This window comes from Poecilia mexicana, unplaced genomic scaffold (genome assembly GCF_051168715.1).
Source record: "Poecilia mexicana isolate PSO_F unplaced genomic scaffold, ASM5116871v1 scaffold_1, whole genome shotgun sequence".
In the NCBI taxonomy this organism is placed as follows: domain Eukaryota; kingdom Metazoa; phylum Chordata; class Actinopteri; order Cyprinodontiformes; family Poeciliidae; genus Poecilia; species Poecilia mexicana.
Window position 1 is genome coordinate 8,996,768 of NW_028263370.1, and position 288,358 is coordinate 9,285,125.

General features: G+C 38.8%; 7 protein-coding genes across 16 annotated transcripts; 3 read left to right on the forward strand and 4 right to left on the reverse strand.

Moving 5' to 3' along the window:
- Window positions 1–10,491: 10,491 nt before the first annotated feature.
- npnta (nephronectin a) lies at window positions 10,492–71,354 on the reverse strand. Of its 3 annotated transcripts, XM_014999834.2 has the most exons (14): window positions 70,811–71,354; window positions 60,827–60,927; window positions 53,096–53,146; window positions 48,725–48,817; window positions 38,528–38,623; window positions 32,812–32,931; window positions 30,937–31,056; window positions 28,154–28,288; window positions 27,401–27,523; window positions 25,032–25,418; window positions 18,159–18,248; window positions 17,023–17,121; window positions 15,066–15,325; window positions 10,492–13,918 (listed from the first exon to the last, which is right to left on the reverse strand). In XM_014999834.2, the coding sequence occupies exons 1-14, from the start codon at window positions 70,888–70,890 to the stop codon at window positions 13,808–13,810; spliced, it is 1,866 nt and encodes a 621-aa protein (XP_014855320.2). In that variant the 5' UTR covers window positions 70,891–71,354; the 3' UTR covers window positions 10,492–13,807. The 3 variants fall into 3 exon arrangements, with proteins under 3 accessions (XP_014855320.2, XP_014855322.2, XP_014855323.2); XM_014999836.2 differs by lacking the exon at window positions 38,528–38,623 and having other exon boundaries at window positions 70,811–71,353; XM_014999837.2 differs by lacking the exons at window positions 38,528–38,623; window positions 53,096–53,146 and having other exon boundaries at window positions 70,811–71,352.
- A 6,250-nt stretch (window positions 71,355–77,604) lies between these two features.
- On the reverse strand, window positions 77,605–122,260 carry gstcd (glutathione S-transferase, C-terminal domain containing). 2 transcript variants are annotated; one of them, XM_014999828.2, is made up of 12 exons: window positions 121,863–122,259; window positions 121,314–121,762; window positions 119,921–120,346; window positions 116,966–117,232; window positions 109,775–109,868; window positions 92,583–92,698; window positions 92,209–92,253; window positions 91,404–91,532; window positions 87,142–87,275; window positions 83,114–83,144; window positions 80,135–80,204; window positions 77,605–77,961 (listed from the first exon to the last, which is right to left on the reverse strand). In XM_014999828.2, exons 1-12 carry the CDS (start codon window positions 121,930–121,932, stop codon window positions 77,789–77,791), a joined length of 2,004 nt encoding a protein of 667 aa, XP_014855314.2. In that variant the 5' UTR covers window positions 121,933–122,259; the 3' UTR covers window positions 77,605–77,788. The 2 variants fall into 2 exon arrangements, with proteins under 2 accessions (XP_014855314.2, XP_087860120.1); XM_088003994.1 differs by lacking the exon at window positions 116,966–117,232 and having other exon boundaries at window positions 121,863–122,260.
- On the forward strand, window positions 121,634–128,199 carry ints12 (integrator complex subunit 12). Of its 5 annotated transcripts, none has more exons than XM_088003996.1 (7): window positions 121,634–121,656; window positions 124,220–124,377; window positions 124,492–124,644; window positions 125,758–125,942; window positions 126,090–126,249; window positions 126,345–126,488; window positions 127,395–128,199. In XM_088003996.1, the coding sequence occupies exons 2-7, from the start codon at window positions 124,222–124,224 to the stop codon at window positions 127,938–127,940; spliced, it is 1,344 nt and encodes a 447-aa protein (XP_087860122.1). In that variant the 5' UTR covers window positions 121,634–121,656; window positions 124,220–124,221; the 3' UTR covers window positions 127,941–128,199. The 5 variants fall into 5 exon arrangements, with proteins under 5 accessions (XP_087860122.1, XP_014855317.1, XP_014855319.1 ...); XM_014999831.2 differs by lacking the exon at window positions 121,634–121,656 and adding an exon at window positions 122,288–122,407; XM_014999833.2 differs by lacking the exon at window positions 121,634–121,656 and adding an exon at window positions 123,470–123,627.
- A 552-nt stretch (window positions 128,200–128,751) lies between these two features.
- arhgef38 (Rho guanine nucleotide exchange factor 38) lies at window positions 128,752–146,103 on the reverse strand. 2 transcript variants are annotated; one of them, XM_088003985.1, is made up of 15 exons: window positions 146,039–146,103; window positions 143,814–144,089; window positions 137,991–138,175; window positions 137,437–137,554; window positions 137,183–137,330; window positions 137,073–137,090; window positions 136,772–136,971; window positions 136,502–136,638; window positions 136,285–136,389; window positions 135,607–135,726; window positions 132,870–133,244; window positions 132,625–132,762; window positions 132,007–132,208; window positions 130,642–130,919; window positions 128,752–130,349 (listed from the first exon to the last, which is right to left on the reverse strand). In XM_088003985.1, the coding sequence occupies exons 2-15, from the start codon at window positions 144,016–144,018 to the stop codon at window positions 130,167–130,169; spliced, it is 2,412 nt and encodes an 803-aa protein (XP_087860111.1). In that variant the 5' UTR covers window positions 144,019–144,089; window positions 146,039–146,103; the 3' UTR covers window positions 128,752–130,166. The 2 variants fall into 2 exon arrangements, with proteins under 2 accessions (XP_087860111.1, XP_014855312.2); XM_014999826.2 differs by lacking the exon at window positions 146,039–146,103 and having other exon boundaries at window positions 143,814–144,332.
- A 1,948-nt stretch (window positions 146,104–148,051) lies between these two features.
- On the forward strand, window positions 148,052–155,309 carry ppa2 (inorganic pyrophosphatase 2). 2 transcript variants are annotated; one of them, XM_014999825.2, is made up of 12 exons: window positions 148,053–148,300; window positions 149,518–149,582; window positions 149,665–149,706; window positions 149,808–149,861; window positions 150,268–150,387; window positions 150,790–150,876; window positions 150,985–151,111; window positions 152,668–152,795; window positions 152,893–152,978; window positions 153,062–153,131; window positions 154,787–154,826; window positions 154,916–155,309. In XM_014999825.2, exons 1-12 carry the CDS (start codon window positions 148,105–148,107, stop codon window positions 154,936–154,938), a joined length of 1,038 nt encoding a protein of 345 aa, XP_014855311.1. In that variant the 5' UTR covers window positions 148,053–148,104; the 3' UTR covers window positions 154,939–155,309. The 2 variants fall into 2 exon arrangements, 1 of the variants encoding a protein (XP_014855311.1); XR_001419845.2 differs by lacking the exon at window positions 153,062–153,131 and having other exon boundaries at window positions 148,052–148,300; window positions 152,893–152,996.
- A 110-nt stretch (window positions 155,310–155,419) lies between these two features.
- Window positions 155,420–185,275, reverse strand: tet2 (tet methylcytosine dioxygenase 2). Its single transcript, XM_014968491.2, has 10 exons — window positions 184,245–185,275; window positions 164,010–166,859; window positions 163,837–163,927; window positions 163,654–163,747; window positions 163,347–163,555; window positions 162,408–162,558; window positions 162,228–162,317; window positions 161,572–161,709; window positions 160,864–161,218; window positions 155,420–160,418 (listed from the first exon to the last, which is right to left on the reverse strand). The coding sequence occupies exons 2-10, from the start codon at window positions 166,813–166,815 to the stop codon at window positions 159,079–159,081; spliced, it is 5,274 nt and encodes a 1,757-aa protein (XP_014823977.2). The 5' UTR covers window positions 166,816–166,859; window positions 184,245–185,275; the 3' UTR covers window positions 155,420–159,078.
- A 26,847-nt stretch (window positions 185,276–212,122) lies between these two features.
- On the forward strand, window positions 212,123–213,288 carry cxxc4 (CXXC finger 4). Its single transcript, XM_088007233.1, has one exon. It carries the CDS (start codon window positions 212,196–212,198, stop codon window positions 213,114–213,116), a length of 921 nt encoding a protein of 306 aa, XP_087863359.1. The 5' UTR covers window positions 212,123–212,195; the 3' UTR covers window positions 213,117–213,288.
- Window positions 213,289–288,358: the final 75,070 nt, after the last annotated feature.

Sequence of the window (288,358 nt, forward strand, 5' to 3'; positions counted from 1 at the left end):
CAATTCTGAAGAAACTTAAGAAATCCACACACATTCTTAGAGACTGGATTTATCTGCCTTGTTGAATAGTTTTTTGTGTTTGGTTTATTTTATTTTTTTTTTTGAAAGAAATGTATACTTGCCTGTCTGGATTCTAAAAAAAACCAAACAAACAAAAAAACACCTTTAACCAAAGTAAGAATTATAGTTTCTTCAATCAGACTGATTTAATACTGATTTAATACAGACCTTAATGAACTTAATATAATTACCTTTTCTTTGGGATTAGGAAAATGGAACTGGATGAATATCTTTGATAGTCAGTACTTGAGATAATCTTCTAGAAATTAGCTTTGATGGCATAGCTCCTATCATGTTAATACACTGAAGCCGCCACATTTATGTCAAAGTACATATTAGATTTAAAACTTAGTGCAGTCCAGATTCAATAAAGAAATCGTAAAACTGCTTGTTAGTTTCGATGCCATATTCTCAAAGTGCTTGCAAGCAGAATGTATCTTTTTCTGTCACCTTTTCTTTTTTCCAGTGACATGTTGCTGCACAAGCGGTTTCAAAGCAGTGGAAGCTCCTTCAATGCTTTTGAAATCCATTAATTCCTACCAATGTCGTCTTGACCTTTCAACAGAGCAGAGCAATGACTCAATAACTACTTACTGTTATACATATTACTTACTAACTCTTGCATCATCAGATGAAGTGACACAACTACAAAAGCTGAGTATCACCTACTGAGGAAATCTTCACTTCTCAAGAAATATTAGTAAGTTTTCGCACGGTTCCTATGACAAATAACATACGGAGATGGAACACATGGCAACCGACAGGGTTCAAATAAAGTTGAAAAAAAAAAAAGTGTTAGTCTAATTTGAGGTCATTTTAGAGTCTATACAGGTCAAAACCATCCTGGAAACTTAAAGAACTACGTGATGTTACACAAGCGGATCATCATTTTAGTGCTGAAAAATCACTAATGGTGCAAGTGGTGTTACTTGATCTGAATTACAAGCAGTGAAAGACATGTGCTTTTATTTAGTACCAAGGTTACCTTCTCTTTCTTTGTCAAATAAATGTTATGTGGAAACAACAACACAACTATTTTTCCACTGAAGGATTCAAGAATTCAAAATTTTGAGAAGCGGGAACAGGAAAGACTGCTGAGATAATACCACTGAAGTGTTCTTATAATCAACACACATTCGTTTTAGTAAGTGAATAAAATGTTTGAAACTGCCATAATACTGAAGAAATAAAAGTGGATCTTGACCGACTCATAGAAAATTTATAACAGTTTCACACTTGGATCTGAAGTCAAGGGCTTCAGTTAGATTAGAGATTAATTTTATTAATGCATGCGTCAGGTTTAAAAATTTAATGTAAAAGAGCTTCTAGGCAGATGCGGATTAATGCTGATGTACGTATTTTTGCTTATGCAGCACAGCATTTTATGGCGGTTGTTAATTACTGAGGTTCCACTAGGTTTCAGTAAGTCGCAGTGCCTCTCTGCATCGTTGATGAGTTCCCTCTAAGTCAAACTCATTGCTCTTGCAGGCATGTGTGCCCAGGGCAATTGACTCAAAAGGATACTACACCAATTGCAAAGTATTGTATTTGAAGTTGGACACAAATAAAGCAACCGGACTGAAACTGAACTGCAAAAATATGTTGCAAATTAAAATGTTGTTTAACAGGTATAACAGTTTTAATTACTCCTCATACAAATTGAGGGTTTTTTGCTAAAAAATCTTTATTTACACAACTAAAAAAGGTGAAAGTCCTCAACCTGAAGTCAGAAAACACAAATAAGTGCAAAAAAAAGAAAAGAAAAAAAGAAGTTGTAGAATCCAAATGTAAATAAGGTAATTTAAACAAGACCAAGGCACCAGTGCCCTGTCAGCATATTTTAGCATATTATTTTCTTGTCTAAGCCCAAATAAAAACTAAGTCAGACTCTCAGTTAATGAAACCTCTGGCTTCAGAGATGGGCCATGTAATCCACTTCTCATTTGAATTTCTTTGTAAAGCAAAACACTGATCGGCAAAGGACAAATTACTTTCCTGGACTGATGTTTATTTTGACCTGTAATTAAGCAGAACAAAACTGAATTTCTTTTAAACCACGTGTAAGTGCGCGGACGTGTGTGTGTGTGTGTGTGTATACCCCAATAAAAGAAGAAAACACTTCAAATGTTGACTTCTAAAGAAAGCATGGATGTCAAAGGGGGTTACTTTGCTCCTTGATTACCTTTTGGATCAGGCATTATCTCCCAGGTCTCCAACTTTCTTCCTGATCCAGCCACAAAGGCTGCAGTCAAAGGAACAGCTCAAAGACAAAGTGAAATGGATCGCACACACTTTTGCACGTAGCTTAAATGATATTTCATGCTTTATCCCTTAACTATCAGCAAGAGGACAGATGCTATACTGAAGAAAATGCAGTAACTGTGTAATGATTGGTGCTTTCATAAAAATAAATTATGTAAATGCAGCTAATTTAGTTTTACAATGAATCACACATCACAAAAATAAACTATAACAGCGATATATATTTGTTGTGTTTGATGATGTTGCGGCGCTTGTTAGTGTAAAGTTGGAAGGATTCAGACACCGAGTGGTTTGGGTGACAAAATCCTTCTGACCCACTGTTACCTGATAACAATCAGGTCAGGTGACAGTAAAAGACCAATAGGATGCAGACGAGGCAGCTCAAATCAGTTCAGCTCACAATTCTAACCCCTGACTGAAAATGATTTATGTCACCAAATTATTTTTAAAACGTTTTGTTAGGATGTCAAAAAGTAATTTTGAGTTTGAGATAGATTAAAGCATTAGCATCCAAAGTCTGGCACAACCAACAAATAGCTTTAATAGTTATGACTATCCACTACTTTATTCTAAAATAGCAGAATATCCTAACAAGAGAAAAAGACTTGGAAGTTAGGTGGAATCATGAGAAAAGCCCTTTTACAGGCTTTCAGTTTAGCCCCTTAGCTGTCATGATGACACCGGTGTCATGACTGTTACAGATATATGGATCAAATTCACTTTGACTGGTGCCAGATGTTATTAGGAGAACCGATAGAACACAGTGGTTTAAAGCTTTAGCCTAAGAGAGCCATGGTTTTGCAACCATTAGACACCTTTTCAGTCATATAGCACAAACATTTCAAAAGGTTCTGTCTATTCACAAAGCTCTCAGGTGTTATTAAGTGAAATCCAAGGTGGTGTATCACTTTCTGAAAAGAGTGGAGCATATTTTGGGAGGTTTTTTTGGGATCTGAGGCATCATTTACACTGGTAGAGCCTGATTTCAGATGTCTTATCAAAACTCAGCTGGTCACTATATTGCCTGACCTCTACAAGCAGAACAGAAGGAATTGAATGTCAGTTTCATTCTGCCCACAGACCATTCTGAGTCCTATATGATAACATGTTAGCAGTTCTGCCTGCCACAAATGTCATGTTTGTCAGTCATGGCTTTCTCTGAGTTATTTCTGAGCTCATTTTCAAGATTGGTGTCAAGAAAATTGTTCTCAGTTTCTGAAATCCAGTAGATTAGCAATGGGAAAAAAGTTTGACACAGGACTACCAGAAGTAATTATTCTCAGTGAGTGTCATCTGCTTAGAGTTGTTGTATGAGTTTAATGCATTGCACAACAAAGGACTTTACAGGGATGAAGCAATGTCATGTTTTAGTGCCAACACACCTAGCACTGTGCACTGCAAAATGCTGGAAGCCGAGCTCCAAAGAAAACATTTTAGAATGAATCATAAATGGGAAAATTAAAGTTTGTGTAATGCAATATCTGAGTAAATGTTTCTACTTTACAAACATTCCATGAACACACCTTAAAACAGCCTCCAACCTTGACTACTAAGGTCAAATTGCAGAAATATTCTGGACCAAGTGGCATCTGAAAAGGCTGTAGTAAAACCACCTTTAAGGATAAACAACTATACTTACTATTAGTTAGACGGGAAGTTATGAATAAGATGCATATAAATATGAAAACACATTGGGAGCTCTGAATTTAGTTTGGGTACTGTCATGTTGGATGGTGAACATTTCTGAAGTCTCTATTTATCCGATACACATGGAGACGAGCATAGTATTTTTTTTTCTTATTAACGACTGAGAAGAAATGTGTGACAGAATGCAGCATGTTAAGACGCTTTACCGAGGTCGAGAAAGAGTTACATGTTGTTAAACAAACGGCCCATTGTAAAGAGTTACAGTTTTGATTCTGTTAGATGCCAAGGCCCATTTCTCAGAAAACAGAAACTTATCAGGCCACAGAGACATGGTGTGATTTCAGGGAGTGTCTTCAGTCCATATAATCAGCTAGCCCCCTCCTTCTCCTCAGACGCTGCACAAACTTTTATTTTAGAAACTCTTCTCGGATGTAATGATAAAAGCGTCTCCTTTCAACACTGACAGTGAATAAAATAAGTAAAGTCTGAATGATTTTATTGGCTGATTTTATGCTCCATGTCAGTACAAATTATGATTCATCGATTAGGAATTTCCATTCTCAACAAGCACCAAAGAAAATGATGTAGTATTAGGTAGTAGGTATAGAGTAAGCTTCAGAATTTTTTATTGTTTTTAGAACACAGTTATGACACAAAGCACTAAATATTTTTTGTGAAATGTATTCAAGGCTTGAAGTGTAACGTGGTGGATTTAATAGGCTTTGTTGTCCATTGCATACTTACACCTGGTCCTGTGCTCTCTGCACCGGGCCTAGAAACCTGAACAGCGCCACCTGCTCTTCCATTGGGCTGAAAGCAAACATCACAACCTGTTGCATTTTAAACATGATTTAATTCCACTGACGCTTAGAATCCATAGATGACTCCATGACAAAGGCTCACAAGACAGAAGCTTGTTCCTGGTTTTGTAATGGGCTCACAGATGTGCATCTTTTCCTTATTGGTTTGTTTACTAAGTCAAAATGAAATGTCCTGGGGCAGATAACTCCAGTTCATGCCTGTTCCATTCATGACTGGATAGCATATTAAGATGAGGCTGAGCTCTGGGGGATGAGAGAAGAGAAAATGCCAAAATGGCACTCCTTATCCTAACCCATCTTTACTTTTTCCAATATCCTAAAAACATTTGATAGGAAAAGATAGAAATTGCAAAGGTATTAAACGGCAGAGGAGCAAACTGACCAGCACCAACACTTAACTTTATAATTCTTCACATGTATCTTTACTATTCAGTTTACTGCTTTTCAATTCGACTTAGTTCAGTTTATTTATATAGTGCCAATTTAAAGCAAATATGTAATCATGGCGCTTTCAAAAAAAGAAAAAAAAGTTCATTTAGTCCTATCATGCCAACAGATTCAAAGCCACATACATTACAAACAGTGCAATTAAGTTCAGCTTAAAATGTTTCCTATCAAAGAAAACAAACAATTTGTATTTAGTCACTCTTTCTGAAAGAACATATTGGCAGTCTCTCACAATGTATTGAAAACTATTTAGCAGGAGTTAAGGAAGAAAGTTGGGAAAACAAAAATATGTAAGTTTTCTCAAGATATTAATGACATTATTTTTAATACTTTCTGTTCATTTGATTATTTTTTTTTTCAATTCAGTCACAGATTCCCTAAAATGCATTTATTTAGTATTTTTGGTTTATTATTAAGATTTCCTACAATGTGTCAGCCAATAAACTATTTAATGTTGCAGAAAGATGGTTCATTACATTTCATGGTGAACATTTAGAAAGGAAATGATCTGATGGGGCAAAGCCAGAGGATCCATTACTGATACTATAACTAAAGGTTGCATGATGAATTCTGCAATTTTTCTTTAGATGATATGTGGATGGGTTGGCTAGTATTACACTCTGCTCAGCTTTGATAAAGTATCTGAGGTGTATAATAGGAATGGTATTGATTGGTTCAGGCACGGAGCTGTAGGGGGGGCCGTGGGGGGATAGCTGGGACTCTGCTGTGTCACTTTATGCACTGCCCCCTTACTGGTTAACCTGTGTAAGGTCACAAAACGACTTCATATCAACAGCCAGCCAGACAGGAAGAACCTTTAGGGAATATCTGACCACTCAACAGTCTGAGATCAAAGTAACTAGGGAATTTTTCCTTTTTTTTTTCTTTTTCTTTTTTTATGTGTACAGTTTGGATGAAATTATGATTAAAACTGAATAGAAATCAAATAGAAAATAGAATAATGGAAATTTCAAAATGTATACATGAAAGGGTTAAATGCCTTTCTGATCTCTACCATCTATTATATATATCTGCTTGTCCTTGTTAAACAGAGGAGGATGGGGGTCAGGGGCCAGGAGAGCTGGTGCATACAGGTGCTGGTCATAAAATTAGAATATTGTGATAAAGTTCATTATTTTCCATAATGTCATGATAAAAATTAAATTGTCATATATTTTAGATTCATTGCACACCAACTGAAATATTTCAGGTCTTTTATTGTTTTAATTTTGATGATTTTGGCAAACAGCTCATGAAAACCCAAAATCCCTGTCTCAAAAAATTAGAATATTATGAAAAGGTTCTCTGAACGAGCAATAAAAATAATCATCTGAATCAACAAAGTAACTCTAAACACCTGAAAAAGATTCCTGAGGCTTTTAAAAACTCCCAGCCTGGTTCATTACTCAAAACCGCAATCATGGGTCAGATTGCTGACCTGACTGCTGTCCAGAAGGCCATCACTGACATCCTCAAGCAAGAGGGTGAGAAACGGAAAGAAATTTCTGAACGAATCGGCTGTTTGCAGAGTGTTATATCAAGGCACCTCAGTGGGAAGTCAGTAGGAAGGAAAAAGTGTGGCAGAAAACGCTACACAACGAGAAGAGGTGACCGGACCCTGAGGAAGATTGTGGAGAAGGGCCGATTCCAGACCAAATTAAATTTTCATCTCCATAAAACTTTTCAGCAGATGGAAGCATGAAGTGCTCCAAAATCTTCTGATAGCTGCTGCATTGATCCTGCCCTTGGTAAAACCCAGTGGACCAACACCAGCAGCTGACATGCACCCAGACCATCACTGACTGTGGGTACTTGACACTGGACTTCTGGCATTATGGCATTTCCTTCTCCCCAGTCTTCCTCCAGAGTCTGGCACTTTGATTTCCGAATGACATGCAAAGTTTGCTTTCATCCGAAAAAAGTACTTTGGACCACTGAACAACAGTGGTCCAAAGTGCTGCTTCTCTGTAGCCCAGGTCAGGCGCTTCTGCCGCTGTTTCTGGTTCAAAAGTGGCTTGACCTTTGACCTGGGGAATGCGGCACCTGTAGCCCATTTCCTGCACACGCCTGTGCACAGTGGCTCTGGATGTTTCTACTCCAGACTCAGTCCACTGCTTCCCCCAAGGTCTGGAATCGGCCCTTCTCCACAATCTTCCTCAGGGTCCGGTCACCTCTTCTCGTTGTGTAGCGTTTTCTGCCACACTTTTTCCTTCCTACTGACTTCCCACTGAGGTGCCTTGATATAACACTCTGCAAACAGCCGATTCGTTCAGAAATTTCTTTCTGTTTCTCACCCTCTTGCTTGAGGATGTCAGTGATGGCCTTCTGGACAGCAGTCAGGTCAGCAATCTGACCCATGACTGCGGTTTTGAGTAACGAACCAGGCTGGGAGTTTTTAAAGGCCTCAGGAATCTTTTTCAGGTGTTTAGAGTTACTTTGTTGATTCAGATGATTATTTTTATTGCTCGTTCAGAGAACCTTTTCATAATATTCTAATTTTTTGAGACAGGGATTTTGGGTTTTCATGAGCTGTTTGCCAAAATCATCAAAATTAAAACAATAAAAGACCTGAAATATTTCAGTTGGTGTGCAATGAATCTAAAATATATGACAATTTAATTTTTATCATGACATTATGGAAAATAATGAACTTTATCACAATATTCTAATTTTATGACCAGCACCTGTATCTCCAGCAGTCACTGGGCGAAAGGTGGAGTAAGCCCTGCACAGATCAGTTCATCACAGGGCAATGGTGTGTGTATCCATGTTTGTTTGTCTTGAATACACATGAATACACACTCGTAGCTAAGGCAATTTAAGAGAGACCCAGTTGACTTTGCAATCTTGTTCTTGGACTGAGGGAATGAGCCAGAGTTCCTGCAGAGAACCTATGCAGGCACAGTCCTCGCAGAAAGACCACAGACAGGGATTGGAACCCACAACCTCCTTGCTGCAATAACAACAAATATGTTGTTTTTTTGTTGTTGTTTTTTTTTTTGTTTTTTTTTCCAAATAGCACTTTGGACTATCATTGTCATATATTTGGCCACAAGGATGAGGCTCATACAGATTTTGAAACGTTAAGCAAACATATATCAAAAATAATTTAAAATCCACAGAGCAGTAAAATAGTTTCTTGTGCCAACATTACAATTGAGAGTAGGTTAACAAAATATTGCACTGATGTATAATAACAAACGGGCACAAAAAGAAACAATTTTGTCTCGTTAGCATGCTCTGTCCAACACAGAGAGCGATTTGGTGGCAAAGAATGACATTTTTTAAATTTCATTTGCCAAAAGGTTCTCATAAATACTGACGACGAACGCACGCATGTTACCTTTTCAATGTCAGTAAAGGTTAAATGTTGTGCTTTTACATTAAGGCAATGGCACAGTGTGACTCATTTCTTTGTCATAAATGTTAATGATAATGCTGCAGTGCAATAAGATTTGAATAGCATTAAAGCACAATTGATCTTTTTCTGTGTCTTTTTGATATTTGGCTGTGCGAGCAGCACCACTGAAAAGGTCTCAAAGATTTCTGGTCGTAAACTTATATAGAGAAATGTTTCATCAATGGGGCGGGCGCACCTGTAAGCTCCTTGTTAAACAGCAAATCAGAAGAACTTGATTTTTTAAAAAAAACTTTTGTTAATGTTAGATTCAAGATGAGATGCAACATTTGTTCCACTCATCCGCTATTTAGCGATAGATCTTAGGAAGGCCTTACTTGGGAGAAATTGAGCTGCCCTAGTGTTTAATCTTGACAGAACTCACACACAAGAGGGAATAAATCTCACTTTGCCAGCAGCTTTGTCTCACAATTCATCATTTGATTAAATAGTTAGTTCATCTTCTGTCTCACTCTTGACTTTGATATTGAGTTATAAGATGTTAAAAAAAAACTGGGAAATTGTTATTCTCACAAGGATTTTCAGAGCCAGCTGTAAGCTATTAGGTACATCACTATGCACAGTCATATCAATAAATTTTAATATTATTAAAAAGTGAATTTATTTCTGTAAAAAAAAAAAAACATTATTTAGATTAGTTTCACACACACTGATGGTTTCAAGCCTTTTTTTCTGTCATAGTATGATGATTTCTTGCTTACATCTAATGAAAACACAAGATTAGAATAAAATTCAAACATTTTGATTTAGAAATCTGGTCTTGTAAGTGTAGCACATGTTCATAGGTTGTTATGTACTTTTAATCTGACAAACCTCATAGGAACACACACTCTCATTGATTGAACATGAGTGTATTTAAAGTTAACAAAGCATTGATGTAAGACAATTGTGAGCTCTGCTGCCTTGAAGCAAGAACGTCCTGGGCTTGACTCTTGGTTGGGCTCTTATTTTTCCAAAACAAATGATTTGGTAAAAAAAAAAAAAAAAAAACCAAAAAAAAAACGGTTTGTCTCGAGGAAGGTAGATAATAAAATATTAAAAATAATCATATTAAAAAAAATCTGAAGTTGTGCAGGGGAAATACATAATGTAAACATGAGGGACATAAGGAACTTAAGGTTATTCTAGTTGTGCCCTATTTGTCTTCCTGTTTAACATAATCAACAATTTATAATATGAGAGGACCTGACATTAACATTCATGCTTTTTGAAAATGCCCTTTGAACTATATAACAAAGTCAATTTTATACATAAATAAATGAGTAACTAATTTCTGAATACTTTAACTGTAATAGTCCTAAGGTGAAGGCTTCAGAAATTTTCGCTGTGACAATGAGAAGCAGGACTCGGTGTGAATTTCAGATGCATGGTCCAATTATGTGTACACAGCACACAAAATTCAGATGAAACACAATAATCAAAAAAGGATTGGATTCAGTTTTGGGTGAGTTTTAGTCTGTTCCACCTCGTATGAATCTAGGTCGTAACGTGTTTTCTACTTTTCATGCATCCAGAGTAGTCAGCTGAACGTTTTTGAGATTTTCTTTTCACTAAATAAGCACTAGGGTTTGGCTAAAATGGCCATGGGAAAAGCTAGTGGTCTAGATTTATAATGGATGTATCAACTACACCAAAAGCTCTGAATAAAATCCCCAAGATTAATCGCTTAGTTCAACATCCAGCGGAACATGTTCTACATTTGAAGATACGTTTTACTTAATTCTGTCTTTTAAACGTTCAATTATAAAGCAGGTCTGAAAGCGTAAAATATCAGATGAAGGATTTGAGCACATTGACATGTGCTTTGTTTATTACGGCAAACAAAGGGGTCACGTGTAAGGCTTCCACCGGGTCTTTAATTAAATACTGAAATACCAACCAAGTCCAATCAACATTCATATATGAATTTACATAACATATAAATCACACCAGCATATGGCATTGTACAGACTATGTACACATGAATACATTTACAAATATACCATTCTGCTCATCAGTCAATGTCAGTAACAAATACATTTCATATAACAAAGCACAATACAAAGAAAATGTTCAACTGTGAGTGCTCAAAATCCTTTGCCCCTTCTTTTTTTTTTTAAACACTTCAGGTAGTTGGTCTGCAGGGGGCGTCAGACAAAAGTAGGGATGGGGATGGTACTGAGCAAGAGAATCAGTTTGCAAAAAGAAAAAAAAAAGAGGAAGTCTGGTGTTCTTCCAAGATATACAGAAGTATCTACCATAACAAGTTATGTCAAAAACCAGGAATATTCACAAGCTTTTTTTTTTTTTTAAGAATACTGAGCTTGTTCTTACAGGGCATGAATATTTAGCCCACAATCGCATACAGGGGAGTGAGATTTTCCATGTTTATTCAATGGTGATAGAGGAGGCTGAAGTGGTAGAGCAAGATTTTCCGGAGGCAAACTGTAGAAGAAGAACCATAAGGTCTGCTTTCAAAATCACTCAATTGTAAAACTATTTCTAATGGCAGACAAAACATTTTACAGAACAGTGCGGTGCATTCCAGGTATTACATTTGGTATGTTTAATGTTCACAACAACCATGAAATCATGTATTTCTCCAAGAAAACAATGAGAACCGAAAACCCACCTGACTGCACTTGTCATGTCAGTAGGTGCTGTAGATGTTTTGTAACCTTGAAACAACACATGAAACAGTATTCTCAAAAACATTTCATAAAAGTTGGGTGTTTTTTAGTGTTTTGTTTAAATGGGGGGTTGGTCCATATGAGCACTTGTGGACAATCAGTATCTCACTTGCAGGATACAACACAGAGACCTCAGTTTGGAGAACTTATTGGGAGTCAGAGAGCAACTCAGAACTCAGTAAACTCAAATAAAGGTGGGTTTTTTTCACCATCTATTGGATTGGATTTTTTTTAACAGTGGTTCTTTGTTCATTGTTACTGCTTTTGCATCAGTCAGTTTTTTTTTCTTTACACTGAAGACTCTCCACACCTAGTACCAAGAGCACAACTCTTTTAAAACATCACACACAACTAAGTGATCCAAAAGCAATGCAAAGTGTCTGCAACAGATCATTCACCTAAACTACAAAAAAATATTTTTAGGTGAAAATATTTAATAAAAACTGAACTGTCCCCTTTAACTTACTTGTTTCCAATTGGTAAAGGACCAGAAGGGCTTCTAATCAATAAATAAACAATTTGTGAAATACTTTTATATGTGACAGTTTTTAGGAAACTGCAATAAATACGTGAAAGAAAAAAAAAACTATGTATTACCATTTAAAGAATATACATTATAATTAAATGTAGAGATAATTAACACTTTAATTAATGTGTAAAAATCATGTCCCATTTCATACTCCATTATCTATTTATTATTTGATATTTATTGTGCTGCTGCCCATCATCACATGGAATAGGCACAACATCCAAACTGTATATTAATCCCTGTTTGTACAGCAGCGTTAGCTCTGCTCTCTGACTTTAATGAGTTATAGTCAATTCGTCATGTGTTGCAAAACACACCTTTAAAACAAATACATAAATGTTGAAACATGTCTATCCTTTTTAGCATAAGGTGAGTAAAAATTTGAATTATTTCCACATTTAATGTACTGAAAAAAATATTGAGTTAAATATCCTTAAATATGCATTTATTTGCATTAATTACACTATAATTAATATGTTAATCCCATTTCTATAACTGATCACTTATATAAATATTTGACACCTCAGTTATGCATTCAAATATTATGTAGTACTGTAGATAAAAGAAAAATAATAATTATCCGCAGAGAAGTAAATTTTCGCCAAAATCTGAAATCTTAAGATCAATTTCACAAATTTACAAGAAAAAAACTTTAGGTTTTAAATTGCAAGACAAAGGGAACACTTCTTCATAAAATGGGCACAAATTTCCAACAACAAAGCAAAAATATTTTCTGATAATATAAAGCCAGAAATTTGAAAGCAACAGAAGACAGAGAACTTTACTGACATTATAAAGTCAGACATCTGTGACAAGAAGTGAAGGGAGTCATCTGAGGCTTAAGTGGTAAATTTAGGAGAAGCACAGTGTGGGTAGATCTGGGCTCTTTTCCTCTTTCAGAAAGACATCTCCTGAGTGTAGACCTGACATAAACACTTCAGATATGATTCAAAATGCACATCTCAGACAATGAGGGGGGGGGGAAGCGACAACATGGCTGCATCAGGTCTGAATCTGGGAGATGTCATTCTGATGCAGGAAAGAACCCAGATCTGCCGCTTAAATTGTCCAGATGTGCAGCTCTTGACTTTATAATCTCAGAAAACTTCTGAGATATTTCTGATAAAAAAATAAAAAATCTAACAAATTTCTGACTTTAGTTTTAATGTTTACATTTGGGCGTTAATCACATAGAATGTAATTTCTTTTGCAAAGTGAAGACATTTCAAAGTCTTTATCCAAGTAAATATGTAAATTAATCTAAGAAATTCTGAAATTGTTTTGGCGGAAATTTACAGCTTTGTTGTATTGAAGTTTGGCACTGTGACCTTCGATGTTAACTCTGGAGCTACATCCATTTAGAAAAATCCAATTTTAAAATCCAATTTTGGCAAATTGAACTTCTTCTAAAAACAAACCCAGCACCAACTCTAATATTGTTCTCTATCAAAAACAGGATCTGCATTTCTGGTTGTGTGTTTCACAAGCAAGTGAATCAAAACATATCGACTGTGTTTACAATATTTGGATAAAACAAAAATGCAAAGCAAAGGAACAGATTTCTCTTTAGAAAAAACAAATGAATCTTCCTGGTGTGGCTGGAGCCTGCCAGAGCCAATATGAGATGCAGTACATTTCCATAATACATCAGGACATGCACAGTTCAGAGAGCTGAAATTGTGGGGTGAGACGACCGGAGAGTGCTGCCAAAAATATCCCCGCGAGATTTGACTAAGTTCTTCTTGTTCACGGAGAGATGAATAGGGAAAAACCTCCTGTAACACTAAACTGTGTGCATAATTTTTTGATACCACTCGCAGTAGGGCTGGGGGATGAAAAGGACAAAGTAAGGATCAGAGCAGAATAAGGAGGTGTCGTCACAGCAGAGTCTCTTCTCTTCAGGATGGTTTGTCCTCTCGTTGTCCTTCTTGTCTGCCCTTCACCGTTCTTTCAGTCAGAGTCTCCTTAGATTGTGCTCCTCTGTGCAGGAGCCTTTCCTCAAGGTAATATCATCCACAGCCATCTCCCCACTTCTGCCTCTCCCACGTTCCCCCTTCAAGATAACCTGTTGAACAGCAGGAAACAGGTATTTCTACGATGAAAAGGTCATCATGCTCTGATTATTGATAAAAGAGGTCATTAAAGCTTTTACAGTACCTATAATGTCATATGCTAAATTTAAAGGGCACATTTTATCCTATTATAGAGCCATGAAAAAAGTATTAATCTTTAAAATGTGCAGCATAAATCCCAATCAGCCCAACTGATCATTTTAAGGCAGTCGACCAATTTAAAACGCGTTTCTAACCCAAAATGAGCCTTCAGAAAAAGGTCTCGCCAGAACGTTGTGAGAACAGACTTTGGTGATGGGTGTGACTACCAGTCGTTTTAAGAAGAAAACAGTTTTACTCTCAAACGTGAATATGCCAAACCTATGGTCGCTCATTCATGGGCAGCACAGAATAGACTCGTGGATGCATTCTTATTACTCCCCCCAGATTCTGCCAACCAACGGAGGGTAAAGATTGCTAAGGAATCTGAAGAGAACATCATTCATCTTACCCACTAAATAGTGTCTTTTTAAAACACAATGCTGATGAGAGCCAAAGCAGAAATTAAAATCTCTTCCAGACTGCTGATGCAAATTCATGGTTATTTAAAAAAAAAAATTGTTGGTTAAAAGCAGTTATTCACTGCTATCCACAAATTGTTTTTCAATCCCTGGACAGAGGACTGCTCCGTTATGTCCCCAAATTACTGCTTTCACCCAACATCTTTCCTGACTCTCTCCGCCTTACTGGACACATTGCTGAAGAGGCTGAACACTTTGTTCTTACTATGCTTTTGAACATTGTGTTACGTTAATTCTGACCAATCAGAGACCACCTGGACTTGCTTAGGACACATTTTAGAACATATCCTAAAGAAAAAGAAGACACCCTGAAGTCACCTGTGTGATTCTGATTGGAAAAGTTGTTGCTGTTCCCACCTTCTTTGATTTTGGCGAAACCATTCCTACACCATTCTCACGTAACTTACAGTTTGGTTCCCGCTTGCCATGTTGTCACTTTATTTTTTTCATGTTTTTTTTTTCATATATATTTCTAAAAACATATTTCTCAAACACAATTTAGAAGAACAGTTGCAAAAAGAATGATGATTTCTCTTCCAAACTAGATTATCGAGCGGGGAATTTGTATAATTTTACTTACACTTTCCAGGCCAGTACCCCATAAAGTGATCTGGGTGTGCCGCCAGCCATTGCCCCCCGTTCGGCCCCACACTGCAGGACTGTACTGCTTCCCCTTTTTCACAAACACTTGAAGCATTCCCACATGGTGGCCTGCCAGCTTGTGCCGGAATGACAGGCACAAATTGCCGTCATTCCATGGCGGGGTGAGAGGAAGTACTAGCCGGGCCCCTCGTCCCGTCCTCTTGTTTCCCGTTTCAGGGATCGTGAGATACCATCCACCTGTGGCGAGCAAAAGAATGACGTAAATAAATAAACGCCAACTACCATAAATGGCCGTGTGCAATGGGAAATGGTCATGTTTAATTGGATCTAACACACTGTGCATGTCATAATTTAGAAATTGCGCTTTAGTATAATGTGGGTTTAATTGTACAAAGAGAAAAAGATGTAATTAAACAAATGTTTCTAAATCTAAAAGTATTTATTGAGGTTGCAATACAAGTATGTAGTGTCAGCTATTAAAAGAGCTACTGAAGCTGGATAAAAATGAAGGTTCTATGGTAATAAAATAAGACTATACTCTATACTTTATTACATATATTAACTAAATATGTATTGGTATTGGGAGTCCCCAGCAAAAGTTCAACTCCTGATATCTGCTTTAGTTCTTCTGTCTGAGGTAAAGAAATACGTTACAGGATGAATAATCAAAGAGTACAATCAAAAAGCAGGAAACATGCCATGACCTAAATCACTGAAGCAAATAGTCACACATGAAAACGGTAAAAAATCTGCAGAAGCAAGATGAGAATTTCTTATGGTCTCTTAGCTGTATGTTGAGTCAGACAGTCTGCATAATTTAGAAAAATCATAAAGTCATGCCTGATTTAAGCAACTCAATGTAAAAAATATATGTATATTTCTCTGTACTGTGGGTGTTAAGTTCTTCAACTTGGACTATCGCACAACTTTTTGCTTTTCATTTAACAATTACCTTTGAATTATTCAGAATTCTCTTTATCTTTTGAGTTTTGCTGTTTTTGCAAACAAAAACTCCACAAAATAATTTCACACTTTGATCTGAAACTGAGCTATTCCGTTGCCAGGCCAATTAGAGATTCATTTTATTAATGTATGCATCAGAGCAATTTAAATTTAAAGTGCTTCTGGGTTAAAGCTGATAAATGCTGATGTATGTGTATTTTTGCTTCTGTGGCAGAGCCACTTTACGGCTATTGTTAATTTCTGAAGTTGTAGTAAGTATCTGTTGAGGCTTTCTGCATAAGTTATAAGTTCCATCAAAGTCAAAACTATTCATCTGAGAGTGATGTTTGCCTGTGGGGGTCAAAAGGAAGGAGGCAGATAAAAAAAATACTCCTTCATGAATGACAACATCAAGAAAATAGCATTTATAGTAGAGACATTGTGTAAACTTCAGGAAATGGCCCTGAAGTATTTTAATTCTACATCAGTAAACAAGCTGATACTCACTGAAATGTTGCATCTTATTTACTTAAGGTCAGCACTTATCTAGTGATATATAATTTGGTGAAAACACCCAGTTAGCTTCTTTAACTAACTGGACAAACGAGATGTAGATACTTAAGAGAAACCTAGAAGAGATAATGTGCTCTTTAGACTTGTTGTGTCCTCTCAACATAATTTACCATGTCTTTCCTTGTCTAATTTTATATTTATATTTGATAAAGCCTAAGGCGTCAGTGATAGACCATGCAATACAATTATCATCTAAATTTCTTTGTGGAGCAGAGCACTAATCTTCAGAGGACAAATGACTTCCCTTAAGTCATTCTCATCTTGACCTGTAATTAAGCAGGACTAAACAGATTTTCCTTTCAATGCGCTCATGTGCCTGCATGCCAAGCCTTTCTAAAATCCATGTATAAACAAATTATAAACAAACATTAGTCCTTAAGTAGGGGAACTTTATAGGATTGACTCCACTCTTCAATTACCTGTTGGATCAGGCGTCGTCTCCCAGTGCAGGTCTCCGTCTTTGTCGCTGATCCAACCGCAAAGACCGTCATCAAAGGAGCAGCTCAAATACCCCGAGTCTGAGAAACAGAACCGATTGTAAATGTCTGATTTCATGCCGTGTGCCTTCGACATCAACAGGAAAGAAAGCCGAACCTCTGGTGTGGTGAAAATTAAGTGATGCCTTCAGAAAAAGAAAAAAAACAAAAAAAAACCTCTCTATCTCAAACTGAAATTCATTAAATAAAGGAATTCTAGAGCAAAGATTCACAAGTGAGCCAAAATTATGTGTTATCTAAATCCAGATCAGTTGGAAGGGAATACAGTCATACTTAATAAATTAAAATATGTGTTCTGATTAGGCTCATTTCTGATATCGAAGGCTCCTTCTGAAAATACATTTTCAGCATCCATTATACTTTCGAGTCATCAAGCTCATATCTATGAGTAAAAATATATTTTTTATTGGTCTCATGTAATATTCTAATCTGAAATGTCACGTGGCTGTAAAAAGAAAAATCTTCATTTTTAATGTAAAAATAGGTTTAAACAATTTAATATTCACAGCTTTTAGAAGATCTACATATTAATTTTGATATGACTGAAAAAATGTGGATCAAAGAATAAACTATCTATAAAAGAATAGGAAGTGAGGAGAAAGATGGTAAAATACTATGAATCCAAAGCAACACCAAACCGAATCCTCAGACCATTTAATCCATATTTTTCCCTTGGTATTAATAAATCACATCAAGCTCACATGACTTCACATAAGCTCACTAATGATATTGGGCACAATTGTGCATCGAGTCTTGCTTGATGCAGAGGCCTGGAGCAGAAAACTAATGTGCTCCCAATCAATTCATCACCGAAGCAGCGAGACGAGCAGAGTGTGAGAAGCAGAACATTTTGGCAGTGTCTCGTCGGCAGTGAGCCATCGCTTAAGCGACACGTCCAGATGCCAGGTGTCACCTCCTATTAAAACACACCTGGTCCCTATATTAACTTCACCTTGGCAAGAAAAACTCCAGGAGTTTGTTTCAGTTACACTTTGTCCCAAAGCTCGCATTTGCCATTTTCTGAACCCTGTGTGGTTTGTCATACATGTCATGCTTACCTGGGTCATCCTTGGCTTCATCTGCTGTATTGCCGAGCTCAATGTCAAAGTCTGTGTCCAGAACAGTGTTGTGACCGTTGTTCCTAGGGACTGAGGAAAGAGGCATGGGTTTAGATAAAGGATTAACAAAGGTATTATATTGATTCAATGTGCTCTGCTTGGAGATGTTGTATGACTTTGCTACGTTACACATAAAAGTACTTTACAGGGAAAAATCAATGTCAAAGTTGAAAAACAACAGGTGGCAAAGTAGCTTCTTCAAAATTCTTCAGGTGATGCAGGCTGCTATGGCTGGAGTTCTTACAGGAGATGTTACACGGAGCCACATGTCTCATTTCATCATCACTCGTCTGGCTTTCTATGAAAATCAAAACTGAGTGAAGGACACTTCTGACTGCATACGAAGTCCTCAACAGCCTATTTTTACCCATTGCCTACTATCCTACAAGAGCACTTTATCCCCCAGATGCAGGCTTTCTTGTCAACCCTGGAAAAGTCAAAGCAAGAGTAGGAGACTTTTAGTTTCCAGGCTCCTTTACTCTGGAATTAGCTTCCTTCTTTTTGGTAAGGAACACTGGAACTCCAAGCATTTTATTCTATTTATTCATTTACTTTTCAAAGAAGCTGTAAGCCTATCATGGTATTTATTTCCTCATTAGTAATGCATACTTCATAAAAAATGTCTTCAGCTTACATTTTGGCTTGTTTTATGTGCCTTTTATTTACTGTTCTTAACTTTAATTGATTTATATTATTATTTTGCATTTCCTTGCTTTGGGAATTAGTCTTTTTTATAAACCCTTTATCTTAAAATTGCTACTAAGGCTTGATAAAGAAAGAATGTTTTGTTTTCTTTCCTGCTGTCTGCTTTATCTCAAGGTTTTGCTTGTTCAGTGCTTTGAGTTTCATTTGTGGTTGAAGGTGCTTTATAAATAAAGATGAATTCAATTGAATGGAGTAAATCTCATGTGGTCATGATTCCTGCAAAATGAGACATGACCTCCTCTCAGTTAGCCGTGATCAGGGGAAAAAGTCTTTCTCCACCTTGATAACAGAGAGAGCGAGAAGGCAGGTTTTCAGAAACACCTCTGTTATGAGCTCTTCTAAGGTGAAGCAGATTGAGATGAGGCGGATTTGCTCGTCTGCAGGGAGTTCAGTTCGGTAAAAGAAGCCTGTAAAAGATTTCTCTCTGGGAATCATGGTCAGAATATTGACTCCGTTCGTTCACCATTACTCCTTCTTTCACTTCCATAGCTCTCATGGTGAAAGTCAGTTTGAGTCTTTTGTGTTATGTTGTTTTTCTACGACACACAGGGACAACGTAGCCTCTGTCTTTCCCCACTAAGGTCAAACTGCACGAGGCTAAGCTGTTATGAAAGGTCAACCATCTTTTGGTCTTCTGCAGCAAGACAGAAGTTTTTTTTTATATATAGATAGCAAAATGTATAAATTTGAGAGAATTTAAAATCTAAATGTTAATAATATCAAATTATCAAAAGTCATCTATGAATTGATTATTGTGTAATATTGAACTAATCCTTCAAATTCCTGAGCACGTGCCCTGAATCAGTCTGTCGTCTTGTAGGTTCATGACCACCTGGCAGAGTGCACAAGTCGGTCAACCGAAGAAATCTGAGAGTGGGAGAGGTCATGCATACACCAGGCTCTCCAGCAATCCTCGGCATCCCGTTCTATCTCTGTGTGTGTGTGCCTGTGTGTGTGTGTCTAGGTTTCAGTGTCAAGATAAAGCACCCTTTTCTAATCTTGTACACAGAGTGGATGTAAAGCACACTGAAGAGATCGGACGAGAAAATTGCATTATATTCTCTCCTACAGTTTTCCTTTTTTTTCTTTTTGATTTTTTTGAGAAAGAAAATCTGATTAAAACACTTTGCTAATCACAAGTAATTGATAACTTAAAATGCAAAGGTTTGTTTGGATATTTTTCCTCTAAGCTTCTGCTTACAAGTGGGAAGGACCAAGATTCAGGCCTGTGTGACCAAGAGGGACTGTAGCAGTGAAGAAGCTCTGTTAAATTAGGCAGGGCATGGCTGTTTAAAACCTTAAAGTTGCATATCTCAGAGACCAAATCTCTCCAGTTAGAAAAACATATTCAAATGTATTGAACTATTTGCAATTCCTTAAATTTAGTCAAAATAAACCGACCCTTATGTTGGTTGCAGATGGCACAACATACAAGTGAGAAAGCACTTCACTGACTTCCTGTTTGTTACAGGACAGATTTTGCAAGGCTTCACCAACGTCTCAGATCAGGAAATGGGCTGACCGTGCATCGACAGTACTCTCACCCCATTCTGTGGGACTATGCAGCCACGTATATTTGCATGTAGAGGTTCATGTTGTATATGTTTTTGGTTTACTTTAATGTCATTGTGTAGGACTTGCATAAATTGTGCTTAAATAAAATTTGTTTACATAAATAAAACGGCATTGGTGCTATAAAACGCTGGTTTATTTTATGTTTGACTGTTTTCATCTTTCCACAGAGTCCAAACTTTTGAAAAGGGATTTGATTTTAGGATCCCATTTGCTTTTTCTAAATGCAGACCAAAGATTTTCAGCTGAACAGATGCAAAATAGTCAACTTTAATTAAAGCTTGCATCCCTAAAAGTCTGTTTTTATGGAGCTTAAATAATCAGTTGCTTTTAGTCAAATGGAGGGGACTTATTTCCTTTTCTTTTTTTTCAGAACACAGAGAGTGTTAAAAGGGTTTTAATTGTCACACAGGACTGAGGATTTCTTATCCTGTGGGGGGTTTTGCACTTTCAAAAAAAGGCACATTTGGGAAATTTACTTGTTTGCATTTTGGTTGAGAGCTTTGATGCTAATCATGTGTCTGTGCAAATAGAAACTGCAGTGGAAAAATAAAAATAAAAAAGGAACAAGGGATAAGAAAAAAGGAGAAAAGTAAATACATTTTGAAAAGAAAAACCTGTCATAAAATATAGAATGTACAGAGATAAAAGAAAGGATTGAATATGTTGACTATTTTCTCAAGGGAAAATATTATTTCTTACTGGGTTATTTACAAGACATTGGGCTTTTGACATGAAAGTCACACTAGATAATGGTAACAAACCAAGCAATAAAACCAAATAAGTTCTTAAATTATGTGTGATTAAAATGAAATGCAAGACAGGAACATATTAAACACAAGAGAATAATCCACAACAGGGCATAAAGAATCAAGAAATCAGGCAAAATCTGTGTAAAATGTATTTTTAAAGTAATCATGCAGTATATCCTGTACAAAACAACATCAGCTGGTTTAGTCCTAACTGATGGCCTAAGAAGAGGTTTGTCTTTAGGCATCACACAAGAAGCAGCCTGTCATGTGGCTGTACATTTACGAATGAGGGAACCATAATCCAGAAATGAAGAGAATACCAAAAACCAGTCACGTCCAGAAGTTACTTGTGGAATTTCTGACAGAAGAGTCAAAAAATAATCAGAGGAGTCGTCCAAAAGCCAAGGAACATTGGCTGAAAAACCTGGGATGAACAAGAACAGTGGTTTTAAAGAGAACACCAATTAATGCACTTAACCACCTCTAAGCAGGCTCCTGGCACACTGCTAAAAAAAAACTATGATGGAGTTTCTTTAAAGTTTGCTGCAGGACATTTGAAAAAGCCTTAAAAATACTGGGAGACGATAAGCTGGTCAGATGAGGCCAGTATTGAAACTCTTTGTGACCAGCTGGACGTACCATGTTTGTAAGGGGAATGGTGTCGCATGAAACCCCAAAAATATCAAACCATCAGTAAAATTTGGCAGTCGAAACATCAGCTGCGTATAAAACATTTTTCATGGAAAATAGGACAGAAACATGAATTTATGTATTGTTTTGTGACTTAGTATATCTCAAAAATCACTAATATGGAGATGTTGACGGCACACGTCCAAATAAAAACACTCTCATTCATCATTCAGAGTACACAAGTGCATTTGCGCATCCTGTTCTCCTGAAAACACTTGTTGACTTGCACAAAGAGAGGCACTCGTTTCATTTCTGATTTCTGATTAATTATTTGAATAATTACTCTGTGCTATGTCCCCTCCCTTCCCATTTTCTATTCATCATATCACCTACAGGAAGCTCTGCTTTCTTGAATTACTCTGCTGGGGTGAAAACTATTAGACTTGATGTCTTCCTCAAGCTGTGCGGACAGGTGCTAATGCAATCTTCTTTCCCTATTCGGTTTTCTAATTATGAGGTGCCATCTGGCAAGACGAATGGCAACCAGAGTGTCTAATCCCTTTTTTTTGTATTGAACTGTTTCATCTCAGCAGAAAACCGGTGTAACATCTGGGTTTTAAGCAAACTACTCTTTATATATGCGAGAAACGTTGAGCTAATCCATTATTTTATCATTGTTTATTCAAATTATTTTGTTATATGTGTTGTCAAGAAAACCCGAGATCATCCCACTTCCCCATGCGAGAGATTTTAGTTTAACAGTAACAATAAATGAAGATACCTTCGAAATTAATCAAATAAGTAACAACTTGACCCAACAATAGACTCAAACTTCAATAAAATCAATCTGGTTGTGTGTATTGTTTTTGTCTCCTGGAAACGTTGCTTTAATTCTACTTCCTTTTTCTATCTAATCATAAGAAATCGTGGTTTTTAGAAAGAGTGTCATAAAACAGGAACGAAACGAACAGGAGAGCAGCGATGATCAATGCCTTATTTGGAAACAGATTGTTGAATAACTTAAAACTTTTAAAAGAAAAAGTTGTGCAGGCAACGGATGTAGGAGGACCGTTGAGCAACCCTGGGTCATAAGGACAGGCGATTCACAGGAAGAAGGGTGGAACATCTAGATGAAGTTCATCAGAAACCATTTATAACATATGTAATAATATATATAGAAAATGGCACTATGTGCGTGGAAAATACATAATACCGTCCCTATAAGATGCATATGTACAGTCCTTCAAGAAGGTCGCATGCCTTAGATGTCTTATTTTGGTGCAACATTAACGGCTCATGACAACACAATCATTTCTCAATAATTGCAACTGGCAGTGATACCTAAAGAAAGAAAATGTGTTAGTTCATTGTTTGTCTAAATAAGGTCTAAATTTCACTAAAACTTGGGAGTTTATTTATGTTTAGACAGTAACTGTCAAAACCACTGCTGAACCCTTTGAACTTTTTTTCTTTTTACCTTTTCTAACACAAACATCAATGTATTTTATTGCGATGTTAGACGATAAAATCAACTTGATATATTGCATGACTGTGGAATGTGGAAACTGGTGCAGTTTCCAAAATATTTCAATCATGAAAATCTGAAAACTCTGCAGTGTATTTGGATTCAGTACCCTGAGAACAACACTGTCGAATAACCTTTTGTTCTTTTTACAGGAGCGGGTGTTGTTTACAGGGTGAAGTGCAGTGTTACTTTTCCACCATGCTTAGAGTTGGACATTTAAGACAGAAAGTTAAATTGTGGTCACATTTGATCAGATCACCGTTTTTGTACATGTTTTCTGTGTACTCTGTGTGGCAAACGTGACTTTCAATGGCTGTTTTTCATTAATATGCTAGGGAGCATGAATACTTTTACTTAATTTATGTTTTTGCAGAACTTTATAGCAGGACCCATTCTAAAACAACGCAATTCGCATCTACTTAAACATTTGAAAGGCGAAGACATTTTAAGATTTGATTTCAACCTCTTTCTGTGTCTTTTAAAACTACTTAGATAAATTATTTTAATTACAAATGTCGAGTAAAAATGAAGAAGGTCAATGTACTTTTAATGAAATAAGTGTCAATGATTCATGTTGTGCTGTAACCACAATGTGGCACATACCGTGTTTCCCTGATAGTAAGACACCCCCGATTGTAAGACGTATCGGGGGCTTCAGGGGGGTCGGCTAATATAAGTCGTACCCTGAAAGTAAGACATATGTCTTACTTTTCGGGGAAACACCTCTCATCTAGCTGCGCGCCGCCTCCTGCCCACGTCCGCGCCGTCCCCCTCTCCATGCGTCGCCGCGTCTGCCACCTCCCTCTGATCTTAATGAGCGCCGCCTCCTGCCCACTTCCGCGTTTTATGGTTAAAACAAAAAATTCGACAATTTTTTTCCAATATAAGACATACCCCGAAAGTAAGACATAGTGCGGCTTTTGGGGATAAAAAGAAAGTAAGACACTGTCTTACTCTCGGGGAAACACGGTAGATAAGCCAGAAATAACATCATTTGAAGATGAAAATGTTTCCTGAACTGTGCAATTAGGAAGACTGATTACAAATTACAAACAATGGAAGCTGGTCCTACGAAAACAGAAAAAATAGTAGTGAGTAATATTTCTCTTTGTATGACATCCTAAAAGATTTTTGTCAAATAAAGATATTCATAAAATATTAAACATTATGTGTAGATTATGGAGTATAATATATATATATATATATATATATATATATAATGACCAGAAAAAAAAAAAAAAAAAAAAAGCTTTTTTGAGGAAAAAAAGCTCATTGGTAGCTATTTGTAATAGAACTTCACATTCAAATACACAGATAAGTGCAGCCTAACGTTTAGCAGGTGGTATGCGTCACATACAAGGTTGTGTGTCAGTAATCTAAGCAGCTCTGGAGTGTCCCTTTGTTTTATCGAGTGTTTTACCTCATTGCTTTTGTTTAATAGCCTGCAGCTTTTCTGTTGCGTTCAGCGTCACTGGTTTAGTTATTTGTCAAAGACACAATAGCTGATCTCAGAAATAAATAAATAAACTGTAGATGGTCCCACTCTGCACCAAAAGGCGGCCTCATATGCTGATAACGATTATCAGTGCTCATGTAATTGTCAAAATAAAATGAGATGTTGGTTCTTACTGTGCACATCTCCTCTTTGTTTGGTCACCTCCCTCTGAATGGTGTTGTCTGGTAGAGGGGTTACGAATGGCGGTTTTCCTGTGGGAACCACAACCCTCGGAGGGACGAAGGGTGTGCGTGTGGGTATTGATGGCTTTCGAGTAGGGATGAAGGGCTTTCGAGTGGGAACTGCTGGTTTGCGTGGAAGTGGGGTGATCGGCCTGGGGGCCGGCGGGGCTTCGGTTGTAGTTGTGAGTGGTGATTTTGGAACGACGGGGAAGGTTTTCTTTGGAGTCATTGGTGGGAGGACTGTGGTAATCCTTTTGTGATCCAAGTCTGGGATGTGGTTGTGATGATTGGGAGGCAGTTTGCCTGGTCTCGGGGGGTCAATAACCACCTTTGGAATGGCTGCAATGATAAGAGAATGCAGATGGAGGGCTGAAAGATGAGCACTTAGGAGTTAATGAGGCACAGAATTGCAGACTAACTGCAGTGATTAGCCTGGCTTTTGCAGTGAGAGCTTTATTTCACCCTCTGAAACTTCTCAGTGATATCTGTTAACTAAATATAAGCAGACTGAAACAACCCGGTTCGCTCATGTCTGGCTGACACAGAAGTTTGCAGTTGCAGAGGAGAGTCAACTCTCGAGCATATTCATAGAAAAACAAAAGTCAATTGCTTCCAAGATTAATTTTCAAAAGCCTAATTACATCACATTTTTGTCAAAAATGCAAAAAATTTTAAATATACTGAATCACAGTCCATCTGTTAATTATTTCCAAATCAGAGAAGTAACATTAAAATGTAATTTATTGACACAAAGAACTTAGAGAAGCTTGCATTACTAATTTGAGTCACCATTACGATATATGGAGCTGATTAAAAGCTGTTCAAACAGAGAATAGATAAATATCTTGACAAAAGAAATCTCTGTAGTTGGAAATTTCTTTGTCTTGTAGCGCACTGAGGGAAGTTTTGTTTTCAGCATAAATTCAATTGAATTTCGGTTCAAAATTACAATGTCTACCTGAAGGACTTGCCATTACATACTTATCTCTCCCAGCAAATGCTCCTAGAAAACATTTCTTTTTCTAACAAGAGGTGCTTTATATGTAGAAAACATTTTGAAGGAAACATTAGAATGTCAAATTTTAACTGGAAGAATTTACAGTAACACTTTATTTGAAGGGGTGAATAAGACTGTCATGACACAGTCATAAACATGACATAACACCTGTCATGAACATGAATGAGCCTTCATGAATATTTATGACTGTTGTCATAAAGCGTCATTCGGTAAATTATGACACTTTTAATACAAAGTTGACATTATTCAAAATGTCTTTGATATGACAACTTGACATTAACCAAGAAATCATTACTGTTTAAACTTTACCTTTAATAACATAAAGTTACCTGATTTTTAAAGTGCAATCAGTAATTCTTTTATAACAAATTTATATCAGTAATGATAATGACAGTCTTATTAACCCCCCTTCAAATAAAGTGTTACCGAATTTACATTATCTTAGATTGATGAAATCACACTTTCTAGTCACACATAGCTATGTTTTCTTGTGTCATGGTTGTTTTATGCTTAGTTTCTTTCTTTGCAGCCTTTATACCAATTTCTATCATGAACAATAAGCCCAATTTCTACTGAAAAGGGAAAGGAAAACAACTTAGGTTATATACCCTTAATATACATTCTTTAAAATAATAAATAACTGCACGAATATATATGTTTTATTATCGAGTTACTCCTTTCTTTCAGTTATTCTTTTTCGTTAAAGAGTTTTGAGTTTGTGGTTCTCGAATCTCGAATCAGGTTGCAGACTGAATTGAAAAGGGATAAGCAAAAGAAAACTTTGAAATTGGCCCCCTGTCTTCTCTCTCTATGTGTTGCAAACTTCAGTTAGGTGACATGCTGAAGTGTTTGCAAAAGGCGTCTTCTTCGCTCATTATACCAAAACACTGGCTGAGTACATGCGGTGGTTGAGTAAAATTAAAGAATAAATGACTTCATTTGCACTGGACTGCTGCAAGCTAATGAACTTCACGTCAGCGATTAAAAAGAGGAACACCATTTCCATTTGATGAAAATGGCTGACTGAAATTGTCACCTAACAGAAACAGAGTTGCTCTGTGCACATGAGATAAGGGAAGCGGAGTCATTTGAGCACTGACTGACAACCATTACAAAGAAAGAAATTCCAGCACCAACTCCTGGCTTTCATGATGATTCCTCCCTCTTTATTGCTTGCCTAACTTTTTTTTTTTTTTTTTTTAAGAAAAAGCCAAAGAAAACAAAACAAAACGGGGGGCCCCACTGGCCCTTCTGCGGTGGCGAACATCGGTGCCAGCATCTTTTGTTCCCAGGCAGTACTTACGTATACAGTCGTGCCCCATCCCCCTGAAGCCGTCTCTGCATTTGCACTTGTATGAGCCTGGCGTGTTGTAGCAGGTGGCGAAGCCGCTGCAGTGGCTCAGGCCTAAAGAGCACTCATCCACGTCTGAAAGATAATAGGAACATGAAAACATTCAGCGACAGAGCGCGAGTGAGGAAACCCTTCAGACACAACAGTGGGATATCAAAAGGTTATTGCTCAATGTGCACATGAGGGGAAGCTCAAAGTTTATTTAACAGAAGCACCTATGTTTTCATGAATGCCTGTGAAAAATCGTTTATGAGGGTTACTTGGGAGGTAGAGGGACACAGCAAGGTCATGTAAGCATCTTCTGAGAAGTGAGACATTTGATCTATAAATAATAAGCCCTTTCAAAGCAAAACTTATGTAGGTTTGTCACACTCAGCGTTGTAAATCTATATTGAGCCTTCATTTCTGTTAGCTTTGATGATTATGGGTTAAAACTAATGGAAATGCAATGGAAGTGATTCTCAATTTTTAACAGAGGCACAATCAGGGGGACAGGAAGGGAAGTTATTCACTTCTAGATCTTCAGGTGGTAAAAATGTTAAAAAAATACTTCTGCCCTTGTTTGATATAAAAACTTACTAACAAACTTTTTTAAAACATATTTCATAATAATGAAATGTCCACACCAGTTAATGAATAATTGTTAATTTGGTTCGTGCGTACATAAAAGTATTACATCGTGTCTCCTTATTACTGTGACCTCACCTATGCACTGGTATTTCCCGTTGATGTATTGTAGGTCAAACCCTTCGTGGCATTTGCAGATGTAGCTTCCAAAGGTGTTAATACATTTCCTGAACCTGGGACACACTGCTATCCCTGCTGTACATTCATCCACATCTACGGGAGGGAAAAAAAAATCAGGTTATTACAAAAAAAAGAAGGTATTTGAACAAATTAAGCCAAATAGTTCCATATGTCAATTTAGAAACCATATAACCTCTGGCTATAATAAAAGTCAGGCAATGCAGATCTTCAATATTAAAGGACAGAAATTATATCTGATAAACCACTGTTATTCAAGGCAGCAGATTGCTTCACCTTCTCTGCTTAACATTCATTTATGAACAAAGCATTTTCTTCTCTGTGCACAGCGCAATGCCTTATTTCATAATTTAAAGCCTTATTACAAGTAGGTCTTTTGCTCACCTTAGCAGAAATGTGAGCATTAATATTTAGCGACTAGTACAAACCGCCCAAAAAAATTCACTCATTTGGTGCACATCTCAGCTGAGCAATTTATTTATTTAAACAATTTTTTAAACATGGCGAAATGTTGATTTGTCGCACATCTTTGGTTAATTCAAAGGCAATGCGGACTATGTTAGTTTGAATTTAGTCTGAATTTCCTCAAAAAAAATATATGTTCACTTGGCTAGTTTACTGTTAGCAAACTATGACTAGACCATTCTGTGACCTCCCTGTCAGATTTGGTCAAGTTCATGAGAGCTGGTTGGTTTTCTAACATCAACCCAGTTTTTAACCATTATCCACAGATTTCCAATGGAGTTGATATTGGAATTTTGGGAAGAAGATCCCAAAAGGTCCCTATAAGTTTGTTTAATTCTCACAAAAAAAGTCTCAATGTGTATTTGGGGTCATTGTCTTGTTAAATCACCCAGTTAGGTCCACGTTTTACCCCACAAGGTGCTGCTTCCTCCATCACAATGGTGGAAGAATCAACTTTACTCATTCTCACACATTGTGAAATAACTATGTCATTATCTTATCTGACCATTATATTTTTTCTCCAGATGTTTTTGTAACTTGGCAGTGTGGGAAGCTACATGTAAGACTTGAAGCCATGGATTTTAAAACCAGAGAGTTCTTGGTCACCAGTCTGCCATCTTGCAGCAACGTTTAAATTGTCTGAATATTGAGGGAATTATTGGTGTTCAGGAAATTCCACTTCATTGCAGGTTCCTGGCTTGTGTGTGAACATCTTAAACTTTGGTGACAATTTTGGTATTTTTCCAGTGCTTGGCAAAAATAATGACACATCTGACAAAAACGTGTATTGAGTGCAGTTATTTATTATTGAGTAGGATCGTCTATACAACTATAGACAATCCTGTAATCTATAGTTGTATAGAAATGACCCCAAAATGCTTTGAATTTGACTGTATTTCTCTATTACACTGTAAATTAATAACATTTCTGTCAATATGCCAGAGTCAGCCAGAAGGCTATTTTTCACCTACAGTCCATAGACAGATGGCAAAAATCACCCTAAAAAATAAGATCCAACTAATGTAAAGTCATGCTTCACCTTCTTAGAGCTCCAGTCTCTCTTTCCTTCTGTCATTCTTCCAAAATTGATGTCTGCCTGAAAAACCCGCCCACACAATATCTAACCAGCAGTTAAAGACAACATTAAAGGAAAACGCTGTAGCAACCAAGGTATTAATACTGACATAGGTTAACTGCTTTAACCTTCCTCCCCACCCTCCACACATCTTATCCGTTAAGTTACCCATCTAAGCTGCAGCACCAAAAATAAAATCTGTAATGAATGGAGGATTGGTTTCTCTCTGCTGTGAAATAGACAGATTGTAAGAGGAGTGGAGTCTCTCTGTGGGCAGGAGCAGTGATAGATTCATAATATTCTTGACAAGGGGAAGAAAAATTAACAGAGAAATATTTTAGATATTCCCACCTTCACTGCTTTGCTTTCAAAAGAGATTGTGAAGAAATTTTTAAGGCAGGTTCTGTTACAAAGTTGTGAGAAGTCATTTTAGGTGCAGTGAATAAATCCTGTATCACCTTCATTTAGTGTGAATTCAGACTGGGTTCCCTGATAGTCCACTTCAGTCTTTAAACTCTAATGTCATAAATGTCAAAATAGTTTTCTTAAATTTCATGACATGGGCAGTTATTTACAGAGAAACTGATGATTATTTATACAAAAAGTAGAGATGCATGATCTGTTCAGAGGATTAGGTCAATTATGTATTTTCCGAGCAAAATAGTGCCATTTTATAGCAGTAAAGTGACTTTATTATCTTCAGTTGTTAAAAAAAATGCTGTAGACTTCAAAAATTACTTAAAAGAAACATGGTGTTATAATTTAAATTGGTGCTCAATTGAAATTGGGCCTTTGTCTCTTTAAGAAGCTCTTGCTGTTTCTGACGCTCCACCTTCAGCGCATCATTACAGCAGTCTCTCTCCATTAAGCCATTTCCAACGAATATTGGACTGAGAAGTAGCTTTAGCTCAGCAAACTCAAAGTTCCTCCAGGTGTTTGCTAATTGCTGCTACCGCTAGTCTGCTGGAGCTGAATGGGGAAGGCGTAGGGGAGGGATGCTTTGTCAGATGGTAGTTTGAAAGTTTGCAGCTCAAAAATTCGTGGAAGTAGGCCGCATTGATTTTGCAAGGACGTTATTGGTTCGAATTTTTCCGCTCAGCTTTACCTCAGTCGCTGGCAGACAGGAGTCTATCGGCAACATCTCAGTTTTCAGGCCAGAGGATATATTAAGACTGGGACGCACCCACACAGGTTCTTCCATCTGGGGCCAGCTGCAAGCCCGGTGACGGACACTGACATCGGACCTCTCCTTTCAGCACCTCGCAGCCATACTGGCAGTTGGCCATGGCGCAACTCCGAGCGTCTGATGAAAAAAGAAGCAAACCACATATTAACTCAAGCATGTGCCACAAGGGGGTTCAAAGAGGAACAGTTTATTCCACTCACTCACATCCACGCACACACGCACACACACACGCACACACACACGCACACACGCACATCTCTTTTATCCTCTGGCCAATTTGTTAGAGCAGTGCCACTCGTCTGCCTTTTCTGATATTTGCCAGCTTGACCCTGGGTGCAGCCAAGAGAACAACACAAGCACTGCCATTATTAGATTCCTCTGGTGAGCCGATGCTGTGTGCTCACACCTTGGCTCAAAGCTCCCTCCTTCAGGCCCTTTGATCATTTCTTACACCGAGAGTCTGATTATCCATCTTCACCGTATTGTTGTGGCAGGGTACGGCCTATTTCCTGTTGATTCACACAGGGAAGATCAAGACCCTCCAAAATAATAAAATAATGGAGCAGAAATGGTTTGAGCTCCCCTGATAAATTCATGTCCTAAAAAGGAAATTAAAAGCAGGGCTCATGCTGCTGCAGCGACTTTGGCTGTTTTCAGGCTCCCTGGAGTACAGTTTGATGACACAGGCAGTCTGGGCTGATTAAATGCCACGGCGATCCATTGATCAAAGCCACAGCAGGGGAAGAAAAGACGAAAAGCAAGGTGGTTAACACCATCACAAAAACAACACCTAGACTAATTTCACATAGCCTCAAGTGGAGAACAAGTCAGACTTTATAAGGTGGAAGAATTCATTTTCTTTTTTTATCTTATCTTTAAAAAAGGAGCAAATTAAAAAGAGGTAGCAGCAGTCATATAATCCTGAACTGAAAATGTGTGGAGAAATAGTAATCGGGGGCTGGGGGTGGAACTGAACTTGCAGGAGATGGGAGACGTGCACCGGCGGCGGCTCGTATTATGAAGGAAAACCTCACGGCGTCCAATAAAAACTATATATTCACTAGAGGGTTAGAAGACTTTCTTTTATATTTTTCATTTTACCGCCGTAAGGGCTCTTCACAGGAGGCTTTCCGAGAGAGGAGCAGCTATAATGAAGCAGATCAACACGGGGCTTTAATCAAAGCAGTCTATCAAAGGATTGCAGGGCTGCTGTCAGGGCCCTTACACGGGCAGAAAAATGAATTTTTATCACAAAGGGCAAGAACTTTCCAAAAACAATGGTGCAAGCATTTGCAGTGCCAGACTAAAGTTTACATACATTCACAATGATTATTAACAGCATGTTAATATTGGGTTTTTCATGATGCATTTGAATCCCTTATTCCCACAGTGAAACAATTACAAAATATAAAAATTTGAGATATTTTTCCAAACATGAATTGGGTGCACAAATTTGAGGTTTTTTGCAGTCCAGCAGGTCAATTATGATAAAACAAGATTTCAGAATGATAAAACAGGGAACATTAATTTTCTGCAATCACCCTGATCTGAACTGAAGACTTAAGGAAACAACCAACTTAACTGAGTTGAACCATTTTTGACAAAAAAAATGTGCTCAAATAGAAATAATCCAGGATCTTATTGACGGCCACAAAAAAGTGTGTGGCAGTCAATAACTTATACTTATAACACTTTACCACTATAAATTAGAAGAAAAAGTAATGTGCACCCATTAGTTATTGTATCATGGAACACACCATGGCTGTGCATAAAGGTTAGGAAGAGGGGAGTTTACGCAAAGAGAGAAAATAAATATCCACACCAATACAGACAAAGTGTAGAATAAAATGTGTGTGCATGTGAGAGACTCACTTCCACAGGTCCCATCAGGCATCAGCATGTAGCCATTTAGGCAGTAGCACTTGTAGCTCCCATACGTGTTCATGCACCTGTGCTTGCAGGGCCTCGGCTTCAGCCCACACTCATTCAGGTCTGCAGAGAGACGAACAGTCAGAGAGAGAGAGAGACAGACACAGACAGAATGTAAATGGACGAGGGGAGACCAAGCCCCCCACCCCTTCCCTAAACAAGGTTGAAATTAGGCAAGGGGCAAAGGTGATGGGGTCAACTATGTCAAACCACCCCCTGCATTTGTATGTGGGTCAGACATTGTCTTTCTGTCTGTCTGTATATGCGCTAATGTGTGTGCTTTAGAAGTGGGGGTTATCGTAAAGGCAGTAAAGGTGTTACCATGTTCCAACAGGCCCTGAACGTCTCTCTTTGATGATTTACCAGAAAGCCAGTGTCGACTGTCAGCAATCCCACCACCTGCATTACACTCTCTGAGTCACCATGACTCCAGGAGACAGAAGCCTCACCAACCACCACTCTTTGACAGATATGTACATATCCACTGTCTTTTGCACGTCTGCAGAAGACAGTGGACCAGCAGCCCTACAGAAATCAGATAAGGGAAGGATGCTGACAGTTTTTCTCGCGGGAGAAAGACATACTCTGTAAGAGCAACACCTGTCAAATGCTCAGCCATATCCTGGCTGTTATATTTTTCTCGGAGTAGACATTTTCACTTGTCAACCACAGATGTAATTAAGACCATTATAAATGTCTGCTTTTGATAATAGCATTTTAGAAGTAGGGTGTTGTTATGTAAGCTGCTTCGCTTGGATTATTTAAAAGTATTAGTTACACTTTTGTTCCTCCTGACAAGTCAGTGTTCTTATTATAAAGGATCTTTATAGTTTCTCATATTTCCCTCTACTATAAATCCCACTGAAATCTAATATTTAAAAAACAGGATGTTTTGCTATCAGCTGTACCGATGCATTCCACAAAGTGGATAAAACAAAGATTGATTACCTTGAAATTCTTGAACTTCAGCACACATCAACAGCAAGAATGCTGCAATTTGGACGCAGTCGTATTTTCCAACTGGGTCAAAGTCCAAAAGAGTAATCAGAACTGGGCTTGGCGTGAAAGAGGAAGGCAAACATGAAATTCTGACCTGTACGGTGATGAAAACCCAGAAACTCATTGATGGCCACAAAATTGTTAAAAAAAATAAATAAATTGCTGAGGTACAATTTGTTAAGAAAAAATCTTGTGACTGTTGTGTTCACATATCAGAGCCCATGTATAGGATAGGTTTGGCTTTAGAAGATTAAAACAATTAATTGGAAGCTGATGCTTAAAAATATTTTATTGACAACAATTTAAACAAATATTTTAAAAGTCCCAAACTAATGACTTCCATTCCTGATTTTTTTTGTGCATGCAGGTCTGATGATTAACAATGTCTTTTTCTACGGTAAAGTCTCTGATTAAGCTAATTCATTTTTTATTTATCAACATTTGTTGGCGCTAAGATCCCTAAAAAAAGGTTTACTGTTGGTGCATAGCTTAACGCAATAATATAATAAATCTATCAAAAAATAGCATTTGTTCACCATCAACATTTTGATTTTATTAATGATCAAAGAAAGTGCATGAAAAGAAAAAAATGAGAAAACCAAATAATCTCTGGCATTTATGCTGCAATCTAACTCACGTCAATGATTTTCTGTCAGATATTTCTTAAACCTTTCCATGGATCTGTAAATGCTGTAATATAGACCATGTTTCTAATTTGTTCTGCCACAGTAGCAGCTTCTTAATGATAAGAGCTACAGAATGAAGAACCGTTTCTCAATACTCGACAGTCAATATCTGCTGTAGTGTGCAGCGTTATTATTATTTATACTGGAACTCGTTGGTCAGATATTCGCTGTGGCATAGTTTACTATAGGCCTTGGTGGGAGGCAACTAATTATTCCTCTAGTTGTGAATTAAATGTGTTGCGGTGTGCATTTGGACAGTCTGAAAGCAATCAATATTTAATAAAAGCATGTCTTGAGTCTTTCCTCGCTATTAAAAATAGCAGATGAAGTAAGGAGTAGCCTGCAGGGGTAAAAGTATATGATACAGGAAGAGAGAGTTTTCATTTCAATTTTTTCCCTGAAGCACTTTTTAAAATTAAGTATGGAGGATATGGTGTCACTCTTGTTGGAGGTTATCACAGAATTAAAGGAGGGACCGGATGGTGCAACTTGTTCATACTGAACCACAAGACTCGCTTGCCAATTTTAAAAGTTAGCTGAAGAAGATGTAAGCCTTTTTTTCTTCTATGTACTGTTATTCTTCCCGCAGTCCAAAAACATACATGTTAAGATAATTGGCCAAATTTTCATTAGGTTTGAGGGTGTGTGCATGGTTGTGTGTCTTGGTATGTCTTTCTGGTACACCGTGATGGACTGGTGACCTCTCCAGGATGCATCTGCCTCTGACCTACTGACCAGAATGCACAGAGAAATCAGCCCATGAGCAGAATTGCATGACGTTCAGAATCAGCAGTTAAGGCCAGCGATACGAGTCAGAAACTCAGATATCCAATATTTTCCACTTAGTAAACCTATCATACCAAAGTTCTACCAGGTCATGCTAACAATGATAGTCTTTGATGTGGAGGTTGTTACTGAAAACTCAGTGTTACAAATAAAATTAAGCCTGAGGACCCTGGAGGTCAGTCCCTGGCACAGAAGGTATGGATGGATGAAAGCCAAAGAAAAAGATCTCTTATGCAAATTAATTAAATGGGCTTCCTTCATAAGCTGCTTGGCACAGTCTTGCAGATAAGTTTTTTTTTATTATTATTTTCCAAAGCCTTGTCCAGTTATCATTTCAATAGCTGTGAACATAGACCTGAAAGAATTGCTGATGTTGGATAGAGTATACTTTGATGTATTTCACCATGTCACTACTTTTTAAAAGGAATACCAAGCCAAATGGAAAAAGTTAAAGAAAGTGCACACCAACAAATCTTGGATGTACAAAACTGTGTACAACACCGGAGGGTGTGCTTTCTTCTTCTTTGTTTTATTGAGTAGTTTGTTCATTGTCTCTGCCTGTGTGTTTAAAAAAATTCAAGCTTCTTTTTCACTTTAGCCAATCTTTACGCAAATCATTGTTTCAGTTCGGGTCTTGGTTACATTTTTTGTTTGACCTCGGTTCAGTTTTAGTTTTTTTTATTGTTCAGCCCACCTTAGCAGCTCGTCTTGTTAAAATAAGATCAGTTTAATCAGGTGTCTGCCTTTGAGCCTTCGCCTGCCTTGGTTTTCCAATGAGTCATGTTCTAGGAAACAAACAGCTTCATCCACTTTGTGACTTTTACCATTTGTTTCTCAGCTACAGCAGAACCTTTACAAATAGACTTCCTTTAACGTCAGAAGTTGGTCCCCCCTCTGCCCTTGCAACACTATATATGGCCCCATCTTTAGCACTGTGAACACATGGCAGGGTAAGCTGCATACCTTTGCCATTTAAAAGACACCGCAAGTTTAATCTGGATAAATGATGAAGCAGATGCACAGTTTCTATGATCTACCCACACACCCCTCCTCTTCTATTAATAGAAGTTTCTGATCTACTGACACCGCGCAGGCTGACTGATCCGTGGCTGTAACAAGGCTTTGGAACGTTTGCCTCTTTAAACCCACAAAGTACCAGCAGGCTTAAAGCAGCGTTTCATCACTGGGAATACTTTCATATCCAGCTTAGGGGTCAGTTTGTTAACACTTGTTACAACAGGGCTACTATTTAAAAATGTAAAAGCTTTACTTACCATCACTTTACAAGTGAGGATATCAAGGACCCAAAAATAAAACTGAGAGGATAAACAGAATAAGGAATTTATACTCTTAATGGCAAACAAGTGAAAGGGCATTGGATACGAGTTTTGGATAGATAATCCACTGTTGTAACTTCCAAGAATATTTGTCTTGGAAGTGCAAACATAAACTATATATATAGCGAAACATGGCTCTGTGTTTTGAGTAATTCAAATTCCATTTTGATTTTCAAAACAAAATTCAATGCTTTTCTCTCAGAGCCATTGATTTATTTATTTTTTTATGCTATGGCCATAAATTTTAATGCATTCAATGTTTTTTGTTCTTTTTTTTGTAGATAAATCAACACAAAGTAGAGTATATTTGCAAAGTAGAAGGAAAAGGATAAAACAATTTTAAGATTTTTAACAAATAAAACAGTAATGTTTGTCACATATTTGCCACAGAGTCAAAAGTATGTTTTAATTATAATTGAATTATAATGTAATGTAATTGAAATACATTTAAAAAATATTATTTGCAAAGTAGCTCAAACTCAGACAAATTTGATATCAGTACTAATTTCCATATCATGCCACATGTTTACAATCTGATTTAAGCAATAGCTCTGACCAGGCCATTTTATTACGTGTTCTGATCTAAACCATTCAAAAGCAATTCTAAATTTATGCTTAAGGTCAATCCAGAAATCAGTGCAGAGCTCCATATGAACGTCCACCTTTGCTTTAAGGGGACTGAACATAAATGCATAAATTCACATTTTGCGCTACTTTTTGTTGGTCTATCGCATGAATTCTCAATTAAATATAATTTAGTGTGTTTGTATTGTTCTAAAGGGGCATTTGCCATGGGATTTTTTTTTCTGAAATTAATTATCTTTGCCCCTTAACATTCACAGCAGTTATGACGGACCCTCATTAATGCATTTACGGAGACCCCATAGCAACAGGACGTCGCTCGCGTGGCAAAGGAACAGGTCTCCGCTCGCCTGGTGGACTGAAAAACATCTTAGAAATGTAAATGAGGCATTACTGAAACAGTTGCATTCTCAGATAGTGGAAGATCAGTGAGCGTGAGCACAAGCCAAACAACACACAGCCAGAATGACCTCTACGGAGACAGATAATAATAACCAAAAAATATATAGACCAAAGGGAGAGAAGGCAGTCAAAATAGTGCAGACTCAGATTGATGGAAAAACTGAAGAGATAAGAGGCAGCTATGTACAACAGCTTAACTTCTGAAATTGGCCCCAGGTGGAAAGCAACTTATACTATCACGAGTTGGAAAGTCCCTTTGGGGTGTTCGCTGAATGGCAAAAGAACTGCTGAGACACATCTGAAGCGATACAAGGTGGATTGATTTATTGGGTCAAGCCCCACAGAGGTGTGCCATGCTGCATTCCCGACACGCCTCTGCCACTGACGGGGGGGGGATTAGCAGGAAGCTCTTTCCTGGGGATTCACTTGTCTTTAAAGCAGGTAACGCCAGGTAAAACAGGCTGTGTTTGAGCTGCTCTGGTGGGGAGAAAACGGTTGGGACCATACAGATAATTTCTACAAAGTGAGAAACAAGGTTTACTCTGAGGACAGAAAAAAAGAAAATAAAAAAAATAGAATAGCGACTGCTTTTGTGTGCCGAATTTTTTTTTTTTTTTTTAGTGGTAAGAAGAATAAAATATATTGTGGTAAGAAACTGTGACATGCTGTGTGATCATGCTGGCATTTCAGCTCAGTAGCAGCTCTAGGGTGGCGCTTCATCTGTCACGGACGACAGTAAGTAGCAACAAAAAAAAAAAAAAAAAAAGCAGAAAGTGACATTCACGCCCCCTCAGGTGGCTGCTCCATGCAAGCTGCTGGGAGACGGCAGTGAAACTGCCGAGAGGAGACTTAATCGAAGAATCTCACCCTCCGTCACTACTCCCACTGGCTGATGGTCCACGGGAAGAAAGACAGGAAGGTGGCCATCCCACACCAGGGGTATTAAATGGTCCGGCGTCTCTTCTTTGTGCGCAAGAAAAGAGGTTAGAGTGGGGAGGAGGGAAATGTGATGGATAAGGGTGTTGTCATTTGTTTGACATAAAGAGGTGAAGGAGAAAAGAGAGAGACAGTAATAAAGTAAGAATAGAAAACTTCAACCAATGGATTAGAATGCCTCTGACAACATCAAATTCCTGGACAGCAAAGACAAACAATACTCAGAAAAGACAATTACACATGTGGGAACTGGACATGAGAGAAACAGCAGGGCTTGCTTTTGTTTCTCTTCTCTTGTGTTTTCTTCTTCTCTCATCTCCATCCCTTTTTTTGTGGCAAGTGTGAAATAGGATCTGAGAGGATGACTGTATCTCACAGATTCAGAAGATCTATTGTCGGTGTGTGACTGGACTTTTAAAAGTTGACTAGAGTTTCCATGTAAAGAGGCAAATCAGCGGTGGATTACAAACACTCGAGGCTCGGGAATGACAGCCCCTCCCTTCATGTGGGGCCGTCGCACCATCCGTCAGTCAAGGACCGCTTCCTCCGGCAGAAAACTAACAGCGGCTTTTGTTGGGTGACAGGGAGATGATACAAGCCCTTTTGACTAGTCTGCACACTCATTCAAGTGGTTCCCCACTGAAAGATAAGATAACCTCTCGGAAGAACTTTGCAACCTTTTAAGCAACACTTGTCGCCGGTTTGAGTTTTTCTTTTTTTTTTTTTTTTCACAATTTGTCACTTTGCAACTGCAAAATGTTTTGTTTTTGTGTTGCTGTGTGTTTTATTGGGATTTTGTACAGTAACACAAGCAGTACATTAAGCATTAAAGGAAAGCTCAAGGTTTCAAGAACAAAAAGAAGAACATAAAAGTATAAAAGTTTAGTTAAGATACTCTGTTCTTGATGAGCTGAGGGCGAGAGTTCAGCCCTCTTCAGTTCCCTGAGGCAGAACAGTGGTTGTGGGGCCTTTCTGACCAGAAAACGAGGTGTTCAGTGACCAGGTCAGGTTTGAGGTGATCTGGATGCCCAGGAATTTGACGTTGTCCACACGCTACCACCTCCACTTGAATGAGAAGAGGTGGGTGTTAACCCTAACCCTCCTCGGTGTTGAGCACCAGCTTGTTCAAAGAACACCCCTGGGACAGGTACTGGTTCTCTCTGTAGAGGGTCTCACCACTGCTTGTTATAAACCCACTGAGGTGGAGTCATCCGCAAACTTCAGAAACGTGTTGAGGAATAGATAGCTGCGCAGTTGTGGGTGAATCGCGGGAACAAGAGCCGGACTGAGCACACAGCCCTGCGACATGCCCGTCTTCAGGAATTGTCAAGTTGATAGAAAGAAGCTTTCAACAGCAATGTGACCCTGATCCCATCAACTTGTCTGGGAAGATGGTATTGAATGCTGAACTAAAGTCTACGAATAGCATCCTAAGCTAGGTGTCAGGATGCTGCAGGTGTATCAGGGCTGTGTGCAGAGAAACTGAGGAAAAACTTTCTCACTGCAACATGTAGTGGCCACCATGTTTCACTGTGGGGATGATGTGCTGAGCGATGTGCTGTAGTGCTAGAGTTCTGTGAACCCGAGTTGTTATATCCACAACTAAAACAATCATTTTGGTTACATCTGATTAAAACGCTTTCTTCCACATTTTACCTTGTCTGTATAATGCAAAGATAAAAAAAAATATTAAAACATTCCAATACCCTAATTTTTAAACTGAGGCTTGTCACTAATATATGGCTTAACACAACTAAGTCACAGTGAGCTTTTTCAATTTGCATTTAACTGTAGGTATAGAAATGTACATGTTGTTAGGATACACATTTTATAGGATACAAATCTTACTTTGCATGAAATGGGGAAACCAAGCAGCTTCGTTGGAACAATTCCCACTGAACAGATTCTGCAGGATTATGTGTTAAAATCGGGGCAAATATGTCCAGACAAAGGGGGTTAACTGCAAGATGCTGATCTGATCAATGAACAATCCCTTAGCAGAAGCAGTCTGAAGGCTCACGCTCTGCTCTTCATCAATGTGACACCATCCTGCCATTCTCCATGACTTTTTTTTTTTAATAAATTGTACTCCTGATAATGTGTTTTCTGTAAGAACATACCTCCCCCTTCACAGTTACCTGAACTTCCTGGTAAAGAACGAGAAAAAAAAAAAATGAAAATAGTGACTTCATCTTTAATTGCAGTAGTGTAATCTAATACTTAAACATAATAGTAATAAAAAAAACTTTAATTTTAGTACATTTATTAAATGATCAAAAATAAATCCACATTAGGATTTTTTATTTTTTTATTTTTTACAAAGTCACTATTGGCATAATTACAGGAACTCCTAATAATTCTTGGTATAAATGTAATCTTCTTGTTCTGGATGTGGCACAGAGGGAATAAACAATCTTTGAATTCTCCCTGAACACCCAACCTCTTAGTGAAAGCATCATGTTGTGGGAATTATTTCCGTCAGGAGTGATGGGGAAGCTCAAAGTGGCACAAGGGGAGATGAAAAAGTTCATATAAAGGCTGCAAAAGACTTAACCCTTAACCTGAGGCAACAACTGAAAATTACTGGCTATAGATGCTCTCCACCCAGGTGTTTTTCAGTAAAGAATGGGCAACAATGGCTGGAAATACTTGATATTTAGGGACATACCCACAAAGACTTGCAGCTGTTACTGCAGCAAAAAATGGATCCATGAACTATTGATTCAGGGGAGCTAAATTCAAAAATGCAAGCCATACGTTTTTGTTTATTTATTTATAAACAATCTTGAAGCCTATATGCTATGTTCCTTCAACTTCACATAATAAAATACCATGTGCTGACCTATGGTATTGAAGCCTGAAGTTATGTGACAAAGCATTAAAAGGTTTAAGTGGAATAAGTACTTTCGCGAGGTATTCTACATTTGTTTAGCTACGAAAGGCACTCTCACGCTCATTTATCTTCATATGTATTTAATGACTGCATTTAATTGTCTAAAGAAATTTAAGCAGTTTCATTTACCTCCAATTAATGAGCTACTCTGTTCACAGAAAGTTTTATGCTTCAGACGTCCAAAAATAGTTTCTGTGTATTGTGATTCTGCACACAGTTCTCCCCACTGGCTGTTAGCACTGCGGGAAGATGGATGAAGAAAAATATTAGGCTTCCTCGAATGAAAACCTTCATCAAAGTGCTCAGAATCTCACGTTGGGTGAATGTTTTAATATTGAGTGAGACAATCTGCAGAATCTTCAAAAATAATTAATGGAAACTGCACCCAAATGTTAGTAAAAACATACTTTCTGTGCAAGGAAGCAATAATAATCAGGCGACTAGCATAACAGAGGGATTGCTTATCCAGGTGCAAAAAAAAAAAAAAAAAAAAAAAAAAAAATCACTTATGGCTCTCAGAATACAAACAGTAAAACAAAAGACTTTGAAAGTCTTGAGCAACACAGTCAGACTCTACACCTCCTGTCCTGGTATCCCCTCTAAAAAAAAAAAAACAAGAAACAGCTTGTTTTGACCTCTCGACCCCTTTGGTTGTTCTTTAATGTTTCTGCAGAAAACAATGTGAAAAACTTCAAAAGGTAACAGACATCAAGCTGATGAGATCATGTCCGTGGAGACTTGAGACTGCTACTTTGACCAAATCTGAATAATTATGTCAATATTTTAGTGCTCTATTTTTCATGTATTTGCAAAAGGCAGAATCTCACTGTGGCACTTGGTGTGTAGAAAAGGGCAAATTAACTGACAGCAACTCATACAAATCTGTACAAAAGCATATACATATATATGTGTGTGTAATTCAGTATATTTATTCAATCCTTAGCACTCCTTTTGCATGGATTACTGCATCAATGCAGTGTGGTGTGTGAAGTTTGCAGCTCAATTGCTGAACAAACTCTTGAGTGCACTTTGCTTTACAATTCTCTGAGTTCTCTCCCACTCAGCTCCCCTATTCTGAGAATATGGATAGAGCAGTCTGTGGAAAAGCAGTTGCCTTTTGCTTCACCCTTCTTGAGGAGGATGTTAATGATGGTCTCCTTTTGAACAGCAGCATTCCACGTAACTGTCAGTACATGGTATTACTACTACTACTACTATATATATATATATATATATATATATATATATATATATATATATATATATATATATATATATATATATATATATATGTGTTCTCTTATAATACTGCAATTTTGTGAGACATTAAATTTCTTGGTTTTCATTTGCAGAAAGCCATAATCTTCAGAAATAAACATATAAAATATTGCACTTGGCTTGTGGTGAAGCTACAGTATGTATTATATGAGTTGTATTTATATGGCTTTTTGAACTAAATTACTTTAGTAAAATAAATGCTATTTTAATGAGATGAAGCCTTAAAGCTCGAGGTGAGTGTGATGAACTTGCGTGGCTACAAATAAATAGATTTCATGCATGAAGTGCTCTAAACACTTGCAGCTGTAACCAGCAGATGGCCAGTTAGAAAAACAGTAACACAGAGGGGTCTGTTCCTAAACCAATCCCAAGTCTTTGGAGAAGTAAACCACTGAATAATCTAGATATTAGGTAATACTCTAAACATAATACAGCAAATTATTTGAACATGTACTCCACAGCTCTAATCTAACATTCTTGGAGAAGCCTTAATTGCACTTCTGGCTGACGGATGAGATGTAAGAGAAGAATGGTGTCTGGAGGCATCCCTCCCCAGAAAAATCGTTCAATTGTGTCAAAACAGCAGGTCAGCACCAGCTAATTAAATCCACCTGGATGCAATAATCATCTTATTAAAAATGCTGAGATCGGCGGTTGGGGGCGTGCTGCCAAACTGTTGCACAGATTATCCCATAATGAGTTTATTTGTGCAGCAGGAGCGCAGTCGTATATCCTCGCCAAAGTGTTCGACAGGAGCAATTCTCCTCCTCCCTCTCTGTGCTGGAGGGATGAAGTGCCTTCTTAAAAGAATGATAGGGTTTTACTGCCGTTGTGCAGTGGGTATTAATCCTGACAGCAGAGTGGTTGATAGTTTAAGGATGAACATAATGACATTCGTGTAAATATAATCCATTCAGAGGATTTAAAAATCCCATTTAGTCCTCTAAAAGAGCAAGTCAAATCTCTCAGAACTTGACTCAAAGAAATTAATATTAATAGCACGGGGCTTGTTTTTAGTCTCAACAGCAATAAATCCTCATGTGGTTTGCTCCTGCCTAATGTAAGCAACGCTCCAGAGGTGTCTGACATGCTTGTTAATCAGAAAGCCTGCAGGGTGACGCATCTGTCCACACGTCTTACTTAAACCCGTAAGAATGTGTGTCAAGTACAACATCTTTAAGTGTCTCCAAGTTTATGTGTACAGATTCCACTTTATTACAAATAATTGCCCTCCTGTTTCTCTACTGGAAACGTCAGTCTCTTATATCAGCAGGTATTTAAATAAAGCCCACATGGAATGACCTTTTTAGCTGAACAGCTACAAAATTGGCAGAAAATGTGGAGGAGGACAAAAGGGCTTTGCAATTATTAGCTTTTAAGGAGATCATTAAACATGCAATAACGCGCCGGCTTAATATTTAAAAGAAAATCCATTTATTCATATGGTCTTTTTAAAAATAAACTAGCCTGGAAGGAAAATTAAGAGAGTAAAAGGCACAACGCCACTTCCTGTGTGGAGAAGTAGAAGTATTCGTTTTATAAAATCAGGCAAGGGGTGGCTACAGGTGTTGTTACTCGTTTATCAAACTACAAGTGACCTTAAGGCATTTTGTTAAGGATGCCAATGTTGCAAATTGCCTTTGTGATGGAAAAACATTCAGATGTAAGAAACTAAGATGTTCTTATAATTTGTGCAGAGTTTTCATGTTTTAACAGCGACATTTGTTGACGATTTTCTGCCTGAATAAGACTGTCCTGGGTGCACCACCGTGAGTCAGCTCCTTATTTTATGTGCTGGACCAATGCAAAGTAGTGCATAATTTTGAAAAGAATTGAAAAGGTTATGTGAATAAATTGTTTTCATTAAAAAAAAGTGTACAAATAAAAACTCCCATAGCTCTAACCCTAACCCTTTCCCTACAGAAACATTTTCTGTCTGCCTAAGCTTAGGAAGAAAACCATCAATCGGGGAAGTTGTCAAATTGCCTGTGGTAACTCTGGAGGAGATGCAGAGATCCAGTGGTTAGCTGAAGGAATCTATTGACAGAAAACCATTAGTCATGCCTTACACAAGTGTTAAATGAAACAAGCAAATACTGAAATATATCCAAAAGATGTTCAAATTGTTTCCAGTCCAAAACCAGTTATTTAGGAGAAACACAGTTACCAAAAGAAGGTAGCCTGCGCTGGTCAGAGGAGACCAACACAACTATGAGGTTTGTGATAGCAATGTAACAAAATGTGAAAAAGCTCAAGGGGTATTAAGTTTGTCTAGTAAACAGGCTGAATTTAAGTATGTTTACAGAATTATGGGAATCTCTGATTTAAAGTAAAGATCTAGATTCTCTAATGCAGTGGTTTCCAAACATTTTCTGGGCCCCCCTATGGATTACAGTAGGGGGAGTTAGACTCTGCTTGAACGATGTGTGTGACTGGGGGTCAGGAGGGTGTAGAGAGATCCTTAGAGACTCCATGTTGTACTCTTCCATCCACTCAAACCCCCCGCAGCACACACAGCGTTCATCATTGTTGTGTTGTTTTTTTTTTTTTCATTCATCCATACCGCTTCCTGTGCCCCCCCTGCAATGGCACGGCGCACCCCCTAGGGGGCGCCGCCCACAATTTGGGAACCTCTGCTCTAATGTAATGTATGTGCAGCTTTTTATATATATATATATATATATATATATATATATATATATATATATATATATATATATATATATATATATATATATATATATATATATGATACAGATATGATGTATCATATATATATATATATATATATATATATGATACAGAGCAGTATCAATAAAATAAATTGTACTACTCTTTTAAAACAAAGACAAATTATAATAGTTCACAGATGCCTTCTGTGAACTATATATATATATATATATATATATATATATATATATATATATATATATAGTTATATATATATATATATATATATATATAGTTCACAGAAGGCATCTGTGAACTATTATAATTTGTCTTTGTTTTAAAAGAGTAGTACAATTTATTTTATTGATACTGCTCTGTATGATGGTGCCTCTACTCCAAACGTGTAATTTGTGATTGTGGTAAGAAAGCTAGAAACCCCCCCCAACAGAAACCAGAGGTGGTAAATCCTCAGAAACCTCTGGTCAGTACATCGTTATTTGAAATGTTAGTTTTCATCGTTTAATTTAAAATCATCGTCAAAATAAATCCTTAAGAGTCAACATTTACCATACGGATGGATAATATGTATTTTACATGGTTTGTTTCACAAAAAACTCACCACTGGTTTTACTTGGTCAGATAAGTAGATCTGTGCAACTCTTTTTCCTCCTGGTCACTTAATGCAACAAAAAAATGGTAATTTACAGTACTTCTAAATATTGTCCACCTGGCTCACCAATAGTGAAGTCTGAATCAATGTCTGAAGAGACTGCATTTTAATGAGAAATTTGAAACTCTTAGGTCTTACTAATGACTTTAGTTTCAATAGAATTACATGCAATTAAACAAAAACCACTTCCATCAGACTGAGAGGTCAAATAAGAGTCAGTTTCAACATCTAAATCCGACTATGTCTGCCGCCGAACTGGAAATTACAGAACATCTACAGACTCTGCTGCTTCATCCTTGAATGTACTTGGATCCCATTTGTAGGATAACATGCTCCAGTCTAAATGGTTGGAAACAATCTCTATTGTAGCCGAATATGGGATGCGGATCCTTTTTCCTCTTCCCTTTTGTTGCAGATCAAGACAAAGTGGGGACGTCTTGGCCCGCAGAGACGAGCCGCCAATAGCCTTGAAATGCAGGATGAGTCATTTGGAACATTCCGGAAAGGATTTTCAACAAGCCCTCCTCCTCCTTCCTTGTTTTTAATTACACACTATCCTATTCCTGTCTCAGGGCGTGAATTCCACAGGTAATTTAAAGCAGCTTGGACGTCAACGAACAGCCAACCGGGGAGCTTCAGTGCTTTAAAACATGTCCAAACTGCCAATACCCAAAACCTACATGCACACACACATACACACACACACCAGGAGGAACACTTTAAATAGCATCTGTTGTACTTTGTTAGGCCAAGTTATCACACATCAGTAATTGAGGTATTATCTTCACAGGGTAAGATGCGTTCAACACAGGCCGCTCTCATTTCCATTTGAGCTGAATCAGCGCTCTTTCTGCTCCTCCTCCCCTGTGATTAAAGCTCCTCACTCCTGTCAGCTGAAGGAAAACCGGCTTGGGCTCCTGCTCCAGCCACAAAACACAGTGATTACGTTGCTGTTTCTCCGGAGCTGGGATTGTCCTTCACTTTTGCTCCTTGTGAAAAATGTACATGTCAATATACTTGTACAGAGCCTCGCAGCAATATTTACTCCCAGAGAAATGTTCCCATTTTCGTCTCGTTGCAAACACAAACTCCGAGTTTGTGTTTTGTAAGGTTTTTTCTGCAGAAGCGCAACACAAAGTGATGCGTAATGCAAAGAAGAATGGGAATTATTTATGGTTTTCAGTTTATTTTTTTTACAACTGAGGCTACTGAAAATGTAACACTTACTCTTTTATGGGGGAATACCTTGGCAAAATGTGCATATCTAAAGGGAATTTGTTTTTATCTGAACTCGGTCAGATTAGACAGAGAGCTTCTGTGAAAAGTACATTTTCATGTCTTGCTGCAGATACTGAATTGGACTTGGACAACCACTTTAACTGGAAACTTGATTTGATCTAAACCGTTCCGTTGATGCTGTATGTTTAGAGTTGTTGTCCTGGAGAAAGCGGATCCTCCACAGCGGGATCAAGCCGTTTGCAGCCTCTAACAGGTTGTCTCCAGGACAAGCACATATGTAGTTTCATCCACCGTCCCGTCAACTTCGACCAGCTTCCCTGTCCCTGCTAAAAAATTATTTTGACCACCACTTTTCTCCATGTGGTTGATCTGTCCATAGTGATGTACTGTGTTAGTTTTCCAACACACATTTTTTCAGTGTTAGTTTAAATGTTACATTTTGCTTTTCTCTGACCTTACCATCCTCTTCTACTTATTCACCGTCTCCCCTCCATGGGTTGCGGATGAACTGAAGATGAGGATTCGTATGGTGATCAGACGTGTTTATTTCTTGTTATTTCAGACTTGTGTTGTGGAATCCTAACAATAATCCAGTCAACATATTCTCCTACTTAAATCAGGGACTCTCAACAGCTGTTTGGAGCAGCTGTTGAGAGTCCCTAAGTTACTACTAAATTAGTAAAGGTTTTTGTTTATTAAATAATGCAGACCTAGCAACCTTTATGTAAAGTGTTTGTGAAGGTTTGTGCTTGAACCACTTTTTAAGAGTGTGAAAAAGGTAACGTACCTCATTTGTTATTTTTTGGGAAGCTTTTGAAACAAATTTGAAATGAACACAAAATGTGACTTTTGTTTTAGAAAACAACTAGCTGAATTGCACCTATCATTTGCATGCAAATCAAATTAACCTTAAACTTAACCTAGATTTTGCTTTTATCTTAATTATTTCTGATTGTACCTCAGAGTTTTTTTTTGTTTTTTTTTTTCTGAAGTGATTTTCTGACGATTGGTTAATGCTTTCTCAGATATGTGCCACAGGGCTTCTTGGCTGCTTCCTGGTACATGCATGGTCAGCATAAGGGATGACTGCAAGGTTAAGGAGGCAAAGCAATCAAATGTTCATTGTCACCCAACACGAGTCAGTGACTCAATGTAAGGGATTGGGTTTCGTTGGATAGAAAATGTTTTTACCAATATAAGTAGTAAAAAACGAGAAGTTAATATAACTGACTTAATTAGGTTAAGAAAACTTGTGTAAGGCAGGATTGCCTTGTGGTAGAACACCTATGTGATTACCTTCAAGTGGTGCATTTCCCTGTTTCAATGTCCAATGAACCGGTTGACACAAGATTTGCCGCAGCACCTTGTGAGAACTCACCTTGATTGCAGGTCTTGCCGGTGAAGCCTGGATGGCACTTGCACTTGTTGGGTCCCACACACTCCCCATGCTTACAGCTAGGCTGACACACAGCTGTTCAGAAAGGATTTAGAGAAGAAAAGAAAGATCAGTGCAGCGTCCCAACAGAGAATTTGTACCAAATAACGTTGGGAAAAGGACACAATCCTTCAGCTTTAAAACGTCCAAAACCACTCAGACTTTAAACGGTCTGTTTACGCCACAATTTTTCTACAATGACGCGGCGCCACGCCTCCATGACACATGAAATGTACTTGTTTTGTTTCTTTTTCTGTGGTGGTAATTTAATAATAGAAATGGAGAAGTCAATTTCAGCTAAACACGACATACACGCCGGACTTTGTTGCTGTGAGCGATCTTGGAAAAAATAAATCATCTCTCCCTGCAGGTGATAAGCGGGAAGTTTGACCTTTTAACACCAAATAACATATTCACTTGCTCGTTCATAACCCAGCAATGATATTTACACGGGCAAAGAGCTAACAAGGAATCACCAAGGAGGATATTTGAATATGAATCTGAAGCTGAAACAATGAAAGCGCCCAAATAGAAGCTTTTAATTAGTTCCTCAGTAAAGAGCTGCCCTCCAGATTTCGCACTGTGCGCAGAGGTTGATAATTTGAGTCTGAACAAAGATGAAGCCTTACAGCTTCACTGATTCAGTGTTCGGTCTTAGTGAGCTGGAGGCCGGCCCTGCTTTATCTGTCTGGACTCACTGCAGTTGCTGCTGAGCATGTCTGATAGAGCCAAGTGGTACTAATTTTCATTAAAAAGCTCCATTAATTATGCTATAAAAGGCAGCCATCAGAGGATTTAATTGTCACTGTTGTAAAAGAGGCCATGCATAGTAATGTGAGTTAAAGAGGAAGAGGGGATGGGACTGTGGTGAAATCTGTCGGACTTTCTGTACTTCCTTGCAGCAGTAGAATTTGCTGCTGATGCGTTTAAATATCACAAGCAGGTGTTACAATCAATCTGGTACATGCATATTTTATGTTTTGTATTTTTTTTTCCTCCTTGTTTTTAATCAGAAGGACCTTCAGGGTTGCACCACTTAGACATTTCCATTCAGCTGAAGTAGATGCTCAGAATTCAGACCGCAGCATTTAGAACAATCAATGGCTTTTGTTGATGTGTGTTTTTTTTTTTACTTCAGGGTGAACAACCACACCAATTAAAACTAAATGTTTCTTAAGTCTCTGCATAGCTCCATGGCTGACATTTCTACAACAGAACATTTGAAAACTCAATTTCAGCAGACTGTGAAGTAAACGCAGAAGTAGACACATGAGCCTTTTTTCTACTTATTTTTTTTAACCAGTTCTTAGGAAAGATTGTATTGACTAAATAAATCGAAAACATTTTTAGTTCAAGAGTTGTAAGTCATTTTAACCCTGGAATAAATCATTTAAATTTGTAGATAACTAAATAACAAGATTGTCATTTAAACAAAGGGATTAACAAGGACTGACCCTGCAAGCAGTAGCAGCTTTTTGGGCAGCATTTTTCCCCATTTCATAAAGTGTATTTTTGCTTTACAGTCTGATGCCTGGTCCAAGTGGAAGAAAAAATACCCACTGCCTTTTATGGCATATGTTATCACTTTTTCATGCTTATTTTAAGAAAAAGTACAGTACAGAACAGTTTGTTACCAACAGTCCTATTGATGAAGGCAATATTGGCATTAATATCAGATTCGTCAGTCATTTTTTTAACATGTTGATACTAGTCTGATAAGTAAAACTGGCAGTTATTAATCATCACTTTTTTCATCTTGTTGCTTTCGTGTATGTGTTTCAGAAAGAGTGGGGAGGACGTTGGAAAGGTGGCATTTGTTTAAACACGTGACAGTGATGGAGGCGTACAGCATTGCAACATGTCAATTAAAGCAAACAATTATTGAAAGATTATAGAAATATGTGCATAATATTGGTAAAGACTGGTTGTCGGCCTCAGCAGCTCTATTAATACTGGATATCAATATCGACCCAAATTTTCATATCGGTGCATCCCGAGGCTACAACCTTTTCAATAAAGCATTTCCAGTGTAAGCCAAGGCCGGTGCTAGAGATGGGTTCTGTGAGAAAAAGAACATTTATTCTGTGGCAGACAGCTTGTTTTCATACCTGAAAACACACATTTCAAAACAATCACAACACCCTTGAGTTGATGGATGAGAACACAACAGAGTTTACCCCAAAGCTATGGCAAATAACTCATGAAGTCAGCATGCAGATTGCTGAGATTTCCATCGGTGTTTGTGAGCATAAAGTTTCTATGGTAAGAAGTGACAAAAGCAATTAGCAATTTTTTTTTCCCATTTGGTGGAAGTTGTTCTCAAGTCAGCCATAAACAAAATAGTGTAGAAATGAATGAAAAATATTGCAACTATAAGTTGCTCTTGGAGAACAAGTCACATCGGTGTGTGGACGCATGCGATGTGAATCGAGGGTAACAAAGAGGCGGGTACATTGCAAAGGTACCTCACCCAAGTGGCTTAACATGGGTGTATCATTCCAAGATTAATTTGTTCTCGGCATGTAAGGCGTCAACTGAAAGCTCCCACGATAAAACAAGTTTGCATACTAAGTTTAGTGAAGTACAAAAAGTAGCTAAATAATTTTAAACTCAGATCAGTTTTATCCGAATAGAACAATTTTTAGCAAAAAGAAGAAAAAAAAACAAAAACATATTGTGCAAAAACATGAAACTTATGGATCCATTACTCTGGTACAATCAGCAACTGATTTACTGTGATGAACGGTAAACGTTACATAAGCATATGACATGCAAGTATTATTGGTGAATACTGCCTGCATGACTGGCCTCGCCTGTCAGGTCACTTTAGCATTTCATTCCTAAGTGTCTAAAATAGTATGGGCATCCAGAGCAGCGAGGGTTCATCTAATGACCAAGTGGTATTATTAGCATGAGGTTGAATTGAAATATAATAGTATGCCATTCACTGTCATTGAAACAGTCCTTTGCAGTATTTTTAAATGTGCACACAGTTAATATAAAGACGATAAAATGCTAATACAATTAAAATTGTCAACAGAACCTTCATTAGGCCTTTTTGTGTTAACAATCGTTAAATTCAAAACATACAGTCACAACACAATGCCATTTTATATATTTAGCAGCCTATTCACAAAATAAATTGGATGTGCAGAATCGCCTTTAGCGCACACACACAGACACACACTTACATTATTATTACTGAGAAAGAAGCATTGTTCAATTGTTGAAACCAAATTCAAAGGCACTGGGGGATGAGGAGAGTCCTTAAACTGAAGTAGATAGCATCTTTAGACTCATTCAACTTTATTGAGCTATGTAATCAAATAGAATGAAGGCTTTGTTAAGCCACTTTGAGAACTCGGTGGAACAAGCCTGGATGTCCACACACTGTGTTTCAAGAGTTTACAGTTACAAATTAAAAAGGGACCCATTTTTAGACGGAAATGAAAAGAGCTTTTCTGTAGGAAGCATTAGTCAGTCAGACCTTGGCTTTGTTCAGACTTGAAAACACAAGTAATGTTTTAACTAGACTGCTACGCGATGCACTTATGCTTAAATATTGTGGAGGTCAAGACAATTCAACAGAGACCTGTGTAACACATTTTGAACAACATGATAAAAGTAATTGAAAACGCAGAAAAAAGTAGAGAATTTTACTTAATGTACAAAACCATTTACAACTTCCTCAAAGGAATGAGAAAAAGCTTCTTTAATCTGCAATTTGGGTTCTGCAATCAGATCAGATAATTTGTTCGACAATGATCTGAAGGTCGAGCAAATAGTTTTAGAAGAAAATTTCAATTCTGTTCTGAGACATCCACCAAAACAACTGAGAAAAACTGTAAGCAAACAAAAAAATAAGTAATATTTTTCACTTCAACAGCTTAAAACTGTTCACACTTTTAACTTACAGCCTTGTCATATAAAATCTAGAATGATCAGCACTATTCTTTAATAAATGCTGCATGAATATATTAATTAAACATATCATGGTTTATGCTTTTAGGGTCAGATTAATATCCCAACAAGCTGACCAGATGAGCAATTAAACATTAATAGATCCCCTAAAAACAGTCATAATTTATGCTAGACAGGTTTTAAGCAAATGTGGCCTGCACAGTTTAATTTATTTTCATAGATTTGAAGCCAGAGAGACGTCGGCTGCTGCCAAGAGGAGTGAGGTGTTACTTGGTGCTGCAAAGGGGGGGAGTGGTAGGCTATAAATAAATGAGCAAGTGCATGATTCAGAGGATGTGCCCCCAGCATTGCATGTCTAGTTAGGTTATTGCAAAAAATATGTGTGAAGCTAACCTTGGGGCTGGCACCTTATCCCGACTACTCTGTGAGTTAAGGCGAAGAGAGCTGCAAAACAAGTAGCCAGACACACAAAAATGGGGGGGGGGCATTGCTTAGTGTCTGGGAGAACACAACAAACAAGCATAAACAAGGTTAAGAGAGCACATTTTGTTCAATTTATGCACAAGGAAACATGCCTGGGAAGAAACACACATGCACAGTTTGGAGTTCTGGAGTCACGCACATTCCCTGTCGTCTATCGGAAGGGAGTCATTTGAAACAATGAAAATGCTAATTGTGATTGATGCTCAGAATGCCTGAACATTTGAATGAGAAAATATAGAAATGAAAGCCATACAAAGATACATTTTTAGATGCTTAGGTGTAATATGCACAATTTCATGCCTTTCAAGGTATCGCCCGCGCCCAACCTAATGTTTTTTCAATGATAATCCATTTATTTTCATGACATAGCTCTGTGTTTTTACAGTTTCGTTTTCATATTTTTTTTGTTTCTGGAGAGACAACGTACCATATGACGTTTTGGTTGGTTGTTGAAAGCCATAAACATGTAAGAAGCTGCCGACTAAAGCGATTCTTTCCTATGACCCATGTCAAAGTTGCAGAGTTTAGATCAACAACATCCAAAGAAACCCAAGCCCGATCTACAGCCCGGGTTGGGCTTCTGTGGTGCATTTTTAATAAGCCTGCATTATATAGAGCAGACAGAAAACTAAACGAGAATGCAAGATATACAGTTGTGCCACTCCCAAAACACTTACAATGAAGTCAATGGGTCCATGAGGACACCAGTGTTGTCATGACAGCTAAGGGGTTTGTCTACCTATTATAGGCTAAATACAGGAGGAGGCAGTGGGGAAAGAAAGTAAGACGCAGAAGTTAATTAGACTGTAGCAAGCGCAGCAACACTGCATGCGCATGCGGCCCTGCCCTGCTCCACTCCTATCAATCACACATCCCAGAAGAGTTAGACTTGACTCACCCTGTGGCTACCCAAAGTGACAAAATAGAGATGCCAAACAAAGGCTAGAAATGGGGGTTACGCTACTAAGTCAGCCAAGCGCAAAGTCAGAGGTCTGGAAGTATTTTCGGGTTATGGCCTCTAATTATAATGAAGTAGTTAATTAGTCAGCTTGGATCGGGCTCAGTAAACTGTTTCAAAAAAACAGATATCTAAGGTTGTGTTAGGGTCTAAATCTTCAAAAACAAAATCATATACAAAACCTCTTTTAATCTTAATTCAAGTTTAACAGGACAACAGGACTGTCGAGGTTAAAACCATGGAACATTACCTTCTGTTCATATTTTTGCTCAAAAATGCTTTGAGAAAAATACATGTTTTGGCTTTAAGTATCTGCATTATCCATCTTTCTTCTTTTAGAGGCAAATTTCTGGATATACCTCTCACATTTAATATAGCAATCAAATCTGCCCATGGTTTTTAGAATAAAAGAAATCACGTCATTTTCTGTTTAAATCATTTGTAAAGCACACTGATTGCTTTTCAAACTTCTTTTTTTGGGGGGGTTGAAATCTTTTGTTGTTGTTTTTTTTTTACATAGCCCCGGGCGGATCCTACCTCTTGATTTGTTTCCATACTCATGGAGTGAAGTGATGTTACCCGTACAATTATGCAATGCTTCCTAATCTAACAGAGAAATTACTAAAAAGTAAGCAAATTTTTCAGTTAAGTGTAATGATGAACTTAACAGGTAAAAGTTTAACAATAATGGATAAATATTTCAGCTGCATCATAATGTTATTCATAACTTGAGATATGTGTCATTATATTGCTGTTTTATGTTAATATTGTCAGTTTTATTTCAGTAACACTGATGCTTTTGCAGTGCATACTGTGTGCCCTCATTCACTGTACACATTTCCTCTAACTTTCGCAATCAAGCTCTTCTTTGCAGACTTTTACAGCCTGACAATAATGAAGCTAAAGAGCAGAGAGAAAGAAACTACTGAGAAAAATCACGATAAAAAGAATTAATCTGAGGTCTCACTTTTCTCCTTTCATTGCTCACTTGTTAGCTCACATTACCAATTCAAAGACTTGCTTTAATCCGGCCCACAGCATCCAGAGAAACAAAGCCTGCACTCAATCAAACTAAGTCCTGGTCTTCGGGGATTTGTAAAATCCACCAGGACCTCTGGGGAAATTATGTCTGATGTATTTAATTCAGAGATATTAAATCCAGTTCCTCCAGATATTAAAGGAAATGTATGCACATTTTACGTTTATAGTAGTGTAGAAAAAGTTCAAGAGCAGTTAACTTTGGACATATACTGGCAATATACATTTACTTGTAAAGGTACAAAGAACAATTACATATATGACAGATGTTATCCAACATTGTCATTTTTAAGTTCTATCACCACAGTTTGACAAACTTACGGTAAGGAGCTAATTCTGTGAAATGTTCTATTAACAATGCAATGTGTTTTCATTTTCAATACCCAGTGAAAATAAAAAAAAACTGATTGTATCATACTTAACTGTGCAAATAGCAAAGGCATCATTATGTTGTCTATCATGCCAGACAAAATGTTAAGGTATATCATGGTGACTTTGACTTAAATCACTCTTCTTTTAAAACCATTCCTAACAACCCCCCCAAGACCCTTGTGGGAAATTACTCCAGTAATAATATTTCTGTCTACAATATCTCTGAATGCAGCATTGATGCTCACAGTTCATGGAGGCAAGTAAAGTAATTTATATAATAGTCCTGAGCAGGCAGGCAGTCACAATTTGTTCCAATCTCCATTTTACAGACAAACTCAAAGCTCCATTTTATTTTTTCTTTCCCATGCAGATCATTTCTATAAAATACCTAGAAATAAAAGTAGCACAAGCCATGTAAGGAAGTGACAAGACATATACTTATGTAAGGAGGAAAGATGATATTGAGGGCATTCAATGCATTTTACCCATGCTCCATTTTTAATGGATTTATATATCTACTGGTTGAAACTGCAGCCTTAAATCACTCACATTCTCCATGTGTGACAGCATACGGTTCGTTTTTAATTTTTATTCTGCAATGTGAATGGGCTGAAATAAAATCCCAACTTTGACTACATTTCAACAGATTACAGCTTTGAAAAAAGAATGATTACACCAACGAATGTGGTTTCTCCTCTAAAGTTTCTGGTCAGTCTAATAAACAGGCTTAAAACGATCTAACAATTATCTTTTGATTATCCATTTCAATTTTGCTAACACCCATTACTCCCCACTGACTCCAAATCCTACTGGAAACTGAAACTAATTGCTATGACTGAGGCAAAATTATGCTTAATTGTGAGCATAATTCACATTTCTTCCCTTATTATGTTTAAGCTTTGATTGAAGCTTTTTAGAACATTACAGGATTACTATTAAATTAGCTTAAAACCAGTAGCACATCTTATTTGACCTTAGCAAGCAGAAAGAAATCTAATTAAATAAAAATATAATGATGTTAGCTGGAAATATATTAAAAGGTGAACTATTATGCTTCTTTGAACAGGTTAGGATATGTCTAAACGTTATGTTAAACATGTTCATCATATTCCAAATACTAATTAGATTTTAGTCTGGGTCAGTTCTGCCTGTTTTGAACACCTTTCAGAATGAGCAGTTTTAATTCTCTTTGTCACTTTAAGTCCAAATATCCTGCTGCTGGCCCCGACTCCCCCCCACCCCCCAACTTAATGTTTACACCCGCACCTGAAAATGGCTACAAACAATTGCCCAATTATACAACTGTAATTCATTGAAAACAGGAAAATGGGTCACCTGCAAACAAACAAGAATGCAGCAAGTAGTTCCTGAATGCCAAGTCAACAACAAAACACTTTTCTTTTCCAACCGCTATTGCACAACGCAGACAGTGGTAAAACCAGCTGACCAAACGTGCTGGAGCACTGCTTACGTTGCTGGGTGAGGAGCTGGGCTCAGCGGGGGTTGCTGGCAAAGTGGCCATTGAATGTGACTCAACAATCAGGAAGTTTATGAAATGGCTCATTTTCCAGGCACCAAAAAACATTAATTTATTGCCAAATAAGATGTGGGTGTTTTTTAAATCATTTGGACAGTTTTTTTAGAACCACTTGAAACCCAATTGGAACCATAAAAAATGTGCAAAACATGAATTTTGCATAATTGTTCCCTTTTAACCAATACAAAGCTATGAAAAGCTATTTGTAACCATTTTTTCAAAGAAATAAAAAAAGATTGAATTTTAATTGGTTACTTTGATTCTAGAGGAGTAACCATGTTTGAATGTACTTTTATTTATCAAGTACTTGATGCAAGGTCAATTTATGATAGATTTTATTACTTTATTTTATCTATTAATGATACTTTTAAAAAACCATATAAGTTAGTGTGTATCCTATGCTGTCACCAAAAGCCCACACTATTTAATCTGTGAAAATCATCACAGATGATAGCATCTGTGATGTTAGCAAAAGGTTTAGCGAAGACATGTTTAGTAGTAATGCAGAAGTAATGCAGCTTAATCTCTGTGTGAAAGAGGTTTAGATTTTATTAAAAATTAAGACTTAGATAAGCAAATAGTCTAATACTTCCTGTGACAGATAAAATGTGATAGCATTTGGTTAGAAGAGGGCTTAAACTGTCTCTTATCCTCACTGATGGTCTGTCAGAATGTCATGAATGAAGCTTTATTCTTTCCTAAATCTGAGAGCCTCTCTCTCTCTCTCTCTGTCTCTCATCTGTTTGATTTTCTGTTTGTGTCCATTTCCAGACATTGTTCCCCTAGTACAGCAGCAGTCATCTCTCAACTTCTAACCTCTAAACTATTTCCCTTACACCAAATGTGTTTCTTTTTTTTTTTTTTACTTCAAGTTCTTTCTGCCCACTACTCTTTTAACTCTTAGAGCTAAGGAGAAAAAAATCATCCTTGATCTATTAAGTTTTTCATTCTTTGAGAACAGTTTCGTAAAACTGATTTCTGGGCTCTCTGGCTGAAAGCCACAATCCCATTGCTCCAATCTAATCTCTTTCATCTCCACTAAAACCTACCAAGACCTGAAATCTGTGATGACTGCATCCTCTCACACACATGCAGCCAAACACACATGGGCTGCTGATTACACTCGCTTTCTTTCCAATACCTTCCAGCTCACCCGTCTAAAGCTTAAATCAGCACCTTGCTGACTTGATGGAATGCTGATTGGGAATGAATGGATTTGAGCTGTGCCTGACGAGGAGCATTTGGAAGCATTAAGGCAAGCACTCATCCAGTGATGTGACTCTAAGGGGAGGGGGGAGGCAGAATATCTGTTGTTAAGTTAAAAATCAGCTTCTTTCTGCTCACAATGGAACATGTGGGACTCCAGAACCACCAAGAAAACATGCACACATACTGCTATTTGGGCTGAATGTAGCAGGACATCTTCACAACGTAGCAGGGCATTTGATTATCCAAGAAATGTCCCCTCTGGTGGCATAATGGCGGCATTTCTTTTACTTTCTGGGAACAAAGAAACTCGAACAATTTTCATTCGTTAAATAGTAAAACATAACTCCTTTCTCTTCACCGTGTTCTAAGCAGCTTCAGCGATGAACACATCGTCATCTTGCCTTATTGGCCAAAGCAAATAATGCATCTATTCTACTGTGAATTTTTTTGAACATGAGAAGCTGTGAAGGCAAAGAGCCCAGTGCATATCACTGGGACGCACTGGGCTGTGAGAGGACTGCCTCGAGCCAGGATTACAGTTGAGTCTGGCCCAAACAGTGCTGCTTTTTTCCCCCCCAACTGTATTTTAGTGCAGATTTTCTGGATTTTCTAATCAAGACCCTGAGATGACAAAGCAGGCCATGTTAAAAAACTTAAATCTCTTTAACTCTAGTAAATATTCTGCCACTTTTACATGAAAATGGAGCCGGTGCATTCAACAGTTTCAGTAACCACTGAAACCAAACAAGCAGTGTGACATATTTTCCAGAAAAAAAAGAAGACATACAAAAAAGGATAAAAAACACACTTACACTGAAAGGGTCAAACATAGAACACCGGGAAGATTTTCGACATGCATGACAGTGAAACAAAATGTAAACATAAGGAAAAAAGGAAACAGGATGTTTTATCAGTCAGAGAGTAGATACATTTATCATGCAAGCAAAACCAACATGCACAGATATGGACCATTGAGGCCTTTTCCATGGCAGGAACTTAACAACCAGAACTTGTAGGTGCTCTGCTCCATCACCCCTCGTGTGTTTTACAAACCAGATCATTATACGTCTCTGAAAATGAGATACCACTTTGAAAAGATGAGTACCTCTCTACACCATAAAGTAGAGAATGAAGAGAGGCTTTTTTTTTCTTATTTTCCTTGAGTGAATCAAAACGACGTCAATATTTACGTATCTATGTAATCCAGAGTTGGCTTCATAGAAAGAACGTTACATCTAAAACTCTAGTTGTTTGCTTTGGTTGGGCAACTTGTGTGATCAGTACCGCTTTCGATTGAACTTTTTTTTAATTTAATACATTCCACCTAAAATATTTGGAAATCCAAGAAAAGCAATAAAATTAAACCATTTATTTTTGTTTGTGTGAGTGCAAACACACAGCCAACATGAAAAACAAAGAAAGAAGCAAAGTCTCGATGTTCAAATTGGACTCAGTGTATGGTCTGCTTGTCTCAAAATGTGGAAAAACTCCACTGAATACAAACTAAAGCATTATTGGTATAAAAAAAGCCAATTTTAAATGTATTCTGTTCAAATAACTTTCTGAGCTTTATGGAGGCCATAGTGTTTTCATTATTTTAATCCTTGAAAATGGAGTCTATTAACTAAAATTTTTATCTATGATGGTAAATCAAACACCAATTGGTTCAAGTCGACAGCCACACATAACACTGACAGAAGTAATCATTTCTAGTCCAAAACAAACAAACAAACAAACAATATTTTTTATCATCTGTTCTCATGAATTGCAGGTTGGTAATATCCCACAGTGGAAAAGGCGTGTTTATGTACATCACTGCCCACAGTCTTTAATAAATGTCCAAAGCAAAGCAGCAAAAACTCCAGGCATCAAGCCATGCAAAGGCATTTGTGAGTCAATCATGCAAATGTGGAACCCACTAATGTATTCACACCTTCTTGGGTAACAGTACGGGAAAGCAGAGGGTATTTGCAGTGTGTGTGTGTGTATATGGTAAATACATGAGACAAAAACACAAGGCAAACCTGTGGCATGGCAGTCGTGTATTAAAACAATATGACGCATCCTCTGAATCCTCTGAACTGTTGCTCGATATTCTGGGGAACCGAGGTATGTCCATCTCCCCAAACCATGTGCTGACAGCAGTGTTTCTGTTTTTCTTCACCCGGTGCTAGATAAGGATTTTTGCTCCATCCTAATATAAAACCAGATCCTTTAAATGTGATGTTGACTTCCTCATTATGGCCTTATACAGCAGAAACAGAAAAATCAACAGACCTATTATTCAAACCAGCCATTACCATCAATCTTTTCAGAAAGACTGCATAAAGGCGGGGAAGTTCTTCAACTCTGTGTGTCGTGACAGTGTACAAGTTGTGTGTATGTCCGTGTGTGTGTGTGTGTGTGTGTTCGTGCTCCACTACAGCTCGTCTCGTGTTTATTAGCGTCTTTGCCCCCAGCTTGAAACATTGCAACCTCGTTAGTCCCATTAGCCCCCAGCAGCACCAGCAAACATGTTGGCACTCACGCTGGCAGTGACCCCAGGAGCGGCGCGTCCATCCCCAGCAGCAGTCCATCCTGCCCCCGTATCGGCACAGGCCATTGGACGATGCCATCTGCCGCGGCCACCTGTGAGTGGATGACACAATCAATTTTCAGTAAGTTATGAAAAGGAACTATCCAGCTATTATTATCTATTCGCAGACATTTCAAAACTCACATACAACCTGTGCTGTTTCCCTGGAACAGCAGAAAAAAATCCTCGCGTATGGGTTGTGTGGATTATAGTTGAAATATGGTGTATTTTATGAAACCTCTGTATATGAATCATTTTAATGGCCAAGTACACAAGTGGTTTGTCATTCTTGGTTGCAAAGCTGAAAGTGCAAGGAATTCCTGGAGTCTCATTCACTTCTTTATTTTTCCCCACTGCATTCAACGTATTTAGCTGCTGTACTCATTGAATGCATCTGTATATAATGTAATGAAACAAATATTTTTGAAACCCCACTCTGTTCATTCCAGTTCAGAAATAAAGCTTATAGCAGGACCTAAGCAGTTGCAAGAACTGAATGAGATTGCACCGTTTTGTGAAGTTCCCCTTAGGGTAAAACGTCAGAACTGTAGTTAGATCAAAATCTATTTTTCCAGCTCAATTTCTTTCAGCTTAAATGTCACGTAAAATCAATACCTTTTAAATAAAATCCGAGGAAAACATTTTAATTTGCAATGTTCAAGAAAGAATGAGTTTAAAATTGTCTAATCAAAATCTACATATATCCTCATGCAGCCGTCTCTCTCGACATATAAGGGGATGCATATATGTGTCATTTTATATAGTGTATGAACACTTCTGGTTTCAACTATATACATATAGATTAAATTATAAATTAAATGGATATAATGTAGGGTGCTAACACAATTTTCCACTGCTTGAATATGGCAGATTAGCATTTGCTCCCTGTCAGCAGATGTTTCAGCACATCGAATCATGTGAGTTTGTGTGACAGCGGACTCGAGGTGTGTTCTGAAGGCTTGCCAGACTCTATTGGAATTTAGCTGCAGCACCAACACTTGCATACATGAAGCACATCACTGCAGAGATCTAGATTATGAGCTATTCTGACTGCCCTTGAAAATGCAATATTTTCCTCCACTGCCCTTTTTCATGACAGCTGAGGAAATCTTTAATGCCACAGATAGGATGCGCTGGAGTTAGTTTATACAGAAATAGGTGATAGCCTATTTCTTTCAGAGTTATGATGGCTGGATTTTTTTTTTTTTTTTTTGTTACAACATACTCTGTCCAGCTCAGAGTTGGAAAATAGCTTCCTGGCAGATACTACAAGTGGATTACCTTTTTATCTACACCATGAAGAGAGAAAGGAATGAGTCCTTTTAAGGATATTGAAGAAAATCCAAGCTTCTTACTTTGAGAGCTGAGATGAGATTTTACCAGAGTCATGCTAAAAATAAGAACAATAAGATTTTTTTTTTTTCAAATTAGGAATACTGATTAACCTTTAAAAATGTCTGGAGCATTTTTGTGATTTCCATCAAGTAAACGAAATGAAAGCGATCAATATCCAATTTAAGCATTTAAAAAATATATAAAAGCCTGCTAAGCACACAAGATTTATTTATGTACACCCCTGAGAGAAAGTTTGGGGTCTTGTTCAGTATTCAAGGCACATCCTTTGCAGCTATCCGTGCCCGTTACTGTCTCCATGCCAAGATGAGGAAATGCTAATGCCTGTTCCTGCTGCCAATCACGTCAGGAGAGGGAGAAAAAAAAAAAAAAAAAAAACAGATGGATACTAAGTGAGAGTGGCAGATACAGAGAAAATGTTTGCCCGATGCCTGGCAAGAAAGAAGGTAGCCAGTCAAACAGACTGAGGAGAGGAGCACATTGAAAAGGAAATGAAATAAGCTAAAGGCAAGCAAATAAGAAGAAATATTAAATTCAAACAGAAAGGTCCCGCTCATGCTGTAAAAAAAAAGAAAAAAGTTGCTGTTCAGTTTGGTGTGAATATGCTGTCTAGGCTAGCTGTCACGTAAGGTTTTTGAAAGGTCTCAAGTGTTCATTCATGGGTGTAAATAAGCTTGACAAGCAATTGGAATGAGCTCAGACATTAGGATACTAGATATTAGGATAAGATATAATGCAAATCAGACGCACTTCTTCCTGGAAAAGCTGCTAATCTCATTTCACTTTCCATAATTATCGCATCTTATGAGTCCCAACAGAAAGTTACCTTTATAACACAGTTTCTAGTTCTGCTATTGATTTTTCATCATTTAAACATTATACTGCAGTAACAATGATTGCTGCCACGGATCATGGATTATAATGTAAAAATAATTAATTCTATGTTTTTAAACAGTTTTTTTTTGTACTGGAAAAATCCAGATGTTTTCTTCCACTTTTTCTATTCGTTTTATCAGAAACCATAAAAGACTAAAGCACCAATGAAGATAACCTCTAGTTGCTGAACATTTGTATTTGACTACAAAGCAACATTGAGGTCAGTGAGGTCAATGTAAAATCAAGATGATACTAAAACATGCAGCCGTGATCAAACAATGCAGATCAAATAAAAAGAGCATTGTCTCCATAGGCAGTGAGAGCAGAGATGAGATGCTGACAAGATTACAGAGTCAAACGTTTCCCTCTGATGGTCTTGACTTAATTACAAATTAATATGGCGTCATATTTTATGCTCCCATGGCTACTCTGACAAACTGATGGCTTCATATAGTTTACTGGATCCCAATTGTATCGAGTGACACAGTTCTGGTGTGTCCAGCATGCCTAGGTGGGCCCCATATGGGAGAAAGGTGGGCAGACATATGGGTCCCATATGGGTTTGTCCGCGGGTTCCAAGGTGGTCCCACATGGGTTTGCCCATGTAGGGCCACAGCCTACGTGGGCCCTACATGGGCCCTAAATGGGCAAACGCATGTGGGCCCACCACCATGTAAACCCATATGGGACCCATTTGGTCTGCCCTCCTTTTACCCATATGGGGCCCATCTAGGCATGCTGGCAGGGAAACTGGTCCTTATTTGACCTTTTATAGATGAAAAGGTAAGAACTAATCAAAGTCAGGACTGGGAACTGTGGGTGGACACTGCACATTAAAGAACAGCTTGTCCTCTGCGATAGTCGACTGAATAAAAAAACTGGCATATCAATTTGATGCTAGATCATACCTGCATTTATTACTCTGAAGGCCTGAATAATGATCCAAAATTGGACGAAAGCCTTGAGGGAACTCAAGCAGATAATTATTACCCTTCACGCATGATGCGTGACACCTCCTCTCAAGTACAGTCACAAAGAAAAAGCTTCTTTCCTGAGAGGCTGATAATAAGGTGGATGCTATTGTCCTTCCATTGTATTACTAAGAAACACACAGCAGGCCAATCTTTCATTTTAGACAGTAAACAGTTGTTAGTGCATTGCTTACAGAAAAGAAAGGGGCTTGATAATCACAACCATAAAAGTATACAGTCTGTATTCAGAGCGATGATGACCTAATCAATGTCTAATCCAACCATTGGAAGCATGAAAAGAGCAGCTGACCGGTTTGTTCTCGTGGACATCCGTGAACATCACCTGCCGCAGCGGCATCCCGGAGTGGGAGACTCGCTTCAACCTGCCGAGCTCAGCTGAAGGCTTGCAGGAGTTATTAATGTGTCACACCATTTTTAATTAACCACCTCTGCTGAATGCCGTGCCAACTCTGCACACACACACACACACACACACACGCACACACACACACACGGCGAAAACCATCGCATTAACACGGAGCACCATGCGGCTACACGACAGTTATGGGGGCAAAAGATTTATATTAAGGTGAGAAATATGATGACATATATAACGAATTTTCTGTACGAGGGTGAATATTTGTTGAGTGAAAAGCTGGCTGGGTAGAGTAATACTGTATTTTAATCCTTTGTTGGCACTTCTGATGGAAAAAGAAGGTATTTGAGTTCAATCCAGAGCTTATTTCGGGGCTCATGCTGAAATAATGACAAAACAAATACCTTGTGATGTTCCACCAACATAAATTCCACTGAGTGCAAGAGTTAAATACTGTCAACATCAAAGCCTAATGTCTAGGTTGCAGCTAAAGTATGTTTGTTATGACAACCAGTCCTTAAAGGATGTGCCTTTTACTTACCGACTGATTTTTTTTCCACCAAAGCACTTGAGACAATTCTTACAGTCTGATCCTCCCTATATTGTATTCAGCTTTTTGCAGTTAAGCCACAAAAATCGTTTTATTTGTTTAAGTATACCTGCAATCAGACAATTTAATATCATCTAATCCATACACACACACACGCACACACATTACACACACACTTCAAATTCGATCTTTAACTGACAACTTTATTCTCAGGTTCCTTCAGAGTGCCCTTGTAGAACAGCAGCGAACAGGCACAGGGACAACAATGCTTCAAATTTACAAATTTTTTGTTTTTCTTCACACGAATAATCATACACCAGGAGTATGAAAGGCACTTGCAACCAATGGTGAGCCAGGGCAACATTTACCTCAGCATATGTATTTTACTATCAGCCCAAAGCTCCACTAGAGGTTCCAACAACTGACAGATTAGAGATACAAAGGCCAAAAAAACTGAGGACGAAACGGAAGAGGAGAAAGCAGTTCTTTGTGATTCAGTTTTTGAGATTTGCAATCATGTAAAATTGTTCAATCAAGTTACACATCTTGTCAATGCCTGTTTTTCTGGCTTTTCTCTCCGTTTCCCTCCTTCCAATGACTTATGTGGTCTAGAGCTGCAATTAATTATTTTAGTAATCGAGTATTCTGACTGAATAATCGGACAAAAAAATTAAAATTGTCAGGTTCTGCAGAAACTACTTAAGCTTGTTTTATGAGTATTACAAACACACACACACACACACACACACACGCACACACACACAAACCACTTAAGTAAACAACCCATCATTCAATTACTTTTTTTTTTAATGCAGTAACTGCATGTCAAAACTCCATTTCAATTTCAACTCTGATGTGTGACAAAGAGGTCAAATCCTACTAAATCTAACTAACTATAAAAACTTTCAAATTTGAAATATTAGCTAAATATTTTGATTCATGGACATTTTTTTGTAAAGGAATCCTTTAAGCCCTACTGAGGTCATCCATTTCCCCTCCTAATTTAAAGGTGTTGGTGAATAAATGCAAGTCTTAAGACAGTTTATGCTCGTATTGTTAAGTTTACAAAGACGGCATCTCAATCAATGTTTGCCGTGGTGGTCGTGGAGCAATTAGAGAAGCATTTAGCACAAAATATGAAAATTACACCCCACATTTTTTTCTGTGAAATATTTTGACAGTGTGTGCGTGGGAGCAGGTGCTCAGCACCACAGGAGCATGTCCAGGAAACTGCACCCTAACATGTTTTCTTTACTCTGCTGTGTTTAAGCCTGTGTTTTGTCTCCAAAACGGAATTTACTCTCAAAGCTCGTACGTTATCCCTGAGATGGTGGGGGAAGAGTACAGTTTCCCCTTTCAGCCATCTGTTAGAGCAACAGTGTCAGAGCTGGCGACTCAAACAAACAGGACAAATTGATTGATAAAAACCAATTGATTTTGTAGGGTCGGCACTGGAGTCCACAGAGAAAATTGTAAAAATAGGGTTATTTCTCCTTCTATGGTTTCATTGCGGTAGAGTGGTTAGCGCCAGGACCATGCATCAAAGTAATCTTGGGTTTAAATCCAGATGGGCCGTTTTGTGTCCAAATTAGATGTTCTCCCAGAGCCTGTGTGTGTTTACCCCACATACTCCAGCATCCTATACCCAAAACATGCGTGTTACATTAATTTGCCACTCCAAATTGTCTTTACAGATGCGTCTCTGTGTTGTATTGTGGTGGACTGTGGCCTGTCCAGGATATGCCCAAACTCTCACCCTGTCCCGTTGCCCGCGCAACCCTTTAATGGCGAGGCAGATGTATAAACTGCATGGATGCTGCACAATCTGTTGGTTGTAACGACACAGTACAAAGAGATAAAGCATCAGTGCATCTTCAGTAACACTGTAAAAAATAGAAAAACAAGTCTTGTCAGACTTGCTGTTTGCTGCCATGAGCATAGACTATTTCCTCAACTTTAAAACAGATTATCCAAAGACATTAAGAAACATGCATGACTCCTCTAGCTGCCATCTCAAAACTGGAGGCAATCCCTCTGGTGCAAGAGCATCTCATGATGAACCTCTGTGTAGCCCTTTTCTCAAATGTAAAATAAATCCAATTTTAAGTTTACCTTTGTTATGTATCTATGCACAAAAAAAATATACTGCTCAAAAAAATAAAGGGACCATTTCACTCTAATTTTGTGTGTGGCTCCAAATCCAGGCCTCCATTGGTTAATAAATTTGATTTCCATTGATGATTTTTGTGTGATTTTGTTGTCAGCGCATTCAACTTTGTACAGAACAAAGTATTCAATGAGAATATTTCATTCATTCAGATCTAGGATGTGTTATTTGAGTGTTCCCTTTATTTTTTTGAGCAGTGTATATAATTTCTATATTATACTTTATGATGCCATACACCTTGACATTTTTTTGACAATTGCAAAGCGGATCAAAAAAACAGAGTCGTCGTGCTCGATGTCTTTTAGTCTACTTTCCTCTTACTTCCGTGCCTGAAAGCCCAAACGTGGATCTGATATCCCTACATAACCTGGCGCCCCTTCACAAGCTTTGGATTATGACAGAGGATGTCTGGTATGCACCATTCGGCTGTGCAAGACTTAAAAACTTAATGACATCAGTGGTGAAGAATATCCTCTACTGTACAAGCAGCCTTTCACTTTCAGGTATTTTCTGTTATGACATGCAACTGGATGGGTTTTAATCCCTTCCCAGGAGCAACAGTGGCATGTTGTGGAAACTCCGCAGTAGGTATATTAAGTATATTGTGTGTGCTGCTATGGGAGAGCAGAACCATCTCGCCGACGACGCCTGTGAAGGACCCTTCAGGGCCAGATGGATAAGCCTGTTAGGAATGCTCTCTAAAAGGCAATAAGTGAGCAGAACTAGGTGATAAATGTTTTCCTTGCTTGCACTCACTCTCAGGGGGGATATTTTTTCAATGAATTAATATTGAAGAGAGGGACTCAAGTCTGAGCATGTTTATACCCATAAAAATTGGCAAATTATGAGCATGGTGACAAGCCACTCCATCAGCAGGAATGTTAATAATGTACAATATGCTGCTGTGAAGGTTGAAATAAATGATTATTTCACAAAGGCGGCGCATGAAATAAAGTCTCCTGATGAGCCCCGTCAGACAGATATTAGCTCTGATTATTAGAAAGAAAAATAGCCTTAAAAAAATATGTAATATGCAGGAATGCAGTGGCAAATGTTAACCCACTTCCCTCTTCTCTCCTCCGTTCTGTCTCACACAGAAACACAAATTTCTGGCTGGCTGAAACCTTTGATCTCCTAATTGCTTATTCAGAAACGGGTTTATTTGAAGCAGAAACTGGGTTGAAGGAGCTCAGCTTTGAAAAATAACCGACATACACACCTTCTCATGTCAAAATAAATAAATAAATAAAAAATTAATAGGTGGAATGACAATGTCTGTCAGGGTTCTTTGAAGTCATTTAAATTGAAATTAGCTCAAATATTCGTCAAATAAATGTTCTGTTAATTTGCAAAACCTTGAATGCATGGGAAGATTCTGCTCTGAAGTTCAGTCCGCCTGAGAGGGATACTGTGCCTTGCAAAAATAATTAACATCCTCTTGGACATATTTTTTACATTTTATAACAAGATGTGGGAGGAAAAAAAAAAAAAAAAAAACTTTGAAGAAGGCAGCCCGATAAGATTATATGGGAATTCAAATTTTTGGCCAGTATGGAAAACATTATACCAGAAAAACACTTCACATCACCCTGAAACCACAATCCTCACGCTAACACATAGTGGTGGCAGCATCATGCTACTGGAAATGCATCCATGCATGTTTTACTAAATGGATTTTCTAATCAGAAAGTAGAAAAGATAAAATAAATGTATTTGATTTTTGTTTTAAAAGATAAAACATGAAATTGAAAGATAATGACCCAACATATAATTTGGTTTTCATTTCATTTTTAAAGTGAAAAAAAAACAACAACAACAAAATATAAGGTGGTTTTTCACAAGTTTCTTTTACCCAAAAAGACACATGAACAAAAGCATTTTTTAAATTTGGAAAGGGACAAGTGTTTTATTGACAGACAGACAGACAGACAGACAGATAGAAGTGCCAAACTGAACGAGGTGGCTGTTAATGTTAATTTAATACATTAACGAACTGAACGGCTTTGTTCACTTTCTCTGCTGTCATTGCCAGAACTACAGGCAGACCACAATTCTAAAACAGCGCAGAAAGTCACCGTCACCATTCACAACGTCTCCTTCTGTTCGCTGATTGGCCTGGTCAAAATCGACCGGAGTCAATCCGAGTCAAGGGGAGAAATTCCAGACTGTGTTCGGAGTGAGAATTTTTTTTTTTTTTTTTTCAATTGAACAGCAGGGCAATTGCCAGGCTAGTTGTTTGATGGCTTTGTTTAGTTTTTTGGTTATTTTAATGTGATAAGAAAATCAAGCCTAATTTAAATTCCTGCTCATCTTTTTTTCAGTCACAAAATGGAAATTGTCTTGTCAATTTAGTAACTTGTATTTTGAACTAAATGTCAAATCCCTCTTGCTTCTGTTTCTGACAAATTACTTTCTGATAAGAATGAACCAACCCGGATGCTTTTCTTGAAAGGGAAGCTGGTCACAGTTAATGGGAAGATGGATGAATGGGAGTAGGGCCAACAAGATAAAACAAAAAAAACTGTCAGAGGTTGGAAATGACTTTGGACAGTGAAGATTCACCTTCCAGCAAGATTGCACACATGCAGCCAGATCTACAATTAGATGTTCTAGATCATAGATTCATGTTTTAGGAATGCTTAGTCAAAGTCCACGCCTACAAGAAAATCAGAGGCAAGACTTGAAAATGTATATTTCTACAAGCTCTCCGTTTGAGTTGACTGAAGTTGAGCAATTTGGCAAAGAAGAGACATGCATGTCTTTCTGTAGATGTGCAAACCAAACAGAGGCACACCCCCAAAGATTTGCAAAAATCCCAGTAAAATAAGTTAAACTTTGTGGTTGCCGAAAACTGAGGCAACGCACATAAGAGGAAAATAATTACTCAGTGACCTTATCTGTGAGAGACAGAGTTTGGCGAGGGTTTTGTTTGTGTAACTTTCTCTGGATGGATTACAATCGGTCTCTTTGTCTGAGCTCCATTAAGCCATCTCAATATGGCTAGTGAGAAGTGATGTATTGTTCTGATTTTACACAAGTAACTTCTTTTGAGCTGTTACACAAAAGTGAACTTTGGATGCCATGTCAATCAAAGCAGTCTCTCAAAATAGGAATGTAGGAGAAGGAAGGGTGTGCAGAAATGTGTACCACATCTCAGTGTTACTGTGCAAAATTGTAAAAGATTAAAAAAACAAAAAACAAAAGCAAACAGCTTTAATTGAGATGAACCCACAGGCAGATCGGAATCTCTAAAAGGTGCATTCTTTTGGTGTCTGGCGTCTTCTCACAAACACTTGGTGGAAATCGTGTTTGAACATGAAGCACCGGGTTGTGTCCTCTCTCATCACTTTTTTAAATCAGCCTCTGCACAAGACAAGAGCCGCTCGGCGTGACTTTTGCGAATGTAAACAGTGCTTCCGATCCGACAGAAAAGACAGCGTGTCTTCCAAGACGCGCACACACGTTTGGAAGGATTTGACTGACGCTTCGGTTCGAGCACACCTTGGATGTTTGAGCAGAGAAATTGTAAACTGATGTTTTGGTTTGAAAGCCTCACAGAACAACCTGCTTGACTGTGTTCAGGTGCAAAACACGCAAAAAAGACCGAACACCAAAAACACCGCTGCATTAAAGTGATCCTTACCTGCCATCGAAGTCTGCACTTGCTCCGAAACAGCAACAGTAAAACACCACCAACTTTATCCACAATTGCGTGATTTCCATACTTTACGCGCCCAGTGTGATCTCGGTGCTCCGTAATCCAAAAGGACCGGGTGGAGTGGGGTGGGAGGGGGAAATGGTGACCAAAGCAAAAACAGACTATTTAAAACGGAGTGGGTTGTGCGCTGGAGCCTGAATGTTGTCGGGTGGGGAGAGTTTGCCTCCGTTCGTTAAACTGTTCATCTGCGATATCCAGCAGTAGGAGCGGGGAAGACAATCTAGCTTAATGCCTGAAAGCAGAGTGAGCCCCGTTGAGTGTGCGTGAGCGGGACGCACTCTGCCGGGAGAAGAGCGCACAGCCTTCTTCCCTCCTCCCTTTCCTTCCCTTCCCTTCTCTCTCTCTTCTTTCTCACAAGTTCAGGTAGCGGGCTCTCCAAACTCACAACAAGCTCAGCAGGCTGACCCCTAACTACCTTCATGTGTTAATCCAGCACCTTGAAGAAAAATCCGCGCAAGCACGCAACCTGTGCAGCACGTGGGGCTCCACACTGTTTTTTTTTTTAGAAGTGCTTTAATTAATTGCATAGCCTGCAGAGGCACGCACTTTGCACGCGGCCACCCAGGTAGATGGCACTCACGAGAGGAAAGTAGACGCAGTGGAAATGTATGTGGGAGAAAAAGTATCAAATGGACGCTCTGATGTGGCGTCCATTTGTTACCATAGAACTAGCAGAGACGCCCAGGATGTAGACGAGATTCAGGTACAAAGCTTTCTGTCTTTCAGAAAAATAACCGAGGACGAAATTTGAAATATACACATTTAGTTTAGTTTTTTTTTGTTTGTTTACATTAACGTCTTCAACATATTTGTTTCAAACGTACTTGATTACTGTACTTATCTCAATACAGTCTACAGATAAAAGCTTTTTGGGGCTTTTACTCATTCCTGTTTTAACAAAATAAGACAGTGTGCTTCTCATGACATGGATGACATTTCAAAATTTAAGCCAAAATTGGAACATAACTCCACTTTTAGTTATTTTCTTTCTTTTTTTTATTTTTCTTTCAATGCAGAAAATACATCTGTTACAATAATCTGTGAACCTTAAGAACTTACTCCTCAACACATAGAATCTTCATAGTAGGTTTTTTTTTTTTTTTTTTTTACAATCTGTCCCAGGGACAATGTTGTGATTGTTATACAATGCTGCTGTACCTGCACATTGGTAGATATGCTGCCTTGGGTAAACGGCACTCCGGGATCACCTTCCTGCATCTTTAACATTAGTATACAGTATTTGATCACCAGTTAAAGCAGACTGTCAAATATTTTGGAGAAGTGAAACATTTATGCCTCACAAGGGGCGCAACTGTCAAATGCCATGTATATCACGTTGGCTTTGATTTCAGCGTTGATGCTATGCATACATCTCATTTAGACATAAGTTAGTTTGTTAGGGTCTATGCAAAGCCTTGATTTAGACCAGTGTTTCTCAACCCTGGTCCTCAATACATCACACTGAGGAAATGTGATGTATTGAGATGTAAATAAATTATGTAAATAAATTCTGCCTCTCTGCACTCCTCTGATGTATTTAGTGGTATAATATACTTCTCTAAAATGTGCCAGCAGCAGAAGAAAGCTGTTACCAAAGCTCAAAATTATTTAAATCAATATTTATTTAAAACAAGGGAAGGAAATTAGTATCTTATTCTATCTCTTTCCCTCTATGTTATTTGTGTTCAAGTAAGCTTTAAAAAAAACAACAAAAAAAAAAAAAAAAAAAAAAAAAAAACATGTCAAAAATGAACACTTTTTGATGTGCCATTTACCTAATAAAGTGATTGCAAAAGAAAAAAAAACATTCATACAATGAATTTACATCTTGCAAAACTGGCAGAAAAACATTTGGCTGGCACCAGTGGTGCATTAGGTTCATGGCTTTTGAGCCTAAGCAATTACTAAATTTTAGCCAACCCATCAGAGCGCCACATTTTCTAAAGCATGGAGAACAAAATCACAGCAACCGTCTCATTTTCAGCTTTGACATCAATCTGCTTGTAACAAACTACCTTAAAACAACCCAGTGTGGAGATAAATCGTGTACCATCCTGGAGAAGAGGACAAATTGGGAAGATGCTTTGATAGGATTAGCATACTGTTGGTTGATCAAAGTCCTGACTGGCTTTCTGTCACAGTTCATGTTGTTACAGCCTGTCACCTACTCTGGTGATGAATCTTAGTCTATGTGGTGGCACTGAAAGTTTGACATGGAAGGTTTTGGAGAAAAGTTGATTATGTGTAATTAGATGATCAATCACAAAGTGAAAGCATGTCATACTGTGATTTATTACATTAAAAACTGAGAAACCGGTTATGCAGATTGGCCAAATCATGCCTCATTACCAACAGCCTAAAGGATAAATGTGGAGGTTCTGAATGTGCGAATTTTAAAGAGCAGGTTTGGCCAAAACAAACTAAATAAAAACATATAAACTGACTTACACTGAGTCAAAAATATTAAATGGTATTAAAGAATCCATCCATCCATCCATCCATCCATCCATCCATCCATCCATCCATCCATCCATCCATCCATCCATCCATCCATCCATCCATCCATCCATCCATCCATCCATCCATCCATCCATCCATCCATCCATCCATCCATCCATCCATCCATCCATCCATCCATCCATCCATCCTCTTCCGCTTTATCCGGGGCAAAGAAACCATAAAGTAAAACAAACAAACAAAAAAAAAAAAACACGAGGATGCGGAAATTGTTGAAAATCAAATGCTTTAATATTACAAACCTAGAGAAATTCAGAAACATGTGACAAGTGTTTTATTTCTATTTTTTATTTTTGTTGATTTGGTTTATTTTCAGATTCCCACATGTTTAACTGGTTGCCTTATTGCTTTTAAATAAATTTAAAATATCTACCCAGTCCTAGTCTTCTATAAACCTACATAAAATAAACTAGTTGATGTAACAGGGCTCTCTGAGTAGACGGAGGGCTTGAAATGTTAAACTCTTGTGCTGCACAGAAATAAGGGATGACATTATAGGAGATCATGTATGAGACTGAGTAACCAATTAAGGCTCTAGTAAGCCATTTAAAATGAGAAGACCACATCTGTGACTTATGACAGGAGGGCTGTCATAAGTCACAGCCCTCTGTTTCAAGATTAAGCCTAAAAGAGTTGTGCCACATTTACAACTTAAGATCTATGTTGTCCCTCTAAAACACAGAACTGGTGTTTTTTTTTGGGGGGGGGTGTATATTATTCATAATCACAAAAAGTGCAGGTGTTTTTTTTTTCTGGTTAAGGAATGTGGCAATTGAAAATTTGAATATGATTGCTCCTTAAAAATGTATAATATAATAGCAGAATACCGAGGATTTTAATCCACAACTGGGAAATGCCACCTCTGCAGGTGTACAGTATATAAGCTATCCAAATGCCAAATGAACAAGAGGTCTGAGAGAAAGAAAAACAACAACAGAAAACAACCAACTAGAAAAGGGAATAGTTGTACACATTTGCGAGGCTAAATGCTATGTAAATATGTAAACACACAAAGTGCACCAATGTATAAATGCTAGCATGCATCATAGAAAGGCTGCATATAAATGTATGAAGGTATGGCTCCGTTCAAGGAGAGATGAAAAAAAAGAGGAAAAAAGTAAGTGGATGCATATTGAAGGGAATATAACAAGTTTAGCTGTAAATTGCACATAGGGGATTTTGAACAATTGCTCTATATCGTGGTCTTCTGGGAGAGGTGCTGATTGTAAAGTCTGACAGCTGCAGAGAGGAAGGACTACATATCTACTGCTCCTTTGCACAGTTAGGGTGCAATAGTTTGTCACTGAGAGAGCTTTTCAGAGGCGTTACCATATTATGGATGGAACGGGAGACCTGCTGATACCAGTTTTAGCCTTTTTGTATTTCTCTTCCAGAAATATGACATAAGAAGTTACATATGATTGAAGCACAAGTTGAGCATTACTGAAAATGATTCTTTCTGGCCGTCTGCTCACATTAGCAACTGTTAATGATTGATAGTAGCAGAGGCAACTTGAAGGCACTTTGAGGTCAGGTGATATGAAAAATAATGAAAATTATAACGGAAATTACACTTTTAACTGTATTCGGCAACTTACAATAGCAATCAGTGTGGCTATAGGGATTGGTGCAGCTAATAAAGTAATTATTATTTATCATTGCTTGAATAAAGGCAGACATATCTCCACATCTAGATATATTATACTCCAACCACCCCAACAGCTTTTTATATCTCTGCCCTTTCTCTGGAAACTAGTATTTAAATTAGCTGTAACATACTTTTACTTGAAAGAGCACACACTCAGAAATGTTGTTCGTGATATCTGGAAGTGCTTATGCACAGTGTGTTCAATTAACCTGCTTATCACCAATTTTGGTCAGCTGAACTGAGAAAGCGGCCAATCAGAGGTTACCAGACAATTCGTGGTGCATCGTGGGGCAAGAAAACTTTAGAGATAAGAAATAAAAACTAAAATTTACTTGGAAAAAAACAACAACATATGAACAATAATTTACAGATTTAAGTAGTTAAAAAAAAGAAAAGTTGCAAATTTAGCATGAAAGAGCAGACGTGTTGCAGAAACAACAAAAAGCAGCACAGTTTCTTACTTTTTGCATGCTTGCTTCAGTAACCAAGCAACATAAACAACATATAAATTGTTAATTTGGAAAGCTCTTATCTGCTTGATCACAAAAGGTATGGGCCTACGTATATAACAACAGACTGTTTACAACACAGGGGTATCAGTAAAAAGAAAAAAGGTGGGCTGGTGGATAAACTGTTACAACTTGGGAAGCTGGATTAGTTTTGCTGCAAAACCTTTTGAAAGCTAAATCAGGTATCCACACATCTGATTATAGAGATCTTCTGGATAAATACTACTCACAGACGAAATGACTGTCTTCTTTGAAAACAATTTGCACAAAGTATCAGATTACTCTAGACAAAAGCAAATAATCTTCTTGACTCGGCTTCGAAAATGACACTAAAAGAAATGTTAATTATCCAGTTTCGGAATAATATCGAGGTCTTAGCACATCAGCGCGATGCACTCACTGAAAAGCTTCAAGAGAACGATCCTTGTTTAAAAGTGAAATCAACTAATCCACTCCACCTGCAATAATAAGGCACCCCGGTCAACCTCCAGTATCTTCCCTTCAGCTTAAATCAAGCAATTTCACAGGTTTAGATGCAGGCTTCTAGTCACGCCACCTGCGTTCACACAAACGTGAACAGGGAGTCAGACGCCTCCTCTTGAGGAAAAATCCCAGTCCTTGAAACAAGCTGTGTCTGTGGAGATTCACTTCGGGACCGACTGACTCTGCTGACAGAATTCAGATGAGTACAGATGCATCTCCCTCAAAGCCTCTCTATCTAAGTTACCAAGCACACCAATCTTTTTGACACAATCATTCATTAATAAATACTGCTGAATGTAAGATAGGGGATGTACACAGCGGATAGAAAAAGAAATCACAGTTTTAACATTTTTTTTTTTTGACATATTTTATCAGCTCCACAAACGTTTGCGTAAGAAACCAACACATTTGTTAATTGGAAGAAAACTGTAAAACATATATAAATCTAAAATATGTTCTATGTATTTGTAGAAATGGAAAAGTATGGTACGACTGCAGACTTACCAAACGTGGCCACCTAAACTGATACGCTGGGCCATTGAAGCAGCCAAGAGGATCATGGTAGTTTCTCATAAGGTGCTCCAGAAGCCCACAGCTTCAGTAGGAGAATCCACAGACAGGACAATTAGAAGTCTTGAAGTTCAGAAATATGATCTTTATAAAATGCAAAGGGGGGAAAAAAGAATTGTCTCTCAAAAGAGCAAATTTAGCCAATACCACTGCTTAAATGCTGAAGACATCATTGCCACAGGGATAATATTGTAGAAGAATAACACATATGGTAAACATACGGTCAGAGCTACAACGAAACAATCAAACCATGTGTGTCAATTAAAGACATGTAAAAATGGCCCAGTCAAAGTCCAGAACAAAGCAAAAGAAAAAACAGGAAGGCTTTATTATATAATAATTGGGGAGGTGGGGGGGGATAGTAGGGCCTATAGCTCACTTCAGATTCTACCTGTAGAAATGTTTAAAAAGATAATTTTGCTACCAACTCACAATCATGCAGTGCATCATATAAAATCTAACACATCTGCAGATAACATCAACATCTGTAAAAATTCAATGGATGCGAGTTCTTTTGCAGGATGCTGGTCTATTTACATATCTTTTATGAGAAATATTCACTCTCTCCACAGAATTCCACAAAGACTTAATTTAAAGTCAAGAGTTTAACAGCACAAGAGTTTAACACTTGGAGCTGAAAGCTGCTTTTTGCCTCTAAAGGTGCTTCTCTTGCGCTACTTGATTAAAACACACAGAAATGAAGGTGAGGTAGTGCCGAGGGTATCCCCTAGTTGATCTTCACCTGCAGATGAGTCTCATAGCTCTGATATTTCGCCCGCAGTTAATCAGAAGGCGCTGACTGCATATGCAGATCGTCTGCAAGTGGGGACGTTTGATTTGCTTAATTAACAAAGTAAGTGTAAAATTACCGATGCTTCTGTGTACTTGGACAGCTTGATCACACAGTGTCAGCGAAAACACAATCATGGTACTGCAAATTATGTGGCGGAGTATCTCTGACAAAGTCCCGGTTCAAAGAAAAACACCTTCCGTCCTTGTTGGTTCCAAGTTTATTTTTAACTTTTAAAAATGCAGTTTGACAGTTTCCACCTTTCATGAAACCAAGACTTTTTGAAAATGGATATCTAAAAGAAAAGCTTCTGCCAAAGCGAGACCCGGCATCAATTTCAACGATTCTGGAGACGCTCAGCTGTGCAGCAGGGATCACGGTCCTGATTATGCGTCGACGTGTCCAGCTGGCTCTGCAGTCCTCTGCGGCGGCCTTCCCATCAACATGTTGTTCTTTGGCGAACAGCTTTCAGGCTCCATGGTCATCACCTGAACCGAGTACCCGTGAGTCTCTGCAGCCCAAGCCCGGTCCAAGTCCACCAAGCCCATGCAGCGTTTTCCTGCGTTGGCACAAATAAAAATGATAAAATGCTACTGTTTATCACCAAATCAAGAGTTGAGACGACAAACACTTTTTGCTTGAAATCCAGTAGAAATTGAGGCTTTGCAAGATGACCAAACAAGTCCTAAACTGGGTGACGGTTAAAGACAAATATGGTTATTTATTGGCTTTATTAGTGCCATAACTTAACTATCACTGATTTTATAAGCTTTATGACAAAATGTAATTACAAACAAATTACCATATGGTAATTATGTTAAAAATTATGGAAATTATTATTACCACAATTACCAATAATTATGGTAATACTTATTTCCATAATTACTGTTATGGTAATAATTAGAGAACTATTACCATAATAATCCTCAAATTACTATGGAAGGTGAATTTCAATTTAGAAAGACAGAATATTAGCAGTGCAGAAAAACACAAAACCAATTAGCATGTTAATTAAGTAAGTAAGCATTTGACAAATTATGACATATGTCAGCCGGAAATGTGCGACTTAAATGATCATTTGTGAAGGACTGGAGGCTCCTTTTTTAAACTTTGTGACAGAACCGTTCTTCTGTGTTAAGGCTGAGTAAAGAAGCACTTGATCAATATTTTTATAGTAAATGAAATCCTCTATTGACCCCCAATGTTATATATTGCCAACGCTGCGATGCTTCTGCCTCTGAACTTTAATGTAGAAATGAGGTTCTTCTAGTCACACTCAGCATTTCTCTTCCTTCAAACACAGCAGGTCTGACTTAATACCAGCGAGCTAAACATTTCTCCGATGCGATTAGATTGCTAATCACATCAAATATGTTGGGACCAGGAGTAGCTCTTGACATTAATTCATTAATTGACAATTTGCAATATGTGTGCCGTATCAACATACACAGCATGAGCTGGGCTGTGGAGGATCAGATGCCAATTTAACTCAACTCCCAACCTATGCAAAGTGAGTATTTACTTACACATATCTAGTTCAGGTTTTTATTTTATGTATTTAATCTCTTCACAGAAGAAAAAAACAAAAAAAACTCCCACCTAAATTAGACACTGTCCATCGTCATGCTGCTTTGATGGTAAAAGCCTGACTAGCAGACTTAGGGAAAATAAGAAGAAAATGTTCTGTAATCTGATAGAAGAGAGCAGTGACAGGTGGTGTCAGACACATTAAAAAAAAGGCTTCAGATTCAAGAACCCTGGGGAGCTTCTCTGATTTAATGAAGCTTTGATAAAGTGGAAAGCTATCAACTTGAAAAAGGGTACTTAGCATAATGAAAACAGTTCTCAGTAAAGATCCTGCACAGGAGTGGAGGTTTCACACTTCCATCTGAATGGGACTCTGATCCGGCAGCTGATTGTTTCAGTCAGTTTTTTTTTTTCTTTTTTTGCTGTGTCAGAAGTTTTTAACACGTTTCACAAGATTAAAGCGTCATAGTGAGGTGATTGCAATACGTGAATGTTTACAGTGTAGAGTGGACTTACACTATTCTATTCACAATAGTTATCAATTGTGCATTGATAACTGAATCAGTGTACACCCACAGGAAATTTAACAAATGGATTCAATAGATTTCTCACAAAATGAAAAATGTCAATAAATAAAAGTACAATCTCAAGGTCCAGCTAAAGTAAATACAAGGACTTTTCTCTAATATAATTTTCAAATTAATTTAATTTTCTCGAATTTTGAGTTGAAATCAACTGAACAGTATTTTAAAGTGAAATGAACTGCATTAAACTGAGACCAGTTCAACTGAGATTTAGAACCTCAGACAAGTGGAAGTGGCTACTAGCAGATGCACAGTGACCGTGCATCTTTGACCCCAAAAACAGATTTTCTGGGACTTAAAATTGATATGATCTTTTGTAAGACCCCATAGAAACCTTCCATATAGAGATCCTAAGAATGAATCTCAGCTAAGAAAACAGAGAGAGAAAAATATCGCTTGGAACAAACAAAACAAAATACTTGATGCTTGGGAAAAAAAAGAAAAAAAAAAGAAAAACAAGTCAAGAAAATTAAAGAAACGAGTGCAAAAATTATTCACAGTTCACCATAATAAATAATGATATTAACTCAAAAGGACAGTAGGGATCCTTATACTTTAATGCCACAAATGTTTTGCATTATGGAGACGGGATGGGATAAAAGAGCAGATTATGAACAGTACCAATGAGGCGCCTCTCAGGTGGCAACTGGACCGCAGTCTGATCTGCAAAGCGGCAAAGGATCATGTGTTCCTGAGGAAGACAGGTGAAAAATAACTGTTTAATCTGGAAATACTGTTTATCTTGTTTGACCAACTTTTGAAACGATATACCTCGAGGCTGCAACAGTAGGCGCAACAAAGCCACGCATTTCAGGCATTTAAAGCATTCAGTGAAACCAAGATGGATGAATGGATTAGTTTTGCTTGTCTACTACTCCTACTTTAGCCTACACCTGCTTGAATCTGTGCACAGCCATGATGCAGATCTCGGCATGTTCCGCCTGTGAGGCGGGAAACATTCTTAGCACATCGCATGGTTAGGCACAATAAGCAAGGAGTCTGTCTGTTTTAGCTGTTTTAACACACACGTTTGCATTTACTGTCAAGATCTGTCAAGATTTTTTACACTATGCCCATAAAACTACAAGAATTTCCCGTTTTAAATGGAAGCAAAGCATGATTGCAGAGAGAAAGTAGTAATTCTTTTGTCAAGAATGCATCAAGAACATATCCTAACTAACAATCATCTTATTAGACCTGCGTAGCAACTGTGGAGTCAAAACAAAGTCCACCAGACGAGACTGGAGACATGGCGCGGTTTTGTAAATCTGTATAAACAGTGGCAAAAAGTGACACTGCAATCTCACCCGGCGTACTTAGCTCAGTGATGAGGGAACGATCCCGAAAATGAGATGTCTTACCTCGACGCGTCGCAAATCTTTTCGGCTCAAAAAAGCTCAACATTCCTCGACGTGGTTATTTTTACACACACAAAATCAAAGCCAGCACACCCAAACCTGCGGCTCCAACATTAGCAAGCAGACTAGCTAACAAGCCTCCATTAGTGGTTGTTGCCATGTACAAACCCCAGCAGCAGTCGCTGTGTCTGCCTTTTCCATAATACATGTCATTAGATATTGTGACATGGATCCGGCTTGCAGCTGTTTGTTTGCTCGTAATCATTTCCAGGTGACATGTTTCTAATTTATACGTTTGTTAAAAATAGTTTCCACACAGGAAATAATACGACTGCCAACCCCCTAGGAGTGAAATATGTGCATCCCTGTCAGCTTTCCTAACACACCCCATGAACCCAGGTAATTTATTTCCAAACAAAGGACACACTTTCCCCTTCTAAGCTTCTCCCTGTGTATGGTTCATGTAACAAGCGATTCAGCAGAGCAGTAAGTCATCTCTAAGCTGCCTCTGCTTTAATTGATCCCATTTTTCACAGTGCAGAGTAAATGCTGAATGCAAGGCCGTAAAGCAGAGCTGGCCCTTTACGTCTGAGCCGAGCACCAACACCTCACACCATTAACCCTTTACTTCACAAGCATCTGTCAGCATCTTGTCGTTTGCTTTAACTACTTTCGGTTCACAAGGACAACGGTGGTTCTGCTATAAAACAAGACAAGTGGGTGTCTGGGAGCAGAAGCACAGGGAACATCAGCAAAAGAAATAAAGTGTTGAAACGTGTTTGCGCCGTTACGGGGCTCCCGCATCAAAAGTTGTGAGTTTGTTTTTTGTTGTCATTTTGTTTAATCTTGTTTTTCTCTCGATGATAAAAACAAAAGTAATAATCTACAATCTCAGAAAATCAGTATCATACAATAGTATGCACACGCTTTAAGATTTTTCACGTTTCTTAACGTTATAGCCACTTTTACTTTTTTATGAACACTTTTATGTGACAGAACAACACAAATAATTATAATAATTGTAAAGTTGAGAAAAAAAAAATATGATACAGCCACGTTTACACCAAAATGAAAATAGAGTCTTTGAGTCTACTGATAGCAACGCTTTGTTACATTTGAGGGTAACAGAATAAAGAGGTTTGAATATAAATGCATGTTTTATTTCTACAGAAAACAAAAATAATGAAAACCCTGCACTATTCTTTTCTTCTACATAAGAATTGCAAACAAAAGTGTGTGTGCTTGCAACTTGACACAATGTGGAAAAGGTTGAAGGGGGATGAAAACTTTTGCAAGGCACTGTATACTATTCTCTGTGCCAGTCAGCCCATGTAAGGGTCCTGCTCTGCACCAAGGAAGAGAAGCTGGCTCAGTGTTTTGACACATCAACCTGAGGTTGCCATGGTTAGGACCTGCAGCTACTTTACACAGATTTCCCCCTCGGGGGCTCTGACAGGTCCCATAGATCACTTTGGGACAGCCTCTCCCTGAAGAGCAGCATTGTGCCTGTGCTGAGCGATAAAGGCCTGAGTGGCTGGAGGGTGTGAACTCCTCCCTTGTAAAAGCCTGCATAAGATTCGTTCACCAAGACAGAAATCAGTGTAAAGATAGCATTAGCTCTGTTCACGTCTGATTAAAAGAAAAAAATAAATAAATACAACTTTAGCTTGCCAGAAATATATTAATCATTCAGGAGAAGTATATTAAAAAAATAAATTACATTTAAGCTGAATATGACCATAGGACCCTCAATATTGTGTTGTTTTGTTTAAGCCAAATAATGGAATTTAGTCTTGCCCGCAAATACTGGTAACACAAATATATTCAACTTTATAAGTAAAGGATTTATATATTATGTGTGAAACTCAAACTATTTCCTAATTAGTTTTAATTTCAGAGTCTTATCTAACTTGGACATGCTGACTAACTGTTGATATCTACAGAATAAGAATATCTTTAGCTTTTAATGGGTCAGTGATTTGCTAAAATTTGAGCATTTTTCTACCACTGAATGTTTTTCTTTTCCACTTTGGTTAATTCGAGACGTCAACAAAAAAGTATCGAACTACGAGAAGAAAAAGAAAGCATAGGAAGTGTAACGATGAAGACATTAGGAAGATAAACCCACAGCTACTGAAGGCTCCCATCTATGTGAACATTTCACAAATCTGTAAGAACTGTGCTTTATTTGATACAAAGTAAAATTGAATTGGTGGAGATGTATTCAAAGTGTAAAGCATACCTTGGATGTGAGAGTCTCTTGAAACATTTTGCTGTAAAAACAGAAGACAAAACATGTTAAAGTATATAAGAGAAAATAATGTTTTTGCCATGCAAATAGAGAACTGTAAAAATGAATAGCCACATTTGGTCATTTTTCGCCTTCACAGGTTTATAAACGGGAGAATATGTAATTATTTGTCTGTGTGCGTTTGTGAAGTAATCAAAAGATATTATTTGATCAAATCTGGTAATATTTAAAGAATCATCACAAAGCTAAAAAATAAGTCAAGAGGCAAAACATTACAGATGGCACCGTTCTTGTTTTCTTAGGGTCAGTCTGCAAATTTAGCACCAATCCCATTGGTATATTAAAAAAGTAAAAAGCTTAAGGGACAATTTGTGATTGCAAGTATTAGGTGTATCAGCTTCTAATAACAGAGTGCCAGCAAAATACTTTCCAAACCATTACACATCCACCAGTAACCTTAATTTGATTAATGTTCTCCAAATTCTGACCTCAATATTCAAATGTTGCCACTGAAATAAAATAGTCATTGTACCAAGCAACATTTTTCCAATTTGTTACTGTCTAATTTTGTGCAAATCATAGGTTCTAACACCCGTTTTTCACCAAAAAGGAGGAGGTGCTCTTCTTCTTCTGCAGCTCACTGGCTTTAGGGTTCAACAAGTTGTTGTTCATACCTCTGATATCCTTCGTATCTTGTTTCAAACAAGATTGGATCTACTTTTGTCTTTCCATCACACTTCACCAGCCTGCCTCTGATGTTAAAGCATAGTCATTCTCACCACAGCAGGTGCTAAATGAATATTTTCTCTTTTCTGGGACATTCCCTGTAATTTGTGCTTAGCTTAAACTGAAGAAAGTCGCTTTTATATTAAAAGCAATCATGTGGTGTGTTTATATTCCGTGTATATGACAAGCCTCAAATCACCTTAACTCAACTGGAATGAGGTTCAAGTCATTCCAATTCAGCTAAACATTTTCCTCTACTCCAGTCAAAGAATAGCTTAGAGCGGTATTTCCCAACCCTGGCCCTCAAGATACATTGCCCTGCATGTTTAGGTGCTTCCCTGCTTCAACACACCTGATTCCAATTGATGGCTAATTAATAGGGTTTTATTGAACTGCAATCATCTGAATCAGGTGTGTTAAAGCAGGGAACCATCTAAAACAGTCAGGGTAGAGCGCTGTGGGATCCACAGTTGGGCACTGTTGGCTTAGAGATATTATTCCAACATGATGCTTAAAGCAAATGAGTCATTCCAGACTGTCTGAAAAATCTGTGACAAGGAGTTTCAAACTTGTGAAAAATTGACTCAATGGAAAGAAAATAAACATTAAGATATAAAACATCAGAATCTCTACTTGTAAAACTACATGCACAAATAAGAGGAAGCTGAATATTATATTGCAATATTTCTGAAAGGCCATATATTTCATGTTTATAGCTGCTCAGGCCACATGAGTGTGTGTGTGTGTGTGTGTGTGTCCTCTTTTTGTGAGAGTCAATTTTAATGGACAAAGCTCTCACAAATAAAACCCATGAATTTTAGAAGGGGAAAAAAAAAAGATAAAACAAACACAAATAGAGCTCATGATTTCATAGAGTAATTACTTTATCCCTGGGAAAGAAGTCAGTTTATTTTTGAAGGATAAAATGCAGTTTATCCGTCACAAAGTTTGGTTAATGTTTGATGTTAATTAAAATTCAACAAGCGCTGTGTCAAGGGTTAAGAGTCAGCCCGGTCACATGGAGGATCATTTGGAAGCATTAATATAAATGGGAAGCTGAGTTTCACAGCTCATAAAAACCTGCAAACTTTTTGGAATGTAGACACCTGCAGAATGCACACATGACTACCTGGAATATGACCCTAAGCAAAAAAAAAAAAAAACACTAAAAGTGTCATGATTGACTGAGTCAGGTGTGCAGATCCTTTCCACATGTTGCCTGCAGAAACATCTTCGTATTGCTCCCACAAACATCTTGCTGTCATTCTAACAAGAAGTTATGAAGGATGAAGAGCTGAGTTGGCAAAAGAAAATTGAGATACTTGCACTAGGCAGTTGATTGCTGCTTCAGCTGTTTAAATGTTTGTAATGGTGCTTCTTCTTAGTAAATATCACATTTGAATAAAAATGCTAAAATAAAACACAAAGTGTTTCCCAGTTTCCCAGACTTTGTCATTGTTATAGCAAATATCTGTATACAGTCCAATTTTACTTGGATTATTTATGTCACACTAGATATATAAGGTGGCTTGCTCCCTAGAAAGGACCACCCAGACACAGGGATTTGACACTTACAGAAATGTTATAGCAGCTAATCTAACAATAGTACATATTTGGAGAATAAGGATTAATTTACTCTCTTAAACAGCCAAGAAGATTAAAAAACAACTGGCAATGGAGCAGATCACTATGCCGTCCTCCATTGTCCATTGAAGCTTCCTCTGCTGGAAGATAATAAGACTACTTCAGCATTGATGACAAAAATACCATTTAAAACTTCAAGTATGCACACATTCTTGGCTGTCTCTGTTATTAATCGAAACACTTCAAATCAAACAAGGAGATAAGTTACTCTGAATCTAATGGTCCTTTGTCGATCTGGAGGACATTTTCAATATAAATGAAAATGTCTTAAATGCACTTAAATGCAGCCACAAGCCTTAACACTAAGCTGCCGAAAAAGAAAAAAAAAACAATAAAAGGCTGATGCAGCTGGAGTCTTAAATGGTCTTGAGTAAAAATGCAGAATGAGACTTTTAAAGTGTGGTACTCAAGATGGCTCTTGAGGCAAGCACCTGTCTGAGGTACCACACCACCAGCTATCTTTATATTCCCTTATCTTTTTTTAAGGAAAAGGTATTTCCTTAAAAAAATGAAAAGAAAAAAATCCAGGCTGCCTAGCTTAGTTGAAGATCAAATTTGTGGATAAGTTGACACAGGTGATGGTCTAATTGAAGCGTAATTATCTTACTATGTCATAGTAACACATGGCTGATATACGAGAGAGTTACAGGAGCAACACTAGAATTGCCTGCTGTTTCAGACATCTAAGCTTAGTGTTACTACCTGGAGACAGGCAGAGAGGTTTCATTGTAAAATTATTACTTACTGCAGCTTAAAGATGAGTGTGACCTGTCGGTTCCAACATTTTTTTTTTTTTTGTGCGAGTTCAACAAAATCTTTCAGTATTTAAACTATAGTTCTACATATTCTAAAAATGCAAAATTGACATAGAATGAACAAGAAGAAGTCAGTAAAATATCCCACACAGCACCATTCCTTCCAACCTGACGCCTGGAGCATCATTTGCTGCACCAGCTTCTCCACCATAAAACGCCAACGTTACATCAGCACTCCCACACGACGGCTTTGTTTCCCAGCAATCAGTTGCATTGAGTTGTTTTAGCAGCTGTCTGCCTTGTTATGACTGTAAGTTCTAACAGCATTAAGCAACCAATCAACTTCAATTACGCTCAGTGCATCCTCCTGTTTCTCACTGTCTGATGGTGCGTTGCGTTTTCTCTTTCACTTCTAACTGAGCAGCATCGTCCAAGCAGCCGGATCGAGGGGCATTTTTCTGTTCAAGTGAATATTGCATGTCACAAGTCAAGAGCGATTTCAAGCAGATTTCCATTCCAGTCTATTTATATTACCCCTGACCGCCTCTTTGGAGCTGACAAGAAGACTGAAAATGTGAGGGACGGACCCTGCAGAGGAGGTGATGTGACACCGCTGCCTCAGACTGTCAGCGGTGCTGATAAAAAACGGGAGCCGAACAAAAACGCAGCGACAAGACAGATTATCTCTATGTGAGAGCAGAAATGGAGTCAGAATGAATTTGGGAATAATAGACAGCAGGGGCTGAACAAGGAAACTAAAAAAAAAAAAAAAAGTCAAGGGAGGAGGGGGGAAAGGAGGCAGCATTAATCTGACATGAGACTAACAAGGTCACAAACAACATTTTAAGCTTAGGGAGGTGGCTCTGGAGGGAGGAGTGGAGGAAAGGCACAGACCTCTTAGGGAAGGTGAACTTGACTGCATTCTGGATGAAGCCGTAGCAACAAGGACTGATGATGAAGGCGGCTCCCGCCTGGATGCAGTGCTCCAACACCATGTCTGTCGCAATCCCACACGCATGAAGGGCAACCTTCATTAGAGCAGACAAAGACAAAACCCAAACAGTGTAATTCAACTAAAAAAGTCTAATTTTTCTTATTAAAAACTTTTTTTTTAAGAATATAAACTGAGAGCACGTATTATTGATCCCCACTGATTACTTCATAAAGGCTGCTGCATGTAAAACTCCAAACTTGCAGACATCGGGAGCTCCAGCAAACAAAAGCATTGATGCTTTCAGAGCAGAAACACGAATGCATCAAGATTCCCATTGAGAGGGTAAACTGTGGGTGGTGATAAACACCTGCCCCTGCATTAGTAATGCTCTGCTTATATCAGGAACAGCTGAAGGGGACTAAAAGACCCAAGAATGTTTCTTGTCTCTGTCTTCCAGCTATTTTTTCCCCAGTTAAGAACATCTGCATATATATATATATATATTTTTTTTTTGTTAAAAGATGTTTTTCCAATTTGCTAAAAAGAGCTTAAATTAATAAATATCTATTTGAGAAAATCCACAAAGGTTCTCAGTTGCACACTGAGATTGCTAAGTCTATGTTCTGCTCCCGTTTTCCAAGAAGTTGTCATGTCTGAGAGTCTGAATGGAAAACATCTTGACAGCAGAGCCACACAACAGAGGTTCGGAGCTGATCAGGGTGGGATTAGAACAGCTGGCCGGAGCTCCTCCTCCACATGGGGAAGGGGAAATACAGACAGCCTGAGCGACATCGCTAAAGCCACTCTCTGTCACTGGTATGTCTAGACAGGAAGACATTTGGCAATGCTCTGCAAATCTTTATGAAAGTTGGAGCCTATGCACAATTGTTTTCACATAATCTTCGTGGAAGCATGAGCTCTAAGATGCAAAAATGTATATTTCACTCAAAATAGAAAACCACAGAAACAATATGTCACATACAAACAAGAACAAACACGCTAAGATTGCAATGTAGCACTACAAATGCACGCCACACTTTCAAAACGTTTTTTTTTTTGTAAGATATGTTGAACTTTTTTTCCTTTTATTTCACAATTATACACTACTTCACGTCATAAAAGACTCAAATACATTAAAGTCATTAAAGTTTAACAAAATTAAATATGAAAGAAGTTCTACAAGTATCTATACTTAAAACAGAAGATAGTAAGTTGTGTACTGACTTAAAAAAAAGAAACTTAAAAGAATTCTCTAAATAGAGACTCGGATTTGGAAATGTTTCTCACCAGGGACAGACACTGATACAGAAAAGCCAAACAGGCGCAAGAAAAGCAGCTCTTAAAACCTGCTTAATGTGACAACAAACACATCTAAAGGACACTAAAAAGCCCATCAAACATCAGCTTTATGTAGATAATTAAAGTAGATCAGTCATACAGGACTAAATTCTAATGTGATGTTTTGACCTTTGCCTTTATCGACACAAAACCACATTAGTCAAACAGAGGTGCATGAGCAACACGTTTTGATAATTATTTATGCATTTAAAGTGAAAAACATTTCTGCTTGATCATTTTCAAGGGATGCTTTATCTCTTTAAATTGGCAATAATGAAGCCTTTCCACAGTCCATGTCTATGTTTTACTAATTGAATATGCACAATGATTATGTTTCATTTAAAATCATTTATTGCAGCTGTGTTCGTATGTATGAACAAGTATGGCTAAGTGCCATCTCTGCAGAGTCTGGGGGTAGAAAACATTAATTAGTATGCCCTAAGCATGAGGGCACTTGTAAAGCTAATTCTTCATGAATCAATTTTTCCTCAAGTAAAAAAAAAAAAAAAGACTGCCAGTGTGTCACTGCGTTCACTAAATAGATACATCATAGCAATAATAAGGCTACAAGAGTCTATTTTGTTCAAATAATCCCTCCTCTCTCTGCATCCATCCATGCATAAAAACAGTAAATTCCTGCAATCATCTCATATTTCATCATAACAACTTTCTGCCAAATTGCATTTCAAACTTTTTTTTTTTTAGGTTTGGAAGCTTTTCTTTTTTGCTGTGTTCTAACACCATCAGTCTTGTCATTATAAACCAATAAAGCCGCAAGACATTTGACAAAGCACATATTTTGTTCCCACGAACATAAATCTACTGGCAGAATCAATTGTATACAAGCAGAAAATCTGAGCACAGTCAATAATAGCTTAAGCTGAAACAAAATCCAAATTACCTTCGAGCTCCACAACCTTTCTGCTCCTTAATACTCAAAATTAGAGAAATAAAGAGAAACATCTCAATGGATCATGTACACACACATGCACATGTTTGCATTTCTACCCTTTTTAGAACTTTGCATTGGCTTCCATTCATTTCAGTAACTGCATTAATGCATGACCTAGACATTTTCCCTAACAATTACTAGTCCTTTCCTAACCTTATCCAGAATTGTATTCACATTTTACCTCTAAACCCAACCCTAAACAAAGAGGGCCCACATACATTTTAATTTGCCTTTAAAGCTGCGGTATGCTAACTGGAAACAACCAATCAGAGCCAGGAGGTCGATCTTAGTGCTGTCGATCAGCAGCCATGTGGCACTGCTTCCCACTTTTTTAGAAGTTGGTCAGTTTTAGTATTTTCTGAAATCTCAGTTTTTTTTTTTCTGTTTGATGCATGTTTATGATTTGACCTTTCTTAAATTGACATTTTGCCTCGATGTCCTGTCACTTTGCTGCTGTTACACCTGAATTTCCTCACTGTGGGACAATAAAGGATATTTCTATTGTATTTTCTTCTAAATATGCAAAAACCTTTAACATTAAAGACAGTAAAACATACATATAGATTAAATTATGACCCATTCTTTCAATTAGCATGTAGAAATAAACCTAACTGACCAAAAATAAGAAATATTTAATCTGATTTAATATCTGACAGTGGAAAAAAAAAAAAGAAAAAAGAAAAAAAAGGTTGCATCTGCTGTAACTATTTGTACAGCAGATGTAAATATCTGGTTTCCACTGTATGTGTTTGTGTGCCCAAAAGGTTTCTTCACCCTGCTACAACTTTAGCACTTGAGCTGTGAAATGTAAGCCTGGAGGAGCAGATGCTAAAATAAGGTTTTTGGATAATTAACATTCCGAACTGAACGTGACTAAAAATGGCGCCATGCATAATGCATGAAGGAGTTAAGCCTACTGTGATGAGTGGCTCCTTCAAGGTACTGTGCACTTGCATAAGAACACTGAACAAAAGTCTGCAGCTAAAACAAAAACAACTGAATAAAGCCTCTTTCATTCATACATGAACACGGTATCAGCATATCTATCAGTCAATAAGTTTATTCACTCGATTTAACAAATTTCATTATTAATGTACAAATACGTTCTCTTATAAGACTTACTCTACATGGGTGAAAAGGAAGCAAGGAGAAGAACAATCTTGTAGAAACCTGACACTTTCTCAATAATTACAATAACAAATTTCATGGCCGCATACATTAAATTAACAATATAAGTTGCGAACAATATCAATCTCCTCATTGTTGACTCAAAAGTGTGTAAGACTGATAACATAAATAACAAATTGCATCATCTGCATTTGAAAAAAAAAAGAAGGTAATTTTAAGTACAGCATGTTTTATGTTGGCATGTAATTTGTTACATCACAATGCAAAATGAATTATTGTTTCGGTGGAATTTAAATGCAGGGAAATATTTTACCGTCATGGCAAAGAAACACATGTTTTCTTGCAACTACATTAACAGTATTGACCAAGTATAGCAGGCCTGTTATGAGTCAGTAGTTACAGTGGTGTTCAAGAATGCACTCCCCTCCCCGAACCACCGTTGGTATTTCTTCAAATCCTGAAGATTTTAGTTTGAAAACCCCAAGGCAATCAAACAGCACAAACACGCCCCAGGACAAAGTCGAATTCAACTCTCCCAATTTATTCCAACATTTTGACAAATATGCCAATGTCAGCTTTACCTGAGGGGCTCTGTATGTTTACAGCACTTTTCTGGCTTTAAGTGGTAAATTATTTCTTTGTTATAATTGCTTTAAAATTTGTTTCAATTCTGTTCTGTTGTTTTCTAACTGTATTTGAAGTGATTATCAGTTTGTCCAGAGAATCTGACGGGCATCACACGGAGTAAAGAACAGAACTGTTGCGAAACTTGTATTTTTATTTTTTTTTACATGTATCACTCACCCCAATCTGAAACGGTCCAGTAAAGTAATCCAAATTGGCCTGAAGGAAACCAATGTTTTTCAGGCCGAGCTCAGTGCTGCGACGTTGGGCTCTAACCAAAGACTCCTCTTTGTTCTCTATGAGGATGATCTGCAATGAAAACAGGAAAATATCAAACAGCAACATTTTTTAAAACAGTTGAAATCAGCAGTAATGCAATCAGAGGATTGTGATGTTTAATATGAAGAAAGGAAAAAAGCCATAATATTGTGTTTTGATAAAACAGAGAATTTCCTTAGAAAGCCACTTTTAAAACGCATAATGACACAATAATTTACTTTGATAAGTAGTATTACAGTCTGTTAATCCAAAATAATTATTTAACCTCATCTGAAAATGTTCTGCAGACAATACGCATTTTGTGATTTTATTAAGGGGCTCCTACTAATCTTTGCCAGTAAAGCACAACCTATAATGATTATAAGGAGAGGTGGGTAAACTACCCAAAAACTGTATTCAAGTAGGAGTAAAACGACTTCAACATATTTTTACTCAAGTAAAACTAAGAAATAACAATCTAAGAAATTACTCGAGAGTAAAAAAAAAAAAGTATTTCCTAACAGAGAAACGTCTATTGGGATAAAATGTCTACAAGAGAGATCACTAGTATCACAAGGAACAAAAAAAATCCTGGATAGAATCCCTCTTTTATTTAGTTTTATTTAACCTAGAAAATGGAGAACAGCTTATTGCTGTACTCTCTGAACACACACACACACACACACACACACACACACACACACACACACATATTAAGATACTTTACCTGGCAATCTGGAAGTGTGTGAGCCAGAACAATCCCCACATGACCCTGAGGGAAAGTAAAAGAACAAAATAAGGGAAACAGAAACATCCAACATAAGCACAAAGCACATGGAAAGGCCCCATAAACTAAACATGAACTCTCCTGGTCTTTATAAAAATCCTTTCAAGGGTGCTGCTCAGTGTGCCTGCTTTCAGCTTGTGTGACTGACGTGACCCAGCAACAACATCCACCTGACTGGAAATGACGAGCACGAGTAATTGCGAGGGATTGTTCCATTTCAAATGGTCACTAATGAAGCAGCGTCTAATGTGGCTGTAGTCAGATGGAGCATCATGTGCGCACGGTTTAATAGGCTGATGGATGAGCATCAGTACCGTTCCACTGCAGAAATCCACTATTGTGTCGCCCGGCCTGGCTAGCTCCGTCACCATCGCAGCCAAGTTATTTAGCTGTTGCATTTTCCTGACGGCTCGGATGTCAGACATTTTTCCTGAAAAGAAACGTAAACAAAACACACACAAGTCATTTGGCCAAAAATGACAAAGCAACAGATTTTTGTAAACACTCAATTCAATTGAATAGTTAGTGAAGGAATAAGATTTATGAATGTAAGGCTTTGCAAAAAGCATTTAGACCTCAGGAAATTTGTTCAGATTTTCTCATATTACAACCACAAACTTTAAATATTCACAGAATAAAACCAGTAAACAGCACTCTAAATCTGATTTAATGTGAACTTGTACTTTTTATCTTGTAGCGTGTTCAAAAATCAAGAAAGATGCTAGTTACAAAAATCCAACTGTGATTTGATTTTTTTTTTTTTTATGTCTTTACTTTCATGTCGTCAGCCTTTCCTTTCCTTCTGAAAGCTGCTCAAGTCGTGATTTACAGCAAACAATTTTTGTGGAATAGTAACAGCACAACAATGAAAAGGCCTCCACTGACCCGGCAGCACGATCCGTGTGATCCCAGCAAACTGACTGCTGCAGCTATTTCTGTGTTTGTGGCAAAACTTTTTATTGCAGTGTAAACAATATGTGGCCAATTAGCCCAGAGCAAACTGCAACCTTCTGGCACACAACGCTGGCATTTAGCCTCTGCCATGTTGTTTCTGATTTATGAATCCAAATTGATGAGGGTTTCATTTACCCCTGCCCCCCCTCCGAGTCACAAAAATGAAAATATCAAAACAGAGACACGCTCTCTCGCTGCCCTTTGGACTGCGTTGTTTGAGACAACAGGTGACCAGATGAAGATGATTCCAGTCTAATTCAGCCAGAGTCGGATCAAACCATTCCCATGTGTTAGAGCGCAACCAAAATGCAACAGAGAATCGGTGGCCAGATTTCAAAACTACTGCCCACAGATGTTCTTCGTCCACTTTTACGAAGCATTAAATATACTTTCACTACAAAGAAATATCAGCAACATACTTGTATTTGTAATGTTGCTGGAGACGAATCCAAAAAGACTGGCAGCTCATTGCAACAAAAGAAGAACCTAGAAAGCCTTATGAGATAAACACAAATGAACACAGCGCTTTCAAGGAGAACTAAAAATTAATTTAACAAAAACAGAACGTAATTTGACATGAAACAAAATTTGTTTCAAGACATTTCTAAGACTAAGAACAGTTGTGCTAATTAAAAAAAAACATTTTAATCAATACTTAAGAGCTAAAATACAAATATATATTTAAAAATAAAAAAAGATACATTTGCTGTGGGTATTTAAGAAGCCAAAGCAAAGATTCATTTGTAAGCAGAAAATAAAAATTAAATTCACAGTTCACTAGCAGAGGCTTTAATAAATTTGGGAGACTTACACATTTTACTGAGTATGTTCCTCGATAATACAAACACAATATTAGCTATTAATACAAAAGAAAATAAACATTAAAAGCTAAAAAAGAAAACTTTAGGTTCCTCATCTTCATGACGCAGGCTAAAATGGACAGACGAGTTAGAAAATCCGCAGCCCGCTGCACCTCGTCAGGTTTCACATTTGCATTCCTGCTCTCTCAAATTCAGGTGAATTTCGTGTCTTTCTGACTTAAAGTGGAGGAGGCAGCATACTTAAACATGTTTTTGTTTCCAGATTCAGTCTGGGCTCTTGGGCTGGATAGAGGGAATTAGTGCTGGGAGCACTTACCTGGAATAGCTTTTTAAATAAAACATGCCAGTGCTTGAGTGTGCTGGAGGACAAAACCGACCTGTCCAACCCAAGCACACAACATATGCAGGTCTAAGTAAGACTACTCGTGTTTTCTGCAACTCTTATCATCCAGTGATCGACGTTTAATTCAGCTATGCATTTACAACAATAAATGTGTATATCATTAACCTGATTTAGTGAGGATGATTAAATAAAATAGCAATTTCTTCATAATTTCAAAACTATTGCAACATTTTGTGTTTGAAATAGAAAATACCTTATTGCACTTACACTGTGTATTCATATGCTTACTGGCATTTAACAAAGGGTTTTCTTTAAAGGAAAGCCCAAAATTATTCATACTTTGAGCAGAATTGGATAATTATTCTCGACCAACCAAGAAGTTTCAATTTCAGGGAAAAAAAACTTCCAGTTTTATTTATAAGTTAATGAATCGCAAGTCAAAACTGCTGATTGCAATATACATATCGTAAAAAAACCGCCTGGGCTACAATAGGTCTTATTGTACATAAGCATTCATCTTCTCTATGCAACACAAAATGTATTGGAGGTGTTAAGGTGGTTGAGGTTTTAAGAAACTAAACCCAAGTTGTTTCAGAGACAAAACAGCAGACATTTACCTGAAGCAACATTAATTACTAATTTCTATCTTTCTATCTTTATTAGCAGTTGGTCTCCCCAATGAAAAAAGATAGTAGCCCATTTTAATTATTAGTTTATTCATCACAAGTCACAATTGTCAGAATATTACCAATACTCACATATTTTCCATGCTTTCCTATTCCTAATATTGTACAGGCCTACATTAAACCCAAATCTGTATGGGATGTGACTCATTGTGAGCTTAAATTTATGGAAAGAAACCTGAGAAGCAGCTTTGTTACCAGCTCTGTGAATGTTTTAGTAACAAAGCACAACAGGAGAGTCTATTCTAAGCTGACATCAAATCTGAAGTCACATCTTTAGTCACCTCAATAGTTCTGGAAATCGTTTCCCCTCTAGTTAAAACTAATTAGATTTTACTGGGCAATAGATGTTGTTCTAAAAACATCTAAAGAAACAAACTAAATGGTGTGACTAAAAATAACTCCTCAGCATCAATAGGAATGTCTAACGAGGTGGTGATGAAACCAGACTAAAAGTCTTTAAATGTGTTTTCTTATGTGTAAATTAAAACCAATTAACATAAAAAAATTCTTGAAACTACAGAGAAGATGAGCAGGAATCCAAAGTCAGCTTCAGCAGTAACACATTGAGTAGTTACTGAGTTGCATAAAGGAAGGATCACAGTGGCCATCGTCCAAACCATCGTCATAGCTACTGCAGACATGCCTGCAGTTACACATGTTTTATCACAGCAGGCTTATATGTCTCCTGAAGCTCAGTGAAGAGAAAACATGCTGTGGCAGCATCACTGGGGTAGATTGCAGATCTATTAGTCTTTATCTGCTCTGCTAAAGGGTGCCCAGTACTTCTGCACCTGGAAGGAAGCCACCATTAAAATGTGAAGACAAAGCTGTGGCAAAGGGGGAATGAGCAGGATCCTGCTCTGATTCCTCACAGGGTATTTATGGGGTTACGGATTCCATCACAGAAGGAACGTTCTTTTTATATATATATATATATATATATATATATATATATATATATATATATATATATATATATATATATATATATATAATACACTTTTTGACATTTTTTTCTGTCATTTGTAATTTCTTTTTTGAAAAGAAAGCAAAAATATTTTTTTCAATTAAAATCGTAAATCAGATGTAGTGTGAAAATTTTTTTTGATTTCTGCAAATGCAAATGGGACTCTCCCTCTCAAAACTGTTTTTTGGTTGTACTGACAAAAATAAAAATAAACATGTTTGCATGGCACTCTTTATAGAGTGCCATGCAAACATGGCACTCTATAAAGGTTTGAAGACATTAAAGCAGACTAACATTGAACCCACACAGGAAAAGAGCAGCAATACTCTTACTTGCATCAGTAGTTTCAGTTTTATCTCCTCCTTTTGTGTTAAAGACCTAAGTATATACCAGTACCTTTCCAATATTTGAAGAATAACGTTTCACATATTTCCTTAAAACACACCTGCAGAGCATTAAGACTGTGTAATAACTAGCAGGTGCAATCCTCTGGCATAGGTTGTCCATTTTGTTGCCACTGCAAATACGAATCCCAGAGAAGAGAAAAGTGACTTAAAATGTGCTTATTGCAGAAATGCTCCAAAACACCAAATCTATTGCAAACAAATATGGTGTCACAGACAGCCATGTTTACAGAGGGTAAGATAAAAAAACAAAAAAACAGCTTAAAATCCAAAAAAACTATCAATGCGGTCTTTTTTTGCTTGAAAATGAAATAATGCAAATAATACAAAGAAACATGCATTACATGATGGTTCATTCTTGGATGAGGTGATTGTGCATCTGGAGGAAAACAAAAAACATTCAAGCACAAAGTTTGCATTTAGAAACTGTGATATTCAAGTCTAACTTTACTTTTCAGAAGACATGCTTATGTATATACTGTGCTGCACAAACATATTTTTGAGAAACAGAAAACAGATTGTGTTGAGTTTTATCTGCCCGGTCTGTCCCCCTGCAGCTTTTTTGCTCTTGCCATGAATGTTGGTAGCAATGTATCAGGGCAAGTGAGCATCGCTAGGAACAATTTGAATGATCGTTTTTACCTTTACATATGAAACACAAAAAACATCTATTAAAACCCAAACATGTAAAAGAAAGACTAAAAAAAGAGGAGTCAGTGTTTTTCTAAAGACTAAATGAAGCTGGATTTAGCAACCGTGGCTCCTGTGACACATCCTAATGTGAGAAAACAAACTATGTTTAATGTATGAGCCTGGAAGAGTGCAAACTGCTGATGTTCCAAGTGTTGAGAGCTGCACACTTGGGGTTTGTAAGAGTAAAATAACGATATAAACAGAGCTGCTGACTCCCAGAGAAACAACTTACTGGCTGATCGGAAAATTTCCAAATATGGGTCCAACTGGATAAAAAAGAGAGAGAGCATCATTGTAAAATGACTTTATTTCAGTAGCTCAATTCAAAGAGTGGAACCCACGTTATATAGTTTACAGACAGAGTATTAGATTTCAAGCATCTGATTAGTTTGCTTCCAGCTAAAGCGGAGAAATTCAAGAGCACCAGCAGAAAAGTGACAGGCAATCGAAGCATGTATATTTACAGAAAAATAAAAACATAAGAATGAAATAATCTACACTAAGGGCAAAACTTATGACATACAATACTGTACAACTATAGATTAATAAAGTTTCTATCTATCCGTCTATCTATACGTCTGATTTGACTATTAACTATAGACAATTGCTAAGAGTAATTATTAAAGGGGACCTATTGCATAATGCATAGTTTTGTAGTTCCAATTGGGTCTTCAGTACCTCTGAAAACAATCCAAGCACAAAAAAAAACTACCCAGCCATTTTCTTGCAATAACTTAATGTATTTTGGTGCCTGGAAAATGAGCCATTTCAAAAACCTTCCAACTGTAACACTCCAAATCAGCAGGCACTTTCCCTCACCTACCGACCCCAACCAAGCCCAGCCTTTTACCTAGCAACCAAGAAGAGTTTGAGTACAATTGGTCAGGAGGTTTTATCGCTGTACAATGGCTACTAGATAAGACAAGTGTTTTGTTGTTGACCTGTGAATGTCTGTGTGAATGTGTGTGTCAGTTCTGACAGTTTCAAACTGCTTTAGTGGCATCTACTGCAACTGTAGAACAACACAAGGCAATTCTGACATCCAGTCTTTCAGCCGAGTAAAATTCCTACCAAAATACAATGAAGTTTTTAGCTGCAATGTGGAAAAATGTTAATAATCCTACAGCTGTGTGATTAATAATCATAATTAAACTAGGCTTTAACATGGAAAACAATATTTTTAGCTTACAGGCCTCTTACAAAGTCAGTGCCCTAATTATATGACATTATGAATAGTGGCCTGATATTTTTTTTTATTGATTTTCCTGTAAAAACTATGGATAAAACAGGTTGATAAATAACATGACCGTAATCCTCTACCTCATTGCCACCTGGATGCGGGAACAATATGGCCATTCCCGAAAAGGTTCAACAAAATACAGATCAACCGTAATGATGCTAAAAGAGGGATTCAGTTTGGTTTGATGAAAAACACCGAGCAACAACTCAGTTGCAGAGAAAAGATTACAGGGAATCCTGCTGTCCCAACTGTCAGTAAAAGGAAACTTGAAACTTCTCAGTGTGTTTGCAGAAGATTGCAGTGACAAGAAAAACAAAAGTAATGAAGACAAACATGTGAGGAACAAACTACTCAGCGTGCTTCCCTGAGCTGCTTTGGAATGTCTGTCAAAACACGACCTGACATAGCTGTAGGCGAGATGTCTGCATAATTACCAATCTCCAGCAGAGCCTCTCACAGGTCATGGCACATACCCAATTTGTCTGGTTTCAAAACAAGCAGACAACCAATCAGTAATCTCAATATTGCAGCTCGTAATGCACCCAATTACTGACTTTCTAAATACATGTGCAGATCATCGTTAGCAAACAGGGTCCACACTGATAATTATTGGAATAAAAAAATAAACGTGTGGCTAAACTTCCGGCAATTCCAAGCTCAACTATTTGGAAATGCAACCACGATGCGTTTACTTCATTAGTCGAGATTCATTGAAAGTCCATCTAAATTTCACACCTTCATTAGAGCAACGAAGCAAAATATAATCAAAAATAGCTTATTGGTAAACTTTCACTTCAATTAAATCTAATCTTAATGGCTTTATTGTATTTCAAATTAACTTCAGTGGCTCACACGACAACCCTAGAAAAAAGCTTTGGCATTTGTGATGCAAACTAATGAGGGTATGACAAATTGGCTCAAAACTTTCTTTTTGAACTGATTTATAGAGCACTTTCTGATGCCGACACTGCTTGAAATAATATTACTCACAATTTTCAAAATAAAACATGTTGTGAGACTGAATATAGACAGCACAGAATCAAGATCACCTTTTAGTACAGCTACATTTGCCAGTGGTAGAGAAAAAAAAAAAAAAACTGTTGAAGACTAAAACTGCTGAAATCCTGAGGATATGGCCTGAAGCTACAGTATTCACAAACTGCCAAACAAAATTCAGGGAGAGTTTTGTCGTCTATATTTGAGATTACCTCAATCTGTTAAACGTTTTATCATTTCAGTCAGCTGGGTAAAATTAAAATTCATATTCTACTAAAAATACATTTAATAAAGTTCCGTTCAGTAAAAGTGGGGCGTGTAGATTAGGTTCTATTTTATATTTCTGTATGTGTAAACATGATGATGTGATGATCAGAGCTATTTTAATATATAAATAATACCAGCAGACATTTTGTGGGCTTGTAATTGATCACATTAATCTTAATTGTAAGAATAAGATTATTGTATGCCACGGTGGCTACATGCAGAAGAATAAGTGATTCTTCTTATGGCCTTATTGTGTGCTGTTGGTTTCATTTTGTACCTACATGGAGGTTTGTACATGTGCCCACTGTAGGACATAAGAGGACTTCACTAGTTTGTTTTTAGAAAGTAGTTGGTTATTTACTGATAAGACTAGTTATTTAGATTTCTCAACCATCTTTTGTTCATTTTAGTGAGCACCTGCAGCTTCTTTGGAGAGATCATTTTTACAGCTGAAAATGACCAAGAACAAACCAAGAGGTCTGTGTGGAGGAGGGATGTCTGACCTCCTCCTGCTTGCCATGCAGAAAGACAATCAGATCAAGCATGGGGAGGTCATCAGACTCTTCAAAGACAAGGAGGATGCTCCTTTGAAGCAGGAGAAAGGGAATGATAATCCCCGCTTAGACTTTTGAGCAAAAGACAGTCTAGTCTAGTCATAGTCTGTTTTTCAGCCAGAACTGACCAGAAGCTTGTTGATGGTTACAAAAAAGCATGGAGTTTCTCTGCAACATCTTACGGACTAAAAAAAAAAAAAAAACTGTTTGTAGGTCTATGTATGCATTTGCAGAAATTCAGCGACAGTTTCAAACTTGCGAGTACAATACTTTTAATTGATTTTCAAATTTGAAAATACAGTAGTTCAAGAGCAGTCTTAAAGACTTCAAAAATGCAATATGACTTTAATGTCCATGGTGTGTATAAGTCAACTTTTCACAGGATCTGTGGATATCTATATCTACTGAAGGGTTTGTGTCACACTATACTGTAATATTTTACATTTGTCAGTGTGGACTTATTGCAATGAAAGTAAAAAAACAACACGGTGTAGTCTGCATCTCTGACTTATAACGTTTCCAGAACCGTTTTCCTCCACAGACGATGTTTTATAAGCTAACCAGATTGCTGTCATTCAGCTCACAAACAGTTCTCTATCCTTTTGCCAAAGCCGTCAGGGTGAGGGGGAAAAGTGACAAAAACTGGCATCTGTGGAGTGTTGTGTAAATGGTTTTTTGACTCGCCACCTTAGTGAAATCTTGCAGTCAGTGTGGGGCTTTCACCCCAGGCATTGCAGTTAACTTAACTACAAATAAAGGCCAGCTGGACTCCCGCCAGCTGGTGTCCACAGTTCTAGTTTTCCAACAGAAACACTTCAATGTCAAAGCCAAGGTTTCTCCAGTGGAACAGAGGGATCCCTCCTCTGACTCTGCAAGCTTTATTATCACTGCAGAAGTCAACTTCTTCAACCCTAAGGAGACTTTTTAAATAAAATAACTTTTTTTTTTTTTTAAAAGTACATTGTCCAAGTGTTATCTGGATTTCTGTATCACATAATCCATTTTTGTTACAGAAAATACACACTTTGTAACAGATTCCCCTCATTATCTGTGCAAGGATATTCTCATGTTGAAAAGTGGGGCAACAATTCAAGAGACTGCATAGTAGCCACAAACACCACAAGTGCCCTTTCTGATAATGAGAGCGGGATTTAACTGAATTATTATTCTGTCTCCTCGAGCCACCTGTGTGCAAGGCTTGGCACACACCAATACAACCTCGCAAGAAGCACAAACCAGACTCATTCACTTCATGCAGTATTACATTTCAACGAGGTATTGTGCTCACGGTTGAGCAGTCACAAACGAACAATATGAAGACAAGGTGATTCCTGAAAATGAAATGATTTGTGCTTTATGTTTAAGTAATTTGTACATGAAAAAAGAGAAAGACAAAACCACATGGAAGACATTGTGAAGAGGACCAGAGTTTTATTTTCACGTACCAGCTTATATTTCCAGCCAGGACTTTCAAAAATAACTGCCTCATCTGCCCCAAATTTTAAGAATGACTGACTAGCAGAAAGACTGATGGGTCCAGTACAAAACCCATGTCCTTAACACAGAACATTACTGAAATATATAACTGTAAAAAAATATTTTCTATCCTTGTCAATTACTGAATGACAATGACATATTCAGCTATTTTTCCTTTTCTCTGGATTAACTGATATTCCACGGGCTGAATGAAGAATCCACATTTCGGCATCACAAATGAAGAAGATGAATATATGTAAAAGAAAAGAAAAAAAATCCAAACTGACGAAAATCACTGCCTGTGTGACATATAAGCAATGAAATTAAACTAAATTATAGGCACCTGCTTGTGCTTAACATGTCAGGGTTTTGATGTTGATCTGGAGGCTGAAGCCACGCTGGAGAATGGAACTGCAAGCGCCAGTTCAGCCAAAATTTTGAAATCTGGGAATATTTATCCAATGGAAGTGATCAGAAGTCTGCAATACTCTCAGATAGAGGGGTTTTCTGATCAGGAGGAAATTCTGCAGCAGTGGTTTACTCCCACCAAACAGATCAGAGATGATACTCTTTTGTCTTATTTATTTGAAGAAAAGGCTGAGGTAATTTTTTTCTTCGTTGACAACCGGCTACAGAAGGAAATGGATGGGACAACAGCAACAACAAAACAAAGTGTTCCCCTGAGACTCTGAGGAGATGGCCTCTGCATGAATTTGTTTGGATCTGACAATCCCTGTCCACTTAAGAGACTACACTCTGCTCAATGCAAAAACAACCTGTGCCGGAGTACAATAGGGCCAGGTCGATGGCGACAGGCCCACCCCACGCCAGGCCCTGGAGTTCAAAAAGATAAAGAGTAAGGTGTGTTGTGGGGAACATATTATCTGATTCAGTTGTGCAATATCAAAATTAAGTCCACTGTTCCTTGTATGCACTTCGTACTGTTTTCTGTATATAATTTACATTTATGGATAGCTGAACTATTTGTGGCTATGGCTAGTGTCATGTGGTCAGGTCCATGACTGGTAAGCAAAATACTCTATAGGAGTCTAAAATGGATCCTCATGTTTCAATTTTGACCTGGATTGAAATACGTTGTTGTTTTAAAAGGTTTGAATTTTGGCTTTATCAAACAATAGAATGGTAAGACAAATAAAATATTTTATAAATGAAAATTATGTACAGTCTTACTTTTTTTTATATATAAAGGCAATGCTCCCATCCTTCACAAGTATCTTTGTCACTCTGTTGTAAAAACCAACCTTCGTTTTGTTGTTTTTGTTTTTTTTAAAGCCTACTTTATTGGGTCTAATAAAAGAGGAGAGTCAAACTAAGACGGTTGCATTCTGACTGAAATTGTTTTTTTTTAATGTATAGAAGAAGAGCACCTGTTGTGCCTATCAGGTTCAGCAATGCACCCTTATCTGTGCGACATGGTGCTTTTGACTGCTTCATTCATTGCCTCACCTTTCTCCCCTGACTGCAGATTATTGGCTATAATCTTTCCCCTTTCAGAGCTGGATTCCAGAGAAAAGTTGATCAGACGTAATGAAAAGTTCAAGTTAAGATCTGTCAACAGCCCCTTGTGCCAAATAATGTATTAAAGCCAATAAATCACCCTGAAACTCAAATCTTTGTGTCAGACCTCTATGTTTACAATTATTCTCTCCATCTACTGTCAAACCTTAACACCTCCACTCCACAGAAACTCCAACACCCCTTTCTAAAACTCAACTCCTTTTTATTTTATTTTTTTCTCCTAAGACTATAAATCTTCAAAAAATTATGCTGCAGGGTTTTTGATGATAATGGAAAAAAAAAATTCTACTCTTACCTTGCTTAGACATGTGTTGCAATCAGGGCAATTATCCTGAACAAACCTAACAATCTAAATCCCAAAGTGCTCTAATGGCTCCAAGACGAAAACACTTCAGAAATATTTGTGGAAAATACCTTAAAAGAGCCATCCAGGCAAGATGATCGTATACCTTCAAACAAAAAAAAAATGTTTTCTCTAAATTGACTACAAAGGAAATTTAAAACTGTGATTCACCCAAAGGAGTGTTAAGTCATCCCGAGGGTTGAATATATTTTTGTATGCAATTCTGCAACAGTAAAAGATCAGGGAAAAAAAACTGCTTTGCATAAGACATCAAAGGGAATGTAATAACTAGATAGTGTTAAGAACTTTGCAACTGGTGGCTGGTGAAAATGTTAAATGACAGTAATAAATACAAACAGCTTCACACTGACAAAAACACTCAAATCGCCAACCAAAAAAGTCACGTATGGGAGTTAGTTTGCTATGCAAGATATGCATCCTGTCTGTAAAAATATGACAATAATAAGTGTTCATTTATTACTAAGGTGACTTTGCTTGGCAGTAGACATCCTCCGATCAATAGGTCTGAGATTAAAACTGGCCAGTTTCTGCTTGGGTGGCTCTGACTATGATCTCAAATGCTGAAAAACATTTTTCTTTTTAACTAGATGTCACTTTTTTTTAGCCCGAGAAAAATCTGATGACAATTATAGACAAGTACTTTTATATATAAATAGGAATAATGTTTTGATTCTTTATTTATGGCTATATTTAAATTTGATGCTATCAAACATAGTTTGAAGATTGTATGTATTAAAGTCATATGAGAAAAAAAAAAGGAATTAGTCTGTTTTGAATAAACAGGTCCAAAGAAAACAAAAAAAAGGGGTTAGCCACAAGAAACCTGATCTGTGTATATCTACTAAACAATTATTGAGCTGCTGAGATTTTCATTTACAGCTCAATGACATTCACACCATGTAAAAAATGGGATTTAATTTTGCATTTTCCTTTAGGCAGAGATGCCTGTTGAGTAATTAATTATGACTGTTGTAAAATGTAATAAATAAATAAAAAAAACTATAATTCCCTCCCAAAAAAGAAAACTTCATTTATAGCTGTCCGAGGTTGAGGCAAATTCTTTTCTTGCTCCACATCCCCACTGCAGGGCCTCAGCAGAGATTATTGAACAAAGCAAAAACTATGGAGCTAAATGAATATTCATGCCATGGCATTTACAAGGAGCTTATTACGCAGATGGCTTGAGGCTTTGAATTTAAATAGGCACAACTCAAACACTATCGCAAATGGTGCAACTCTGCTGTAACCCCAAGGGGATCTAGCTGTGTTTGAACTTGAATTGCACTAATAAAGTGCCAATTATCCTTCTAATTGGGAGTAACAAAGCTGGCTGCCTGTTGTGCCGGGTCCCATGTTTACTGGATATCTTTGAATCTCCAATCTATCGGCTGTAATGAGTTCAGCTAATTGGGAATGAGAGAAGTGATTTGGGAGTCACAGCCGGCTGTTTGGTGCTGTAAACCTGAAGGGAATAAATAACTGTCAAATGTCTGTTCACTGTAGAGACATCATCAGAAAAAAAAACAACAACAAAAAAGATGAGAAGATAAATATGTATAAGTGTCAAGTATGACCTTAACCTGTGGCTTTAACTACAGATCGACCGCTTCAAATGAAACCCATATGAAAGAAAAAACAAAACAAAACAAAACCAAAAAAAAAAACACTTGCACACTTCAAGCTAAGATGAGACAAATTACTGCGATTTCAATTTTGGATGTAGCTTTGATCAGCGAAACAGATAATGTTACAATGCTGAACCTTAAGTATGAGCGTGTCAAAATTAGTTTTACTTCTGTTGAGCAACACCGACATCATATATCCAGACAGACTTGCAATCAGAAAGCAATTAGAGACTGCTATGTTAACGTGTTGTACATTCCTACTTGAATAACATCCAGAAATAGTTCCTATAAAGAAAAAGAAACTTAGACGCCAGTTTGGTTCATTTGCCAAACTCTAGAAAAAAAGTGGCAATCAGTTCAAACCTTAATTATATCGAGCATGGGTGTCAAACACATTTTCATTTTCGGCCACATCAAGATCACAAAAGTCCACAAACCTACTCGTTAACAAACTGCTAAGATAATAATTAGCTGGCCAAGCATTCAACGAGCGCTTCCTAAGATGAAAGAATACTGAATATCTTTTCACAGTGATGCAATTTTGTACTTTATATTACAAAAAACAGCTTTGATTTGATGGATAAAATAATATTTAAAACACACAACTGTTATTTCGAAGCTTCTATTTACGTGGCCCTATAGGGAAGAGAATCTTATGGTGGCCAGATTTGGCACCCAGGCCTCGAGTTTGACACAGATGACGTAGACTTTTAAACCAACCCCAGAAGGTTTTTTACAAAAGCTGTTTCAACACGGTTAACCAAATAAACCAGTGTTTCTGGTCTAGACAATGCATAAAACTCTGCCCACTGAAACATTATATAACAGAAATATAATATAGCAACATTCATACTATGGAATCTTTTTAAGACAGAATTTAATTTAAAAAAAATAATCACAAAATCTCTGCTCAATTCAAAACAGAAAACATACAAAGAAGACAGATCTCCATCTCCATAAGCTAAGGTTTCTTTATCAAAGAAATGGAAACCCAACCACTCATACCAAAACAACCCTGAAGGACATTATACCTGCATGTCTCAGGCATGACAGCTATGCGATTCCCTCACTTGCACTCCTTTTTCACGCCTCATTGTCTCTTTCACCTTTCTTCCCCCGCTTCGTTTCCCTGATAACTCTAGTAGCTCCTCCTGCTCTCACTCTTATCTCCATCTCCCACTGTCACACAATCCATCATCCCATTCCACTTGATGTTTAGCTCCCACACTCCCTGCATTAAATAAAATGCTGGAGACAAAAAGCCGGCTGCTTTATATAATGGCACCGCGGTGTGCAATGCTGTTCATCTGTTTTGTGAAGCAGCCTTTCATAGGACAAAAAAATTAAAAAAAAAACTTTTGGATTTATAAGCTTAATTTTTAATTTTGTTGAAATAAAACATGAGCTGGAACCAGTCTTATTCTGGATTTATGAAAGTAGAACTTAAAGCATCAAAACATTGAAATCCAAGATTTAAAATCATGTGTGTAGATGAACATGTGTGTAGGAGGAATTGAGCTGTCTTGTTAAAATAACTCTGGTATTTGTTTTTATCACACAACCTAGATTACAGAGTTTGGTGGTGTTGCAGGTAATGTTTTAGCTGATTTTATTGAAGGAAGTTTAAACTGTAAGACATATTTAGGGCTTCCAGGCACATTGTGCAGTGATAGTCACTACCACAGAAGCTAATGTCTTCTTATTTCCGCTCTTGAACAAACAGCCAATCAGTGCCAGTGGAAATGAATGGTGCTCTTAGATTGGTTGGTTTGCAAAAACCAGCCAATAGTGCATTAAGTAGCATTGCAACCCAGTATTACAGCTTCCCAAACAGTTTTTTCTCTGAAATACGTTATATAAGCTCTAACCTGCCTCCATGTGATTTTTCTGCAAATAATTTGGATTTACTTTTGATACAAAAATCTGAATTGGTGAATTCCCAAAACTAGAGGTGGGCATTTACTGGTATGATAAATTTCAGTTAATTATGTTAAATAATAATAATAAAAAACTGACAGGAAGGCTGGAAATTTTATTTTGAATATTTTCTCCACCGTTTGCTCCCCGAGAGCATCAAAAAAACATCAGTAAAATATGATCAAATAAAGTTAATGTGAGTGGGTTAGTGATATAAATCACACTGTAAATCAGCGGTGTCCTGAAGAAGACTATTAAAGATGAGATTGTTTTTCAAGAACGATATTTGTACTTGTGGCTTTATGAATGCTGTGCCGTGCAATCACAGCCATACAGTTACCTAAAAAATAATGCGATAAAAGTTAAAGGTTTTATCGCCCACCGTGACCCAAAATTAAATTAGCAGGTCTGCAGTATGTCTGAAAAATGCTTTTAATCTAAAAAAAAAAAACCTCAATCGTTATCAGTTTCATTTGTGAGGTTTGTGAGCTCGAACGAGGAGAATGACTCAAGTTCCAATTTGCTCCCAACAAAACATACATACATATACGCACACTGTGTTTTTACAGAAGAGTAAGACTAGACTCAGTTTGTGCAAATATGCATGTAATTCCTCACTAGAAGGTGATAGGTGAAATTATCACAACATATGTTTTCCTGCTGTGTACTTGCCAATATGTCTGCCCTCCCCTGCCCTGCCATGTGATATTAAGCATTCTCTACTGTTATCGGTGGACAGTCTCTTCTACTTCTGTTCTTGGCTGAGCAATTTACATCTGCCCACATACTTGCAGACAGAAATGCTTTCATATTATAAAACCATGGAAATATCTAGAGAAGAGGAAGCTGTTGTACATTAATTTAGATGCATTATTGGAGAAAAGAAAGGTCATAGCCCACATACATATATCCAAGGAAAATGGGCATTTTTCTGGCAACCTTGAATGACACAGCTCTGAAGCACAGGGGCTGCCTGCTGGATGTCATAATACTGCAGGAAGGGTTATCAATAGCACCATTTATTGCACAGCGGTTACAATACTGGGGCAGCGACTATGTCGCTCGCAATCATTTTTATTATCTTTTTGCTTTCAGAACAGTTCTTACATCATTCAGAGTGTTTAGAAGTGAGTGGACTTGCTGTTAGATTTCTGACGTTTCTAGGTTTTGGGATTAGAAACAAAGCAAAAACACCTTTTAATCACAAATACGGAGAGGTTATCAACACCAGGAATAATTAATTTAGTAGAATGACTTAAGGGACTTGAAATGTATCATTTTATTTGACATGATCCTCGAGTTCCCTCGAGTTCCCAAAACTAAACCTCTGCAGACTTTACCTTGAGTTTTCGCCAAATGATCTTTGTTTTCCTGCATGAATTGCCAAGAATTTTGGCACAGACTTTCATGATTCCAAAACAGATATAGCACATTCACATTGATTGCATAAACTCTTTCTGCCAACATTTTAACTGAGGCCATTTTTTGTACACTGACTACAGAAAATAACTTCAAGAATGCGTAATTATTATCAGAATACTTATTGCAGCTGCATAACATTTCTTTATTGCCTTCATCTTTTTTTCTGAATAGGGAGAGAAAGTAACCATGAAAACAATCTCCCAATAACATAAACATGACACAAAAGTCTTCTTGGAAACAATTCAAAATAACTGGAAGGGAAAAAATTAAAAGCATTAGTATTATTTCTAAGCAAATTAATTTACCATAAATATCCTAGGACTAAATATGCTACCACATTACTGCTAAAGTCCTTTTGTTTTCTTTCACAGACAATTAGATCCCACTATAAATATTTATCAGCAAGTTAATGCTGCAAAACCAGAGATGTACCCATCACAGTGTAGTGGCTGAGTTACAATACCTGGTTTTCGTAAAGCTCTGATTTACGAAATTCAGTAACTATAGGACAGGGGTCCCCAAACTTTTTCCTGCAAGGGCCACATAGCTGTTCCTTTCTCTGGTCGGGGGCCGGTCTCAGGTTTTGTAGAAAGAAACCTTAGAAAATTCTTGTCGACGGGGGGAGGAGGAGGAGGAGGAGGAGGGGGGCTGTTCTGTATTTGAAACTGTCGAGCGGGGGGGAGGGGGGGGGGGAGAGCGCGACGACACACGCTTTTAGATAGATTTTTACCCAGAATGCAAATGGAAAAAACCGTGAGTGAAACGGTGACTGGGACTGACTAGTATAAATTCCATTGAGGGAAAGTTAGTTTCACATCTGCTCAAAAGCCCCCTGGTGGTTGAAGAAAAATCCACATATAAACCAGAAAATACAATATATGAAAAAAAACTCTGAATGCTCTCTGGTATGAGGAGGCGGGCCGGATCCGGCATTGTTCAGGGGGCCGGACCAAATGACGTGGCAGGCCAGATCCGGCCCGCGGGCCGTAGTTTGGGGACCCCTGCTATAGGATATCAGAAAATAACAACAAAAAAAAAACATCTAAGGGAAGCATGGGCTCAGTTATTTACATAAGTATCTCTTTGTGAAAACAGCATCACTGTTACTGTTTAAAAATTCAGAAGATTAACATAAGCAGAGGGCAACACTAGAGACTGTGAAACCAAAAGAGCAGTGAAAAGAGTGTGAGGAGAGAAATCAGATGGAGCGCAGCAAGGAGGTCAAAATTCAACATTACCTTCGGTGGGGTTGATAGCTGCTGGTAATCTATCCCACGGGAGAGTCCAAGCAGGGCAAGGATGAGGAGAGAAGACTGCCTCGATGCCATTTTCCTGAGGGAAATACACATACCTCCGTTAAGAAGCTGCATAAGCTACATGTAAATAAAAATTATCCCAAAAGCCAAAACCAGTTAAATGTAACAATTTACTTGATTATATTGTGTATTTATACATATATGTGTGTGTGTGTATATATATATGTATATATATATAGTAACGTAAGATGTCAGAAAATTAAAATAAGCTAAAAAGGGTAACAAACCTTATTCTACTATCAAGTATGTCTTAACTACAATGTCAAGTCAGTGCTCTAACATTAGTATTCTAGTAATTATCGATCACAAAAGTGGAGCATGAAAACCATCCTGCCGTAATGTCAAATGTTGCTTGAAAAAAAAAGAAAAAAGAATGCTAGAAAACTAAAGGATAAAGACTTTTTTTTTTTTTAATACAGAAATGTGGTTCTCCTGCAAATATTCTCAATGTACTAAACAGAATATGGACTCAATACTTGGTCAGGGTATTTTATTTTCACAAACTACAGCTTTAATGTGGTGCCTCTGCTGAGATAGTAACCCAGCTCAAGTTGCTTCCGCTTAATAGCTCACCATAAATGGGTGTAGAATTAATCTATACGAGTATCATGTTTACGATTGAATTAATTTAATGATTGAGCTCTTTGACAATTTTCTAATTAACTGAGATTCACCTTTATTGATGAACTGATAATTCACCAAGTTGGAGCGTTTCTATAGAAGAAGAAGCAGCAGTCTGGAACATTCAGGTGTGTGTCGACATGATGCAAGAGGAGAAACTCCAACAGTGATTTTAGAACAACTGCTGCTGTCCATCAATCTGTGCCAGATGTAAGGCCATGCTCAACAATGTGCAGTTCATCTTTCTGCAGCAAGAGATTGCAGACAAGTGAAAAATATTTTATGCTGGGGCCAATTTCCCAGGAGTGGGCATACCAAGTTCAAGCCAAGGGCAGGCTGCGCGGTGTTCCAACAAAATGCAAAATAAAAAGAAAAAAGAAATACAATTTACATTGCAGGCTCCAAAGCAATTCATCAGTATCTTAAATTTCCATCTTGGGATTCCTAAGAAAGAGATTTGTCTTTCTTAAGTTGTGTCTGCATGAACCAAAAAGCAAGCCAAGATGGAAACTATTTCCAGGAGCTGGGCACACCGTGGACCACTCTGTATACGAAAATATGCAAGGTTGAAATGTGAGGCCATCTGTCCAGCTGCTAAAGCTTCATTTAATTATTGTCATTTAACAAGACAATAATTCCAAACACAGCAGCAAATTTATAACAGAATGACTGACAAAAGAAGTAAGAGTGTGCACAAATGAGTCTCTGCAAAAGTCTTTGTAAAAAGAAGGGTAAACCTGTATTGTTGTGCAACAAACATTGATAAATATTATAACTGCTGATTTCAAGTTACCGTTGCTAAAGGTTGCTCCCCCACCTAATGCAGCACAGATCCTGGTTGGTGTTTTAATGGCCCTGCGTTTTGTCAGTTCTTGTTGAAAATTAATTAGAATTTGTAAAACATGCTGCTGTTCATCCGAGGATGCAGCTACCAAATTTCAAGAGCTGCTGAGATAAGACTTTTTATACCTCTTTGTTTGAACTGAACTTCAATAATAATCATAACCGCAACATATGCTGAGTAAATAAGACCTCTCATATCCATGCATAAAAGCAGTCACTAAATACTGCAGAAGCAGCAATCACTGAAACAGCTAAAGATAATGAGCCCCTCCCCCTTTTCACAGCTTTTATGACTGGAAAAGAGAAAATGGAGCTGGATAATGAGCTCAAATATACCTCAAAGTTTTCTACAAGTACCTTTTTTTTTTTTTAGAAATTTGATAAAAACAAAAGCCCCTGACATTACAAGAACCTTTTGGAGCATTATCAGAGAAATCTGGGCCAACACAGAACAACAGCATTAGCACAAAACAGCAGCTCCTGCGGTGCTGGTGGTGTCATTAAAGCAAAGAGGGCTTTAAGGACACCTGTGCAGTTACATGCTCTCAGGCACAGCATACTGGTTTAACTCTACAGGCAACAATTTTCTACATTACCCTTCCAGCTGCAGTGCTACTCCATTCCGTTATCACAATTTATCTCCTTTATGGGGTGTATCTTAATACTGAATAAAAATGTACGACATCAGTTTTTAGAAAGATTCTCTTGAGCGGGGATAACCAAAGCAATTTATGTTACACAATATACACACATTTCATAGTCAATATTATTATTAGCACACTAATGCAAGAAAATCAGTTACATTTGTTACTTTTGTGTAGGCATAAATACTCTGAGCATCAAGATCTGATATCAGGATCAGATTAGGGACCTGTTTACACCCATTTTAAAGGATCATAAGAATTTATACCTATGAGATTACATTGTTTGTATTAAACCTTCGGTCAATTTTTGGAGTGGCCACAGCAAAGAACTGATATCAGTCAGATACTGTAGAAAAGTAGTGATCATAGGTGTGCTGTGGTGGCACAGGGGTTAAGCACAACCCACATATGGAGGCCTTAGTCCTCGACGCAGGTTCGATTCCCGGCCTTGGCGACCTTTGCTGCATGTCTTCCCCCTTCTCTCATTACCCACTTCCCTGTCAATTAACTATCAAATAAAAGCCACTAGAGCCAAAAAAAATCTTTAAAAAAGTAGTGATCAGAGCTGAAAGGTGTCTGAGCAAAATTCTCATTTCGATTCGAATCCGTTTCTAAGCTTTCTCTTCCTGTCTCAAACTGCCAAGGGAGAGTAGATGTCTATTAGCGTAAAGCTGCGATCTGGTACGACATATGTAATGGTGACGTTTATGTTGGCGTTGCACATTGTCCTTTTTGTAAATAGCCATATTTCAAAGATGGCTTACAACCCTGACTTAGTTCTACCAGTTCTGTCTGAAGGAATGGCCCAAAAGTTTTGAAAATACTAACAGGTGTAAAACAGGAAAAGTTCATACAGGGAGGAAAACAGGTGTCTTTGCACAACATGTAACCTTTGTCTGGTTTTGAATGAGTGTTATTTTATCTATAAAATGTCTACATTTGTCTATACTAGCTCTCAGAATTATTACTTTTGTTTTTCTTAACTTTAATTCACTATAATTCCGTAGATTTATTTTGTTACTACTAGCAACAAGTAGTCAATGGTTGCAGTGATAATAGTAAGCACAGATATGACTCTTTAATGGATCATCTATATATGATAAAACATAACGCTGATTAAGGGTCTTCCTCAAAATGACCCAAATCCGCATCTTCCTGTATGACTGAAAAGCCTTTATGTTCAGTAGTAACATTCATACTAATATAGATGGCTCCAGCTGCCCAATAAGCCCTGAGGAAAGGTCAAGTCAAGACAAAGCCCTTCAAAGATTTGGGAATATCCTAGGAACTTTGAATTAAATCACTCCGTAAGGCAACATTTAAAAAAAACTTTTAGCTGAAAGAATCACAGCTTGAAGCTTAACATTTCCACTGGAACACACTGTCTGTGTCTGTAATCCCTGTTTTTCCAACAACAGCTTCCCTATGAGACCAATTACTTCAACAGAAAATCACATATTTTTCTGTTTTTGTTTTTTAAGCAGCTGACTCCCTTTTTCTTTTTTTTTTCCTTTTTTTTTTTTGCTAGAAATTTCTTTCTGGGTCATTCCTGCTCTTGGATTCAAAGGCTGAGTTGAACCTTAATGGAAAGAGAATCATCTTAATCCTGGGTCTGCATTCAGGTAAAAGTTTACACCTCATTGCACTGACAGCTTGACTGACGGGCATCAGTTGGTGTTAACTCGTGTGAGAAAATGAGAAAGTGACAGAGTTTATGAGCCATTTATCATGTAGATAACAGAGAGAGAGAAGGAGAGAGCGAAAGAGAGATGGTAACGGCTGCCTCTGGTCAGCAGCAACAGAACGATCGATTGTCAAACTGCTCTTTCCCACACACACCCACACACACACCCACACACACACATCGGCCAAGAAAGCACAACAGCTGCACTCCAGACAAAATAGTGGCGACATGTAGCCATCTTTCTAATCCCTCTAAGCAGAGAGAGAATGGTGGCTATTGTGTCGGTACGTGCAGGCATTCCTCTTAGTTTTAATGTCTGATTTCAACACGGCATGAAAACTGTCATTTGTGCACATCTGGGCCTGACTGAAATTTCATCTACCGACGTGGCAAATATGAGACACATCCCGTCCTGACCACCCAGCTCACTCCGTCTCATCCAAACTACAAAAACACCCGCCCCACCACCAACACCAACACCTACCCTCTTACTGCCCTCATCGTTCCTGCCACTCATAATCACTCTTATAAAGCTCGAGCCAGCAGGAAATCACAGAAATATCTATGCAGGGAGAGGACAGGAAGAAAGACAGACTAACAGCTCACTGAGAAGCCGAGTTAGTGGGGTTGAGGGGGATATCTACGTCTGAGAAGCTGCCTCTGCTTATCTTCTGCTGCAAAAGCTTGTTCAAATATGCAAAGGGTGACAACTTGGGTGATACAGAGTGAAGAAATCTAGAGATGCATCTGAATCCAAGTGTGTCATCAACACTCCTTGAGGGAAGTTCACAGCACTGGAAATAGGCTGGCTGTACAAATAGAAAGTTTATTTTGGTTCCTGAATACTACATTTAAGCCTGTTGCGGTAAACAATAAATCAATTAATCGCATGATAAATGAAAATTATCGACCTCATTTTAATTTATCGGCTGTATCGTTTCTTCCTGCCTTTTTCTCTTTCTATTGATGACAGATGAAAAAAGGCTCAACTTTGGTGCTTTCCACTGATCCCTCCCTTCTTCGTGTCATTAACGTAAGAGAGGAGTGAACTATGTGGCCGTCCTCTCTATCCAAGTTTAGCGATTATTGATGGCAGTATAGAAAAACAGACTTCATAATCTGTACTTTTTTGGTTGAATGTAGTTTTTATTTCCACTTTGGTTTTATGTTGGTGGTTGAATGTAGTTTTTATTTCTACTTTGATTTTATGTTGGTGGTTGAATGTAGTTTTTATTTCTACTTTGATTTTATGTTGGTGGTTGAATGTAGTTTTTATTTCCACTTTGCTTTTATGTTGTGTTTAGTTTGTCAGGCCAAACAGAAAGCAAGCGCCAGCTGGCTGCGCTGCTGTACAAAAAACAGTGCATTTTTTATTAACGGAGTCTGAGAGTCCATTTTATTTTTGTTCTTGGTTGTTTTGCTTATTTTATTTACCAGTTCCAGTGTTAAGTGTTTTTTTTAGAAAATAAAGTGTTTTTCTTTTTTTGGGCAGGATGTGCTTGCATTATTATATCATTACGATTACATCAAATTAAAATAGTCTTCAAACAATATTATCGTTTATCACAATAATTTTTGAGACTATTAATCGCTCAGCAAAATTTGTTATCGTGACAGGCCTATTTGTTTATTTTATGAAAAAAAAGAGAATTATCTAGAAATGCACCAATTAATCAAGAAGACAAAGAAAAGAGCCTGATATTGAATAAATAGTTTTTCTCACTCCCAAATCCATCAAAACTAGGAATTCCGACCAGTTTTTGTCAATCAGCAACAGTCAACAACATGTTCTGTGATGCACCATTTTCTAGGTCAACAACAATCAGATAAATGTTATTGACATATACTTCTTTACAAAAAACTGGGATAGCACAATTTCTGCATTTTCTTACTGTCAGCATTACTTCAACTGACAAGATCCACTGAGAGTACTGAAACAAGCATTAAAAAAAAAGCACTCATACAAATAGTACACATATTTTAACCTACTTTCTGACCTTCTGTCTTTACCAAAACTTATTTTGTAAAAACCTCACTTATTTTCACTCCTGGTAAACGTTTAAGTGCTTTTTGTTGGTTGAGATGGTGGGGAAAGGTGGGCTTTGCAGCATAATCTACTACTACCACTATTTAACAAGGCTGGACCATAAACAGAGAGTGATCTTTGACCATTGCTCTTTGCCGTCTCCTCTTACACTGGACACTGAAATGGCACCGTTGAATGAGTGTCTTTTGAACCGTCTCTCTGTTGATTTGCACCAGATTCCAGTTGAAACACCAAGTGACGACCCATTTTCAGTCACTTAGTAAAATCCTTCAGGTTATTACTCACAACGTCCCATTTTCAGAATTAATAAGATTGATGCCTGTCGAGCCATCGTGGGGTAAACAAACCCAGAGAATCATGTGTTCTCCATCACACTCGACACTGGGTTTGAGGTGGCTTCTCCACAGAATTTATTATGTTTTCATGCCACCACCTCCTGGGGAGTTTGTTGCTTTAAAGCTCAATCTTCCCTTTTCCAGGCATGCTTCCCTAATAATGGGTTGTGAGGCAGCATCTACTAGTAGCTGTGAAACTTTGTGATCCCAAGATGCCTTTGCTGCAATTCTCTGAGAATGTTTAGAGATTTCTTACCTGCTTTCCCATCCTGCCCACTGTGCCTGGTGGCAAGAAAAACAGAGGTTTTCTTCCACCCTTGTGACCACAGGCTAAAAGAAATTGACCTCTGTGTCATTTTTATACCCCAGAAAAACAGAAAGTCATGAATTTCTGATTAGATGGTGCTGAAGCCTCTGATCCACTTTAAAAAAAATTAAGTATAAATAAAAAAAAAATAATCGAAATGCGTACGTTATATAAGAAAACATTTAACTACAAAATAAAAAATATATATATATTAAAAAATAATGGTTGGATTTTTCCCCCCGCCCCCACAGAGATTATGCTGCTGTAGAAAAACTTTAATTTCTTTTCACACATCTTTACCAGGTGTGACAAAAACTGTAGCTAGCAGGCTAAATGTTAATTGTTTTACCCCTTCTGTTTCAAACAGACATATTTTTTAAAACAGAAGGAGTAAAAGTACACAAAGTCAGCAATCTATGTCTGCCAGAGGCTTAAATATTAGTACTCCTTAAGGTGCAACAACTAACAGAATAAGCAGCCATGAATCTTCTGAGGCTATTAAACCATCACCCAACAAATCACGCCTCTGTGTGCTGAGGGGGAAATGGGGGGCGCAGCCTCTTAAATTTCCTGCCATGCATAAAAGCAAAGCAGTTGGGAATCACAGAAGCAAAGGAAAGGTAATTATTTACTTTGAGCTTAGTCATTGTGGGCCTCGGACCACCGACGAAATGAAGGTTTGGGGTCACCTCCTGACCCTCTGTAGGCAGCAGGTCATCACGGTTCTCCTGTTGTGGTGGCCCAAAGAGGCTGGGTGTTGGAACCTGGACTTCGGACAGAACGAGCCCACAGTCCTCGGCTGCTCGAAGGACCCCGGGTACTTCCCGAACGCGACCGTACCAGCGCAGGAGACGGGGGAGATGATGCAGAGTGCTCGGTGCGTGGGCTTGGAGCGAACACTATTAAAGAGGGGAAGAAAAGGGGAGATATCGATTTAGTGAATTGACTGCTGTGTCATGTCTATCGAAGCGAGAGGTGAAGTTCCACAAAAAAAGTCACTCATCACGTTTCTGTACAGACAAACACACTCCAGGGGCTGGCAGGAGAAGCAGGAAAACAGAGTTGGGAGCTGGTGGGGGGGGGTAGTGGGGGTGAAGACACAAACTGGGCGAGACATGATAACAGAAGCTGCATTTGACTGCGTGCGACAGAAAGACGACACGCAGAACGGAGGACGAGTGAGAAGGAGTCACTGGGAGCCGTGCGCGGCGTGGACAGAGTCGTTAAAAGGAGACATGCTACGCTGAGTGTGAAACTGGAAACCAGTGGAGCGCAGCTGACTGCTAAAAGCCTCGATGTGAGGACTTCAGCTCCTTCCCACAGTGGACAGATAGTTGGAGACAGCTGACATGTGAAACAAAGGTTCGGACTCGGGGTTTCTGCTCGACAGCACGACGTCCATGATTAATAATTTACCCGTCCTGTTTCGAAGCTGTGTGTCAAAATAGCTTAATAGTTGAACAAATACATTAATTTAAACTCATTTTTTTGTATGTCAAAATAATTAATCAGAGGTTTAGCAGAAACCTAGACTGATTTTTTAATTTATTTTTTTAACCTACATCTAAAACATTACACAGCATAAACACTGAACATCAACCAAACAGTAAATTTTCACTGTGAAACAAAGTGGTGGAGTCATCATACTGTGGGAAATGTTTTTTTTTTCTCCCCCCATCAGAAACAAGAAAGCCAGTCATATCCCTGGGGTGGAGGTTCTACTTCACTGTTCCAAATATACAGCTATAGTTCAAAGGAAAGTTAAGATGAAAGTAAATTCCTGTGTTAGAGTGGTGCAGAATCTGAGGTATGACTTGGAAAACATTTATGCTAATAGTGACTCACTGAGGCTGAGCTGTTTTGCAAAGAATGGAAAAAAAAATATTTTGTCTCTAGATGAGCAAGGATGGATGAGACACACCCAAAAGATATACAGTTGTGATAAGAGGTCAGTGTAATTCTAAAATGGGCTGAATGCAAATGCAAGCAACACTTTTAAAACTTTTATTTACAGTAGATCTTTTTTTCCCCAAAAAAAAAACACACGCACCCTTTTTCTTTCCACTTCTCAGCTGTGTGGCCCTGTGTTGCCATTTTATTTAAAAATCCAATAAAATATCTTGAAGTTTGTGTTTGACAAAGTGTGGAAAGTTTCACATGTTAGATTTTGCACTTCACAATCATAACATAATGAAAATCAGAGCTTATTAAATAACTTGAGGTTTTAATCAAAGCATTCTCATTGCACACAATCTCTGGAAAACATTTAATTGCCAAACTGTTACTGATTAATTGCAATGTTGATAATGAGCACTAATTGTTAATTGCTGATTATTAAAAAAAAAAAAATTCCAAATGTTTTTTTTTTTCACTTCATTTTTCTTCATCATAATTTGACCAGCATGCTTTGTGAGCTTTCGGATCTTAGTTACTAAATCTATCAATCAAATGTGCGCATCAAGTGCAGCGAAACCCTGACCGGCCAAACAAAAAATACAGGCATAAAAAAATGTCCATGCATGGCACAGAAAATACAATATGCTATCTAATATTGCATCCTACCCTTCATGATTGCAATATTGCACACAATAATATGATTTGATATATTGTGAAGCTCCACTACATAAAAATTGCCTGTGTGAACCTGGTCAAAATTTTGTGCATGCCACTCAGGTCTGTGGTTAAAAATAAATAAATAAATAAATAAACCTTAGTTTCTGTTACTTTAAATGCAAATTGTAAAAAGAGATCATTTTGAGTAATGAATATTCTGCATTTATGAGCTTCAGCTCTTGAAGTTCTGATTGAGTTTGAAGTTTTCAGGCCAGCATAAGACCCTGCCATGATGATCTGTCAGAGAGAGAAACACGCTCTCAGATGAAATGCATGTCAGCCTGCTGCATTTCAATAGAATCCCTCCCATATAGTGTTATCAGTTTCTGCCAGGTGGCCCAGGACCACCTGTGAGAGCCAAAATGTGCCAGGTCTGATGCAGCGAGTCTCCTTGATTTGACTTTCTGCCTGAATGCGTTTGAAAGGAGGCTGCTCACCATGACCGGAGTGTCGGAAGCCAGACGTCGGACATTATTTCACAAGTCATCATCATAAAGATGTCAGCGACACGGTGAATATGCATGCAACTGGAATTGTGTGGCACGGATGGTGGAAAAACGTGCGTGATGACACGAGTTCTGGATGGCAGCAATTAATGTCTTGTGGCATAATGTCGCAGACAATGGTGTGTGTGTGTGTGTGTGTGTGTGTGTGTGTGTGTGTGTGTGTGTGAATGGGCAAATGAGAAACAGATTGTAAAAGCACTTAAACTCCTATTAGTGTGGATTATTTGCCCACATAACAGGTGCTGTGCGAATACAAACTGCTATTAAACAAAGTGCGTCATTATATCAAAAGTACTTGGCTAATTGCAGTAAAAATAGCATGAAATTAACTTCTGGCATGTGTTTGTTGAAATAAAAAAAGTGCAATTATCCAAGATAAACAGCAGAAATAAGGCAATTATTAAGAACAAATCATTGCTCAAAGTGGTAATAAATCCTTCTTTATATCATCACGCCAGAAGGCCTTACCAGATAGTGATGAATGCAGGGCAGCAGCACGACATCAGTCAGAGTGAAGTAAAGTCCCTCAGCAAACACATGCTCCAGTTCAGGCAGATCCGTCGTCTTCACTTTCCTGATCTCAGAGTTCTCTCTAGTGGTCCCTGCCGGAACTGAATCCACTGCCAGTTTGGCCAGAGCCGCCCTGAGCTCGAGCCCTTCAAGTTCGGGTTTTCCCTCGCCTTCAGGCGCGCCGTTCTTTTGCCTTTGTCTCTGCTCTTGGAGCTTCTGTCTCCGGATTTTGTCGTCATTGTGTACTTTGACGGGCTCGGCGAGTCGTCGCTCGAGGGTAACAATAGCAGGAGGCAGCTGCTGGGCCTGTCCCGTGGGCTTCTGGAGGTGTTCCTCGACTGCAGAGGGGATGCCCAGTTCGCACAGTCTGGTCCATTTGCTCACCTGATAGCGAGGAACGAGGAGATCAGATCATAAGAACTCTCCTTAAAATAATAATAATTTAAAAAAAAACCTTGGGAATTAATAGGAGCTGTCTAAGCTTAAGATTTGTTTTAAAATATGTACTTCTCACAAAATCTTAAGGACATTTTGCTTTCAGGTGAAATTTAAGGATGATCTAAAATGTTCACGCTAATGTGTTTCATCATGAAAGTAGGGCCTTTAAGTAAATGGAGCAAAAGCCAGCAGCAGTGCTGGTTATGCTACAACAACAAAACATCTCTGTAACATGTCATGTGCCCTTCAACATCAATTACACCTTGACAACGCCTCGCACTGTTCACAAGTGGACTTATTGTATGCTGAGGAATGGCGTCCCACTCTTCTTGAAGGGTGCCCCTCAGGTCATTGAGATTCTGAGGTGCAGAACTGTGACTCAGCTGATCCAAGAGGTTGTCTATGAAATTCAGGTCTGGAGAGAGTTCAGGTTACTTTATTCAAGGTACTTCAATCAGCAATTCCCTAATGATGTGTGACCTCAACGAGCTGGAGTGTTGTTGTCCACCAAGATGGACGCTAGTTTTGTTTTGTTTATGCAGGGGTAAAATAACTGGATTGGTGACGTTTTTCAGGTAGTATGGGTACTGTACAATTCACAATAGTGTAGGACAGATCTTTATTGACTAAATACATCTGCCCACACTGTATCACCGCCAGCACTAAGAGATGATGGTGTGATGGCTCAAGAACAGCGTTCAGAAACAAACCAGTCAGCAGTTTCTGCACGATCCTGCTAATCTAATCAACCATTCATTTGATTCAGGTGTTTTGGACCGGGGAAGCATAAATGGGTGTTTCACCTGCACAATCCTTTTAAGTTCCATTTTGAATAAAACCACAGTCACTGACATAGATGTGATCCGTGTCAAGCACTTTATCCGGGTGAAATAGTGATACGTTTCCAACTAACCTCTGCACAAGCTTTCAGACATGTTTTCTTAAACCCCAGCAGCTCCTGCACATCCTTCCTGGAGGGGTCAGCCTCGATGGTTCTGATGATGATGTGCCTAAGGACCACCGCCAGCCCAGCCCGGCAGAGCCGCCCGCTCTCATCCACGGCAGCCGGGAAACGGCAACCCCTCACCAGCCGCGGGAGACCCTCCGGGGAGAGAAAGTCGTCGCACACACTCAGAGACTCTGGGAGGTGAAACCTCTGGGATTCCGGGTAGCCTTTGTTGTTGCCGTCTCTGCGAACCAGGAAGACTTTGAAAGACTTGGACTCGCAGTAAAACAGGAGGAACAGGACGATGGAGGTGTGCAGGGGCAGACGCGGCTCCTCGTTATGGGAACAGACTTCTAAATAGAGGCAGGGATGCAGTTGCTCTGCTTCAGAGTGTTTCATTTTAAATGGAGTCAATGCTGTGGAGTAGAACGAAAGATATTTGTTTTGCTTACAAATCACAACATTTATGCGCCAAAATGCTAACTTCAACCCGTTACATAAAAAAAAAATACTCACGAACACTAGTTACACATGGATTCTTAACGTTCACAACAGAGGTTCTTCTTCCTCTGCATAAGGCTAACATGACGCCACAGTGCCCTCTGCTGTGAATAGTGGCAACAACAATAAACTCTCTTTACCTAAACTTCCCATAGAAAATCTATGGAGTATTTTCTAGCAGAAGATTCTTTTTCAAAAGAATGTTCATTTTTCTTGATAAATTTAATTTCGGATTTTCATCAGTTAACTTAAAAGTGAACGACCTAAATATAAAACGGATATGTGTGCACTATCACTTTTACTTTGATTACTTTTTGATTACTAGTTTAAGTTTATTACTTAAATTATGCACTGACATAGTTTAAGTAATAAAGTAAGAACATTTCTGCAGCGGCATGCACCAGCTTTTTTTTTTTTTCCACATCGTTCCGTTTATGTCTATTCCGGACTTATTAAGCGGTTGCACCAAAACGGCTTCTGTCGGACGTGTTGCTCAATCTTCCGTTGTTCGGAAACCGAAAATATTCTGATATCGTTAAAGAGAACCACGACAGTCTCAGGTAAGGCTGTTTAAAAGATAACTACACTGAGCTCACAACGGCTTTTATAAATGTCGTTTTTATTGTGAAGGTAACTTTAGCTCGGCACTGCCGCCACAGTACCACAGCTCCTTTCAGTGTTACACAGCCATCAGAATTGGTGGAAACAAAGATCTGCCTGAGTTTCGGCAGTTAAAATCCTTAGCATGAAACATGAGGCATCGGTACTGCTATATTACAGTGTTATGACGTGGTGGTTAATGTGTGTCTGAGGAAGTACTTTAAATACCTAGTTCTCGCACAACTTGTTTCCTCTCATTTGTTCTTCAATCTTTTTATAAATGGGAAGTTTTTCTAATTTAAATTGCAAAATATGCTCAGTTAGGCGCGGAAAAATCGTGGCCAAGAATTCCGGTCGAGAAAAGGCTCTCTTTCAAAAATATTAATATATTGGTCTCCATAAAAACAACGCTCAAAATGGATACAGTATAGATACTGTGCATTGCAGGTCACACAATTTGAAAAGCGTGTTTTGCATTGCTATTCACCCTCTCCCGTATAAAAACACTGTAGAACCAACTTTCCCCGCAGTTGTACCTACAAAGCTACGCACATCTATAAGTTGAAATGTTTGTCCATTCTTCTAAAGATGAGTGCACTCTCGATAATATTTTGAAAACCTCCTTGGAAGCTAAAGTGGGCAAATATGAACCCCACTGTTTCATATGCAGCACCACAGTAGAGCCTATCAGCAATTAAAAGTGGGAAAAAAATGGTAAAGAAATGTCAGTTTAAGTTCCTTTGAGAGACGTGATAATTGCAGAGTATTCTTCATGCCATTTTAAGGTGGTATTTCCTCCAAGTTGAAAGTCTTACATAGTTTTTTTCTTTCAGGATTGCCATGTATTTAGCTCTATCCATCTTCCCATCAGCTCTGAACAGTTTCACACTGACCCTGCTGAACAAAGCACCTTGTTTTATTGCAGGGAGGATATGTGATCAGGATGGGGTACGGACCACACGGTTTCAATTTTAGTCTCCTCTTGCTTGCTGCAGTGACTTTCTTTACTTCCTCCTACCAGAGAGGCCATAATTGAGGACACAATAATGGAGTGCCCGAGTCCTTGAGCACTTCTATCCGGTGTATCCCTGCTCCAACACACCTGAATCAAATGAATGCTCATTACCAGGCCTCTGCAGTTCTGCATGACATGCTGAGGGAATTCAGACATTTGATTCAGGTATGTTGGAGAACGGTTGCATGGATGGTTGCTCTCAAGGACTTGAACTTGGGTGCCTCCCGGAATAATTGATAATGATAACTGGAATAATTGGTTGTGCTGCATTTCATTTAGGTGTGTCTGAGCAAAAGAGAGTGAATAGAAATGCATGCCACGCATTTGATTTTTATTTGTTAATGTTTGGATTTCTTGCCCTTTAACATTATTATAAATAAATTAAAGCCCATGTATTTCATGTAGATGATCTTAAGTAGACTAGTAACTGAACTGCCATGAAAACTGTTGTCTGAAATGTTTTTCAGGCCTCTAATGCGGGATGATTTCCACATTACCTGAATTTCAATAATCCATATTAACGTTCATTAGAAGATGTGTGCTTTAGAAATTAGCTAATCATTAAACACTTTTTGCATCCCCTGATAGAAAAAGTTGTTTCAGTTTTAATGCCGTGCCTATTACAGCTCGTCATTCCAGTCGCCATCTCTGTGTTCTGGTAGAGAGATGTCGGAGTGCTGGACAGTGGCAACCGCCCTGCTGCACAGCACTGTGAACGTTTTCAAACTGAAAGCTGACGATGTTTCCCGCTTTGCAGCCATGTCTGGGCCTGTCAGCTTGGAGCTGGATCCGCTCTTTCTAAAGGGACTGAGCTACCTGCACTCGAAGAGCAAAGATTCGGCCGAGAAGCTCAAAGCTCTGCTCGACGAGTCCCTCGCAAGAGGAAGCGACTCGTCCTACCGGTCCTTGCAGAAAGTAAGGAATATATCTAGAAAGTCTGTATTTGCATCCTTATGTTCTCTTTGCGTTTCATAAGTTATGCATTGTGTTAACAGCTAAGCTCTAGTGTTTTCTGTGTTTAATCCTCAGGAGGCCGAGGTATCAAAGGTGTCCGTGTCCAAGCTGAGCTTGAGTAAACAAGATTCCAAGTCATCAGGTTCGTCTTCCAACAGCAGCAGCGGAAGCAGCAAATCCAGCTCTGAGAAGAGCAAGAAAGATGTGGAGAAAAGGCCGTCGGAAAAGGTACGAAGGGGAATTTTTTTTTCACAGCGATCTAAGGTTCAAAGCTTCAGAGCCTTTCACTTAACCAGCATTCAGAAGCTCTGCACTACAGCAATGCCATTACGGTTGTGATGCAAGCGGTTTCTCCAGCGGTACTATGAATGCTGGGAGGTTCGGTTTAGTCAGCCCTTCTTTCTCAGGGTTTGTCTGAAACTTGGGGAGCTGTGTGCTGCAATCAGTTTTCTTATGGTTCGCTCAGACTATTGACGTGGAATAAAGAACTGAGTAAACGGAAAGAAACAAAATGAGTCCCTACTGGAATATCAATCTATTACTATCACAAAATTATTTCTAAGAATAAATGTCAAATAACTGAACAAAGACTTTACTTTAGTATCTGTTTATGTATTTAATAAGGAGGATACTTATGCCACATGTAGCACTTTAAACCACAGTCTTGCCTTCAGCAACTGAAAAGCAGTATGACGTTTGCCAATAAGCTACATCAGAGTGTTGAGTGAAGCTCGGTGTCATCTGCGCTTTGGTTGTAGATATAGTTTTACCCTTGTTAATAAAAAAGGAAAGTAAAACAGAACTTACAATTAATTGTCAGGGGATCTCTATTTAAATCTTTGCAACACCGGACTGGAAAAGCACCTTCAGTCTGAAAGGGAGCTTCTAAGCCTTCCTGCAGCCCAATTTGAGATGTTAATGTCAACCAAGTGTTCCTTCTATTATTATTATTGTAGATTCAAGTTGTCCTGGCAAAAAGTAGAAAGTTATGACACAAGGAAAATAATTTTATTTTCTCCAACAATTTTTTTTTATTATTATTAAAGAGAGAACAAAGACAGCCTTCCGTGTCATCTAAAGACTTCAGAGTCTGGATGTGTCCAGCTCTGAATGAAAGCTGGTGACTTTGGGATTACCTTTACTCTTCACTCTCTAGCAGTTTTTGTCAACGATGTTCCAGTTTAGATTAGTCATCCATAAATAAATGCGTCCTTTTGGAAGTGCTATGTTATAATGACATTGTGAAGTTTTGAGGGGAATAGTGCCTGTTTAAGTCGCCTGACAAGCACAAAAGTCAGATTTGATTGTGAACTTAAAATCTTTGTCTTGTTTTGTGTAAAGCAGGTCAGGGTTGACCTCAGTGAAGTGGACCCCCCGAAAAAGCCTCGCCTGGAGAAACAGGAGAATCGCTCTTCTCCCATCACCGTTCAGACGAGCAAAGACCTGCTGCCAAACATCAGTGACTACGACGAGACTAATGCTGATGACTTTGCCATGGAGATGGGTCTGGCTTGTGTGGTTTGCAGGTACATTTTAATCCTCTTGTTTTTTTTTTTTTTTTTTTTTTTTATGGTGGATATGATAACTCTTGATTTGATGTTTTGAGGACAGTATTACTGCCTCGTCAATATTGCCATCGCATTTTAACTTGTTGTGTTTTTAATGTCAATCAGACAAATGACTGTAACCATGGGAAACCAGCTAGTGGAGTGCCAGGAGTGTCATAATCTCTATCACCAAGAGTGTCATAGACCTCAAGTGACGGATAAAGAAGTTAACGACCCCCGGCTCGTGTGGTACTGCGCTCGCTGCACCAGGCAAATGAAACGGATGGTGAGGAAAATGAGCTGCTCCGGTGTTTCAGTTCGTTGTTATGTTATCGGTATGTGCTGCACCGGTGCCAGATGAACATCTTTATTGTTGTTTAGGCCCAGAAACCTCCACAGAAACCTTCCCCTGCGTCTGCCTCATCCACACCTGTTGTAAAGGACACTGTGGTGAAGAAGACTGACCTCAAGCTAAAAACCGACACGACCAGCACCTTCCAAGCTTTCAAAAGAACAGAAGTGAAGGTATGTGAGGCCGTACAAGCTTGTGCCAAACGCTTCCTGTGTTGATTTTGCTTTATCATTTAGATCATTATCCTAATAAATGGATTTTCTCAGGGTCCACCACCAGATTTTATTTGTCTAATATATACAACAAAGTCCCCTGACCATTAGAAGAGAAACATCCCACTCCATCATTCATCCTTCAGTGTGCTTAACATTGGGCTTTGGGTGCAAAGTGGAGTGTTTGCATTTTTTTTTTTTTTATTGCTGAAAAGCTCAACCTTGCTCATATTTGATCAGATCCACCGATCCTGTTAAAGTCAATTCCAGTTTCAATTCCAGAACTGTTCTGCATCTTTTTGTGTCCTTGCTTCAACAAACCTGAATCAAATAGCTGCATTACCTCCTGAGTGAATCACAATGAATCAAAGCGTGAATGAAACTGCAACTAATTTCTATGTTGGCTTAAAGTTTTTGCAAAAAGTCATCTTTTGAACAGATGAATCTTCTAATAGTTTATTATTATTATTATTATTATTATTATTGCTGTTGTTAAATATTTATAAAATTATCTTGGCAATTTTTCTTTTCTATCACACAATATAATGTTATTAATAGTGTTAATTTTATGTTCTCTCCATTTAGTGGTAACAATAATAAAATTAATTTAAATAATTAATAAAAAAATGCATAAATTGAATGAATAAATTAATTTTATTAGAATTTTTTTTTTTAAGTAATCATTAGTAGTTGTGGTTGCAGTATTAGTGTTAGTGGTTGTAGTAGTGGTTGGACTACATCTTTCACATCATTCATTTGGTAATTATTTCCAAAACAGCAATGCATCATGGGATGGGATGCAAATCAAATCCTATCAGATATCGCTCCCTAACAGTTGGACTCTTTGTTTTCTGTCGTTTCCTGCAGCCTCCGGCCACATCAGCCAACCCCACCAGCAGCAACTCCTCCTCCCCAGGCAGCGGTCTCACTGGCTGGGCTGCGTTCGGTGCCAAAACAAACCCGTCTGCTCCTGCCACTTCCAAACTTTCCTCCTCCGGCCCGAGCGGGAGCAGCAAGACTTTGACAGCTCCGTCCGGTCAGAAACCAGTGGGTTTGTCGGGACTAGCAGGAGCCAAATCGGGACTTGGTGCAAAGGTTACTGGGAGCAGCAATGGAAATGGCTCCAGCCAGGCAACTCTGAAGCCTCCCCCACCTCTAAATCTCGGTAAGCAGACACTTAGCCGCTCATCTAGCGGTGAGAGTCAAGGGAAAGGCTCTTCTTCGTCTGGAGCAGGCTCACCAAGCAGCTCACAGGCGGCGGCCGGGGGGAATGGAGGGAATAACGGAGGAGGCAATGGAAACAATGGGAACGGCTCAAAGGGCACACCGACTTCTCAGGAGTCCCAGCTTCATGCCATGAAACGCCTGCAGATCTTGAAGAAAAAAACGGCTCAAAAGAAACTGAAGAAATAAGTCAAGGTCGAGAGACATGAACCTTGAGGATAGAGGGTGACGCGCGGAAGCAGAACGAAAACATGTAGATTAGAGCATCGTGTTTGCACTTCAAGAGCTTCTGCACAAGGAGTCACCATCATCCAGTCACATACTTGAACTTCACTGTGTGTTAACGCTGCTGGATTCTGCTGTGTGCCTCTTCTGTCCTAACAAAAGCGACCAGCGAGTAAAGTGTCACTTTTTAACAACCCGGTAAATAAATAATCTCTTCACGCAAGCTGGCTATTTCTGTCACTTTTTAAAGGGTTTCTACACATTCAGGAAAACATTGTTTTGATTTTAGTTTTTTTTTTTAAGTCTTGATATTTAGAGACAAAGAAAATATAAGACGGGGAAACTTTTCATTTTCAGGTTGTTTTTTTCTTCTGTTGCTTTTATTGATCATGTCCTTCCTTCTTTACTCCTTTATATCCTGCCTTCATTTTGTCCTTTCTTTGTTTTCATCCCTTCCTTTCTTGATCATGTGTTTTCCTCCTGACCTTCTGAAGTACTCCTGGTTTGTTTTTTTTTATTATCTTTCCTTCATTGTTTCATCTGTCCACACTCCTCTTCCATTCTCATTTTCTCTCTGTCCTTCCTTGTGCCCTTCATTTGTACACCTTTCTTTTACTTCATTATCGAATCCTTGTATTCTTTCTCCCCGTTGACCTTCCTTTTCTCGGTTATTGTTCCATCTCCTTCCTTCATTCATTCATTCCTCCATCAATCCATCCATCCACACACTGGCTCATAGATGTAAAACGTGTGGAAATGTGAGTCTAGAAAAATGTAGAAATTAGTTGTGTTTATTAAATGTTTCAAAATTAAGAAAAAAAAATGAATTCTGCAAATCAAAACATTTTGAACAAATCATAAAAAATATTCTTCATAATTTTCTTCATTTATATAAATGATCTCTAAATCAAGTCATACATTACTTCATGGTCATATAACTTCAATATAAACAACACTGAGGTACAAAAGGTGCTCAGCAAAGTGCACTGCGGTTTCATCTCTTTCATCCGAACCAAATGACAGGTTAAATACCAACGGTGAGCTCTCGCACTACATTCATATAAAGACAAAGCAGTTTTACATGGTGCCTGAAAACATTTACATCTAGAAAGTGCAGTTTCAGTACAAAGCAGAAATTCAACATGTTAACAGATCTGTTTTTTTTTGGGGGGGGGGGGGGTAAAAAGGCGGTTGCAAAAAAAGACAAAAACTTTGTTCTTGATTGTTTAGTTCTGATCTTAAATGTTACCGCATACAGAGCTTTTTACATGTATTGGCACCACAAGTAGTCTGTAACAAAAAGAAATCTCAAGAATTGTGTTTTTGCTGCAATATCTGGAAGTTAAAATCAGTGAACCAACTTTTCATTTGAGTAAATTTATGATGTGGTGAATAAGTTTTATACTTTTAGAGAGTCATTGGCACCCCTAACAAATCGTTTAAACTGTAACTACAGCTTTTTGATAAGTTGTAATTCACTTTTTTAGATAATCGGGATGTTCTAAATTTTAATTGGTAACCCCTGACTTTCTGTTTCTTGGACTGATGTGACTATAAAGACATTTTTATCTACTCTTCCAAATGGATATCAAGAGAACATGCCATGCAAGTAAGCTGAATGTGTTGGAAATTATAACAATATAGCAAGCTGCCTAAACTTCGCTGTAAATCAAAGAGATGATAAAACACCTTAAAACAACTGGAAGTCTGACAACAAAAGGATAGACAAGGAACAACATTTATCTTTCCATCATCCACTGTGAAGAGGGTGACGGAGCAAAAATAAACTCCAAATCTTGCTCATTAGAGTGCTGGAGGAACCTGTGGTATGTTGGGGGTAATCAAGACCCCATAATAGGCATTCGTTTGAGCATTTTAATAACATTTTTATCAGCAGTGCCAATAATTGTGGCAGGCTTTAAATGTAAAAAAAAAAAAACTATTAAAAAAGTGGAAAGTTTTCTTACAAACAAGACAAATTAGCTCTTCTGATGCGACAAGGCAATAAACACGCTCTTGCAGTTACTTTTCTCGTGACTTTGGTATTAAACTCAAAATGGAGAAATATGTAATTTTGAACAGTTACAAAATATTTGAATCCAAAATGTACGATATTTTACTTAAAAAATGTTGGGTATGACATCATAACCATTAATCTTGCTTTCTTTTGGTCATTTTTACATTCTGGATTCATGCATATGACATTCTGCCAAGGTAGTTAGCAGGGACGTATCCCTTCTGTCCATTGGACTCAGCCAACCACCACTGCTTGTTTCCGCCCAGGTCACAGAACTGGAGTATGCGGACGTGCTGGTACTCCTGCAGGGACAGCTCCTGTTCACAGCGTGCTTGAAATGCATAGACGGCATAATACTGTGGAGACAAACATAGTCCAGATGTTACTGAATGCAACAAATATCTTTGTTTGTGTGGACACAGTTTACTTTCTCACTTCCCATACATCTGGTGTATTTTTATTTTAAACCAGTAGGGGGGACTGTTTTTTTAGTTTTCTACGTCGACAAAGAAATTATTTCCACTGGTTAGTCTAAGGCTACCGATTATCTTTACTTTAAAACTTACAGTTTTTAAAAGAATACAATATTCTAACGTTACCGTAATGATTGAACAACTACAACAGAAACACCTGGGCAGCACCACACACCTGTTGGGTGTCACCATCCACCGACTCTCCCTGTTCTTCAGCGTTCTCCAGCTCTCCCTGCAGACCTGAGAGGGTTGAGCTGCTGTCTGTGGTGTTCAGGCTGACGCTGCGCATGCTGCCGCTGCTGCTGGGTGACACAAACAGGCTGAGGTCGTCAAAGTCCTCATATGTGATGACAGGCGCCTGCTGCTGCTCTTTGGCCTTCTGGTTCGCCCGCTGGGAGTCCCTCAGAGGGTTGTACTGCTTCAGGAACGTGGAGTAGACATAGCCTTTGTCACCTAATGGAGGCAGAGTAACGTGACTTGTTATAATCCATGATTCTTGTGATTTGTTTTTGACACACTGGTGTGATTTTTTTTTTATCCTCCCATCAGCTTGAAGACTTTATAACAATCACTGTTCCAAGCTAACTCGGTAGGTGTTTACGTCCCTGCTGTTATTTGCACAGATCTCTCCTTTCAAATAATATTACTGCTGATACTTGCACATCCTTGATGTTTGCAGGTTGTTTTTTTTTACTTCTTGTTAACAATCTGTTGTTGTTTTTCAACCTCACATACACATCTTGTACATCTTTCATTCTTTAAATAATCAGGTGCACATTTATTTTAACCTAAGCATGCTATAGCTGCACGGTATCATGCATATTCTACCAAGCTACATGGTAGAATATGCATGCTACCATCTAACTTGCAGCTGTTGCACCTGACTTTTCACACTGTTGCACAATAAATGACATTTCCAGTATTCCAGGTAACAATTAGTCAATTATTAAATGAGTTGACGATTATTTCAATAATCGATTAACCACGATTAATCGTACCTTTGACATTAAGGTTGTCAGCACCTCAGAGGCTGCAGAAGTTTTACTTGCACAATCCTAAACTCAGCTACGCTTTGTGTAAATATACGTCAGAGCTGCTACTAACAGAAAGTATAACAGCTTCCCACGAATGCTGCTTTTCCCAAAGGAAAATCCCAGGCCCGTAAAGAATGTAGCTACCTCTAAGAAATACTAATATGCAGAAAACGGGGAGCAGCATAAGAAAAAAAAGTCCCTGTAATCTCACGTGACCCCCAGATCCCTAGAGGAAAGCGCTTTGTACTATAAGTGCAGAGGAGTTCAGTTTGTTCCAACCGGTTGCTGATATCTCAGCTGATTCTGGGAGACAAGCTATGGAGTTGGATCTGTTGTGAGGCAACCAGCTCTAGAGGCACCAGCAACCATGACACCACGCCAGCTCCTGGGACTAATTCTTGTGTGCTGACTCGTCACAAAGTAAAGTAAGGAGTCTCAGTCATCTTTTTTTTTTTTTAAATAAAGTCTCTGCTTTCTCTCTCATACACACAAACACACACACTTGCCTCCGTTGTGCACCAGCCAACGGCTGCTGCTGCCTAAAGGGTCTGTATCCTCCAACAAGGCCACCAGCTCTCCCTCCAGCAGGCTGAGGTCCTGCTCCTGACAGCCATTGCACTTCCTCTTCAGCTGGAAGAGGCGGTTCGGCGGGTACTCCGCCAGCAGCCAGGCGCGCTGTTCCTCTGTTTGATGCTGCACCTCCTGCACCTGGAAGACAGAGCGGTACGGAGAAGTGTTGGTGTAAATATTTGCTGTGGGTATTTGCTGCGTGGCGCTACGTAACAGAGTTGTCAGTAATCAGTACATGAGGGAGAATTCATCCAGAGGAAGGAGTTTTAGATTATGGCTTCACACGTCTAAGCACAAATCAAACTGCATAGGTAACTCAGATTGGGAGATTATTTATTAATGTGTATTTTGTAAATTTTCTGGTGTGACGACAGAAAAAAAAGAAAAGGTAAAGTTCTGAGATTTCGGCTTGAAAGTAGAAAAAAAAACCTTCACGGGCAAACCTTTATTTGTCTCAAGTACCCAATCAGATGTGAGCAACATTGTGCAACCCTTCAACTAAAAAAAAAAAAAAAGAAAAACCCTAAAAGTTATGATTATTTCTATGGTCTTACCACTGTCTTTTTGTCTCGTTGCCTCTCAAAGCTGACTTTTCTCTCCATTAACTTCTGAGCATTATCCTTCACAAATGTCAGATTGTTCAGCTCATCCATGATGCTGTTCTGCACTTCAGCCATGTTTGACAGAGGAGGCTTGAAAGTACAGAAAAACAAAAGTTAGATCAATTTCAAATGAACAAAACTACATATGCATATAAGCTGTGTGTGTGTGTGTGTGTGTGTGTGTGTGTGATTCTCACAGGCAGCTGGTGAACAGCCGGAGCTCCAACCAAAGCACAACCCATCAGTCCTCTGAGCAGGGCCACCAGACACAGCACGCAGTTTGTCAGGATGGCATAAGCCGCCATGTTGAACCTCTGCAACTCGTCCACTAGCAAAGCATTGATGGCTTCATAGTCTCTCTTGGCAGGACCAGGAGGCGCGTCTGACGCTGGTGAGGAGGTGGGGGACAAGGTGGAGGTGGAGGAGGAGGATGACAAAGAGGAGGAGCGCTCCAGGCGGCAGCAGTAGTCCAGCAGCTTGTCGTAACGCTTCTGGATGAGCTTCTGCGGGGCGGTGAACATGCCCTGCAGAGAGGTGAGGGGCAGCAGAACCAACTCCTCCATTCGCTCTTTCTGAAGGAGAAGGGAAGGGAGAATCGTAGATGCACACAAGTCTGAAAGCTCACTCGGTGCAGTTTGTGAAGAGCTCGATGCTAAGCAGATATTTCCACCCATCCACAATCTTTGTGGGATTGCGAGGTGGGGGTGGGGGCTGGTGCCTATCTCCAGCACTCAACAGGAGAGAGGCGGGGTACACCCAGGACAGGCCACCAGTAAGCAGATATTTAAGTTAGTTAAATGTGCTTAAACTTAGCTAAGGTCTGAAAAAAAAGCCTCAAACTGTCACCTAACATGGAAGAAAGCTGGTTACGATGTTCAAGAACAACACAAGAAACAACAAAGTTCAGACATCGAAAGCAACAGCAGACCAGAGTCACCGCCCACGGTGAAGCACTTTTTTTTTTTTTTTCATTTTCTGAAGCAAATTTAAGATCAACTTTGAATGAGAAAAGCTCCTGCTTCAAAATCAACACATTCACTCTCAACTGAAAACTACAGCTGCCCACACAGACGAACCAAATGATTGACCTCATTTAGAGAACATCAGATGGACGGTTGGACTAGTGATGTTCAAACATGACAATGATGTCAACAAAGTAAAATCAAACCTGGTTTTGGCTTGAATAAATCAGGCAGGGACCAAATAACTTTAAATGAGCGTGACACATTATTTTAAGAACACTGGTCCAAATATCTACCCAGAATTTTTCCAGATTAGTTGAAATGTAAGTGGGGTTGGATTTTTTTTTTTTTTTTACCCTGTGTGGCTTTAATAAAATCCACAACAAATTTCAATGTTTTATTCCTTAAAAGTCAGACAAGGTTTTCAGTGTCTCACTAACTTTTATTCCACCATGGAAAAAAGAATGGTTCAAATAAAACATTGAAAAGCTCAACGTTGATGTGATTTTCATGCCCACGATGAATATATGTTCATCAAATCAATCAATCAATCAAATTTTATTTGTATAGCACATTTCAGCAGCAAGGCATTTCAAAGTGCTTTACATAATTTTAAACAGTGAGAAAGAAAAATAAAAAGAAAGTAATAAAAAGATAAAAAGAAAAAATAAAATCATTCTGTTGGACTTCCTGTCCATTCAAGTTATATGATCTACTCAGATCTTCCATTTCTTAACACGGGTATTAGCCAGGCCCCGCAGCCTAACAGGACAAGGCCTCCAGCCTTGCAGCACCAGGCTCCGTCCGCCTGTTTCGCGAAAATTTTGCGCTAGGACTTTCGCTGTCCTACGCGGATTTTGTGCATTAATTGGTTACCTGTTAGAGTCTAGAATTTACAGGGTTTTATATACGCGCAATGACTCCCAGTCACTCGCAAATACATTGAAGGCATCAATTGCCATAAGCAACTGTAAACAGGTGGGTTTTAAGTTGAGATTTAAAGGCACCCAGTGTTTCAGCTGTTTTACAGTTTTCTGGAAGTTTGTTCCAAATCCGTGGCGCATAGAAACTGAATGCTGCTTCTCCTCGTTTGGTTCTGGTTCTGGGGATGCAGAGCAGACCAGAACCAGAAGATCTGAGGGGTCTAGACGGTTGGTACAGCAATAACAGATCTTTAATGTATTCTGGTGCTAAACCGTTCAGTGATTTATAAACTAACAACAGTATTTTAAAGTCTATTCTTTGAGCTACAAGGAGCCAGTGTAGGGGCTTTAAAACTGGTGTTATGTGCTCTATCTTCCTGGTTCTAGTGAGAACGCGAGCAGCAGCGTTCTGGATCAGCTGCAGCTGTTTGATTGATTTATTAGTCAGACCTGTGAAGATGCTGTTGCAGTAATCAATACGGCTAAAGATAAACGCACGGATGAGTTTCTCTAGATCCTGCTGAGACATTAGTCCTCTAATCCTGGAGATGTTCTTCAGGTGATAGAAGGCCGACTTTGTGACTGTCTTTATGTGGCTCTGAAGGTTCAGGTCAGAGTCCATCACTACTCCCAGGTTCCGGGCCTGATCGCTGGTTTTCAGTTGTAATAACTGAAGCTGCGCATTGACTCTAGTTCGCTCCTCTTTCGGTCCAAAGATAATAACTTCAGTTTTGTTTCTGTTCAGCTGGAGAAAGGTTTGGCTCATCCACACATTTATCTGTTCTAAGCATCTGTTCAGTGATTGGATGAGTTCAGAGTCACCTGGTGACATCGTGATGTAGAGCTGTGTATCATCCGCATAGTTATGGTAGCTAATCCTATTTCCTGCTATAACCTGAGCCAGCGGGAGCATATAAATATTGAAAAGAAGGGGTCCTAGGATTGAGCCTTGGGGTACCCCACATGTGACCTTTGACCTCTCTGATGAGAAGTTTCCAATTGAAACAAAGAAATTCCTGTTGCAAAAGTGCAGCAAAAGTTGTACTTACAAAGTACTTATAAGGATCTTTGCCATTCTTGTGTGACGAGCCATTTGTGTCTGCTTTGCTTGGATCCGTAATCATGTTTTCCATGTCCTTCACGTTCTGAGCGGCAACAGGCACCATCTCCTGCAGAGAAATGTGGAGGCTTTCAGGAAACTGACAGGATATTGAAGATTATTTATTTCTCCTCAAGTCTATCCCATTTTTTAGGTTTATTATGAGAACTGTACAAGCGGTCATATATATGTTTTATATATGTTATTTTTAAGTTTGGAGAAAATGCCCATCTTAAGAATTAATTTTTAACAAAATTACCAATATCACAGTTATGTGAATCCAGGCTAGTGAGAAAAAGAAACAGGCGTTCTTTTTGAACCCCAGCTAAACAAAAAAAAATTATTGAGTACAAATGAGACATTACTAAACTTTGTGTTTATTTCAAATGTATGTTCAGATAGATGATGGAGGCTGTGCCACAAGGGATTTTGTAATAACAATCCATTCCTAACATTGGATTACTTCCCTGTAGCATAAATGGACTCAGATTAAAAGGTGGAGTTTTCAGACTATGTTGCTGCAGCTTCAGTAAAAGAGTCGTTTTAGTAGCTTAAAGCCTTTTAGACATCTTCACTAACGGTGCCAGTACAGTAAGCATGGCTGAATCTTCAGCCTCTCAGTTCTCACCTGAGTATATTGCACATAACAGTTAACATTCTTGGCCAGTTGCCTCACAGCTTTCTCCAGACTCCTGAACAGTTTCTCTTCCTTGTCAAACACTTCATCTCTCACCTGCAGACACAGTCACAGTTAAGGGAATGCTCTGGTATGTTCGGCTCGTGAGCCCAACCACTGATCTGTTTCTACGTCTGCAGGGAGCGAAGGAGGAACAGCGTGTTGGTACCTGTGGTTCGACTCCAGTGAGAATCTTTAGATATCCCGCAAACCTGTCTCCTTTCTTCCGGAGGGAGTGGATGTTAATCTTGTTTAGCTTGCCCCTCAGCGTGCCTTCGTCATTTTCTAACCTCTTGTACTTCATAACTAATGTTTGTAGGTATGGAAACAAAACAAAACAAAAAAAGGCAGGCAGGGAATAAAAAAACAAGTTTACACATTTATTGAATAGACTGATTAAATAAACTTTTTTTTTTTTTGGATGTGAATAAATTCATACCTATATCTTTCCGTCTCCTGAACTCATTGATATTAACGTTTATGATCTTGGCAGCGGTGAGCGCCTCCTGCAGGGGCAGATAGTCAAAGTGGTCTTCAGGGGTGGCCTGCCAAAGTTCCCCCAGAAGCAACGGGTACTTCATGATCCTCTGGACTGGTTTGATCAGCAGGGAGCCCATGTCCAACAAATTGGGTTTTCCTCTGTGGAAACACAAATTTGACTCAGTAAAGGATCAGAGAAAAAAAAAAAAAAAAAGCAAATGGTGAGAAAATCTTTGTTAAAAAAAAAAAACTCTACTTACTCTTGCTCATAGATTTTTCTGCAACAGAAAAAAAAACAGTTACAGACTGAAGTTTAATTTTAAGGTTGTAGATCATAATAAAGTTATTTAGTGAATCTAGTAAAACTTACTTCAGTGCTAAGACACATGTAGTAAAATGCTGCTTTATCTGCTCCTCCTTCTCATACGCCTTCAATGACATGTTGGCGTCGTCATGGTGGTAACAATAAATCTTATATACATCTTCTAAAGCTGCCTTAGCCTGGATAAACACATCCCCTAAAATAAATGAGGAAGAAAAAAAAAAAAGACCTTTGTTTTAGTCGCTAGCAGCCAACAATAAATGGAAGAAAAAAGAAAGAGTCAGGAACTGTGAAAGACGTACCCATGACGACTGCTTCTGGATCCGGGTCAGACAAGGCCGTGTGCATTCTGTGAAGGAGAGCTGCAGACACCTCACACACCGTCTCCATGTTGGTGAAAAGTCGGTCTACGTCAACAACCTGACAAAAAATATGGGAGGACATTGTTCTGATTAAGAACTGCGGCGTTATGCATAACAGTCAGCCTATTTGCATGTGCACAGCTTGGCCATCTGTATTTCAAACCATGTAATTTAATTTTCTTGATGTAATGAATTTGTCATTTAAAAAGCACTTTCTTCAAGAATACCTTTGCCAATTTAGAAATGTCAAAAACCGCAATAATTCAAGTTTTGACAATGCAAATAAGATATGTGACTGTATTTGTAATAAATTAAAGATGACCTAATTAAGTATTTTTAGATGATTTATATGAACAAAATCACTTTCTTTTTCAACTGAGCAAATATCTGCTTTCAGTAACACTGGAAGGGATTTAAACTTTGATTAACTGGAGGTGAATGTAAATCGGTTAACTATTAAATTTGTAGACACATCGAAGCTAAGACTCCTCTACCTGCAACACTCGTAGAGGCTGGACGACTTCTCTGATGCACAGTTCCAAGTCGGTGAGGTAGTCCTTTTCGGTTTGCACAAGTTCTTTTATCACTTTCGCCCTGCGGCTCATCTTCCTGGACCGAATCTCCTCCACGTCCAGCACCGGAGAGGGGAGAGCTGACAGGTCATGAGGCATCAGTTTCTCTATGGGGACAAGGATCACGTAAAAATGAGTCCAAGTTAATTGATTTAATGTCAATTTGACTTGATATCATCACAGGGTGAAAAACTGGCAATGGGCTAAACAAAAAAAAAAAAAAAAAAAAAAAAACACAGCTCAAGAGATTATTGAAATGCAATGTTGTGCTTTTGTTGCTATTTAAATTTTTAAAAATTATTGATTTTTCAAATTAATTTTTTTTTTTCTGTGAGTTTTCTACCATCAACTTGACACCAGAGTGAAACTATGTCACTGTGATCTCATCTTTTTCAAATGAAAGTCAGAGAGCCTCACTTCAGCATGCCAGTCAGGCTCACTTGCTTCACGTTTATTTTTTTATTTTTTATTTTTAAACGCTCTGCTGCCTACACAGTCTGAGGCTGTTCTGTGGCAGGCTGGGGGAACGTCGATGCTTCCTCGCTGCCTAATCGATGCCAAGCGCTGCTTCCTCCTCTGTATGCAGAGAGCAATAAGGTGGTGGTGGTGGTGGGGGGGCAGAAGGCTCCGAGCATCGTGTCAGGTTACGAAACTAATCAGGCTGCTGATGCAATCCTGCTGTGAGGATCTCAGGCATCTCATCTGCTCAGATCTTTCAAAGTGTTTGTGGGGCACACCAAACTCACACTCAAAAAGGAATAATGAAACCCACTAAGTGACACTGAATGAGTGAGTAGGTGCACACGGACTGTCATGACTGCACATGACAATATCATCTGCTTCAAGCAACACATAAGGGTTTAAGTTTTTTTTTGTTTGTTTTGTTTTTTTTTTTACCAAGGACTGATTTACATCTTGTTCAGGCAGAGGACAAAAGTACCATTTGGAAAATTGTTCTAGAACTATCTGGCAATATTTGTTCAGCGATTCCATTTTGAATTTATATTGTTTACAAAGGTCTTCTCAATTATTGCGTAAAACTAGTACATACTCTACAAAAAAAAGTGTGCAGATGTGTCGCAGGTGCAATACTTGCCCCATATTTTGCTATTTAAAAGACAACAGAAAGCACAGAAGTAGGAGAATGTAACTTGATAAAAGTGACATAATATTTGACCTGTTGGGTGAAGCCCAGTAGGACGGATCATGTGACTGTGCCCAGCAGAGCCTTATGGTGAATTCAAGCACAAGGAAAATACTAACATGGCAGAAACAAAGCTCTGACCTCACTCTACCGACAACACTGCGTGTTGCTGTGCCAACTCACACTTAAAGCCACAAAAAGTTGGAAAGCAAGACATTTATTATAGTCTGCACATTCATATTTTAATATGTATTATAAAATGATAATATTTCACATTGGTTTGATTGTTGTTCTTGTCACACTACTCAGCTACAGAATGAGATTTCTTCATTTTTTTTATTTTAAATTTACTTCAAAATTTAAAGAAACAGGTTAAAACATATAGAAAAATGGCAAATTACTTATTGTTTGAAGAAAAGTAAAAAAAAAAAAAAAAAAAAAAAAAAAAAGTCAGAGCCCAAGGTAGAAATCATCCTATGTTTTAAGCATGTAGCCGTTTCTCAGTTTATCTAATATTATTAATATTTCACTTATAATGATCTAATGAATGTCCTTTCTTCAATGAATAATTTCTGAGAAACGTCTGGTTTAAGGTTTTCTGCATGCTGTGATTATTTTAAACATTGGTGGTCAGGAGCAGAGCTAAACTTTGAACTTGTATCTGTTGAGTCCGTCCAATGTTGATTTTGAGGTCTATTTCAGGATCCTCTTGTAGAAACCAATCCTCTTATAATCTTTGGCGCTTATATAAATCATTTTCTTCCAAGTTATGCAAATATTCTAACGTTTTTAATCCTACCTCTACAAGTGAAATTTTTCCCGTGACACAAGTTTAACAATGTAAACAATCCACCCACATCCTTATCGGCCGGAGAGATGTTCTACAAACACACCTTTGCTCACCGCTGTCACATTTAAAAAAAAATATTTTTAATTGCTGCTGCTTTTAATTTGATCGTAAAATACACCATTATGGTTGTGGTGGGTTTTTGTAGACATCCGTTACTGATTTCTGATTTGTGCACATCCAGATTAGATTTTTTTTAAATTATTTATTTATTTATTTATTTATTTTACAGCCAAACAAGTCACACACAATGATCATTTTCAGTTTACATAAATGCTGCGTTTATACGCATGGGGCAGAAGTTGGGTAGGTTTAAAGAATTATTGAATCAAAACTGTGACACACAGTTGCTGGAATGTGCTGTATAATACTGCTAACATTAGTGGGTTGTTGCAATAACTTTAGTTCAAGCCAGAGAAGAATTTTATTATTTATTTTAACTTTTTTATTTATTTATTTATTTTTTAAAGTTTGATCTCTTTGAATATAGCCAGGTAGAGGACGCAGCAAATGTGCATGAGTGTGCTCAACTCAACTGAGACCAAAATTGAATTTTTTTCACATTAATACCATGAATTTGAAAGATTAAGTTCACACCATCCACACTGTGAACTATGATACAATGAGATGCTTTATTTCAGCAGTGACAATGAAACTGGTCAGAGTTGTTGTGAAGAGGAATGAAGCTAAACAGCTATAGAGTCACCCTCAAAGAAAACCAGTTAAAGGTTATCAGACTTCAGACCAGGTCAGATAAATAAAAACTATACAGCTCCCTCTCTTGATTTTTTCTTTAAATGATTGCTTTCTTCCATTTTACAGCTACACAATTTGCAATTAAACCAAACCGACTTTTGCAATTGTTACAATTTTTTGTTTTTGTTTTACCCTGTATCACAATACATTATACTATCTAAGTAATAAGTCTCAAACACATAATAAGTAACTAGTTCAGTGTCATGTGTCAGATTTAGCTGTCAGTCTGTAAGAAAGATCCCATACCTGAAAACCAGCACCTGTGAGAAAATAGGCCCAAGGAGAGTTTGAGTTTGGTCACTTCAAACCAGCTGAAATGTGACTATTGAATTTTATAAAATTGACACAAAAAGCTTGTGTCATGAAAGCTTCACTTCTTTTTGCTACCAAACTGAAAAACTGTAAAACTGGTGGGACATTTTAAGTTTGACAGAATCCTGTTTGGTTTGGTTTCAGGTGCGGGATTTCCCATGAAAGCAGAGACAAGGGTTTTCTCTGTTCAGCCCAGTGAAAGGGATCCCAATGCGCTAGTCCGGAAAGAGCACAAAAAAAACCTGACGGATTGTGTTGCACTTTTTGGAAAAATAATACTTTGGATTGTGCCACACACCAACAGGAAAGTTATCAAGCCAAATAAATGTAATTTGAAAACAAAGCATACAGAAATTGGAGAAAAGCTGGTTGCAATAAGTGGGTTATGGTTCTTATTCTCATGAATTGGCAACATGGTAACAGCAAAGAACTTTTTTCATCGTTAAATTTTAGTTTATTTTATTAAGTTATACAAAGTTAAAGTTACCATAAAATATCAATAAATGCCAATTGTTGCAAAGGCCTACAGGAAATAATGTAAGCTGATGAATCCTTATGTAAACCTTAAAATGTAAAACTGCTGCACATTTACTGGCTCCCTAAGTAAATTTGTGTTAAAAAGTTTACAAAATCAATTCTCTTTTGTTTTTGTGTTGTTTTTACAAGACAATAATCTCATGAGGAAAAGTTAGCTGTAGTTATTTGGAGATTTGTTTTTAACCTTAAAGGTTTATTCCTCATCCAGCCTTATGGTTAACAGTTCCATTTGTTGTGAACCATTTAATCCATACTCTGAAAGTATATATGGGCAAATTGTTTTTTTCTTGAATATATTTCTTCATGTGTGAGGATCAACACAGATCTGCCTCAGTTGAATGGTACGTTCATTTCTCTTTCCCATCTTGAAGGGAAGCTTCTTTAACAATTCACATTTGCACCCGATGGAACCACAAAATCATATTGAAAGTTTCCAAAAACAAGTGAATGAGCACATATTTGAAAATGCTTAAAACTTACAAATGTCTGTGGGCATTGTAGAACTTTTTACTTTATTTGGATGCCATTGGATGTGGATGAGATGATTTTGGGAATGGTAAGATATCCTGGTGGTTGTTACATGACCGCCCATTCTTAGTATTTTAGAATTTGGGCAACAGATGTTCAAACAGGATCCAAATTTTAAAAGCAACCCGTTTTTTTGTTTTGTTTTTTTTTTTATTTGTCTTCCAACTTAGCACAGGAATGATTAATAAAATGCCACTTTAAGATGTACTAACCATCATAAGTGACTCTAACCCAGTATAAAACCATATTTTCTTGATTAAATGTGTGTATGAAAGACTAGAAAACCTTGTGTTTGACCAAAGGTTGACAGATCATCTTTTCTCCTTTCTTTGTTTGGATGCTTATGCCACTCCCAGACAGTTGTGTTGCCCTGGGTGGTGAGCCATATCACAAATGTCAAAGACTACAGCTGATTAGACATACTGATGTCATGTCTCCATGGCTCCTTTGCACAAACCTGCCTGACAGGCAGATGAGAGCAGACTTGAAGAGCAGCAGCTCAAATGTTTCCTCTTTCAGTGAAGTCATCGTTCTGTCAATATTTGCATTGGTAATACCCCTGTAAATATGTAATGCTGCTCATCAGCTGAATCTAAAACAGGGCGGGGTTAATGGTTTACTGAAAACACCTCTGCGTGTGTTTTTGACAACTCTGCCCACCACGATACAGGCTGGGCTAGAAAATAGCACAAAGGAGCAGTAGAGTGGTCCTATTTCAGGTAAACAAAGCTGCTGCCGATAAGGCAAGCATAAATAAGTGTGTGTGTGTGTATAAGTGTGTGTGAAAGTTACCTGTGAAACAGGCATTGAGATGTTTTTACTTTTCGTTTACTTTATAAACCATCAGCGGTCAGTGTGTCATGTGATTTACATTGTTCACAGGAAAGGAAACTGAGGAACAAGTGGTGCAGGAAAGCCAACATACCTCAGTTGACTCAGTGATTGTAACCCCCCTGCTGACAGCTGATGTCATTTTGCTTGAAGTGCAGCATTCCCACTTGCTGACTGCAAATGGGAATGCTGACTGACTGCACTCTAGGACAGGCAGAGCCAGTTTTTTAATTTTTTTCTGAAGAGTGGATATGTGTTAAAAGTAATCATGCTCATCTGTAGTTGTGACCCCATTGTTGCTATTATTGCTTTTGTAACTCATGTCTATCCACGCTTTTTAAAGTTAATTTCATTCTTAAGTCGAATCTTTTTCATTTGTATAAAATGGAAACAGCTCAAGGGACTCATTGTTCCAACGTCTTGAATTTATAAAAATAACATTATGTTCCTTTTTTCCAGTCTTCCTGGCTAATGTCTTGTTTATGTGTCAGTCCGGAATACCTGAAAGGCCACTCCTCCGTGCCCGGGTATGGGGCACAGTTTGCATATGTGGCTTCATCCCTCAGGGAGTATCTTTCTTAGCACATAGTAACACAACAGGTGCCCAATAAAGAGCAGAGCACACTTACTGGCAGGTGCAGTGTTAAAATTCCCCCACCCCCTTAAGCCACGGATGCTGTTTTTAACAGCCTGTCTGTTATGCATCTATTACATCTCCAGGTATAAGTTTGCACTGAGACACTTTAGTTGCTATAGTTTTGTCACTTGGGAACATCTTTAGCTGCTGTACCTTTAAGTTTAGCGCTGTACTCCGTCTTGTCAGACTGACTCCTCCTCACCAGCGTCCCCAGGTTGATGTCACCGTTGGCTATGTCATTGGCCACTATAGTGTCCGTCTTTCTCCTCTCCAGGTACCGCAGGAACACAGGCCGGTTTCTTCTTTTTATCGGTCTTTCCTTGTCCTTCTCACCCCCACCGGCCTCCTTGGGATCCATGGTGAGCCTGTCAGGTCCCCCTTTCCTCAGGTCAGTGAGAGAGAACAGGAGGGTTGACAGAGAGAGACTGCCTGGGAAGTTCAACAGGTGTACTGTGTTCAATGTGTCCTGACTGCCTGCTCTGCACAGGTAGCTCCTCCCATGTACCTGTCACGAGGGCCACACCTCTGCACTTAGTGCCTAGGCTTTCCTCCCTTTAGACCATCACATCTACCCACCAAAAGGACATTTTGTGCCTTGCCTTTATTTCGAGGGTTTACGGGAAGAAAATACTATTGAGGTTATCTCCTTGCTCATGCACTTTAACAAGATGGAAAGAAAAACTGCCTCTCACTTACCGACAAGGTGCCAACTGCTCATGAGGAAGTTAAATAAGGTAGTCATGCAAATGGCCTGGCTGTAAAATACACTGGGAAATTCAGCTTCTTATTTACACAATACTGAATGAGATCATTTTTAGAAATCCTATGCGTTTAGCCATAAACAAGTTTACAGGTGCATCTTTCCATATTAAAATTTTATTTAAAAGTTAATTTACACTGATTAAATCCAAACAGTGAAATTTATGTTTCATAAACTCAGTACAAAGAGTTACATATGAGTGTTTATTCCTATTAATTTTGTTTAATATGACTTGTATCTAAATTGGAACCCAAAATTCAGTTCCCCAGAAAATTTGACTATAACAAAAAAGAAACCCCAACAAGATATCCTTTTCAGTACAGAAATATTGCTCTCCTCCAAAGTATGACCATGTGCTGACCAGCATATCACTTACAGTAGCTGGGCCTCCTCTTGCTGCTCCAACGCAGCGTAACATGCAGGTGATCAGTCTATAGCTCTGCTGAAGTGTTAGCAAAGCCCAGTCTTGCTTTAATAGTGACTGTATTGTTGAGTATGATGTAGCAAAAATCCACAGATTTTCCATGTAATTCAGGTTGGGCCCGAATCATATGACCTAACCTGAATCATATGTGATGGCCTGTTAAGCACATCCATACCATGGTTATCAAATCAGATATTACTTCGTTTGGCAGAGTACTGCTAGAAATGACAAACTTCATAAAGTCACCAGAAGAGACTGTGGAGTACGCTAAGATTTTCTAGCAGACAGTTTTGCTGACGTTGGACAGTTGACGAACAACCAGCAGGTGACACACGGCACCCCAAATCACATCTGGCAGGGGAAACGCTGAACCTCAAGCAACTTGACTTCTGTCTCCACTCTACCTTCAAGCTCTGGAACTTTGATTTTCAGATTAAATGCACAAATTGCTTTCGTCCGAAAAAGAGATTTTACATCACTGATCAACACTCAAGTTTCTCCTTAGGCTAGGTATGACATTTCTGGTGACTCTTGAAGCCTTCTACATTTAGATGCCTTCGGTGAATAAAGCTGTAATGTAATTGAACCTGAGTTAGCATTTTAACAGCAGATTTAATTAAGCAACTGGATGTCAGCCATTTATTTAGCATCTTCTTGTCCCATCTCTTCAGGGTTGACCCGGCAGTGCCTGGCAGGAAGTCATCCTCATGCAAGGTAAACCCATCTTGAAACTGACTGGGCTATCCCTTCGACATATAACTCATTAATGATTCAAGTGAAGGCAAGGATTTCTCCTTGACGCTCCTTGACAATGCCAAATTATTACTCTCCAAACAGCATTGTTCCCCAGAAACATTATTACATATTAGAGTGCTGTATATGCTGTCTTATATAAAATTTCATAAAATGCACAAAAAATAAAAAATAAATAAAAAATTATATTACTTATGCCAGTGTTTCCCAACCCTGGTCCTCAAAGCACACTGCCCTGCATGTTTTAGGTGTTTCCTTGCTTCAGCACAGGTGATTTCAACTAGCAGGTCTTTGCTGAACTGCAATCAACTGAATGAGGTGCATTAAAGCAGGGAAATTTCTAAAACATGCAGGGCAGTGTGCCTCGAGGACCAGGGTTGGGAAACACTGACTTAAGCAACAGTACAAGACATGCGGGAAGGAAGCTGGAGACGTATTTACCTCAGGCAGCCTTTCTTCGCGTGTTGCTGAAACACGAAGCACACATGCAGTTGTGTCACAGGTTTATGAAAGATTGCCAGATTCTGAGGTCATTCTCGGAAACGGTCAATACTGTGAGTCCATGTAGTCTGTTGATGTTAGGCATTATTTTCCAGCTTTCTACCTCTGGAAAGCACATATAAATTACATACAATAGAAAAGCATAGTACTCAGTCACCAGGGAGTACTTGTATAGGTGGGCCATACAGAATCAAACACTGTGAAGAAACATACAAGAGAGAAAACAGCATAATCTGTTTGCATAGAATAATTGCTCTGTGCCGACGGAGTTACATGAGCGTCTTGTTTAATATATATTGCAGTTTGCTACACCTGCTGAAAGACAGAGGTGTACTCTTCTAAACCCAGGACACTTAGATTTAAAAGACCCATTAGCTTTGACCCCAAAACATAAAATTGATTTACTTATTTGACTGTCCCCATAGATTTACCAAAAAAGTATCCCACAATTAAGCTCGTAGTTCAATGTAATTAAAACCAAATTTTAGGTTGGAACCTACGGTAACACTTTATTTGAAGGGGGGGTGAATAAGACTGTCATGACACTGTCATAAACATGACATAACACCTGTCATGAACATGAATAAGCCTTCATGAATATTTATGACTGTTGTCATAAAGTGTCATTCGGTAAATTATGACACTTTTAATACAAAGTTGACATTATTCAAAATGTCTTTGTTATGACAACTTGACATTAACCAAGAAATCGTTACTGATATAAATTTGTTATAAAAGAATTAATGATTGCACTTTAAAAATTAGGTAACTTTATGTTATTAAAGGTAAAGTTTAAACAGTAATGATTTCTTGGTTAATGTCAAGTTGTCATAACAAAGACATTTAGAATAATGTCAACTTCGTATTAAAAGTGTCATTATTTACCGAATAATGCTTTATGACAACAGTCATAAATATTCATGAAGGCTTATTCATCTTCATGACATGTGTTATGTCATGTTTATGAAAGTGTCATGACAGTCTTATTCAACCCCCTTCAAATAAAGTGTTACCGAACCTACTTCTACACTTTTTTCTCAAAGCTCCATTGGTGACATTTATGAAATGCATTTGAAAGATTTTGATAAACCAGCTTTTATGGCAGCTATGTTGGAAGCTGTGTTCGTCATTTGTTTGAAGAGGGACCAACTATAAAAGAGGCACATCAAGGTGAGTGGGTGGGGTGTTTGCCCAAGGTATATGTACACGTGTGGACTTTGATCATGATGCACTGTGGCGATTAAACCTCCAAAGAAAAGAGAACAAAAGGGTAGGTTGAGGGGAGATTAAGGCAAAAGAACATTGGTGAAGCTCTTTAATGGGATCATAAATCTTAGCTCAGGTAATTATTGAATATCTTGATGTGGATTATGATACAAACAGCTACATGTCTTACTTTTAAGTGTAAAATCTTACACTCAATGAGAATACTGAACTCAGCTTTTAAATTATCTATGCTAATGGGTTGCCACATTGGCATAGATGCTGCTAATGTGGCATTCTCTCTGCCACAACTACACCTTTGCAGGTGTAAAATCCTCCAAGGCAAGAGTAGCCTTGTAGGATTTTTAAGGTGTAGTTGTGGCAGAAGCCCACAACGGTAATGTAAAGCGGTATTATATTATTGTTAACACTGAGCAAACACTTATAGATTACTTGGCGACTGTTCTGTTCCTGTATCCTAGCACTTTCCACTAAAATGCGCTGAGTTGCTGCCATGTGACTGGCTGAGTTGCTGTAGCAAGCCATTAAAATGTATAAAGTGATGTGTGAATTTATTTTAATTTTGCAAGCTCTTTATCGCTCGCTGTCATCGTCGTAGTCTAAAGCTGATCGTGTTGGAGAAAGGCTCTTTATTGATTGATTGATTGATTGATTGATTGATTTTACAAGATCCCTTTTACTTTGAAAATGCAACAGGAAGCTTCCCTGTTACATTTCTCGGACGCACGCGGGCAGGACGGGAAGCAGGAACTGACTGATCGGGGTGAAGTGTATATATTACAATGAGATCGCAGCTGCTCCGCTCCTCGTTCGGCTGCTTGCTGACTGTTTTCGGCCCGTTCCCCGCTTCCTGCATTAATAAAGCAGTCAGACAAACTGCAGCAGCTGTGCCACATTCGTATTATCCCAGAAAAACGATGCACTATCAAACGGAGCAGAGAGGACACCCGAATTCTCCAGACTACCGCATTTATTTTAGTAAGTTCATCTCCGCCATGATGAATGGACCCCATGTGTAGTTTGCTTTCTGTAAAGAAAACTGGCCCGGGTCTTAAATAGCCGTGGCTTCCGGTCGGGGTAAATGTTTGACCTTCCAGCTGCAGCCGCGTTTCTTTTACCATTAGAGCCAAACGTGTAAAATTAGAAAACATGTCCACAAGAACATGTGGATTCAAACGATTTACTAGTAAAAAGACAAAGTAGTGTGTGTACATGTGTAGAGCATTATTCATTATCCTGTATGCATTTTATGCTTCCCTGAGGCTGATTTAAATGAACGAGATGGCAGGCTTCTGCAGTGTCGTGCTGAGGATTTAATGCAATTAAAAACATCTGTGTCGCATTAAGAGATGCAGTACAATGGCCTATGAGAACCAGGGGATCACTAATACAAAATACTACATCTAATACATGTTTTTTCACTTAATTGGACATTATCCTACTACAGTGAAACAAATAAAGCATTCTGTTTATGATTTTAACTTATCTGTCAGGTAAATGCATTTCTGTGTTGCCCATGGGGGAAAAAATGCCCAAATTGTCTCTGCCAAAGCCAATCTGCCTTTGGTATGGAGAGACGGCTCCTCCATAACATTCAGTGAATGTCAGTCAGCTTCAGTCCAATATGTCTACTCTCAGGGCCCCAAGAGAGTGAGATTAACCAGAGACTAGCACCAACATTTGGGAGTGGAAAGGATGGAATAACCTGCCTGCAGACTGCAACCCCATTGAAATGTTTGATGAGGAATTGAATACTGATTATGGCTTGTACTTGGAACATTGTCTGACCAAGCTGGTGATCAGCAATAGCAGACGGTGGCAGGCTTTTGTGGCCGTCAACAACTCTTCCTTAAGCTACGGAGGCGACTGTTTGTTCAATAAATAAATCGTCAGCATGTCTTGTTTCTTGACTCAAAACAAAGAGTCAATAGCTGAATAGGACGTTATTGGTTTGGTAAAAGGTTTGATGTTTGCTTTGGAATATAAAGACTTTCCGACACGACAACACTGACTTATTGACAAAACACGTTCTCGCAACAAAAACGTAAATTGGGAAAACAATTTTTCATTCTTTTTGAGCTAAATTTACTCATTATGGGGTGATCTTTATGCATGCAGCTTTTTTTATTTTATTTTTTTTTACCTTATTTTCCTTTTTTTGTTGTTGCTTATTAACAAATCTGTTTATCTCCTAGAAACCTCTGATGGCAAATACATTTCACCATTCCATGATATTCCACTTATAGCTGAGTCAGAGCAGGTAACTAGCTAACAGCTGTTTGTAGTTTTTGTTGAGTGTGACATGTAAACAAGAAATGACTGTGATTTTTCTTTCCCTATAGAATGATGATGTACCAGCAAAAAAACCTAAGAGTGAAAATAAGGTATTATTATCCTGTTTAAATTCATTATCGGACTATTTTATGCAAGTGGACCATCAATGACTCGCGTTTGAGCAGTTATTGACCGTCTTACTCACTTCCAGGTGCTGTACAACATGGTGGTTGAGGTCCCTCGGTGGTCAAACGCTAAAATGGAAGTAAGCGAAAAGCTTCCCTGTGTCCTCATATATGCAGGTTATATACATTTCATTGCATGTTTTTTTTTTTTAAAGATTAAATAAAATGAAAATGACGACTAGTTTGAGGACATCACAGTTTTCTCAAACATACAACAGAGCTGTGCATAAACTAGTTTATATGCTTTCACTCTTTGATTTTATATTACAGTTAAAAGTGTTTAGCTGTATTCCTTAGCAAGATATCGAATCTTAATTTGTACAAATATTCAGCAGGATGTTAGGAATTACGATATTATTGTTGAAAATTGCAACTATAATTTGTTGGGCATTTTTGTTGCTCGTCCTTTTCCACCGCGGCCCTCATGAATCAAATGATGTCTGACAATTTTATAGATGACGGTATTTATCGCTTCTTTTTCCCCAGATTGCAACAAAGGAGCCCCTGAATCCCATCAAACAAGACGTGAAGAAGGGAAAACTCAGATACGTGGCCAACATTTTTCCTCATAAAGGATACATCTGGAACTATGGGGCACTTCCACAGGTCAGGAGAAATCTGCAGCGTTTCTCCAAGACAGATATGCTTTAAAGTGCACCGATTTTAGGTGCTTCACTTTGTCAGGTTTTATTATTTTGTGGGTCAAGTACTTTTTTTTCCCCCTATCTGTTGCAGCAAGTATTTGGTACATTGCAAAATTTTTAAGTTTTCCCACTTTAAAAGAACAGAGAAGAACTTATTTGTTACAAAATCCCCTCTGCTCCTCCTGTTTAAAGAAGAGGAGTACAATCCTTAATACGCCATCTCAACTTTGAAGCATGTGGGGAGGGAGGGAATAGTTTTAAATCCAGACATTTTGTTGTATATTTTGTTAGCTGTTGAATATTTCTGAGAAGATTTTGACTTTTTCGTGTTTTTTACTTGCTTGTGGACTTTACCTCTATAAAGACCTGGGAGGATCCCAGCCACAAAGACAAAGAAACTGACTGCTGTGGTGACAATGACCCCATTGATGTTTGTGACATCGGCACCCAGGTAAGCAGACGTCTATGTACGCTGCTACTCATCTCCATGCCTATGAAAAGAAATGTGCACTTTTGGATTCTGTATCTGATCTTTACCTGTTAAACTGTTCAACCTCAGGTTTGCTCCCCAGGTCAGGTGATCCAAGTCAAGGTTCTGGGCATCCTGGCAATGATTGATGAGGGAGAGATGGACTGGAAGGTCATCGCCATCAATGCAAATGATGAAGATGCAGAAAAGCTCAACTGTGAGTGTCATAGGCAAAAGTTCACAACAGCCATGAGGACGATTCTGGAATAAATCTGTGCTTTGCTGATCTGGAGAGCATGAGAAGATTCTCTATTGTGGAAGTTCACCTTCTATATAATAAATGAATGAATGTTTATTATTATGCCAAAGGAAAACATGGAGTCTGGTGGGATTTAGGCTAAGATGATTCAGTTTAAGATGTGAAATTCATATGTAAATTTGTCACTTAAAGACTGATATTTCAGCTGTGCACTGGCCTTTTAGATGCAGACACACAGAACAAATCACACCAAGCTGCTCAAGTCCACAACAAACTCTGACAAGATGACTGCAGATGAAGGCCAAGGGAAAAATGGGCGTGACATGTTGAGATGGCATTCTTTATGCAGTGGCTGCATCACATCTCCAGTCGGGCAGACCTGAAACACAGGAGAACGAGCTCTGTCGTGAGGAGAGCCCCTAGAGGTCAGAGACTGTAACAGCAGCCGTGTTAGGTTCTGGTTCTCTCCTCTTCCTCTTGATGATGCCCCGTGGTTTCTGTGGGGTTGATAAAGGTTGAGAACCCCTGAAGTAGGCACGAAGATCTGAGAACAGCCAGGCAGAGCCGCGCCGGATTTGCTAATGGAAAATGAATCTGGCCCGGGCGGAACGGACCGTACTGGTTAGAGGTGGTTTAGTGGAAAAGCTCCTTAACTTAAATACTGACCGTGGTTATCTCAAAGAGGACTTTGGTTGGCCCAGTGAGCAACAGTTTCAGTACTTTTTTCCTCTTATCCCACATAAGATATTTTTGACATTGCCTCCCAACTGTGTGACGGCGGCTCTTGAAGCTTTGTCTCCAGCACAGTTAATTTCTTGTCGGTATCCCCTGAACTCTTTAATAGGCTTCACAAATCCTCTCAAAGCTGCGCATTTTTCTACCACATTTTATTTTTCCATCCAAATTTTCGGATGCAGCTCTCTGAGCAGTCAACTTCTCTAACAATAACCTTTTGTGTCTTGTGAAGGGTCTCAGTGACCATCTGCATAATTGTGTATTAGTTATCCTTTGTAATCGTCTAATGCAATACGTTCATTATCGTAGTAACCGTAATTTGGGGTATTTAACAGCAGAAAGCCACAATAATCTAAATGAACTTGTTTTATTTCACAGTTCTGAATCTATTTACCAGACGTTTCATGGTTTGAATTGAAAAGCTGAATTGAATCAACTTTTTGTTCATATTCGAATATATTTATAAGCATGTTTAATACTGAATGGTAATGCAATAGCAAGCAGCACAGACGGTAACACCACATTAGCTCTCTGTACTTTAATAGTTTATAACCATTGAGTTTTCATTGTCAACATGGATTTATTGACATTCGGTGCTCTTTAAACATATTGTGTGTATTGTCAAGGCTTTGTTTTTTCTTCCACTAAGGCCAATTCTTAGAATCCCGAGAAACTTCCCTTTGCAGGTTACGTTTCATGTGTAAACAGATAAAATCCACTTTATCTGTTTCATGGAAACCCGAGTAATCTCAGACTCTGCTTTTCTCTCCTCCCCTCAGGTATAGAAGATGTTCGGAAGAGCCGACCAGGTCATTTGGAGGCTACTGTCGAGTGGTTCAGGAAATACAAGGTGCCCGATGGAAAGCCAGAGAACCAGTTTGGATTCAACGGGGAATTCAAAGACAAGGTCAGGTTTTGAGAATAAACAGAGCGCAGCAGCTGGTGGACCAGCGCGGCGGCAGCTCAGACCAAATGTGCTGAAATGGATTTCTCTCTGCCGACAGGATTTTGCAGTTGAGATCATTAAGTCCACCCATGAGCACTGGAGGGCACTTGTGCAGAAGCAAACAAATGCTGGAGGGATTGAGTGGTAAAGCAAAGCAGATGTGTATGTGCATGTGAAATGGATAAGGGAAAGTTGAACTTGCATCATTTTTTTTTTCCCCCCCTCAGCAAAAACATGTCCTGCTGTAACAGTCCTTTCCAGTTCAGCGCCGACGAGGCCAGAGCCGTCGTTCAGTCGGTGAGAGCTTCAAAAAACCGTTTACGGCAGCAGCAGTGGTAGATAGATCTGATTCTAAAAGTAACATGGAATCATCTTTGCCATAAATGTCAAATTAATTTAGTACTTTTGCTACAAAAATGAATTGTAGCTAAAGAAAGTACCTACTCTTTTCCAGAGTAGATGCTTGATGAACTATAATTAAGTGCACTAGTTTAATTAATTCATATAGGGTCAAAATTATACACACAGGTTCAAATATACAGTTTAAGTTAAAGCCTTATTCCAAATTGTATTAAATTAACTTCTTTGTACAAAATTCTACACACCCTGTTCAAAAATAAGTCATTTCATCACCTGTTTGGTTTCAGGACCACATCAAATTCAGGTTGAGCTGGACCTGTGATCTTAAACCGGGTCTAAGCTGCAGAGAAAAGTCAAACAAAGTAAAGAAAACAAATCTCTGACTCTGCAAGGAAAACATCACTCAGTCCATGATGCCGAGTCCTTTGAGAAGCTAAAGAGTTTTTGAAGTGGAGCAGATCTGAGCAATGCTAGACGCTACGAAAAATCTTTAAAATGGCACTATGCCACTGTCTGAAACTCAGACACCAATGTGGATATTGTATTTAAAATGTTATAGAACCTGTAGCTAATAAAAGCAAACTAACAAGGAGTAATTTTGTAACACATTCTTCTGAATTTTTTAAAAACTACGTTAAAAAAAATCTTGAAATTTGAGTCTGGAAAAATAGTGAATTTTAAACATATATGAACCCTGGCACTCTACCCAATCTGTGCTTTTCTAGTCCCTTTGTAGAGGCCCTCAGCTTAATGCTGCCGCTGTCATTTCTTCATAGTTGGAGCAGAGTTTTGTTGTTGCCTCTCCTTGATTGCTTCCCGCCACACTTGCTCTCAAAGCCATTAAATCCTGGGCTTCTCTGATCATGCACCTTTCACCCAAAGGCTTCCAGCTTCTCCATGTGATGCACATTTCAGCCAGCAGGTGTCTCACAGTAGAAACCTTTACAGTGTTTATGTTAAAACTTCACTGTGGCAATGACTGGTGTTAAAGCAGTTCTTCAGTTTGAAAGGTTTCAGCCTTTCTGTTTCCTGTATGTGCCTTTTTAAAAAAAAATTTCATGGAGGACGGCAGTTTGGATCCGATGATTTGATTAGTTTTGTTTCGACAATCCCAAACATACTTCCATACTGTTTTTAGAATGGCAAGAACACACTAACCTTAGGTCTCTGGGAACTCCTTAATCTTTAAGAACCCTGCAAGAAACCAGGTTAGTGACCGCAAACCAACCAATTCTATCAAAATGTCCAAACATCCAGAGAGAAAGTAGTTGATGGCTGCAAAAAGCAAGCAGTTTCTCTGCAGACATCTAACTTGACATTAGTGGTGACATATGTTGATATTTAAGCCTGTGTGTGTAATTTTAACTAGGAATGGATTAAACAAAATCAACAAATTCAAACTTTTATATTCAAGTCATGTTTTTAATAATCTTTGCGAACTGGAATAGATGATTAAGAAAATAGTTAATCCTCCAAATGAATGACATCAATACTCTTGAGAGTATGTGAACATCTGGGGTGGGGTGGGGGGAACAGTAAATCCAACTTGGAATCTAATTTAGTAATCCGCATCTCAATGATTTCACTTTCAGGCTCCTGCTTTTGGTAGTGCACATCCTGTGTCTGCAGAAGGTAAGCAGAAAATAATTTTATCTGTCAATCTCATGTTCAGTGCTTTACATTTCTGATTGCATCCTAAATTATCTTCTTGTCTCCTGCAGTGGACAAATGGCATTTCGTATGAAGTTCTAAAGTTCCCTTGGAAACATCAGATCGTCTTTAACATGAATTGAAGTATCATGTATCCTGCTGCTTTTTCTTGTATGCAGGCAGATTTATTTTTTATACGCACTTGCAGTGCCATGTCATATATAAACTGTAGGGGCCAACGAAGACATGCAACACTTGTTTTTGGGTGATGTTTTCCTTTTAAGCGATACACTAAGTTGGTTGTGCACTGGGGTATATTTGTTGGTAATACTTGGAGAAAAGTACGTACTCCCCCGAGAGCAGTGACCAGAAATTGGATTGTTTTTTCAGCGACCGACATTTTGTATACAGCAAGAATATGTTTCTAATATTGGATAAATAATTAAAAAAAGGTTCTGAACTTGGCTTCTGTGCAGCGTTTTTCATTGTCCAGTTAAAAAACTTTATTCACCTTAATAGAGTGGGGGGGGAAAAATGAAGCTATTTGCTTTAAATAAATATAAGTTTTATTAAAAAAAAAAAAAAAAAAAAAGGAACACCCACATGTCGGCAACATCAGGAATGATACAATTAACAGCTTTCGAATAAACTGCATTCAGTACATTACAATACTTACAGTATGAACAGCCAACCTCATTTTATTGTTTTAGCATACCGAACTTCGAGAGAACTTGGGCTGAAAACATTTTTTTTTTTTTCTTTTTTAGTGTCTAACTGCAAAAAGACCAAGTGTGTACAAAGTGCTGGCTTAACCTCGCTCAGTTCAGCACATAAAATGTACAGGTTAAGTCAGGAAAGTCATTCAAGTAAAGTTGACTCACTCAGAAACACTCTGAAGCATCTTCAAGTATGGCTATGCTTTAAAACCCGCTTCTGGTGCCTCGGCTTTCTCATCGACAACCTGCTACTGTAGCTGGGTCCTGTACAATGATAATCCAACCTTTTTTTTTTTCTTTAATATTATGAAGGATTCGTTTTACACAACGATTATAAACCAGAGCCTCTAAAGAACTGAGCTAGCTTCTATAACTGTAAACATTGCTGTGAAAGTGAGTATTTACAAAAAAATAAAAAATAAAACTTCCTGGATAATCCATTATCATTTTCATTTCATTCACCTTGAAAAGCTCCAGTTATTAATTTTTTTAAAATTTATTCTAAAGGTCATATATGTGGAGCCAAGGGTCTATTTGACAGAATAAAAAGAGCCTAACATGAATGTCAGTGAGTTGTACTCCTGCAATACAAATTCTTGCTATGTACAATGTAACATAATTTATTTCTTTTTTTAAACACATGTACAATTTGTTTAAATAAAACATTACTTTTTTTTTTACTACATACTTCTTTTAATAAAAAATAAATGAAGTGCTTTCAAAGAAATCAATACGTGAAAGAACTGGGGAGAGTTTTCATTAAAGTACGACTGATATTCAGTTAAATTGCCATAATTAAGTGGAAGAAATAATTAAGTTGCTCAGTGGTTATAAATGAAATGTACTAACATGCAGGCGCAAAACGTGCAGTCGCATCAATCACTGCTGTGGTCTTGCGTGCCAAAGGCAAACAGATTGCTTTAACTTAGTCATTATCTTTCCCTTTTGACAACTGAGTGCATATATGTTGATTAATTTTGAAGAAAATACCCTCTCACTAGCTAAAATAGAAATTTTGCAGGATAGCATCTGTTTTTCATTTGAACTTATGTGAAATCTATTAAACAAGAACACAGTCAGGATTCAGAACGAGTCCCCGACTGTTTAAAGGAAAAAAAAAAAAAAAAGTTTGAACACAGATTTGCGAAAGATGCACACATAATTAGTTAAAAATGTCCCTGATTTTACAGTAATGTTAAAACTTCAACTAATATTTTCAAAGCACACTGAAAGTAAAAACAAGAGCTTCCTTTTCGCCTTTTGGTGGCCTAATATTGTGAAAGTAGCACACAGACAATGACCGATATGTAATAATCCTATTGCCGAGCTAGTTTTGAGGTATACGACAGGTTTATGCTGTACATCATTTATAAGCCTTTTCATCTCGTCAAAAGTTTCACATTGTACATTTCTACTAGGCTGAGTAGCACCTTGTTGAAATTAATCAGTTGAAACCTAAAGAAACACAATGACACCCGGCATAATTTACAACATAAATCCCAAAAGTCCAATATGGGTAAATTAACTTACTGTACAAATATCACCTGTCTGTCTTAATTCGATCACAACAGCAAGTCAGCTGCCCTCTGACACTGAGCTTACCCTGTTTTGTGTTCCTCAGTGTATAAAAGCACATTTACTGAGCACCACAGACATAAAACTACATGTAATATTCACAAGCCAGGATATTTGGAGAATCTACAGTAAGGAGCTATAAAAACAGTCACAAAGAACAGCAAAGTAAACCTGCTAAAAACTAAAGAGAAAATATTTATATTTTTGTCCCCAAAATGTTTAGAATGCACCACATGAATGGCTCAATTTTACAGTATAAATAACACCAGATAGTGATAAAAGCACCAATAAGATGACACGTTAATTTTCTTTCCAGGTACTTGAACTAAGTACAAAAGATGCATCTCCATAAATTACAATATTACTGGGAACTTGAATTGTATCAATTCAAAACATGAGACTCATCAATTCATTTCGACAGTCTGACATATATCACAGTTTTCTGTTACTTCAGGTTGCTATGGCTGCCAGCAAATAGAGAAACGAAATAAAATTCATCTTCTTCTACATAAGGCCAACAAAGAAAGGTTTTTAAAACAGATATGTATATAAAATGGCTTACACAATCATGTTGTGTACTGCTGACTTGGTATCAAATAGCAATGAGTTATTTGATCTGATTTTTTTTTTTTCTTCTCTTATTTTGTTGGAGCTGCTCCAATAGCAATAAAAATAATTCTCAAAAAGTATTAAAAATGTTTTAAAAGACTATATGTCTATAAGAGTGCATAAGAAAAGCCTCACAAGCACAAATATTTATCTCAAGATAAAACTTTTACATACCACTTCATTACATGGATACATTAAATAGTGCAGCTGTAGCACCGAGAAGCACAACACAATAATTACATTTATTCAAAATGAAACCAAAAGTAAGGGGAAAGAGCAAATTAACAATCGCAAACACGCTGTTAGATTTTAAGGTTTGCTACAATCAATAGGTAAGAGCTTAAAATGATCATTAGATCTTTTATTATGATACTTGTTACAATTACTTACATAGCTGCTCCAATATTAATTGATGTAAAGTTGAGAGGAAGGAAAAAAGTTCCATTCAGTTATGATTTGAGGAGGTTTATCAAGTCAGCATAATGCAACACTGTGCTGATGCAGAAATGTATGCAAAAACCGTCAACAAAGACATACTTTAATACAGACCCAGATTTCAATATGAAAAAAAATTCTTGATTGTTTTTTATGAAGACAAGCTAAGAAGCTAATAAATTAGTTTTCATTTGCAGTAAGCCATAATCACTGAAAGCAACAGAAATAAACACTTCAGATACATCACTCTGTAATGGGCCTATTAAGTGGGTTTAACTGCTTTGCTCTGAATTACTAAAATAAATTACATTTTTGAAGGTATTCTAATTTACTGAGATGCACCTGTACATATTTGCTATACAGCATGATGAGATTGTAATTTTTCATTTAATGTCTGAAACATTAAACTCAAAAATTAAAGAAAAAAAAAGTGCTCTTAAGAAACACTGACTTCTTAAAAATGATGGAGATGCTCATGATTTCACTGTCGGTTGATTTTAGACAGTGACCAGTAGATGAACTGTGAGTCTCTTGTAGAGTGTAGTCTGGTTTTAGTGTGAAGGCATTTGAAAGTGGTGATAAGCATACTTTTCAGCACCGTGAGTCTTAGACTTTTGAAAGTCAGTGTTTTATGCAAATATTAGAAATTTTGTAAGAAAAATAAAGCCACCATTAAAAGAAACTTTGTTTTCAGCTGAAAAAGTTCCTTGTGTGTTAGACTGAAAGCACCACTGTTTTTCTGGTATTGCAAGTTACCTCAGTAGGATCAACTAGTAAAGCTCGGCTGTGTGAGAGTTGAGAAACATAGCACATTTGTTTTTCCATCGGAAGGTTGCCGATAGCGATTTGATGCATGTGGTTTGGGTTGCAGCACCTTCAAGTTCCTTAGAGGCTGTTTTCTACACAAACTGACTGTAAGGCCCTGTGACCTTGGTGAATGCATATGGAGTTGTCATGACGTGAGTATTAGTTGTGAACGATGATGACGATCCTTCCATTAGTGCCCTTATAAAACGCTTGTATGGCGGTTCTCCGGTAGCCTCTGAAGACTCCGAATGCTCCCGCTTCCCCCCCTTCTTGCTGCTCTTGCTCGGAGTCCCTTCCCCGCCATTCCTCTCGGCCTCTTCCTCCTTCTCGCGAGCCTTTTCTGCCATCTTAGCTTCCCACATGGCCAGCCCGTGCTTTGCCTCATTCAGATTCTTGTGCTGGTAGAAGACAAGGGAAATGCGTGTTGGGTGGTTGCGGTCTGGGTTTTTGAGGGGCGTTGTGGCATGCAGCTCTCGTTTTGCACACTCAATGAGTACAGAGCCATGACTTGGAGCTACAGCCACACCACCGATCTCAGGATCCAAGAAGTTGTGCTCGTTGTCTGACCACATTTCTGGTTTTTTGGGGGTTGTGGGTGTCTGAGGCGCTCCAGGCTCCGACTTAATATTGGAGGCTATCTGTCCACCATTGGGAAGACCCAACCCTGACTGTGTTTCAGGGTTTAAGCAGCCACTGCTGATTTGAGCTGGGAGCATCTGTGGATTAGGCATGGCCACGTCTGTATTAAGTTGCATAGGGAAGGAATCACGGCCTGGGATGTGTGGACTCTGAGGCAAGTATGAACTTGGGTATTCTCCAAATTGATTGGCTTTACTTACAGCAAGTGCATAATCCATGCCACCATGAACAGAGGCTCCTGTTAGGGTGTCAATGAACCGGGCATCTGAGGTTCTGTTGTTGCCAAAAGGACCATAGTGTCTCATGGGCTGAGGTGGACGCATGGCACTGTAACCATTGACTTGGAAGCCTGGTTGACTGTACCTAGATGGATAATTGAGCTCAAAGCGTTGTTGGACACCATACTGCTGCTCGGGGAAAAACGCTGGCCGCTGTTGGCGATACATGTCCAGCTGATTTTGGTTTGGTGCATAGAACTGATGGTAACTTTCAACCGCCATTCCTCCGTTACATTGGTGACCTGGTTGTGGACGATTTGGCCCATTCATGTATGAGTTTGGAAGTGAAGAGAGGAAATGGCTGGCTGGTGTTGATGGCTGAGCGGTGTACATGCTTCCTGGCTTTGGAGAGCCTGGAAAAGAGCCAGGACTGTTAGAGAACCTTGGGAGAGCAGCGTTTGGTGAGGAAGGGTAAGGGGGGTACATGCCCTGGTGCTGTGGTTGCTGAATTTGCTGCGGCATGACCCCGAGGGGGTATGATGGGTGACCTGACTGAAGGGGGGCTCCCACAGCACCTAGAAAAAAAAAAAATCTTATGAAAACAAACTGATTTCATGTGACGTTTTACCAGTCAGTCTTTTCATTAATTAAATAGTGCTGTGAAAAAGCACTATTTAATTAATTTACTGTTTTCACTTTGAGCCAAACCCTTGTTTTGGAGTTGGACTGATTGAAAGTTACTTCTACTAAATGATTATATGCAGGGACAGGTGTAAGGTTTGTTTTCATCCTGTTGACTTTAAAGATGAGGGTGAGTCTGGGTACACCACTACAACACAGGGTGGGGCATAAATACAGTGGTTAGGAACATAATTTTAATATCACAATATCAATTGCATATCGCAGTAAACCTCACATTAATCAAAAATTATTTTCAGGTCATATCACCCAACCAAATTTTAAAATCGGAGTTTCCTAAAAAAAAAAAAAAAAAAAAGTCATCATAAAATGTTACTCTACCTGTAAATGGAGTGCTCTGGACAGTGTTCTCATAAGTGCCAGCCTTAGCCTTGGCCAAAAGGGCCTTTTCTGCCTTGTCATTTGAGCTTTCCAGCATGGCATTCTTGTTGGCAGCCGCTTTTCTCGCATCCAGTTTCTTCTGCCGGCAAGACTTGGCAGGCTCTGCAAGCATGCGCACCTGACGACGGAAGGCACTGAGGACTTGAATGGCCCCTGATTTTATTTTTTCCTGTTGGCCCTCCTCACTGCCGAACTCGTCGGTGCTCGAAGCCTTGTAAAGAGGTAAGACGTGGAGCTGCTCATCTTCTGGTATCTTTCCAATTTCTCGATTATCCTCCCTCGTTAATGTGCACACCTGGGAAAAAAAGGTAGATGCCAGAGTAAGGTAAATGCAGCTTTATTCGGATTACATACAGGTGCACTTTAAATATTATATAGATTACATTTCTTTTATTTATACTATGGATATGATTCAGGATCTTTTATTTGGTATCTCAGATTTTCATTTGAAAAAAAAAGCTGCAAACTGAGAAAAAATTTCTTTCTATTTCACAATTATCCCCAACTATGTGTTGACCTATTAGCAAAAATCCCAATAAAAATATTTAGATTTATAGTTGCAACAAGAGGAGATACGACAATCCTATGGGAGCATGAATACTTTGACAAGGGAGGGTAAAAACATGTTTCCTAGGTCCCCACACTTACCACAGTGCTTCCTCCCTGCATGTTGTGGAGGTCTCTATGAGCATGGGCACAAAAATCCAAACATGCAGTCACTCCGGAAAAAGGCCGTCCCTCCTTGATCCCCAGGCGACAATCTGGGGCCCTGTGCTCATGTTCTACCTACGGACAAACACAAGAGGAAATACAAAAGCTCAAAACATTACAAAAACCCTGTCAGAAATGTAAAAAAATGTCTAATGTGTCTAATCTATGTTTAATGGTGTTTTCTTTGTGCAGATCTTATTCACACACAATCCTTCAGACGTGTAGATTCCGTCACACTATTATCAAATCTGATCCTTTTCAAGACACATGGAGCAGAAAACAAATCTTGTACACGATAACTATTCACAGTCTTTCCCACAGACAAATCAACTATAGTGCACTCTTTTTATGGTCATATTAATATTTTTTGCACCTGCTTATTTAACTAAGTGCCCTCACTAAAGTCAGAAAGTAAAAAAATTCACATTACTGAGAAATGATGGTCTAATAATAATTTAAAAGCCTGCTTGCTCTTGCTTTTTTGATCTGAGGATCAGCTATGTCTTTTATTAATGTTTATGTACATTATTTTAGTAGATAAATAGGAAATTATTTGATGTACTGAGGTTTTATAAATACCAAGATATACTCACCTGGTTTCCATAGGCTTCAGGGGCCATAATTTTATACAAAGGAGCCAGTAATGTTGCCAAATTCTGAAAACTTTTCTCAAGTTTCTCTTCCTAAAAAACAGAACGTTTAACATTAAGTTAAATATAAGTGTTTTGAATTTGGCTACAGCCATGATCCTCAACATCATTCCTATTAAATACCTCTCTGACATCATCTCCTAGTAGCTTAAACTTCCTCGGGATTTTGCTTCGGGCAAACTTGCAGCCGTTATAGTACATGCTCCAAGAGCAGCCAAAAGAGAAAGACGCGCCCTTGGCTTCAGGATTAAAGCCCTGGCATGCACAGGTCCTCCTGAAAGTGTACAGGTAACATTGACAAAACAAACTTAGCTAAAACACTTTGAATAACAGAACAGATTTACACTGTGGGAGTATATCTTGAACATAATGCGTTTCTAATATTTAAGTCTGACAGGTGTATTCAAAACAACTAAATATCAAGAAGTTATTTTATTTAAATAATCCAGTTAGAAAAATATATATGGACTCATTAAACAGTGATGTATTAAAGAGTTTATTTCTTTAATTTTGATGACTTGCAGCCAATGAAAACCCAAGATTTAGTTTGTCAGAATATTTTAATATAACACAAAATCATTAAAAAAGGTTTCTAGCACAAAGGATCAGCAGTACAGTATGTTCATGTACTGTACTGTATATGTACTCAAAACATTGAGGTTCATTTTGCATCAATTATTGCATCAGTGCAGCATGACATGGATGGTAATCTTACTGCGGCTCTGTTGAGGTGTTCATGGAGGATGTGGCTATGGTGCAAAGTCACATTTTTTAAATACTTTTTTTAATACATATAAACAGCATTTTTATAACAACTGAAGGTAACATAGTTGCTTGTTTGTGCTATAAGTAGCACTTTGTCCCGGGAAAATACGTCATACCTTAACAGAAATTAAATGTTTGAAATCTGTTTTATTGTGAATCCATATATTATGAATTTCCCTTTTTGAACAGAATAACAATTTACCCTTTCCACAATATCTTTTAAATGCACCTGTAAACTACTAAGATGTAGGTATTTAATTATAAGACACTTCTGACTACTGCAATGCTGTAACTTACTCCTCATTGAAAGCGCAGCGTCTCTGCGTATCAGCTCCGTGTTTTGTTAGAGTTTCACTGAGCTCGAGGTAAAGGCGGTCAGCCAAGCTGGGCTGGATGCCTTCCCAGACCAGAATTACAATTATGATGCAGGCAGTGTCACATCTGTGACCGGTACGTTCACGCACCAAAACCAGTAGCTTTTCCTCTACACTGGATCGCCGAATCACCTGAAACAGAGCACACACAGGTATCAGAGAACTATTTAAGGGCAGCCAATTTATCAGATTACAAATAAAATACAAAAAAATAAATAAAATCTTCATACCCATTTGGCTATGGGGCATCCTTGTGTACTTTTCCCCTCCTTGCCGGTGTAAATTACTTTCTCAATCCTGATGGCTCGCCCAGTGATGCCAGACCTTCAAAACATAAAACGTTAAGAAAAAGCAAACAGAAGTTGCAAAACATTGTCAGCTTTCCTCTAATGCTCTATTAATTTGTGGATTACCTTTTCTCCATCAGCTCTCGAATGCCAGCGACAGTAGGTGCTGAGCCCAAATGAGTGTAATATGGACCTTCATCCTTCTCAATGATTTGATCTAAATTAAATAAGGCATAAAATGTTAAGAATTACAACCTAAACCATTGACCGCATTTCATCACCCACAGGGTGAGACTTACCAACACAGTGGCACGATGCGATCTCATATTGAGTTTTCATGGGGGTATCCAGAAGATTCTTTACAGGGGTATCTAACAATTTCATGGGGGAATCTATGAAATTTTTAAGGAGCTGTTCCTTCTTGGGAGTGGAGTCGAGGGTATTTTTCAAAACAGAAGCTGCTGTGGCCGTTGAGTCTGCCCCACTCATATCCATGTTGGTTGATAGTATGGTGACAGGGCCTGAGGATTCCACTTTGACTTTATTTGATGAATTAACAACGAGAGGTTTCTTCTCGAATAGATTCGAGAGCTCGTACTGCCTCAAGCTTTGTTCCATAGAGGCAATGATGTTCCCTGGCTTCCTGTCCTGAACACATAGTGACTGTTGATTTTCAGTCTTGATCTTGACCCCACCCATCCCTGCATCATGGGTCATAAACGGCTGTTCCTGCTGCCGTGAGGTGGGCAGCTCGAATCTGGGGCCGTTTTCCATTTTTACAGCTCCGAGGTTTTGTTTGGAGTCAACTGGGCTTTGAGGGAGTTGAGAAGGGCCGTGACGTTCCTGCCTTTGTAATAGACGCATGCGAAGAGCCGCATGCCTCTGAAAGTCAGCATGGGGACTTGCTGGTCCCAGAGGTAGTCGAGGTCCTGTTTGGAACTGGGCGCAAGAAGCCCTCGCCTGCTCCTCGGCTTTGGGATACATCCGTGTTCCTGACTGTTGGCTGAACAGACCCTGCGGTAGGTGAGGTTGTGACTGTGAAGAAGTCTGGGCTAAGTCCACCTGGTTGGGCTCATGGCAGTGGTTCTTAGGCTGCTGTGGTTGAAACTGTTTGAGGTTTTGGCTGCCTGAGTTTTCAAGACACTGTCTTTGATGTTGTGGCTGTTGCATCTCTGTGTTATTGTAGGTGAATGCTGATTGGTCAGTGTGTTGATGGTTGTTACTGAAAGGCTGGTCTGGTTGAGGCTGGTGTTGGCCTGGTGGAGGCTGGCTGCGAGGTCTGTAGGTGGGAGATTTGAGCTGCTGGGCTTCAAACTGCGGTGGGTGGGACAGCGGGCGTTGAAGGTGACAGTGCTGCTGTTGTGTTGTTAAAAACTCTACTGACAATATCTCCTGCAAGTCTTTGTCCTCGTGTAAGTGCTCTGGTTGCATTGGGGAGAGGTAGCAGTTAGATTGCTGATTCTGAGGGAAGTTTTTTGTCTCAGGCATTTTCTGGAGTAAATGTTGCTGCATCTGGGGTGCTTTAGAGTTGGACTGCTGCCACTCTGGGGCAGTGTTGTGCTGAACTGGAGCACATTGCATGTGAGCAGGTAGACAGTCCGGCTGTTTTTGAAGCGAGCCGTTAGACCCTCGGCCAGCGTCTGTAAAAAGTCCTTGTGTCTCCGTTTCCCTGAACCTTTGCGCTTGGTTTGGCTCTAGTATCTGGTTTTGAACTTGGGGGCTGGTGGTCTGCTGTTCTGACTGAGGCTTAGCTCTCCACATGTCTTGCTCTTTTGCCTGGGATGCTGTGCACTGCGTCGGCTGCTGCTGGGAATGTGACAGATTCCTTTCTATCCAATTAGTTTGGCTGGGAGTGGAACATGAAATGTTGACTCTTTGTTGATGTGCATCCTCCACACCGTTTACTGACACAGAGTGATTTTGCTGCTGGAGGCTGTTTCCCATTTGACCATCAGGCTGATGTTGTCGTCCAGAGTTATCCTGGAAATTCTGAGCTTGAGTCCCGTACTGGAGTCCCATGTTGGTGTCATGATACAGACCAGCTCCATTGTCATTTTGGCTGTTCTCATTTGCACCGGAATTAAGAAGAGATCCATATCCACCCGCCTCTGCAGCCTGCGTGGGATTATTGTGGTTCAGAAAAGACCTTGGGTTGTATTCCTGCTGGGTTTTTGTATATGTACCTTGAGGGTTTGTGTTGTCTGGAAAACATTGTGCCCCACTGGGATGCTGTTGTGCCCCCAGAACTATCTCTTGACCAGAGCAAGATGAAGGCTGTTGCTGTTGATTTACTCCAAAGTTACTAGAATATCCATTCACTAAATAGTTGACAGAGTTGTAGCTGTTGACGCCTTCTGCGGATGCTGCAGGCGGCTGCTGCTGCGACTCCGGCAGCCCTGAGGTTACAGCAGGGGGTTGAGCACCTTCACCAACTGAGCGTGTGGCGAGTGAGTCATTGACAGTATCCAGCTGTGATCCAGATGCTTGTGGTGCAATGGAGACTTGCTCAGGATAATACTGAGACAAGGTTTTTTCCAACAGATCACCGGGAGTACTTTCTATGGTTGAGGAAGATGATACAGCACCGTTTGGAACAGACTTATTTCGTGGTCGGCTGAAAATATCCCTGTTAGGTATGTGACAGTTTCTTATATCAAAATTAATATCAGTCTGAACAGAAGTCTGTTCCATTTCAGTTTTCTTTGTCAACTCAGAGAAGTTTTTCACAAAACTACGGCTTGAGTCACCGTTTTCTTTCATTTCACTATCTACTTTTATTTTCTTACTTTGGTGGACCGCTAAGGACTGCTCTGCGAATCCATGCTTCAACTCTCCGTTCATCTTGAAGAATCCCGGCTGGAACAATGCTTGTTCTGAAGTGGGAATGTTGCAGTTCTCTCTGTACCTCTTCATGGAGCCAGCAGCTTTGCTGGGTTCATAATGCACCACACCAGTAATCCAGCTTTCACTGTCGCTGATCTGCACAGAATCCTCCTGTGAACACCGAGCTCCATTCTGGAATTTGTGAGAATGATGGTGAGATGCTCCAAACTGTCCCAACATTAAACTTTCTTCCGCCTCATGCTTGGCCTCTTCTGTTTCCATCTGTCCTGCTCAGAGCCCATACGTCAGGCTGCCCTTTGTCCCACCTGCAGAGTAGAAAGACAGCATGAAAAGGTTACTTTGAATATTTTTCAGATGTTATTTTTCAGTCAATGTTAAACACATCATTTACACATCATTTTCAGGGATTTAGAGGTAGGGTGAGAAGCTCGACCAGTCAGCTTCTCACCCTACAGCAGAGAGCGAATGGAATGTAACTTCGAGTCAGATGAGTTGGCTTGGGCATCATTTCCAGTGTTTTGGGCACGTCCTTTTGGAAGGAGGTTCCAGACCGCCCAAACACGCTGGAGGGAATATGTCTTTTGGCATTGACAGTCTGTACACTATTGGTAACACCGGCAAAACATATTATTGGCACACGGAGTGTGTGACACTTGAAATACAAAACTTTATGAAATATTCCATCCAGCAGCTCTGCGCATTTGTGATGTTTCACATATTGATATGTGATGATGACTGCAATCTAGCATATTATGCTGCTTGAGTTGTATACCTCCTGAAAATATCAATAGACCACTGGAAAATGTATCTGAAAATACGACAGCCAGTCCATTCCAGCGTCTCCAGTGTTGAATTCTAGCATTAACATACGTCATGGAGAACTGATCAGATAATCACCTGAATCCAACAGAAACGACATGAAATCTGGGATTGAAAGTAAAGGTTTATTATCCTAACATTAATTTATGAACTTGACCCAATTTAAAACATTATTCATGTGTTAAGGTTGAATATAATGTGATGGTTATGGATTTTGGGCTATGCAGCAGTCAGTGTCTGTACCCAAGACAAATTTCAATTGGGACAACAAAGTTTATCTTATTTAAAAAATGTATTAGATTTTTTTAAGGTATGAAACACTGCATTTCTGTTATTTATAATCATTTTCTACAAATAATTGCTGAAATTGATCATTTATTTGAGAATTTAGGAAAATATTGTTGCAGCAACACAGCAAAGTGAGTAAATTCTACTTCCCTACTCCATGTAAATCTCCCTTTGTTTTGTATGTTAATCAGTAACTCTGTCAGGACGTGAACGCCAGTGTCAAGCTGCTCTAGGGGCAGCTCCGTTCCGATGGCACGCTCCGTGTTTTGCAAAGCACCAAAGAATCCAAGCAGCTCGTCACAGTTAGAGACGCCCATGTAGACCAAGAAGAAAAAATCTTTGCAAACCCAGAACAAAGCCAAGAAATCCCAGCTGTGTGTGCGTCTATCTGGGGCTTTATACAGATACACAAACACACACAGCTACCATACGGTGATTTAAACCCAAATTTACAGCAGTGCTTAATACTTGCATAATTGACAGTGTGATGTATTTTTGCTCTAAAAGTAACACAGTAAACTAAGCCAAAGATATGCTGATGAAATGACAACATTGGATCTTTCTTATAGGTCATATGTGCTTTAATCTATTTAGGCTTTCTGATAGAAATAAACACTGAACTGCAGCTTGAATTACTGCTCACAAACTGAACTCTCCAGTAAGATTTTGTTCCAGCACCAAAAGTCTGCTTCTTTGTTTCTGTGCAATTGTTTCTCTCCCTCTCTGACCGCCTTCACCTCTACCCTATAATTACATGTCAGATTCTTCTCTACTTATGCTGCCATTTATCTTTTTCTTCCTGTTCAAGTCTAATATCTAACCTAGACAATTATCAACCTTTCTACACAGTCTTGCACATAGTTTTTTTTTAGCTATAACTAGTCAGTCACATTGCATTGTACAAAGTCCAGAGTAGGAAATGAGCTTATTCATTAAAAAGTTAAAGAAAAAAACAAAGTCAGAAGGGTTATTCAGAGAAAAATGAAAAATGAAGACTGACCTCAGTAGCCTGCCTCTGTAAAGCTGTGCCACAATTTTACAGATTGTGCATCCAGTAACACAATAATATATACCGAAACATTTTAAAGTGACACCTGCTAACGTAAAGTGTGAACAGCAACACACTTTAGGTTGTCCACAATCTAAAATGTGGACTTCTTTTATTTGCATCAGCATTTTTAGTAATATAAATTTGAAACGGTCAGTAAGGCATCACCTCTTGAATATTCAGTAGACATACTCTGCGGTCAGATGGAGTGAAATGTTTTGTCTTTTGACGTGATTATGCTAAATTTAAACTGCGGTCATAACAGCTGTGTCATGTCAGTCAGCTGTCAGAAATTTAGAATTGAATCAATTCATAGTGAGATGATAGCTGTTTATCAAGATTGTCTTTCTCTGCTAATTTGATAGCAAATCATTACATGCAAACTACTTGGTTTACACCTCTTGAAACTAGAAAAAGTTGTATGCTAAACTAGTAAGAAATAGCTTTAACTGCCCATGACTTTTTTGTTGAAAGCTTAATAGTCTTTTTATATACCAATGCACTGAAGATAGACATCCATATTTTTAGTTAGAAGCATATTGTTTGCTCCATTCATACAAGTAAACATTTTTTTTTAAATCACGGTGTTTATACAAATAAAGTGCATATTACTATCTAATTCCTTTTATTCAAATGTTTGCAAACAGACGAGTTTGTCTTTCTTGCAGTTTTCTTTCATCCAGCTAAAAGCCAGTGTGCAGCACCATGTGGGATGGGGCAACACTGCATTATTTTATAACGGTGCAGCCACAGAAAACCTCCATCACTTGAGAACTTTCTTTGGCATCTCACTGAAATAAGCTGTGATCAGTAAGAATGTTATGATAAAAAACAGTACCGTATTTTCCGCACTATAAGGCGCACCGGATTATAAGGCGCACCTTCAATGAATGGCCTATTTTAGGACTTTTTTCATACATTAGGCGCACCGCATTATAAGGCGCATAGAATAGACGTGTCATACTCTATTATTACACATCCACATTTATAAAGAACTGGTCCCCGAGTACTTTATATAGTAGGCTGGCCCAGCCGTTGTTTCACTCACGGTGTTGGTGTTGCGATATTATGCCCAACTGCTTTCTGGGTAACACAGACCAACCGACACGCTGCCGCTGCAGTCTCTGTCTCTCTTCCCCTGCCCCTCCCCCCCTTTAAATGTATTATCAAACTTTATTAACAAACCAGTGTTCTGACAACTATCCCAGCATGCACCGCGCACTACTTCTTCTACGGGGGAAAAAGAAGTTGGCGGCTGCTTACCGTAGTGGACCAACTACATAAGCAGCCTACTGCATGTCTGTGTAAACATGACGTCTTTCATTTCGATCTGAGTTAATTAGCGTAGCATTTCTGCCGGATTTTCACAACATATCAGCCACGACAATGGACAGGGGAACCAACAAGTTCATGTCATCTTTTTTGGACGACATCAAGGTGTTTGAGCCACTGGATGCCTCCAACATTGTGCGCGTCACAGCTAAAAGCTACCGATAGATGAGGAAAACAGCAGATCCTCACACCCTCAGCATAAATATAGCTGTGGACAAGATCACTGATGCCTATTGTTCTTGCAAGGCTGGGTAAGTCGGCATTCATGGTTTTGATGGTCCACAATGTACATTAGCATATGTTTACTACTGTAGCTTGTGTTTGTGAGACGGTCACGCACGTGGTAGCTGCACTGTGACCTAAAATGGGCATTAGCCAATGAAACGCGGCCCCTGTGGTAAGGTCCGTTGCTGGACCTGTTGTGGCTCAATATTGGTCCATATATAAGGCGCACCGGATTATAAGGCGCACTGTCGGCTTTTGAGGAAATTGAAGGTTTTTAGGTGCGTCTTATAGTGTGGAAAATACGGTAGTTTAAAAATTTTAAAATCATTCTGTTTACCTTATTTTTATTTACTACACGACACAATGTGTGCAATAAATATTTAAAATGGAACATCTGTTCCCTTTCTGCTGTGTGATTTGCCTTGGACTGAACTCATATTCAAACTGTTTTGTCCTCCCAAAGAAAGAGCTTGTGAAATTTGAGGCCTGCCACAGCGTTTGTAGCCTGTTTGCTGTTACTTGGCAGCCCTGTGTGACATTCATCATTCCAACAGCTGCTTGGAGGCTCAGGTCCCTGCACTTTCAAGTTCAGACCTTAAGGCAACTATGTTTAAAAAAATCTTACGGCAAAAAAGAAGAAAAAAAATGTTTCTTCAGTCATATTGAGTTTAGAAAAATAGAAGAAAAATATAGAAAATGCATAGAAATACTGAATATTTTAAAAATAAATTTTAAAGGTATGTTTAGGAGCCTGTAGCTATTTAGGTTGTAATGTCAGGAACAAACCAAGGATTTTTTTTTTTTTACCTGGAATTTCAAGCTTTGTCCTGCCAACTTATCTACTCACTGATATTGTGAAGTAAAACAAAATAATATTGATTTTAATGACATTATACTCACATGGATAGATTAAAAGTTCGCCTCTATGGTAAAAGAGAAATAAAATCTGCTGCCGAAGCTAAGAGAAATGTAGATCTTGGGCAGAGTTGTAAATCAAATACACACTTGCCAAGTCACACTAGTGTTTTGTTCAGAATAGGCCATAATGTCAAGTACAAATTTCCTTTGGTGAGAGGGCACGGTTGTATTTTCCTGTTTAAAAGATAAGAAAATGAAACATGGGCAAAGTCTAAAGACTATAAATTTTTGAAGGGTTCAGCGCAAGTAGAAGTCCGACGCCTTGCCAAATTACTTACATAAAAGTGCTTTTTTAAACACTATTATAACTTTTATGCCACTATTATCAGTTCATCAACATCCTGTATTTAACTGACACAATCATATAATTTGAACACTGTTGAAGTGTTATTAAAAGAATTTTACCATAACACAATAACAAACGATAAACAAGAAAACGGACTGAATATTTTCAACATGAGGCTTGCTAATTAGCATATTACACCAAAAGTCACTGTAGCTTGGATATTCTGACAGCATGGAGAAGAGCTAACAGTGATACCTTATCCTTAGCAGTCCTTTGCTTGCGTAATTAGGTCAGAGTACTTGGATAGCACTGTTTTAGTGTCCCCATGGTAAACAATCAGCTCGAGCTGCTGCTCCACAAACCTAATGACCTGTGGCAGAATCGTCACCATCCTACAAGCTAGTTGACTGTATGAAAACAAATGATTAAAAAAAAGGCATATGATCAATTTCCGATTATTATTCCTCTTTTAAAGATCAAGAGCAGTATAATAAGTTCTGTTTTTGCAAAGATTTATTTACAGAGAACAGTACATGACCTGCATCTGAAGTTTTGCCAAAGAAAGGAGAACTCTTTCACTGCTTGCTTTAATGTGCCGCTTGATTATTGCATTGTAGGCAGATTGCATGATGACAGTTCATGATGTATAGCTTGCTTGTTCAGAGAGAGGGACTGACTGCACTGGAAAGAGTATTTAGAAATAGCTGATACGGTAAAAATAAATTCAGAATTCATAACATAATTCAGAACCAATATGCAAGCTGAGTGAGTTGTCAGTGATGCTCAAATGCTTAACAGGCTCAGTTGTACCCATGCCCATTTATGGTTTGCATAGTACAGGGTCTTTTGTTCAGGCAACTTACGCTTGTGATTTTTGTCACATGGCACACTCATGCTGTGTCTCTCACATGCTTGGTTTTACATCTGCTATCTCTATTTTCTTCTCAACATATGACAAGCCTGATGAAGACACAAAAGATTCCTCTGTCTGCATATCTCCTTTCTCCTTGGATGTTGCTTCAAGTCAAACCAAATCAAAGGCTAAGTCAATTTTTGCTAGATCTGGGTAAAGTTCAGTTGTACTGCATAAAACTGAATGAATCTAGGACAAAAAAAACAACTAAATGGAACACTTCATTCTGACCTGTGTTCAGTTGCATTCTGACAATGTGTTTTAGTGGGGATTTCATGTGATTGACTCACAATAAAATAACTCATAACTGAAAAGAATAAAAGCCGTACAGCAATTTTCCAAATGAAAATCTAAGAAGTGTGTCATGCATTTGCATTATATCTGATACTCCTAAATAGAATTCACTGCAACCAACCGTCTTCAGGACTTAACTATTTAGAGAAGAGTTGACACATGTGTCCTGTATTTATCTTTGTATAAATGCAGCTGTTCCATGAAGGCATCAGAGGTTTGTTGGAGAAGATTAGACAATAATCAACCTCCTGAACACCAAAGAACATAGCAGACAGGCCAGAAAGAAATCTGCTCAGAAGTTTAAAGTAGGTTTGGACTGTAAATCAAAATCCCTAAGCACATATGAATGGTAAATCCAAAATATGTAAATGTAAAGAGCATCTGAAGATGTATAAAGACATGGTAGTTCACCCTAACTGAGAGGCCAGGCAAAGAAAGCATCAACCAGCTACAGAAATCCCCAACAACAGTCCACCACAATTCACATAGGGCACACAGCAAATATGAGGAAGAAAGTGCTTTGGTCAGATGAAACCAAACTAATTATCCAACATACAATGTTACGAGGACAAAAATAAATAAAAAATTCAAATAAGAGCATCCACAGTATTGTTTTAAAAAAATGTTAAAGACCACACACAATTTCACACTGCTTGGTGTTGGTCTATATCATATAAAATCCCAACAAGACCTAAAGATCTGAAAGAGTTCAAGGGGCATGAACTCCTCTGTGAGGCGCTCGGGATCAAAGTGAAACATTTTTTTTTCTTTGGAATTCCACAAAGAACAAACCTTTACCCTACATATTGATTATTTTCTATTTTAAATATTGCACAGATCAAATGTTAACACATTCTAGTTAACATTTGCTAACTAGAATGTGAAATCTCTAAACCACCTTGATGTACCCCTTGGAATTAATTTACTGTATATTTTTATACTAAAATGTGCAGCTAATATTTAGCAAAATAAAAAAATCATCAGATGCTATACCTTTTAGACTATCCATGTGAAAAGTTTGATTGCTGAAAGGTTTTTGGTGCATGTTTTTCTTTTTGCATTCCACTATAAACATCTTTTTTGTGTGTTTGTTTCCACTCATAAGCAGATGCATATGAAGGTTATTACCTGAACATCTGAAGCTGGATGTTCAGTTATACATGTGACTTCCATTAATAAGAACAGAAGTTGCTGCGCAGCTTTCTGTGTGGGGGAGGGGATTGTCTTTGGATTGCACAACAACATGGCAGTTCTCTTTAGCACACCTCAGTTATCTGCTCCGGCGTAAACTTTGGCTTGTGACGTAATGACAGTTGCATCACTTGGCAGCCAGAAGCAACGGACCTGTTTGTCCTTCCTGTTCTGTCCTCCCCCAACTAATTCGCTGACCAAAACTAGGGCAACTCTGCAGTTAGATTTAACTTCCCCAGAAACTAAACTGGTGGGCGAATAGCACATTTTTAAAGTGAAATGAAAAGCCCTAAAAAGACTGCGCTTGCCATGAAAGCCCTGTTCAGACTAAAGAACAGTTTCATAAATGCTAAGTGTAACTTTGTATTTTCTTTTGAGTCAGACGACAATGATAATAGACTCTGGCAGAGACAAAGAGGACATAAACTTCTGTTTGTAATTCCTTCCCTGGAGAGCCTCCTCCCCCTCCATATGAGGAAAGGTTTCCGTACAATTGATATTGTTCTTTATGTGTAATGCAAGACAGATGTGGCTAAAATGTGGAGGTTCCCTATGTACTCTTTAAACTCGCGCAGCTTTTTGTCCCATATGCTTCTGTAGTTGTAGTTTGGTCACTTTTTAAACAATAAACTCTCTAGACGCACACTATCCAACCACCAAATACTAAAAAAAATAGCTGAAAACAGCATTTTCCATAAATAGATCATAAATAAACATCAAGTTCAACTAGTAAGCTAACCTTAAGTAAAATTGAAATTCAGAATAATAATAAGAATGCCTTTCTTGCAAAATGTCACGTCAGTACAGCCCGTCCAATTCAAGTAAAATTTGATGTGTCACTATGTTATACATGCAAAAGGCATAACATTTTCTAAAGCCTTTTATTATACTGGAGATTAACAATTAATTCCTATTGCTGCTAAAATCCAATATAATATACAACCTTGTGATTATTACGTCTAAAAAGTCATCTGTAAAATTTAGTCATTGTTTTGATTTTGACGCATAAACAAAAAACATAGAATAGCTACACACTTTAGTGCTTTTCATGTAAGTACATGCACAGAATATTACACCTCAACACAGCTCTGCTATTTAGAGCAAATATATATTACACTTTTTTGTAACATTTCTTCCAATAATGATAAAAACCTGTTTAAAATGTGCCATAATCTATTTGGCAATACATATGTGTACATACATACATACTGCTCTAACATAAAAACATACCCATTACCACTTCTTAAGTACACCTTAAACTACCTCTTATAGTAATAATTGCCCCCCAACAACAGTAAACAGTAAAATAACAGTAATACATCCCTAATAATAAGCTGGTATTACCTAGTTATTCCGTTAGGGTATCAGTTCAGTTATTCTGCTGTTTAATAGACATACTGCTCCTAGCTTGTAAACTGCTGTTTTACAAGCAGACCAAAGACCTAGTTTTTAAAAAACATCTGACTATTTGGGACATTTAAAGGTCTAAGATGGAGATCATTAAATGGTTGAACCTTTAAAGACTTTTTAGGAACTTACCGTTGATTCACTGTGCAATGACATTTGTAAATGTTTGTAAAAACTGAAAATATGTTGTGCAAGTCCGCTCACTGCCTTAAAGGGTCAATTTTAAAAGCAGATGTTTAGAAAAAAGGGAGAGAAAGACATTTGACCATCACTTCAATCAATATGTGACTGCTGGAGCTCAAGAAGGAATCTAAAGAATTTGAGTTTATAGATTGCACTCGCTGCTATCAAAAGAATCCATTATAACAACAAACTCCAATACATGTGGCACAGCATAGAAACAAACATGGGACAGAGCACTGGGTTCGGATCAATAGTTAGAAGGGCTAGTTTGTTGGTCAGCGGTTGGAATGCCTTTTAAGGTAAAATTTAAATGGAGAGAGGTGCTGTGGTGGTGCAGGGGTTAAGCACAATCCACATATGGAGGCCCTAGTCCTCAACACAGATGTCGCAAGTTCAATTCCCAGCCTGGCGATCTTTGCTGCATGTCTTCTCCCTTCTCTCATTACCCACTTTCCTGTCAATTCACTATCAAATAAAGGCCACTAGGGCAAATACAAACTTTGACAAAATTTAAGTGGAGAGAAACAATAAATATGATTTTAAAAGCAGGATTTTTTAAATGGTATACTATATTTCAGTGCATATGCTCAGAGTACCATTTCGTGTAACGTTCAAAGAGCCATGGTAAAAAAAAAAAATACAACACGCAGCATTTGATATTTACTCATAAAAACCACAGAAATCTACCAGATAACACAGGAGGGATATGCGGCTAGCTTTAAACAAATTTTCTACTTTTTGATGTGCAAGATGGAAATGACTAACGAGTTTCTTTCTCTTGGCACCTAATCAAAATTAATATCACTTCCTGAGAACTGTCAAATTCCTACACATATTGCAAAGTATAAGAGTATTAATGCCAACTTTTTGACATATACCCTTTTAAGAATTGGGTTTAATGTCAGCGTTTTGCCTGATGACTCACAGACTCTTGAGTAACATGTCAAGGTTAACGCTTAGAAAAGACAAAACTCGAACCCCTTTTCTGGGCCATGAGTAAGTCAACTATTCTTCTGCCTTTGCTGGGGATAAACCCCACCTCTGTACATTTCTGACAAAGCGTGTTTAACCAGTTTTCCAAGAAAACTATAACGGCTTGTGTGTAAACGTCACGGTGGTATGTGCTCCTTTTGTCTGCTACAACCGCTCTGATCTGCTCAGCATTACAAGGTATTTAAATCCAGATTACACACACACGGCACCAGCCAAGATATATTTATTACTATATTACTGTAATTCTGTGGTTATCTTAACAGAGTTATGATTTTTCTTCCGTGTGTTTATTTTGGTCGTATGAATTCACTGTAATGAATCTGAGCAGAACAGTGTTTTTATTCATTCGATTTTGTTTATTGAAAATGTAAAATGTTTAACTCTTGGTTGAACATTAGCTCACCTCTAACTAAACCTTCTAGACTGATTATTGTTCTGTGTAGTTACCGCAACCTGAAAACACAACCTGTCCGGTCTCACACAAGAGACTAAACCTTTTTTGTGCTTTCAAACTGCATCACATGGAGACTTAAGAAATGAGCTCCTGAGCGTACAAACCCACTGACCTGACCCCAGTCGCTCACAGTGCTTTCCCTCCAAACTGCCTTCTCCCTCCTCCTGAAGCTGCCTTTGTCTACACAAAAGTCAATATATCTGACCGACTTGATGAGCTGTGCACTGAGGAAAGTAACTTTCTTTCTGAATGCACAGTGGCTGCAGCAACCTTCTGAGCATTTACCAGGACCAACCATTACCCCAGAAAGGTTAGCAGCAGGAATAGGTTGTGTGCACATGCGCTTTCTGGTCCTACCATAACTGCTGCAAACCCATAAAGCTAATTTTTGCATTAATCCTCTCGCATTTAAAATTGCACCAAAAGAGAGTGTGGAGTTGTAAAATGAACAGGAATTACCATTTTAAAAAAAGTACTTGATCAAGTGTTTATAAGTAATAAGAACATTGCAGTGTTTCTCTCATTGGTTTCCAAACAACCTGACCTAAGCTGCTGTTGCTAAGCTCCCTCTTTCCCTCCTCTGAGCGAGACGCACGTGACTCTCAATGAATAGAAATCACAAATCCTCTGAGTGACGGGTGTTATTGTGATTCAGGATGTAAGGGCTGTCAGAAAACAACTATTTCAACCCTACATAAAACATAATAAAATAAAAGGGCACTGGCAATCATATAATACTGAGAAAACTGATACTGCATCCACTGGATTGGTTCCACCTCCAAGTGTAAATAAAGGCACCAGCTGCCCCACTTGTACATTCTGTTAATGAAACCTTATATTGAGCCCAAGTCCAGAGGGGTGGTTAGTGATGTCATGCAAGGCGTCTGGTAAGTTATACTTTTAAAGGACAATCCAGACCAGCTGTCTGGACTCCCCGAGTAGACAGCAGGGGTTTAAAGGGGCCCTGACCTAAGACTGTCTACCAACAAAACAATTCATATTGGAGAGTCATTTTAAGATAAAGTACGTCAATCAGGACCATTCATTAAAAAACAAAACAAAATGTAAGAACCAGGCTCTCATTACTGCATTGTGCATTGACTCTGAAAAGGAGTATTTCCCATATTAAGCTGACATTTCCTCTTGGCAAATTTTAGCAAGGAAGGAATTGATGAAGGAACAGTTTTTGTCTAATCAATGTTTAACCAGGTGTGGAAATTAGCCCCTAGTACTTAAATCATGCAGGTAATGGGTAAATCTCATCAACCAACCAATGACAGGAGTGAACTTGACATTTGAACAGTCCAGAAGTGTTCAGTTTCTACAACTGATCTGTTGGGGGCAGCATTGTGTCTAAACTGCTACTAAACTGCTGCAAATTCAGTTCAACTAAAAGGGGACAAAATGTTCCTGGTGTAAAGTGGGTGATAGAAACCATAAACCTCCTCAAGCATGAACTTAAACTAAAGGCACACCTCTAATTTTTAATGGGAACTGGAAAATCTTGAACTATGTGATGTAATGTATTGTTTATACGGTATAAGGAACTTTATTGGATGGCCAAAATGGAGATCAGAATCCAATCAGTCAAAATAGAAAACAAAATTGTTACATTTAAATGCATGGGTACAAAATGGAAGTGAAAAGAGACAAAATGGCAATGCATAAAAAAGAAATGGGGGTATGAAGTGGCAAAAGAACAACTATTATTTTTAGAGTACACTTTGTTTTACAAATATATAGTAATATATATGTTTTTAATCTATCCATCTATTAGCTTACACATTTATGCGTAGTACATCTGGAGATACTCAGAGAGGCGGGGTACACCCTGGACAGGTAGCCAGTTTTATATATATATATATATATATATATATATATATATATATATATATATATATATATATATATATATATAACATTCAAATTTTGCATATAATTGCATCTGAAATAAACAGTGGTGCCTTCTCAGACTTGAGCATTTGAGTGGTAGATACAGGTTTTAATTTTCCATCCCTGATATAAGGTTAGATATCTCATACAATTAAGTGTTACAAAATATAGGATAAAATAATATAGTTTACATTATTAATTAGACTTTGTAGCAAACTTGTTAAAAAGGGAAGTGTTAGGAGATTATTAAGTTTTTTTCTGTCACTCATGCAGCTTTTTTTTCTTGTAAAATTCTCAAATGTCAAAAAAATAAATAAATTGATATATGCAAGTTTTCTATATAAACTAAGAATTGATGTACCAAAGGGAATCTTTGAAAGAAAAAACTACCGGGGCGATTTTTGTTTTGTTTGTTTTTTATTTTTTGGTCTTGTTGGTGGGGAGTTAGTACTAGCTTTGTTTCTAATCTGAAAAAAATAAATAAATCTGTCAGTATTACAATTCCTTGTTCCTTTTAACGAAAACACAATCCTTCAAATTTAGAGCAACATGGGAAATGGCTTGTTAAGCTTCTAACATGCTGCTGTTAATTAGGCCTTGGACAGCACCAATAAGGAACGTGAGAAAATACCTGCTTACAGCTTTATAACATAACTGGGCTTTTACTGTGGGTCTTAGCTTCTCGCAGCTTAAACCGGCGAAAGCAACAACCGAAGCTGATTGTCCAAGCGTAGGAGGATCGGCTTGGCGAGAAGCAGGAAGGGATGCTATTTGCTTTATGGCGATTACGTAACACCTCGCTTGCTTTCCTCTCAGCGGAATGCCAAGGATACTGTTTGTAAACAGAAAAGCCATGTGCGTATTCTCACGTGGCAGAAGGTTTTGAGTCGCTGCCCACGCTGTCTCACCCTTGAGGTAAACCCTGACATCAATACATGTTCACAGAGCCAGCAACGCTCCCTGCAGCCCAAGAACTCCTCAAACAAGGCCTTATCATGCTCGGCCCATAATTACGCTTTGGCTCAGATAGCGGCGCAGGACATCATGGAAGAGGAAGACCGTGGTGCACATTTACGATTGCATGTGATGTAGCAATTACCGGCCACACTTTTGTATCTCTTATGAAAGACTGACTAACAAGCCTGCGACAGGCTAGGATCACAAGGTTTATCTGATATTTTGAAATATTCAAGAGCCTACAGTAAGTTAACAAAAAAACAACAGCTGGACATCTTAAAGTAACCTCTAGTAGATTAGGTAAGTTGGTAAAACTAAGGCAAATTTTTACATGAACTCTTCAGCCGTGTCTGATGCATAAGGTGGTCAGTTTTAAAAAGGAAATGGCCTTTTCTTTTCCTTAGCAGAAGCTTGGAAAGTTTAAGTCCTGTGCAATGTTTATTTTAAATTATGTGCAAAATGTCTAAATAATGTGTCTGAGAGTGATTCTTTTGCACTTGCACGAGACTGAGTTTTCCTTTTATTCTCTTGAAGTCCATAGAAAACAAACCCTCCATTGGCAGACAACAGAAATCAATATTGCAGCAATCAATACAACTCTTTGTACTCGCCATTTTGTCTTGCCATCTATAAACAGTGCATTCTAAAATGTCTAACCCAACAACACTGAGCATGCTTCTGTGTCGCTTCTGCTGCAGCCACCCCCTAGGTTGGAAAAATGATACTTGGGCTGGACGGAACAGGGTCAAAGGTGAGGGCATGGGCAACGGCTTGGGTATTGTAGCCAAACAGCATTGTTGTACTGCACTATGGCAACTGGACATTCTCCCCAAAGGTGATATTGTCTTTGCCCTAGGAGTGACTTAAAGGGGCTTACTGCCATGACGAAGAAACTATCCAACTGCGCAGCTTTATCTGTAGGTGCAGATAGATGATATGAGCTCTGCGCATGTGATTGATCTATGTGGCCCATCCCCACTCAGCCCCCTGTAACCCTATTAATGCTGCTGCCCTTTCAGCTATTTATGTCAAAGCAGGCGTGCAGAGACCAATGAAAATTCCTCTTGTAAAAATCCCTGTTGTAATGTTCTTTAGGTCATAATTGGCATTTGCAAGCTGTTCATTCAGTGCCACCGAAGACGAGAAAATTAACACTTGCTAATGTCTGAGAGCAGTTTAATTCCAACAATGTGACTTATAAAATCCACTGCTGGACACTTTTAATGGACGTCATTGCCAATATTGTTAAAGGGGGAAGGGGAGTACTGTTATTTATGCAAGTATGTACATGCACAGATCCATCACCTGAAGTTATGTAGTCACAACACAGTTAAATACTACCATATATAACAAGCTTAGGCACATGTGTTGACACTGCATGCTCAGTGACCGTGTTTGCTAAGTGGATTCGGTGAGTTCACCACAAGGAAATTTGTTGCACTACATCTTTGTAGTGATTAGAGACAGGTACTTGCTCACAAAATGATTTTTGTGGTAAAAGATACATTGTTTGCTTTGATAACCACAGGGTGAAAAAAGATTTATGAGGTTGAGGGAACATTAGGAGGATAGTGGTAATAAACCGTCATCAACTGCTCTCATAAAAGCTTGGAAACAACAAGCAGCTGACTTTGTTTTGAACTCAATGCCCTTCTTTCTTCTTCAGTGCCCTCTGTATCCATCCACCTCCAAGTGTGTCACAGAGATCTTCTATGTCAAGCACTTTGCTGCTCCCGTTGGCAGCACACTGTTGGGTTACAATGAAGGTCAACCACCTTACAGACAGGTTTTTATATTGTTGTGACCTGAGGCTGAACTGCAGCTGTATTACAACTGCAAGCAGTAGAATACCCAAGCCCGATACACAAACCCTGTAGGAGATCAGTTTTATTCAAATGTACCATTTAGATGTTAATCTTCAAGAAGCTGTTAGTGAATTCGAGGAAAAACTAACAACCAATTAGATATTTGCTGACAATGGTTAAAACATTACCATAGTTTTAAACAAACCATCTTGTGCAGTCTAGTGACACCATTGCATAATTATACATAGTTTATCTGTTTATTCATGAGGTATATCCCGGATGAGTGAAATAGGTGTAGGATTAATACACATTTGAGTCCTCATTTTTCAACTGGAAATAAATTTTACTTCAGGCCTACTTTTTATATTGTAGAATCTATTATGAAGTTTCAGACTCTAATTTTGTACCCAAGGATTTCTTCCATTTGTAGACTGACTGGCATGGATTCTTTATATTACAAAACAAAAAATATGGTTAGATTTACAAAAGATTTCATTTATTATTTATACAGATATATAGTCACAAGAATAGTAAAATTGAATGCATATTTCAATTTTAATTGTATATTTTCGGAATATGCATTACACCCTATTTCCATTACAGTCAGTTATCACTCATAAAATGCTACAGACTGTTATCTCTAGTCAAACTAAAATAACTATTATTTTAAGAAGTTTTAAGAAGGAAATAGCCTTTTCCTTCTGTCACCCCCGTAAATAGGAGGTGACAGAAAATTATTTTGACTCATCCTTTGTCAAAGAGGATATGAAATGTTGGGTGTGCTGTGGTGGCGCAGGGGTTAAGCACAGTCCACATATGGAGGCCTCAGTCCTCGACGTGGCTGTCGCAGGCTCAATTCCCAGCCTGGCAACCTTTGCCACATGTCTTCCCCCTTCTCTTATGACCCACTTTCCTGTCAACTAACTATCAAATAAAGGCCACTAGAGCCAATAAAACCTTAAAAAAAGAGGATATGAAATGTTTCCCTGACAGGGAACAACTGACCAATGGCCAGCATGAAACATGCCACAGCAGTCAGTTTTAACTTTGATCAGAAATAGTGAGATGATTTATAAAAATGACAAAGGGCTAAATGGCTAGATTTTTCTCAGCATGAAGAACTGGTTCTCTGGGTCAGTTTGTCCCTTCAGGAAATTCAGACCCTCATTTTGTACCCAAGCACTTCTTTCAACTTACATTTGTACCCATAAACAAATGAAATAATACAAATAATTGTGTTGTTGTAGTGTAATATTTATATTGACAAAACCTCATACGTAAAAAAAAAAAAAAAAAGTAAGGGCTGTCCCACTCTTCAGGGCTTAAACAATGACACTTACAATAACATAATGTAGCAAATTGTGGACATGGTATTGCTACCACATTATATATTTTAAGGTTTTCAAAATATATTCCTTCAGCAGTGCCATAACAAGATATTAATTGTTCTAAGATGAAAAGAATGATAGTAATATTATTCAAACTTTTTCCATTATGCTGAGATAGAGCAATATCTTCTTTCTGGGTTAGCATCGCTATGCTTCCACACATTTGAACTGATCAGAAAATGTAGATAATTGGTTCGCTGATTCCTATTTCAAACATATTTTTATACAGTAAAAGCAGTTCCTCTTTTAATGGCCCTTAGGGGAAAATGTCCTGAGAACAGTAGCCCTGTTGTAACATTTACCTGCTTTTAATGCATAAGAGTATGCTTTCATGAGCAGTCCGAAAATGTTATTTCTAGTGTTGTTACTGGTTATTGTTCTCCTGAGACAAGTGTTTTTTAAGTAAAACCTCTGCTTCAAAATTAACATTTGTGTTCTGCTTCAGTTAATGGTGTTGTAAGATTGGGTTTCATTTGATTCAGCGCTGTCTGACCTTCTCTTACTGCCTTCCACCACCACCACAGTTCTCTGTTTTTGCCTCTCCTTGGGATTTGCCTTTGTGTCTCTGTGTGTGTATGTGTGTGTGCGTGTGTCATTCAGTGGTGAAAGCAACGAAAGCTGATTCACAGAGATACACACAAAGCCAGGAGCTATTTCTGCTCTGCTGCTGTGCAGGCGCTATCCCCCCCTGTGCTGGACGAGTCCAGGTTGGACTTTTACTCTACCATTTACAATCCCACAGGAGATGCAAAGCAGCAGATTTGACACAAAAAGATTTTAGATAGACTAAATAATAAAATATTATTTGTCTGTAATAGCCATTAATTACACATAAATATTATTATTTTCTTAATTTTCAAAACATACTCATTGAATAGCAGATCTATACTAAAAACTCATATAGATGAACATGCATCTATTTCAAACGAGTTAGACCAGAGAGTGGTTTTATGACGAAAAGGAAGAGGCACAGTGGTATTTAAATTATGCCTGAAGAAAAACTCCTGAACAAACTGTACAGCATTGTCTATGATCCATTTAAAATAAGCACGGCAAGGAAACAAGATAGCAGCCTTCACATTCAGCTGGCAAAACCACAAAGAAAATTGTCAGCCATGTTGAAGTAGCTTTATCTAATATCCCCTCCTTATTATGTTGGCTCTTGCTTTTTTTTTTTTTTTCACGGTGAGGGACATCTGCTCTGTCTCACCTGACCACAAAATGAAAGAAAAATACTCCGAAGGTTACAGAGACAGCGGGGTCAAAAGAGGAGTAACAAACTGAGCACGTTCTTACCTTCTGTTTATGTCCCTCCACTTTGTAGAAATTCCAGCAAATTGTCTGGATCGCCTCTTTAACAAATCCTAAAGGGCAGCCATCTTGCCTCCTTCTGTTCTATGAAACAGTCTATGCTCCACATCAATATTCATGGAAACCAGTCTGACGTTGGCTCTCATCATCAGGAGAAGCCCGGGTGTCGCTGTTTTGCCGGCTGGAGGAGCACACTTGTGTGTCAGTCGAGTGTAAGGCAGTTATGGTAAATATAAAAGCGGACAAGATCTTCCTGTAGCTCTGGGAGAAAAGCCCGGCTGTGGCAACAACCTCTGAAAAGAGAAAAAAAATAATAATTCACAAAAACACTTTCCTGCTGAGTCCTTCTCACACAAAGATACAGGTTTTCTTTCCTCCCCTCAGCTCCCTCTTTTTTTTTCTTCCTTCCTCAGCCGTACACAATAGTGAACACTTTGATGGCTGCCCTGAAGCACTGGAGTGGATTTCTGGATTACAAGACTCCACCCCCACAACCAGTGCACTTTTTGTTCAATATGCATGGGTCCAACTGTCTGACTGTGGCAGAGCAGAAGCTGCCTCCACCCCTTCCTTTTCTCATACAGGAAGCCAAGTGACTCAGGGTTTTTTCCCTCCCTTTCTCATCGCCTATCTTGAGGTTTTTTTGTTGTTTTTTTTCAGTTAGAGGTTAAAGGACTTTCCATTTTGTATAAAAGAACGGCTTCACAGTTACGTTCAAAAACAGCCGGTTTGGACTTATTTCAGGCGGCTGTGTCTTATTTTGGAACACTGCTGGCTCATATTTAGACAAACTCTGCAGCTTGTGCACAGGAAGCACAGTTTGCCTCATACCTCTGCCAAAAATCTTCCTCCCCCTGTTGACACTGGCCACGTGGGCTTAAGAGAGATCTCTATCTCCTGCAAGCATGCATGAACTTTAACTATATTTTTATATATAGAGAGAGATGTGTCATGTTTCACACAGAGCTCAAGGGTTTCATGTAGTAGATCAAACACCCAAAAAGAGTTGGATAACACTTTCATTTTACCATTAAATTCCTTTTCAACTAACAGGTGTCCCTTCTCTGAAAATAATCTGCTTTTTGCTGAGCTTCAGGCTTAAAACGGAGACCCCACCTCCTTCCCAGAAGCCCCTGCCAGGCTGTAGTGACATTTGTTGACTCAATACTTTCAGAGCAGAAAAGTAGATTTGTTTTTACACAGAATGGGGGAGGGGGAGAGGCAGAGAGGAAGGAGGAGTCAAATCTGGACTCCAGCACAGATCCTGCACAGATGGAATAAACCCTTCCTCTTTGGAGTGCTACTTATTACTTCTAAAAAGGAAATGCGGTTGTGCAGATGACCAGATATCTGCTTTATGCTATAGTGAGAATAGTTCACTAAATAATCACAACTTTAAAACAGGACAGAAATGTCTAAGCAGAAAGTAAATGCCAAGGAAATTGGAGGTACAACTGAAACTAAACATTTACAAGCATTTCAAAAACCTTTTTTTCTCACTGTCTGACATTAAATCAGACTAAACATTTCCTTTTTGTGTGTAAGTTAGGAATAGTAAAATCCTTGTGTGTGTTGGAAAGTGTGATGAAATGACAGAATATATTCAAACTACCACTGCCACAATCTATAAACTGATAACTGTGATGCATTTGCATAAAATAGTCATGATTTCCATGCTGTCACATTTGGATTAGACAGCAAGATAGAATTTTTTGTTTTATTTTAAAATAAAATTAAGCGTTTAGAGTTAGAAAAAAAACTTGAGGTAACTGCTTGATATAAGTTGGCGAGGCAGAGAAAACTTATCAGAATATGGTTAAAATAGCACTTTGTACTGCAACATTAAGTTCACTGTTTAAGAGCTATGCTTTCAAACAACGACTCAAAGCATAAAGCCAAATTAATTGGAAAGTGATATCAGGATAACAAATTCAACTTGGCAATTAAAAGCTCTGATCTTAGTCATATAGACATTTTGTAGGCAGAGAAACAGCAGAACGTTTCACTGGATTTAGAATCAGACAGAGAGAGAAAAGGTTCTGTCTTTTCAGACAGGATATGTAAACATCTGGTTTCAACTCTATAATAAATGTGTCTTGGACTTTGGGATGTTCTTATGTCATGTATGACCTACGGCTTCTATTAGATAAGACCACTGACACCAAATTTAAGATCACTTGTAAATATGTTAATAGCAAATAAATGAAGAGCAGTCCCTTCCCTGCCAAAACTATATCTGCTCTGTGAGTGTACCTCTAATTAGCGCTGCAGGTCGGTCAGTGGTTGTTTGGACGGGTAAATTTCCTTCCATCTTGTTTTCCTCAGGTTCCCGCTGAAAAACAGTCAGTTCAGTCAGCATATATGAAGAATAGTAATCCATATTTAAATCAAACAGAGTAGTTCTACGCATCTTGCAATAAAGGAAGTCACACACATTAATGTGTCAACTAATTTTTTTCATAAACCACATAAGTCTTTCTTATCAACCAGCCAAACGTGGCTATAAGAATGCCCTACAAAAATGCCAGCAAATGAATTAATGTACGTATTTTTGACTTATGCATTTAAAACAATACACCTAATAATGTTCAATATATTGTGGATGTCAAATTCCTCACTTCAGTCATAAGCACAACGGCAAAAAATGGAAACAATCTAATAGTTTATCTATTAAAGTTTTATATTGCTTACTGTGACATTTCTATGTAACATATATGTATGTATAAATTGTATCTATTAACTGCAATGTATCAAAATGACAAGTGGAAGGCACTTAAAATGTCATTCTGTCTTTTTGTGTTAATGTGATTTTGATAAAAACTATTTAAAACTCATCACAATGTTGTTGGTATTGAACAAACACGGCTGAACAAATAAAGTGCAGGGAGTTTGGAAACATAAATGGAACATTTATTGATGCTTTCATTGATCCAGAGCAACAGCAGAAAAAATGATTTGAGCACTAAACCAACAGAACCATTGTGTTGGTTTTTGAAGTTATCCAAACTCATCACTGGTTTATTTACAGGAGGACATTTTTTTCCACAATAATGACTTTTTGCCCATTCCTTGTACTGCATCTCAGTTTTTCTAGTTTAAAGGTTAATTCGTTGAGATATACATCTTCTGAAGTTTAATGTTCTTGAATAGACAGGAGAAAAATTATCTCCAACTGTATGAAGTCTGCACATCAGGGCAAGCACATAATGCATTATCCCATCAGAAGTTGCCTAAGATTATTTGCTAAAAGTTTCCTCACATCTATTCAGAGGAAAATGCAAGACAGTCTGTGTCTGAGCCTGACTTGATAGAGAGCATTTAGCAGCTTAAGAAAAAACCCACTAAAACTTTGGCTTTTGTATTAGCTCATCAGCTGCACGCCTCACATTTACTGTCATCTTATACACTCAAATTTTAGACCCAATTCCTCTTTAAAAAATGCAAAAGACAATCAGTGACTTGCATAAAAATCACACAGGACCTTTCAGACTGTGGCCTAGGGGCTTCTTTTGACAGTAAGTTGTGCAAAAAAAGTTGTTTTTGTCAATAATCAAAAAGGTAAACTGAGATAAAATAGTTTAAGTACCTCTATTTCACAGGCAATTAATCTCTGCTCATATTACCACTTTTATTGGCCAGCTGAGTTAAGTACCAGCAATCTCACTTGATTTTGCACACTATGGACATTTTTAAGCAGTAATTTCTTTGCGCAGCATAGAGCTGTAGTGTTGCCACAGCATGGCCTCTGGTTTATCAGCTCCAGCCAGACCAATTAGCACAGTCTTAAGTTAGTTAGCAGTACTGTAATTAGCAAAAGCTTTCAAGGCACAGCAAGTATCAAAGATAAATTGTCATTCTGCAAAGTTTTGGCATTAATAACTGAGTTTTTATGACAGAAAATCAGTGTGCTTGGTCATGTTTCACTTAAGGTTTCTTGTGTTCTGCATAGAACATAAATAGTCTCAATTGGTTGCATGCCAGGTAGATTCATTGCTACATAGTTGTTTCTCCATGAATGAGTGAGATGACAGAGTCAGACAGAGGAGCTACACACAGTTTCTTTTATACACACTGGCATGGGCATTTTATGAAGCTACCTGTATGTGAGCACCACAGGTGGTGGAAAAGGAGAGCTGGTTCAGAGCTTCAGATGCTTAAAAATTATAAGAAGCAAAACACGTCTCTCGTGTTTAGTGACGCAGCTGCTGTGACATCTGCTCCGAACACACTGCTGTTGTGTACAGACTGTACAGTCTCTTGCGCAAGCTCCGCCCACCGCACACTCACAGACCTGTTGTTATTAACGATGGTGGAGAGAATTAATGCTAGAAAGCTGATTAGACTGGACCACAGCTGATGATGGATCCCATGATTTTAGCTTCATAAAATTTACTAACCTTGCTGCTGTCCTTTGCCTGAAATGAATTAGATAACTCTGTTTTATTCTTGTTTCCAAAATGATTGTGGACTGGGGGAAAAAAAAAGCTTTTAAGTATTTATAATATATATCTTAGCTAAAATAAATACAGATTGGAATACTAGTTAGATAGCGAGGGCTCCGGGTCATTTCGTCTCTGGGCCAGTTTGCATGCCCATTTTGTCAGCATGCACTTCATACAGAAAATGAACAGCTGCACATTACTTTTGTATATTTTCTGTGTAGTTTAAACTATAAATATAAATATTTACACATTTTCATCTGCTGTGTAGAAAGACACAAAACCATATTTTCTCATTGCATGCATTTCTCACTATCAGACTAAGCTTTTTCTGCTTTCAAAAAAAATAAACATTATTTATTTTGATAAGCTAAGTACTAGAAATTAAACTATGTAAAATTACCTTTTAAACTGTATGACTTGACTCAAATGTCTTGGTTACCGTTCCACAAGCTTCTCGCAAAAGTTTTGTTAAAATTTTGTCCCATTCCTCTGAACAATCTGGGGAAATATTGGTCTTAAATCACTTCCAAAACGTTCTATTCTTTCAGCCCATGTCAGTACGCGACTCTAACAGTGTTGGCGTTAGTGGGATTAATAGAGGGAGAGAGACACTCTCTTTCACACCAAAACTTGTTAATTGGGGTGTTCCCTTACAAATACATCAAATGGCGTGCCTTCATTTTCTCAAATGCTTTAAATTAACCAATCAGTAGCTTACAAAGAACTGAGACCATTATCTGGACTTTCTCATATTGCTAAATGAGATGGTAAACTCGACTCCTTTTCAGGTTTCTGTTCCCAATGGAGCCCCTTTTATAGATTTCTTTGTCATTTCACATCATACAACTTGATCTGCCAAGTTGCTATGCTAACAGTTCATGCAGCGGGGGTTGAAGGCCAAAGCGGTGTGGCCTACAACTCATAACGCTCAGCTGTTTAACACACCAGGGTTTTATCTGTGACACAATCCTCATATATAGAAAAGTTGTTCCATGTCACCCTCAACATCATATTTTCTGCATTAGCTTCTCCTAATCAAAGATATTTCTGATGTAGGACAGACAGTGGAGAATGATACCATCTCTCCACTCTGTGTACAGCAGTAAACTTGTGTCCCGACAGCCTTCTTTTGTGATTTGTGTCGGTGTGTGTAAATGTTCAACTTAAAGTAATTAAAGAAATTTGAATCTTTAATCTTGTATTTTCCTCTTTTTGCTCTTTTACAAAAGAAAAGAAAATCCTGCAGGCCACTGAATGAAGGTACAACTGCAGTTTTCTCTTCATCACTGTTTGCGTTGGCAGAAGCATTGAGGCAGAAAAGCTTCTAGCTGGGCTTCTTGTTAGGCTTTTTCCTCCAACAGCTACTGTAATTTGTAAATCTCGCCATTGCTCTCCGCCTGTCGCATTTCAAAGGAATGCAGGCGTGTGCCGTCACCTCATGTGTAAACACAGAGCCCTGACCTCAGTCTGACCCAGGGCAATCAAAATTTAGGCACACTTGTCACTTGACTGCTTTCTCACCTAAAATGCTCAAAAAGTGTCAGCTGTTTTCACTTTCTTTTACAGATTAAGATTTGGGCTTTTGATTAGGAATCTGTGTGTTAAAAAATATTTGTAATTGTAATAGTATTCCGTAACTACTGAATAAGCTTCTTTTTTTCTTTTCACATAACAACAGATGTTAGACTATTTGTATTGTGCTACATTTACTTTTTAGTGCAACATAAACATGGTACATGGTATTAGCATCTAAGCGAGACAAAACATTTTCCAACCATAAAATAAAAATTTCGTATTATGAAAAGTACATGAGAAGTTTCAAACTACACCTTTATGACCTGGATGTGAGATGCCAATATGTAGTTGTTCCTTATTTGATGCTAATCATTTGGCCTAGGGCTGTTGTAAACGAATATTTTAGTAATCGAGTAATCTATCGATTATTCTTACGATTAATCGAGTAATCGGATAAAAAAAATTATAAAATGAAATATTGGTAAATCTGGCATAATACCAATGTTACTATCAGATATCAATATCAGTCCAATTTTCCATATTTGAGCATCCCTAACAGTTGCTTTTTTTTAGTTTAGAAAACTAACCTGTAACAATAATAGCTCACTTTCTAAGTTAACCAGAAGAAAAGTTATAGAAAAATCTGAAATTATATTGAATTTAATAACAAAGAGGCAGGCTCACAAATATGCTTATAAAAAATGTCTACAATCCAGTTTTTAGTTTATGTATTCATCTTCAGTGAGTTTAATAGATTAATTAAACTCACCTTGCCACCTAACCTGTCACGCTTTGGGTTTGAAAATACGGGAAATGCCGCCTGGAGTGGGAGGAGAGGGCGAATGAACGAACGTAAGATGGGGTGGAGGGGAGGAAATAGACCAGCGGACTGACGAACCGTTAGACCGGGGGACGAACACGGGGGGAAGCAATACGGGATATTTACGACACCTTCACTGGTCACACTCAGAAACTCATCTACCAGCCATGTACGATGCGCTCCGCCACCCGTTTCTTCAGACCGGGATATGAAATTTATTGTGCGGTTCGTCGGTAAAGCTACATTTACACGGTAAGCATCAGCTACTCAGCCGCCCGCCCTGCTCAGTCTATCCGCTCACCTCAGCGCTCTTCCCGCCGTTCGCTTTCAACCAGCAGCCCCGGAGGAGAAATGCTGCCGTACTCCAGGCATTCCCCCAGTCATTTTAAGGATGCTTATTGGTTCCCCAAAAACGATAAAAAGTCGGGCATTATCATCAATCAATAAAATCCCCACAGGCCAATCTTGAAGATTGGACTTTATGCCGCTGAGACTTAGCTTTTGTCAACAACTCAGAGGCGGAAGTGAGAGCTCCGCGCAACGCAAATGAAGTCCCGGCCGGAACACGGTGCGCTAACTAATAAAACATAAAATTAACGAAGCTTCGAGGCAGGTAAATTTTCCTCGAGGAATTTTAGCAATCGAGGTACTCGAATCATTCGAGGAATCGTTTCAGCCCTAGTACAGATGCAGAGCACTTCCAGGTATCATATGTTTAATTTTTTTCATCTACGTAGTGAAACTTTGCAATAGTCCTAGAGTAATCCTTTGTATGTGCACACTCTTAATATAAAATGTGTGTAAGAGTTGAATGACGACACAGAGACTTCAGCTTGGAGCGTTGCTGGAGGAGGACAGAACCGCTCCAAGCGTCTTATGAAGCATCTTCACATCTTATGAAGTGGTTTCCTTTTTTTGAGGCTCACCAGTTGGACGTGATCAGTTCCCAACCCTGCTGTGCGAAAGGGAGTTAATTACTGAAATTGCTCTCAGACGTCCTCACAAAAAGAGATTGTAAAACGGCACAAAGATTGAACAAAAAAATTACACAGAGGGCATGACAACACCTATAATTTCAAATTGTTAGGCTTTTACCACAGGAATGCTGGACATTAGTTGATTTGTATTCACTCTGCTTGTGTGTGTATTGCATCTCTCCCTCCCCCATCCTCCCCCCCCCCATCTACCCTGTCACCAGAACCCCTGCTGAGGTCTGAACAACTGGGCTATGTGAGACCCACACTAACAACTCTCCCTTGTCTTTGTAGATAACTACAGGAGGAGGAGCAGCATCTAGTTGGTGAGGTAGGGGGTGGGCTTGGGGCCACTAATTTTGTGTATTGGCTCAAGCAGATTATACCTAGTTATTACCCCCCACATAAACCGCTGTATGTGTAGATTGCCCCAGGTGAGATGTGTGCTGAGCCATGAGTGATTGTAAGAGGTGACACTTTTCTCGGCTTCATGATTAGCTCCGCTAGCTTTCAGTCAGACCTCAAAAAGTCCTCCTACTCAGAGGCCGAGGTGGAGGCAGTTGTAAATCAATGGATTCATCACAAATCTGTCGTTAGTGAAAGTCCCCCACCTCATTAGGGCCAAATTAGGGCTGAAACGATTCCTCGAATGATTCGAGTACCTCGATTGCTAAAATTCCTCGAGGAAAATTTACCTGCCTCGAAGCTTCGTTAATTTTATGTTTTATTAGTTAGCGCACCGTGTTCCGGCCGGGACTTCATTTGCGTTGCGCGGAGCTCTCACTTCCGCCTCTGAGTTGTTGACAAAAGCTAAGTCTCAGCGGCATAAAGTCCAATCTTCAAGATTGGCCTGTGGGGATTTTATTGATTGATGATAATGCCCGACTTTTTATCGTTTTTGGGGAACCAATAAGCATCCTTAAAATGACTGGGGGAATGCCTGGAGTACGGCAGCATTTCTCCTCCGGGGCTGCTGGTTGAAAGCGAACGGCGGGAAGAGCGCTGAGGTGAGCGGATAGACTGAGCAGGGCGGGCGGCTGAGTAGCTGATGCTTACCGTGTAAATGTAGCTTTACCGACGAACCGCACAATAAATTTCATATCCCGGTCTGAAGAAACGGGTGGCGGAGCGCATCGTACATGGCTGGTAGATGAGTTTCTGAGTGTGACCAGTGAAGGTGTCGTAAATATCCCGTATTGCTTCCCCCCGTGTTCGTCCCCCGGTCTAACGGTTCGTCAGTCCGCTGGTCTATTTCCTCCCCTCCACCCCATCTTACGTTCGTTCATTCGCCCTCTCCTCCCACTCCAGGCGGCATTTCCCGTATTTTCAAACCCAAAGCGTGACAGGTTAGGTGGCAAGGTGAGTTTAATTAATCTATTAAACTCACTGAAGATGAATACATAAACTAAAAACTGGATTGTAGACATTTTTTATAAGCATATTTGTGAGCCTGCCTCTTTGTTATTAAATTCAATATAATTTCAGATTTTTCTATAACTTTTCTTCTGGTTAACTTAGAAAGTGAGCTATTATTGTTACAGGTTAGTTTTCTAAACTAAAAAAAAGCAACTGTTAGGGATGCTCAAATATGGAAAATTGGACTGATATTGATATCTGATAGTAACATTGGTATTATGCCAGATTTACCAATATTTCATTTTATAATTTTTTTTATCCGATTACTCGATTAATCGTAAGAATAATCGGTAGATTACTCGATTACTAAAATATTCGTTTACAACAGCCCTAATCTGTACTGATCACAGTCTTGTAATGATCAACACTAAATTTATAGAATAAAAACAGATTTTTAAAAAAGTCACAATTTCAATTCTGCTAACATTGACACTCACTACAACATGCACAGTCATAAATTGGAGCTGGAGGAAAAAAACGCCCCCTGCTGGCTAAGTAACCAATCAATCTCTTTCTGAAGAAAACTCAGTTTTTAAACCAGACTTGATGCAGTTTTCTTTCTATTGTAGCTCTGGCTGTATGTTTAGGGTCATTGTCCTGTTGAAGGTGAACCTCTGCCTCAGTCTCAGGTCTCAGGAGGAATTATTTTTTATTTAATTAGCCATTTCTCTGATGAATCACCATGTCTGACCTGTCACTTTAGCTGGAGCCATGTTTTAGTAGGCTTTTCAGATGACGGACTCTCCCTGAGATGTCCAAAACTTGTTTTTTTTTTGTTTTGTTTTAACATAACCCTGTTTTCAGCTTGTCCACAACTTTATCCCTGACCTGTCTGCTGTGTGCCTGAGTCTTCATGATGCTGTTTGCTCACTAATGTTCTCTACGAAACTCCTGACTTTCTCGGTATTCATTGCCCTGGATTTTATTCAAGGGTAAATGGGACTGAACACAGATATAAGTGACACTTTTCAGATTTTTATGTGTGAAAGATTTAGAAAACCATGTGTCAGTTTTATTTCATTTCACAAGTATTTTCTATTTATTCTATCACATAAAATAAATAAAATACCACAACATTTCAGTTAAAATGTGAAAAATTAAGGGCTGTGAATATTTTTGTAACCTACCACATATTGGTTTAGTTTTGCACATAGTTTTTTTGTCTTGTATGACCTCAGATAGTTGATAGTATTTGCTCTTCCTTTGCTTGAAGTACTTTATTAATATGTATTCTGGCTTTGTGAGTCCACCACTGAAACAGAAAATAAAACACACTGTTGTGTATTGTTCTTTTTGTATTGGATAAAGGAGATTTTAAATGATTTTTTTATTATGTATTTTAATAACCAACACTTTGACATTATTCACTTTGACACAGATAGCTTCGAGACTTACTTGTTGAGTCTGGAAATCAATGTTGGTGTATCATTTTGCAGCAGTGGCGACGGCTGCAGCAAACAGCTCTGCCACCACAGATGTGACGTGTGTCTCTGTGAATGAACAAACATGAGACAAAGTTCCTCCATGTGCAGACATCTGGTATGCAGCATTTGTGACTGTTCATCTTAAACAACACAACAGAAGCCTTGGTTGGTTGAAACAACATCCCGATTCACCATCATTACACAGGTGGCTTCTGGACCCCCACCCTCCCACCCCATCTGCCTGCCAACTGTCCCAGTATTGCAGTACTGTTGCAGCAGCTAGGATACACCACACAACTGTATCTCTCAATGTGACACAGCTACTGAGACAGCAGCTTCAAAGAGTCTTCATGGTTTTGAAAGTTTTCTCTTATTCTCAGGAATAAGAGATAATATATTTAAGAAAGCTTAAATATAAAGCTTATTAGCACAGGATGTAAGTTCCCAAACATGTATCAGTAAATATATTTTCCAATTGCATATATGTAGTCAATTCTGAAACATAAGTCTATTTTGCAATGTTTGCAGTGTGTTTGAGTTGTTGCCTTAATGTTTTCTAGTGTTGTCCCTCTATTTGTCCAAATTTTCCCTGAAAAAATAGAAGCGTACAAAGCTGTGATATCATCATGAAGGGTTTTCCAAATTATTTAATGGCATAGCAATCTTAGTGATTTAAAATAATGAACAATTCTTCTTGTTGCAATTCTGGGATTCAGTAAAAATAAATAATTTTGGTAGTTGACCTAAAAAAAACAAAGGCTTTGTTCAATCTAGGAAAGTGGGATAAAACATGTCTCTTAATAAAGTGCAACAATCTGCATTTCAACTGTATATATTTATTTTTTTTAATTACTCCACATATTAATTTATTTGTCTGAGATTACAGACACCAGGAAAAGCTTTAATAGCTAATCTTGTTTTAGCTACTTATTAGGTAGTAGTCGCCATAACGTTACGCGGTTAAGTCTGATACAGTATAGTTTACAAATGCATTTGGTCATAGTATGTCCCATTGAAAATACTCACCTAGCCTAGCATGCTGTTATTGAAGAATTACTTTGGGTTTGAGCTCACTAATCAGTTTAAATTAACAGCAGTGAAGCTCATATTGGTGTAAATATTTAAATGTCGACACAGTTCAAGAGAAAATGTTGTACGAAATCATTCTGTGACTAAATCTCTATACCTTTTTATCCCCTGTTGCTCAGCCGTCAATCTGTAATGGCGCCCGTTCTTCGTCACAGGGTGTCATTTTCCTCTGAAAACAACTTGCTGTTAGCGTCTTTCCAAAACGTTGTACAGTGTATAGGGTGGACATATATACACCACGAACATGTTTCTTTTAATTTGCAGTAGCGCAGCTGCAAAAGGGAGGGATAAAATTTCAATGTTGCGTTTAAGAACTTAAGGAAAATTGACTTTTCAAGTCAAATTTCGAGCTATGCAACACCAAGAGAACACAGGTGTTTGAGGACAGTGCGTAAGACAAACTGTTATATATCCCAACTATAACAACGCTGGTTTATTCTAAGATGAACTTGATAAATAATGAGCTCAAGGCTTTTGAGAAATAGCCTTCAACTTATTAAATTGTCTTTTGTGACAACACAAATCTATATGCTTTCAAGTAAAAGTCAAGTAGATGTGGTCCATTTGCTACCAACATAGTTTTAAAAGAGAATTACGTTTTATACCTAATAAAGATTGCAAGGAGATTAAAATTTGTTGGTAACATTTTTCTTTTGCATCATTCACCTGGCAGGCCAAATATGTATCATTTTTGGATTCCATGGAAAGCCACATAAAATTAGTCAAAGGGCAACAAATGGTTCTTGGCTATGCAGCACTGTGGACACCCTGGTTTATATTGTTGTATGTTAATTTTGTAAATAGGAAATGTGCTGGAGTTTCATTCTTTAAATATGCAAAGCCAATAGTGAAATACCCCCGATTGGTTTGCAGCAAAATGACGTTCTACCTAAGAGGGATTAATTCTAATGCTTACCAATCTTGAAAAGACAAATGAAAACCATGTCTTATTTTTATTTTTCTCCACAATAAGCACAACTTTGTGTTGATCAATCTCATAGAAAATCCACTAACATACATTGAAACTTGTGGTTAAGACAAAAAAAAGCATTTGCTCAAATCTTTTGCAAAACATGTCTGTTTGTGAGGAAATGATCTTGTTGGCCAACTGCCTGACAGCAACAACACATCCCTTTCCTTTAGCTTTATCTGAGTGCTGGCAGCTGAGATGGTCTGATAGCACAGACACGAAATCATCTTCTAACTTGCCGGCGGTTGTTGTTGGGGGATGTAAAGACTACCTTACGGTTACTTTCACAATCACAATTCTGCAATTTAAGCACAAGAAGAAACACAAATAATACAGACAACAATAAACAATAAAGAAGGAAGTTCTACGACAATACTGGTCTCTCAAGGAGTAGAAAATCTGTCTTTCTGCATTTTGTTCTTGCTCTTATCTACATTCAGTTCCAGAGTTCAGAAGAGAAGTAAAATGTCTTTTATATATTTGGTTTGACTGTAACAGATTCATACAAGATGCTCAAAGCAGACTTAGTGTTGCGTATTAATGCTTTATATCCACTGAGTCGCTGGATAGTTCTTACTGTCCACATGTACATCTTTGAGCATGTATAGTGCCATCTACTGGTTACTTTTTAAACTGCATTTGGTATAACTTGCTGACATCACCAATGTCAGACTTACAAATCCTCATGATTGCTGTAGCATATCAAGTGGAGGTTTTGGTGAGGATGTTCTTTCTTTTCAAAAATGTTATGCCCATACAAAACAACATACAAAACTTTCACTCTTTAAGAGGCTTTCACATCACATACATGAAAAACTAACCTTTAAAAAGGTTGAAAAATCTTTTATGAATTATTATTCTTTATTTACTGATGTTTCTTGGTTTCTGTGTTTTTCATCTGTAATAAATAGTAGAAATAACAGTTTTAAAGACTGCTAAATATGATATAGATCCATCCTATTTTAATTCATCTGTTGCCTTGTATTTCTGTCTGATCTATGAGAATTGTTTTAGATTTATTGTGCTTGTGGTGACCACCAAAAATATTCACACCCCTTCAGCCTTTTTCATGTTCTGCTGTGTCAGACCCACAAACTATATCACCACAAAATATGAATAATTATGAAAATAATTATGAAGTGGAATATAAAAAAAACAGGTAAGTTTGTTTTAAAATTTGTTTTACAAATACAAATCTCTAAAGTGTGGTGTGCATTTAAATGCACAAGTCAACACTTTCTTATCTGTGCTAAAGAAAAGACCCCCTCCCACATATCATGTTTCAATTTGTAGACGTTGTGTTCAGGGTGAAGTGCAATGTTAGTTTAACCATTTTGCATGTAGACCCAAAAGATCCCAGTACCAGAACCAAACAAGAGGACGCAGCATTCAGTTTCGTTGCTCCTTAGCACCAGAGCAAAATCTTTGAAAAACTTCAGAAATTATTCAATCTGGACTGAAATCATCTTGCTGTACTTCTAGATCACAATATCTCACCAATTAACATTTCTCCCGATAACTGAGGAGTGACTAAAGCATGAAAATTAGGATTAAATTTGCTTTTTAGTATTTTATGCAGTGCTTTTCAAGGTGTAAAAATATTTTGCTAATCTAAAATGTGTGATTTGAGTTTCTCTAATGCACCTTTGCTTGAACGGTACAATATATATATGAACTTGCTTGCTTTGCGGATAGATTAGACTCCCACATGAGCTGTGAGTTTCTGCAACTGCTCCAGAGATACCATTAGCCTCTTGTCTGCTTCTCTGATTGATGTTTTTCTTACCCAGGCGGACAGCCACGGCAGGTTCATCGTGACGTGTCATGTGTGTGACTTTTTTACTCATCCTGACCAGTCAAGGGGTTTTTATTCCATGAGTCTCATTCACCCAGCGCTCACAGTGTTCATACATCTAGGCTTCCCAACTACACATTCACTTGGAAGTCAGGTTCCTACTCACAACCTGCTGGGTCACTACTGAATAGCTGCCTCTTTCCATTTATGGATGCTGGGCTGATGAGTTCTCCATGAAATGTTATTTTATAACCTAATCTTGCTTTAAGCTACGACCAGAAAATTATCTGTGACCTATCTGGGTCTTCCAATGGACCTCTGATGGATACAGCTGTATTTATACAGAAGGTAATTGTTAGGTGAATTTTGGAGACAAAGTTGTACTGGATTTAATTCAAGATGAACAGCGGCACATATCCCAAAATGGGGTCGTTCGTTAGGGAGTTTGCATGTTCTCCTCTTGCCAGGGTTCTCCCAGGGTACTCCGGCTTCTTCTCACAGACTAAAAATATGACTGTTAGGTTAATGGGTTTCTCTAAATAGCCCAAGTGTGTGTCTGTGTCTGTGTGTGCATCGTTGTCTCTGTATTGCCCTACGATCAACTGGTGACTTGTCCAGAATGCACTCCACCTTTCGCTCATTGACTGCTTGAGATAGGAATCAGCCCTTCCTTGACTATACAAGAAGGTATGGACAATTGTTGAATGGATTCTGGGTACCAGAAGAAAAGAGGCTGACTACAAATGCTTATGACACTTTCCAGATTTTAATTTAAAATGTTTTTGAAATCCTTGTACTACTTTTCTTTAACTTCAATGTTGCACCAACTGACTTTCAAGCTCTCTTTCTCCAAAAGCCCACATTTGAAAATATAAAACAGGTACACCGTCATACAATTTAGGGACACAATAAATCCATTAATCTCGCCTCTTAAATATTCGCAGTCGGAATTGCAATTTAGATTTTGGTTAATGGGAAGGAAAACTTGTATCTGATGCTGTGCCACAGACATCAAAACATCCACTAGAGGGCAATGTACCCAATGTGTTCAATTTACTGCCACAGCTTTGGCGACAATCCCCCACAAAGAGCCAGTCGTTACACCATGTGCTGCCCGTACCGCTAAATCTGATGATTACCTTGCTGGCAAAGACAAGACACACAAAACTGTAATTCCCCCCCCCACACACACATCTTCCCTAAATCGGAACCACGGAGCATACAAAATTAATTTACAACTTTTATTATTCGTATTATTTCTTGTGTATGTGTCATTTTTATTATGAGTTGTTGCATGAATTAAAAAATAAATTAAAAAAAACAACTGAACGAAACAATAATTAGAACCAGATGCAAAGCAATAGTTTAAATTTTTACCAGATGATGACGTTTAAGGGTAAATCATTTTTCAAATGCTGGTTTGGTTTCCAACAAAGAAGAAGCTGCCTCCCTCCCCATCCATCCAGGATGTTTTTCCTTCCCCCCCTTCCCACCCCTGCCACCCTTTCTCTGCGTCCCCCCCCCACGATATCTGCCTCCTCCTCCTCCTCCTCCTGTGGGATCATGGGAATTGTGCGAGCAGCGTGGCGCTCCATGCTCTGCCCGCGGCGCTCTAGGAGGAGGCGTGTGGTAATGACCTGCTCCTCAGCTCGCTCGCCACCATCGCCCTCACAATTAATTCCCGCCTCGCGTTCCTCCTCGGTGGCGGGAAGGGGAGGAAGAGCAGGAGGAGGAGGAGGAGGAGGGGGAGGGGGTGAGAGTGTGAGCTCCCTCATTAGAGCCCCTTGTAATGTGTCTGGCAGCAGTTCCCATCCTGCCACTTCTGCATTGCAACCGCTGCTGATGTATTTGTATTATGGATGCTTCCTTCTATGCTTCCTGCCTCGCAGAGTGACTGACACAGGGTGTAAAAGCGCGCCTGGTCTGGTGTTTTATTTATTTATTTATTTTTATATCCATCAGGGTTTTCGGGAAACATAAATTCACCTCACGCATGCATAACGTGGAGATCTGGTTTTTCTACGGGTTATATTCATAGTTCGTCAGATTGCCATCAGGATCTTGCATTTCGTAGACGTGTCCAATGCTGTGTGTCACATTGCAATAAAGCCAGAAACAGGCAGTGACATTTTCAATGACTGGTGACACTGAGAACTGCTGAGATTTTACAGCCAAGTGGAGCAGAGTCTGACCTGGTTTTCAACTCGGAATTTGACCACTGGGATATGTCACAGTTTCACTATACCATGGTCTGATTCACAGAGTGGGGCAGCCTGCATATTCTTTGGGAGAAAACAGATCCACTGCACCTCAGAACAACCTTTACTGGTATCCTAGATCAAAATATGTGCATGTTTTTAGTCCAGCTTCTGATATTTAAACTGGTGCAAAGATGTACTCTTACTGATTACTTACAATTTTTTATTTATTTATTTTTTTTGTCACGCCGAAAAGTGCTTATTACCTTGAAATAAACTTCAAAATCTGAAAAAGATCACCTGAGAAAATACAAAAAGCTTTTTTTCAAATGGCAATTTTAGTCATTAAGGGGAACAAAATGTACACCAAACCCTGTATGGCCCTGACTCCAAAAGTAATTGTCCCGTAAACCAAATAATGGGTTGCACCACTCTGACGTGGCAACAACCGCCATAAAGTGTTTCCAGTATGTGGCAGTGAGACTTAAACATCACTCCGAGGGAACTTTAGCCTATATTCTTTGCAGTTTTGTTTAATTTCAACTACTCTGTTGACTTTTAAAACCAGAATAATTCATTTAGATCCAAATCTCATACAAATTTAAAGCTGGACTTTGTCTAGGCCCCTCCAAAACCATTTTTAGGCTATTTTTAGGCTAAATCACTGTCCTGCTTTACCCGAGTGTATCTGAGTCTAAGGCCATAAACTGATGGCTGAATATTCTCCTGCAGACTTTTGTGGGAAATAACTCCCATCAATTGTGGGGAAACAATCTAGAATGAAATCAGAATCGGAATTTATGAGCCAAAAATGTGTGCACAAGAAAGAAATTTGACTTTGGTATTGAGCACTGAAAGCATACATACACAAAGTATAAATATACAAACTTTAAAGGAAATAAAATAAAGGATAATAGGAAATGTATGTACATGTATTTACAACCAAATTTATTTCTGTCTATATAAAAAAAGAAAGAAAAAAAAGGCTTGCTGTGACAACAATGCAAATATTATTTTGTTTCACAATAGCATGGCTCTGTCTGCAAGGTGTTTGTTGTGTTCATCAGAGAGACAGGTGGGGTTTTAAACCTGCCTCTGCGGCAGCTGGGTTTTTTTTTTTTTTTGCAAATAATGGTCTGTAACACCAACCTAAAGGTAAAAGTTTAAACAGTTTGCGTCCAGGATGTGTGGGGTCTAAGACTCACCGGGTAAATGCTGTTTTGAATTTCTAGAATTTAGGATAATAAGACGATAGTTTTGAAGCACTAATGAAAGACCAAATAATGTTTGTGTTTTGTGAAATGAATTTGTTGCAAAAATAGTTTCTGAATATCATCCCGGGAGGAGGATTAACATAGTCTCTATCCATGGCTCATGGATAGAGACTATCCATGAGTCTCTATCCATGGATAGAGACTATCCATGGATGAGTCTCTATCCATGGATAGATGAGATCCATGGATGAGTCTCTATCCATGGATGAAGACGTCTACAGGGTCTGAAGACCCTGTAGACGTCTTCAGAAGTGCCATAGATTTAGATAAATGGAGGCAATGTAATTTAAGTGAACCATGAATAGCACAGGTATTACTTTGTTAAAGTATCCATAACCCTTGAAGTTTATCACATTTTGATAACTAACTAAAATGTATTTCAATAAGAGTTTATGTATTACACCAACTTTAGCAAATAACTGTAAAGGTGAAGGAAAGCCTTAAAAACTTTTTTCTTTCCAAATATCAAATTTGAAAAAAAAAAAAAAAGATATAGCACATTTATTCAAATTCACTCAATGCTTCGTAGAACAAGAGCTTTGCACATCTACAGGGTTAAATGTTTGGTCTAAATCAAAAAGCTTATAATCAGATTTTTTTTTCTGGGATTTCTGTGGATTTAACTCTGATCTATACATAAACAACTATAAACAATCACAGCTGGATCAAAAAAAGAAAAGTTAGGACTCCCCACCGCACGACTCTGGCAACACCATGTTTCAAGATGCTTACGGTCTGTTTATGGTGATAATTTTAAACATGGTCTCATCTAAGGTCTTTTTGCCTCTCTTACATAAAGGCCAGGGTTGTCTGAATGCAGGACTGATATTTGTCCCGTCAAGTGACTAACCCTAAGCTGTGAATGTCTTCTGGCTGCACCTCCGATTACTACTTTTTGTTGCTTTATCACATAAAACCCCAAAACACAGATGTTTGCAGTTGAAGGATGGAAAACTGATCAGGAGCTATATGATTATTTTTCTACAGCATTGCAGTATGGACATGAAAACTCTAAAACATGCATTTATGATGCATCTGTAGAGGGATGCATTAATAGAAGGAGGGAGCAAAAAATAAATCCTTACAGCTGCAAACTGAAAGGAAATCTAGAAATGTTCAAAGTAACATACTGTGCCAGATATGGAAAGAATATTTTAAAGCAGAAACTCCTACACTCTTGACTTCCAGCTTTTCCTCACGTTGCCGGCATCAATAATTTCCCGTCTTACAGGTTAGTGATGGATTTCCGTGGAAAGCGGCTGCATGTAGATGCTGTCATCTGCAACAGACTGTGCCAGGAGTTGGCTCTCTTTTAGCAGAGCTACTAACAGGATAATTAAGGGTACTCTCTACACTCCAATTAGCAGGCAACGCAGAAGGATGGGGAGGCGGAGGGAGGGATCACTCAGCACATCCGAAGCAACCGGCGTTGTACGGGCTGATACAAATCAAATCACAGCGAAAGGCTAATGCACGCAAGGTGAGGGCGTCATAGATTACAGGCAGCGAGAGGAAATGAGGCCGTTTCTCAAAGAAATGCTTCAGAGGCTGCCTCGAAAAGTGGTGCATCACTGCCAAACTCCCCCGCCCCCCCAAAAATAATCACACAGCACTTATTTTCTCAAGCTGTCTCTCCTTTTCTTTAACCTAATTTTTCTCTGCATCTTCTCTTTCTGATTATTAGTCTTTGGACAGTCCCTTAACATTTGAACATGCTTGACGATATAAAAATTCTTCATCTGGATTGCCACCAATATTTGACATTGGGATGGTGGATATTCCATGTTGCTGCACACACAGATGTTGAACACACTGCTCATATCAATTTGAGACAGCTGAAGCGATGGATTTACACCATTAGTCTTTAGACATGCATGCGTCATGACATCCCTCCCCTGTGATTTCAGCTCTCATTGAGAAGACGCAGGCTACGTCTGGTGACTCATGGTTATTAATTACTCCTCAGAGCTCACTTTTAAGCCTGGGGAGACATGGGAGGAAATAGGTGCACAGGCGGTGATGCGGGGAAATGCAGACATGAACAAAGACCAGCCGCAAAGCTTCACGGCTCCCACTAAGGGTGACCCACACCAGCTTTGCAGGTAGAGGTGAGGAGCACCTTGGCGGGTTTCCCTGCGGGGCTATTATCGCATGGAGGATAAAATAATTTTCGCAAAGAGGGATTTTTTTTACACGGATATGGAATGTCTGCTACTGAGAACATTGGAGAAACTCACCTTTTAAGGGTTGCTGGTTTTTTAAATGTAGTTGTCCATCATGGTCTCACTGCTAAAAAAAAATGATTTTTTTTTTTTTTACCTCCCGCCCCCTCCCACCCAAGAGATTGTTGCTAAATGCTTCAGTGCTGTGTTGTTCAAAAGTACTCATACACATTTACCTTCTTGTTATACTTTGTCATATTACAACCACAAACTTTTGTTTATTTCACTTGGTTTTAATACAGGGTAGGTTTGGATGAAAAATATGTTACAGAGTTTGAAACACCGTGCTCAGTTGGAAATTCCTGGAGGACGACAACCTTAACATGATTTATCACAAAACATCCAAATACAATGCAATGAAGTTTGTGGCTGTAATGTAGCAAAATGTGAAAAAGTTTGAATACTTTTGTGAAGCACTGAAGATAAATAAGGAGAACATGTTGCTTCTCTTTATTTAAAGAATAAAGACAAACCTTTGAGGGAAAGCTTATCATCACACTAATGATATCAACAACTTTGTTTAAAGCGTGGCATGAAGAATAGTATTAAGTCTTGCATTATTTAATTCTTAGTTATAGAAACAAATAAAATGTATACTACTCATTTTATAACAGTTCTAAATCTACTACCACTAACTTGCCTGGCCAGTAAAAAAAAACAAAAAAGAAAAACAATACAATTCATCAAAACCTGCAGCAATACAGTCTTTCAAGATGGCAGACTCGTTTCAAACATTTTACTGTGTATTTTTAAATTCTCACCGGTGGTATTTTTAATGTGTCTTATTTATTCATATAAAATGATCTAAAAAAAAAATAAAAAAATAACAAAACGCTATACTTACTCTTTGATTTTGAATTTGAAAAATTGTCCCAGTAGTGTGCAATGTTCCCAACCAAACTCTCACCCCGCCCTTACGATTCCTTCTTACGATTCAACCACAATTTATAGTTGAGGTCTTTGTTTCCTCGCCTTTCTATCTATCGGCGGCTCTAAATACATTCATCAAAGTGTAGCCGTTAGCAGCCTATAGGCCTGTGTCACACAGCGTACCTAGAAGGGCTGTACGACTTAGAAATGTGTCAGTATAGCTGTCAGTTTGTTTACCCACACAAAGCCCGTCTCAGGGAAGACGCAGTGCAGGGACTGTTTATTCCTTTGTGACGTGCTGTCACTTTAAGTGACTTCTAATGGAAAGCTGGAATTATCAATTGAGTGAGTATTCAGCTTTCCTAATAGAAATTTCACATGTTTTATCATGTTGCTGTTTACACAAAGCACAGAGGAATGGCTGGACTCTGATCGAGGAAGTGGTTTGAAGATGTCAACAAAGAAATCTTTGCTCTTGAGCTTGATGGATAAATAGAGGAAGGGTCTGCTGCAGGGTCAGCGATCTATAAATCAAGACAGACCTTTAGCCAACTTTATCCAACATGGTAACATACGGTGCATGAGTAGGCACCACACATAGCCTACCCATATATATATGAGTACACACATATACATCAAAATTTGCAACTAATTCCCAGCGTTTTCTGACTAATCAAGTAACTCTGATCTCCATTTGGCGTTTTCCCTGACAACGGCTCAGCAGTCTGCTCAATTTCTGGTTCACTCTCAAGTTTCTGAACTCACTGAATCCGTTCACCTTTACGAAAGCAGATGCTCTTCTAATTATTGGATATACTTACCTGGATCTGTGCCACTCTCATCGTGTGACAAACAAAGCTGCTGCCTACAAACTTGCTTCTGCAGCTTCTACCTTTATATCATCAGAATCACCACTTTCCACTATTCACTGTCTGAACTTGGGAAAGCAGAGAAACAAGATCCTGGCAAAACTCACCCTGCTACTCTACTTCAAGTCCCTACTGAGGTCTTCTCAACCTGTGGAACGTCCAAGTGACATTATTCCTTCTCTCTATTAATTTGTGCATAATAAGACTTTTAAAACTCTCCTTTGTTTATTGCTTTTGGGTAACTTATGTACAACTGTCCTTGAGCGACCACGAAACAGGCTGGAAGTACATCAGCATGAAGCTTTGTGAGAAAGTGAGAGCTGCTGATGATTTTTCACCCTCAGTCTGAGCAATGTGGGGTTAAGATCATTAAGATGAAGGTGTCAACAGTCTGAAGGTGGTTGGGTTCACAGTTATTAAGTGCATCACTGATAAAAACCCGTTGTCACACGGGCTATTGTTGTGTTGCTCCTATTTTTCAATAGGAGCAACACATATAAACTCATCTTGTGTTTTTTTAAGTGAACAAGTAAATGATTTAGAGATTTTAAGAGGGAGAGAGAGAGAGAGAGTATGGTGGTCAGTTGAGACACAAACTGAGCTTGCTGGCATCAACTTGACTGACCATATTTGGTGGAGGAGAAATGCTGAATATGCTAAGGCTATGGGGTTGGCAACCTGCGGCTAAAGAGCTATATGTGGCTCTTTCTTCCAGCCCCTCTGGCTCTTTGTAACTTTGGCCAAAAATGATACATGGCTGAGCTGTAATTTTGAATATAAACCCCCAAAAAGAAGGAGAAAAAAAAAAAAAGAGCAGTTTTGCTATGACATATCTGCTTAGAAATTACGCAACAGAATGACACAAATTATTAAGCTGCAAACTTTTTCGCAGTCCAATATTTTATTTTGCCTCCTAGCTTTAAAATGAGACTGCCATAATAATTGGAGGCTGCTCATTCATGTTCTTATTTCAATCTGAAGGCGTTGAGAATGCATCCTTCTTATTTGACCTTTTTCAAATGCTTTTCCTCCACTCAGACTGAGCTTAACCTATTTTGCAAAGAAGAATGAGCAAATATTACAGTGTCTGGATACGCAGCTGGTAATGACTTGGATGGATATGAGCACTGTGCAAGCCATTGTGTTGTAGCAATGAGACTATGAGAATATAACTCACGACACAGCTGACTCTGAGCATGGACAAGCAGCATAAGTTGCTTTACAGTTGTGCTCAAACGTGGACAGGTCAAAACAGTCTAAAATTCATACCGACAATTAGGACAAGATCGTTTTAAGGGTGTGCATATTTAACAGCACCAAACAAGCAAATCCTACAACTGACCTCAGTGTCAGCTTCTATCTTATTGCTAAATTACCCACGACAACTCAGAATAAGTGCTGAGTGAGAAAAAAAAAATAAAAAATCCATCGTGGAGGTTTGATAGGAGTCTTGATTTAAAGCAAAGCTAATAAGCATCAAAACGAAGGAAAGCGCAAACTCTTAAACGGGGGGGATTCTGGGAATAAATGTTTCAGGAGGAGCCCGGGTTGTCAGCTGGAGCTGATCTGAAGGCATGGGTGGCCGGCAGGCGGGATTTATAACGCGCCGGATCCCGGAGGACCCAGTAATTATAGCTGTCGCTGGACTGAGATAGGAAGGAGGGAGGGGGCAACAACCCGACGGAGGCATTTTATCTTAATCACAGCTCAGCGCCATTTAAATTAATTTGACAAGTTCTCCCCCCCTCCCCACTCACACACACCAAACCTTATTAAAGGGCGCGTCTGGCAAAAAATGACACCCCGCTTCCTCCTCCTCGTTAAAGGTCCCGCCATGAAACAAATATGTTAGAAATGTTTGTGTCAAAGCGCGGCGCGGATACTCCTCTCTCTCTCGGTGAGCCCCTCCGAGCCACATCCCTCCCTCTCCAGTCCTCCCTCCTCCCCAGTGTTTCTATAGTAATTTCCAGCCAATGATCAGTAGGTGTCCACATCCCTGCTTCCTCACCTCAGCACCAATCAGCCACACACAGCGACAGGAGACACGGACCGAGCAGAGAGCAGGCAGACGCACAATACAAGAGGAGAGGAAGCACCTATATATACATCCAGCGCTGCGATCTAGATTTTTATTTTTTATTTTTACCCCTCTTCCCACTCTCGTTTTGGCTTATAGATGCACTTTTCAACCTCTCTTCCTAGTTTGGCAGGACAAGCGAGAAAAATGCTTCTTTTGTTTTGAGCGATCTGAACGCACACACTTACAGAGACACAGAGAGACGCGGCGGCTCTGCTACCCTCGGGCGGCTTGTCTGTGCGTCTTTTCTCGCATCTTTGCATTAAATCCCCCCCCCCCCCCGCCTCCCTCCACATATCGCCTCGCAGTGATGTGCGGTAACACGGTGGCGGGCTGGTAGCATCTTGGGAGCCTTGTCTCAACGGGAACCCGGTAGGTGATGCTCTCTCTCTCTCTCTCTCTCTCTCTCTCTCTGTGTGTGTGTGTGTCTTTTTCTCTGTTTCCTTTGGCTTTTGGCACCTAGACGCATTTTATTAGCCTGTTTCTGCTCCTGTTGCACTCATCTCTGTGGATTTTTCACCTGTTTACACTGTTGCACCACTCACCTTTATTTACTTATCTTTTTGGATGATTTGACCTTTGATCTGAATATCTACCTATCTCCATCCTGTCTAATTTTCTCCACTCTTTCCTGTCTCTCTTCCTTCTCCTCCCCCTTTTTCCCCCCCTCTCCTTTTTGTCTGTCTCCCTCCAGCTCCAAGTATTGAACATTTCTGTCTCTGGAAACTTTGTTTACAGGCGGAAAAAATCAATGTCCGTGACTTGATTGCCTCTGGGCTGCGTATTTCGCTCCAGGGGTGAATTGATTAAGTAATAATGACCCTGAGGAGGTGCTGATCATTAAGCCAGGGAGGTTTTGTTTACGGGTGGCTGCTGGTCGACACTGAACTTGAAAATCTGGAAGGGATTGCTCACAGCACCCTGGTGTCACATTTTGTGTGCAGTAACTTCAACATTTCTTAGGAAAGAAATTGTTGCTGTTGTGGCAACGTGATGTCTGTGGGGCTAAATGTTTTGCTTTTTTTAACCTAACAATGAAGATATCTGCTCTCTTTGAACGGATTTTGGGAAGATGCAGTTTAATAATGCAGTTCTAATGAGTGATAGAACTGCACCGATCAGACGTGTTGTGGCAGATTTCCATCAATGACTTTAAAGTTCTGACCTGTCAACACAATAAGAACTATAAATAACCACACCCAGAGCATATATGTTCTTTTACTGTCCAGATTGGTTAAAGATTTTACAATAAGACGTTTTTTTTTTCTTTTTTTAAAAACGGGGAAATAATTATTTCTCCAAAAACGGCAAGTTCTGAATTTTTCCTTCAATGGCTCCGATTGTTGATCGGTAGATCAAACGCTGAAAATTACAGTAATTTACTAAAACTGAGAAGTCCCACAATTTTTGGCCCTCATAGTTTATCAACCATCATCATTTAGTGTTGTGCATGGTTTGAATGTAATGAAAGACGTTTTAAAGAACATGTGCTTTAATGTAAAAGTAAAACTCAATGACATATTGCATTATGAGGCAAACATCACACTATGCTAGAAAAAAAAGAACGATATCAGTCAGTACAACTGATTGAAGGAAAGCAATTTTAAAAATGTCTAATGCCTTTAGTTATCATCCTTGTTCCAGCAGAACCAGCAAGTCCTGGTTTTAAGAGTTCAGAGTAATGCTTGGAACGTTCGGATTTAGAACGTCTGAGATATATGTCGATGCTTATCCATTTAGAGGTCCAAAAGTGATAGTCAAGATCTCCTGATATTCTCTAAAGAGAATGGAGAGACAGTGTGCCTGGTTAGAAATGGAGTGACACGTTAAAACTAATGTGACTTGGTTAGAAATTTGGCAGTGGTGCTTTGAAAAATGTATTGATGGACCAAGGATGAATATGTAAAGTTTTTGTGAAAGAAAAATGCCAAGTGAACAACAGTTTCCACTACAGACCATGACACAGTAGGATTCAACTTTTCCACAATAGGTAGTAAAAATGTGAACAAACCAAAGATTTCTGAAAGTTTAGTGTGAACTTTAATCAAAAGTAAACCCCAAGACTCCTGACTGAAGATTTAGCAAAATAAGCAAAAGGACCAAGAATTTTCATTAGCCTAGGTACAGTGTTATCTTAATTATGTCGGAAACATTTCTAGCCATCAAATTTATCAGTAGTTCAAGCCCTTATGCCAGACATGCAGCTTAAAATCATCATGAGACTTGGAAGCTGCGTAAAACAGAATATCATGTCCCTCACAGTGATAATAATGTTTTTAAACGTGCTCATAATGTGCTGAAAAGTAACTGTGGGCCAAAATAAAAGTTGGAGGAGAGCTTTATAGTACTTAGTTAGGTAGTTTTTTCTTTTTCTTTAATTGGAAAATATCGTAAAAGCTCAGATTTACTGTCAGAAGGTTTATTAAATTGTCCAAATATGCATAAAGAAGTCTTAATTATTTTTTCTCTGTCATGAAAAAAACATATTTATTGGAATAAGAGGTGATGTCACACTGTGTATGTGAGAGAGGGCAATGATCATGTCACACAGCTCTGTGGCGAAACCTGATTTCACAATTATTTCAAAGCAAAGACAAAATGACAATAGGGCCAAATCTTTAAACTTCCCCTCGTGACTTATCGTAGTGTTGTTAGCAGAACTCACACTCGCAGTAAACGTGTGTTTTCTGCTGTGTAAGGAGCAGACTGTGCAGATCTTCAAAACGGCTGCCAATGTCTTAGAACTGTTTTGTTCTAACGGCTAAAACTTCACTTTAAACACTGTTCTGAAACTGAAAGTAGCTCAAACGTCTTACCTCAGTTACAACACTGCTCTGAAGAGCGCCGCTCAAGCACAAAATCATCCGATTGCGGTCACCGGACGATTTCTTGGGGCGACTCCAGTGAGAATTGATCTCAGCTTTGCGTGTGCACATTCGCATTTTGCTCTTTGCGAAAAAAAAAAAAACTACGGATAGGATATGAAATGCTTGACGGTTCCAGCGACGGACTGGCAATTAAAAGAGAAAGCCCAGAAAACGGTAATGGAAGTAGGGAGAGATGTGTCTAATGGGCTTTTATCTGTGGAAACCAAATCCAGACAGACTGGTTGGAAAGGCAGAGAAAGGAAATGCCCCCCCACCCCCACACACACATTCAGGAGGCCTATCCTCAGGCAGCTGACACTGTGGTTGGTCTGGTCCATGATCTGGTTGTAAATCCACCGCTGGCTATCACTGAGGGCTGTCACTGTAATAGTGGCCATGAATGAATGCCAGGTGCTCTTAAGAGACACCAGTGAGGGTCTTGTTTACACGGACAGGGCCGCCTCTGCTATCGCCGCTGCTGCAGATGCAATCGATATATTCACTGCACTTTAGCTGTACCATGAGTCCTGTGGAAAACAGTTTAATGCGTTAGAGAAATCCAAGTAATTATGTAAAGATTGTGGCTGTTGTTGTTTTATATATAGTATGAATGAGGGTCCCTTCTGATGTTTCAAAATGCAGACACATAAATATATTGGAGTATTGACACTCACATCCTAATGTTTAATGCATTTGTTCTCAAGATCTGAAAGTGTTGAAAGTGTTCCTTTTTTTTTTCCTGAAATGTGCAAATATTGTTCAGCATTACAATAATTCTAGGTTGATCTGTCACATTCATCATGTCACTGTCACCAGATGCAGGTCCGTTTGGACTGCTTTTTAATAGCCTCAGAGCCTGAAAACATGTCACAGAATGCTTCACATGTTCAGTTGCTACCTTTAGAGAAACATGAAGTTGAAAGCTGAATTTGCATGAGACCGTTTACCGTTTATCCTGTGCATGTAACTGTTATTTCTTCTCCGTTTTCTGCTTTCTAGTGCTGAAGAAGACACACCAGGATGGTTACTCATTGTTCCTAACCAGCTTCAGCTCGACAAAGGCCCGTGCACCTTCACGCTCTCCCCCTGAACACTGACAAGCACTTCCCCAGCCATGTCTAACATAAACAATGCGCTTTGCATTGAAAATGGACAAAATGCAGACGTGTCGCTCCTGCAGAAGGATAATCTCCAGGATGGTGGATTAAGTCAGCTCTTGGATTATAACGCAGAAATGGAAAGGTACAGGTCTTTTGCGAACTTTTACAAAACGAACGGTGCGTTTCCGCAGACTGCAAAAATTGCCCGAATCACGACGCCGATTTTTCCCAGCGCCAGAATTGGTATGTCCCCTTGGAACTGTGATAACGCCATGCTCTGGGGAAGGAAATCAGCGGCAATAAACCCTAATAGGACCAGCATGCATAGAAATGACTCCCAGAGGCCGGGGAAGCCTGGCGTGCCGCCAGAGACGCTGCAAATGGCAAATAATAATTTCCTCTCTACCTTATCCCCCGAACACTGCAGACCTTTAGCAGGAGAATGCATGAACAAGCTGAAATGCGGCGCTGCTGAAGCAGAGATAATGAATCTCCCAGAACGCGTTGGAACTTTTTCCGCTATTCCGGCTTTAGGGGGCATCTCATTACCTCCCGGGGTCATCGTCATGACAGCCCTTCACTCCCCCGCAGCCTCAGCAGCCGTTACAGACAGTGCGTTTCAAATTGCCAATCTGGCAGACTGCCCACAGAATAATTCCTCAGCATCCAGTGGAAACCCAGCGAAGAAGAAAAGGAAAAGGTGTGGGGTGTGTGCACCCTGCAGGCGGCTAATCAACTGTGGTGTTTGCAGCAGTTGTCGGAACCGCAAAACAGGCCACCAGATCTGCAAATTTAGGAAATGCGAGGAGTTGAAGAAGAAGCCTGGCTCGTCGCTGGAGGTGAGAACGGAGGCTCTGCTTCCCCTTCTTTTGTTATTATCCCCCTCGCACTCCAAAGCATTAACCTTTTCATCCAGTCACGTTCTAAGCCCTTGAAAATTGTTTCCATGCCCACCCATGCCTGAACATCCCCCTGCTTTCTCAAATCTGCCTACCCGCCTAGCCTAATTGGCAGTAATTAGGGGTGTTTGTGCGGAGCGCAAGCTGAGCTTGGCTCAGACACCCCTAATTGCTGCCAGTCAGGCTGGGGCTGGAACGCATCCGAACAACCCCGAGTTTGGCTCTGCTCCAAGCAGGGCTGGGAAATGGTTTTCAGCAGAGAGCCATCTCTCTCCGCACCCGGTCATTTTAACCAATTATGGAAGCCGTCTCTGGATGGGGAGAATCAATATCCCACAGAGCCTCAGCCACTGACCACCAAGAGATGGTGAGAGTGATGGTGGAGCTGCTGATGGCGTTTTTCAAAACACCCCCCTTCCCTGGGCCCAAAGTGTTGTATGCGCGTGTGTGTGTGTGTGTGTGTGTGGGAGGTGGGGGCGGTGGTTAATCCCATAAACTGATCCCCTTCCACACATTATGAATGAACTGATTGAAGTGTGGGTACACAGTATGCAGACTGTGTGTGTGTGTGGATCAGTCTGGGACAGATGCATATCAAGAGAGCTATGAAGGCAAACAGGTTCATTTAAGCTGATTTATTTTCCAGTTGACATTTGGGCGTCAAGTGCAAAGGCCAAATATGAATCTTCAGCCGTAAATATGCTTCTCTTTGCCCTCAGACTCACACAGATGCCTACAGGGGCCTGGATGAATGTGTTTCTAACAGATGCAACCTGAGGCTCGGATAATTTGCTCATTAATTAAGTGATTACACAGAGAGGAAAACTGGGTTAATCATAAAGTGTTACCTAATCTACTTTTGGAAAAAAAAAATAGCATTTATGAATTCATTTGTTAAGACTGAACTTAAGACATTGGTTTGTCAAAATCTTTGCTCACTTTCGCCACCACCTCTTTACCGTGGGTTTCTAAGATAATATAGACTAATGTAATATCAGATTACTGCTTTGACTCCTTTTCTGTGATCAAATGAAAGTTGGTTAAAATTGCAGAAAAAATTTGATTCCGATCATATTCACTTCCTGTAGTTTTCATTAGATCAGTGTTACAAATGCTAGTGGATAACAGGTTCTACAAAAAAACAAAAAACAAAACAAAACATACATACATACATAACCAGTTTGGTGTTATATTAGTACATTACTATAAAGATCTCGTCCAGCAAATGTTTCATTCTCCAGCTTATAATGTGTACACTGACAGTTTTCCTGCACAAATCATATTATCTCAGAATCCCACCCATGTGATCTCTGATCAGCACCAGGCGTGCTGGAAGCCACACAGTACAGGAGGCGTTTGCAACCCGATCTGACCATATTAAAATATTGCTTTTTTTTTTTTTTCTTCAAAACTGACTTAAAAGTTGTGTGGAAGAATTTTGCAGAAAACAGTGGCTGTGACTGTGTGAACAGTAGCTTTTTAATGTTTGAACGAAGGAAATGTAAGACAGAGAGCTCATATCATAATGTTGAAAGTCTGTGTTTTTTCTTACAGTTATTTGTTTACAATTAGCCAAATAAAGAACACAATGTTGGTTGGTTGTTGGTTTCATTAAGCCTACATCAAACTCCTGTTCTTTCCTCTGATCCAGATGAGAGTCTGTGCTGTGAAAGCTCCATTTTATTGGTGTCAGCCAGAACTTGCAGAGGTGGAAGCAAAAAGAACTGGCGCTACGTGAGTGAGCAATAGCACCAGTTTAGCACTGGAATTGGTTCGATAAAAAATAAAATACAAAAGAAGAAAAGAAACAAAACAGACTAAAGGAGCTGGTACTCGGTGATTCAACTGTATTTTCATGCATTTCTACTAACTGTGGAACATAAAATTTAACCAGATGGCCAATCATGACACTCATTTTGACAGGATGATGCTTACAAAAAACTTTTCTCCTTGTTGGAATCTAACTATCTGTCTTCTGTTGAATAACAAAACTACTTTATTGCTGATTCTATCTTAATTCTTTAAAAAAATATAATTTTCAAATTGAACAAATAAGTTGTAGTTGTTTCTTATGTTTAGGGGCTGGGCTAAAACAAACAAAAGAAATATTGAAACAAGGCAAATTATTCACCTCCTCACTTAGTAATTTAGTAATTGGCCAATTACTAAATTAGATGTTAATCAATTTAAAAACCAAACCTCAGTTACAGACATATTTAGATGGCTTTCTGTCCAGGGCAGCAAATGTCAAATAGGTATTCCAGAACCTAATTGGATTTCCAATCAGAGGTACTGGATGTCCATGGTGGTGTAAAGTTGGTATCTAATTCACAAACAAAGGGCTGTATTAGAGTTTTCTGTACAGCTTTTGACCAGATCGTGGTCAACATTATATGTTTATGCTGGTTCAACCTTGTCTAGATTATTTTACTCTCATCAGAGATTATTTAAAATACAGCTTGAGATTTGGAAAAACCTATTTGGATTCATGAAAAAAACAAAACAAAAAAAAGATAGTATTTTTGATGCTCTATTTACTTTAGGGATATCTTAGATGGAGAAAAAGGTGAAAAGCACAATGTTATCTTCTTCCTAAAATAATGGTGTAAGTATTCGTTTTTGCCAAAAAATTGATTTAGGCAAGAGAAAAAAAAATCATTTGAACTGTTGAATTGGTCAAACAGGGACCAAACTACTGTACACTGATTCCAGATGGTTCACATATTTTATTCTTAGTTAATCTGAATATATCGCACTTGATTTTTTGTTACTAAGTATTCTAAGCTCACCATATATGCCTTTCAGCTTATATCATGTTTTCTGGCTACTGATGTTGTTGTTGCTCTCATTTTGGCCAAAAACATTCCTCACTGAAAACACAAGTGTTACAGTTTGTTAGTACAGCTAGCGGTTATTTGGGAAGAAGTTGACTTTTGAAACTAATTTTTAGAAATATGTAGGTTTGAATTAAATTTAATGCCTTTTAATGCAAGAAACATTGCTAGCACAATAACCAGGGTCTCTCGAATGCCTCTAATGCACTATGAGGTAAACTGAGTTTAGTTGATGTAGTTTTTGGGCAGTGTGGGAAAACAATGCTGCCCTTGGTTTAGTGTGGACTGGATGTGGATGTTCCAAATGTGTCAGTTTCATGTTCGAACAGGTGCCCCCAAACAGGTGCGCAGGAAGCTGGATTCATGTTTATTATCCGAGGCGAGACTCGCTTCTGGAAAACATCTATTTGCAAAGAAGGGTGGAATTAGCAAGGGTGTGCAGCCTCTAAGCAAACCTGCACTTGCTTTTAAAAGCTTCTTCACCTTCTTCAGTAATTCATAGGATGGACTTTTCCGGCAGTAATTGTTATTTTTGGCTCTGCGTTTGTAATTACAGGTGAGCTTTTGGCTACGGAAATGCTTTTGAGTCAAAAGTTGGTGTCAGAAGAGGGACGTTCACGAGTTAGTTTAGAGAGATATGTTTTTTTTTTTTTTACATAAACCTTCCATTAATGCAAATACAGTGTCATGCAAAAGTGTTTAGTGTTTTCCTGGGTTGTATGTGGTGGACCAATACAGACCAATAGAATATGTGTGACATACTTTTGTACTGAGCCCTCTGTACTCTGCTACTCCTAAATAAAATCCACTATAAATAATTACTGTCAGAAGTTGCTTAGCTAGTAAAGACAGTCTCCTTGTGTGGATTTGTATTGTTTCTGAGTATAAATTTGGCTCCGTTTGCAAAGACCTTGTAGGTTTGTTAAAGAATATTAGGGAACAAACAGCATAATGAAGGCAAATGAGTACATCGGACCAGTTGGGGGAGAACTTTAAAGCAGATTTAGGTTATAAAACAATTTCCCAAGCTTCAAATATCTCTCAAAGCTCTGTTCAATCAGTGGTCCGAAAAATAAATAGTATAATAAATAGTAACTGCCAAATTACCACAACGTGGCTCTCTACCTTGAAAACTAACACTGCACATTGCCCTGAACACACCAAACCAAACCCTGCAGTGGTGGCAGCGTGATGCTGTGTGGTTGCTTTTCTGTAAAAGGGATCGGGACGAGTCGATGGAAAGAGAGATGACACTCAGCACAGGGCAAATCTGAATGAAAACCTTTTATGCAAATTGAAACTGGGTGCAGTGGGTCACCTTCCAGCAGGACAAAAACCCTAAGAGCAAAGCCACAGCTACAGTTCCATGATTTAGATCAAGTAATGCTAATACAAACATGTGCAGCACTTTTCAGTTTTATTTGTAAAAAAAACAAAAAAAAAAACACTATCTATGCATTTTCTTCCACTTCTACACTACTTTGTTTAGGTCTATCACTGAAAACCCAAATATTTTTTTATTTTATTTTATTTTTTTCATTTTAACACCATGCAAAGGAAAAATATCCAGTTGTCATGAATATTTTTGCAAAGTACATTATTTTGTATTTTCCTGCCAATATCAACAGTGTGTTGATTTTATAGCTGCTTAAATTTTTTTGTCATCCTGTTGAAAACGTGAGGAACCGGGTGATGTAGTAACCTCAGATGCAGAGCTTACAGAACTCACAAATAGCATGTTTCCTGTCTTGCACCTGTTTTCCCACTCACACAGGCAAAGAGGCACACAAGCACAGAGTAACGCACCAGGCATGAGCTGAGCGTACCTTTTTGCCTTGCAAGAGACGATAAGCTACCGGCAACCAGCTAGATTTGCCTGTCAATGTTTTCCACATGGGAATCACCCTGAACTAATTATATCTTAAGCAGCGGTGGAAAATGCAAATCAGAATTTTACTCACACCCCTGAAATCGGAGAGCCAATTTAATCTAATACCCCCTTTAATTTAGCGCGCTAATGCAAGGCCCTGGAGAATTGCCCCGTGTCACCGCTATGCCGTTCTGCAGCAGATCCTGCTCTGTCTCGCTGCTGCTGCTGCTCCCGCTTCTGCTGCTGCTCTCAGGCTCCAGGATGGATTAGTCTGGCAGATGAATCTCATCTAACCTAACATTTCCCGAGCAGTTACCTTTGCATAGCTTGAGCTCAGATGGCTCAAAGGTCCCGCATTAACATTCAAATGCTATACTCATGTGAGAGAGCAGGAGGAGACTTTCTCTTTGTTTGCTGCTTAAGCTATTTACGACAAACTAACTTTTAATTTGTCAAAGAAGCTAACAAATGACTATAACTTGGTGGAGTAAAAGTACGTTTTTCTGCATTTTGGAAAGCGTAATGAAAGGAAAATGCAAAACACGCTAACATTATGTGAGTCCGATTAACTGTTTCTAAACCAGCATTTTGTAGGCTTTGTAACCCAGGATTTTCTGATCATTGCAGAATACGGCCATGTGCTAACATAATCCATAACCAGCTCACACAGAGCTGTCAGAAAATGTGCAATGTTTTAGAGAAAGCACAAACATTTGACATTTATTCATTCATGAATTCGGTTAATGTTACGTTTTACCTTAATTAGAAATATGACCTCAACCGTTCTCCTTTTTTGACACAGTCAAGATAACTCAACCCAAACATAGGGGGAAAAAAAATATTTAAAAATGACTCATTTGTTTTTGTCTACAAATAGTTGGCATGTGCAAAGTTGGATGGATCTTTACTTCTTAAAATGTGATTTTGTAAATCTTTGCACAGTTTGCATATGGATGAGAAAGGCAAAAGCAGTGGAATATGTTTGTTTTCGTAAATATCTGTCTGTGTGCCTCCCTCAGCGTCCTTTGTTTAGCAGGTATAAACAGGTTTATCAGAACCACTGTCACAGTTACTATAATGTTTTCTTTTAATCATAATATTATTTTATTCCTTAAAAAGAGATATGTTAACAATATATGAGAGCACTGCTGAAGATGATGGTCAAAAATGGTTTCACTGATACAGACGTATAGTTCTGAGTGCCATTTTATAACATTTTGGTATATTTAATTCTGAGTGACCAAAGCTCTGCAACGCCAGGCAACATTAACTATAACATCATCTTAAAAAGCAAACTATTTTGTCATTGATAACATAACAGTAAGTTCTCTACTTCATAATATTAAAGGTCGATTTTCCATGAAAAACTAGTAGTAGAGTGGGTAACACTTTATTTGAAGGGGGTTGAATAAGACTGTCATGACACTTTCATAAACATGACATAACACTTTACCTTTAATAACATAAAGTTACCTAATTTTTAAAGTGCAGTCATTAATACTTTTATAACAAATTTATATCAGTAATGATTTCTTGGTTAATGTCAAGTTGTCATAACAAAGACATTTTGAATAATGTCAACTTTGTATTAAAAGTGTCATAATTTACCGAATGACACTTTATGACAACAGTCATAAATATTCATGAAGGCTTATTCAGGTTCATGACAGGTGTTATGTCATGTTTATGACAGTGTCATGTCAGTCTTATTCACCCCCCTTCAAATAAAGTGTTACCAAATCATGTCCCTTGGTTCATTTTCTTCTCAGTTATTATATACTCGGCATGATCAATAATATTTTGGAGACTTTTTTGGTGTTACATTTGCTGTCATAAAGCACTTGAGTAACAGACATATGAACCGTTCTGGGGGCAAGATTTTCCAAATCAAAAGCATATACCTGGGTATTTCAGCCAAAGGACATTTATGAATTATTTTTTTTAAATGTATTCTTATTTATCTGAAAAAAGATTCATATTTTTTAATGTAACCAACATCAGTCGGACAAAGAGAATGCTTGCAACATTAAAGGTAATTTATTTGAAGCTAAGGGATAAAGAATAAAATGCTCAAGAGTATAAAAACTATAGGTTAACATTAGCATCCATTCTCTATTTCTGTATGACTTCCTGATAATTTCCCTTGAAGCACGTTTTCTTCCAGTTGCAGTTAACTGTGTGAACTAAGCACTCAGTTGTAGCTCTTATTAACTGGTGATGTGTGGTTTGAGTATGACATGCATCTGCACTGGCTAAGACAGTCTTTCTTTTGTTATACTTTCCTGTAAAAAAATAAATAAATAAGTAGTGATGAAAATGATTGCTGATTCAATAGGTTAAAAACACAAATTATTAGTAATTATTTATTTACTTACTAGTAATTTGTTAAACTTTATTTTACAAAGTAAAATGTTTGAGAATATTTACAAACATGACATTGCCAAGATTACCTTCAAAGAAAAGACAAAAAAAAAAAAAAAATCACAAAATATGTAAAAAAAGGAACGTGATATTCCTAATTTATCAAAGTACGCAACACTGTCTGCATTACTTGGGCCTTTACAATATTTTTGATATTTGCAGATGATCAATTTTTCAACATTTTTAGAGTTCAGTGCTGTCATATCGCCCACACCGAAATACAATATGGTACTATGCAACTATGCAATGCGGTATAACATTGAATTTGAAGACATTTGTTCTCATTCAAAAGACAAAGTAAAAAAAAACAAAAAAAAAACATGCAGCTACACCTAAAGAGGCTTCGATTTGCTTGCAGCATAATGCTGAAGGGAGAGCAGGATGAGACTGAACAGATTGCTCTTTCAATTAACAAATGTCAAAGGCCAGCATCAAGTGATGTGCAGGAAAACAGTGTCTCAGCATAGGGAGGGACGCTCACTCTCCCAGTCTCGGTATTTGTGCAGGGCTGGTTTGACTACATGAAATGGTTGAGATGAAACGGCGGCATGTCTGTCTGGAAACCTTTGCTGTAGCGATAAAAGACAAGACCCCAAAATGGTAGAGAGGCAGGACCTCGAGGAAAATAGCCTGGATTTCAGCCCCTTAATGAGAGTGGGGGAGCCAAATAAGCAGCGGCCGCCAGGTCTAATTTGTTTTAGGTGTGCTCAGAATAGATAAGGACAAATCTGTGGCCTTCCCCCCCCACTACCCCCACCAACCTTTGCCTCTCTGGAGATAACACCGGCTGCTCCAAGTCAATCTCTGTGGGCTAAGGAGAGGGGGTGAAGAATAAATAAATTTAAAAAAAAAATGTGAAGGAAAAACTCTGAAGGACATGTGGCCTTAAGATCCATGGATCTCTAACTTACTGGATTTATTCAAGCTGAAAATTTGAAAATTAACTTGGTCACAGAGGTCTGGAGGAGTGTGGAAAAAAATAAAAAAAAATAAAGGAGACGGTGAACACCGCCACGCATCGCAGCCTAAAGGGCAACGGTACACTCCTGTCAAGACAAAGGGAATTTGCCATCTGAACAACAATGCAGACCGCTTAATTATACAGATTTTGCCCTGCAAACTACCCCCAGTTATTTCAGAGCCCAGGTCCCCTTTAGTCACTGTCATGCCCTTTTTCTCCTAGACCGATTGTACCATGTGGATTTTCTGTCAGCTTTCATTTGCACTGACTCGCTGTCCTCCCTGGGCCAATGCTGCGCTCTGAAAGGCGCAAATGCAGCACACCAATGAAGGATTCCTCATCCTTGCCACGGCCACCAATTAAGGCCAAAGCGTAATTGGAGGCGTCTGGACGATGGCCTTACATTATGTGGTCTGTCGCCTTCTCTGCCATCGTTTCATTTAACATCCGTGGTTCAGCGGGGAGAAGGAGGACTTGTCATTGTCTTCATTATAGCGTAAGGAGAAGCTAAGAGAGAGACGGGGACAGAGGCGGGGGAAAAAAAAAGCCCAGCGGAGGGTGGACAGCGTGAAGGAGCAGGTGTGGCAAGACGTTAATGTGCAGCGCTTTAAATTTTAAATGGAGAAGAATAAATTATTGATGTTAACTCGGGCTGCGAAGTTAAAAGGTATCTCGTCATTATTGAGAGACTGAAAAAAAAAGGAAAGACTGAGAGGAAAGTCTTCAGTAAAGATGCATAGAGTATTGCACCATATTGGGCCAGTGTGGTTCTGAATTTTTTGGGGGATTTTATTTCTGCAGTTGTTTTATGTTTTGACTACAGTAAGCTGTAGATATACTGTAACTGGGAAGTGTGAATGTGAAGCTAAGATCAGTTTACTGAATAAACATCAACTTTATTCAATGTCCGTTGAAAATTGGGAGTTGAAATGATGGAAAACTCTATGAATCGATTTTACTAGTAAATATCTCCGAGTCATGAATCCATTCACGTATTTTGGACATGCGAATGTCCAAAATATGTGACATTTTTACATATGTAGTAAAAACCAGACATCTGTATCCACTTTTTAAAAACAAGGCGTAACATATTTTTTCTCAGTCTGACATGAAATCAGACAAAACTTTGCTATTTGGATCAGTTAGATTCATCAAATTTGTTTATACTTACTAAATTCCAGAATAACGAGAATGGTGTCTGTTCGATCTTTTTTTGTTTTATTATTTTTCTTTAGCTTCTCATGTTTACTTTTCCACTCTGGATTTCTTCTGCAGTATAAATGCATGACTGTCAGGTTCATTGGTCTCTCTCTAAATCATCCTTGGATTTAGATGGATGGATGGATGGATGGATGGATGGATGGATGGATGGATGGATGGATGGATGGATGGATGGATGGATGGATGGATGGATGGATGGATGGATGGATGGATGGATGGATGGATGGATGCTTCTTACAATACTTTGGTCTTTTAGTTCATTCCTCCCAACTGGTGTAGGTGAGTTAGGTCTGTAGTCTCCTCTGCTTACTCACCTTACTCACCTTTTTCACCTCTGCCCACAGATTTTCTACTGTACTCCGATCAGGGTTTATGATGGCTCCTTCCAAACATTGACTTTGTTGTTCTTTGTAACGGATATGGTGCTGTGTATTCTATTTGGAGGATCCATTTGCTTAAATCATTGTCATATACATGACCTTCACAGAAATCAAAAAGGCTAAATGCTTTCCCAAAGCAGATGTTTTCTTTGTTTCTTCATCTTGAATTCGAAGTTCACTTAGTACATTTGAACCTCATCAGTCTGGTGCAGACCTGTTCACAAAGAAACAATTTACTTTATAGCATCTGGTATAAAAACAATGCTGACCAGCGCATTTTCCCCCCCCGGTTTCCGTTTTTGAGTCGGCAAAGTGTCCGATTAATGAGAGCAACGTGATTTATGTAAAGGTATTATAGTACAAGGCTTTCTTGAGAAAATGTTCTGTTTCTACTAATTATGCTCTGTAAATCACAAAGCACTTTTCTCTTGCTTTATCCGAACTGATTGTATCACATCCTATTGTATTCTATTAAATCAAAACTCACTGAATCAGACTTAATTATTGTTGAGAGGTGAACTGAATCTTATCGAGTTTGTATTTACTGCTCATTTAACTTTTGTCCGTCGCCCCATCGGAAGTGGATCCGTATCGCACTGGCCACAAAGCGGAGATAACCAAAATCTTCCGGCAGGATTCCCATTCATTCCGAGACACCTAGTGAGAACGGTACAGGGTTTTGAACATTTTATTCTAGGTTGCAACATTTTGTTGAAGGTAGGAAGCAGGTATAAACAAATGCATATTCTTTTGACATGAATCTGTGTGATGTTGAAATGGACAGTGTATTTTTGTACTCACTCTGCATCCCTATTCCCCCTTTCATTGTGTTTCTACAGTAATCTGAAAGGGACTGACTAGATGCTGTCTATAGCTTAGGCTTTTCAGATTTTCTGTTTGTTAGCGTCTATGACCGCAAGATCCTAAAGAGTTTTAGGATAGACAGGGGATGATCGGGTAGGTGTAGACAGAAAATTATATACACTACGACATCATGAAGTCAAAATAATTCACTTCCATGGTGCGCCACAAAGGGCCACAAACACTTTAAGAATAGCTCTCAGAATTAATTAATTAGCTTTTCTTAATGAATCTCTTGATATTTAGCGTAACGTGGTGGGATTATAATTCTTCTTATTAGAAATGGTAACGACAATCAAAACATTTAAACTCTCTGTATAGGATAACAGCAACAGCATTTTACAGACTTTTGATCGTTTATTTGCAGGTTGCAAAGATCTTTTGCAACATCAGGGACAGTCACAAGAAGACATAGTTACGGCTCATGTGAGACAGCTGCCACCAAAATCACCAGCACTTTACGCAAACAGCTCTGGTCTTTGAGAGTTGGACGCTTGTGGGGGCAGCTGTAACGCAACATAAATACTCACAAAACAATTCCTGTTTTCCATAAATGCTTGCCAACTGCTACATACCTGGCAGTGCAGTTTTAAACTCGAATCTTGTGAATTGAACCTATCTGTTTAATTCATGAGAATTAAACTCGTAGGTTTTATCCAATTTTTGAGGGCACAAAAGGTGTACATTGTTTGTGTAGATAAGGACCAGGGTGTAAATATATTATTCATATTATTCCTTTCTGATGTCTTAAACATAGAGTCATCTAAACTAGCGCTGCAGATCTTTGCCTGCACAGACTACATTCATTCAGATATTTGATTTATCTGCAACCACGCTGCAAAACTGCAATCTTTATGTTTGTAATTGTGTGTAATTACATCACATGTAGTCAATCAGGAGATGATGACCGTGTGGAGCAAAACACTTTGGGTTGCATTCATGCCACAATGAAAAGCATTTACTTCCAACAAAGGTCAAAAAAATGTGTTTTATTAGACAATAATATCCCTGCTTTGTTCCCTTTTATGTTTATTGGGGACTTTTATTAACATGCTGTAAATAACAAAATCGATAAAGACATTAAGGCTTCTGACTTTTAATATTTCATGTAAAATGCAAGCTTTGTATTGCTGCAAAATTTAACATAGTCTTAAAGCTGTCACTGATAGAAGTCTGTTGACTATTGTTCACAGCCTCATAGTTGTGTGCTGCACCTTTTCTCCTGAAACTGCTTTGGTTAAAAACACGTTTTTTTTCTCCAGTTAGAAGGAGGGAATATCCAAAAGCTTAAAATGACCAGGAAAGGTGAAAAAAGTTTGTTTACTAATGTGACCTGTTCAAAACAGACTGTAACAACCACTATTTATTGTGTGTGCTGGTGCATAGGAGAATCCCAGCGTACTAAAAACTGCCATTAAATGTCACTCAATGTATTTATATAGCACCAGTTCACAATAAATGTTGTCTCAGGGCACTTTGCAAAACAGAGTCTCATTTTATTTGCAGAAATATGCAGTCTGTTTGATCCATTCACATAGACATAAGTCAAAAACACACATTCAAATTCAATTGTAGCTATGAAACAATGCAGTCAAGTTTAGTTTATTATGGCAATTGATAAAACAGTTTCTAAGGAGACCAAACCTACTGTATCAACTTGCTGACTTTGTATTAATCCATGTGTTGGGTTTTAAGAAGAACAGACGCAATGAAGCACCAGTCCAGAACTACATTCTTCCGGGTTGTGTTTAATTGCGCTATATGTTTCTTCTAAATAATATTCTTTTCTATGTAACATTTATTCTGGTCAGCATACTCTTAACCCCTCTGTACCCTCCCTCTATACAATACATGTGTTCAAAAAATAGGGATGATTTTTTTTTTTTTTTTTTTTTTACACATTGAATTTTCACAGTTAAACTGGAGCTCTCATATAAAATCAAATTCTATTATTCTTTCTTTTCTCGGTCGTTTTAGTCAGTTGTCTTAGTGTGGAGCAAAGTGAAAGGTTTGCGTGTTTAAGTTAAAAGAGAGCAAACGACAGGTGGCTCCGTGGTATGGTGACGTGGATGAGGTGAATTTGTGACTGACAAGTTGTGATGAGAGAAACTGGTCAATGCGGTTTAACCACCTCCATTTCTGCAAGTCAAATCCTCTCAGGCTGCCATCTCGTCTTTTGTGGCTCCGGTCTCAGTTTATGAATATTTCATGATGAGCATCTGACACCATGCCCAGAAAGATATTCCTTCTTTTTTTTTTTTTTTTTTTTTTCTCTGAGATGCCCCGAGGTTCAAGTGTGTCATAGAGGTGTGAAGTCACCCTGTGGTCCGCAGGCGAAGGATAGGATTTATAATGCCACAATCAGGTGGATTAATTTTTTTCCCCTCTTGACTACAGCTGGGGGAGATTCTCCCCTCGTTCAGCCGTTCGACTGCTGCGCCGTCCGCAGTTTATTGACATTCCTTAAATGCGCTGTCTGAGGCATTCTGTAAAGGGGAGAGAAGTAATTTCAATCAGTTCAGAGGGCAGCCTGTGTCTTTTCAAACTGTGACCAGTTTCCTTGTTTGATTATTGTTGAGTAGAAATGACTTGGCAGTGTGGGAGTCTCCTTGGACTGGCTCTGTATTAAATTGTTGATCCAGGTTTTTGCTTCGTTTTCTAGCTTCATCAGAAACAGTTTGAATTAGAATATTGTGCTTTACAGTTCATATCAGCTGGCTTTCTTACTTGTTCCTCAATAAGTAACTATTTTAGGATTCTACCCTTACTTATTTTTTCCACATTATCACCACTTTGTGTTTCAATGTAAACCAAGGTTTAAAACTGACAAAACAGTTCAAGCTTAGCATACAAAACCTCCATTCGCTGAAAACCCAAAGCTGAGTAGAGCAGAAAATTAAAAACTTTGATATTGAAAAACAGAGTTGGTCCTGGCTTCCCAGCACTTCCCTAAAGTTTTAAGTCTGTTGGTTTGTGTGTGCTGTAAGGGGAAACCCATCAACGTGTTTAACTTTTTAAGATTCAATGTTAAACTAGCCAGGGATGGAAAAAAAATCCATACAAATTTTGGGGGAATTTTTACTTTTTTCAAAATGAAAACTGTACAATTTCCCTTCCACGTAACAACACTACTTTGTCTTGGTGAGCTCCGTGAAATCCCAATGAAGCACACGGACGTTTGTGGTTCTGACGAGAAAACAATCGCAGGTCATTATGTGTGCTTGTTTTTTCCCCCAGACGTGTGTCCCGGACGCTTTGCATGGGCGCCGTCTGTGTTTTTACTGAGGCATATCGTGAAGTTTTCACCAGACAAAGAGCGGCCCGCACAGCGGAAATGTGGTCAGGTGAACCCAGTGAGCTGGTCCTGAAGGTTTGTCCAAAGCTTGCCTGCCAGGAAAGGATGTTGATCAGCATGTTGCTTTAAAATTACAAAGACTCAAAATAAATAAATAAATAAAAAGATAGAATCACAAAATAATCCATCAGGTCAGAGAACAGGGTGTGTGTGGAGTTAAAACGCAAGCTGTGACAAATTGTTGTGCTCCTTATAAACTGTGATGAATTTCCAGTCAGATTTACCTTTTGACAGAGGTGAAGTGGAAAAGCAGCGGCTAAAGTTGGGTTTGAGTCCCGACACTGGCTGCATGTTTTCAGCCCTTCTTTCTTTGCCCGTTTCCTGTCCGGTGACTGTCAATAAAGGGCACTAGCGCCAGAAGAAATATTTATTTCTGTTTGATATGAAAGTAAAGCTGCGTAAAAACCAATACAGTCATTTTTTTTTTTTACACCACTATAATACCTTTGCTTTTACAGTGCTTAACCTCGATGTTTTAAACGTAAGCTTTTATAATAAACCACTAGTCAAGCAATACGAAGGTCAAGGGCATTTAGGATAAGCAGCGCCAGGTAAAACTAAGCGAAAGACAACAAGAAAAGCCATAAAAATGATGTAAAAACCTATCTTGATGATATTGGACCTTTAACTTGCTGCCAACTCATTCTTAAACTTTGATTACTTCTTGTTAGTTAGACGCACATTTTTAATTAACATTGATTTCTTATATGTGTAATAATAATGATAATAATTATGCTACAACTAGTGTGATGCAGAAGCCTTACTGAGAAGCGTGACTCTTAGTGAAAGCTAATATTTTGTGTGTTTTAAAATTTAATTTCCTGAAATGGAGCTTTTGTTATTCACCATATTTCAAGAACAGATTGCTTCAACTCTCATTTACCTGAGCAAAATTAAACTCTGCCTCAGCTGTGTGTACCTTCCAATCCTAACCTAAATATTATGTTGATTTACTCTAAATATGCAGAGATTTGCGTGTGGACCCTCCAAGTTTTAGGACTCCCACACAGATGCTAAGAAATCTGCTCTAAACAAGACGACCCGCTCCTACTTTGCATTTCAATTTAACATTTCAGAGAACTGGCAGCACGTTGCCTCGCTTAGCCCTCGCTTCGTTACACCCACATGGTTTGTTGTCGTGCTGGCTGACGACTTTCGCTGTTCAAAGAGCTGCGACTTGGCTGGGAGATTGGGGATTTCCAGACCGGATCCCTCAGGTAGCCAAACTGCTCCTCCCTTGCGCCTGTCCTAGCACAGCCTTTCTTTCCTTCCTGCTCACGCTGCCCTAATCTTCTGTCCTGAAAATCGAAAGACCTCCACACTCTATTTTATTTGCAAAAAATATCTTCATTTAAAGGTGATGCTTTGATTTCTTCCAGTCTCCATTCATGTGGGTCTGAGTTTTAGGTAACTAATTAAATTATCTGGAATAATGCTGCAATTTATTTTAAAATACTTGTAGCACAAATGTCTTTTTAAACAACATAGGTTGGATGTAGACTTTACCTACATGAAGGATATTTCTACTTGATGTTGGAAATTTACTCCAAATCCCCAAATCTTGTGGTTTCCCCAGACAAACTCCCACTGGGTGACCTTTCACCTGTAAATGTTCCTGTAGAAAAACTTCTACAGAAATCAAACACATTTTTTTTCTCCTTTCCTTCTCAAAGTGAAAGTCTTTTAACCAGCTGCAGCCTTAATCAGAGCTACATTTCTTTTTTTTATTATTTTTTTATCAATTTTTACGCTTCTGCAGATTTTTTTTGCATAGTAGAAAAACTCACTTTTATGTAGAAAAGCTTAAGATGCATTTTATTTATTGTAAAGTGTGCTGGGTATCTATGTGTGGCTTATTCAGACTGTTGTGTCGTACTTTATATTTATATGCAATGATGCAAAATGGAAAAAAGAGACACTCTGACCCTTACATTTGCTCTACTGCCAACCAGTGGTTAAATATGTAATACTGCTCTCTCACAAGTTAGAGCAATTGTTTCAAGGCCTAACAATAGTTTGGGAGAGAAAGAAAGGAGGGAAGAACAGAAAGTTTTCAGTAGATTTTTCAGAGTATCAAAAAAAAACAAAAAAAAAAAACACCTTAGCAGATTATGTTCAGGAAGGTTTGGATCTTATTGTATCACCTCTCAAGGAACCTGCACTGGTGTCTAGACTTGTGATTCTGTCTTCCAGCTTGGCTGGCAGGGAAAAAAAAAAAAATCTTCAGCACAACAGAGGTTTCAACAGCAACGACGGTCACTTGGTAGCAGATCGATGGATCCTAATTTTTTTCTGGTAAAAATTAAGATCAGGAAGAAAACAAAATCTCATTTTGCCACATTAAATATTCTAAAAAACCTCATTATAATTTGGTATTTCAATAAACCATTTGTAAAATAGTTTTGTTTGTGCATCATAAAAGCCATAGTAATACTAAACTGTTCAAGGTAAGGTAATGTTTTTCAGTACAGTTTAAAAGTTGCATTCACACATAATAATTTAGCAGCGTTACTAAGCATTTTTCAGTGTTAAATGGGACTTCTTTATGAATATAAGTAGAGCAGAAAAGGCTCAGGCTTTGTTACTGGGCAAATATTGAGTGTGTGCGTGTGTGGAGTTTGGTGTTTACATACACTACCTCTCATATGTGTTTTATATTTGCACAGAAGGTTTAGCATAAGAAGAACGTTAGCAGCGTAGTTGAGTTGCTTTTCCTACTTTGATGTCACCAGAGAGAGATGGGGATCTTGGTTTGGAAACTGAAAGGCACACACATCCCATCTGTTCTTTTGTTACTGACTGACTCTTAAGGAAAAAAAAAACAACTAAAATGCGTCAGATGAATAGAAAAATATGTATAAAAAATATTTGAATTGCATGTATTGTCTACCTATTTTGCACTAGTACTAAATGATTAATACAAGACTCAGCAGTTGTTGCTAATGTTGAAAAAGATGCATAAAAATATCTGAAAATGTGTTTTTTTATCCTTTTTTCCAGCTCAGTTTCCCAGTTTAAATCACAGTTCTTGTTGAAATAATCTTTATTATTATTATTATTATTATTATTATTATAGTGGGCTTGTTCTGCTAAGTGGTTATTTTTTGCTGCAATATCCCAATTTATACAGGTAAATGTACATAGATGTGACTTGAATATCATGTTCTCTCATCTTTCCCACTTTGAAAAACGCTATGAAAAATGGGCCACTCTATCAAAAATAGACACCAGAAAAGCAGAAAGTCATGGATTTAAAAAAGTTCTGTACAGTGAAGTGTAAATGACAAAAAAATCCTCCACACTTGATGTAACCCAATCATCTATTTATTTTGAAGGTAAATAATGGAACTGCAGAGCATATTCTTTACAATTGCATATTGATATTCATATTCATAGATAATTGTAACAGAAACTGCATACAATTTGAATGTACTAATAAGAAAAAAAAAAACATACGCCATATTAGTTTCACCAGTCTTCACCAATACAAAAGTCTAACAAAACTCTTCAAGATCATGTATATCTTTTGTAAAGGATCTGTTTACATCCTCATTTCTTAATTATCCTGTCGATGTCTACGTTTTAGAGCTTTTTTTTGTTTGAGTCATGCTAGTTGGTGTCTGCATGCATTTTGTCCTCTCTTATCTCTGGCTTTAAGCCTGTTCTCCTAACTGTGGAGTATCTGACTCAGTGGGGGGTTCTGCCATTGCCAGCAACCAACACATTTCTGCTGTGACATGAATTATTGTGGTTCAGCTCCTTTCTTTCTTAGCTTGGATTTCAGGATTTTTTTTTTTTTTTTTTAACAAAGTATTCTCTCTCTTATCAGGACTTGCTCATAAAGAGTCATTTTTCAGTTCAGGCTCAGAAATACCGGGTCCATTCCATTTCATTGCCCGCTTAATGCAAAGCCACTCCTATTGCGGGCTAGCGAAATATACGTCCTACAGGAATAGTGCGCTGTAATTACATTCCCTCCCATTACCATACAGAGGCTGCGAGTCACACTGATCTCAGCCTCCAGCAGCACTTTGCCATATGGTCTGTCGGTGCTTCGCGGGCGATATTTGGCGAGACTCTTACTAAAGGTCAAATATCAAGTCAGGGGACTGTGCCGAAATTGCATCTAGGCTAATTGCTCTCTCGTTCACTGCCTCCTCGTTCATCTGCTGCCCTCTCTCTCTTTCTCTACCTCTCTCTCTCTCTCTCCCTCTGCCACTGAAGTAAGTAATCTGCTTTAGGATGGTTCTGAGATGGAGATGGATTTGGGTTTTCCTTCATTGCCCCTCAGCCTAATCTCCCCCCTGTGACCACCCCTCCTCCCTCAGCCCTTAAGCACACCATCATAAGCCATCCCTCCCACCATCCATAAATGCCTAGTCAGCAAAAATCACCCAAATTCCTCATTACTCACAAACATCCGCAGTACACTTAGCTAGATTTGCTTGAAAGGATGGCTTGTTCAAGGCCAGGCGTCGCATTGTAGCCACGTTGTGGTACTGAGGTGTAATAAGGACACTTATGGACCTCTTATCAGCGGGCATCTACGCGTTGACCGTGCTCGCTTGGGATGCACGGATGTGAATGGGATGAGAATAAAGGCAATGTTTGTTTCCAAGGAGTCGGGCCACTTTGAAATGTTTCTAAGCAGTTCTTGAGCTTTTTCAGTGGATTTGAGCCACTTATTGCTGACGGACCAAAGGGGAAAACGGAACAAACCTGTGTTGTGTCTGCGCAACGGACGACTTAGCAAAGAACCTGTCTTTAGGCACTTCCTTATTATAAACATTACTTGTCACAGGGGGATAATTTCTTCCCTCTCTGCATTTATTCTATGAAAAACTCAGAAGACAACAGACGGCAGACATAAAACAGCATCTTAGTTCCAACAAAAAGTATCCTGAAAAGCCCTTAGATGAAAACATGGCAAACTGTAAATAGTTAATATTGCTGCTTCCTGTACAAATATTTTTAAGGTCCTGACTTTCAGATACTTTTTCAGATACTTTTAATCTGTGGTAGTTAGATTATTATAGCTCCTTCTGCACTTGGCCACTTCCTCTTCAAGTACTAATCGCAAAGATCATATGATGGTCAGATTGGAGAAAAAAAAAAAGGTGAAAAATCAGCCAAAGTCCAAATAGGCTGTTTTTATTTGGACTTTGGTCGATTTTTCATAAGTGATCAAAGGAAGCCTCGACAGTTTTGTGTCATGACCACCTTAGAAGATTACAAGACAGTCTGGCTCCTTGGAACCAAAACATGCTGAAATAATGGGAGGTTTAAAAGTTTTTCCACTGTATTTTATCCAAGATTGGTGTGTTGTTGCCGCTCCTGCAGCTGTTGCTCGTAGCCTAAGGGAAGCATGCCTGAGCAAGGGGCTGCAGGCTGGTAACCAGAGATGATACCCTAACTAATTCAGACCTCATAGTGGGCTGTTAACCTCGTTTTACTCTACAATGAGAGGAGCGCATCTAGCACTTGAAAACCACTGCTAACTTTGGTGAGTGTCAATTATGCATTTCTGTTTTGGTCGGTGTATGAGAATCAGAATAACAAATAAATGATGAACGAAATGAAAACATTATTATACCAGTAATAATAGATTTTTTTTGTCTGAAACAAAAGAAATTAGACGACGTTATCCATCTTTTAATTATTTTTTTATATTAATGTGAGGGGTGTGATGAGACCTTGCTGAGGTGTAATATTTTAAATAAGTGTGAATGATTAGCTGGAGCCTCAGATATGAAGGGGTGTATATCTTTAAAACGTGCAGTTGGAAATCATAGTAGTTCCTGCTTTACTCTTCGGTGCTGACAGTTTGCTCACAATGCTCGGCAGATAACACTTGTTACTGAAGCACTGCTGTCCAGCGACGATGCTATAGTTAGCATTTGCTTCGCATGTGTTCGCATTGATTCTACACTAAAAGGCCATTTCACAGAATTTGTTGGGCTTGAGCTGCATTTGATCCTCCCTCGTTTAAACCCCAACATGCTGAGGGATAATAAAAAGCATAGCATTAAATAACAAACATGGGGATGCAATGAATTTGGCTTTGTGGCTTTTTAGTCACTGTAAAACCAGAAAGATTTGACCTCTTGTTGGAGGGAAAAGAACAGACGGACAGGAAGGGGGCATTAGCGAGAAAGCAGAACATGTGTGGTAATTCTACACTCAAACAGACTCCTTAAATATTATTTCTTATAAATGCAAATTAGAGAAGCATAAAAATCTTAATTGTATTGTCAGACAAATATCGTCTATCATGCCGTTTATCAAGTCGGATGCTCTGTCAGATTCCTACTAAATGGCATGAAGGTGTGTTATTTTTTCTCAATGTGTATCATAAAAATTGTCTTATCATCCCATGATTAGCTAATACAATACAGTTTTTAGTTTAGATTTTTGATAGTGTCCTGTCATTTAGAATTGCTGTAGATTTAGGCGATTTCCAAGCTAAGCTATTACACTCTAAAAATTTGTCAGGTTGTTGCTGATGTAGACTGTACAGCAAAAACAAATTGAAATTTTTCTGATAAAAAAAAAAAAAAATCTTCAGGTTTTATAAATTAAAAACAAGTAAAAATTATTTAACTGATAACAAAAAAAATGTCTCCTTGAATCACTTTTGCGGGTAACAACTGAAAAAAAAAATATTTTCATGTTAATACAATCAACTTACAAATGTACAATTTTTTTTTGTGGAGGTCATTAAGTGATTTTTAGCCAAATTTTTGGGCCAATTGAAACTGCTTCCCTTACTGGGTAGCTTCCTTTAAACTGTTTGTCAAAGGCCTGAGTCTGTCAGTGCTTCGGTGTGGTGCTGCGTTTTGGCCGCCGTCATGTGAATGCCTGGATGAGTCCCGCCGCGACGGCGGCCTTGGAGAAGCGCCTCTCATAAACGGCCCTCGGGTGGCTGGGACACCAGTGACAAGGCTCCAGATGAGATTTCAACCACCCCCCTCCCACCGGCGCCGGTGAGCTCCCCAGGTGATGGATTGCGATACCTTCCACGTTTGAGCTCGGCAACGCCCCAATATTTTTGCAGAATAAAGTGACAGGATATGTAAAACACATCAGTTAAGGGTGACTGCACCACCAGAGCCCCTCCCAGCAGCACCACCACAGCTCGATCGGCGCTGGAGGTCGGTCGTGAATGATTGGCTTGCTATCATAGTACTCCCCCCCACCCCCACCACCACCCCCACCCCCCACACACACACACCCCCATCACTGACTGACTGATGAAACAAATTAATTCTTGTCTCTTCCCAGTTTTCTGCTCTAAAAACAAGTTGAAATCAATAAAAGCATGGTGTCATTTGACCACTCTGGAATGATTGCAGTCTGAACTTTCAGTGCCAATGACTAAGAAGTGTCGAACAATCTGTGACCGTCTGCGTGTGTGTGTGTGTGTGTGTGTGTGTGTGTGCGTGCGTGCGTGCGTGCGTGTGTGTGTGTGACAGTGGTGATTATTTTTATTTTGGTTGCAGCCTGTCAGGCGACTGTGGTCATAAAAACTGGGCTCTTTCCCAGTGTGGAGTCTAATAAATAATGGACATTGTCACAGTAATGTATGGGCCATGAGTTATAATGAGCATTTGGGAACACATTGGCTCACTCCCGCTGGCTGCTATTCAACCTGCTTAATGTTACTCACTGAAATTCCTTTCCTCCCTTCTGCGGCTCCCAAATCTCTGAATTATCTTCCACCTTTATTTAGATTTTACACAAATTATTACAGCGTAAGCATTTTCAAGAAATCTTCAGAGTAGAAGTATTGTACTGTCTTGGTATTTACGCAAACATTTTTCACACACAACGTTTCAACTTCAAGCTTACTTCTGCTGCTGCTTAAATGATATATCGATTACTACAACTATACCAATAAATTTACTGCGCAGAAATCTCCAGGTTTTTGCCTTTCTAACTGTTGCTAGAGTCACACCAGAATAACAAGCTGCTGTTGGATGGTAACTTCGTTGGACTACCTGTTCCAGCAAACCAGTCTGCAGGCAGCCGCTTCACACATGAGCCACTACAAACCTTATACTTTCTGTGCTCTGTTACAAATATTTGAAAGTGTCTTTTTTCTCCAGTCAGCTGGCAACAGCAACAGTAGTGGTTTGGGGCGGCACTGCATTTATCTTTGCTTTGAATATCGGCATAAAATTCCTAAAAGGTCTTTAAACCACAGGAAAGTGAGAGAAATGTTAACCGTTTGAAACTAGAACTTTATAACTCCTTCATAAAGCGTAGCACCTTGAAACAAAAAGCTAAATGGAGAAAAGTGAATTATGTCGGAACTTCTTGTAACCTTTTATTGAACCCTGTTCATCAGTTATGGGCATTTCCACTGTATGATCCAACTGTCGGCCGATCACATAAATTACTTCTACTTTCAATGAAAATCAGACCAATACATTTTTTTTTTCATTGTAGTTACAGCTAAAAAGCTAAATGCTGCCTCTCTAAATGTTGTTGAAATGTTTACCCACTGCGTGTTGGGGAGAGGAAATAAATTATGTAAAATTGACTTTTTTGAGCTTTATAGTATGTTATGATGTCGTTTCCCATCAGACACAAATCATTGCTTTGACCAGTGATTTGATTGACAAACCCTCGAGTCTCCCGTGGCTACCATTCTAATTAATACAAATAAAAAAGTTTTTTGGTGGCTAATGTGCAAGTATCAAGAAAATGATGTTTGGATTTGTACTTTTTTTTTTTTTTTTTTTTTTTTTTTTTTTTAGGGATAAAGAAAAGCACAGCCTATTTCCACAAAGGCTCCTGCTCTCAAAACAAAAGGGTAAAATGGCCCCAGAATTTTACCCTGGATCCTGGAAAAGCTTCTTGCTGTGGAAATGCAGCTTTTGTACCTAGGAAAGAAATAGAAAATTCATCAGCAATTACAGGCAGGAAATTAAAAGTTTTATGATGTTATGCCTGCCTGTGTGTATGCCCTGTAAGTACTGTAGATGGGAGGGAGGGAGGGAGAGAGGCCGGGGAGGCGGGGGGGGGAGGCAGTGAAGGGGCCTTTGTGACAAGGCTGGCTGAGGGTTAGTGCCAGACATGTCTCAAGAGAAACCGGGGCACATTTGCAATCACCCTGAGTTCAAAAGGGTAATTTATTCACAGTCTGTGGTTAAAGTAGCGCTGCTCAAAATGCCAGTGGGATTGTGCTGGGAAGCTGAGCGGTTGAAACACATTATATTCATTTTTCTCTCGCTCCCCCTCTCTTTCTCCCACTCCTTTTCTTTCCTTTTTCCCTCATGGCCCTCCACATCTCTCGCTGTTGTTTCTCTGAGCCCTGTGTGGCATCTTTTAACACACGCTGGCGAACATATTTCACTTTTACACTCATCCGCATTGACGTCCAGGCGCTGATTGAATTTTGAGGCGCTGCGGCGTCTGCCATTATCATCCTCATCGTCTTGAGTGGTTTATCTCTGGCCCCGGCGCAGAGTGACGCCAAGGCTGCAGGGGATAAGAGGAGCGGGGCTTTCGGTGGGCTGGGAGGTTGAGGACATTTCATGCATTTTTATTGTTTGTGTGGATAGAAAACGCTTTGGACCTGACTCAAAGGTTGGATCCTTCAGATTGCGTTTGAAGGCTTACGTCCCCAGCACATACGAGCACCATTTTAGTGTTCTTTTTCTTTTTTGACTTTGCTTATGATTCACCCTCCCGTACGAGCCAATAATGTCTCTCCACCACCTTGCCCAAATCAGCTGACAACATGTCTGCAACATTAACGGCACATGCCAGGTTCGGTTAGGATCACAGGGCGTCTTGGCAGCCCAGAGACCTCACACTGCCTCACCAGAATCAGCGGAGAATTATTCCACCACATGTCAGTTTTACTGTGCTGTTATCACCCAGAGCCACCGGCAGACACTTTAGGATACCCTGCCTACTGTGGCGATGTGGTGGGGTTAATTCGAGGTCTAGTGAAATTCCTCCGTCTCCTGGAGTCAGTTTGCCACTTTTCCTTGTGTGCATTTACAGCCTGTGCAGGAAATTGTCTCTTGTGTTCCTCTTGTGTGTCGTTGCTGCCGGGTTGTTTTGTATGCTTTCCTGCAGAGGAGGCGTCATTAACATAAGGCGCAGCCGCCGCTTCGGAGTCTTGATTTGACGTAAAACCTTGGCATTGCTCCCTTGTCCCAGGTAACACGGTCAGCGCTTCCCTTCTCCTCAAGCGTTCAATTTCTCTCTATCTTTCTCTAGCTTTCCTATCCCGTCTTTTCACACCCCATCCCTCCTCCCCCCCCACCCCCCTTTTCCTTCCACCCTTTCTACCAGTTGATGGAGTGATTTTGAAGGTGGGGGAGCAGACAACGCAGAGCCGGTGCTAATTGAGCCTTCTTTGTGCCTGGTCACTGCTGTGTGCCGAGGAGAGATGGCCTGGGAGTGAATCCAAGCAGCACTCAAGAGCCCCACTGGATCGATAACGCGGGGAACTTAACAAAACAGAGACATGCCGAGTGCCCGGATCAGGGTCATTATTGTCTCTGGTGAGCCGCACTTCCACCAGGGATTGATCAATGTGAGAATATGGATCAAGATAAACATTCTCAGCTCGCCTCACTCTCTGCTTTGCTTCAGCTCCGCAGGCATTACAATGCTGACAGAAATGGGCTTAAGCCTTTAAGGTGCCCCTGCAGATCCACCATAGACGGTGCAGATGTGCATCCTTCGCACTAGTCAGGTTTGCTCTCTTCAGAGTAACCTTGATAGGAGACATTACAGTACAGATGGACTATTTTTTTTTTTTTTTTACAAATTACAGAGCATATCTAGTTTTAAATTTAAGAAGTGTGTCAGCAAATTAGTTTTTTTTTTATATTAGCCTAATAATTTGATATTCACACATTTCCCATTGTTTTACCAGTGCAAGATAAAATATTCTATATGCCCAGGCAGGCAGGGAGACAGAATATTCAGCTTGCATATCAGCTGTCTGGTGTTCTGGTAGAGTCTTACTGATTTATTAAAGTCTAAAGAGGTCATGGGAGGTTGGTAAGATGTTCAACAGGCTAAACCTGTCTTAGTTATTTTTCCCATGCAAAGGACTGTGTTATGTTGTGTTCTTTATATGACATAGTCTAAGAATGTAAGTTAGTTTTTGATTCAGATGTGATCATTTTGCAGTTATGAAACAGAAAACAAATTACTTAAATTCAAGCTTGCATAAGTTAATTACAAGAAAATAACAGTTAGCCCTACGAGTGTAACAATACATCCTGCTCATGATATAATACAATACACAATGTAGGGTCCATGAGGATAAAACAAGATTTTAGCAATATTTTTGGAAAAAAAGAAAAAGAATCCCCCTTTTTTCATTAATTTTACTAATTAGGTCTACAAGTTGTATTTTACTGAACCTATAAGTGTAGAATTATCCAGTTTAGATTTTTTTTTCTTTTGGCATTATAACCTAAAGATGATAAATGTACTCTCGAGATGCAATAAAACACTGAGAAATAGCCCTTTAGTGTAGCTCCAATAGAAATCTAAAACAGTAACTTCAGCATTGCTAGCAGCTAACAGTTAGCCAGGTACGGTACTTTTAAAATACTCCCAAATTGTTTGTATTGTCTACCATTCTACATAAAATGTAAAGACATTATTATCAACCCAAAATTTAGCTCTAAAGTGAAGCTAACTTCAGCGTTGTTAGCAGCTTACCACTCATGGTGTGTTCACACTCGCCACTGTTACGGATGTATGGAACAAATTGTCCAGAACTTTCTCAATATGTCAGTGTTTCTTTTCAGAGAAAGTGCAAAGTTCTGTTCATAACGTAATGTTTTGGTTGAAAATGTTTCATATTCTAAGATATTTAAGTTTTAGTGTTTGGAATGTTTTTACCGTTTACTGTTTATCAGAGAAACTGTCTCTGTGGCGGCTGTTTTTTTGTTGTTGTTTTTTTTAGCAAATAGTGCTTGGTAGCACAGACCTGAAGTAAAATGTTACTTTGTGTCCAGGATGTGTAGGGTCTGCAAAGATGTTAGCTGCCCTTGTCCTGACCCTAGACCCTTAGTCCTGGATGGAGGGAATGTGAGCCTTTGTGATCCTCTCCACAGACCTGATGTTTGTTGCAGTTAGGATGAGCCACACAGTGAAGGACGAACACAGGACAGACTGAACAATGGGAGTGTAGAAGATGACCATTAGCTCCTGGGGAAGGTTGTATATCTTGAGTTGTCTATTCACATAGAATAGAGTGTCTAAGTTTGAGGGCTCAACTCCCAAGAAAGGGTGGTTCCTATGCAGTGGAAACGATCAACAGTAGTAGTGTTGAGAATAGTGAGGGGAGCAAGTCCACCGTCATCTCCACGGTCTTTAGTGGGTTAAGCTCTGGGTGGTTCTGACAGCACCAGTTAACCATCACTGTCCTGGAGAGGACCAGTAACAGTGTTGTCATCTGCAAATTTCAAGAGTTACATCCTGAGTAATTTATGTAAATAGAGAACATGAGAGGCTAGAGGAAACTCTGCTGGGGGTCCCAGTGTTGTTGGCTCTTGTTTGGGAGAAGATGCTTTTCACCTGTTGCTGCTGGTCAGTCAGGAAGCTGGTGATCCACTGACAGGCACTGTGAACTGGGTGAGCTTCTGGTGGAGGACGTTTGGGTTGGTGGTGTTGAAGGCTGATCTGAAATAAAACAGTAAATCCTACATTATAACATGTTATGAAATAAAGACAAAAACGATTAATAAGGAAGACATAGCGATGTCTCTTTGGGAAACCACAGTTTTTTCAACAGACTGCTGAAACTGTTGCCCCACAAATGCTTAAAAAGTGATAAAAGTTTCTTCAGTGTAACTGGCTGTTGTTAGCTAGCCAGTGTTGTCAAAAGAGCAGTCCTGGATCGATCCTTCAACTCCACAGAGCAAGAACTCAACTACTTCCTTTCTTTCTTCAGTACAAGAGTCAGCACACTGTCCAGCTCAAATAACTTGTTTTTATATAGTAGTATCTTATTAATAGTTTGGACTCCCTTAAATACATAAAATCACTCATTGTCAGCAAGTTCAGAGCGGTTCTGGAGACGGAGTTTCCTTTGCCGAGAAATGTTTCAATATCTTGACATTTTGTGTCACATGATCTTGTTGCCTCCTTACTAAACAAATGTTAAAGCCACTACAGCATATATTAAACTCGAGTAACAATGCAACCGCATCTCTGTACAGAAGAAACTCTATCCATAAAACATTTTTTCTTTCTTCATACTTTAGAAGATTTCAAAAAATATGTCTAGACAGTTCCTTTTATTCATGTCACTGAGACATCCTTTCTGTTTTTCTGGCTCTGTAGAATACAAGCAAAATTCACATAGTAATTTATTAAACTGCATAGAAAGTGACAGATGGAAATTTGTAGAGTCACGGTGACATGCAGCAATAATCAGCTCATTGCTATTAGGTAAAAATAAAAAAATAAAATAAAATAAAAAAGAGTAAAAAATGTCGATATTAGATGTGTGAGAACATCTTGACTGCTTCAAATAAGATGGTGTTTCATTTCTCTCATGGGTTTAAATTGGTGACGATGGGCCCCTGCTGCTCTGGGCTCCTCTGTTTCTCATTTGGAAGGATAATAGTAATTGGTGTAAATGTTGTGAATATATGATAAGTGACTTTTACAGAATGTATGCACCTGAAATGTGTGATGAGCTTTTGTTGTCCGTATGAACAGACAGCTGTAAAGTTGTGTCTTGGAAAAACTGCTTTTTAAAGCAAACTGACACATCCGCAGTGATCCAGTCTCAACTCTTTCACAAGTAGTGGGATGTGTTACCCAGGATGATTTGCAATGTTTCGTCGGAGGTATCGTAATCAGAGGAGATGTTTGCAGACATTACTTTTTTGCTGTGGCTCGGGTTAATTCATTTTGGGATTTAGTTGCATGGTTGCAGTGCCAACCGCAGAAATAAGTAATCTTCTGTTGCAGTAGCTTCTCACTCCATAAGATTTAAGACAAATGCAGATTGCAATTTGGGTACATTTATTTAGTGGGGGGAAAAAAATGACTGAATGTTAATTAATAAAATTGCGTCTAATTTAGCTGTTTTGTACATCGACTGGCACTGCTCAAAATGAATCGAAAATTAATCTAAAACTTGCAAGTTTGCTCTGTGCAAACTTGCAAGTTTGCGTCACAAATAAAACACTTTCTTTGATACATTTTAACGCACATAACCAGATGTATTTTAGAAGCTGACCTTTGATAATAATCAGAAATAAAACGTGTAAGATTCACGTAAACCAAATTTTCCAACATCACAACTTTAATTTTTTTTTTTTGTGTGTAGTAGTAACTTAAAAACTTTGAGTACCTTTTAATTCGCAGTCACACGTACAGCACAGCCCAAACTGCACTGATTACACTAAAGAGCAGTCTCATCAAACCCTAAATACCAAGCAGAAAACAAATGAGGTTAGCAAGTATGCTTGGTCAACAGCCTGTGAACTCAAGGATAATGCTACAGCCGTCATCAGCCTTTAAGGAGCCACCGATGACACTTGGTATTAAAATGTCAAATTGCCCCTTCCTCGAGCTAAAATGATTTTAGTTGTGATTATGCACCATTTCCCCTCTGTTAACCCTCTTCCCTCACACACTCTAGCACATACAAAAAAATATGCTAATTGGTCACGGGGATTGGTAGGAGACTCTGGTATTTCACGTCTCTGACTTCTAAATGAGTTTCAGGACACGCGGCACGGAGGTTTTTAGAGAGAAGGAGGTGGGGCAACTGCTGGTGCGGGCTCAAATTGAAATGATGCTCTGTTCCCCCTCACTGCGGCTCCAGCTCACAGTAATTAAATGCCTCATTGTTGCTCCATGGGAATTTGTATCGAATGTTTCATCCAGCGTAATGATTATTTGGGTGTGGGTGGGACGTGCATGTAATCACCTTGGCTGGCTCTCTGATGAAATACTTGGTGGTTGGGCTTCAAGTGCCTTCAGAGTTTTTACTTTACTCAGACTGTTTCTAATTGTTGAATTAATAATAATAATAATAATAATAATAATAATAATAATAATAATAATAAAAACTCTGCTTTTAAGTGCGTTTGAAATTTCTGAAGGTTTTCCTTCTTTTGTTTTGACCTTCACTTTGACCTCAGAGCCCACAAATTAAAACCTCCTCTTTCACATTTTGTCTCTCACAGAGGACGCCGGTAAACAACGGGGAAGCTTTTCGGTGGTTCTTTTAGAAACGTGAGAAGTGGACCTCCACCCAGCAGCAGGAAGACAGGCAGGACTCTTGACTGTCTGCTGGGAGAATTTCATGGACACACGGCACGTAGCGCCGCCCAAACATTTTTGAAGACGACGCAAGGAGACAAAGTGGACAGACACAAGGATAAACGAAAACATAATGGTGTTGTTTTAACTCTGTAATTTCCTTTTTTCTTTTTCCCTGTGTAATTATTGTACCTTTTGACAGTATCATTATGTATATTTTTGGTGTCTATGAATGTGTTTTCAGTGTCATGGCTGTAGGTTTTACAGCCAGCCCTGTGTAAAGAACTCAAACAGACAATCATACAAACACACTGAATCTGACAAAACGAAGAGGCCACAAGAATCAATTATCAAACAAACACCTGTCACTCTGGAGCAATAACTGATCCCGTTGATCATTCCTCATATTCACATTTCAGTAACATTTATTCCCCAAACTGAGTCATATTCTAGGATTGTCTTTTAGCTCTGTTTACACTCTAAAAACTGCTGGGTTAAAAAAAAAAAAGAAAGAAAAAAAACACCACCACTAAATTCAGGTTATTTTGCTGACACAGTCTTGGGTTAAACACGCACTGATCTAAACTTTGGTTGATTTAACAAAACAGGGTGACTCCAGTGTCAAGACACCGGAGTAGGTTTTTAACTGAGAATATTGGTTAAAACGACAAATGTTTTAACGATAACAAAGAGAGGGTTGAAATTATAAATTATAGCCTGAATATACATCCTTCATTAAAAATGATCAGATGAGGAGTATCAATCTTTTGGAGAAAAAAAAAATACATTTGGCAAATTTTATTTGTCAACATTTTTTCATACCAATAATTATTGGGGAAAATTGCTGACCAGCTTTTTGCACATTACCAGTGACATCATTGGTGATGAGCGCCAAGTGTTTGGAAAGGTCTCCTTACGATAACCCTAATCTTTAGCTTTACTTGATGAGATTCGAATCAGGAGATTGGCTGGGCCATTTCAAAATGTTAGTTTTGCTTCCAGCCAGAAGAAATATAGTCAGAAAAACAAAACAAGCAAAAAATAACTTTTAGTGTTATTTTAAGACTTGCTTAATCCACCAGGGGCGTGACTGCTGCTGGACAACTTTATATAAACGGTATAAAAAGGACCTCTCCATTTGATTTTATGACTAGGGCTTTGGACTCAGTGGGTGTGTTGAAAATAGCTAGCATTAGCTTGAGCTAGCTACTGAGCAACGAACAGGGACACTTTTCTCCTTAGTACATCATTGCTTAAAACTCAAAAATGAAACTGTAAAGAATTATATATGAAATAAATATGCTAAATCAAGATAAATAATAAAAGTAGTTTACCTATTTAATTTTACTTCTTGACCAACTGATTGGCCAAAGTGTAGTGTTAGCATCTAAAGGGCTAGCGCTACATTTAGTTAGCGAGCTTCATCTCCAGTGTTAATCATCAACACAAAGCATTGACAACAGTATTATCACAGCTATCAGGTTGTCATGGTCTGTAAACCTTAATTTAACAATGATATTGCGTCACTGTTGACATGTATTTACACAAAATAAAAATGAAAAGAAAGACATTGTTGGGATCCATTTCACTACAACAATACTGATGAGTGATGACCTTTTAATTTCCAGTTCACTTTAATTTTTCATTAGCTGAAATCTTTCCAAACAACTAAATTTGTCTTGCAAGCAAATCAAAAGCCTTCTTGTAGCCAACTGACCAGCAGTGCCCAGCAGCAGGCGGGGGAGCAACAGCACTGCGTTACTCTACAATCAGTGCCAACAGATCTGATAACTCTGGCACTTTCTTTGGCAAATTATAATGTTCTAGAAATTATACTCTGGGAGGTTTCTAGACATTTTTTTTTTTTGATACACTCCTTATATGCTCATATCTAATCTCTTTGCCAGCCTCGAAACTTTGGTCATGATTTCTGATTTTCGAAAAACCTTCAAACTTCTGTTTCAACAATTGAGTTAAGAAAAAACCCAGCAGTTTTTTTTGTGTGTGTGTTTATACCAGTGTGAAGGTGGCAGCAGGCATGGGGACTGACTGAGCTTGTGTGGACACACTCCAGAACAGGGCACATTGTCCTGCATTAGTGAGCTGCACTTCTAATTGTTAGTATCAGCACCTGATACTTAAATGCTGACGGGAGGTCATATTCCCCTAGATAATCCAACTTTTTTTTTTTCTCTCACAAAAACTACACCAGTTGTTATATCTTTTTGATACCGTTTTTTTTTTTGTTTGGGGGCCACCGAAGGTTAATATGAAAGCTGGAAGAAATCCCAGAGAAGTACTGTAAACTACGGTGGAAAATCTGGAATTAAATGCTGAACGTTAGACAAGATTTTGCTCTGAAGCTAAAGTACGTTCTGGACTTTTCCTCAGTGGAGTAAAACGGCAGTCCGGTCTACTGCAAAGCGGCGTTAAAACATTCCAAAAAAAACAAAGTTATTCAATAAGTTACTCATTGTCTTAAACCCTATTGTTGCATGTGTAAATGTGTTTTTGGTTTTAAAGATTACTAAGAATTTGTATATTGTTGTTGTGATGCTTTTATGTGTTAAAATAATAAAAAAAGAGCTTCAGTAAAGAAAAAAATATTTATTTGGACGGAAAATATCTGATACGCAAGATGGAAATAAAGACAAATTTAATAGATGAGAAGAACAATCGTCAAAGATCCTCCGATGGAGACTTTCTATGTGGCTGGAACGCATCCCCAACAATAACAATCTGAAGGAGACAGTAGAAATGTAACAGCTTTGGTTACCTCCCCAGTCACGTATTCCCTCGAATACTAAAATGTTGCATGAAGACGAGCAGTTCCCAGAGGCAGCAGACTTTAAAGGACTTGTGAAATCCCGTGTGGTTTGTCACGCTGGAATGCTCTTGGGGGAGGGGGGGATGGAAGTGGGGTGGGATGGAGGGATGCCAGGAAGCAAAAGAGAGGAGGGTGGCTGGTAAGGTGGGAGGGTGAAGCAAGACAGGCTCCTGAGATAACGTGAGCAACTGAGTGATGGCTGGGTGTTTGAGTATCAGGGGAGAGGAGGGGGTGTAATAATGCTGGGGGGGGGGCAGCAGTGGGAGGGAAAGGGAGGACAGAAGCACATTTGGACGATGGCTGAGGTGGGGAGGGGTGTCAGCCTCGAGGAGAGGCGAGCAGAGAAGGAGGAAATCATCCGGGACCGACTTCTCCCCTGACTGAGCACGCTTGCCATCAGCCAAATTGAGCTGCCGACTGGTTAGAGCCGGACAGGAAGACGGTGCTCTGCAGTGGGGGCGTTTGGCTGCGATGTAGCATCTGAGGCACCCAATCTTTCTGGCTGGTCATCAGAGGCTGATGATGTGCATCAGGAGTGCTCCGGCTGGCTCGCTCCCTGGCCTCTGAGATTAAATAACATCAGAGACAGCTCCTCTCTAATCCTTCCCTCACCTCCCACTCCTCGCTCTGAAACTGGGATTCTAGTCCTCGGGCCCCAGAGGTAATGTTCAGTTTCTTGGTTTGACAGGGTGGAGAGGTAACGATTCAGAGGGTAGAAGGATGCGAGCGACTTGGCACGCTGGCAAGACTACATAACAAGACCCCAGACCTCCACAATGGTTCTGTGAAATAACAGCACATTTAATCATCATCCTCAACCATATTTGAGCTGTTTTTCCTAAATTAATACATAGGTGTAAATTCTTCCGAGATTTCTTGGATTAGCAATTTCAGAGTTTACAACTGGAATGTGAAGGTAAGTTCAATGTTGCAACTGTTCCAAAAACACACGTGGGAACCCCTTTAAGTTTTTCCACATTTTGTCACATTACAACCACAAACTTTAAAATGTTTAACTGAGATTTTGCAAGACAGACCAAGTTAGTGTAAAACTATTAAATAGAAGGAAAATGATACATGCAACCTCTTTTGTAAATTCAAATACAAAACTTGTGGCATGCATTTGTATTCAGCCCCCTTTACTCTGATGCCCCTAAATAAAATCCAGTGCAACCATGTTCCAAAACAGCCTCATCAAGACTAAGGAACACAGTAGACAGGTCAGGGATTAAGTTGTGGAGAAGTTTAAAAAGAATGGTTAGATTATAAAACAATATTATAAGGTTTAAACATATGATGGATCTCTGCTCAAACCATTTTGTGAAAACAGAGACTACAAACCTACACAGACAGGAGAATCCACCTAAACTCCAAAGCTGTTCTGGGAGAAGCAATGAAGAGGGCCATGACTACAACAAAGCACCTGCAGAGACCCACAGCTTAGGCAGGAGAAGCCGTTGCCATGATAACTATTCCACAATTCTGACCTTTATGGTGGAGCGGCAAGGAAAAGTTCATTGTTGACAGAAAGCCATAAGAAGTGTAATATGAAATAAGGTTATAGAAAGCATGTTAACGAAGGCGCTGCGGTCAAATGAAACCACAATTTGACATTTTGGTCTTCATGCAAACTGCGTGTGGCATAAGCCTAACACTATACATCACCCTAAACCCAGAACACCACAAAACATAATGATGGTGGGATCATGTTGGGGGGGTGGGATGCATTTCTTCAGCAGGGAGAGTGAAGAAAGTAAAAGTTAATATGATGATGGACAGAGTTAAAAAGGTGATAGTCCTGGAAGAAAACCTCCAAGAGACTGTAAATACCTAAGACTGGAGAGGAGGTACGCCCTCCAACTGAGTGAAACCTTTAAACAAATAGAATCAAATGGTTTAGTTCAAAGCATTTATCTGTTAGAAAGTCCCAGTCAAAGACCAAAGCTAAATGCAACTGAGATTCTGTGGCGAAAATTAAAAATACATTTTGTAAAGAAGAATGGACAAAAATCAAAATTTACAAATGGATCAAAGGTAAATGTTTCTAAATATACAAAAATGTGCAAAGCCGATAGAGAAATGCCTTCATGGGGAGAATATCAAAATGTTTATTTCTTTTATTTTTTTTTTTTGTGAACTATTAATCTCTAAAAAAAAGACTAAACTGGTTTTTGGGTGATGTTTTGTTATATTTATATTTATGTTTGCTGTATGGGACCGTATAGTTCTTAGCCTCAGAACGGGTTTTTAAAAGTGATTTTCAACCAATCTAAAATGATGACAAATTTCTTAGATACTGTCTTTTTATTATCCAACTTATTTCTGACAGTGTTGCCAGAAATAACACATAGCTAATCCTGTTGCCGCAGGATTAGCTATGTGACCAACTTCTGGTAAGACAACGGCAACACTAAAGATTTGCACTATGCTGTAAGTCTGTCACTTTAAAAACCGTCACTACATCAGGTGTGTTTTAAGGTTTAGCAAATAATGAATGACATTCTGTTGTTTTATGATGTGCAAAAGTTCACCGGATAAATCGAGATAAATCTGAATTTGCAATTCATTTGAAATAATTTTATTTAATAAATTGTGTGTGCGTGTTTGTGAACTACTGGCATATGTTTTGCAAGAAAGTAAACTAATTAATTTCATGCAAATCAATATCATATTAAGCATGTTGAATGGGAAAATTAACACTGGGCTCTAAAGATTCTTTGCACTATAGATAAAAAAAATGTGCTTTGATATTTCACTCAAAACAAATTCATTGCATTTTCTGGAACTAATTTCATGTTTAGTTCCTGTCTAACCTCAGCTGTGGAACTAGTCAGGTCCGTGTAGTTCTACTAGATTATTCGAAAAGTGAAATAATGTTTTTTAAGATCGAAATTTTAATTTGTTTCCAACTTTTAGCATACAGATACTTGTTAGTGCACATACTTAAACGCAATTACATATGCCGCTTTCCCACAATGACTCTCTCACGCATACGGCGGACGGAGAAAGAGACGGATAAAGAAAATGTCATACAGAACCCTCCCCCCCCTCCGCCCCTCCTGCTTCCTTGCCTTTCATTATTTATTTACTGTCTGCAGCTTTTCCATCGCACGCATATTGATGCAGGGAAAGCTGGGTGTGAGTGCGTGTCAGAATCATTTCCTGACGAGGGAGACAAGGTGGAAGTAATCAGCAGAGCGCTGATGCAATATGACAGCTCCTAGAACCGCTGGTACACAGTTAAGAGCAGGAGAGAAACGAGAAAGAAGGAGAAGGGAAAAAAAAATACTCCCATGGAAAGAAGCAGCAAGATTTGCACGGGCAACAATTGGGTGAAAAGTAGATTTCTAAAGTTCTGAAAGTTCACTGAAGGAAAATCGGCTCCTGGGTCTGTGTTTTCAAAGCTCGTCGCTGAAAATTATTGAAACCTTTTTGCAATATGCACTTCATTCACTCATTCAACAAGCTAAGTGAGCTGCCAAGTTTTAGAGGATGTGAAGTGCTCGAGTAATTTGAGTAACTTGGAAACTCTGTGGGTGTAGGAGTCATGAAAGGTGACTGGCATTTACCTTTCTGAAGAAATCCAACCAAATACGGTGAAATGTGTGTCTATAGGCTGGCATACGAGGAGGACGACGACTAAAAGAGAAGCAAGGAAGCAGCAGTGTGCCAAAATGACATGATCCCTCTCTCTCTCTGCACTAATCTTGCCTGACTGTTCCTCCCCCCTCCTGCGAAGCAGCTATAGATTGATTAGTTATCCTGCAGCCATCACGGAGCACGCCGGGCTTCTCTCTGTGTAGCACACCTGTACGTATCTCCCTCACACATCTGTACATCTCTATCTCATACATTTCTCTCTCTGTCTCTGTCATCACCTCTCTCTGTTTCTGACTAACACCTTCACCCTGTCTCACTCACTCTCACACACACAAAGCGAGACGCACACACCATCTGCTCCCCCTGACAGACACAACCTTCCTCTGTGCCGTAATTGATGAATGTGGAAGACGAAGCTTTTAGGGTCTCCCTACCTGTCCTCTTCACGTGTCGACCTGGAAGAGACACACACACACGCGCGCGCGCACACGCATGCACGCTCAGCCGGCACCAAAACACATTCAAACGCATACAGCGAGGTGCTGGAAGACTGATTGATTGGGACGTTTGGCTTCATGATGGCTGGCGACATTTCTCCACATCTTGTCAACGCCTGTGGCAGCCAGAGTCTCAGAGTGATCTCTGAGGAATTAGGCAATCAAAGTCAGCAGGGCTGGAATCCAGGAAAGTGTCCCCGTAAGAGCCTAATGCATCTAAAATATACCGGGAAATATCATCTGTGCAGCCTCACGTATGAGTGTACAGTTTTGCCTAAGACTGTTCCACCTTCCACTCTAAATTGGGTTCATTGGCAAAATCCAAAACTGTTAAATTAAATAAAAACACACTACAACTGCTTTAGTAATTAAAACATAAATTTGAAGGATTTCATCCAACTTCAACAGTAAACCCCTCTAGGGACTTCTGCAGACTCCAATTTGTTTTAAACCCTTGAAACAGAACTCTGCAGCTCACATTTGTCAACTGGTGTGTCATTCACGCCTGGTGCAACCAATCAAAATGCTTGAGTCAGAACACCTCAAACACACGGACTGCTGATGATAATGTTTAATGCCTCTATAAATGTGGCTAAATAAAGAGGATTGCCCAAAGGTTTAGAGAAATGACCATTGTCTTGTGCAGAAAGAGAAAAGGTTATGAAAAGATAATAAAGACCCAGAATATTCCTAACGACACAACATGGCAACTACAAAATTATAAGCCAAAGATGTTTTGACATTCGGTTCTGTTGGACAATGAAACAAATATTATAACATATTTCAAAGTCAAAGGCTTGGTTTCAGAAGAGATTTTATATTTAGACTCTGAAAAAGGCAGCAACAGGCCACAGGCTACCAGAAGCTGGTCTCTACCTAGCCATCGGATCTGCAACAGGCCATGCCAACAAAGTCTGCCTCTGCTAATTGCTAAAGATGTTCATCCCTAAGTGGCTGAATAATTTCGATACTGCAGAAATGATTAAAAATGACATTATCTCGCCTATTTAGAGCAAGAACTTGAAAGTCTAACATCACTTTGTGTTGTTCTGTTACATCAAATCCCAATGAAACATTTATCAAAATATAAGAGAAGGTGGTTTAGTAATAAAACTGAAATAGGTGCTTATTTAACCCACATCAGCAGTTTTCTGTTCTTAGGTCAGTAATGTAATAAGTTGTCATTTACTTGGAAACATTTGCATGAGAGAGTTCAGTCTGTCAACAAGCTTGAGTAACAGCAGCTGCAGCCTAAGAAGATGATGAAATACTGCTAAGGAAAGGAAGTGATGTTACCGTACAGATAATGAAATAGTTTGAGTTTTCAGTTGAACACCTGGAAGCTTTGTGAAGTTACCTTTCTGAACTAAATGTCCTGAAAAACACAATAAAACTTAACAGTATTTGTGGCTCGTTTCTGCTGTTCCCCCAGTACAAAAGAGAAATGAGAGGAAAGGCATTCTGGGTTCACTTTAAGCTAAAAAAATATATTAAGTTTTTTTTATTATTATTATAAAAGCTGCCCGTATCAAATATGAACCACCATGCTACAAATGTTATCCAGATAAATTTTGTGTAGTTTATGGGAAAAGGGAACTGCAGGATGAACTTTCCTGCAGTCTAGGCCAGTAAAACACTGTGTGAGGTTATGGTCTGGACTCATCCGTAACACTGTGTGGCTGAACCTCATGGTGACCAGCTCAGGCAAACGTACGCTGAAGGATGAGACGCCTAAAGCTATCTTTAAAAGATTCAGATTCAATGATGCAGGCACCAAGTCATTTACCAACTGATGTATAATTATGAAAATATCGCTAAATATGAGTGATTCTACCACCACTATATTTTGCTCTGGGGATGGTGCATTCAGGGTGATGTGAAGTATTACTTTTCAGCCACAAAAAGGCTAAAACGTTTATGTATATATAAAACCAGAGCTCTTGTTTTCAATATATTCTAATTAGGTGACCTCAGATTTTTCTTATTTGGAATACAAATTTCAATATATTTTAACATTAAAAGAAAAGTAAAAAATGTTGTGTGAATAATTTTTCAAGGCACTGAATGCAGACTTCCTTTAACTCCACTGCATGGGATACACCGTTGATCTATTTGTCCTGCACAGCTCATCCTAGCATCATAAAAAAAAACGTAATCAGAATGAAAGAAACGTGCTAGCATACTTTACCACTGAAAAGGCTCTCACTCACCTATCTGCTCTGAATAACTCTGTGAATCTGTCGTTCACCCATCCCCCCCCCCAACTATTCATCATCTATGCATCCATCAACCAACTACACCACAATGCTTCATCCATCCATATACCCGGAAGGGACCATTAAAGAAGACAAAAACCACCACCAACTGCAGACTGCAACTTCAATTTGCACTAAGACCACGAAACATGTTGGTGAGCGAGCTGAATGTTTGGAAGGGGAGATGAGGCTCTGAGGAGAAGGGACAGGGAGGATCCAAATGTCATGTCCCATTGGGGTCAGAGGATGGCGGCTACATTTAGCGAAGCAAACAGCCAAGAGGAACAGAGTACTTCACCTGTCGCTGTGAATTACCCTATTATCGCATCCAGCCAGTCTTACAATGGCACATTCTAGCCTCTCACGATTCAAAATTCATACAACGTGCTAAATAGTGGCTGCTATAAAACACCGAACCACACGACTACTCAAATTTTTAAAGAAGCGTTGAGCTTGCTGAGAGGAGTTTACTGTGTTCCTGAACTGCTGAAGCAAAGACAAGTTACTGCTAATCTTGTGAATGAAAAAAGCAGTAGTGCAAAGAAACATAATTTGAATGCTTCTGACTTGCAGTTTTAGGCTTATTTTCCTTTTTAATTGGAACTGACTTAAACTACAACACACCTGTTTCCATGTGTATTTTCTTGTGGATTAGACTTTTAACATTTGTGTCAGTTTAGTTGGTGAAAACAACTTTGACACCTGTGTTGTTTTTGTTTGTGTAAACTGGGATTATTATTACTTCATCTTTGGGTTGCCGTAGATGTTGGAAATAATGTGTGCACACACCACACTAAGCCAAAGTCCACGTAATGTTTATCACACTGGCAATGACATAAAGCAAAAATTTGGGTTATTCTAATCTTAATTTCAAACTCATCATCTTCTATGTCTAGATATTCCCTCAGTAACTTCTATTTGATTCCTTAAACTATCTGTATTCTGATTTATTTGTGTTTAAAACAAACCATCTCGAATCTCTGATCCCAGACTTCAGACTGGAGATGTTTGCTGTTAAGTAGCAGCTTCAGTGACCACAACCATGAAAACAGATGTGGAAAGATAAAAACAATTAATGTAATTTTTTCCCCCCAAAGTAATAGATTTCATATGCGTAAAATATTAATTTACCTAAAAGAGCAAAGTACTAAAAGTGCAAAGTAATGCATGGCTGCATTACTTTGCAGCCACGCAGAGTGCAAACGCTTTCATGATGCTGCTGTGGCTAAGTGTGGCATTAAATAGAACACAGGAAATGGCACAAAAGACATATTCAGGGTAAAGAGCCATCTCAGAGGAGAAGAGTGACAGCAAGCACTCCCTCTTCTCCTTCTCAGCAGTGTGATTAATAACCCCTGTGCCCCATAATCTCTCTATCATCTATCTATGTAAATGCCCCCAGACCTGCAGCGGCAACACACTTTGACTGATGGCTGTTCCACAGCACTGGGCTGGGTGCGTGAGTGCGCACAAGTTTTCTGCTCATGCACTCAATCTTCTGTGAAAGTGTAGGAGTTTTTCTATGATGAGTGGAAAAGAAGAGAAAAGAAACGGTTTACTCTCACAAACCGCTTTCCCTCTGTTTCACACAAACAGAGGGGAAGAGCAGAATCAAGGCGAGCAAAAAGACACAAGGGAGATCGTAATTTACTTTCTCAAATTATATAATAAAAACAGAATTAGATTTGGCAAAATTGCTTAATAACTTCTCATTTCATCCCCCGAGCCCCTTCCCCCCCCAAAGTGATTGCAGTTTAAATGGGGTAAATTGGATTAATTAGGATTCTCAAAGCCCCACTGCAAACACTACATAATTTATTGATGCCTGTGAAATATATATTTTATTTAGTGAAAGCGTATTGAAAGTAACAGCATGAGTTGTTGCCTATACGTAAGCAACCATTTTTTAAACTAAAACCCTGGGTGGTATGGCAAATTTAAATAATTTTAAAAAACTCACTAGAATGAATGATAACTTGTACATGCTGCTCTTTGTACAACCGTCTCCTAGTCTCAATATCATAAAGTATACATAAAAAATGGTTAAAATGTGCAATTTTTCATTGCAACATTTTTAAGACACTTGCACAATTTTGTGAATCTCTTTTATTCATTAACATAACAGGTGGAAGAATATTCCAAACAGAAGGAATAGAGCAACTAAAGGCATGATTTCCCCCACTCTGTTGAAATGGGAGGAACTGGTTGGTGGGAAATATCACTACAGCGCAAAGCATAATGGCTGCTGGTTCTTTTGAGAAGCAAAGAAAAATTAGATCCATATGTAAAAGATCACCGAACTCAAGACAACAGTCACTTCTCTTTCTTCAGCGTAATCCTGTCTGTAAAGTTTCACATTAAAAATTCACACTTCTTTGTAGAGCATCTGCTTAAGCCAAACTATGGACAATTTAAACCCATAAATTTATAAGTGCCTCAACAAAACCATTGATTTATGGTAAAGAAGAAAAAAAAGTGGTAAAGACAAGCATAACTGTGAGAAACCAGCACTGGGAGATGAGACATAGTGAGGAGGCTGTATGCTGAGCAGAAATAATCAGGGACAGGTGTGAGTGTAATCAGACACAGGTGAACTCAGCCAGGCAATCAGGGGACATGCAGCAGGGGTCTGCAGAAGGACTGGGGAGCAAAGTGAGGACTGAAAAAAAACAACAAAAAAAAAACAAGCTGTGATTATTTATATATGTATAAATACTCACCAGCCACTTTATTGGGTACATGTCTCTAGAACTGGGTTGGATTGCTTTTTTTCTTTTTCTTCAGAACTGCTGTAATTCTTCAAGTTAAGATTTAACAGGATGTTGGAAACACCCCTCAGAGATTTTTCGTGACATAATAGTGTCACAAAGTTGCACCAGACTGATTGCACTTATTCTTAGATAATGAGATTTCACTCTGGCCAGGGCTCCTTTCAGAATGAGCCTCTTTAGGGCCTCTTGTCACTTTAAGTCTAAATAAGTTGCTGTTGGCCATGCCCCTCCAACTCAGCATTTACAGTCCACAACCTCACATCTTTGGAAAGCAGATTTAGATCCTCCTGCACAACTAACAAGAATGCAGCAAGTGACTTCTGAATGGTAAGTTGCATCAAAACATTTGTCTTTTCCAGTGGCCACTATACAGCACATACAGTAGTAAAACCAGCTGACCAAATATTCTGGAGCTCTGCTTGGGTTGCTAGGTGACTGGCTGGATTTAGCTGGGGTTGCTAGGTATCAGTGCAGTGCTCTTCAAATGTAACTTGCCATACAATTTTTTTGCAATGACTCATTTTCCAGACATCAAAAAACATTAGCTTACTGCCAAAAAAGTAGCTGAGGAGTTTTTAGGTGCTGTTTTTAGAAGCAGTCGAACCCAAATAAAAGTATAAAAATGTGAATTTTGCATAATAGATCTACAAGTTTGTTAACCGTTTGACCATAATTGACTCACTTGTGTGTGTACGTAGCTCTGCTTACAATAAACACAAGAACAGTTTATGAGTAGTTTATATATGAACAATGTTTGGGTTTAAAGTTTCACTAACAACTCTATTAGTTCATTATCACAGTCTATCAGGCTGTGATGCTGGCAGACAGAAAATAACAGTAAACCAACAAAACTTGTGTATAAAAAAAGAAGCATCACTTTAACATAAACTGTGTGTCTGTATCTGGTGCATTTATACCAGTTTGAACTTTTGAGTTGATTCAAAGCAGGGTGGATTCATATTCATACTGTTTACACTAATGGTTTCCAACCCTGTCCTACATGTTTAGACGTGTCTGTTCCAGCAGACCTGATTCAAATGGTCTGACCTCCTCTGCATGACATTTGGTATTGCTGACGCCTGTTCATCAGCCAGTTTAGGTATGTGGCAAGAAGGAGACACCAAAAACATGCAGGACAGGGGAGCTTGAGTGTCTAGTGACAACGACCAAAGGAATTGACAATGTAAACTGTTTTATCGCCTTATATTAGCATGGTGAGAACATCAAGCATTGTTAAGATGGCAGCCAAGTATATTCAATTGAGAATGTGGATTATTATTTTAACCCTGAGATTTGAAAATATGGCATGCTTCATGTTAGACAGAGGTTAAAAGTCCTTAAAGATAAAACACAGTAACTTTGCTGTACCCTTTTCTCAGTCTTCCTGTTATCTACTGAAAATTTCACACTCTTTAGCAGTTTATAGGAGACATAAACATGTCTGAACATGTTCAGTTTCTGTCAATAATAAAACTTCTAACCTTTCTCTGCTTCCTCTCTGACTTAATGTTCTCACATCTAACTGATGCCGAAAATAAGTTATCTTTTTCTCCCTGAGAAATATTTTCCACATTGAAGAATGTTTATATGACACAACCTGTTAGAATTTAATCACTGATTAGAAAAAGTTAGGATATTTTAGCCAGTTACGTGTCAGGGCTGATAAAGCTGAAAATCATACAATTATAGCGACCAGATTTTTTTTTTTTTTTAGGGGGACATCTCTGATAAAGTACCAGTGTATAAGTGATAGCAATCTTCATTTACACATGGTATACTGCACATGTGTCAAACTCGAGGCCAGCAGGCCACATGTGGCCCGCCATGTCATTTTATGTGGCCCCTGCAGCATTTTATAGGCTGACATTGACTTTTGAGCACGAATTGAGTACAAACTACATCTCCCACAATGCATTCCGATTGTTACCAGCTAACATTACGGCTTCTCGCCACTAGAGAGCAGCAGAGTCACCTCAAGCTGCTTATTGATTTTCCCAGCGAATAAAACTGAGACATCGACAAGCTAACATCAAAACGTCCAAGAAAAGAAAAATCGATTTACAAGTAAGACTGTGAATGAAGATGTGTGTGAGTTGGTGTCAGGGCGGCAGGTCGCGCTAGACGACAACATAAAAAAAAATCGGTCCTGTACTATTTTATCCGTGAAATTACAATCATATTAACATCGACTATTTAGTCGCATTTTATGCGGTTTAGTTAATATTCACCAATCCAGATCACATCACAAATTAAGCAGATAAATGCATCTACATTTTTCTCGTAGTGACAAAAACCACCCCAATAACTTTTAATAAATTAAATTAAGCGACTTCACTTAAATTAGCATCACTTCACCCGCTGGGGTCTGAACGCACTTCCTCCTGGTTCCCATCTGCAGAAAAATCTGCGCTAATTCATCAGTCAGTTGGATCTGTCTGATCCAAACAGATCAACTGAACTCTGTGAGTGTTTTACCCTGTGCGATCCGGTGTGCGCTTTTACCAGGATTGATTATTTATTTATTTATTTATTTATTTATTTATTTATTTAGCGTGGTTTCGCTTCTCCGAAACGGACAGATGTTACGTCTGCAGCTCCTCCAGACCGCCGCTCACCAAGAAGGCTCCATTTGTTAAATCCGCTGGATGAGTTTCTCCCAGCGGTTTCTAAGTCTTCGCAGCGGCGGAGCCACGTCCGCAGTGGTTGAGCAGCGGACTGCGCATGTCACAGTCTAATTAACTTTTGCATCGTCATTTATTTCCTCCAGATAAACTACCGGCTCCTCAATTGGATTAACACAACGTTGCATTCTCTTTAGTTTTCTCTGGTCTGTAATGGAGACTTGAATTTAACACGCCATTTCAACCAAAGGTTTGTAATGTGCTTCCTAGCCATTTTTTAATTTGTAAGTATTGATTTTATTTTTTAGCCAAGCCTCTGTCTCTGCTAATGACATCTTCAATACATTTTTTGATCCCAGGCTTAGTTTATGGACTGAACAGACAGAACAGTTACCATTATACATTTTGAACTGTTGATTTTATTTTTGAACCATTTTTTTTCATTGTAAAATGTTGATTTTATTTTTGAACCATTTTTTTAATTGTAAAATGTTGATTTTATATTTGAACCATTTTTTTATTGTAAAGTGTTGATTTTATTTTTGAACCATTTTTTTAATTGTAAAGTGTTGATTTTTTTTTAATTGTAAAGTGTTGATGTTTTTGAACCCTTATTTATTTTGAAGTATTGATTTTATTTTTGAACCCTTATTTATTTTGAAGTGTTGATTGTCTGAAAGACCTTACACATGAATTGCCCCATATGGGGTTTGAACCAATGACCTCAGCATTACCAGCACAGTGCTCTAACCTGTTGAGCTAACTCACCTACCTTACAAACTGTTGAGTTTCCATGGATTTAAGAATAACTTACATGATCTTACCACAATGGAGATTTGATAAAAGTGCTTATATTCCAATGTTTTTCAAAACAACATACATAGGATCTGTGGTATAAGTATTTGACATTGTTCCATGCCCATCGTTGACATTAGTCTCTAACAAAATGTAGATCATCTACCAGGAACACTCTAAAGAGCATGAGTTTCTGTAGTGTAGTGGTTATCGCGTTGGCTTTACATGCAAAAGGTTGCTGGTTCGAAACCAGACAGAAACAGATTTTGCATGTTCTATTCATCACAGGTGTTTACTAAAAGTCAACAAGGGTTCTGTGGTGTCATGGTCTGTACTCAGAATCCAGGCATCTGAGTGCAAACCTCAGTTGAAATTTTCATGTTGCATCTCACATCATCAACTTTGGAACCTCAAACTGAAACAAAGCAGAGAAGTTCAGTTCCTGTAGTGTAATGGTTATCATGTTTGCTTTACACGCGAAAGGTCTCTGGTTCAAAACCAGACAGAAACGGTTTTTGTAGGTTATGCATCTCTTGGGGTGCAGGGAGACAACAAGAGCCTTCCTCTTTTGGGATGGTTCATTTGCCAATCAACTTCAATGTAGGCTTCTTTGAAATCGAAGCTACTTTACTTCAATTACCAATTGGCAGTTCTATGGCGTAATGCACATGTGTCAAACTCAAAAATGCCTATAAAATGCTGGGGTACCCAGCATTTTATAGGCCAATGATTGACTTAAAATAGGTTTTGAGCACGAATTGACTACTAACTACATTTCAACCAAAGGTTTGTAATGCGCTTCCTAACCAGACGCTCCAAAGCGTCCGGTCCATAACTCTTCAACATGCTGTCAGCTCCCGGTCAGAAAGACGCATTTAGTTCAGAGACCATGAGATGATATTCAGAAAGGATTTTTTAAATTAATTGATTTCAGTTGCCTCTGAGACTAAATCTCTGTGTAAAGTCTATAATGTCTGCCCATGTGACTTGTTTTTATTATTTGTTTGCTTACCTTTAAACACTTAAATATTGTAATTTTTAAACTGAGCAGTAATTTTACATCCATGGAAACTCAAATGTAATATTTAAAACTTCAATACATAAAATCAGTTATTTAACAATATGAGGTGGTGTTTAATTTATTTTTAACATTGTATTTTTATACATTTATGCTAGAGTGCCCAAGTCTAGTTTTCCAGAGCTACCATCTGCAACTTTAGATGGATTTCTTCTCTAACACACCTGGACCATTGACTCATTATAAGCCTCTACAGAACTGAATGAGGGAAGTCAACCTTTTGTCTGGGGTGTGTTTTAGCAGGGATGCACTCCTGATTTGTACCGTCAATGTGGCCCGTTGAGGGGGGCCAATATGCTGAAGTGGCCCTCGGTGAAATTGAGTTTGACACCCCTGGTATACTGCAAAGATATAACTGAGCCCTACATAGAGATTTTGTGTAAAAAAAACAAACAAAAAAACAATAATAATAATAATAAATACATACAACTAAAAAAATTCTTCTCCCTGCTGTTTACTCTGACTGCTCTCAGCAAGTTGTAGTATTCTGCTACTGATGAACCTGTAAATAACGGGCAATCTTCAATTAAGCATCTTAACATGAAATGAAACAGATATGAAACTGTTGCTAACCGCTTGTCCTGAAACAGTCTAATACTGTGGATATCTCGCTATCCAGATGAAACGCAGCTACCCGTCTGCACTCCAAAGAACCTTTTTCTCTGTGCCACCTTCACACAGTTCTTCAGAGGGGAGACATGTTGTTAATAATTAAGGCTGTGGCTGGAGGCACAGAGAGGCTAAACTTCCTCTAACAAGTGGCTTTCTGACAGCGCAGACATATGGCTCCTGCTTCCCCATCTTCTCCTCTTGCCTGCCAGACTTGTGTATTTCACACACGTTTCAGGCGGGGGTGAGAAACCTCCTCCCTGGCTGCCAAAGAACAATAAATCACGTTCCTAATGGTCTGAAACAATCAGATAATTATGAGTGTGGCCACGTGTCATGAAAGGGAATTTTCTTCTTCAGATCCATAGACGATTTATTGTTTTTGTTGTTGCTTGGTTTCAGTCGTGGGATAACAAGATTCAGTCTAACAAGTAACGGTAAGTAATTTTAAGATATCTTTAAATGGGAAACTTTAGACATGATTGTTTCTGTAAATTCAGATTCTTACCTGGAGGCATTTTGAATAAGACATAAAGATCCTACGGCAATGCTTAATATATTTTCTGAGTTTTTGGGGTTTTTTTTTTTACCTCAACTATTTGGCAAAAGTACACCTTATGCACAATCATATCCAAAATATACATTGTAGGAAGAATACCTTTTCTATACGTATTGTTTCGGTATATTTTGAGAGATGTACGTCTCAAATCCTATCAGAAACAAAGCTTTTGGTTGAACGCAACTATTAAAACAAAATCTTTCAGAGGTATGAATTATTCTGTGCTTATCTGTAAATGGAAGAAGAAATGGGACAAAATATTGTTATTCCATTTTTGTTTTTCAAGTTAAACTATATAATACATTAATAAAAGCACACAATAGAAATGAACCAATTAAGCAAAATCAAAAACCACATACTACAATAGCATAGCCTAGAAAAGTCCACCAAAGGGCCTCCAGATCTCCTTAACCTTTTCAGCCTGTCCTCTAGTGATAGCAGTAAGAGTGAGCTTTTCCAGTACGATGGAGGATGCCATCATGCTTCTTCTTTTTTTTTTTTTTTTTAAGCAAACCCAAGCGATTGACCAGGGAAACAGCTCCTTGTTTTTAACAACCATTGCATTTCCTGATCCTCTTTCTGCAGTGTGGGGGGAAGGGGATATAATTCTTGTTTTTGATACTGGTGCTGTCAGGGGGCTAGCCAGAGAGGATAGTAAACACTGCCTTTGCAGAACATTTAAAATCAATCCTTCAGCCACAGGCCTCCAAGCTCCCCTTGCTTCTCTCCGCAGCTCTCTTTCCTTCTGGCTTTTTTTTTTTTTTTTCCCTGCTTCCTTCTTCTCCCTCCTCCTGCTCTGTAATGTGTCTGCAGCTCTCTGCGAGTAGACGTAGCACTTAAAAGCCGAGCACGGGGGCTGAGTTTTGTGACAACAGCTCGGGCTTTTATTATCGTCCTTAGATGCGACCAGCGCCACCCGCCACCGCCATCAGCAGCAAAGATCATAGACATTTACAGATGCGGTACACATCCACACATGTATGTACGTCCCACACTCGCATCACCCTGATGAGCAAATAATCACATCATTAGCCTGTAAGCTTTCAAGGCAGCGGCTCATTTGCCAGCCTCCAAGCCGTTACCTTTGCTCATCATTGGCCGCAAGATTAGTTGAAAATCATTTTATTTCAACCGTTATTGCTTTATTAAGTCACCATTTACCAGCAATCTGAAGCATCTAACTGAACTTCTATCAGACCACCAAAGACGTCGGGGCAGAATACTAATGAATGTGTCCTTAGATGACGCTATGGCCTGTTTCTGCCGTATAATTCACTCCAAAGGGCCGGTCAATCAAAAACGTGTTCATCAGGTTAGATTTCCTTCCACAAGTCACATGTGGCTTTGTCTCAGCATGCACCATTAGACGGCTAAGCTGCGGCGAAGCGTCGAGCAGCTGGCGAAGCGCACCTGAAATCTGACCCCGGTCGAGGTAAAACGAAGCCTGAAACAGACAGCACTCTCACCCTGAGGGCTGTGTGTGTCGCCCACCAGCCCCTCTTTGTAGTGTTTTATGTCTTTCACCAGGAGGAGTGTAAGAGAAAAAGCCAGCGTTATTTCAGCTTTCTGTCACCGCCTATAAAAATCGCCTTGCAGCACATTCTCTGATAATGTCCCGGCAACTTTTCTGAACGAAAAATGTTCTGCTTAGGAGCACTATTTTAATTTGGCGAACGATACCCAACGTTTTTTTTTTTTTTTTTTTTTAAAGGTTTCAAGTCACGGGGAGTTTTCTGCGACAAAAACATAATCTAAATTGCGCTGCTGGTATAAAGTCTAGTGTGTGGTGACAAAAGTAAACTTCTCTTTGTTCAAAGGTTTTAAATATCGTTAGGTTGACTGTAAACATGAGCAAGTTTAGGCAAGTAGCTATTTTATTGCAACCATGTCCATGTCCTAACCATTCGTGCAAAGCTGTCTTACTGTCTTGCATGTTCTCTTGTCTTTCTAATTTTGAAGAGTGCTTGAGCCTCTTTCATTTATAAACTAGAAATGGGAAGACTTTGCTTACCAAATAAAATCTCCTGCACATGGTGATCAAACAAAATTAGAAATTCGAAGACATTGGTTGTATTCGTTTTAAGGAAACTGCTGGAAGTGGCAACAAGTGTGGCATGGTTGACGATTAAATATAAGGTTTTTGTAAGATTGTATGTTACTAAAATAAAATATTAATTTATTAGGGGTGAAAGGCATCCTACTGCATATATTGTAGTAATGTCTAGTTTATAACTAAGCCTTTGATCACACGTAGCCAGCTATCTGATAAACCAAATAGATTTTTATGCTGTGTGGCCTTTCATCTGCATGTTATCCTCCGTTTAATAGTATTAAAACCAACTGATAATAAAAACTCTGGCCGAAGTGAAGATTTGCAAATTCTCCTTTTTCCATGTGGATGGTGGAAACTGGAAATTTAGAGGTAAACACATTGCAGACCCACAACTTGAGTGCAAAAAAAAATAAGGATGCAAATAGGAAAGAGAATTTGTGCAAGAAGAGCAGGACGTAGTTTGAGGGAAAGACGACTTATTTGTAAACTAATAGGAATTATTTCAGCGCGAGAGCAGAGTTTTGAGGGCAAGCAAACGTGAGATAAGAAATCCTGCTTCTTAAATTCAAAGTGTATATTCTAATTTTAAAATGACATTTCCTCTCTGAAAAAGCCCAGGTTTCATCAGATGCACATGACCTCCAGTGTTCAACTGTTGCGTCATGGAATAGCTGTTTGCATGAATCACCTGCACAGTCATCCCTCCGTTGGCTCGTAAAAAAGCGAGAGCTATCTGTGTGCTTTAACACACAGTCAGCAGCCGACACAGGGATGCTGTGGGTATATATTAGGCCAATTAGGCCCGCTGACTCTGAGAGGGCGTGTTAATTTCAACATTGAAGATGTGCTGACAACAGAGGAAAAAGTCACTAACTGGATAAATGAGAAGACGACTTACTAAAATGAAATGTCAGTCTTGCAGTATAAGAGCTAAATATGACTTCAATATATCAAGATGTGTCTGTTGATGCAGAGTCAGAAACAACCTTTTGCTACATGCTTAAAGATTACACTAGTTTAAATATGTTTACACACTGTGGCTGGTTTTAATATGCTTATGGCTCAACACTTGGGGCAGCATCTTCTTGGTGTCTAGAACTAGCTCTAAATAAACCCCTGGTGCTGATTTTTTTTTTTTTTTTTTTACTTATTTATGTGCAATTAGTGTTGGGCACTGTGTAATTTCTGTAAGAAAATATGGTTCACTCCTCAGATAGCTGGAGATAATGATGTTATCTTAGTTTTAACTTCTTATCCAGTGCTAAATCTATGGGATTTTTTTTTAAATATATGTTTTATAAAAAATCTAAAATACTAAGATTGGTGAAATCTGAACTAGATTGCTCCAGACCCGGGGAGTCTCAAATCCAGGTCTTAAGGGCCAGCATCCTGCTGGTTGTAGATGTGTCCCCGCTTCGACACACCTGAGTGAAATAAGCAGGTTAATAGCAGAACTCTGGAAAACTTTACTGCGGCGCTAATGCTGCCATTTTATTGAGGTGTATTGAACCAGGGACATGTAAAAGTTGCAGGACAACGGGGCATGAATGCCTCGGTTTGCAGACCTCTGCTCTAAAGCAGCAGTCTGCAACCTGTGGCTGCAGAGCAGCATGTGGCTCCTTTGTAGCGCTTAATACTTAATAGCGTCTTTGCAAAAATTCAAAAGAACTGAGCAATGTCTTAAAATGTCAAGGTAATTTTAAAACAGCCAGGTTTAGGAGTCTTTTGTAGGTATTTTCATGGAATAGACCTATAGTCATAATATTTCTACAAAGAAACATACTTATAGTGTAGGAGAATACGTGTATGTATTTAAAAATATATACATATATATATATTTTTTTAGTAACATGCCTGTCAGTAGATTGTAAACAGTATGGTCTTCAGGTTTTTTGAGTTTTGGGTTTCAATTATGTTTGTGTTCCTTTATTTTTTACCATATTTCCTTTAGGTCTTGCCATATTTAGGTCATTAGTATTGCTTTAACGATATGTTTGTAAATGTTCACGCCTTTGCATTTAGTTAATTTATTCTCGTTTTATTAGTTTAGCGTCTTTGTGATTATATCATTCTCCTCCCCTCATCCTGTTTGTTGGTTTATTTTCACTTTCTCACCTGCATCAATGTCACTCACTACTCCTTCCACGGTGTATATTTACTCTCTGGGTTTTTGTTTTTTTTTCTGGTCTTTTCTGGCTCCTTCCATGACATGATCTGTCTGTTTCTGACCTGTAAGTTATTATTTTATTAAATATTATGCACTATGATTGTCTCAAGCTCCTGTCTGATTTGTTTTTCTTTTGGTTTCTGTCTAACCCAACAAAACATAACAACGCATTCTTTTTTGTTGTCACTTTCAATGAAATAAAAATGAATATCCCATTGAAATCAGAAAAGCGAAAATGAAATTGCTCAACCGTAAAAAGTCTAGAAAAAAAAATTCCAATAAGTCCCAGAAAAACATGCTATTTTATTTCAAAGCCTCATGTCACTTTTGTATCCCTAAAGAGATTTTGTTTTGCAGCACCAAAGGCAAAAATGGCTCTTGGGATGTAAATGTTGCTACCGCTATACTAGTCAGTGATGAAGGTTTGAAATTCACCTAACCTCCATTACATTTGCAGAGGCACCAACAGCATTTTCAAAACTTGCTTGGGCTTAGAATCATCTTATATTGATACAAACATCAAAAGTACATTATTTAAAATTAAATAATTCAACACTGATTACAGATTATCTTGAACATAGTTTGCAATTTGTAAGACAAAAATGTTTTAATAAACATTAAAACATTGTCTGATCTGAGTCATTATCTCACAGATCAGACAATATTATGGAGACACTTGTCACTGAAAGCTTTACCTCTAAATGCCACGTTTTTTCAAATTAGCTCAGCATTGAGAATTATTTTTATATGACCTACATTCGAGTAAATAGCTGCTTTTTCAGTAGTTCCTGTTTATCAAGTCAAAATATCATGTTGCAACCAAAGTTGTCGGTTATTTAAGGAATTGAAAAAAACTGTTTCCCAAATAAACAGCAAGCAAATCGCTACTTATAATAAAAATATCTCGCAACAACTGGCTCTTGTGGTCTCTTCGACTAACATTAGGTACATCGTGCTGAAGTGTGCCGAGATGGAACTCCAGCTATATAGATCGTTTTATTAGAAGTGACAGCGCTTTGCGTAGAGCAGGTTCAAACAGAACAGACTGGCCACTGCACCTTGGAAGGTCGGACGTCTACAAGCCGCTGCAAAGTGGATTTTTTTCATATAAAAAACAATCGGGCAATATTTTTGGAAGCAGCAGATGTGCAAACATCTGCTGATGTGCATCAGCCTTACCATTTATTTTACCAGACCTAGTGATAAACGTAAAGCAGCTGGATGGTACTTTACAAGACAAACATTGATATATTTATGAGTGCTGTTTTATTATCATGAGATCTCATCAGCGCGGGTTGAATTCATTATTCTTACGCCATTTCATCTCTTCCCAAAAAACATCTTGTACCTATGTACATACACCATGGCAAGACAGATTATTTTTTGCCATAGTTGATTACTTAAATGGTTAAAGGAGGAGCATTATGTAATTTCCAAATATGAATGAACCAATAAATTTGGATAATTTATTGGTTTCCAGGAACTCTGCCTTATGACTGACAGTAGAATACAGATAATAACTTTAAATTGTTGGTGACCAAAGCGGGTATGAAACAGCAGCTACGAAATGGTGAAATGGTGCAGAATGACCAGAATATGCATCTTGTCAACAACCTAATATAAATTTCAGAAATACATAAACCAAAAACATGGGCACCATGGCAAGATTGGGCAAAGAATTAGACATGTGTTAAAATTTATTTCATTAAAAGTTGAAAAAAAAAAAAAAAAAATTCCACATGAGCATGCGCTGGCAACATTGGTAGATTTATTTTGTAAAAAAAAAAAAAAAAAGTGTTTTCAGTCTGTGTGGTCACAAACAGGTAAAAACAGTTCTTTGAAATGCCTCTGCAAACTGAGATACGGTGGCCGTGGCGCGCGCTTCATGGCTAACGCTAAGTTAATGTCATTGTCAACACCTGTTTGTGCTGAAATCCACACAGAGGCGATAAACAAAAAATGAAACCTACAAAAACCTCCATGAAATACGGAAGTCTTTCTTTACTCAGTTCTTTTTCTCAAAGAAGAAGGCTTTCTTCATGCATGTTTTTTTTTTTTTTTGCCATTTGCCACTGTGAAGAATGTCGTAACCAGGCAACAGGAATAACAATGACACAGGTGCTCTTCCTCTCTGTCTCTCTCTCTCTCATCCAGTGTTTGCGGGTTTAGCATCCAGTCCCTAGTAATGTTAAATGGCACTTGTTCTAAGTTTATCTTTAAAAAAATAAACGGGGGGTGGATGGGATAGAATACTCAAGGCATCCTGATTGATTTGAGACTTTTTCCCACAATTCAACAAATGTGGGGAGGGGGGAACAATCTTGATGAATATTTTATTATTATTGCTAGACTATTATTAGAAATATAAAAAATGGGTTAAACTTAAAGAAAGAAATGAATGCATTAGCAGACTTTAATTTGATTCAATTAAGACTTTTGGGACTAAATTGAGGAGAAATTAACAAGATATTTAGGCTACATTGCGTGGGAGAAAATAAGTTTATAATCCACAAGCCGTGCTCTTGTTTGCGGGGAACAGAGCAGTGCTTTTCAAAGTTCTTTTCAAAAACCTGGAGTAATCCCAGCTCTCATTTTTTTAAACACCAAATCCTAAACAAAGACGGAGAGGGAGAAAAGCAAGGGCAGAACTAACAAGCTGTTAACACCAGCCTGAGCTCGTCCCGGTCTCCTCCATGTCTGCTTCCTTTCTTGCTTTTCAGAGACGCCAGCGCCTTTGAGCTTCGTTAAATTGTCCCTCTTGCCCCTCCCCCACCTCTCGGGCTCCTTTCTCTCGTTTCCTCTATCTCCTCTCCCCGTCTTTCCCTTGCTTCCTCACTCTGTTCTCCACATCCCTCCTCCTCCTCCCTCTCCTGCTCCTCCGCCCCCATCACCTCAGCCGACAGTATTTCGCCCTTAATCAGAAGGCTGCGGCTCCCAGTGCTTCACTGCCTACCCACCCCCCACACCCCCACACACACGCTTCTATCCTTCCACCACCAGCCACCACTTTCCTCACAACACTCGCTATTTTTCTCCCTTTACATTTTTCCTTCCAACCCCTTCACCCCACACCTCCACACCTCCTCCAACAACCCTGCCGTTAGCATCTGCCAAAGGCCTCCTCTGTTCATCACTCACCCGTACACTTAGCAACAAAAGATGGGTGGTAATTTCCCACCGCGTGCAGCAGACTGCTGGCCAGTCACACCCCAGGGGGCGATGGAGGGAGGAGTCCACAGAGGCTCTTTGCCTCGCCACTGCTTGCTACTGACCTCCATGTCACGCATGATCGGCGCGAGGGAGAGCGGAGGGCTACAGCTGCGTGACTGGCAGGCCGGGAGATAACTGCGGCGGGATGGAGGGGGGGGGGGGGGCAGGACGATTGAAGGCATTGGAGGTGATGTGATGGTGCATGTGTGTGTGTGTGTGTGTGAGCACTAAGAGAAGGAGCAGAGCTGATGGCTGCCAGTGGCCCTGGCCGCCACGGTGTGTTTGTTAAAATGACTTCCTCATGGAGCATTGTCACTGCCTTGGTGCTGCACCTGCTCCCGTTCTCCCTCCTACCCACGTGCGTCTCCGCCACAAACATCACAGTGCCCTACTTCACAAATGACAGTAAATTTGCCAAGTTGAGACGCCTCCACAGCAGCAGGCTTAAATGACTTTTTTTTTTTTTTTGCGCTGCATTTAATTAAGATGCACCTAAAGTCATCATAAAATACTGCCTTTTCAAATACAAGGCTCCTACACATTTCTGTTTGAAAATCCAAGACTCCATTATCTCAGTTTTTTGGCATTTTGTTTGTTTGTTTTATAGAATTGCGTATAATTCAGCTGGCTCATATTATCTTTATAACACCAATTCACGAGTACCGCCTCAAGGGACTTTAGTAAGTAGGTCTGATTCATATCCGGAGACATACTATATTGCCAACCAATCCAAATTATTGAACTTAGGTGTTCCAAACATTTCCATGGCTGGAGCCATGCAAAAACAAGTACCTGAAGCAGAGTGCTTCTATAAAAAATTAGTGAAAGAATGGATCATGCATAGGAGTTCAATAAGTGTCAGTGTGGCTCTGTGCACAGATGCCACCTTTGCACAAGGTCAGTCATGAAACCAATCTACTTTTAGCAGTACTATATAATGTAGGTATGATAGAATCACACAGTAGAGTCAGCAGATGGTGAAGTGTATGGTTCACAGAGGCCACCATGTTTCTGCAGAGTCAATAGCTACAGACCTCTAAACTTCATGTGCCATTTACATTAGATTAAGAACAGTGAAAAGGAAGCTTGGATTGAGTTTCCATTGCCAAGCACCTTCATCCAAACCTTACATTACTAAATCCTATGACTAGCTTCCAGAGCAGTGAAGATATCGTTGATAAGTGTCACGAATCATGCCTCTCTGCCTGGAAATCCAATGACCAAGTCAAGGTTTGGTGGTTGCCAGGAGAAAAACACTTGGCTGCTGCAGAAAGAATTAAGAGAATGACAGCCTTTTCCTTGGCACAGGGTGATCAGTCTGTGATTCTGCTGAGGTGTTAAGGAAATCTAGGTTGCTTTGCTAGCAGCATTCAGGTCATTTGCATTGACAGATGTGTTTTCACTCATATTCTTGAAAATATCCTAAAGTTTGTCAATGAGGTTCAGATCAGGTGAGGCTCGTGGATCATTAAATTTTGCTTCCGTCTGGAAAATAGACTTTGGACTAGAGGTGCTATGATTGCATATTTGTGGCCAATCGCCAATTACTGATCTTTAAAATGCTTGACCTGCCGATTCCGATATTGGCCAAACTGATTTTACTGTCTAAAAATATATCAAGAAAGTTGGCAGCCATGGGGTTGTTAACTACAAATGTGTAGACCTGACCTGGTGCCCTGGTCTGTCAGTCAAACCTCTCATGGCAGAGCAAGAGGAAACATTTTGCTCAGCCAACAACTTTTGCCAAGATCAGTGGATAAAATCAATTTAACAATGCAAGCATGTAAGTGTCGGCCGATCATAATCTTCCAAAATTAAGGAAATCAGGGCCAATTTATCAGCTGGCTCATGTATCGGCGCACCCCTACTTTGGGCCACAGAGTCCCAGTCTGTCCTTGTTTAGAAGTTGCTTAAAGGGACAGTATTACGTAAAATCAACTTTTTTGAGTTATACGTCATATTATAATGGTATTCCCTCATCAAAAACATATCTGGAGTGTTGCTTTTATTCTTTCATGTAGCTTTGAGAAATCCTTTAATCTCCCGTTGCAGTCATTCAAGCAAAACGCCTGGGTGTGCAGAGTGCCACCTTCAATGTCTCATCCTCGGAGCTGCAGTTTCCAAGCTTCCAAGCTTTGATATAAGAGAGCAGTCCTTCCACTTGACTCCTCCACTTAGCTCCTTCAAACTAGCCAGCAGCAATTAGCAAACACCCGGTGGAACTGTGCATCTACTGAGCTCATTGAATGGGCTACTTCTCAGTGCAACGCTGGTAAAAATATAGTTAAAATGTTAATAAAGGAGCAATGCTGTGATGCAAAAGTTTTTAAAGAGACAGAGCCCAGTTTTCAAGGCAATGAACTACAAAGTAATTAAAAAAAAATAATGCTCAAAAGAATAAAGGGAACACTCAAATAACACATCCTAGATCTGAATGAATGAAATATTCTCATTGAATACTTTGTTCTGTACAAAGTTGAATGTGCTGACAACAAAATCACACAAAAATCATCAATGGAAATCAAATTTATTAACCAATGGAGGCCTGGATTTGGAGCCACACACAAAATTAAAGTGAAATGTTCCCTTTATTTTTTTTAGCAGTATATTTTTATATATATAAGCTGATGGTAAAATAGATACTTGATTGTGCTCTAAAATTGCACTGTGTGCCTAGAAAACACATAATACTGTCTCTTTGAACACAAGAAATGCAACAGTTGTAGGCCATGTATGTTGACACATATGTCTGTGTGTCTCTTGCAGCACTAGTTTCAACTGCAGTCCACACCTTGAGAACCTCCATCAAACTTCAGAATAGGCTTTGCTTCACAATCCTTTCCAGGTCGTGGTTATCCCTTTTGCTTGTCCACTTTCTTCCACCACATTTTCTCCTTCAAATCAATTTTTGATTTGTATGCTTGGGTACAGCACTCTGAACACCCAGCTTCTTTACCAAGGACTATCGGTGGCTTATCTGCCTTGTGAAGGGTGTCGCAGACTTTATACGTGAACAACTGTCAAATCAGCCGTCTTCCAATGAGTGTGCAGGCAATAACATATCATTTCTTTTTTATTGGTTTTGTGTAAACATGTTCTAATTTTCTGTGAAACTATGGGTCTTTGTTAGATGTGACTCTTAATCAAAGTTAACAGAAACAAATGCATGAAATATTTGACTCTGTTTATGATAAATCCATGACACATCATTTTTACTTTTTAAACTGAATTACTGAAATAAGTGAACAGATACTTTGCAGTATGCAGATGGCCCAGTATCGTTCCAGCTTAAAACCGTATATAAAAAAATACTCTATAAAAACACACAAACGTAATGTGAGTCGTGTGTGTGTGTGAAGGCAAATCCTAGCTGCACATTGGTGAGGCACATTACTGTAATTCTGTAAGGCAAAGCCCTTTTCCCAGCAGTGGAAATAGGGAGGGAGGGTGAGTGGCGCGTGCAGCGAGGACACCTCCATCCAATCTGATCAATGGCGATATTAATCTGAGCAAAAGTCAGCCCCGCCGCCACGGCGTTTGATTAAAACGGGGAAGAAATATGACGTAACCAATAAATCTGTTTGTCAAAACGGCACATGGCTGGAGAGGAAAGGAAATACTGGAACAGATAAGAGCCTAGGAGGTAGGAAAAAAAAGAAGGGATAAAAAGGAGAAGTAGCTTGAATGACAGGAGGAGATGGAGGGAGTGGAGAGTGGAGGGGGGGGAAGGTGGCGCGGCTGGTGATTGACCTCCTCAGCGTTTCCTCTGCATGAGTGAAGCACTCAGCCTGAACCAGATCTTCACCCGTTTTTCCTCGCACTCCACTTCCACCACCAAACAACCTTTCCTTCCACTCTGTTTGTTTGCCTATCTGCTCATTCTCTCCCACCAGGAACACACAGACAACAGAATAATCCTCAGTCCGGTACTGGAAGCCCTAATACGTGTACTAATAAGTTTAGGGCCTCTGTTTGACCATTTCTGTTGACCTCATCACTGTCAAGCTAAAAATTACCTTTCCGGAAGAGGGGTGATATAGTATAATGAAAAAAGAAAGCAAAGCCAAATTATAAAACACAGACATTAGCTAAAATAGGCCAGATTATATCTGTCCGCAGCTCTATCCTTTATGAAGGTCTTTTACAGGATGTTAAAAGTTTAAGAAAACCCTTTGGCACGGGCCAACGTTGCTGTCCCCTTTATAGATATTGTACATTTTTGAAACTGTATCCTTTCACAGTAAAGAACAAAAACTTTTTTTTTCTATTATAGAAAAGGACATTGTCTTGTGAAGAAACAACAGGAAAATGTCAGTGTAACCCTGAGCTACAGACAAAGCTACAGTATTTTTACTTGCGTCAACAATTACGGGACTTGAACATAAAAATTGACTTTCTATTTCTGAAGGATTTACCTCCTATTTTCTTCACAAATTCCCACAAACGTGGACAAATTAATGAAACACATATTTACTCAAACCACCCAAGAGATCACAATCATGGTTGCCATGGTACTGTCCCTCTGCTTAGTCAGCAAGCAGGTGATCTTCCTGTTGCTCTGGTTCATACACACACACTTCTGCTTTCTGTCAAGTGTCCTGACAACAGTAAAGCTGTAAGGAAAAGTTTAGTCTGGTTTAACTAGTGAAGGGAAAAACGTTGTGTCTCTTTTTGTGGCGTAAGTAAACAGCTGACTTCAAATGTGCGTCTGCAAACACTAAAATGTTAACTTTATATCCCAAAATACATCAGTGTACATAGCATAAGGAATTTGCTGTAAATTGGAACATTGTTCATGTGATTGTTTGTTTTTTTTTGTTTTTTTTAAAGATTATCAGTCCTGGTAATTCTTCATTGTTCCACTATGAATGATGCTTTATGTAGCTGCACTGTCCATTTATTAAACTCTTACACACTCACACACTTTTAATTCAGTGGCACTTCACCCCAGAGGATAGATTAAACAGTCAAATCCATATTGCTACTTACGCAAAAAAAAAAAATATGGATTTAGTGAGATTTAATAAATCCGATCCCCTTGAGAGTTTTTTATATTTTTTTTATTTCACCTTCTGTTGTTTATTTTTGTTTTTCTGCCTCTAACTATTCTGCGCTGACTGACTGGTATCCGTTGCAATGCCTACAGTGCAAAAGCAAAAAGCATTTTGTTTTTTTTTTAACAAATTACAAAAAGTGTCTTTTTTATTTGATTGCAATCTTGAAAGTCAAAGTCACAGAATAGACAGAACAATAATAGTTTAAGATGCATTTACTGTTCTTAGATATAACTCGGCCTGCCCTTCAGCACAATTTCCAAAATGGAGAAAGATATTTGGAAACATCTGATTTCATTTTCTCTGAAAACACACTGGAAAACATCATCAATTGATGCACATAATATAGTTTTTTACACAATTTACAGGACCATATTTAGACATTTTTAATTCATCATTTAACTCAGTTCCTTTATGTTCATATGCAACCCTCAGGAAAGTTCATTGTGTAACTCTAGAAAACACAACATTGGTTTCTGTATTAAAAGTTGAAAAGTGGAATGTGAAGAAATATTTACTAAATAAAATGATCTATTCATATCCAAATGTAGAAGAAAAGTCTTTTAGTATTGATCAAATACAGACGATCTTGACAAAGATTTTTAAATTGTAGTGGGAAATGTTAAGAAGCACATTTGGTATTGCCGAAGGTGCCAGAGACTAAGACTTGATGTGAGGCTGTTAATTAAGCTGAAGTGGATGACTCACAGAGTTCACCTCTAAATGTCACTTCTTGATTCCTGGCTTTCTGCTAGTCATGGTGGACATCGTCTGGACAGATGAAAACCGCAGGAAATGAACTTGTTTATTTGCTTATCATTCATATGTCTGATGTCTAATGAATGTTATTAGCGACATAATTAAAGCATGTAAATAATTACTTAGCGAGTTTAATTGAATTGGTTGTCTCAAAGGCTTGATTCAGGAGTCTGAATGTTTCTTAAATGTCTCTGAAACAGAAGTTAAAAACAGGAGTGGATTGACAGATGTTAAAGGTTTATAAAGAGGAGAGGGGTAGAAAAAACAATAGAGCAAGAGGAGAGGAGAAAGTTACATAACAAAAGATACTCCAGTCACTCAACAGAACCTGGCAGAAAACATAAATGGTATTACTGTTCCCTGATTAAGAAACTGTCCTTCCAAGAAACGTAGCTTAACAGCACACAAAATTATGTTTAGTAAAGACAAAGTCAGTGGTTTCCATAGCAAAATTGACACCAAAGCAATAAAGTTCTTCACTGGAAGATCCAAGTCTAAAGATAGGATAACAAAAAAAGCAATCAGGTTTTTTTTTCTCTGCTTACTTGATTACCTGTGTGATAAGACCAGCCTTATGCAAATGTCAGAGCTTCTGGTAAATGGACAGTTATTTAGCATGCTTTTCAATGTGAAAGAAGCTACAGTTTTGCTCTGTTGTTGCTATTAATTTTCTCAAACTTTAATCCTTTATAAGCCAAACTAATCTTTAGAACCAAATTTTGGCCCAAACCACGGTGTGAGGTAAATCTAGAACTCGATTTACTCACATTCCCTTTGCAAATGCTGCCCTATAAGATACGTCGGTAACGTTTCCTGCTGAAAAGCTGAATGGAGGCAGAAACAACATGGTGGGTGGAAACGTTGCAATATCAACGCATAAAATGTGGAGGTTGGGCGCCAGAAGAGAGAACAATGTGGTGCCGGGGTCATATTCCTCCTTTGACTTTCTGTGCTCATGCAGTCGTTTAGCTGCGTGTTTATTATCTTCATGGCCCGTCTCTTAGTATGCAGCCTCAGTTCCCATGTAGTTGATGGCGAGGGAGGGGAGAGCCATATCTGGGGCCTCCTGTTAATTGAACGCAGCACCGGACCCCAAGGTCTGCCTCTGTGACGTTTCCTTAATCCACGGCTGTTTAACGCTGGCTGTGCTTGAGTAATTAAGCAGATAATCTTCAATTAAGCCAAGCTCGACCCTGCAACCCCCAACTCGAGACAGATGGGCTCGAAGCGCACGGCTCCTCGTTCCCGTGATGAATGCTCCGTCGCCCTGCAGTGCAACCAGAGGGCTGCCATGTTTCATGATTTCTCTGTTCAACGTGGTCATTGTTCACCTCTGAACTCAAGGGTTGATATTTAGCATAGGTTTTCATGTGTAATATTTAGTGTTATACAGTAGATTTTCTATTTTTAATTGAACGTAAACGAGCTAATGAACATTTTTCAAGACTGCAAAGTATAATTTCATAACATGAACTCGTCACTAGTGCATCTATTTAGATATAAATACATTGCAATAATGGAAAACTCATTTTGATTCCCTTTTGTGGGCATGTGTAGTCTGTTAGTTGCACAAACAATGACAAAATCTTTAAGTGTTAATAAATATTGAATGATGGATGACGAAGATCCTTGCTGTGCTGACTACTTCAGACTTCTTAATAAATAAATAAATCGGGGCTGCGTTCAAAAGTCATATCACAGGTGGTGTCTTGGGGGAAATTCAAAATAAACCATATGATTTTAATTAAAAAGGTGTTATAAATGCACAGACTGATTTAAAAGCCCAAACGAGATTAACCATATCAGAAACCGGGTGTAGGTGTGTTGGTCCCACGCCTTATTGCCTGGACATTAAAATGTGGATTTTGCCTGAAAACTGAATTCATATGGAGATCAACTTATCAATGAAAATATAACCACAACCTACGATTCAGAGTTATTTATCCAAAACTGTCAAGCTGTACATGATGCAGAACTACTATAACATATTTGTATGGCTGAGGGAGTTAAAATGTAGCGTATATAAACACCCACAACTAATAAATAATTAGCTGAATCAATCAGAAAATGATTTCATCCGCCTTCCTGTTGAAACCACTTCAAGCATTTGGCATGCTGAGATTAGTAAAAGTTCATCAGTGCATACAGAGTGTAAAGTGTGCGCATAGTGTAAGAAGATATAACCTGATAAAAAACACAGACACACACATACACAAACTGTCATCATATAACATGGTAAAATGTTATTCCCCCATCAAAAGCGTACCTGCAGTGTTGCTTTGATTCTTTCATAAATGTTTGATAAATCCTCGAATCTCCTGTGGCAGCCATTCAGGAGCGCCACACATGCTGCATATTTCTACAAAGCTCCTCCTTGGAGCCGAAATCTCCAGCCAGTCTTTCGCCTCACAAAGCACCCCTCCTTGCAACCCCTCTACTCGGTTCCTCCAAACTAGAGGCGGCAGCAATTAGCAAACACCTGGTGGAACTGCAAATCTGCTGAGTTTATCTTAAGTATATTTCAGTCCAGCGCTCCTAAAAACGGTTGTAAATGGCTTACTGGACGGACATTGTTGTAATGACGTGCTGAAGGGAGAGTGTCGGAAAGATTGGGAGCTTTTTTAAGAGACAGAGACCAGTTTCAAGGCATTAAATTGTAAAGTAAAATTTATTTTAACTGATGTATATAGGAATTTTGTTTAGAACAGTTGAAGGTAACATAGTTACTTGATTGTGCCATAAAATGTGCCTGAAAAATATGTAATTCAGGCCATTTAAGTTATTCTGATTATTTTTGGGTTTGACATGCATGTTAATGTTTCCTTTTCTTTTCTTTTTTTTCAGGATTAATGGTTTTAGTCCAATCTATTTATCAGAACTGTTTTCAACCTTCAAACCCCACAGAGCTCCAAGGTCTTAAGGGAAAGAATTTGCTTTAGAGCCAAAGGTGAAATTTCCAACCTTATTTCTTTATTTTAGGTCTTCACCTTTGCCATTTTGAAAACCCAATGGCCACAAACACACTGGATGTAGTTGTATTTCATTCTTTGATTTATTTAATATATTTATTCGCCATATCTTAATTTTGCGCTTCGAATGTAACCTAAGTTTAATTGGCATTATGTCTCATTTAATTAGACTTTTGCTCGTTTTTAAACTTACCAATGTGTGTGAATGAAAGAAGCAAACCTAAACAAATAGCATCAGTTACAATGCAGTGCATCAACATTGCAGCTAAGTGTTATATCTGGAATTGTTTTTAACTTCACCTGTTGCTACACAGCAGGTCCTGATATTTTTAGTACAGAAGGAATAAAAGCACGTAATAAATCTCCCCCTTTTTGTTTTTTTGCGATTAAAAATCGGTATTTAAATTTCATATCACAAAAAGCAAAGATTTAGGATGCCTTTTTGTGATCTCACTGCCATTCCGGCTTCAAACTGAAAATCCTCACGAGCTTATAAGAGCTGCTTGCACTCTCACACCACCCTGGCTCCCCCTGCCTCCCTCTGTAACCAGTCCTGTTTCCACAGCAATAATTAAGCCATCAAAGCCTGTAACCGTGCCCATCCTCTGTCTCTAAGGTGAGAACACAGGCACACGTCAAGTGGAACGCAGTCACCCGCGTGCCTCTTTAAAGGGGAAGGCACAAGGGAGAGGCAAAGAGAGGGAAGTGTGCGTGTGTGTGTGTGTGTGTGGTGGGTTTTTGCCAGAGCAGCTGCGATGGGCTGGAAGACAAGCAGGTGTGACGTAAGTCTAATTCTTCCTGCACCACTTCAGCACAGATTCACAAAGAGCCGTCTCTGTTCAGACCCCGTCCACGCAGAGGCGAGATTAAACGTATTTGTCATTTAAGCTGGCCGTCCGCAAGGATCCGCTTATTTTGGGAGGTCAAAAACGATCATTTTTGAAACCAAACCCATCACACCAACACAGAGAAACAAAACTCAACAAGAACACACTCCTTAAATGAATTGGTTTTCTTCATTTTTACATACAGTCCAGTCCCGATTGTAAATCGCTATCAAATGCGAAGGTCCCTTTAAGCCAGCTTTATTCTGGATTTTGTAAAACTGTTGCACGGACAGAGGAGTCCGGTAGAGTTTTGGTTAAGCAAATCTTGAAACCTTTACTTGGCAGGTTGCCACATTTCAGAATGTCACCCCGTCCAAGGTCTGACAGTGGAGGGAAGAACCTGACAGGCCTCGTTCTGCCAGATACTGGGACAAGGGGACCAAACGCAGACAGACATGACATGGACACTCACCTCAGCACCAGATTAGACTCACCTTGTTTAAGATGGACTTCTAGTTTAATGGGAAAAGCTGAAAAAAAAAAGTATCAGAGATCCTAAGTTTTATAACATTTCATTTGTTGAAGCTGATTTGGAATAAAGGGTACGTAAGAACCAATCAAGAAAAAAAAAAGTAATAATTGGATCAGTTAAACCTGGTTTGGCATTTTTAACAATGATTCTTGGTTTTAGAGTTTGTGTTCTGAGAAATCAGAAAAATAAAGTCAGTCAAGCTCAGCTTAGCTAGTTTGCTAGGTGCAGAACATGTTGTGACCATTTTTGCTTTGCTGTTGTGTCACACAATGTTATTAAATAAGAAATAAAATCTACCCACCCAAAAACAAGGTTCCACGTGAAAATGACTCTAGTGACATCACATGAAGCATAAGGCAGGCAGTTAGACTTGATTTGCTTCATCCTTTTGATATATTCATTTTTTCATTTAACCTTGCTTAAATGAATACCTCCTTCAAAGTGTTGCTTTTAAGGAAAATTGAGAACACTATATATTAAATCGCACAACAGAAACGGTTTTGAGGCTCTAATTGGGCTTTAATGCTCCAGAAATTTGTCAGAAATAATTTGTGTTATCCAATGCTAGCCAATCGGAGCGCCCTGCGATGCCATCCTCAAAAATGCAAGCAAAGCAGAAGTTGCAGCGTTTTCTCTTTCTTTTATGTGCTTTTTAAAAACGTTATTAAAACCACGCTTCAAAGCCAGACTTGTTTGTACATTTGCTAATAGACCAAAGATTTGATAACAATATTCATTACGAATTTGTGGGAACAAAAGAAAAAAAAAATAATGCTTAGCTTATCCCATATAAAATCTTCAGATCTCATTTTCATAAACGTAAAGCTTCACTGATCTAGATGTTTCGCTAAGCTTAAAAATACATGTTCTAAAATAATTTTAAAAAATACCTTAAATAGGGTTAATATGTTACACAGCTCAGCATGTTTATTTCTAATAACCTTCAATGTCACTGGCAAGTTTTTTTGTTTTTTTTTTCTCATTAGTCCAGGCTCTCTTATAGCTCTCTAAACGCTGAACCAAACATGCAAACAAGTCAAAGCTTAAAAGCCACACGCAGGGTGCCCGCACAGCTTGTTCGCTCTCAGTCTTTGGTGGCTTGCAGTGGACTCCTGTTCTTTATCGGCTGGTTGGGTCCCTTCTTGTTCCTGACAGCTCCTAATGGCTGTGGGAGACCTTGCGTAATTAGAACGCAAGCCTGCCGTGACGCCTGTCTCCTAGAAGCCTACCCCCACCCACCCCCCTGCTTCAACCTTCCTGATATTTTCCTACACCGCCACAAGCCCACACACACACACACGTCATCAACATCACTCCTCCACCTCCTCTGTCTCTTTTATTCCCTCCCTGCCCCCTGAATGGCTGCCGTCTGCTCTCTCTGGCGCAGTGCCCCCGGTGGCAGCGCGTGTGCGGCGTATCCCTGTGTAGCTGTACCTGAGGGATGTAATTATCCAGGCGAGCAGCATGAGGAAGGGCTGTGTGTTACAGAGCGTTTCTGCATATTGGAGGCAAAATATCATGACCACGCCGTACCAAAACTTAGTCATGGTCCATCGAAGAACCCCCTATCCTCCCCTCCCAAACAAGAGATTTTACATTTTAAATATTTTCTGCAATTTTCAATTCATTGTCTATTTCCCATCTTGCCATTTTTCCACGTCGTATTCTATTCATCCTCCTGCTTTAACCCACCTCGATGGGTCACCAACAAAGTTTAATGAGACCCAAGCCTCCACAAACCTCTGACTTACACAGGCGGCAGCGCCGCATTACATTCAAATATCTCTTAATAATTCCAGCCGCACAATTGAAATGAATTGGCTGCACCGGGGATTAGGTAATGACTGAGCCAAGGAGAGACCGGAGCGGGAGAGAGGGAATAATTATTCTCGTTTTCTGGCAGCGCACAGAGCGGCGGGCATGTAATGCTTCACCTGTAAGGAGGAAGGGAGGAAAGCCATTTGTGGATGACTGGAATTTCATGCATCTCATTGAAGGTGGTGGTGGTGGGCTGAAATCGGGCAGGCTTGTCTTTTTACGATCTGTCAACAATTTGATAGTTCGCTTCTGGACGAAATCTCCCCGTAATTAATTCTGCACTACAGGTGCTGATGATGTGCTGATAATCGGGCAGAGGTATGTGGTCTCCAGTCAGAGCTCCTGCAGGAAAAAAAAAAAAAAGAGATATAACCTTTGTCTCAGGGACGGCAGATATACGAGCCAGGCGAGTGCTAAGGATTATACACCGAGGTCCTCGCTGAGAGATGGAGAGGGTGGATGATGGTGCGCGGGGGTGGAGCGGGGAGCAGGCTGTGACCGTAGAATAATTTCAGCCTCTCTCCCTCCCTGGAGACCACATGCTGTCTGAGCCAACCGCCAACCCCCACCCTCTCCCCACCTTTACCTCCTCCACCAATCTCCTAACTGCCTGCCGACGCCGGATATCTCCTCTTCTCCTCCTCGGCGTGGTGGGGAGGGTGAAGGTGGTGGTTGGTGGTGGCGGCGGTGGTTGGGGGGAGTCAGGTTGCTGCTGTTAAGTGCTGCAGCAAATCATCCCCGCATTAAGAATCTGGGCAATTAGCACCGTGGCGTTCCAGACACCCCCTCACGCAACACATCCCCGCAAAAACCGCTGAGAATCCTTCATGGAAGAAGCATAAACATTTATTTATTTATTTATTTATTTATTTATTTATTTATTTATTTATGGACATCTCTCTCTCTCTCTCTTTTTTTTTGCTTTTTTTGTTTTTACATTTTCAAATGTAGGCATCAATTTTTTTTTATGCTTGAATTTAAAAAAAAATAAAATACTAATAATCTAAAAACTCTTTAAGATCAAGCGGTTTAGTTTCATTTAGACATTTTCATCAGGCGGCCGCCAAAAACAATAACCCACCTCCACTTAGGAGGAAGATGCAAAGCCGCAGTTGCGGTTCCACCTTAAGGAAGGTACCTTAAAAGATTATCTCGGTTATTTCACCGCCACTGAGCCGGCACTAATAGTCCAAGGCAGATATTGAAGAGCAGCGCGGGGCCGCAGAGATCTATTAGAAATTCCCATCTACGCGCCTCATACATATTGATTTCTGACACCAAGCAGCAATGAAAGGCCCAGGGGAATAATATATTTAGCAGGGTTTGCAGTGAGGAGGTCACAGAGTGCATAAAGATTAGCTGCACAGACCCCCTGACAGGACGATGTGTGAGCACCACATTGTGAGCCGGCGCACACTCAGCTGGACATGCACGCGCCCGCATACAGATATATGCATCTGTGTGTACTGTACAGGCGTCGCTAGTGGAGGATTTTCTGCATCTCTATGACATTGGCACCGAAAACAAGGGGATGGTCCGCTTTTAAAATGATCATGCAGGTGTGGATGAAATGCAAGCGCACAAAAACCTATTTTTTGGGGGGAGGGTGGGGGGAGTATTTGAACAAAAATGTACATTATTTTGGAAATACCGGCAGATCCACACAACTGAAACCAAGTTCAGTTTTGTCCTGTTCAGTTTGGTTGGTTTTCCAGAGAAGCTAAACTTTGGATTTTCTATGTATTTTATGCGATAGACAAACATAGAGTTCTGCATACCTGTGAAGAAGAAGAAGGAAATTTAGCTTCTACATTACCTTAACGCATCGCAAGGAGTGCATTAACCTGGAAAAGCAACCGAGAGCTGCTATGGTAACTTTGGAGGAGCTGCAGAGAGTCACAGCTCCGGTGAGGAATCCGTCGACAAGAGAAGTACTTTTTGTTCCTTCCACACATCTGGTCTTGTGCCTGGTTCACACGAGAAGATTTTAAAATTGTCAGCCAATGTTCCAAACCTAGGAGACCCCACACATGACGATAAAAAAAAATAAAAATAACTAAAGAATATTAGGTATAACAGGTTCGGTTGTCCGGTGTGTGGTGTACAACCACATGGCAGGAGCAACACACCACACATTAACGGATTTCACTCACCGACGTTCAAATGTCTGCTTTCAGATTAGCTACAATCAACAGGCTGCATTCTCCACATGCTGCTACATCGGGCAAAGACAATCCAATGTTGAATATTTTAGATCGGAGCAGTCCCGATGTTCTTCAGTGAGAACCACATCACTCTTAGCACCACACACATCACAAATAGAGCCAACCTGATAAGACTCTTGGGACAATTGGGACAGAAATTGTCATTAAAATCTTGCAGCGTAAATTAGGCAATGTGTAGATAAGTGAAGTCTCATTTGCTATTCACCGTAAACCACCTCTACATGTTTTGTTTCTTGTTTTCTTCTTTGTGGTTTAAATGCAAATTGTTGCATTTAAACCACAACTCTCAATGTAAATGCACATAATTTTTATGGGCGTTTGAAGTTGGCCAGGCTTTAGAAGCATTGTCTCAATAAAAGCTAAGTTGTCAGAAAGAAACGGAAGGAGGCTAGATAGAAGAAAATTCATCCATAAGTTCTGGGAAGAGCTAAATTTTTACAGTTTGTTTGCTCAAAGCCACTTGCATTTTATTTAATTATTGATGTAGAGTCAACTAATTCAGGGACAAATATGCTCAAACTTAATAAAAAAAAAACAACAAAAAAAAAACAAAACAGATTTTCTCATTAGTTAAGACAATGCCTGATCTACTAAGCTTCAGCTTGATGGAGCACTCAGCAGGTGCACACATGTGCACCCATATGAATATTTAAAGGTTAAAACCAGTGTTTTTATTTGGGTTGGTAATGTTTGAGCTTATGTTCTCCAGTAAAATCAATTTTAAGCCACCACAGAAATGCCAGACAAACACGTTCCCGTCAGTGTAGTTTGAATCACATAAACTAGCCTGTGTAGTTCCTCCAGATGGGATTTGTCAAGCTATGTGTTTTTGTGACTGTAATGCACTACAAGAAATATTTCCCGAACAGGGATCTAACCTTGGGAAGGAAATAAGAAACTGCAGTTCACATTGACTAAGTCACAGAGCCCCACATATGTGAATTACGTTGATCTCAAGGAATATTATATCATATAGGACAATGACTTCTTCTAAAGTCTGCAACTTTTCTTAACCAATAAAAAGTTTATAAGTTGTCAATCGTAGAACGAACAGAAGATACATACAGTCACTTATTTTGGGGATTTTAAATACAAGAGTGTAATAAAAAGCATATGGAATTTAACTTTAACCTCAGATGTGAAATAAACATCAGATATCATACATTTATTACCTTTCTCTTTAAAAAAAAATCTAACTGTGAAAAACTAAGTACACCCTTGATGCTTCCACTGGATTTAAGCTGGGTGCTGCTTTTAAAATGCTCTTTATTAATGACTAATGATTAATTAAGTTGAACTTGATTTTCCTTCTGCCTATGATGTGAAAGTAGAGATATTCGGACGTAATGTAGAGCTCCATATTTGGCACAAACTAACCACATCAGCATAAACGCTGCATATGAGCTGTGACGTATGTTGGGGGACGGCTGATGTTCTGGTGCTGTCGACCATTGGTCTGTCAAACCTGTGTTCAGATTCAGCAGCAAACTCTGCAGTCTGACAACTTCTGGGTCAGGGTTAGGGTTACTCCAATATCACCACTTTTTTTCAGTAACAGGTAATATAACACGTTACTGTTTCTAAACCAGTAGACAGATTGCAGTTATGTGTCCAAGCCACTGACCAGATGGGGTGTAGTACAGGAAATGCTGCCCTTTTAATATGGTTGACCCTCCTGGTTGGCATTTTCATGTTTCATGTTGTCCACAGTTAATGAATGTAACTAATAAAGTAACTTACAATCTAACTTAGTTACATTTGGAATCAAGTAGTAAGTAAATAAGTAACTTTTTTTAAAGAATCGGTCATCAGTACGTTTTCACGGTAGCTGTGGCAACACTGGGTGTGACACATGGATTGTCATAAGTTTATCATGGTGAGCTTGCACAGTGTGCTATATTTAAGTCTTATTCCATTTTTGACTTGAGAGGTGTGGCTGAAAACTCTAAAAGCCAACTCCCAACAATGTCAAGAGATAACTTACCATATAGGGTCCAGACTTTGGGGCTTTTTGTGTCCACACTTCCTCTCCTTCTAACATCTTCCTCTTTTGCTTAAACTTTGACTGTGAGTGAAGATGATGGTAGTTTGGTGGTGGGTGTTACAACGAGCCTGTACAGGTGAAAGGGTAATTGTTTTATATGAGATCAGGCCAGAGCGAGCACTGTTGTGACCAGTGCTGAGGGACAGTCCAGCCCCTCCACAGGAGCACTTAACATAAACCCTCTTTGCACCCGTGCTCCTCACCCGTCCCTTCTAGCTTCCAGCTCTTGCTTATTGCTCAGTGCCATTACCGCTCTCCCCTCCCCACACCCTCCTTCAGAGCACCACTCAGCAACCTCTTCAGAAATTACAATCACTCTGGGTTTAGGCAATTTGACCAACTGCACGGCCTGCATGTTGGGATTGGAAACGGGAGGTGGGGGCGGGGGAGTGTTGGAGCTGCAAGGTTGGACTTTGGAAACAGGACAGGAATTACATTTTTAAGTCAGGGGCTGAAGCACTGAATGGTGCTATGAAACCACAGGAGTGCACTGAGAATTATACTATTTTAGATAAACCAATGTTTTATACAGAAGAGGTAGGTTCCTGTGTCTTGACAACACGGAGCTTTGACAAATGCTCAAATTCGTCAAATGATGATGACAGAGAGCAAACAACTGCAGTGAAGTTATTAGGAAAAACTGAGTAACCTCCCAAAAACTGTCTGGGTGATGACATCTTCTCGTTTCAAGAGGAAATCCAACAGATAGTTGGCAGCGTTCATACATCGTGTTTATCGTCTTTAACCCCTGAAAATATATCACGATAACTAAAAATAAAGAACGCAATAAAATGTTTATTCATTTTTAAGTTGAACATTTATTTTGCTCTGAAAAAAAAAAAAAAAAAACACAAGTGAATTCCACACGGACTGTATCACGGGTTCTGCTTCCTTGTGCCAATCATATAAGTGATGATGGTAGCAATCTCTGCCCAAAGCTTTAATAGAAGCAACCAGGACAAAGTGAGAAAGGCGTGGATAAAAATGCCAAAAAATCATCAGTATAGAAAGCCATGTGCAAAGTGGGCCCACTAAAATATAGTTTCTGATAATCCCCAAGTATTTGTTTCTCATATGCACAACAATCAGATTGGATTGGAAGTGGAAATGTAGTGGAAAGTCTCAGTTTGGTGAAATATCAGTGTAAATACATCGTTCATGCAGCGTAATTCATCGTTCTGTCTGATTGGACCGGGTTTGTTAGAATTTTTTTTCTAGCGTTATATTGCAGGCACAGAATTGGCATAAAATAAGACAAAGTTTTCTTGCCACAGCCTGTCGGCCTGGTGGATGAGCTACATCATTGTACTTAAACAGAAGGAAATTGAACATTGAATAAGATCAATCAGTATTGGCTAGATTTCTATTGTTACATAAAGTGGACACCAGTTCACGATCCCTTTGAAAATAACATCTTTCAAACCTGAGTGCTTGTCATATCTTTACTAAACACACAGTGGTGTTGTAATGTGTTGTATTGAATTGTAGTATTTAACGCAATAATTGGCATTTTTCTTTTCTTAAATATCCTATTATTGTCTTTAAAACAATGTTTTCTTTGCATGGGGCTGTGTAAGGTTCCTAAGTTATACTGACTGACAAATAGGATGCTTGCAGGTTTTGTTTATGCAGGCGATTACTTTGAGTTGCGTTCATTAACCTTTGGTTGCGAAGCACTATCTGTTGGAATGACAGTAATATTGCACTGCTTTGTATTCTGAATGTTAAACAGCAGCAGTTGGATTCATGCTATTGACGTCTACGTAAAAAATCAAGAATTGCATCCTGTGCTTTTTCGAAATAAGAGTCTCAAACGTGGATATGTTGTGTCAAGCTAAATGCACTCACTTTATATTAGAATAACTTGCAACAAAACAGCAGCTAGATGGCGCAACACATGGCAGATTTCATAAAACTAAGTACTGTATTGTTTTAATATAGATCTCATTACACTCTTTCTACATCCTACAGTTATGTCTTATTTTAAATCACTTAAACATAATGTGGGTAGCACATTTTTTTTAACAACCTAACAAATCAGACTATGTGGGAAAAGAATAAAGAACAAGTTAATCTGAATACGAACCAGTGGATTTGATAGATCGCAATTTTTTTTCTCCGTCGGCATGATGAATGACGATGAGGCTAACTAGACCATCAATCAGCCCTCCATCAGCAATCCTAAGGTGGCTTTATGTTTCATCCGCTCAGACCTCAGCGAGAGTGAGCATCCATCCCTCATCACAGCTGACTGGGACAGCTCTATACACATTTCAATCTTGTCACCTCTCCCCTGGGCACGGAAAGCTATCCTCAAAATCTCCATTTTTATCATCCCTCTAAACCTTGGACCCTGGGCGGCACTGGGATGCAGAATTTTATGGACCAGAGAGGGGGGAAAAAAGAAGAAGAAGAAAAAAGAAAAAAATCAGAGTTTCTGCGAGAGAGTGGGTCTGTTTGTCAGTGGCGGCTGGTCAAGCTGGGCCGAAGCGGCTGCTGCAATTAGAAGAGGTCCTTCAGCGTGTTAGTTACAGTAAATTAACACCGATGCCGTGCACCTTGTTTAGCACTTTGTGATTGGGTTCAGCAGAGGCCTTGCCAGAGCTGTCTCTGAGGGAACCATCAGCAGAAATACAGCAGCACAATGGGTGTTACCAGGCTGTCAGAATTAGATAATAAAGCACCACAGTGCTGGCGGATAAACGCGCAAGAGAGGACATCCATCTTGCAAGTGTGATGCTGAAGAGGATGCTGTTAAATGACAGTGAGGGCCCTGTGCGTGTGTGTGTATGTGTGTGAGCACACTTCAATGAGACGGCTATGTGGAAACATGGGAAACTTTTTTTTTTGTGCAGTGGAGTGTTACTCCTAAAAATCAGTCTATGGGAAGTACTGGACCTGGATGCTGCTTTTTCATCCCAAATCTTATGAAATCAAACAGTGTATATTAATTTATTTATTTTTTCCCAAACATATAGCTTTGACATATAGCTTTTGTTTTTCTTGACTAAGTAGTGAAGAGTGGAAACATGTCATTGTTAAATTTAAATCATTTTTGGACCTGGTAAAGACCAGATGATATTTATTCCCTGCATGCTAAACCGTATAGTTGAAAGAGGGTGTATTTTATGTATCTGCTTATCTAGCAACCCAGAACAGGTTTTAGAACAAACATGGAATCCAAAAAAACGACCTTAGCAACTACTTTTTTAGACTCCTGTCCTTCCGACCCTGAAAAGAAATTAGACCAGAAGATACTTAAACGTATCTAGTCTGAACAGGAGTATCTAGTTTATATACTTTGGATTCTTTTGCTCTTTCCTTTGGTTTGTTATTTTATTTGTATTTCCTTTTAATTCATGCAAAGCACTTTGAATTGCCTTGTTGCTGAAAATGTGCTATGTAAATAAAATGACCTTACCTTACCATGGATGCATTTTTACGTTAAAAAGAAAGAGGGTGGGTAATTTCTAGAAAGGATGTGCATAGAAAGGGAGCACCAGAGACGTAAAAGAGTAAAAGCACAGAGACGGAGTCAAAGAAAGGAAATCAAATGTCGGACGGCACTTAACCTTTCCTTTATAACATGTAGCCTGCTGAACCAGCAGAAACCCTGACATTTTATCAATGCTTCTAATTAATGAGCAGCTGCCATATTTTTGACAGTATTTGCACAATATAGCTGACTTATGCAATCAATAATATTTCTATTGACTTTCCCTATCTCCCTCACCCTCTTTCCAAGTGCATCGGTTCCACAGGTATCTTCTTTACAGTGTGAAAACAAAAACCACAGCTTGAATTTGTCAGTGAAGCTTGTCAGCAAGCTATACCCTCTTTTTTTATCACACTAGTATAGTTTAAACATTATTTATCTTAAAAAAAATAAAATAAAATTGCATTAATGAGAGCCTCAAGACTTGTTTATTTTTGTAATGCATTAATCCTCTGATAATCAGTTTTAGCTGTTGTAGCATTCCAAACATTTCCTTCAAAGCTACAAAACAGCCAGATAAAATAGAGCAGCTCTGATACATCCTGTCTTTCTGGTATCTGGGTATCTGGGTCATTTGGCAAAATCTGCAAAGTGTGAGCAAAATGACGTCCCTTTGCTATCCTTTTTTTTTTTTTTTTTTCTCGTATGACCAAAACAGCTAGCGCAGGAAATGGTGATGCAACAAAGTGATCAGCGCCCACCAAGATTTTGTTATCTGTTGATGTAGCTTTACTGAACTCCTGACAGTCATTGGCAGAAAATAGAGCTTCTTCCATCTCTGTGTTTCCACAGTCTACGTTTTTAAATATCTCTGCAATGAACCAGTTTCTTTTTCACTCAGTGACATCTTTCGCAATGCTGTGGATATTTCAACCTGATAGTTCACCACAACAACTACTCATTGTAAAGTCACAGTCAGCTCGCTCTCACCAAATGTTTGCATTAAGTTCCGATGGGTTTCCAGGTTGGGGAGTTTAAGTGAAAAAGTAATCAGCTGATGCAAATTGACCAAGAGTGAATATTCACAACAATGTTTCCGAAATACTTAAACGAGTCCGGCAAGTTAAGAAAAGTAGTTTATGCGTATCTTTGAAATTTTACCACACCATTTAGACTACCGTATGTTACTCTGATTTGGATTTGCTTCAAAAGTTGGAACCTGCATTTGGAAATCCTTTCGCGCTTGAGTTTAGCTTGTTCTCATTGGAAACCCTGTGGCATTTGCTAATTGTTGTAAAAGTTGTACGATACTGACATTAAGAGATTTGAACATATTAGGGGGTGCAAAATCGTAGCATATTGAATCTGGACTCCAATGCTGCTCAGGGACCTCAGAGTTTCCAAC

Bases quoted from the DNA above. Each gene is read 5' to 3' on its own strand.
- gstcd (XM_014999828.2), bottom strand. From the start codon at position 121,932: ATGTTAGCCTTATGCAGAGGAAGAAGAACCTCTGTTGTGAACGTTAAG. The intron at 92,254-92,582 runs GTACTGATGCTC...ACTTTCCCTCAG, and splicing joins TGGATTTCTGCAGTGGAACG to GGTCATGTGGGGATTGTTCT. The intron at 77,962-80,134 runs GTACTGTTCATA...GTGCCAACGCAG, and splicing joins ACCTGAGAGGCGCCTCATTG to GAAAACGCTGCATGGGCTTG.
- npnta (XM_014999834.2), bottom strand. From the start codon at position 70,890: ATGGAAATCACGCAATTGTGGATAAAGTTGGTGGTGTTTTACTGTTGC. The intron at 60,928-70,810 runs GTAAGGATCACT...ATCCACTCACAG, and splicing joins AGTGCAGACTTCGATGGCAG to GTGGCCGCGGCAGATGGCAT. The intron at 48,818-53,095 runs GTTAGCTTCACA...CTTTCTGAACAG, and splicing joins GATAAGGTGCCAGCCCCAAG to CTGTGTGTCAGCCTAGCTGT.
- tet2 (XM_014968491.2), bottom strand. From the start codon at position 166,815: ATGGAAACAGAAGAGGCCAAGCATGAGGCGGAAGAAAGTTTAATGTTG. The intron at 163,556-163,653 runs GTATGAAGATTT...GCTCTGTTTCAG, and splicing joins GATGCCCCATAGCCAAATGG to GTGATTCGGCGATCCAGTGT. The intron at 161,219-161,571 runs GTAAGTGTGGGG...TTTTTTTCCCAG, and splicing joins TGCAGGGAGGAAGCACTGTG to GTGTGCACATTAACGAGGGA.
- cxxc4 (XM_088007233.1), top strand. From the start codon at position 212,196: ATGTCTAACATAAACAATGCGCTTTGCATTGAAAATGGACAAAATGCA.
- ppa2 (XM_014999825.2), top strand. From the start codon at position 148,105: ATGAGATCGCAGCTGCTCCGCTCCTCGTTCGGCTGCTTGCTGACTGTT. The intron at 149,707-149,807 runs GTATTATTATCC...ACTCACTTCCAG, and splicing joins AACCTAAGAGTGAAAATAAG to GTGCTGTACAACATGGTGGT. The intron at 152,796-152,892 runs GTCAGGTTTTGA...CTCTGCCGACAG, and splicing joins ACGGGGAATTCAAAGACAAG to GATTTTGCAGTTGAGATCAT.
- ints12 (XM_014999829.2), top strand. From the start codon at position 123,702: ATGATAACTGGAATAATTGGTTGTGCTGCATTTCATTTAG. The intron at 124,378-124,491 runs GTAAGGAATATA...TTTAATCCTCAG, and splicing joins CCTACCGGTCCTTGCAGAAA to GAGGCCGAGGTATCAAAGGT. The intron at 126,489-127,394 runs GTATGTGAGGCC...CGTTTCCTGCAG, and splicing joins TCAAAAGAACAGAAGTGAAG to CCTCCGGCCACATCAGCCAA.
- arhgef38 (XM_088003985.1), bottom strand. From the start codon at position 144,018: ATGGATCCCAAGGAGGCCGGTGGGGGTGAGAAGGACAAGGAAAGACCG. The intron at 130,920-132,006 runs GCAAGTGTGTGT...TGCCTCCATTAG, and splicing joins TTGGCTGGTGCACAACGGAG to GTGACAAAGGCTATGTCTAC. The intron at 130,350-130,641 runs GTGTGTGGTGCT...TTGTCTCCACAG, and splicing joins TGGATGGTGACACCCAACAG to TATTATGCCGTCTATGCATT.